The sequence below is a fragment of the Canis lupus genome, chromosome 5 (assembly GCF_003254725.2).
Source record: "Canis lupus dingo isolate Sandy chromosome 5, ASM325472v2, whole genome shotgun sequence".
Lineage (NCBI taxonomy): Eukaryota > Metazoa > Chordata > Mammalia > Carnivora > Canidae > Canis > Canis lupus.
In genome coordinates this window covers 76,736,304-77,019,279 of record NC_064247.1, presented here as the reverse complement: position 1 = coordinate 77,019,279, position 282,976 = coordinate 76,736,304, and the positions used below count along the sequence as shown (strand labels likewise).

The window sequence follows — 282,976 nt, the reverse complement described above, 5'->3', positions numbered from 1 at the left end:
CAGTGTCCTTCCACGCAGAAAAGCGTGTCCTTCATGACACAGGTAATCAGGCTAGGAAGATGGTTTCCTCTTGTGCTTTGTCATTTCCAACAAGGTGCCCATCTGTACTGTTCTTCTAGAGTAGTGTTCATGCTTCTTCTGGGATCAGCTGAAAGAATTCTTGGGCCATTAATCGATACTTTGAATGGTCATCCTGCCCCAGGAGGGCTCTGTCTTCAGCAGCTTTTCTTTGCCATTTCTCTTTCCCACAAAGAAATTTTGTTTATCTTGGTCCAGGCTTCAGTACTGAGTTAGATCGTGTAAAGAATCTGCCCTACTGTGAAACGGAAACATTTGAAGTGAAATTTGACCCACAAGGGGCCAGTCTTCCTGTTGGAAACAAAGAGGTCATTCTGCCCATCAAGGTAAGATGCACTACTGGGCCCAGCCAATTATCCCCAACTACCAGCTAGGCTTGCCAGTTACCTTAGGATGATCCAGTTGCCATTTCAGGGCCACGATTCTTCCCTCAACCCCCTGCCGTGTGGTAACAGCAACTCTATGCCTGTTCTAGGTGATTGGAGGGCCAACAGTTCATATCTGTCTCCAAGCCAAGGTGACCATTCCCACTATGACACTGTCTTGTGAAAAAGTGGAGTTTGCCACAATTCAGTGTGGACAATGCCTCGTGGAAACAATTCAGTTTTCTAATCCTCTCCAAGTCCCTTGTGAATGGTTCGTCCACAGCCATGAGCCAGTTAACAAGGTAAATGAGATGTGGCCCATCGGTCCCCCTTTTCCATCTCTATTTCTATTTTGGCCAGATTTATAATTCTAGGCCTTCAGTTTTTCATTATTTCAGTCTTTTGCTCAAGACTTGCAGTGACAGCTATTGCTTCCTAAATATAGTCTAGGTCATTAGCCCCACATTCAAAGACTTACCAGGCTACGCTGGTGGATGTCCTGCTCATTTCTGTAGCCCTGACATCTACACATTCCTTGACACCTGGAAGGGACTCAGTAAATGTAGGCTGAGTGAGTGGAAGATGGAATAAATCCAATTTCCATAAAAGATTATCCAATTGTCTAATATCTATCAACCAGCTGGAGAAACATATGCCAAAGTACTTACGACGGAAACTGCATGCTGAATTAAAGCCAAAGACACGCATCTTTGAGATCCAGCCCACTTCTGGGATCTTGGATCCTGGTGAGAGATCCAACGTCCAAGTGAAATTCATGCCTAAAGAAGAGGTGAGCTTTAAAGAAATATGATTTCATTCAGACTCTCTGGGTTTCTTTGAGCTTTACTTGATGAGGCAGGTGTCCAGGGAAATTTTGAGTGACCTTTGTCTTGCTATTGTGACAAGGATACCCAGTGCTTGTTTCATGTAGGAGCTGTGTGGCCTGCAAGTTAAGAGCACCAGCTCCAGAATCAGATCTATCTAGCACATTGACTTTTATCAGCAGACCTGGGTGAGTGGCCTTCTGCCTCTGTACTTAGAGACTGCATGGCTTTCAATAAATTACTTAGCCTCTAAACCTCAGTCTGCTCATAGATACAATGAAAAATAGTAATATCACACATTAGAAATCCCTTATTGCAATTCTAAAATCCAATAAACTCCAGAAACTGGGGGGGGGGGGGGGGTGGATTTCATAAGTTTCAGACTCAGATTCATTTGGTAGAAAAATCTCATCCAAACTGACATGAGACTACTTAACCTTTATTTATTTCACTTAGTTTGCACAAACATCACAACTGCAGAAATATCAGTATTTGATTTTCAGGGACATGTCTTAGCCCCTGCTGAGGATATATGTAGCAGAGAGTCTGTGCACTGCATTTACTTTTTTAGAAATCTCAATTTGCAAGCATCTGGCTCCTAGGGTTTCAGCTAAGACAGTATCAACCTGCCATACCTACTTCCTAGGGTCATTTTGAATATTAAATGAATTGATGTAAATAAAACGCACAGCATACTGCTCAAAATGCAGTATCTCAATAACTATTTACTGCTATCATCAGTAGTTGGGATAATAACAAGTATTTCCTGGTAGATGTACTCCATGGACCTCACAGACATTTCTTTTTTGAATGCCATTAGCACAAAACTACTCCTAGCAAAGATGACACAGTAAAAATAAAATCCTAGAGCCAGAGAGGATCTCAAGAGGTTACACTGTAAAGACTTGTGCTCAGAGCCTAAGGCATTAGAGAGATGCTTTCTCTTCTTTATTCTTTTAAAAGAAAAAAATCGATGTGGGTTTTATAGAATACCTACAGTTAACTCCTATTTTCCTGGTAATGGAAATGCTTTGAAGAAATGCTGAAGAGTCTGTAGTGAGAAAGAAAAGTGAATGACTTCATATCTGATTCTAAAATAAAGCCCCTGTTTCATTCTCAAAATCTCCCCAACCCTTTGAAAAGAAAAGATAATTAATATGTTTGTCATTCATAGGGTCTTAACACTGTTAGGGAGTTTACCGTGAGGTTGCCAAGATTTTGGATATTTTACTAAATGAGAGACATATCAGAAAATAGTTTTTAAAAAAAATAGATTTGTTCAGGTGGTTCCATAAATGTTGAGTTGGAGCTAGTCAAAGTTAATAAAATGTTTCTACCAACTGGGAGAGGAATTTATTGGCTATATACAAGGAACCCATACATTCTACATCTGTATCTCCTTCAGCATCAGAAGCACAAAAGAAATCACTGATGTTATAATATATGTTCAGAATACTCTGTTAGAAAACAAAAAAATAAATAAAATGTCTTAGAAACATTTTCATAAAACAATTAAAATATAGAAGCTTACTTAGATCAGAAGGTGCTAAGACCATCACCATATAGAAAATTCTTGTAGGCAATAATTCATTCTCTTAATGTCTCCAGTGATATTTTCTGGGTGTGTATGTATGTCCATCCATATTCTATCCATCTGATTTTCCTTCTTGAGCTAAGATACTAAGGAGCTTTTCAAATCATGAAGCCAATCACGGCCTCCAGACCCAAGCCATGAACCTAATTATATCAGAATGATTTGGGCATGTGGTTAAAAATGTAGATTTCCCAGCCTTACCCAGTCACTATCAAGTCAGGATCTCTAGGGATGGGGCCTATGAATCCACACTTTTGGTAGGTTCCCCAGTAAAACCAGATTAGGGTGGTTGGTATCACTATCAATTGGTATTCAGACTGTAAATATATCTGATAAACTGATGCTCTCGCTGACCATCTCTGCCCTGCTGCTTAACTGTATCTTCAAACAATAAAAATATGTTAATTCAGATTCTACAAGAAATGGACTTGGAGACAAGGATTCAAGGGCAAGCAGATTAATTGGGAAGTGTAGGGAACATTGATGGAGAAGGTGGTCAGGGAAAGGAAGGCAGCTAATAGGGTATGCAAGTGAGCTAGCTGCCTTGGAGACTAAAACATAATCCTACTGGGAAACTCTAAGGAAATAGACAAAATGCACATTTCAGAATTATTCCTTCCGAAGAGCAAGGGACCTGCGGTATTTATGTGGTATTTCCCAAGTCATTGATTGAAGATTGCTCCCAGAAGATGTTAGTCCCCAGCATTTCTCCCCTGCCCTGGCCTGCCCAGAGGCAGTAGGGCCCATGAAATGAGAGCCCAGATGTGCAGACAGTGACCCATCTGACCCCACTGGAGGGTCTGAAGGATATGAGTGTTGACATCCAGAGGTCCTCTACGAGTGATGAAGCACTTGGTACAGTGCCTGGCATGCTGGAGACCTGGTATTAATACAGTAATACAAATTGGTCTCATGCAATTTTACATGAAAAGTTTTCTCTCTTAATCTCAGTAGCTTCAGTTTTGTCTCCACAGTGGTTTTCAGATTTACATGGCATGTAATAACAACAACAAAAGTTAAGATTTTGTTTTGTTTTTACATTTTCCAGAAATTCTATAGCCAAACCCTGGTGTTCCAGATTGCCCAGAGTGCTCAGAAGCTTACGCTGCTGGCACAGGGGCAAGGTCTAGAGCCACACTTGGAATTTAGTCCTTCAATTCTGGAGCTGGGACCACTGCTGCCTTATGCACCTGGAGATGAAGCTGAGGTGGTGGTGAAGAATCCCTGTGGCTTTCCCATTGAGTTTTACTCCTTAGAATTTGACCAGCAATATCTCATAGAAGAGAAGGTGAGCAGAGGCCAAAACCAAATTCCATTTTCCTACCGCTCCTGGGCCCTGCCATGTACCTGTGCTCTTCCCTCAGCATGGACAACTTCCTCCTGACCTTTGCCCCTTCTTCCCCTTAAACTTTTCCTTGTCAATTTAAAGATCACTTTGTAGCCTTTCTTAACCCACTTCCCTTGCTCTGAGCAGAGTTCATTGCTTCTTTGTGATCTCATTACACATTTTAATCAACTAAGTGAAAAACTAATACATGCTCCTGGTTAAAATTCAAACACTAAAGAACATATACAGCAGTCATTATATTTGAAGTGAGTTTCTTGTAGAGAGCATGTAATTGGATCTCTTTTAAAAAAACATCTGGTAGTCTTTGTCTTTAATTGGTGTATTTAGACCATTTACATTTAATAAAATTATGTTAGGGCTTAAATCTGCCACTTTTTTTTCCTGTTTGTTCTGGGCTACATATTTTCCAATTGTTCCTCCATGTACTTTTTTTGACTTTTTTTTTTAGAGCAGTCTTAGGTTCACAGCAAAATGGAGGGGAAGTTACAGAGATTTCCCAAATACCCCCTGTCCCCCGCCCCACATACGTCCCCTACTAGTGTGGTACATTTGTTACAATTGATAAATCTACACACACATAATAATCATCAAAAATCCACAGGTTACATTAGAGTTCACTCTTGGTGGTGTACATTCTGTGGGTTTGAACAAATGTATAATGACATGTATCCATCATTATAGTATCATACAGAGTATTTTCACTTTGCTAAAAATATCTGTGTTCCACATATTCATCCCTTCCTCTTCCCAATCCCTGGCAACCATTGATCTTTTTACTATCTCTGTAGTTTGGCCTTTTCTAGAATTTCATATAATTGCAATCATATAGTATATCTTTTCAGACTGGCTTCTTTCATTTAGTAATATACACTTAAGTTTCCTTCATGGCTTGTAGCTCATTTCTTTTTAGTACTAAATAACATTCCATTGTCTGGGTATAGCAGTTATTTAGCCACTAACCTACTGAAGGACATCTCGTTTGTTTCTAAGTTTTGGCAGTTATAAATAAAGCCTCCATAAACATCCATATGCAGATTTTTGTGTGGACATAAATTTTTATCTCCTTTGGACAAGTACCAAGTACTACAATTGCTGGATCATATGGTAAGAGTATGTTTAGTTTTATAAAAAAAAAAAAAAAAAAAAAAAAAAACTGCCAGACTGTCTTCCAAAGTGGCTGACCATTTTTGCATTCTCATCAGCAATGAGTGAAAGTTCCTATTGATCCTTATTCTTATCAGCATTAGATGTTGTCCATGTTTTGGATTTGGCCTTTCTAATAGGTATGTAGTTGTATCTTGTTTTGATTTGCACTTGCCTGATGACATATGATGTGGAGCATCTATTCATATGCTTATTTGCCATCTGTATATATTCTTTGGTGCAGTGTCTGTTAAGGTCTTTGGCCCATTTTTTAATTGGGTGGTTTTCTCATTGTCAAGTTTTAAGCGTTCTTTACATATTTTGAATCACAGAAGTTTATCAGATATATCTTTTGCATATATTTTCTCCCATTCTGTAACTTTTCTTTTCATTCTCTTGACATTGTCTTTTGCTGAACAGAGGTTTTTAGTTTTAATGAAGCCCAGTTCATCAATTATTATTTTCATGGACTGTGCCTCTAGTGTGTATCTAAAAAGTTGTCACTACACCCTAGGTCATCAGGATTTTCTCTTATGGCACCTTCTAGGAGTTTTATAGCTGTATGTTTTTCATTCAGGCTTATGATCCATTTTAAGCTTTGTGAAAGGTGTCAGCTCCATCTAGATTTGGGTCTCCTACATGTGAATATCCAGGTCTGGCATTGATTTTTGGAAAAACTATCTTTGCTCTTGTATTACATTTGCTCCTTTGTCAGAGTTCAGTTGACTATACTCATTTAGGTCTATTTGTGGGATCTCTGTTCATTCCACTGATCTATCTGGGTCCATTTTTATTCCCTCAACCCTGTTCTGCTACCTTGAGGCTGAGTTGTATGAACTACTCATTTATCTAAAGCCCTTAATACCTTACTTTTTAGAAACTGACTTAGTTCTCTACTATGAGCACTTATGAAGTTAGCTACTAATCTCTTTTTCTCTCTCCTCACCACCCTCTAATTTAAAATGATAATCTTTTCAATTAATGATTACTTGGTAATAATCTCAGGGGCACACCCTCCATATTTTGCTTCTTGTATCTGTCATGTCAGAGCTTACAATATTAGGATGTCAGAACCTAATTTCTATCACTTAGTTTTAGTTCTATATTTACATGTATTCAATGTTCAACACCAGTCCTTGTGGTGAAGCTTCTCCAGTCACCACTGTGTGGTCTGTAGTGGATTTCTCAGGAAGGGGCCATAGGAACACTATTCCCTGAGTATATATGCATGTTCATAACTCTTCATCTGTGGCTTTTATGCCTAAAGATGAGTTTGGTTGGATACAGTACCTTTTGCTTATGTTTACACTTGAATATCTTAAATGCATTGCTCCATTATTTTCTCCTGTACTATTCTTGAAGTCTGATACTTAGTTTTCTATTGCATATGAATTAGTTATCTATTGTTGCAAAACAAATTGCCCCCAAGCTTAGCAACCTAAAACAATAAACATTTGTGATCTCATGTTGTCTGTGGGTCAGGAATTTTAGGAATGGCTTAGTTAAGATGGTTCTGCTTCCTCTGGACTCTCCCCCAACTCAGCCTTTGAGTGTTCTATCTTCTTTACATCTAGTGCTTATGCTCTGCCCAATTTAGATTCTGCACCTAGAAGTTATTTTCAGAAGGGGAATTTTTCCCACTGGAAAGGAGCCTTTTCATTAGGTATCTATGAAATGCTCAATGGCTTATGTTGGCATTGCATCCCCTGCTGTGGGCCAGGTTCAATGGAAAGCAGAATCTAATAAGACTCCGAGATATGCATGCAGGTTTCATAAGGAACCAGGAAAAAATAAGGCAAGTAGACCTGGGTGGAGAAATGCATTGTGATGGAAGTACAGCTGAGACCTCAGCGAACCCCAAAAGAAGCTCCGGAGCTGGGCTAGCTCTTCAGAATTGCCCCAGTTGAAGCAAATCAGCCAGGCCTTTGTATGTCGGCATCACCCAATCTTTGGAATATTCCTTCCTTTCCCACTGACCTGCCATGCCAGCTCTGTCTGGTATCAAAGCTCAGTATATGAATGGGTCTATTCTAAGCTTTCTTTTCTATATCATATCACTGGTCAGTTAATCTATCCCAGTATCAATCCCACACTGTCTGTTACTCCAGTTTCAAAAGTCCTAATATCTAGTAGGGCAATCTTTATTCTTCTTCATTAATGTTTTAACACTCTTTTTTGTAAACATTTTATTTATTTATTTATTTATTTATTTATTTATTTATTTATTTATTTAAGGGAGCTGAGAGAGAAGAAGAGGCAGGCTCCTTGCTGAGCAGGGAGCCCAACTTGGGGCTCAATTCCAGGACCCTCGGATCATGACCTGAGCCAAAGGCAGATGCTTAACCAACTGAGCCTCCCAGGGACCCCAGCATTTTTTTTTACCATATTTTACATTCAAGTATAATTAATATACATGATTATATCAATTTTATGTGTTTTAACTATTCTTAGCCCTTTGTTATTCCATATAAACTTTATTTTTATTTTATTTTATTTTTTTTTTATTGGTGCTCAATTTACTAACATACAGAATAACACCCAGTGCCCGTCACCCATTCACTCCCACCCCCCGCCCTCCTCCCCTTCTACCACCCCTAGTTCGTTTCCCAGAGTTAGCAGTCTTTACGTTCTGTCTCCCTTTCTGATATTTCCCACACATTTCTTCTCCCTTCCCTTATTTTCCCTTTCACTATTATTTACCATATAAACTTTAGATTGAGCTTCTTAACAGTGGTTTTCACACAACTGAAAATAGTGATCCTGGAGAAAGGTTACGTAACAAAACAGATTTTTCACATATATTAGGCTGTATAGGAAGCGGCTGCTTTCTACAACTCTATTGCACCATGTTTTATAAATATATAGAAACACTAGGGTTATCAAATTTAATAGGAAGAAAAACAAGTTACATAGTTAAATTTGAATTTCACATAAAAAACAGGAAATACTTTATATGGACAGTTATACACTAAAAAATTATTCATCTGAAATTCAGATTAAACTGGGCATCCATATTTTATCTGACAAGCCTGAAACACATCCCCTCCCTACCCCTCCACATCCCCCTGCCCCCACACACGTAATACCATTTTACCAGTTTTTCCCTGGATCCTCTATTTACGAGACAGCCACTTTCCTTGTATAACACTGCTAACCACAGTATTTTTCAAGAATATGTCACTCAAAGTGGATAATGGAGTTCTATACTTTTGTCAATAGAAAAAAGAAAAATAGTATATGTTATTTGTAAAACAAGAAGGAATCTCTTCCACATGTGACATGTCCAGGCTCAAATGGGGCAAAATCAAGATCCTATATCCCCAAATTCAGGGCCCAGCCTTACTTTTTAAAAGATATCTCCAAAGGCCCATTGTACACTCCTCAGGCTCAGGCAGGAGCAAAGCTCTTACAAGTGGGTAGCCCCTCTGAGGGCTGTCAGGAGGAAGCTTCCAGGACAGCCAACAGAAGTTCCCCCTTACCCTCTTGCAGATCTTGCGAACGCTGAAGGGCTATGATTCCTACAACACCCTGCTGCTGCCTCCCCGCCTTCCCGGGGAAAAGCTGCCCCCAGAGCTGTATGACTACTTTAAGGAGATGAAACGGTCAAAAGAGGAACAGATGAAGGCAAAGTACCTGGAGAGTCTGGTCCAGGAAAATGGTGAGAGTTCAGTGCCGGTAGCCCACCTTCCACCCCTGCCCTGGCACCCTGGAAGTATCCCTGCTGAGAAGCCAGCCAGTTACTGAGCACCTGCTATGTGCCAGGCACGTGCTAGGCACCTCACATATTTTATTTATATATCCCCACTGTATGGATGCAGAGTCAGGGATACATTCTCCCACTAGAGTCTAGTGGGGAGTTAAGACTTAAAAACAGTTGGGTGATGGACATTAAGGAGGACACTTGAAGTAATGAACACTGGGTGTTATATGCAACTGATGCATCACTAAATTCTACCTCTGAAACTAATAATACAGTATATGTTAAGTTAAATTGAATTTAATTAGTAATTTTTTTAAAAAAACAGCAGACATAGGTATAGATAAACCTTTGCTAGTTACCAAGCCTTGTGCTGCCGGCTTTACATATATATATGAGAAACTAAAGCATTGAGAGTCCAGGTCCACATTTTTTTTAAGATTTATTTATTCATAAGAGACGGGGTGGGGGGGGGGGCAGGGACACAGGCAGAGGGAGAAGCAGGCTCTATGCTGGGAGCCCGATGTGGCACTCGATCCTGGGTCTTCAGGGTCAGACCCTGGGCTGAAGGTGGCGCTAAACCACTGAGCCACCCGGGCTGCCCCAGGTCCACATTTTGAAGGGTTCAAGCCCACATCACTCTGACTCCAGAGTCCATGGTGGTAACCACAATGCTCCATAGCTTCGGTGTGCCCAGGTGATGGGAGGTAACACATCGCACAGGGTACAACTTGGTGCCCTAAGAGAGGGTAGGGAGTAGAGGTTCACACAAGGGAGAGGTTGGCCCTCCATGGTCCTCGAGGCCAAACTTCAATCATAAAACTGGACTATGCACTTGTAACCTGCCTCTTCCAGGCCCATCATCCACCAATGGGCTCCCTGTGTGCACTTGAGCATCAGAGCTCCTGAATGACCTGTAGCACTGTGTGGCTTGTAATGATTCATGCTTCTGCTTCCTGTTTACCATGGATTCATCCTGAAAATGCTACATTTCAGTGCCCTCCCTGTTGCTACATGCTCTCTTTTTCTATGTAACAGCCATTGCATGTGTAATTGTTTTCTTCATACCTGCCTGCTCCCCAAATGAGAAGCCCCCATAAAGGCAGTGATCAAGCATTCCCCACTTATAAACCCAAAGCATGGAATAGCACCTGATACATCATGGTGCCCAATAAATACATGCCAGGAGAGTGAATGAATAAATTGAATGGAGTCCATTTGCTCCTACCCTTGGGTTTGTCTTGCCTCTCAAGGAAGCTAGTCAGAGAATGCTAGCTTCTGAAAATGAGAGAAGACTACCTCTCTCCTAAATCTCTTGGTCAATGTCATTGAGCAGTGTTAGTGAGCTAGAGCTGCAATCACAAAGACCACAGATGGGGTGGCTTAATCAACAGAAATTTATCTTCTCACAGTTTAGGAAGCTCAATGTCTAAGATCAGGGTGTCAGCAGGTTGTTTTCTTCTGAGCCTCCTTCCTTGGCTTGTAGATGGCCATCTTCCCCCAGTGTTCACATGGTCTTCCCTGTGGGTGTTTGTCCAAATCTCTTCTTAAAGAACACCAGTCATACTGGAATGTGGGTGGAGAAGGACACTCATATGACATCATTTTAACTTTATTACTTCTTTAAAGGCATTATCTTCAAATATAGTTATATTCTGAGGCACTGGGGAATTAGGATTTCAACCTAAGAATTTTAGGGGAACCAGTTAAGCCTACAACAAACACCAACTATGTTCCAAGAATGGAGCTGAAGTACTATAAAGAGATCAATTAAACAAGGCCCTGTCTTTGAGAGCCAGAGTCAGGAAGGGAATGCAGAGTAGAGATTCTGAAACTCAAAACCACTGCCCAGTGGCCTGGAGCAGAAAACTGCAGGGGCTGCCAGGTACAACGGGCACTATGAAGTCAGAGGAGGGCCCTATCACTCTCGTCCCCAATGGACAGTCAGGGGTCCATTTTTTCATTTGGCCCATTGAAAAGTGGCCAAGAATGGGGACCCAAGGGTCCAGAGGGAGCAGGCAGGTGCATGCTGTACTTTTCCTCAGAGCCTCTACTCCCTCCACTCTCATGTGCAGATTGTCCTCCTTGCTTCCTGCACCATGGCCAGGGAGGAGAGTTAAGGAAGAGCACTGACCTCTTTGCTTCAAATTTAACTTCTTAACAAAGACAATGTCTTGCCCTCCCCTTCCCCAGGGTAGAGGGGGTCATTTCGTGCAATCACAGCCCACTTGTAGGGTGAGTGACTAACAGTGGGGAGAGTGCTGGGCAGACAAAACGGTACATGTGCTTAGCAATGACATGCACAAATGTTCATGAGGGAACACGGGCTACAAATTGGAATATACAATATGATCCCAAGTTCAGCTTTGAAAAATGAGAAATGAAATGAACAATCAGAGAGCTTGAGACTCTTCTATACTGGTATCATAAAATACAGCTGCAATTTCTCTGTCACTATTTCCTTTCTATGTCTCTTTCACAGATGAATTTTATAATTCTTGCTCTCCTGAATTTTCTAAATTTTCTGAAGCAACTGTATAATTTTAGTACTTTTTTAATGTTAAGATGTAGAAACACTCTGGGCAAAGAAAATTCTTAACTGCCAACTGATTGCAGTTGCAGTTCTTATTTCTTGGGGTTGGCTAGTCAGGGGTGATGGTAACCAGGTGATTCTCCACTTTGTCTCTCTCACTTTCTGTCCCCATCTCCCTTGTCCCCCTCCCAACTGTTCCTCGTGTGTTTTTGTCCTTGGCTTTCTGGCAGAGGATGAAGACATGCCTTCATCAGAGTTGGGAACCTCTGCCAGTACGAAGAGGACCTCACTTAGCCAAGGGATCTCGGTCACATCCAACCTGGAAGAGCGGCATATCCCTACAGTCGAGTCCAAGACCTATCCTGATGAAGAGGAAGATGAGGAGAGCCTGGAAAAAATAATGTTTCAAAGTAAATAAGCATTTTGTCATTTTGGTACCAGTTCTCTCTACACAGAGATGGGAAGACTGTCCAGTGCCTTTCTACTTTTCTCCCTAAAATGCACCCTTGAGCCTTCTTGCAACACTGCATATTAATTCTGCAGTATGAATATGCCATCGATTATTCAGCCACTTCCTGTCATGCTGCAAATTCAGCTAGTTTCTAGTATTATTTTTTCAGCAGGGCAGATTCCCCCCAAACAGAGTTAACAGTCAGAAAGTATCTGTATTTTCAGTTCTAGTAGCTGTGGACAAATTATTAACAAAAAAGGGCACTCTCATATGCTGCACGGGGGAGTGAGAACATTTGTAGCAGATTGTCATTGTACAATAGTGTTGGAAAAAGAAAATGTTGTTCACCTTTCCATCAGACCAAGTGAATTCCAGACCTGTCCACATGCACTCACTTGCACACATATACTCTTAATTTGCAGGTGACAAGTTACAGAGCATTGACAGCCACTCCACAGAAGTTGGAGAAGTAGAGAACAACCCAGTGAGCAGGGCAATCGCTCGCCACCTGGGCATTGATATTTCTGCAGAAGGCCGCATGACCAAGAACAGGAAAGGCATCGCCATTATCATCCATGGGACGCCATTGTCAGGTATGCCATAACTTTGAAGGGTTGCCCCATTGGGTTTTTTTTTTTTAAGATTTTATTTTTATTTATTCATGAGAGACACAGAGCAAGAGAGAGAGAGAGAGGCAGAGACACCGGCAGAGGGAGAAGCAGGCTCCATGCAGGGAGCCTGATGTGGGACTTGATCCTGGGTCCCCAGGATCACCCCCTGGGCTGAAGACGGTGCTAAACCGCTGAGCCACCCAGGCTGCCCCCCATTGGGTTTATGGTGAAGGTTGCACATGTAATTTTTGAGATAATAAAAGACTCTTTTGTTTGAAATTTATATAGCACAGGACTATCCCCAAACTACTACATTGCCAACCGCAGAGATGCAGAGCTAGAGAAAAGAGCAGGGACCCTTTATTTTTAATTAATACATCTCTGAATTGTTTGAGCTTATATTCTTTCAATAATTTAAAATATTAAAATATTAGAGAAAAATCCAAGACATTAAATTATTTAAAAGGGGGGGGGAATGTGTGTAGACCCTTTGAACTGGCAATATTCCTTCTATGAATTTACCTTAGGAAAATATTTAATGATGTGGACAAAGATTAACTGCACAAATGTTCACTGCAGCATTCCTTACCATTCCATACTGAAGCTTTCAGTATGGGAGACTGGCTAATTAAGCCTTAGTACACTCACATAGTAAGTTGTTTTGCCACTAAAAACAGTGTTTCATACATCTATGTTTATAGCAGCACTACTCACAATAGCCAAAAGATGGAAACAACCCAACCGTCCATTGACAGATGAATGGAAAAACAAAATATGGTGTAATAGGCCCAGAAAAGAGGGGCCTGCTACAACATGGATGAACACTGTAGACGTTATACTCAGTGAAATCATTACCAAAGGGCAATTGCTGTATGATTCCACTTATATGAAGTACTTAGAGTTGTCAAATTCATAGAAACAGAAAGTAGAGTGGTGGTTTCCAGACTGGGCAAAGAGAAGGATGGGTGGGGGGTGCTTTTTCTGTACAGAGTTTCCGTTTGGGAAGATGAAAAAGTGCTGGAGCTCTATGGTGGAGATGGTCACACAACAATACGAATGTGCTTTTGCAACTTAACTGTACACTTAAATATGGTTAAAATGATAAATTTTGTATGTATATCACTACAGTTTTTAAAAGTTGCCATAGAAGTGTGTTGAATTAATGGAAAGATGTACATGATACATTATTTTAAGTGAGAAAAAAATGTCAGACTTAGGATTTACAATCTGTATTAAATTTATATTGCTTCTGTAACAGCCACACACTTAATAAGTTGAAACAATGCAAATTTACTTTCTACAGATCAGAAATCTAAAATGTGTCCATAAGGCTGCATTCCTTCTGGGAGTATATAGGAGAGGATCCATTTCCTTGTCTTTTGTAGCTTCTAGAAATGTCATCAGCATTCCTTGGCTCGGGGCCCCTTCCTCCATCTTCAAAACCAGCATCATGGGGGCATCTGGGTGGCTCCGCTGGTGAAGCATCTGACTCCCAATTGGCTCAGGTCAGGATGTCAGGGTCGTGACTTTGAGCCCTTCAGTGGGCTCCCCGCTCAGCAGGGAGTCTGCTTGATATTCTCTCCTGCTCCCTCTGTCCTTCCCCCTGCTCATGACTCTCTCTCAAGTAGATAAATAAATAAGCCTCTAAAAAAAAACCAAAAACGAAACCCAGCATCATAACATCTTCCACTCTCTCTTCCTTTTTCATCATCACATCATCTATTGACTCTGACCCTCCTGCTTGTCTCCGGTAAGGCCCTTGAGATTACATTGGATAATTAAGGATAATTTCCCATATCAGGATCGTTAACTCAATTGCAACTGCAAAGCCTCTCTACCACATAAGATAACATATTCACGAGTCGCAGGCATTTGGACGTGGATGTTTTTGGTGGTGGTGCCAGGGGTGGGTCCATGTTCAGCCTACCACAGAACCCATTTCTTTTTCCTGAGAAATATAAATAAGTTAGTTATATATGCATACTTAGCAGCCATATACTAACTGTAATACCTCTGGATGAGCAGATTATGGATTTTTTTCTTTTCTCCTGTTTGTTATTTGAATTTTCTGTTTTCTTTTTAATGAGCAGATATTTTGAAATGAGGAGGGGGCAAAAAAGATCAACACAAGTTATCCTTTAAACCAAAAAATCTTCCCATTAGAATCAGAGTAGAGCTACAAAATTTTTTTTAAAATAAAAAAATTTTTAAAGGTAGAATCACCTTTTAACTGAGGAGAAGACACAGAGAGATTGTGCGTTGCCATCACACAGGGCACAGCAGAGTGAGAACCAGAACCCATGCGGTTCAGGTCTTCCTTCTCTTTTCTCCTTCCACCTCTGGCCACACAAGAGACTTAACAGCAAAGCACTTGGAGATATCACTTCACCAGGATCTCTGTTCTAGAAGCTTCTTCCATTTAGGACATGGGGCACCTGAGAGCCAGGAAATTCAACCTCCTGGCCTTTTTTGCAGGAAAGACAGCCACTGCAATCAGCATGGCTAGATACTACAATGCAGCCTGCTTGAACATTGACTCCATCGTGCTTGAAGCGATCACTGACGGCAACAACATCCCGGGGATCCGGGCCCGTGAGCTCTGCATCAGGGCTGCCATAGAGCAGTCCATGAAGGAGGAAGAGTCTGGTAAGAGCCATTTCTCCTGGTTTTCTGTGGTCAAGTGGCTGGTACCCCTGCTGCTAATACCCAGGTTCTCTGTGTCCCCCACTGAGCTTTTCTCCCCAAGCCCGGTTGAAGGCTGACTTACAACATGATCCCAGCTTATAGCCCAAGGAAGAATTCTCTTCACCAAGCATCTACAGCTCTCCCTGCTGCCCAGGACAGGCATGCACTTGGCTCTCCAGGGAACAGGACAGTGAATAAGATGCAGCCTACGCCTTTGAGGGTGACCTGTGAAAGGGGAACAGACGTGGGTTTGTTCAGAGCACAGGGAAATAATGTAATAGGGATGGGAAGGACAGGATGGGAAGGGCCAAAGGGCAACTTTGGGATGGCTGGGTTCCAACAAGCATGATCTGGGGAAGTTTTCGTGAAAATGAGCTTTGAAGGAGCAGGAGAACATTGACAGGCAAAGGTGAAGACAAGGACCTTCCAGCCTGAGAAGGCAAGGGAACCAACAGTAAATGAGAGGTAAGAATGCAGGCTGAGGTCCATCGTAGTTGACCTTGATGCCAGGAGTAAGAATTTGGATTTTATTTTGAAGGAACAGAGGAGTCAGGTGGTTTTCACCCTCGGGAGAAATGGTCAGAGTCACAGTGGGAAGGCAGGAGCTCTTGTAATGTCTTGTAAAGGAAGCAGTGGAGATACTGAGGCTGAACAGGCTCGGGCCAGCTGCCCCAAGGGGGAAGAGGCATTCCAGATGGTCACATTGAGATTTCTAGTCATAGAAACCAGGAGACTGATGTCATTTAATTTACCAAGATAGGAAACATGGGAGGAGGAGAAAGTTTGCTGGAGAAGAATATTAATTAAGTTTTTGAACCCCATTGTAGTGAGGCCTAATGTGGCCTGTCTACCAGAGGTTGGGAATCCTGGCTCCATTTGATTGTCTAAGGACCTAGAAGGCAGAGGAATGGCTGCTCAATGGGAAAATATACTGAAGTAGAGTGACTGCTCTGAGCGAACTATTTCTATATAAATATTCATAACAGCATAACATCATTTCTTTTTTCTGAGAGGGAGAGAAAGAGAGCAGGGGGAAGGGCAAAGGAAGAGGGAGAGAGAGAATCTCAATTAGGCTCCATGCTCAGCATGGAGCCCAATGCAGGGCTCGATCCCACAACTGCAAGATCATAACCTGAGCCAAAATCAAGAATTGGTTGCTTAACCAACTGAGCCACCCAGATGCCCGCATAACATCATCTCTAGCAGTGCACTGCTAGTTGATTGATGAAAGTGCCTGCAGCTTTCAGGTATGTCCTCTCCCCTCAGTACTCTGCATGGGATGCTTAGGGAAATCGAGGATTCTTTGCTGGGAAGATAAGAGAAATAGCTTTTTTAGTAGAGTAAGGGAGGAAAAATAATTTTCTCTGTCCTTCTGAATTCTTGGCTTAAACTGTTGTGATGAAAGATTAACAAGAAGAAAACAAGTTTATTAACATGTATCTTTCACATGTCCATGGGAGATACTCAGGAGGAAATGAGGTACCTTACAATTCTGAATTAAATACCATCTTCACCGGGAAAGAAGAGGAAGGAGATAGTCCTCTTAGGGGGAGAGCAAATGAGTTTTAAGAAAGACGAGTGGTCCCATAGAAGAATGGATGAAAGTAGAAAGTTTGTGACAAGTGTGTCTGGGTGTAGTCTCCTCTCCTGTGATGAGTCAGTGGATCCTTCCTGGTAGATGGAACTCCCAGGGCAAGGATTTGTGAGCAATGAGTTCCCTTTGGATGCCTCTCCTTAGGCTGATAAGGGAAGGTCAGAGAAGACTTCTCCCTGCATTTGCTGTTGTTCAGGTGCCCACAGCTCAAAAGAGAGCAGCATATTTTGAGGGGGCATACCCTGAACTCCTAAAGTCATATTTTGGGGTAACCTATTCTGCTACCTTTAGTGGGAACTCCAAGCTGCATCATAATTCTAGTTCTCTTAGATTTTTGCTTCCTCTTCTCTCAATTAAACTACATTTCAGAGGTCTTTGGAGCTGTGTTGGTGTCCCATAACCAATTCTGGATTTGCGTTTCTTATCTGAGAAGGTAATGTCAGGCTAAAGACATAACTGGGGGAGGCTTCCTCAACAAAGCAAGAGGTGTAACTGCTGGAAGAGAGCAAAGTTCCAGAAGTTCCAGAAAGTTGCAGAAAGAGGAGAGGGATGGGAAGGACAGGATGGGCCATTGGAGAACACTCACATTTTAGGAGTAGGAGATGGAAGAGAAGCCAAAGAGTCCAAAGAAAGCAAAGTGAGGAGGGTCAGAGGGGTGGTGGGCAGTCAGGAGAGCAGGACACAAGGAAGTCAAGGAGACTGAGCTGCGGGAGGGAATAGGGTGAGAAGGGCTTTCACACCTCTCCAGAGACTTCATGGGGCCTGGGGGGACCCTTCCTGCCTTGTTTGTCTCATAGGCCTTGTCTCTGGTTCATACAACACTTACTTGACTTCCTTATTCCACTATCTGTCGACTCCACTAGAATGTCAGCTGGAAGCAGGGATGCATGTTAGTTCTTCACTGATATATTCCCCACACCTAGAATGGTGCCTGGCACAGAGTAGACACAGAGGAAAGACTTCCCAAAATGTACTGAATCAAAAAGTGAAAGTAGTCAGAGTTAGCTGAAAGTACAGATAGAAGGAGCCCTTAGAGAGGGCCACTGTGGTTCACAGTTCAGAGGGCACTTTGGAGAAAACCCTTTCAATGGAGGGGTTAACCCCAAAGCTGCTATTCCCTATGGAGTCCACAGGCTGTCCTGGAGTGGAAGTGACAAATCTAATCCTGCCTGTCCCACACAGCACCCACTAGCCACCTGAAATGTGGCCAATCCAAATTGAAATGTGCAGCTAGGGGTTTTCTTTGAAGATGTAGTCTGAGTAAAAGGCTATAAAATAACAGAGTAACAATTTTTACGTATTGTTTACATGTTGAAATGATCACATTTTGCATATATTGGGTTAAAGAAAATATACCATTAAAATCCATTTGGACTTTCTTAATGCAGCTATTAGAAAATTGTAAATTACATACATATTACATATCTACTGGACAGACGTGGTCCACACTACTGTTTTAGAATTTGGGCAATGAGGGAAAGGGAGGAGATGAAATGATGATTTCTTAAAAGAAATGCAAAGTGGAATGAAAACTCTTGTTAGTATTATACCAGGAAGAGCTGGCTTTTTAAGATACAGTGGAATGATAGCGTGGGTAGGGAAAGCTGAAAGGCCTAAGGACAGCACAGAAGAGACTGCACAGCCATCAGTGAAGGCCATGCCCAGGGAGGCACAGGACTCAAGGCAAAGTGAGTAGGTAGGGGAGGCTGGAGTGGTGGTTATGGAGGCAGAGCCTGGAGGGGCTGGAGGTGACAGGGCCTGGATGAACACAGGACCAGCCAGAAGAACGAGGCACAACTGTTCCACTGGTGGCTTCAGGCTCTTGACCCCCCATCCCACCCCCAGCCACCTCCAGGTGCAACATGGAGTCCTTGTATCCATAATCATCTCCTGGGGGAAGGACTGAGAGAGATGCACAACAAGATAAAGCGAAGTAAAGCATAGTGACAACTCTCAAGGGAGTCCTGAGGGTCTGTTTGCCAAAACAGTCAACAAGGAATAATGAGTCTTCCCAAGTCTGCTTGTGCGCTGGAGAAACATGAAGCTGCCCAGCGCACAGCCGCATCACCTCATCTTAGTGTTAGGGTCCCAGGGCGGGGCTGTAGTGTACCAGCAGTTTCAGAAGAGTTGCCCTCTGGGCTGGAAGAGAACGTGGGGCAGACTAACATAGGACCCATTGGGAAGATGTGCAGCAGAGAAACCTGGGCTCCAGGCCCATCGTCATCCAGCCTTGGGGACTGGAGCCTTTTCTCCCAGCTCCTCCCAGCCAGCTGCAGGTAGAGATGGTTTTGTGTTCCTCGGGAGAATTGCACCAGGTGGGGATAGGTTTTGTGCCATCCCCACCATTAGTTTCTTATTATCCTAAGGCAACTTTTAATATAAATCCACTCTCTCTGTGTAGCCCAGGAGGTTGCTTCGGGTCAAACTGCTGTGGGACAAACACGACTGAGCAGCGATACCCTGGGCAAGTTGACATCAGAATCCACCCTGGTAACCCCTGAAATGAAACCTGCGAAGACGCTGCGTGGAAGCATGTTGATCTCCAAAAGCAAGGCAGAGAGCCATGGCTCTGGGTCTCAGAAACAGCATCACCAGCACGCGTCTGAAACACCGCAGGTACCAATCAGGGCCCCCCACAATAAGGGTGGGGGTCCTTCCCCCCAGTCCTTCCTCCTTGGCATCCTGCAGCCTCCATTGGTGTGGGTGCCTCTGCAGATTCATGATGCAGGTCCAAAGAGGTGGTCAGCAGTAGCTTTAATTTTAGGCACTGGGTTGAGTGCTACCAAGTGAAGATGAATAAAGCAAAACCAAGAGTCTGCACTCCAGCGGTGCCAAGAGTCTGATGAAGGAGATAACCACATGTTCAAATACTTGCAATAGAATGAGACTGGTGACAAAAACCCAAAATAATTGGGTTGAGCCATATGAAATAGCCAACATTCCGCTGCTGGAACAGCAACTTCATATGGCTCAGCCTAATACTAAAGGAATGCCAAGTATGAAACCATTTGTGTAAATTGGGCAGGGCAGGGGCAAGGGTTTTTAGGGAGCTGCACGGGAGTCTTAGAAAGTGAAGAAGTCAGAGAGTTTGAGCCTCAGCCAAGGGACTTTGAGAAACAATTTTGGTGGGATAGCAGGTGCTGTAGCAAGAGATAGTGCATGGCACCATGAAAGACAGGTGGGTGAGGAGTTGCCAGTGGGAAAGCAGAGTCAGGTGGGTGTAGGCTTCCACCATGTTTAAAAGAAAAGGAAAAAAGACTAGTTGTTAGAGGAGCAGACCTAGGGTCAAGAGAGTTCTCTCCCTGGAAGGAGGTGGAGGCACAAGCAGGTCTATAAGGAAGGGAGCTGCTAGGGGGGTATAAGGTGATGATATGCCCAAGAGGGAATGAGATTCCTCGAGAAGACAGGGAGCACAGGACAAAGCATAGTCAATGCAGTCAGAGGCCCGTTTCTTCCAGAGTCAGTAAAGGTGAAAACAGATGCAGCTGTGCATTGGGGAGGCAAGGTGGAGAGCAGAGGCTGGGGAAGGTCTTGTTGAGTGGCTCTGGGAACGCATGCGGGACACAAAGTCTTTGTAGGAGGCGTTGAGGAAGTTGGCAAAGCATTGAAGTGTCCACTGGGGGCAGGGGGGATAAAACCAGAAATTGGTGGTGGACAAAAGAAAGTTGCAAATGCTGATGTCCCAGCCGAGTCAGGAAGCCATAACTTCACAGTTGTTAAGATTTTCCTACGCAGCAAGTGGCAACCTCCATTCAGAGGTAGAGAGGGAAATTCTTATTGTAGGGGCGGGAGTGTGCTTAGAACCAGGGGTAAGGGAGGTGAGAGTGGCATCAGTATACAGGAAGCCCAGTCTCCAAAGAGAAGGAATCAAGGGGAGGGCAGCAGAATGGGAGAAACAAGAAGAGAGGAAGAGTCCATGGGTCTCGTTACCTTCTGAGAGCGCAGTGGGGGAGGGGGGAGGGGGAGGCATCTTGGAGGAGGTGGCTGAGGTAGACCGAGTAGAGGTGAAAGCCCCTGAAGGAGAGGAGGCCCACATGTTAGATGGGCTAGGCAGGTGGAAGTTTGGATGGGGCAAGTAGACAGAGTGGAAGCCACGGTCTGCACAAGAGAGGAGGTGTGCAGGTTGGATGGGATGTCCCAGAGGCTGAATTTGTGCCAGATGATGTCTCTGATCTTCAGTTCAGTCACACCTTCTTCTCCATGAAAATTAAAACCATTGACTCACTTCCTTTTGCAGCATTATTTAACCCTCTTTCTCAAGATCTAATATGTTCTTTACATAGAAGTCTATGGCTTATCTAGAACTCATATTTGTATTAAACAGGGTGTTGTAAGGAATCATTTTCTTCTATTGGGTTCCATCCATCTGGACAGTGAAGTAAGGCCTTGAGAGTATATCAGAGCAGCAGAAAAGCCCATTTCTGACCCCAAATCCCTTTCAATAAACAGGTTAACTTAAAACCTGCTCAAGATTGTCCCCTCCCCCATGTGGCTGCCACAGTATGACAGGACTCACGCTTTGGACAACTGTCACCCTGTCAGCATGCTTCACCCAGAGATGGCTGTTTGGTTTTCGAAAGCTCTCCTAAAGCATGAACTCCCCAATGACTAAAAGTTTAGTCATGTTGCTAAAGTGGGAAGAAATGTGTAGGGGATCCCTGGGTGGCTCAGCGGTTTAGCGCCTGCCTTTGGCCCAGGGTGTGATCCTGGAGGCCCGGGATCGAGTCCCACATTGTGCTCCCGTCATGGAGCCTGCTTCTCCCTCTGCCTGTGTCTCTGCCTCTCTCTCTCTCTCTGTGTGTCTCTCATGAATAAATAAATAAAATCTTTTTTAAAAAAGGAAGAAATGTGTAATATGTCATATAATGAAGATATGATCCCTAATATAAGGTCATTTATTTATATATCACCATGTTCTAAGAGAGCACCCGCTGGCAATCCTAATTTTTGGAATGACATTTAATCTAATACTATTACTTCTCAATTCCATGGCCTCCTCAGCTTTTCCCTCCTGTGGTCATGTTCTAGAACATATTTATCATTACCTATAAACTCCAAGACCTCTGCATTTACCCATCCTACTTCCTGACAGCCATCTTCTAACTTTCCTGATGACTTACTGGTCCCGTGCAAGCCTCCAGTCCACATCTTCACTGCCTGCCTCCCCCTTCACTTCCTTTCTTACCCAGTTTGGAATCCATGTCTGTCACTATAGGCACTCCCTTGCCCCTTCCCCTTCATTATACTCTGCAAGCAAAACTTCATCCCTGGTAAGCCAGATTCTCCACCTCCTCTGTGCAGGGTGGCTGCACACAGCTAGGAACAATCCTCTTCTCTCCTGAATGGTCTTCGTTTAAACTTAAGACCACAAATCTCACATAGACTCTTTAGTCTGCCCTGGGCAATTTGCCCTCCTCCTCTTCAAGATGACTATTTTATTGAGGTCATCACTCTCCAAACCTCTAAGGCCCTTTCCTGTTCCCCATTCCCAGCTAATGATCTCTCTCCTGACTACATGGAGGGAGCAGCAACACCAGAAGTCAACCACCTTATTCTCTCACCACCAGATCGACGAGCCGAGCTGCTACCTAGCCCAGCACCATGCCTTCCCTGCCACAGAGCCACTGTCCCAGCTTTCACCTAAGCCCTGCACGTGTGCACTGGACCTCCCCCACTCCTCACTCGAGATCTGAATTCCTCCAGTCATCCCCTCTCTCCTATGTGCTTTTTGTCCTATGGGATCCTTCCCATCAGCATCTATGCATATTGTATTACCGCTCATCTGCCCCAAGACCCCAGATTCCCCTCTCACTTTGACTTATTCCAGGGAGGCCTCCTTTGTCCTTCCATGGTCAATCTTCTCAAGGTCGCAGGCATTCATCTTGCCAGATCCAGTCGCCTGTATTCTATCCTCATCTCATGTGACATCATAGCAGCTGATAACTCCGCCTCCTGGAAGTACTTCCTGGCCATCAGAATACCACACACTTCCAACTTTCCCTCTGCCTCATCAAGGACTCCCTCCTCTCCTCCAGCCTCTCTACCTCCTCCAGATCCTTAGGATTTGGGAATAGGCTAGAACTGAGTCCTCTACTCTTTTCTTTTTGTTATCTACCTTTTCTCTATAGGTGATCTCATGGCTTAAGTACTTAAATATTTCAAGTATGCGTGTGACCCTCAAATTTCTATCTTCACCCCTAATTTCTTCCCCAGCTCAGGTTCATACATCCAAGCTCACATTCACTATCTCTGTAGAATGGCTTAGAGACATCTCAAAATGTCTGTGTCCAAAAAGTGATCCTTGCCTACCCCCAAAACAGAACAAGACAAAAAAAAATTGCTCTTCCCTCAGTATTTCCTTTCTTAATAAATGACTTTATTGTTTTCCAACTTGATCAGGCCAAACTCAAGGAGTTCATTGTTGGGAGTGGAGGTGAAAGAAAGAGGGGCACCAAGTCCTTGTGGGATGGGATGTGGAAAAAAAAGTATCAGCCACTTCTCCCCGCCTCTACCATGACCATCCTCATCCCTGCCACCACCATCCTGCCTGAAGCACAGAAATATCTAACTAACTAGGCTTCCTGCTTCTACTCTTGTCACCTCAAGCAGCAAGCACAGTAGGCTTTCAAAAATAAAACCCAGATTACGTATCTGCCTGAAACATGCCAACACCTTCCCATAACACTTGGAATAAAATCCAGATTCCTTGCTATGGTCTACAAGCCCTGCATACTCACACCTGACTATGTCTCAGACTTTCACGAAGCCCAACCATCTTGTCCATTGCTCACTCAGTCCGGTTACACTGGGCTCCCATGTGCTCCCCAGACCCCAGCAAGTACACTCATGTGGAAGGAGCTTACTGTTCCCTCACGCAAAGACTTTTCTCAGACTCTTGTCTCGTTCTTTCATGTTACTGTCCAACCCTGTCACCGCTCTCTGGCCCCTTACCCCTTACACTTTTTCTCCCTGGAACTTGTCACTACCTGAGACTGTGCTGCTGATTTGTAGATCATGTGCTCCTTTTCTGGCTGCCCCATTTCAACACCGCCATCCGTGTTTGTTGTTGCATCCCTAGGGCTAGAGGGGTCCCTTATGCATAATAGGTGCTCAATTAATATTTGTCGAATGAATGAATAAATTCATGCTGTTCAGTACATGTACAAAGCACCTCCCACCGTGTTCCCACTTGAAGCTTACAACAGTTCTTTAAGGAAGATAGGAATTTGCCATTTTACAACACAATCCCCATTTTACAGATGAGGAAATGAGACCCAGAGAGATTTCACGATGTTCATGAGGTCATACGGCTTGTAAATGTGAGAGCTGCTGGGACACCACGTTGGATTCTAACTCCTGATCCTTCTCCTGCCAACAGGTTTCCTCCAGCCCGCTGCCTTCAGGGCCCACACAGCGCCGGCTCAGTATCAGCGCCAGTATCGGAGGTGAGACCGGGCTCATGAGCTGTGTGCTCCCTGAGGACCTGTTCACCCAGATCCTGGCCGAGCGCATCCAGGTGAGTCCATGCCCACCCCCATAGAGCTACAGGGCTCACACTCCATCTCCAGAGGCCTTGGAGAGGAAAGATGGGTTCCTTCAGCCCCAACACTCATTTGCTTGTCCTCTTGACAGCCTCATCAGGCCCTGGCCCTGGTGCAGTCTGCATCCCGAAGCCACTCACCTTAAAGGACCAGTGAGCAGGTTACATATTTTAAAAAAGAGAGAGAGAAAGAGTTATTATATAGCCCTACAGTAATGTATTAAAAATCATAACATGGAGCCATGGAAAGTTAGAACTTAGAACTATATTAATTGGTATAAAAATTTGTCTTCAATATATTATTGAGGGGCACCTGGGTGGTTCAAAGGTTGAGCATCTGCCTTCGGCTCACAGAGTCCTATGTCAGGCTCCCCACAGGGAGCCTATTTCTCTCTCTGCCTATGTCTCTGCCTCTCTCTCTGTGTATCTCTCATGAATAAATAAATAAAATCTTTAAAAATATATATTATTGAGAAAAGCAGGTTATGAGATAGTATGTAAAACACAAACACATTTCTATAAAAATATTTCTAAGTGTATATCATACAAACAGTCAAAACTCTAGAGGCACATGTAACTGTTGTTATCTTTGGTTAGCAGGATAGTGGATTTTTAGTTATCTCCATACGTTTCTGACTTATTTCACAGTGATAATTACTTTTAAAGTCAAGAAACACAATAAATGTTTCCAGTTTCTAAGTTAAAGAAGACAAGATTGCAGGATTTGGGAGGGGTACCACTTGAGGCTGTTTGCTGCTTATGGTTGACAGAGAGCTACATTGCTCACCAGGTCCTGGAGCTGTCCACTTGCCTTGTTTTTTTTTTTTTTTGTTTTTGTTTTTTTTAATTAAGGCCACAATATTAGTTGCACAATTAAATATAACAAAACAGGGCCTGAACTTCCCAGGAGGGGAAGAATGTCATCACCAGAAATGACTCATAGTAATGTTTAACTGCTACTGTGTTGGTGCTGTCACTGTTAGCTTATCTGAGCCAGGAGGGCCAATACGTGTGCAGGTATGCCACGTACCTGGGTTAAATCATTGGGACAGCCCAAAGTGAACCTGTCGAGCCGTCCTACTCAACGTACCAATCTTTGATGAAACATGAAGCTTGCACTGCTTCCTTCCTTGGCAGTCGTGCTACAAAGAAAACAAACAAACAAACAAAAACTAGCAGTTGATGTAAATCATGTATTTAGTGATGTTGTTGATTTACATTCTGACACAAGATTCTTGTCTCATCAAAAACTGGTAGTTATGGGGTGCCTGGATGGCTCCATGGATTAAGTGACTGCCTTTAGGTCAGGTCATGATCCTGAGGTCCTGGGATCGAGCCACACATTGGGCTTCCTGCTCAGCAGGGAGTCTGTTTCTCCCTCTGCCTTTCCTCTTTTCTCTCTCTCTCTCTCTCATAAATAAATAAAATGTTAAAAAAAAAAAAAAAAAAAAAAAAAACGCAAAACTGGTAGTGATCAGCTCCCAGCCAGGGGTGGCCAGCCAATGTACTGCCCTTTGAGTAACACTGCATTCCAGCAGAGGGTGCCGTTCAATGATTAGTGTTATCAAGATCACTACACAGCAAGGCATTAATAACGCGGAGGAAGGTACGAAGTGCCCACCTGCTACTGCTGCTGTCTGGTACGCGGTGATGGGAACATCGCGCCTTCCCGTCTGCGGTCCCTGAACCTCACAGGCCTTGCCTGACCCTCACTTTCACACCCAGTTTGCTCTCCTTATTTTCCATAGAGGCAGAATAAATCTTTCACTCTACAAATACAGATAATAAAGATCCTTCATGACTGATAAAATATGTGTCTGTTTCTCTTGTATTTCATAGCAGCACATTGAAAGTAGCAAGTGGAAGGGTGGCTTCATGGTATTTTCACTGGGGCCCCGCAGGTGTGCAGAGCCCACCGCAGCCCCCATGAAAGCCCCAATGGAAAGAACGAGCAGCGCTCTCCGTAGAGAACTTAGGGACTGTGGCCCCTGTAACTGTCTTTTTTTTTCAATTTATTTTTTTTAATAAATTTATATGTTATCGGTGTTCAATTTGCCAACATATAGAATAACACCCAGTGTTCATCCCATCAAGTGCCCCCCTCAGTGCCCGCCACCCAGTCACCCCCACCCCCCACCCATCTCCCCTTCCACCACCCCTAGTTCATTTCCCAGAGTTAGGAGTCTCTCGTGTTCTGTCTCCCTTTCTGATATTTCCCACTCATTTTTTCTCCTTTCCCCTTTTTTCCCTTTCACTACTTTTTATATTCCCCAAATGAATGAGACCATATAATGTTAGTCCTTCTCCGATTGACTTACTTCACTCAGCATAATACCCTCCAGTTCCATCCACATCGAAGCAAATGGTGGGTATTTGTCATTTCTAATGGCTGAGGAATATTCCATTGTATACATAGACCACAGCTTCTCTATCCATTCATCTTTCGATGGACACCGAGGCTCCTTCCACAGTTTGGCTATAGTGGACATTGCTGCTAGAAACATCGGGGTGCAGGTGTCCCGGTGTTTCATTGCATCTGCATCTTTGGGCTAAATCCCCAGCAGTGCAATTGCTGGGTCGTAGGGCAGATCCCTGTAACTGTCTTGGCTCTTACTGCGGTTTCAGCTGAGCGACTGCTTCCGAGGAGTGGTGTTCGACAGCGTCGAGACCCTCTTCGCTCGGAACGCAGCGACGGCTCTCCTCTGCCTGCTGAAGGCCATCGGCAACCGGGAGCACATCTACGTTATCAACATGGCCCAGGACTACACAGCCATGAAGGCCCAGGAGAAAGCCAAAAAGGAGCAGGAAGGTGAGGCCCCGTACCCTTCTGGGCCGTCCCTTCAGCAGAGCCTTAAGCCTTTTGCAATGCTCCCCCTCCACGGCGACCCGTTAGGAGAAGACACTATTCTATCTGCCATCGCACCAGTGCCCACCTCCACCCTGGGAGGTGCCTGGCAGATGCAGGTGACCTGCTGAGAGACTACAGGACAAGGAATGAACCCATAACAGACACATTCCCCTTTCCCCCAACAGCACACTGTGTCCCTTTGTCTTCTCTGTGATCACCACCAACCCCAGGGGAACACATCACCAGTCCCATCCTGACTCAGGTGACCAGTTGGCTGATTGGTTTTGTTTACGGCACCCAGGCATTTCCTGACAGTCTAGAGGTGCTGATAACCTTTACAAACCAACTTCTACATTTTAGCCTGCCACATCCCAGGCACTGCCACCAACGTTCTCTACTCTTGAAATGTTTCTAAATGGCAGTTGGGGTGATTTAATCCTCTCAATAAATCTCTGAAGATCATTGTCCCCCTATTACAAATGAGGAGAATGAGTCTCAGAGATACCAAAAGTCTAGTGTAAGATCACACAGCAAAGGGGCATCTGAGTGGCTCAGTTGGTTAAGTATCCGACTCTTGGTTTCAGCTCAGATCAGGATCTCAGGGTCGTGAGGTTGAGCCCCATGTCAGGCTTCGTGCCGGGCATGGAGTCTGCTTGAGATTATTTCTCCCTCTTCCTCTGCTTTTCCTCCCCGTTCATACTCTCCCCTCTTCCTCTCTTACTCTCAAATAAATAAATAAATCTATCTTAAAAAAAAAGAAAAGATCATACAGCAAATTAGTATGGTCTGTGTAACTGTGAAACCTTTGCTTTTTCTGTCATTACCAGTGGCCTGAAAAATATTTCAATGACTGAAAATAGGCACACACACACACACACACACACAGAGTAATGTTAGCTTGAGTTCCCGCTTTGGTCAGACACAGACCTAGCAAATCTTGGTCCCCAGGGGAGGAGGCCATCCTGTCCTTGGGATGCAGAGTCCTGCTCTGGCCCTCAGCTCTGGTCACATCACTCACTGCCCTTCCTTATTTGGCCTGACCTCTCCCTTCTGGAAAAATCTACACAAATCATAATGCTTTTCCATTTAAGAAAATAATTAGAAACATGAGCTCTCTTAGTTCTTAAACAGAGCTCAGACTGCTTCCTTATATTCTCATCTAGAGAAAAATTAGGAAGAATGACCAGGCTTCCCCAGCAGTGGTCCAACCTCCAGCTTCCTGGCTTCCCAGAAAGTTAATTTCCCCATAATCATCAACTTAGAAGAAAACGTCCCATTTCATTTTCTCAATTACCTGCAGATTGAAGTTTTTCACAGTTGCATTATAGGCTCCTCTTCACAAAATCATCTGCTTTTGAAAAAGTCCTAAGGCAGCATCCAGTAACATTATTATATTAAAATCTAATTTTTTACTGAACATTTATGAATTTGCCAGGCACCAGCCAAGATGCTTTACAGGATTGTTTATTTGATCCCCATCACAGCCTGTAAAAGAAGAATCCTTATTCTTACCTGTTTCTATCCTTTGGTAAGTGTCAGAGAAAGATCTCTAGATACATTTCTCTGAGCCCAAAGCTCAAACCTACAAGAATGTAAGGTGGGAAATTGTGTCAGTGGAGTGTGAAGAGAAAGCCTTTGTGCTGGGTGCAAATCACACTTCTGGATCTGGAATCTGTAGGGTGTGGAAGATGGTTCCCCTTGGTCTGCAAATTGGCTGTGTCACCCCGAGGACTGTGGTGGCATATGTTCCTAATGGATTAAGTCAATGGGTGGCATATGACTTCCCTATCGCTGCAGTAGCAAATTACCACAAACTTGATGACTTCAAACAACACAGATTTGCTATCTTACAGTTCTGGAAGTCAGAAGTCCTAAAAGCGGGGTATCAGCAGGGCTACGTTCCTTGGAAGACTCACTCCATGGAGAGAATCCTTTCCTTTGCATTCTTGAGCTTCTAGAAGCCACCTGCATTCGTCCGCTCATGGTGCCTACTTCACCGCCTTCTGACCTCTGCTTCCATGGTCTCATCTCCTTCTCTGACTCTGCCCCTCCTGCCTTCCTCTCACAAGGACCCTTGTGGTTATACTGGGCCCACCCAGACTATCCAGGACAGTCTCCCCAATTCAAGGTCCTTCGTGTAATCACATCTACAAAATCCCTCCTGCCATGCCAGGCCACATATTCACTGTTCTGGGGGTTAGGATGTGGACATCTCTGGAACTACTGTCCCAGATGGAGACGGGGCTTGGAACCGTGAGAGTGAAGGAAGGCCCCCCAAGATCAGGAACGCAGCTGTGGCACGAGCTCCCCCTCCCTGGCCTAGACCCTCTGCAGCCTGTGTGGGCTGGGAGCTAAGCCTCTGAGGGTCCGTGCAGCCAAGGCTGGGAACTTACCGCCCCCCCCCCGCCCCCCTGTTTCTGCTCCCTCCCCAGAGCACAGACACAGGGAGGCACTGGAGAAAGAGAAGGAACGGCTCCAGAACATGGACGAGGAAGAATACGATGCCATGACAGAGGAGGAGAAGGTCACGTTCAATCGAGAGGTTCAGCAGGCCCTCCGCGAGAGGAAAAAGAGGTCAGAGGCAAGCACTAGCCAGCGCGGAGGTGGTCCCCCCACGAGTAACACACAGCCCATCCTGGAGACTGGGATCACCTTCCGGGGAGCAGAGGGAGACCCAGGAGGATGACCTGCTGAGAGCAGGAAAGCACCCCACCCGTTGAGGGTGCTCCTTGCTGCGGCCTTTCTGGGTTTCTCCCATTCTCCACTGCTTCCTTCTCTCTGGAGGGCATCTGAGACTAGGGGGGAGGTTAGATGATGTAATGGGGGACACTTCTGGCCCCTGTGCTGTCCTGGAACTCCCACCAGCTTCCCCTGACCACTGCCCTCCCACACATCTGTACTTAGGTGTCTGCAGCTGCTGACCAAGGGGCCACTCCCTTAACGTGAGCTTAATGGTCATTCCCCAGAACTTGGCCATTTCTCCTTCCCCGGCCACCATCTTGACCTTTGGTGGTGGTATCTGTCCCCTGCATTCTGGCTGCCTCTCCCACTTGATGCTCAGCCTGGGAAGTTCACCAGGGACCCTAGGCAGGCTCTTGGCCATTATTGTGCCCATCATTGGGGACCACACAGGAATGATTAGATCCCCTCCATGCCACCTGGGGCCCAGGAGACATAGGCTATCTCAGGTACAGGAAGCAGGATATATGTCCTTTCTGCCCTCAGATCTTAAACATGCCAGCGGAGGAGGGTATATTGCTTACCCTCCATAGAATGCCAAACATTGGAAGGGATAGAGCCAAGATATTTGCCCTACTATTTAACCTCATTCTCTCCTCTCCCTCTACCTCTGATTACTCCCACTGACCCCAAAAAAGCTTTTATGTCCTCTCTGCCTCTATAGTATGCCCTCATTTCTTTATCTGCATGATCCATTGTAAAAATGCCTAATCCTCTAGAGTATAAAAAGCCTAGTTTAAAAAAAAAAAAGGCATAGCTTTGGGATTCCTAAGGAGTCTCTTTTCTTTCTCATCCAGGTCATTGCTTTCAGGAATTCATGGTAGACTTAGAAAATATGAATCTGATCCTCAAAGCTCAGCAATGATTTATTTGTGTCACACACACACACACACACACACACACACACACACACACAGTAATGAAGAGTTGGCTTCAGTGGGTAGAGAGTCACAGAAACCAGGATCAACCAGGGATTCCTAGAGATGAAAACAGATAGGTTTTGTATTTTCAGAAATGCTGTCCTCTCCAGGCTTGTTTGTACTTAATACCCACCCTGCCATTGGCAGCAGGGCAGGTATAGCTGAATCCATAGCTGGGAGGGAGGGAAGAAGGGTGGAGGGGGAGAGACAGAGAGAGAAAGAGGAATGTGGCTTTCAGATCCAGTGCCATGGCTCCAAGCTAGCCTTTAGGGACTGCTATTTAAAACACAATTTCTTGTTGTCTGAACATTAGACATGACAGTGTAGGAAGCTGGGCTTCATTTGAACTGATATTTATTTATTCATTTGAGAGAGAGAGAGAGCAATCGGGAGCAGGAAAAAGGGCAGAGGGAGAGGGAGAGAGAGAATCTCCAGCAGACTCCCCACTGAGCTCAGAGCCCAACGCAGGGCTGTAGGTAGGGCTCCATGCAGGGCTTGATTCCTTGATCCTGAGATCTAAAATTGAGTCAGAAACTTAACCCACTGCATCACCCAGGCACTTCTGGAAGTTACTTCTTAAAAACCGCTCACATCAAGCTTATTTTCAGCCCTTGCCTTGTTCTCCTATGAAAGAGGATTGGAATAGAAATAGATTGTGAATTCCTCTTAGTTGAGTTTGAGTTAATCAGTTTTGCTGAATGACCATTCAGAGACCCTCCTTTCTTTTCTTCTTCCTTTCCCTTGCCCCTCCCTCCCCTCCCTTCCTTCCTTCCCAGATTTCTTCTGTTTGTTCTTTCTTTTTATGCCCAAGAAAATTCTTCCCATGTCCCTCCATTAGACACTCCATGCAGAGGAGGGGCTCTGAACTCTGTTTTCTCTGCCTGATTTGATGAAGGGAGCTGGAAAGACTGGCAAGGGAGATGCAGGAAAAGAAGCTACAGCAGGAGCTTGAGAGACAAAGGGAAGAAGATGAGCAAAAACGGAGAATCAAAAGGCCAAAGCAAGGACCAGTGAAGGAGGAACCTATCCCAAAGAAATCTCAGACAAGCCGGCAGGTAGCAACCCTCACTTGCTCCTTAACCTGAGACAGAACAGAGGAACCAGCCCATCAATCTGGTACCCTTCCCTTCTACAAAATTGACCCAATACTATTTAGATTTTATGGCGGAGCAGAAGGTAGGAGAGAAGGGGCCAGCATTTGTTGAAAGCTGATTGTGTGCCAAGAGCTCTGCTTGTACTTTATTATGGCACCCCTTCTGCCCTGCGGGGGTTCAGAGGCCTGAGCCCCATCTGGGGTTGAGAGAGACAGTTCCAGGACCTCACCCAGTTTATATCTGACCACAAACCTTGCTCTCTCCACTGTCCCTCCCAAGTCTGCTGGATGATGCCCAATAGGCTGGTATTAACAGCTTGCCTCCAGTTAGCCACAAAGTCAGTGGAGGCCCTGTGTTCTACTGAGAGCTCATCTCGACAACAGTCAGGGACAACTAACATAAGCTTGACCTGGCAGACAAGTAGCGATAGTTTATCAGCCTGCCAAAGTTTAGAAGTCACCTGTCTACTGCCATGACCTGGGAAAGGCGGAAGAGCCAAGGCAGCGCCCAGGGTGGCGCTCACAGCCCAGAAGGGTAGCTAGCAGGTGTTCACAGTGGCTATCTCAACACCAGAGGCTCTGTGGGTGAAGCTAATGCCAGACTCCCAGACAAGGTGCAGACTGGTCCCAGTAAGTGAGCAAGAGACAGTGACCACATCGGGGTAGACAAAGGAGCAGAGGAATTAGTGTCCAGGGTTCACAAGCAGATAGAGCTCAAGAAGCAAAAACAAGCACAAGAAGCAAGCAGGCCTGAAGTTATATAGGCTGTTACTGGCCGCTGGCTGCTCTGTGCTGGGCTCCCAAAATCTTCCAAGTGTAAGCCCTCCCTGTCCCTCTGTGGCCCCTCCTTCCACACAAAGTCCTCTGCCTGAAATCTTGATATCTGAACAGAACTCTCCATGTCTTGGCATGAGAGACAAGGAGAAAGATACAGTGGTAGCCAAGCCCTTCCCGTCCCGGCTCACCGAGACAGCCCTGCCAGCACCGACCTGTCCACACTGTCCAGTCTGTGTAGAGGTGCAGACATATGTGGAGGAGGAGTGGTACAGTGAGGCAAGGGGAAAGCCAACCCTGGCCAGGCCTGCCTCCAGGCCCGACCTTATGCAGTATTGTCACTGGGGAAGGGGCTTTGGGCTGTACTGAGGGCAATCATCATCAGAATCAACTGGACTATAGGTCACCAAAGAATGACCAAAAACCTATGGAGCCTCCCCAAGGATTTCACCCAAGGGAGAAGAAAATCAGAGCCCACAGCAAGTTTAAAAAATCAAGTTGGTTTCTCCATGAGATTAATTAAATAAATACATATTTATTTTTTAAAAGCCTGAGGGCATAGCCAAATTCTAAACTCCTATCTGTTCCCAACAAAGGACTATGGAAAGGATATTTTAAACAAAGACCCCCGCGGTGATTCTCAGACACAGCCCCAGCCCTGGTGTGCATGGAAGAAGTGCCTGGAATCCTGGGAGGCCTTCTTTCAAAACACAATGTCACCTTGCTCTTCCTATGCAGTTTGTTCTCCCTTAAAGAACTGTTTCAAGCATGCTTTCTGTGTTTTACCTTCTAGATTCTGACTTTTTCCAAACTAGAGGTCAAGATGGATGCACTAGAAAGGAAAGCATCTGTCAAGGAACATATCAGTGAGAAGGAGGATCCAAACAGGAGAAGAAAGAACCAGCTGGCAGATATCCATATGCTTGGGTTTCCCCTGGCCCAGGAGCAAGAGGACAGCGAAGGGGACCTCCTGAAGGATGCCGACAGGCACTTGGCCCAGAAGTTTAAGGCCTATGAGTTGACTCTAAAGGATATTCAGAACATCCTCATGAACTGGGACCGGAAGCAGGGCATCCTGCTGCACCACACCGCCGAGGACATGCCCCACGAGCCCGATGACCAGCGCCAGGTTCCTTCAGGGGGGCGCCGAGGCCGCAAGGACCGCGAGAGGGAGCGTGCAGAGAAGGAGAGAGCCGAGAAGGAGCGCCAGGAGCGGGAGAAGGCCGAGAGGGAGCGCCTGGAGAAGCTCAGGGCGCTGGAAGAGCGGAGCGACGCAGGAGAGGGAGAGGGGGAGGAGGAGCACCACGAGGGGAAGAAGGATCTGGGGGTGCCGTTCATGAACATCCAGACGCCTGACTTCGAAGGCTTGAGCTGGAAGCAGGCCTTGGAGAATGACAGGCTCCCCAAAGGGGATCAGGTACAGACTCTTCTCCAGGATGGAGATGTGATGACTCAGGTAGCAGGTTCTGTGCTCGTTGCCATTAAAGTGTTCCTTTCCGTATCCCCTTAATTCCACTCATCTCTGAGGCTCCTTTGGATGTGAGACAACAGCGGCTAACAGGACTTTTTTCTAGTTGGCGAAAATCCATAGAAAGTTCCACAGGTCTAAATTATTCCAACTAACCTCATAAAAAAAATTGCCTATAGAGTTGATTTTTTTTTTTTTTTTTTTTAGTTTTAAATTCTAGTTAGTTAACACACAGTGTACTATTGGTTTCAGGAGTATAATTTACTGATTCATCATTTACATATGACACCCAGTGCTCATGATAAGTGGGCTCCTTAATAACCATCACCCATCTAGCCCATCCCTGACCCACCTCCCCTCTAGCGGCCCTCAGTTTGTCCTCTCTCATTAAGAGTCTCACGGCTGGCTTCCCTCTCTCTTTTTTTCCTTCCCCTATGTTCATCAGTTTTGTTTCTTAAATTCTACATATGAGTGGAATCATATGGTATTTGTCTTTCTCTGACTGACTTACTTTTTAAGTAAGCTTAACGTCTAACACGGGGCTCAAACTCCTAACCCTGAGATGAAGAGTCGCACACTCTACCAACCATGCCAGCCAGATGCCCCTCTCTGACCCACTTATTTCACTTAGCATAATACCTTCTCTCCATATCACTGCAAATGGCAAGATTTCGTTCCTTTTGGTGGCTATATACACCACCTCTTCTTTCTCCATCCCTATCAGTTGATGGACATCCGGGTTCTCTCCGTAGTTTGGCTACTGTTGATGCTGCTGTAAACATTGGGCTGCATGTACCCCTTTGAATCTGTATTTTTGTATCCTTTGGGTAAATACCTAGCAGTGCAATTGCTGGATCAAAATTCTATTGTTAACTTTTTGAAGAATCTCCATACTGTTGCCCAGAGTAGCTATACCAATTTACATTCCCACCAAGAGTGCAAGAGGGCTCCCCTTTCTCCCACATAAGCCTCTACATCCTCACCAACACCTGCTGTTTCTTGTGTTGTTAATTTTAGCCATTCTGATAGGTGTGAGGTGGTATGTTATCATGGTTTTGATTTGTATTTCCCTGATGAGGAGTGATGTTGAGCATCTTCTCATGTGTTTGTTAGCCATCTAAATGTCTTCTTTGGAAAAATGTCTATTCGTGCCTTCTGCTCATTTTTTAACTGTATTATTTGGCTTTTGGGAGTGTTGAGTTTATTAAGTTCATCACAGATTTTTAGAGAAGATTTTTAATATTGACAGTACTGGTGTTACAGGTTGGCAAGATAGATATATTGTGGAGTGAAGCAAGAGTCTCAATTACTTGTAAATCTTGTTCCTACAAGCTTCCTAGAGTAACAGAAATCACAGCTTTTTGATCCTAGAAAATATGGCATACCCAAAGCCCCTTAGGTGGTGGTTTGAAGGAGATGGTCACTCTAGCCTTTTGTCCATGGATGAACTTTTTCTGTAACACACCAGAAAGCAAATATTTCAGGCTGCAGACCCGACAACCTCTGTCACAACCAGCAACAATATATAAACCAGTGTACATGATTCTATCCCTATACAACTTTATTTACAAAAGCAACTAACAGGCCAGAGTTGGCCAGGGGGCCAGAGTTTGCTGATCTCTGGTTTAGTTTAGCAGAAACTAGACAGCCTTAACAAGGAGGGAACAGAGCCTGGGAGCAACATGATGGGAAGACACAGGCAGTTCCTCAAGGGGGCAGATTGGGGTGTGGTGTGGCCTCACAATGAGAGTCTCACAGCAGTGGTCCCGGTGGGCCAGAGGCCCGAAGACAGTTGGGGAACACGTGACACCAATACCACTCCGTTTACTGTTCTGCCTCCACTCAGCCTGCAGTGAGGAATCATGGCCACTTTTCTCTCCAGAAATAGGGTTTTTTAAAAAGAACCTCTTCTTACCTTGTTTTATGCGCCAGTACTATAGCCAAGGTTATCTTCTGGCCTTTTCTCATTCTCTCCACACTCCAAGTCACAGGTTAGGCTATTGGTTACAGTTCTTTACCCCTGCCTCCATTTAATAATTGGCACAAATATTCATTCCTTTCCCTCACAGACATTCAAGCCCTAGGAGTTCATGCTGGCTATGCATTAGTCAGGAAATGTCTTTAGCTGCCTGACCTGGGTTAGAAACCCAGAATTCCATGAAGACAGGTGTCTGTTCAGCCTAATTGCCCATTTGGTCCACAGAATGGATGCTTTGATGGGCTGTCACATGTACCCTCATGACGACAACTTACGTAGAGATAGCATGCTTATTCTGAGGGGTTTCTGTGCTGAGAAGGGAGTTGCTGCTAAATTTTCAAGCAGCCTGCTCTGGAGGATGTTCACTCAGTATATATCAGAGAAGAAGAGGGGAATGAATTTTCTCTCTTCTTTTTGGCTTCTCTCCTTATTCCCATCCTTTACCCAATTCCCAAAACTTTGGCTTATTTTCTTTGCTGTACCGGACCTGCTCCAACCCTAACTTACTTTCAGCAACAGAAAGAGAGAACATTTAAAGGTAAATGAAAAAAAAAAAAAAAAGGTAAATGAAAGGTTAACATGGACTCTGAAAGCAGAAGGAACAACTCTGTACTATAGACAACAGAATCTTAAGAGCTGGCCTCTAAACCATATCCTTTGAGTGCCTACTGTGTGCTAGGCCCTGTGCTATATCACCCTGGCTCCTGTCCCAGTAGAGTTTATCATCCAATTGCTGAGACAGACACGATAAGGTGACTAAGACCATGATAAGAGAAGTATAGTGAGCGCCCACGGCAAGAGCCCCAGCCTGGTCTGGGAGCACAGGGGTCTAGAAAGACCTGCAGAGCTATGTCACAGGCACTTCACACCCCTTCCCCAACACATGCCCATGGTAGTGGCATTTCCCACTACCATGAAAGTTGAAGAAAAGGCAGGAGGGTCTAAACCACTCTGTGCTCACTCAGGGAGGCAGCTGGGTGCAGCCCGCTCTCTGCATAGGAAACTAACCATGAGCTTTTCCTTTAGATCCTGGACATCTTGGGTCTGGGTTCCTCTGGACCACCCATCCCATCTCCCACCTTGTTCTCCATCATCTCCTACCCCATGAAGCGGCTGCCATTAGCCACAACAGAAATCCTGAAGCACTTCCTGTTTGTGATTCCACCATCTGATGAGCTCTCCCTGCCGGAGGAGAAAAGGGAAGCAGAAGCAGAAGCAGAGCTTTCAACCACCATGGGCTCTGGGAAGGTAAAGGGCGAGCCAGTCATGTTTTATTCTGACTTTGCAGGACTTCAGATGGGCAGACAGGAAAGGTCACCCTCTACAAGGCCAAAAACGAAGTATGGTATTGGTTGTCATGCTTGCTGATGCCTTTGCCCTTGACTCGTTCCAGATACTGGCTGAGGACCCCACATAAGCCTCTCTCGAAATGGCTGATTCCCATCTTCCACCCTTTCCGGTCCCTGTGGGATGGTCTAGGGAACTTGTTGAATTGAATTGCTCTGATGCTTATAAACAATAATAATAATAAAATAATAAGTAAAGGCAGCTCTTTTTAAAAAGATAATAGAATGTTTTGGGAAGCTAAGGTAGTTCACACAGTGTAAAAAAATACAAGAATCACCAGACACAGTGCTAGAAAAAGGACAGATTATCATAGAATTTATGAGGGGAAGATTGGGCATTTTGGTAAACTCACTTTTTATCTCTTTGCCTGACACAATATAGTAAAGTTAGTTGCAGCTGAGTTAAAAATATAAAATATTTTAATTCAAATATTAAATAAATTTGGATAAAAATATTTTAATCCAAATAAAATCCTACATGACTAGAAGAAAGCTGATATGCAATTAATCAAATAAATCACAAAAGAAAAATAGATTTGACCAATAATATGCAGAAGGTATATATATTAAAAACTAAAGAGGAGTTATTTATTCCCAGAAGAATATGGTAGCCCCAAATTTGAATCTCTCCACACAGCCTCCCACAAACCAAGCACATCCCATCAGCAAAGAATAACAAAATCAGTAGGAAATAAAATCACCTGCAGGCCTCACCTAATGCTGAATTAGGTGAAGAGAATGCCTCACACTTCTACTTACAAATAAGTAAAGAATTATCTGAGATGAGCGGCATGCGTGGGCAGACCTTTACTAGAACAAAGTCCAGATTAAAAAAAAAAAAAGATTAAAAAATTGCCATCATCAGAAGTGATTATAACACCAAGCTCTTTCCTTAAAATTAACCATTAACAGGAAAGGGTTAAGCATTCTTTAACTTACCATTTTAGGAGGAACTCTAGTTCATCCCCAGTTGACAAAGGAAAGCTCTTCATTCTAGAAGAATGGCAGCTAAGACTAGTAGAAATAGAAAAACACTATTCTGTTATCCCCAGGGAAGTAATTAATTAATTAAGAAGCACCAACTAATATAAAAAGCAGTACTTTGTTGGGGAACAAGACACTCCCTGCAAGCCAGAGCATTGTCCCACAGGTGACTAGCCAGCTGAAAAGGGGAAAGCCTGTGTTATGGAGGCCAAGTCTGGCAGGTGCCACACCAGCCACGTGAACACAGTGCATCTGTCATCATGGGTTGAGGTGGCTTTTTTCTTGTTGTTGCCCCTTATTGTGATGTATACAGCACCTTCTATGAATCTAATCAAACTTTTAAGCCTAATTTCCAGTCTACAGAAAAAAAAATGGAGAATGAAGGAATGAATGAAAGGATACTCTAAGAATAGTCAGAAAATTTCAGTGTAGAATATTCTATAAGGGGGATCCCTGGATGGTTCAGCGGTCTGGCGATCCAGGAGTCCCAGGATCGAGTCTCACGTTGGGCTCCTGGCATGGAGCCTGCTTCTCCCTCTGCCTGTGTCTCTGCCTCTCTCTCTCTCTCTCTCTTTCTCTCTCTCTCTCTCTGTGTGTCTATCATGAATAAATAAATAAATAAATCTTTAAAAAAAAGAATATTCTATAAGAATACCCATCTGGGGCAGCCCGAGTGGCTCCTAGAGACCCAGGATCAAGTCCCACGTCAGGCTCCCTGCATGGAGCCTGCTTCTCCCTCTGCTTGTGTCTCTGCCTCTCTGTGTGTGTGTGTGTGTGTCTCTCATGAATAAATAAAATCTTAAAAAAAAAGAAAAAATAATATTGATCTGGTCTGCCTAGGAGTCAATGTGATTGGGAAGGAGCAAGGGGTCTAAGAGTAAAAGGTACAAAAAACCACACCACAACAAAATGCAGTATAAGAACACACTCCCTGCAGCTTGAAGCTTTCTCTAGGCTTTGGCCTCCTTCTCAAGGAATAGGGTGCCAAGGAAAGCACTAGACTTCTCTGTACTCCTCTTCTGCTCTAGTGCTGTAGGCTGGGCCCTTCTCTGCCCCCAGCAGCCACCGGCTTCCTAGACCCTAACACATGTGCTAGGTATCTGTGTCTCCTGTTCATGTACATGTAAGTGAATATTTAAGACTTGTGCTTGTGTTTAAGACCCAGGAGGAGCAGGCCACCTCCTCTAAGGGGAGCAGACAGAAACCAAAAGAAAAAGCAGATCAGGCCCGAGACACTCAGAAGGACAAACGTCGCATGGCCATCAACAAGAAGGCGCTTTCTGGGGGAACGACAGGAGCCGTTGCCCCCCTGTCAGATATGGACCAGAACAGCTTCTCTGGGCAGTTCTCCCAGGAGAAATTCATCAGGTGGGCCTCGGAAGCACCCAGGGAAGGGAATGCTGAAGCCTCAAGTAGAGGGTGTGGCCACCACAGCACGAGAGAGCAGGGCTGTCCTGCCAGCAGGCCCCTCTGGATTGCTCTGCTTGACCCCAGCAGGCCAGGACTTCTCCCAGGCACCAGTCCTCTCGGCTCTTGGCCCGAAGGAAGCCTTCTCTCTTTAAAAGCCCTGTGGTCATTGCAGGCTGAATCACTTCCGGTGGATCGTGCCAGCCAATGGTGAGGTGACGTTGCGGATTCATTTCTCTTCTAATGACCTCGGGAACTTTGACCAGACGTTTAACTTTGAGGTCCTTGGAACTCACCGCCAGTACCAGCTTTATTGCCGAGGGGTCTGCAGTTACCCTTACATTTGCCAAGACCCAAAGTAAGTGTATCTTACTTTATAACAGAGAGTTGATAAAATTGGAAGGATACAGAGAAGCGTGGCCCTTGCACAGGATGACACGCAAATTCATGAAGGGTCCCATGTTTTTGTACACCAGCGGGCTGCTGTGGCTGTACTGTGGGTAGATCCAAGAAGAAATAAATTCGTAGGCCTTGTCTGTTAATAAACAATTTATACATCTTTTTTAAAAGGGAGAGAAGGTTGAGAAAATAATAAATTAAATAAATAGATGATAGATGATAAATAGATAAATGATAGATAGATAGATAGATAGATAGATAGATAGATAGATAGATAGATAATAAATGAGTTGACAAACATTTTTGTTTGGCCCCATGCCACTTTGAGCAAGGTAGCTCTTACTACTAATGTGGAACTGGGACAGCACCCCGGCCCTCTGGTCGTATTGGCCTTCAGTGTCTTAGGCACTGACTAAGCCACAGGAACAGCATGAGCCATCAAAGTGAGCTACAGAGAATGTTCCCGGGTGTGATGGCAGGGGAAACATCATCCTCACATTTCAGCAGGTTTTATATGTGCTGCCAGACTTTTTATCCTATAATATGATTAAGTGTGTGAATCTCCTTGGGCAGACCTTTTTCTGAGCTACCGAACACCACTCTGCCCTTTATGCACAACAGAAAGTCACCGGGCTGAGCAAGCTAGTGGGACAAGCCCTCTAGGGGACATGCCTTTTATAGCTTCTCCACCAAGAAGAGCTTTTTTGTGGTTCTTACCAGGGGGCCATTCTGGACAAGAAACTCAGAAACTAGTTACTATCCACCAGAACTAGTTTTCCAGAGAGATTGTCAGGAGTTTTTCTGGCTGGCGCACTAGAACAGGAAATCTAACTCAGCTCTATCACCAGCCCCTCATTGTGAAAGATACCCCTGGGAATCTTTTTTCTCAAGTTCAAGCCGAACTACCATCCCTGGGGGTGGCGGGTGGGAGGGAACAGGAATAAAGCCTTAATTGAGGTCCTCAAATTAAGAATCATTCTGTCTCCAGATACCTGGACCCTTGGCATAACAGGGAGCATTGGGTTCAGGTCAACAGCATGTGGAGGCATGGAACTTCCACTCAGACAGCCTCTCCTCTTCTCTCCCTCCCCTGTGTTCAGAGTGGTATTTCCTCAGCGGAAGTTGGACATGAAGCTAAATGAGGTCATCTTTAAGAAGTATATTATCAATACCAGGACGTTTTACTTCGGGCCACTCCTTTGTGGGAAATCAAGAGATAAGTAAGTGCTCCATTATTTCAGTGCCAATTTCAGACTCTCACTTGGACTCAGGAATAGTACAGACAGGGTTGCTACGTGGACATAACTTTACCAGTGCTGCCTCAGTCAGCCTGGAACCACAGGAGAGCTGGGTTCTGGTGCTCCAAGTTTCCGCTAAGCACCCAGATGAATGCAGCTGCCATCTTCCCAGCTGGAAAAGCCTTTTGTGGGGAAAGGGTAGGATCAAGAGTTCACTTTGGGATATGTTGTTTGGATGCTTATAAGGAGGTGTAGCTGGTAGTCACACAAAGGAAGAAGCTCTGTGGTTTTGGTTCATAGAGGACATCTATGGGGTTCAATAACATGGAGGTCAGGTCCTAGGGGCCCTAGGGGCCTTTTGGGGATCTCTAAGGATGAAGCCCAAGCAGAGTGAGTTGAGGAGTCAGTGGGAGGTGAGAGAATAGAGACAAGGTATAGAGGTAGTTCTTTGGAAAACTTGGTTATGAAGAGAGACAGAGGTAGTCAAGGATGGGAAGAGACATGGAGTCCAGGGAGCACTGCTCACACACTGTTGTTCTTAGGCTGTTCGGAGGCTAAGGGGACACAGGGAGGCAGAGGTTGGAGTTTCAAGAGGATGTAAGTGCCATTGGTGGTACAGCTGCCCTGAGACAACACAATGGGATATAAAGATGCTGTTTTTGCCATGAAGAGGAGCCACTGCCTCCCACTAGGAGAGAGGAAGGTGGATGGCCTCAGGTGCTGATTCGGTTGGACCTGTGAGAAAGTTCCAATGGTACCATCTCTTTTCTCCATGACGCATGTTGCAAGGTCATTCCCAAGAGAGAAGGAAGTAGAGGGAAGATAAAAATGTTGAGAAAATGTGCCACAGTTTTCGTGGCAAGTTGAAGGAGGGAGAATATTAGAGAAACAGATTAAGGTTGTCAGACAGAACTGGGGGCCCTGAGTGAGGTCGATGGTCATTCGGTTTTAGGGATAACCAGTTCTTTCAGATGTGTACACACTTCTTACTGTGCTGGCAGGGAGGCAAGACCAAAGCTGGACCCCGCTCTCAGCACATCTCAGTTCAGTCTAGCATTTATTGTGAGAAGTAGAGTATTTGTGCTCATGCTGACTTGCTGGAACTAGGAATGCTCTCTGTCCTCCAGTGCCTTCATCCCTGGAGTTTATTTCCTGAGAGGCTGGGCCAGAAAACCAAGATGAAGAGGGTTGGCTGATGATGCAGTGAATCTTCAAGGCCCAGTTGAAGGGCTTTAGAGAGAAGGAGGGGGGTCCAGTTGATGGACATGATAGATACAGCAGCCCAGGGTCAGGAGCCAGGGAAATTCAGAAAGGCATGTGTTCTGAGAGCACTGGAACCCCCAGAATCTGGGGCCAGACAGCCCTGGTCCAGGAGGAGAGGGACTACAGCAGCCCCAAAACAAGGCCCGGTACAACCAGGTATTATTTATTTATTTTCTTCAACCTTGCTGAGCCTCAGTGTTCTCATCTACAAAATGGGAAAATAATGACACCCACCCACAGATTTGGGAAGCTGCACTAGATAATGACTTCTTAGCACATGAGACTTAGCACAGTACTGGCTGGTGGTGAAGACCAGCACTCTGTCTCCCTGACCCCGATTTGTTCTCTGCCATTTGCCCTCCTTCCTTCCTCCAACACCACCTATCCAAAAAGCTTTCAGACTGTTCCCAGGCACCCATGAGTGCTGTGGTGCCTTTGCTCTGGTCTCTGATGATGTGCATCTTCACTGGCATTCCTGTGCCTTCTGTGGTTCCTCTTCTGTTCATTACTACTCACTGAGCAGCTTCTCATGCCAACAATGCTCAATGCTATGGATCTTTTCCTAAGTCACAAAGGAACAGAAACAGCCTCGTAAAAGTGAACCACGCCACATGGATCCATGTCAGAACAGTAACGGTCTTGTACGGGTCTAAGAGAAGGAGGGAAATGTGATAATCTCTAAGGCAGATGTGACATAACAAGTGACTCTCATAGGATCATGTCTTGTGGGAATATAAGCCCTGGGAATGATAGAGCCACACATTTCTCAGAATTCTCTGCAATAATGAGGCACCTCGTTGGCTCAGTCAATAGAGCATGCAACTCTTGATTTCAGGGTCGTGAGTTCGAGCCCCACATTGGGTGTAGAGATTACTTAAATAAATGAATAAACAAACTTTAAAAAAGAATTCTTTGCAATAATAGCTCACATTTATTGGGCATTTGATATCTGTAGCTTTCCTGAAGAGCCTTAGGGTGCACCATTACATTTAATACTCGTAGAAATCCTAAGAAGTGTTGTCATCCCATCCTAGAGATGAGGAGATCAAGGTTGGCAGGGAGGGAGGTCAAGCCCAGCTGCAAGTCTTCGCAGCTGCAAAGCTTGTGTTCTTAGCTGCACACCAGTGCCTCCGTGTACCACACTACCCTCTGGCATTGCCATATTCTTCACAGTCTCCTTTGCCCCCTGAACTCCCAGTCAATCCTTACATCAGCATCCCTAATTTTTGTTCACTTCCAGGTACAAGTCCTCCTTGTTCCCAGGTAACATGGAGGCACTGACAATCCTGAACAATTCCCCAATGGTTGCGGAGGTGTTCTTCTGTTTTCAGAATGATGTCAAAGCAAGCACCTACTTCCTGGAGCCCATCAACATGATTCTGAAACCCAATGAGAAGCAGGTATAGTCTCATAGTAACAAGTCCACCAGGGCAAGTCTTTCTTTGGAAATTTGAGGTCTTGGCATTCTCTGCATAAATGTACTGCTTTAATGCTTCCCTTAGACACTGAACGTGTGGGCCTACCCTACTGCAGCTGGTGTCTTTGAAGACTGCATTATCTGCTGCATCAAGGAGAACCCAGAGCCAGCTGTCTTCAAATTAGTCTGCCAAGGGGTCCGTCCAGAACTAGAGCTGGAACCCAGACAATTGCATTTTGACCGGCTCTTGTTGCACAGGTTAGAGCTCTGGATGATCCGAGGATTGCGATGGGATTTAAAGAACATTTAGTTCTAGGGTGGCCAACTCATCCTGATTTTTCTCAGGACTCTCCTCATTCTAGCACTGAAAGTCCTACATCTGGGAATACTTCTGGTCCTATACAAACCAAGATGATTAGTAACATGTCCAGGACCAAACCCACTCACCCCCTGCCAAATCAACTGCCAAAGTGTGTGCATATCTGCATTTTTCTCAGGACTCTTTTTTTTTTTCAGATTCTCTAAGAAGTCCATTACCTTCAAAAGCTAAGAATCTTTGGTTTAGAAATTAGAGCACAGAGAACACTAGACTCAAACTGGAACTTAACATTTCATTCACTGGCATTATATTATTCTAAATAGAAAATGTTTATTTGGGGGGCTACTGGCTGAGAATATTATGAGATGTATCCTACATTCCTTGACATTACCACCAGGCCCCAATCCCTGATAAACACTGGTTATTGAGCTAAGCAATGATTGAAATAACCAGAGGTGGTTTTTCTGACCTGCCATAATAAATCAGAATCATTCAAAACTGATGGGATGCCTGGGTAGCTCAGTGGTTGAGCCTCTGCCTTTAGCTCAGAGCATGATCCTGGAGTCCTGGGATCGAGTCCCACATCAGGCGTCCCATAGAGAGTCTGCTTCTCCCGCTGCCTATGTCTCTGCCCCTCTCTCTGTGTGTCTCTAATGAATAAATAAATAAATAAATAAAATCTTAAAAAAAAAAAAAAGGATCATTCAAAACTCATGAAATTTCCTTTGGTCTTTGCAGAAAAGAATCCAAGGTAATTCTTCTGCGCAACATCACACCCCTGCCTGTGGCATGGAGGATCACCAGCCTGGAGCACCTGGGTGATGACTTCACCGTGTCCACCATGCAGGGAATCATCCTCCCGAAAGCTGAGTACAGCCTGCAAGTGCACTTCCAGCCCTCCAAACCTGTCTACATCAAGAAGATGATCCGGCTAGAGGTGAGGCTTCACACATTTCCAGACCTGATCATCAAAATGTGTACATATTGGTCTCTGACACACTACCAACACGCACACACACACACACACAGAGCCAGGTCTCCCTGTTACACTCTCCTAATTGATCCCTGTTTAACAACCATGGACCCACAGTATCTTGCTCTGCACATCACTGTAAGCTCCATAAATGCAGTCTCGTTAGTGGCTGATTTCCTGAAGCCACAAACAAAACATTCACTGAGTGCAGAGTGATGAGTGAGGCAGTGAATGATGTTACCATCTCAAAGCAGCCTGATCTTCCTTTGAACAGGTCTGACTATTAATAATTCTTCCTTGGGTTGGGTTCAGATTTCCAACTGTTATTTATATAAATTAATCCTGTTTCTACTTTTTGGCCCATTCAATGGACCCAATCTCTCTTATCACCCACCTATGACAGTTCTTAAGATAGCTGAACACAGATACTGATAGATTCATTTAATCAACAATTGTGTGTGAATATCAGAGGGTGACAGTCAACATTTAAGCATCAGTCTCCATCCAGACACCAGTCTCTGCACAATGAACCCAGGCCACATGGCTGGTGTCAGCTTCATCCTTCTGGTGCTGGATCATGGAGACTCTAGAGGTTCCCATGGTGAGAGTGGTGGGGGAGGCAGATAAGAGGGGATACTTGGAGGTCAAGTGACAGCTATTTACCAACTGATATGGAAACTTTTTAAATTTTAGGTATGATACGGCATCCCTATGTGTTCCAGTCAGAGCAGACACAGTGGGTTTTCCCTCAAGCCCCTTCAAAGTGGTCTAAGGCTTCTCTTCCCCAGATTATATTCCTTCAACATCTACATGAGGAAATGCCTTGCTTTCTGGTCCATTTGAAAAGTGTTCTAGTGAACTCATTTTATTTTATTTGTGCACTTCTTAAATTGTTCATCCTATTTTCCCCAATTATAAATTTAATCTCCACCATCACCACCCCCCCCACACACACACACACACACACTCCAATAAGAAAGCAAAGGAAATAGAACGCTCTGGGTGCATGGCATCTATCAGGAGAAAGATACGGTGTAAATTCTGGAGCTGATAATACAAATTCTTTGTCCCATTTTTCCCTCCTGCTGCCAGTCCTTCTTGTCATCTCTGTCAAAGAGTAAACAGCAAAAGAAGGTAAAACTGAAGTCAGTTCAATTTGCTCTGAGAAACATTGACAAAATGTGTGATGAAAAAAAAGATGGAAACTGAATTAAAACTTGAGTTTGGTGACAGCTATAAATTTCCCCCTCAACACCAAAGCACAAGTAATGGGTTGCTGGTGACTTCATTTCTCAACTTGAGACTTCAGTAGAGAGGCAGGGAGTCTTCAGGAGAGCTACCCTCACTGCCAACAGCTCTTCCCCTTGGTGAATGGACCCTTTATCACCCCCTGCCCCTTGTTTGTCTCAAGAGTTAAAAGTTGAGTCCAGATGACAGCCAACACTAGTTCAGGTGTTCCTCAGGACAGAAGGGAAGGAGGGGACAGTGAGCAGCTGGGAGGGGGCAGGCTTGGTTTTTGTCTGTTTTTTGTTTTTTACATTTCCAACTGGAATAGTACAAGTGTTCATTTAAATAAAACATCTGAAATTTCCTGAAGAGAAACAGTAAAACACTTATTTTATATGAAACTCTAGCACTTTTTCCATTGATTGAAGCAGAAACAAAGAACAGAAGAATTCAGATTTATAAAATTAGTAAAGCAAGGATGATTTACAAGGTGTAGGTTTTCCATTTCAACTATCAGAAAAATGCCCTTCAGGTTTATTTTATAAGTTCCAAGGAACACTTTTCTGCAGTGCATACTCACAGCCCCAACTTCAATAACGTAGTGGCAATCATGCAAAAAATTTAAACCCCATAAATGGACAAGATGAAAAATGCAGTCCCTTTTCCCCATTCTCATATTAATTGTCTACATTGCATTTCCCAAAGGATGTTATGAGGGTACACTAATGGTACCAAATGCTCAGTGAAGACAAGAACTAAATACGTTTTTAAAATATTCTCCATCACGTCTCTTTCCTCATCATTCCCACTGCATGGTACATAGTTCAAGCTCCAAGTCCCTGTGGATCTTGCTTTTACTGAAGAATCCCTTTTATCCTAACAGGTTTTAGATGCAGACAATCTTGTTGGTGTTGTTCAGATTGAAAACATCTTGGTCTTTGCAGAGTCTTATGACGTCGCCTTAGACATCACCTTCCCCAAAGGTCTGTTGGCCCCTTCAAGGATAGGGTATTTAGAAGTCACATCTTTTAATGCAATAGATTTCTTATGTAGAAGAAGACTAGTAGTTGTTGGGGAGGGTGTGGAATTTCAGCAAATAGTAATGCAAGTCCCAGAGTAATGTTGGCAACATGACTACGAATCTCAATTTCTCCAACGGGAGATGACAAAGGATGGCCATAATAAAGTTGGCAGAACTCTTTTCTGAACAGCCATCCGAGAGTAAGTACTTATCTTCCTACCTGCATTAGCCTTTTATCACTGCTGTAATAGGTTATCACAAACTGTGTGGCTCCAAACAATACAAATTTATCATCTTACCGTTCTGTAGGTCAAAAGTCCAAAATTGAGCTAACTGGGCTAACATCAAGGTGTCAATGGAGCCACATTCCTTTCTGAAAGCTCTGGGAGAGAATCCATTTCCTTGCCTTTTCTATCTTCTAGCATCCTTGGCTCACGGTTCCTTTTCCTCCATCTTCTAAGCCAACAATCCTGGGTCAGGTCCTTCTCATGCCACCATTTCTCCCACTTAGGTCTCCCTCTTCTATTTTATTGTGATTATGTTGTGTCCACCCAGAGAATCCAAGATCTTTCTATTCTAAACTCAGATGAGAAGGAAGGAAGGAAGGAAGGAAGGAAAGGAAGGAAAGGAAGGAAAGGAAGGAAAGGAAGGAAGGAAGGAAGGAAGGAAGGAAGGAAGGAAGGAAGGAAGGAAAGAAGGAAAGAAGGAAAGAAGGAAAGAAGGAAGGAAGGAAGGAAGGAAAGAAGGAAGGAAAGAAGGAAGGAAAGAAAGAAAGAAGACAGATGATTAGCAACCTTCATTCCATCCATCATTCCTCATGTAACCAAACATATTCACAGGTCCCAGAGATTAGGACGTGAACACCTTTTGGGAGCACGGGGCATTATTCTGCCCACCACACTGCCTTCATGCCAGATTAGGCCCCTCCATTTTAGCATGCAGTTCTCTTTTATTCTCCCTTCTTCTTCCTTTCTTCCTTCTTCCTTCTTCTCTTTTATTCTTGCCCTCCTTCTTAGCAAGATTCATAGGACATGAGAGCTACATGTTTGCCTAGATGTCATTGGTCTTACGCACAAGGATATTTATTGCACCATTATTTGTAATAATAGAACATTCGAAATAACCTATCTATTGAAGATGGAACATTATTACTATAGAAATAATATTGTAAACTGTGAAATAGCATATCATAGTATATGATATGACCATTAAGATTACATTTATAAGAAACTTTTAATTATATGGGGAAATGCTTATGATGCAGTGCTAAGTTAAAACAATACAAATTTAAATGTAATATTCTAACTATATTTCTTAGACACTTGATGCAAAAAAAAATTTAAATACCAAAAACTTTAGCTATTAGAAAGCATGACAGGAAATACAGTGGTCCTAAGATGGAAGCTAGAGCTACTGAAGTTGAATTCAATGTAAGAGCAGCGTCTATTGTTTGTTTGCTGAAACTCAATTATAGGAGGGCTTTTTAGCCACAGTGTTTTCAGAAAACAAATTCTCTGAACTTGTCACCATGGATTTTCCATGTGACTTCAAAAAGAAGTTCCCCCACTTCTCACTCCCTCGCCATCCTCTCACCCTCCCCACCCCCCATCCTGGCCCCTGGACTCTGCAGGAGCTGAAGGAGGCCTCGACTTCGGGATTGTGAGGGTCATGGAAGAGGTGAAACAGCCCCTGCAGCTGAAGAACCGTGGGAAATATGAGATCATGTTCAGGTAACCTGAAAACCATCAGGCACATAGTCATCCACATCCACTTATGGGGAGAAAAATGTTATCTGAGAGATAAAAAAACAGAAACTTGATTGAGGAAATCATAAGAACCATCTCTGCTTTTAGCCTCTCTCAGGCTTCAAGTGAATGGAACTCCAACTATTAAGAGCAGAGACTTTCACACTTCTCTCAACTCTGTGGCTTTACAGGGACCTTAAGGTCCCTCTCGAAGCGCCCAGAGCCACAGAGATCTGGGGGTGGGAGAGAGACTCACAGGGAGAGGTTGGGAGGAAGATGTACTAGGTGAGGGAAGGTCCTGAGGGTGGAGGGAGAGACTAGAGATGAGGACCTGGCTGGCCTTCAGCTGTCCTTCCCTCCTTTCGGCTCATATCTGTTTCATACGTTGGCATTTCACGTAAGATTCCATGTGGGGAAGAAAAGGGATTTTTGCAATTTTCTTTTTTTTAATTTTAAGAACCACTGTGTTGTAGAACCCAAATGATGGCCTGGTGGAAAGGAGTGCCAGCTTGTGCTCATCTCCTGAGATAAAATATGAAACACTAAATAAGGGAGATTTCTCAGAGAGGAAAGGGTGCCAGTGGGTGGCGGAGGGAGGAGGTCACTCAGGCAGGGCCACACAACCCTTGCAGGCAGTGCCAACACCCATGGCCAGTCTCTTTTGGGGAAGATTGTCCTTCCCCTGGAAGAATAGATGGTTGATAAAGGGACTTGCCCTCATAGACTTAGAAGAAATTCCATGCATTCATGATAGTTTCATTTCAGCTAAAAAAAAAAAAAAAAAAAAAAAAAAAAAGGCTGAAATGAGAGAGGTCCTACCTCAGGGCTACCATAACTAGACCCATACATTGAAATATATAAATATAAATATAAACTTAACAAACCTAGAAGAAAGCCATTGTCACCTTAGAATTAGCACTGAATGGAGTCTTGGCCACTTGTGAGCTTTGTTGTAGGTTATCATGGAGCATTAGTTCTGTTCTTCTAGGTTACATGGACTAACCACCCTCAGGTTGGAGCAGATGATCAAAATTCATTGAAAGGACTTGCAGTGGGTGCCTAGGTGGCTCAGTCCATTAAGCATCTGCCTTCAGCTGAGGTCACCATCCCAGAGTCCTGGGATTGAGCCCCATATTGGGGTCCCTGCCCAGTGGAGAGTCTACTTCTTCCTCTTCTGCCTCTGCCCTTCACCCTACTCATTCTCTCTCTTTCTCTCTCTCTCTCTCTCCCTCCCTCCCTCCCTCTTGCTCTCTCTCAAATAAATAAATAAAATTTTTTAAAAAAAAGGAAGGAAGGAAGGACTTGCAGAGAATGGAGGAAGCTCAGGTAGCAAGCATGTAGCAGTGGAGTGGCCAGGTCTCCTAGAGTGTGGGAACACCATTTAGGTCCCCACAGCAACTCCAGATGTCCCACCTCAGCTTGTATTCCTTGCTCCTGCTCCAGTCCCTCTGTCATTCTCATGAGTCTGCTGCTCTCTGTGGCTTTTCACCTCGTCCACATTGGGCCATGGCCTCCCTGTACAAGTACCTCTGTTAAATGGCCTCTCCCTCCACTTTCTCTCCCTCTTTAGATCCTCTGACTTCTGCATCACTGTTCCCTGTGTGTGGGCTGTGTTCAGTCTCAGAGAGGGGAGGAGGAAAGGAAGGGATACAGAGACAGACAGACAAATGGATGAATTAATTTAGTTGGTCCTTATCCAGCCTCAAGTAGCCCTGTTAGAGATCTCCCACAAAATCTCTCTAGTGGTACTTCTAGACGCAGTGCTTAAGCAGGACCAGAGGCAAAGCGACACTCAACAGTCTGGAGTCTCCTCTCTAGTATCTTGGGTTCCCCATAATGACTGCAGCTGACCTTTCATTCCTCTCTTTCAGCTTTTCTGTGGATTCCTTAGGGATTTTGTCAACCAATGTAAATTCTATGATCTCAGTCCAACCCAAGAAAGGCTCATTAATTCCAACGGAAAAGCCCACAAATGTCCAGGTGTCATTTCGTGCCAAAAAGGAAGTGAAGTTTGAGCACCAGCCAGTTCTGCGCTGTCAGGTACAACAGCTCACAGGGAGGATTCACTCAGTGGCAGGATTGTTGGACTCATTTCAAAAGGAAGAGTACATGGTCTAGCCCATGTTCCAGGGTTTGTGTTTTTGGTCCCAAGCTAGCAGGCAGAAGTAGGTCAAGTGGGGGTGGGAGTGCAAAGTCATCAGGAATCGAGAGTGCCAGACAGGCAATATAGCCTGTTCAGTCAAGTACAAGAGCAGAGTGGGGAAGTGAAAGAGGAGGTCAAGTCAGTCCACGTTGATCCATGGCTGGTACATAGTAAGTTTAATATCAGTGTTTGCTAATATTGTTGATGCAATAATATAAAGAAAATGAAATTGACTTCATTTTAGTGATGAAAACAGAGAATGAAATAGACAGTCCTGGGAACCCTGGGCACTGTGGCTGACATCTTCCTACTTCTTCCTCCCTTTCTAGATTATCGAGCCCAATATCACAGAAGGAGGTGAAATCATTGCCAGCATCCCAATTAAGTTTTCTGTGAACGCAGTGTACTCCAAATACAACATCAGCCCCTCCTCCATCATCAACTTTGGCGCTTTGATCTGCGGCAGTCGGAAAAGCATCACCTTCACCATAGAAAATCAAGGTGTTACGGACTTCAAGTACGCCCTCTACAGGCTGACAGGGGAGAGCCCCATTCATCAAAAGAAAGCGTAAGACAAGTATTTACTTAACTCAGGCCATTCCCTGGTTAATTAGCGCATTCTCTTTTACAAAGAGTTTTCATTTATTTTATCTAAATTCACCCAATCCCCTTCTGTGGGATGAGGTCAATAGGGTTTTAAAATGGCTCATCCAAGATTGGGCAAGAAATCAACAGTAGATCTCAGTTCTGAACCCATATCTCTGACCACAGATTTCATATGCTTTCTTACTGCTGTCAGATATATGATAAATTTAATTGAACAGATGTAAAGGCTTCCTCATGAGGTTGTGTCTATTGCCCTGGTGCTTCTAGAATGCTACAAGACTCACAGGAAGTCATTGTCCTGGTTACTGTTCTGTAGGATGCTGGGGGGCTATTATAACCACAAGCTAAGTCAAAAGAAATCATAACTCTGCTTCATGTGGGGGCGTGCAGAAGGTACCCGGGAAACGTAGACTAGAGAAGCATGCTACACCTTCTATCCACCAGGACTGCTTTGCTTTTACCTTCTCTGCATGAAGATGCTGTATCACAACAGCTTAGTTGTTCTAACAGCAAAACTCCGCATCCTTCAAAAAGCAGCTCTTAATCAATGTACTGAAACAATTTACCTCTTTGAGTGCTTTTAGTTGTCATGTTCTTTTTATGGCAAATTTAGGATAGTTTTACCCATTCCCAAGGCGCTTTGTCCTGACTAATTAATTGGCTCTCTAATTAATTAATTTGAAATGGACTTTCCAATTAATTGTTTTAAATCCGACACACCTTGTTTGTAATCGTTTTGCATTTTTGTAGATATCCTCTTCCATTGTTTGCTAAGTTTGGACCTATTAAGAAATTTTGAGTTAAGCTGTATAAAGACTCTTTCAAAAGAGAAAAAAAAAAATCCTACCCTTTTTCTCAGTGGCTTTTATAATAAAACTTGGTGAACGATTCTTGCTTATTAATACTGATATTTGCTTCACACACACAAAAAATAATGTCTCTTTCTTCCAAATTTAATTTCAACTTAATTTTTTAGCATTTATTTTATAATAATTTAATACTGTTTATAGATGTATTTGTATTTTGCTTTAAATTGTTTTTAATTTTAGTTTGGTTTTCATTTTAGTATGTACAAATTCATGCAAAATGTGCAAAGGGGGTTGAACTTAGTTGTTATGGTCATTAAGCAAGTGAATGCTCAACTGTATAAAACTCTCAAAAGTTTAAGATTGCACCTCAAATGCATTTGACATTGTAGGTTAAGTGGCCTCTAGACAAACTAATTATTGGGTAAAACAGCTACCAGAACCTATGTTTAAGCTATTGCTTAAACTCAGTTTTAAAACACCATGACTATAAATGTGAAGAAAAAAGGACAGAATTTAAGTTTATTTGACATTTCACTTTTTTAAGATCAGGTTAATCTACAAATGATTTTCTAGAAATAATTTTCACACACTGCTTTTCAGAGAACTCACGTAAACATTTAAACATTATTGTGTTCTTGCAGTAATTTTCAATGTCCTTATGAATCATATTTAATAACTCTAATGACTACAAAGTTTTCTTACAATTGTTAAATGAGGTTGGCTAATGATATATAAATAAGCTGACTTATTTATAAGTCACGGGGTACCCCCGTGGCCATCTACCCCTTTCCTAGGAAAAGAGACAATAGAACTAGTAGATAGGTAGTATTTAATGTCACCACCTCAACCTGAGAGTGTACCCTTGCTTCCTTAATCAGAGTCAGCCATATTAGACATGCAAGATCCCGGGAAAGCGATAGCTTCTACAAGACTAGCCCTTCCAAAGCAGCCAAGTTCTCTGATGCTGTTCAAAAAGAAGTAAACATCCCAAACCAGGTGAGCACCCTTTCCTTGTCACAAGAACTCTGGAAGGCCACCTCCCCACTAGTTCCCTCCTGAGTAAGCCTTGCAACAGCTACCTCCCTAGCTAGTAGGATCTGAACCAACTGTGGCAGCAATACTAGTTCTATTGAAACACCACTTCATTTTCAGACAAGCCATTGATATTTATTTTTTTAAGCCATTGGCTTTTAATTTAGATATCCTCTTTTGTTTTAAAACCTTCATTGGCTCCTCATCACCTTAAAATTAAGTTTCAGCCTTCATATATATTATAACCAAGAATCATTTGTTTATAAGAAAGAAAGCCCATTTGGACTAGCTTAAATAAAAGCAGATTTTAAGACTTCTGTTCTTGTACAATGAAGTAGATATACCTTTCTTTATTCTGTCCAACTAAATACAACTAAAAACTCTGCACATTGTGTGCAAAACAAACATTAGAAGACTAAAAGGTAGAGAGAAAAAAATCAGACCCAGACCATTGGGACCCAATGAACATCACAATGGTGAGTTCCCTGAGTTTTATTTTTGCTTCATGTATCTAAAACTGGGTACTAAAGGAGCCAGCAACTCAGAAACATCAATAGACACAGACCAAAAAAAAAACCTCAACCAAAGCCTGCTCCCACTAGCCAAAGGACCAGGAAAAAGAGCAGCCTAGCAGGATAGAAACTTTCAGGTAAGGACTATTCTATTTCAGTCAAACACAACAGGAAAATCTGTGGCCCTACCTAATCTCTGCTAGCAAAGGACATTGGGGAGTCTAGATTTATACCCTATCCAGCTTCTCATGAGGTACCCCAAAACCCTGACAAAGTTGTGTTTGAGAATGCCCAGCAGGGAGCTAGGGTTTTCACTATCCCCTACCATTGTCAGTGAAGCCACCCCATGGGAAGCCTTGATTTCCACCCCAACCCAATGGTAATGAAATGTTCCTTCCTCCCCTACAATGGACTTCCCTACCCTAAGGCATCAGCAGAAGAGCAACAAGGCACTCTACCCTTCCCCACCAGGTATGTATCTGTCTAAGACTAGTGGGGAACAGGAACTATCATCCCTGCCTAGCAGTTGTAAGAGTGAGGAATCTGGACTACCACCCCACCTAGTGGTAATGAGGCAGTGCCCCCATGTCCTTTGCCAGAGTGGTGTCAGAGAAGGTCAGCCCAAATAGATTTAAATAAGATCCAGAGTCTCATAATTGCCAAGATTCCCAGGTTTCAACTCAAAAAATCACACACCATACCAAAAAGTAGAAAGATCTCAAACTGAAAATAGACAGGTAATAAGTTCCAGCATTGATATAACTGTTAGAATTATCTGACAAAGATTGTAAAGCAGTGACATAAAAATGTTAAAGAGCAATTACAAATATGCTTGGGATAAATGAAAACATAGTCAGTTCTCAGCAAAGAAAAAGAAGATATAATGAACCAAATGGAAATTTTGAAAGTGAAAACATAATCAGTGAACTTGAAGACAGAACAATAGAAATTCCTATATCTCTTTCCTATTGCTCCCATAACAAATTACCTCAAGTGTAGTGGTTTAAGACAATACAAACTTTTTAGCTTATACTTCTGTAGGTCAGAAGCTTGACATAGGTCTTACTGGGCTGATGTCAAGGTATTGGCAAAGCTGTATTCTTTTCTGGAGACTTTGGGAGAGAATCCATTTCCTTGCCTTTTCCAGCTTCTAGAAGACATTTGTCTTTCTTGATTCATGATTTCCTCCCTCCATCCTCAAAACAAGCCATGGTGGATCAAGTTCTTTTCACATCACATGACTCCAGCCTCCTCCATAATGATGTACCTTAGGCCTGCTTTTTCCACATATAAGGACCCTTGTGATTACACTGGTCCCAGGATAATACCCCATCTCAAGGTTCTTAATCATATCAACAAAGTTTTTTTTTTTCCATATAAGGTAACATATTCACAGGTTCCAGGGATTAGGATGTAGACATCTTTGGGGAGCCATTATTCTGCCCAATCCAAACCAGAGAGAAAATAGACTCTGTTTTGAGTTCTGTTGAAAATCTATTTGAGGGATACCCAGATGGCTCAGTGGTTAAGCATCTGCCTTCGGCTCAGGGCGTGATCCTGGAGTCCCAGGATCGAGTCCCCCATTGGGCTCCCTCCATGGAGACTGCTTCTCCCTCTGCCTGTGTCTCTGCCTCTCTCTCAGTGTCTCTCATGAATAAATAAATAAAATCTTAAAGAAAAGAAAAGAAAATCTATTTGAGTCTAATGAATAAAAAAATTAACAGACCATGAGGGACCTGTGGAAAAACTCTAACATCCCTGTCATCGAAGTTCTAGAAAGAGTTAAGAAATAGAGTTGGGCTGGGGCTACCCTGGATGGCTCAGTTGGTAGAACATGTTACTCTTTATCTCATGGTCATGAATTTGAGCTCCACTTTGGGAAAGAGATTATAAATAAATAAACCTTAAAAAAAAAGAAATAGGGTTGGGCTGAAAATGTACTCAATGAAATGATGATTGAAAGCTTTCCAAATTTAGCAGAAGATATAAACCTATAGATTCAAGAATCAGGGCAAATCCCAAATAGGACAAACCTAAATAAATCCACACCCACATACATCATAGTCACACTTCTAAACACTAAAGACAAGAAATCAGGGCACCTGGGTGGCTCAGTGGTTGAGCATCTGCCTTTGGCTCAAGTCATGATCCTGGGATTCTAGGATTGAGTCCTGCATCAGGCTTCCCACAGGGAGCCTGCTTCTCCATCTACCTATGTCTCTGTCTCTCTCACTGTCTCTCATGAGTAAATAAATAAAATCTTTTAAAAAATAAATAAAGACAAAAAAATCTTAAAAGCAGTGAAAGAAGACACCTTCCGCATAGGGGGACAACTATTTGAATGATAGCAGATTTCTTATAAAAAGCCATAGGGGCCAAAGGAAAGTCGATCAACATTTTGCAAGTGCAGGAAACAGGTAACTGAAGCCTGAATCTTATATCCAGCAAAAATATACCCCAGAAACAAATGGAAAATTAAAACGTTCTCAAATGAAGGAAAACTAATTTGTTACCAGCAGGTCTCTCAGAAGACTGGCTTAAGGAAGTTCCCTGAACATAAAGTAAATAATAAAAGAAGGAATTATGGGGACAGCTAGCTGGCTCAGTCAATAGAGCATGTATGAGTCCTGACCTCAGAGTCATGAGTTTAAGTCCATGCTGGGGGTAGAGATTTCTTGAAAAAAATTGGGGGGCACTTGTGGGGGCTTAGTTGGTTAAACGTCCAACTCTTGATTTCATTTCAGGTCATGATCCCAGGGTTGTGAGATTGAGCCCAACTTTGAACTCTATACTCAGTGGGGAATCTGCTTGAGATTCTGGCTCTCCTCTCTCTGCCTCACTCTCTCCCCCGCCCCCATCAAAGAAATAAATCTTTTTTAAAAATCCTTTTTAAAAAAGAAGGAATTAGGAAACATCAAGAAGGAAGTAAAAACATGACAGGCAATTATGTGTGTAAATTCAATAGACTTCCCTTCTCCTCTTGAATTTTCTAAATAATGTTTATCAATTAAAGCAAAAAATTATAACACTGTCTGATATGGTTCTAAGTGGATGTAGAGGAAATATTTTAGACACTTATAAAAGGCAGAGAGTGAATAAGCAATTGATCGACAACATGGCAAATACTATACCTGAGATGTGTGTGGAGGAAAAAGCTCCAGAAAGGTGAAGGAATGAAGTCTTACTGTTCCTGGTAGCTGTTAAAAGTCATTGAAGGCTTCACAGAGGAGGAAAATTTACTTGTATATTAGGATTGTGGTCAGCTACAAGTAAGAGAAAATCCAACATTAGTGATCTAAATAGATAGGATATGGGAGGTCCTTCCTTTCTTTTTTTTATTAGCTTAAGGGTAGAATTTAGTGATTCATCAGTCACATATAACACCTAGTGCTCATCACATCAAGTGCCCTCCTTAATCCCCATCACCCAGTTACCCCATCCTCCCACCCATCTCCCCTCCAGCAACCCTCAGTCTGTTTTCTAGAGTTAAGAGTCTCTTATGGTTTGCCTCGGTTATGTTTAAATAAGGTAGGCAGTTGCTTGTGTTGGCTTAGAGACTCATTGGCGTTTGTGATTCTCCTAACTTTTCTTCATGGCCCCAACATGACTGTAGCAGCTCCAGCCACCAAATATGCACTGAAGGCAAAAATAAAGAGAAAGTAGGTACTCTGCACTCTCTGGACACCAGTAATTATTGATTGCATTTGGATTGAATTTTCTACATGTTGGTTTCTATGTCTTCTCAAATATTTTCTTCTTTAACAGAATAAAATTTATTTAACATACATAATTTTCTACATATGTTTCTATAACTCTCATCCCTTCTAATATATGTTATGTTTGGGGTTGGGGTTTTTTTGTTGTTCATTTTTGCTTGTTTGTTTTACCTTCTTCACTTACTGTATCTTCTTTGCCCTCAGTGAAGCAGCCTCTCTATAATACCCTAACTTTCAGTTCCAATGGCCTTGTCTGCTTTCTCACCTTGGCAGTTCACTTACAAGGTCACACCCTGGATCTCACATCAAAGGAAACTTAGGTACCTCTGGACTCTTGATTTCTAAGATTCCTTTCTCTGACCATCATTCCTTTATCCCCACTTACTGCTTCAAGTCCACGCATCTCAGCTGTTCTTTGTCCTCAGTGTGACCTAGCTCCTTTGAGACAACACTCAACTGTGTTCTTATTTCCCAAACCTTCTCCTTCTTACAAATTTATATTCCCCCAACAGTGCACAATATATTTTTGATACTATCCATTCAAACAGGTGTGAGGTGATATCTCATAATTTTGATTTGCATTTCCCAGATGATAGGTGATCAACTTTTCTGGTATGATTATATTAAGAACCTCGAGATTGGGGAGATTATCTTGGATTATCCTCAGCCCGATGTGATCATAAGGATCTGGGAGTGGTAGGAGGAATGGGGAGATGTTGGTCAAAGGGTATAAACTTCCAGTTATAAGATGAATAAGTTCTGGGGATCTAATATTTGCATGGTGAATCTAGTTAACAGTACTGTATTATATTTTTGAAAGTTGCTAAAAGTAGATCTTAAATGTTCTCATCACAAAAAAAATGGTAATTATGTAAGCTGATGGACGTGTTGACTAACTTTATTGTGGTAATGATTTTGTGGTATATACCAGTATCAAATTAGCACATTGTAGCTCTAAACTAATACAATGTCATATGTCAATTATATATCAGTGAAGCTAGTTGTGGGGGGAAGAAGAGGAAGGAAGCTCCTAGGAACCAGAAGAGTGTATGATAATATCCCATTTTTTGAGTACTAATTCTTGCCAGATGCTATGTTAATGCCTTACACACATTTTTTCTTTTTCACTGAAGCCTCCAGGAACTCAAGGTAGGGGCATTAGCCCCATTTCATGGATAAACTGAGACTCAGGAAAGTCACTTATTAAAGATCAAATAGTTAAACTATATCAGGGGTAGGATTCAAACTCATGAGTATCTGACTCAGAAATCTACAACCTTAACAGTGTTCTGTGCCCCTTTGCCAGCAGATTCCTATCTGGGTAAGAGTTGTACAGACATGGAATATGTCTGTTTCCTTAAGCTCCCATCCAGTCACAGTTGGTCAGAAGGAATGTGCATAGAAAGAAACACAGAGGGAGCCTGTCCCTAAAGATTCCCCATTCCCTCCCTTCCTCCAGGAGAAACCTGGGGTTCAGAGAGAGCCTGGAGGAGAGGCCCCACCAGTCCCCTCTTAACACCATCTCAAAACTCTGGTGTAAGGGCTTAGACTCTCACTCACTCTACCTCCACCCCTCCCAACCCCTCCACCTTTCCTGCAGGCTCGCTTTACCCATGGCATGTTCACTGTGTACCCCGGGTTCGGCTCCATCCCTTCCGGAGGAATTCAAGTGATCACTGTCGACTGCGTGGCTGACCCGGTGGGAAGGTGTGAGGAATTCATAGCCATCGATATATCTGACCGAGACCCAAGAGACCAGCCAGCTGGCATTCCTTACAGCTTGCTGGCCGAAGCCTGTCTGCCAGGTACTGAGCACTCAGAATGGACAGCACCCTCTTTTTTTTTTTTTTTTTTTTTTTTGGACAGCACCCTCTTAAAAGACCCTCCCCTTCTCACCATGCAAATGTTTAGCCGAAATGGCTGCACTGCTTCCTATGGGTCCTTAGAACTCCCTCTAGTGTCTTTAGCCATATTTTTCCTTAAAAGACTTACAAGGCATATACACCTAAAAGATTTGCAGCTTTAGACTTCTAGTCTTCTAGAGTTTGGTCCAGGAATTCTCAGACAAATAGTGCTATCTGGGAGTCATGGTGTAATGGGATATGGCGCAAGACCCAGGACCACTGAATCCTGCTCACGGCCCACCAATTCCCTATAGGCAACATATGTACAGAGAGCAGTGATCAATGACTGTGCATACTCTAGCTTTAACTAGGCAAGATTCAGGTAAAGTGCAGAGAGAACTCCTCTTGCTTTGACCATCAGAACCCTGTTGCTTTGCATCAACATGGGCCAAATGCCCACTTCCTTCCTGAGCCCACCCCAGATCCCAGATCTAACCTCTCCTTACCACTGGGAGAAACATATTGGTTGGGGTCTGACAACAAATAAGAGCAGTACAAAAAAGGAAGAGAAGATGGAATTTGTGCCATCACTCCCACCCCCTTGTGTGAATTCCTCTACAGCTCCTCTATATATGACTGTCCTCCATCAGAATCCACATCTTGACATTAGCAATTACAGAAAAACAGAAACTGGGCTATCAGGCCTTGTCTCTCATTCTCTCCAGCCTTTGTGACTGACAACAATGCCTTGATATTTGAGGAGCACCAGATTTGTAGCAGTGCCAACCTGCTCAACATCCTACAGACAATAGAGAGTGGAGGGCTGTTCGTGGAGGATGAGAACAAGTTCATCTTCTGCAATGTCCTGGTGGGTCATCAGGCCAAGGCTCGGTTCAAGATTAGCAATGTGGGAAAGATTGCTTGTGATGTGAACATCGTAGTTAAGCCTGTATCCAACAAGGTAAGCAGCCCCAAATGGCCCTGGCCCACTGTAGTTGGCATGAAGCCTTGGAATGAGCTCTTAGAAACCCTGATCTAGAGCCACTAGACCTGAGTGGGGATTATCTGGCTCTCAACCCCTGCTGGAAGTCATGTGAGGTAACTGGGCGGTCTCCCCCTAGGCCAAGAGTATACATTTGTCCCAGTGGGTGCCTCCTCTGGGTTTGAGAGTGGTACACACTGATGAGCAACTCACTCATCCAGCAAACACCCAGCTCTGTCTGTAATAGATGAAGCATTGTGGGGAGAGCCAAAGATGAGTGCCAGCTCAGGCAGGCTGTCTCATGTTGTGCATTTGTCCGGTAAGAATTTGGGGGATGTCAGGTTATAAGGGCAAGGAGAAAGGATGAGCATCTATTGACCCCTGCTGCATACTAGGCACTGTGTTAAGTTATTTACATTTATTGCCTCAGTTCACCCTCACAGAAAGTTTGTATTATTAGACTTTATATTACTCTCCTCATTTTAATTAGGAAAATGAAGCCTAGGGATATAGGCTAGGTTTAAAGCCAAGCTTTACCCATACAGGAGGTAAATAATAAATGTCCCTCTCAGGGCCTGTAGATTCAGAGTTCCCTTCCTCTCCAAGTGAGACCATACTGAGATCCTTTGTCCTCACAGTGGAACAGAAAATTTAGGATGCCAAGAAAGAGAGAGCTCAGTCAATAACAATCAATCAGATGTGCTACAAATACTGCCTAATCTCACCTTGGCCACTTTGTTCTCTGCCCAAAAGTGGACTCTTAGCCCAGGTGGTCCTCGTGCCCCCAGAGCTGGCATCGTTCACATGGCTGATAGTGGTGGGGAGATCACTGCAGGGTCGGCATAGTCTAGGGCTGCAGAGAGGGTGTGCATTCCCAAGGGACTGTCACTACAGAGGGGTAGGGTTTGAAAGACTATCTCATCCCTTGTATGACTTGTCTCAGGCCCTGGTGACATCCAGTCATTACCCTCTGACCTTTTTTTGACAGGGGAAGGTTTCTTCCTATTCTACACTAAAAACAAAGAGTGAGAGAGCCTGATTTCTAAAAGATTTTTAATAGGGGATTTGTAGACATATAGTCTCCTCCTCCCTAATCTGCAGACTATCCCTTGAAAAGAGCAAAGAAATCTTAGTGCCTTCAGCTTAAAAACAAGAGCGAATAGTCAGTCTTGAATCCCATTTGTCACTCTTAAGAATAAAAAAAATCATTTTGAGGCCTTACCAGGGTCCCTATAGTCCCTACGGTCTTCCCAAAAATCTGCCACAAGATGGGAACAGATAAAATGCTATGGGAGGTTGTTGCAGCTAAAGCTCTTGGAGTTGCAGATACCAATTCAGGATAGTCCAAACAAGAAAGGTTTGCTTCAATAAATCAGAGACCTCAGACAAAGGTCAGAACATACCCTGTAGCCAGAGCTGTATGGGACTGGAACTGTCACCTGTAATGCAACTTTCAGAAAACCAGCAGAAGCTCAAAGGCCACATGCCACTCACTCACGGTATCTCCGTTGTTCTATTCTCTAGTCTGGCTTCAGTTCAGCTCTCCATCAGCAACTGCCAATGATCTCTGGTCATCTTAATTTGTTTGAGAGAGAGTGGAGAGGGAGGGAGAGAGAGAGAGAGCGAGGTGGTATCTGAGATTTGGGTTAATTCATCTCTTTGAGTCAAATGGGTGTAGCCAAGTCCCGCTAGTTATTGCTCAGGGGTGGGTCCCAGAGTGTGTAGGCTGCTCCTTCTAGGGGTATGACTATGTAGGAAATGGACCTTGTCAACCACAGAGTTGAGGTGAGGAAGATTTCACAGCAAGGGCAGTCGAGACAAGAAGGAAGCCCTATGTAGATGCAAAGTGGCTAACACGCTGATCCCTGCTCCTCCTCCTCAGCTCGTTGCTCGAATCGTTGACATTTTTGAAGTGGAGCCTAACAAGATGTGTGTTGCCAGCCGCTCACATGCCTTTGCCACGGTGACCTTCACCCCGCAGACCATGCAGACCTACCAGTGTATCTTCGAGGCTACCTTGGATGGCTTGCCTAGGTACCAGCACCCCCAGCTCCCTCTCCTGGGGCAGGGCTACGGGCCACACCCTCTATGGAACATCATTCCTGGCATGCCAGGCTGACAGGCCTCTGTCTTCCTGTTCCCTGCAGCAGCCTGACCAAGAACCGAAGCCTTGTGTTTGATATCGTCGGGGAAGGGAACCTCCCTCGGGTGACCGTAGTGCGGCCAGTCCTCTGCAACCAATATGGAAACCCCTTGCTCCTCTTTAAGAGGCTTCTGCTTGGTCACTCAGAGAAGCTGCCTCTCATCCTCAAGAATAATGGCACCATCCCTGCCCAGGTACTGCTGGAGGCAAAGTGTGGGATGGAAAGGGAGAAGAATGATTCAGAAGTAAGACTTCTAACATAGAGGTCTCCACCATACCTGATCCTCGAAAGGACTTCTTTGATTTTCCTCCTACATTAACCTGTGTGAGACATGGGGCATGCAGAGCCGCGTCAGCCATAGCATCCACACTCCAGGAGCGTAAGGAAGCAGATTACATAGCGCACTGATAGTTACTATGTGAAGCCAGTGCGCAGTGATATACCCTGAGCAGAGTGAGGAGGACTATGGGTGTCCTTGGTGTCTTCTTTGTCCTTCACTTCTTTCTGTAATGAGCACTGCATTTTTAATAAGGAAGAAACAAAAGAAACCTCCATAGGGGTGAGAGATGCCACATCTGAAGGGATTTTAGTTCAGTGATTAAATTGTGCTTTCATTTAACCACACACAAAAAAAGGTCATACATTGTGTAAGGGTTCTACAGAAAATTGTAGGACATTTGAAAGTGATCTATTCCCATCTAGGGGAATCAAGGAAAATTTCACTATAAAGTGACATGGAAGCTGGGCATGGCAGGATAGGTGGGTTTCAGGAAGGGAGCATGACAGTAAGTGCATCCCAGCTGGAGGAAGAAAACTATTCAAAGGCAAAAAAGCAAAAAATGTGTCCAGTACAAACAGGAATGAGTAAGCACCCAGCTTCGTGAGAGCACAGGGACTAGAAGAGCAGTGGGAGATAAACATAGAAGGGTGGAATAAGGACAACTCGTGGGAGGCTTTGGATTCTCTCTATATTTTAAACCCTACAAGATGTTCTTACTATCATTGTTGGGTTTTGCTGTTTATACAGTCAAGGCTCATTTCAGCTTACCCACATAGTCACCATTTATATTGCTCTTCACTCCTGCATAGCCATCCTCCCATCTGAGATCCTTTGCCTACCTCCTGAAGAATAATAGCCGGTACTATTCCCTTCATGCAGGTCTGCTGGTAGTGAATTCTCTCAGCTTGTATTTGAAAATCTCCATTTCTTCTTCATTTTTAGTGTAATTTTTACTGACTATAGAACTTTCACTCGGCAGTTGTTTTCTTTCAGCAAATGAGAGCTATCATTCCAGCTGTGTCTAAAATGTTCTGTTAAGGCGATCTTTTTCTTCTGGCTTTGTTTAGCATTTTCACTTTATGTTAGTCATCTGCAGTTTCACTATGATGTGTCTAGGTATGGATTTCTTTTCATTTCTCCTTCTTGGAATTCACCAGGCTTCTTGATTCTGCAGTTTATGTCTTAAGTCAGTTTTGGAAAATTCTAAACATGTCTTGAAATATTATTCCTATTCCATACTGTCTCATCTCTCCTTCTGGGGAGGGGGCAATTCACTGTGTGGAAGACCTTCCCTTTGTGTCCTATATGTCTCACCACCTCACTACATTGTCCATCCATTTTTCTCCATAATTTCTTGGGACTTATCTTCAGCTCATTAACTTTCCCTTTAGCTGTATCTAATTTTCTATTAAACCTTCCATTGAGCTCTTAAGTTATTATATTTTTCAGTTCTAGAATTTCTATTAGGCTGCTTTTCAAATACACATAATCCGTTTTTAGGATTTCCTGTTTTATGCTGAAATTTTCAGACTTGGCTTTATTTCTTGAACATAGTAATCACAACCATTGTGCCATCTATACCTGGTAATTCCAAAATCTGGAATCCCTGTGGAACTGTTTCTGATATCTGCTATTTCTGCTCATTTTTGCCCATGTTGTCCTTTCTCCTCATGTGCCTGGTTATCTTCAATCATGTGTTGAGTATTATACTTGAAACATTACTTAGAAATAACAAGACTAAAAAAAAAAAGAAATAACAAGACTAAGGGTGATGTTATTTTTCTTCAGAGACCATTTTCATTTGCCTCTGCCAAGTACTTGGGGACATTAGAAACTCAGGATCACAAAAACTAGTTTTGGGCTTGAGATTTTCTGGATTATATATATGACTCAAAGCAGCATTGCTACCCTTGGGGCAGCTGGTTTATATCCAGACTATCTTTGGTCCTGTTGGCAGGTCCTTTGGGGTCCTAGTCTATAGGAAAGAAGATATCCACCTTTCACAAGATTTTTGCCCTCTTAGCACCAAGAAGCCATCAAAAGCACAACTGAGCTTCCCACCTGCCTCTTCTAGACTGGCAAACACTCAAAGTCAAAAACACCCTCAGAAATTTAGGCTGGCCTCTCTGGATTACCATGCTCTCCTAGACCTTGGTCTGGCTACTCTTCATTATGTTCTTAGCTCTGTGATGCTTTAAAAATGTGTTTCTCTTGTTGTTCTCATCTTACTTTGTTTGTTTTGAATCCATATTACCTAGTGTACCATTACCCTGAATTATTTCCATTGAAGTGGAACCTAATAAGCTGTATGTCGTCAGCTGCTCACATGCCTTTGCCATGGTGACCTTCACCCCATAGACCATGATTGTAGTTTTATAAAATGTTCTAGCATCTAGTTCAGTAAACTACTGCTTACCCATTCCCCATTTTTCTAATTTTTAAGCAATTTCTGCATATCTAGTTTCTCAGATGAACTTTAGACATCATTTTATAATGTTTCTCAGAAAATCCAACTGGAAATCCTAGAAATTATTTGGGAAGAATTTCTACCTTTAGAGTATTTAGGCTCTCAAGAGCAAGATTTAGAGTTCCCATCCATTTACCAAGATCTTTTTATGTCAATTTTTTTCATATAAATCCTCCATGTAGTTTCTTACTAAGATTGTTTATAAACATATATTTTTTCTCAGAAGCTTCCTTTGAAGTGTCACTATTTCTTTCTTCTTTTTGCCTCACTTCTTATACTGTTCAATCATATTTGTGATGGTACCAGCATTACTATCTTCTAAAACTGTCTGCTGAGTTGCCATACCTAAAATCAGATAAATGACTTTAGTTTTTTAATCAGCTATGGTGGTCCAGAAAGCATCCCTTTTCTCCACCTAGGCCAGAAGCCCACTTTGGTTTTCTTCTTAACTTGTCAGGCTGCTCAATATGACACTATCAGGCAACTAATGCGTTAGCACCTGGAGATACTGATTTTTAGGAACTCATATTCATGTAAGCCTTTATAGAATGATGAGTATTAATTTCCATTTTATTAGTCTAGTGTATATGTTACAGCCAGCTCTGTCAACAGCAGAGTTCTTGGCAAGCCCGTTTTGATACTATTTAGCTGAGTGATCTGGAAAGTCACTTATACTCTCTGGACCCCCAGTTCCTTACTTGGATAGTAAGGGCTAAACTAAACTTTCATTTTCCTCCCCTTGTCTGATATTTATTTTATCTACCTTTTAATCAAAAATTCAAAAAAGTGAACACTGGGCACAATGACTTTTTGGGTACTTCCCAAACAGTGCTGTGTCTCAATCCAGACTCAAAACCCATGAGCAGCCTGTAAGCTTAACACTCAACCTTGCTTTCCTTCTGCCAGCTACATGTTGATCTGAAGGACCAACAAGGTGTCTTCTCCCTGAAACGGAGCCCCACCACCTCCTACATCTACATCACAGAGGAAAACAAACCACATGCAAAAGGTAAGTAGGGGAAGTATAGCTTCTAGAGGGCAACGGGTCCCAGGAGCTGTTTTGTTAGGGAACTAATGAGGACCCAGCCAGAGTAAGATGCTCCATCTCATCACCAGTGGCCTCTGTAGGTAAGTCTCATTCCCACACATTCCCTCCCTTGAGTCAGGATCTTTTTTGTTACATCTTCCTTTAAACTGCTTCTCACTCTCTATGGTCTCTCTCTTCTTTTTGCAGCAAAGAAAGCTCACACAGCCTCTCTGGTTGTTCCTCCTGGAAACACAGCTGGATTTGAGGTTGTTTTCCAATCCCAGAAGGTTGGGAGAATGACAGGTATCATCCACTTGTCAGTGATCAACAACCAGTATGAGGAGACTATCATCCACATGGTAGGAGAGGGTTACGAGGATGACATCACCTTGGACAACATCCATGGGCTGGTGGTTTCCAGTAGCCCCGAGACCCCAGAGATCTCTGAGATCATCGAGGAAAATACTATGGAAGACTTGGTAACAGGTGAGAGAAAGAGCAGTAAGGTATTGACAACTGTTGGCTCAGGTCATTTTAAATAAGAGTACAATTTAAATAACAGATCATCCAGCTTCCTGGGAATTTAGGAAAGCATCTCCTCTTCATTACTGTATGTTCCATCATTCCTGGCTCAGACAATGACTTCAATCACATGTTCCCTTAAGGACTATTTATTGAGCATCAGCATGTATGTACCAGGCACCATGCTGAGCCCTGGAGCTCCAAAGAGCAAGAAGAGAGTCTCTGCCTTGGGGAGCTTATAGTTTTAGCTAATTTCAGTTTAGCTAAAACATGAAATTCAAAATTCATATTCTAGATTAGCTAAGGGAGCACAGATATGTATCTGTCTAGTTTTCCCTGTTTCTTTCAGCTGGCTTGCATTTACATTGTCTGTTCCATAGGAACCGTGTATCCTAGACATTCCAAGAGAAACCGTGGGCTTCCCTGATTAAAGAAGGTGTAGGTTTGTGCTGTCTCTAGAACATCTTTCTCTATAGCCTCACCACTCACTGCACTGTCTGAGGACCTACAGCCGCAGCATCACCCAGGAGCTTGTTAGAAATGAGAATGGCAGAGCCACACCTGCACCTCAGGCCTACTGAAGCAGAGTCTACATTTTATTTAGCAAGATCCTGGGGTGACTTGTGCATATATTAAAGCTTAAGACTTGCTCCTCTGTGGTCTTATCAAGTACTGCAGCTTCATTTGGTTGACTATATTCTTTGGGGTAGGAGAAAATTTATTTCATCATTATTATCAAAAAGCACCCTAATTGTGTAGCTAATTAGTATGAAATGAGTTATAAACACATTCTCATAGTTTTTTTCTAGGAGCTTTATTATAGTGCTAGAATGTAGCATTAGACAGTCTATATGATATGGCTTAAAATCAACACTCCTCATATGTATGGCGTTTCACCCATTTGCAGCTACAAGGTGACATCTCTCTTGTCAGGGGTCAAGCAGGAGCCAGCAGTGACCCTAGTTCAGAAAGCAGATTTGATACTTAAAATAGGGTTACCAGGTTTAGAAAATCAGAATACAGGAGTCCCTGTTATATTTGAATTTCAGATTTTAAAAAAGAAGAGCTTTTTATTATTTGTGTGTCCCAAAGTATTATATGGGACATACTGATACTAAAAATTACTCATCATTTATCTATGATTCAAGTATAACAAAGACTTTTGTATTTTATCTTCTTTTATCTTTTTAATAATAAATTTATTTTTTATTGGTGTTCAATTTGCCAACATATAGAATAACACCCAGTGCTCATCCCATCAAGTGCCCCCCTCAGTGCCTGCCACCCAGTCACCCCCACCCCTCGCCCTCCTCCCCTTCCACCACCCCTAGTTCATTTCCCAGAGTTAGGAGTCTTCCATGTTCTGTCTCCCTTTCTGATATTTCCCACTTATTTTTTCTCCTTTCCCCTTTATTCCCTTTCACTATTATTTATATTCCCCAGATGAATGAGACCATATAATGTTTGCCCTTCTCCGATTGACTTATTTCACTCAGCATAATACCCTCCAGTTCCAACCACGTCCAAGCAAATGGCAGGTGTTTGTCGTTTCTAATGGCTGAGTAATATTCCATTGTATACATAGACCACATCTTCTTTATCCTATTTTATCTTCTTTTAGCTGTTAGTAGTATTGTTTCAGCAAACAAATAGAGTTGGGGACCTATATTTTTCTCTTGGAGGTTAGGGCCAAGGTGGATGGATGGACGGATGGATGGATAGACAAACAGATTTCCCAAGGAGCGAAAGCTTAAGCTAAGGGACTCTAAATTTTTCCAAAATAATCATCAAAGGAGGGAGGGATGCAGGAGGGTGAGGCCCCATGTCTTTCAGGTGCTGCCTCCTAGGGAAGTGAGCCCTAGGAGGAGAGGTGAGGGAGGACTCACCTTCTGCTTCCATCCATAGCTGCTCTGGTGGACCACATCCAGTTTGGGGACTGCCACATTGGAAACAGCTATAACGTGAGCTTCACAATCACTAATCACAGCCAAGTGAACGTCATACGGTTTGAATGGCCCCTTTTAGCTACAGTTTCCTTTTCCCCACAGGTAAGTGAAAGCCACTCACTGTTTTCTGGACTTCTTTATGCATAAGCCAACTCTTATTTGATTGTCAGTCTGTTCCCATGAATACATGGGATGGGATGGATGGTTCTCAAGCTGAGAAACAGCCCAGTAACCATCCCTTTAATCAGACCAGGTACCAGAGGACACCGTTTGTGTCTCCTCTAGTCTCAGAACAGAGAATGAGCTCCGCCACAATGGCTGCTAGGCCGATGTTGAGGAATTCCATAGAAGCCTGTGTGGATGAAAACAGGTCCCAGCCTTCCTATCCCAGAGTGTAGACCTATATCCCCCAAGGTGTATGTTCTTTAGAGCATTAGTCCTGCCAAAGTGGTTCACTCCAAGCTAAAATGGGGGTACTGGGTTCTGTGGACAGCTGAGATTTAGCAAATCTGCAAATTACATCTTTGTCTTAAAGGTGCCCAGGGCCAGTCAGCATACTCAAACCTGGTTAACTTGTTTTACCTGGAATTTCCTGACCCCTTCTTTTAGCATCTCACAGCACACACGTTTTATAAATTGCTGACCAAAGTTTGACATCATACAAGGCTTGAGACAACACAGTAGCTGATCTAGCCTCTGGCTACTTGTTGTTTTTCATAGACAGTTCACTGCTGAGTTCCCAGGACAATGGATATACCCAGATGTATCTGCTGCCTCCTGCTCTGTTTCAGTCACCAAGTCTGTTCAATAAACCTATAGAATTCTAGGGTGGATAGAGCAAGGAGAGTTGGGACCCTATTTTGTCACTTTTTTTAGTGTTTTAAGTAGGCTCTATGCCCAGCATGGAGCCCAACACAGGGCTTGAGCTCATGACACTGAGATCAAGACCTGAGCTGAGATCAAGAGTTGGACACTTAACTGACTGAGCCACCAGGAGCCCCCTTTGTCGCTTTTAAATCTTTGAGGGCTATCAGGAAGCTTTGTTTCCTGGAGGGATGTAAGGTGTCACTCAAAACAGGTAGAGATAAGCTTCAGATAGTCCATTTATTTAGTGTACTCATGTGCACACACTCATGCATATACCCCACACACACATACACGCATTCGTGGCCTTGGAAAATACTAAGCTTTCTTCTTCCTTCATCTTCCAGCAGAGGGAGAGTTTCTATATCTGTCAGAAATATGATAGGACTATTGTGTGTGTGTATACACACACACACACACACGTGTGTGTTTATACATGCTAATTTTTTTTTTTTATGATAGTCACACACAGAGAGAGAGAGAGAGAGGCAGAGACACAGGCAGAGGGAGAAGCAGGCTCCATGCACCGGGAGCCTGACATGGGATTCGATCCAGGGTCTCCCGGATCGCGCCCTGGGTCAAAGGCAGGCGCCAAACCGCTGCGCCACCCAGGGATCCCCTATACATGCTAAACCTAAATGATTTTATGCTATAGACCAAATTAGATTTCCCATTTATCTGGTATACTTCAGTGAATTGCAGCCTTTCGGCCTAAGGACTCTTTTGCCCTTTTAAACATTATTGAAGAACCCCAAATAGCTTTTGCTTATGTGGGTTATGTCTATTGATATTTACCATATTATAAATTAAAACTGAGAATATCTGAAAACATGTATTTATTCATTTTTAAATAATAAACCCATTAATGTTAATATAAATACCATTTTTTTAATGAACATGGCTGTTTTCCAAAATAAAAATTTAGCGAAAAGAGTGGCATTATTTCACAGTTTTACAAATCTCTTTAATATCTGGCTTAATAGAAGTAGCTAGATTCTCCTATTTGCTTCTCTGTTGGATCTGTGGCAATATTGTATGTCATGTAACCTGTAGAAAGCTCCATTGTATACTCATGAGAAAATGAAAGTGAAAAAGTCAACTAACATCGTAGTATTATGATGAAAGTAGTTTTGAGCCTCATGAGCTCCTGAAAAGGTCTTAGGGGTCCCAAGGGTCACCTGATCACACTCTGAGAACTGCTAATGTACTGTGTGCATCTGTCCATAATTCATACAGGTGACACTGACGAAGAAGCACAGGTTAACAGTGTGGTTCCTGGAGCCATACTGTCTGGGGCATAATCCAGACCTTCCAGTATTCATGGGAGGACCATGAGCAAGTTACAAGTTTCCTTGCCTATAGAATAGAGGTAATAGCTATACATCTCATAGGGTTGTTGTGGGGATCAGCAAAATTGTATAAAGGTTTAGAATAGTGCCCATGGCAAGTAATGGTTTGTTTTTAGGATTGTATTTCTATATAAGAACCTCTTTAAAAAAAAAAAAAAAGAACCTCTTGTACATATTTAAGACAATTCACAGATGCAGGTTTGAATGATGTATTTTTGTGAAGACTTTTGGCTCTACCCCTTCTCTAGAATGTCACTATCAGGTATCAAAAGTCCTCAAGCTCGGATTTCCAAAAATACTAATACCAGGCTTTTCCCCAGATTGGCCACCTCCACCCCGGATGTGCCAAGGATATAGCAGTGACCATGAAGTCAGATGTGCCCATCAATCTGAAGAAGATGGGGGTCAAGTGCAAGCTCTCCAGGATCACATTTCAGTTCCCTGCAGACCAGGTCCCTGATTGGGATGACCGCATGCGCACGGTTAAATGGGTGGATGTTCACAGAAACACACCTGGGACTTTTGCTACAAAACGAAAGGTAAGTGAGGACATCAGGCACAAATCTGACGAGGCCTGCCATATAGCTGAGTGCCTGCTGCTCCCCACTGCAGTGTCTCATCATTTCCTTCCTTCACAGACAAAACACACACACACACACACAAACACACACAACAGATAAAGCAAAACAAAACAAAACAAAAAAAGTTTTCCATTTCACTTGACCTTGATTTCAGAAGTGACAAACTGAACTTGCAAGCATGTCACCTGCCAGCCTCACGACGTGCACATCCTGATCCATACAGCTTTAGTTTCAGTCTGGATGCCTCATGAAGCAAGTCCTCCCATCTTCTTCAACATCATGGTTAGCCTTCTAGTTATCTCTTCTTTCTCTCGGGTGTCCAGAATTAGATCAGTTATAATCTTTGGTTCATGATGGAATCTCATCTGTGGTCCAAGCATGCCCCTCTTTTAATTAGTCCTTGGTTGGTTTCTTTTTAATGGTAGAATAAATAGAGATGAACTCACACTCAACATAAGAAGTAAAACATGGATTAGGTGTGTGCTTCTCAGCCATTTCATCCCCATGCCTCCCTCTTAGAGGTAATCACGATCCTGAATCTTGTTTACTTACTCCCTTGATTTTTATTTTTTCTTTCTTTTTTAACCTATGCACTCTTTCTTTTTTTTTTTTTAATTTGGGAAAGAGGGAGCATGAGCAAGCAAATGAGAGAGAGAGAGAGAGAGAGAACACGAGCACCAGCAGAGGGAGATGAAGAAACAGACTCCCTGCTTCAAAGGATCATGGCCTGAGCTAAAGGCAGACATTTAACCAATTGAGCCACCCAGGCGCCCCTACCTATGCATTGTAAAAGGCATACTGTTTAGTTGTAGTCTTTAACTTTAGTTTTTAAAAAAAGGTTGTAATGCATGTGATCCATATCATTGCATGTGGCTATAGTATACCCATTTCACTGCTATATAAAATTCCACTGTTATTTGTCATTCTCTCTTCTTTTGAAAACTATTTGCGGTTTTGCTATCATGCACAGTATTTCTGTGAACATTATTGATCATGTCAAATGGTGTTCATTTGCAAACGTTTATATTCCTCGAAGTGGAATTGCCAAGCCATAGGATATATGAAATTCAGCTTTCCAAAGTAATGCCCAAATGTTGTCCAAAATGGCTATACCAATGTACACTCCTATCGGCAAAGGGATCTTACTGATCCACATTCTCTCCACAACTTGGCATTGCCAGACCTCTTGGTTTTTATCATTTAAATGAATGGGAAATGGTCTCTTTGGGGGCTATTTTGCATTTCCCTAACCACTGATAAAGTTGAATATGTCTTCATATGATTATTGGTCATTTCAATTATGATGCTTATCCTTTGTATGAGTTATTTTACTTTTGATAAACTCTACTATTCTTTCCTATTATTTGTCTGCAAATGTCTTCACCAAATTTATAGCTTATCTTTTTACTGTCTTTGATGTATCTTTTGATGGATAAAGATACATTTATTAATCTCATCTTCTATATATATTATTATTTGTGTCTTGTTTTTAAAACCCCTCCCTATCAGGGAAGAAAAAATATGCATTTTTTTAAGGTTTAAGAACTTTGCTGTTTCTATTTAAGCCCTTGGCCCACCTGGATTTTATGTATGATGGTATGAGGCAAGGATCCAATTTCATAGTTTTCCATCTAGATAACTAACCTAGCCAACTCCCTTTTTTGTTTATCCCTTCTGTTTCCTAGTGACCTGCCATGACTCCCTTGTCATCTAAATTTCATATATACCTAGGGTGTTTTTTGTCTCAATATTCTATTTCATTGTCAATTTTTCTATCCCTATGCCAATTTTACCCTACCTTAATTTCTATAGCTTCATTATCAGGGACGCCTGGGTGCCTCAGTTGGTTAAGCATCTGCCTTTGGCTCGGGTCATGATCCCAGAGTCCTGGGATTGAGCCCCACATCAGGCTCCCTGCTTAGCAGGGAGCCTGCTTCTCCCTCTTCCTCTGCCTGCCTCTCCCCCTGCCTGTGCGCTCTCTCTCTCTCTCTCTCTCAAATAAATAAAGAAAAAATCTAGAGATCCCTGGGTGGTTGAGGGGATCCCTGGGTGACTCAGCGGTTTGGCATCTGCCTTCAGCCCAGGGCGTGATCCTGGAGTCCAGGGATCGAGTCCCACGTTGGGCGAGTCCCACGTTGGGCGGGACTGCTTTTCCTGCATGGAGCCTGCTTTTCCCTCTGCCTGTGTCTGTGTCTCTGCCTCTCTCTCTCTCTCTCTCTCTCTCTCTCTCGGTCTGTGTCTCTCATGAATAAATAAATAAAATCTTTTTTAAAAATCTTTTTAAAAAAAGCTTCATAATCAGCCACAGTATCTGAAGCAAGTCTCTTTTCCATACTGTTTTATTCTGAAGTGCTTTAGTTATTCTTAGTCCTTTATTTTTCTAATTTTGGAACCCACTAACCAAGTACTATGGAAACCCTAATGGAAGCTTGATTGGAATTGGATTGCATCTATAAGTGAGTTTAAGAAGAATTAACAATTTTATAATATTAATTTATCTATTAACAAATTTTAGTTCTTTAGGTCTTCTTTGATTTTTTTACTACTATTCAGTTTCTTTAATAGTATTATAACTCTTCAGGCTTTTTATTTGTTCTTGAGTTAATTTTATTAAATTATTTTCCTAGAAATTTGCCCTTTGACTAAGTTTTCATATGTATTTTCATAAAATTATTTATAATATTTTCTTATCCTCTGTTTGAATCTGTAGGATTGGTGGTAATGTCCTCCTTTTTATTTTTGATATTGGTTATTTGTATTTACTCATTTTTTTCTTTTTTTTCTTTTCTTTTTTTTTTTTTTTACTCATTTTTTTTCTTGACCAATCTCATCGAAGACTTTTTAAGTCATTCCAAATAAATAGCTTTTAGCTTTGTTGGTCCTCTTTTTTTATTTATTTTCTGTTTCATTAATGCCTATCCCTATCTTTATGATTTCCTTTCTTCTACCTTCTTCTGAGTCCATCTAACCAAAAAACTCTTATCTCTGCAATCCTACTGCTCTCAGTAATTTGTTGTTAGGCTTGCTTTAATCATTTTCTCTAGAACTTGAATTTATGCATTAGTGCTCATTTGCACAGGTAAAATATTGTACTGTGTCTCCCCCAAACCCCCATCCCAGCCCTTTATTCCTGTCAGTCAGCTGACTCCACCTTTGTTACAGGTGATAGAGACAGACCCTGAGCCTGCCCACTCCATAGTAGAAGAGAACTATCGAGAACTGCATCTTCAGATTAGTGCCAATGTGAATTTCGCTTCCTATCGATGCCATACAAGCAACGTGCACTTTAAAGAAACGCTGGTTTACCAGACCCGAGTGTTTGAGTGAGTCTTCAAAAGCCCCCCACCATCACAGAGAAGCTCTTCCATTTCATCATTTGTCCATTCCTTCACCACACATTTATTCAGTGTCTATGATAGCACATGCCAGGCATCAGAGCCATGTGGCATGCACCAGAGTAACTCCGTGGATGCAGGGAAACACTCAGGCCCACAAAGCTGTTGAAGTTCACACCCAAAAATCAAAATATAGGTCAGGAAACACAGTCCACCAGGAGGGCAGCAGCTGGCCATCAGCCTCAGTGGGGACTGTCCCTACAGCAGTCCACACTACTCCCCAGGAACTGTTCTTTTCTCCCTGATCCCAGGTGACAGCTTGGACAATATCCACACGAAAGGCAATGGGTCCATCTTAGCTTAGAAGCCCCACAACCTACAGAAGGCAATAATCCTCATAACCATTCTACAGCTTCCAAGATGCTTATAGGGGACATGCCCAGTTATGAGTCGCTATTCTCAGAGAACCCCAAGCTATGGCTTCCCTCCAGGGAATCATAATTCCTCCAGACTAGATGCAATTTACCAATCAGGGGTCATTTTCACTATAAACAACATTCCCTGATAATACAGTGGTGCCCCAACTGAATGTTAGAGGATAAGAGGTACCCAGGTGAAGAAGTGAAAAAAAGTCCTTCTAGGCAGAGAGAGCAATATATACAAAGACAGTGAAAGACTATTCTTTGAGAATTACAAGCACAAAAATGTAAACCACTGACATTTCAACTTTATGAGAATTCGTAATTAACTTGTTCAACTCATTTTGCCTTTGTTACACTTTAAATGTTCTCTCAAATTATTATAGAACCAAAAGAGATGAGGCAGGAAGTGAGACCTTCCTTCTGTTGATACCTATTTCACCTAAAGCAGGGGTTGTCAAACTGTGGCCCACAGACCAAATCCAGCCAGCTGCCTATGTTGTACATGAAGTTTCTTTTAGCCCACAGCCATGTCTATCTGCTTATGTGTGGTCTGTGGCTGCTTTTACACTATAACAGCAGAGTGAGTAGTTGCTACAAAGACCCATGGTACACAGAGCCAAAAAAAAAAAAATGCTCTCTTGCCCTTTGCAAAAAAAGTTTGTCAACCCCAATCTAAACCCAGAACTTCTTTATCAAAAGTATTCTGTACCACTAAGATTGCTCCAATTTATAAAAATTTTCTCTAGATAATGGCCAGTACTCATAGTTTTACACAATAAATGCAAGCCCTTGAAGTCAAAGCACTTGACTTTGGGCATACCTACATGGTCTACCTGGATTAGATCATGGAAGCCTAATCCTTACACCCTACCTTAGACCTACAGCCCCCTAACCCTCAATTCCTGCTCTTCCCTAAAACTAGGAAGAGCACTTGTGTTTCTTTCTTTCACACAATCATTTTTCTGGTGCCAAGGCCTCATCCTTCTCCTGTGATTGTGATCAAGTTCAAAAGTGATTCTAGAAAAAGCTTCTATTTTCTATTCTTATCTTAGATGCAGAGAAACTTGAAGTGAGAAAGGCTCCACTAATTCAGAATTTGAGACAAATCTCAGCCAGTGAATTAATCTCAGGCAGAGGTCAAACAGCCTCTGACCACAGGGACATGGTTTCCAGTGAGACATGATTCAGGAAGGGAGGGACTGTGGCATTTGCACCTAAGGAAGGTACCATTGTCAGAAACATTTTGATTCCTCTCTCATGGAATTTTTTCAGGATTACAGCGATGCATGCTGAGAGCTCACTGCATAGGGTTCTGGTTGTGTGCCAGATGATTTTAAGTGCTAAACATTTGGATTTTTTACTTTTAATAGCCATGTATATATCTTACATGCTTTAGAAGAAAATATAGCATAGCAAATGCATGGCGTCAGATAAAATGCTTAAAAGCTGCCTTTTGAAAAAAATGTTTAAGAAACACAGTGATGACTTAAAAAGTTAAATAACAGTTTACATGATGTGCAGACAGAAAAAAAAAATCATCGACAGCACATTTCTCAAATCCATTCTCTGATCTATCTGCAGGCTTGAGCTGATTAACTCAGGAAATGTGCAGCTGGAATTCAACTGGGTCTCAGAAGATACTGCAAAAGCTGTCAGTTTTGCAAAGCCAGATAACCAAGGTAAATATGATGGCAGGCAAAACCCAGGGCTTGAACTAAGTTCCCAGTTAGTAGAAGAGCCTTGTTCATGGAGCAATGAACACTGCTCCAATGGCCCCCTCAGTAGCCAACAAGAAGCAGAGCAAATGTCTCATGGTGTCTACAGAGCCAAACATGCCTAAGAAACTCAATACCTGACCTCAGTCCTCCTGGAGTGGAGAACTTGGACCCTGGCCATCCACTGGGCCAGCATGGTCACAGACCCCTGGGAATCTTGTCTTTTTAGGCCTTATTCTTGTGGGAGATTACAGGCCCTTGCAGAAACTGATGAAAGCTATGAGGGGTCTCCCTCAAAATATATACACTCAGACCCAAGTTGATACATATAAAGCACTTGAAAAAGGCCTCAGTACTTAGTAGACAAATAACCCATTACTCTTGTTGCAGTTTTGGAGATTCCCAGACCTTTTATTTTATTTTTTTTTTATTTATGATAGTCACAGAGAGAGAGAGAGAGAGAGAGAGAGGCAGAGACACAGGCAGAGGGAGAAGCAGGCTCCATGCACTGGGAGCCCGACGTGGGATTCGATCCCGGGTCTCCAGGATCGCGCCCTGGGCCAAAGGCAGGCGCCAAACCGCTGCGCCACCCAGGGATCCCCTAAATGGGCCCTTATCCATAGGCTGCTAGTTTGTGAATCCCTATTTTAAAACAAGGATTCTCCAAAAATTATGTTCACAGTCCATTTTTCTTGAGACATCTCCTCAACCCACCTCCTCAAGCCAAAAGGAAACAACTTTGAAAACTTGATAGAATTAATAGAAGTATTTTCATGAGTCTCCTACAGGAGATATGAGCCAATCCTTACCCCTTGTGCCCAAAGTTAAATGTATCTGCTAGAAGAGGTGAGCCCTTAGACCCCACAGAGGGTCCCTAAGGACTTGCGCTCCCACTGCAAATGCAGAATATCACTGGCTGTCTGTTTGCCCCTAGGTTCCTCTCAAAAAGACGAACTTAGCCAGGGCACGCTGCACACGGTCAGCACTCTGGACAGTGCCACAGACCACTGGAATGATGTTTCCCTGCCACCCTTCTCTGTGGACCCTTCCTCAGGCATTGTGCCAGCAGGGAAGACTCAGAAGCTCAAAGTGAAATTCTCCCCACTGGAGACTGGAGACTTCGAGAGCAATCTTTTCTGCCAGTAAGGAGACTTGGTCCCCAGAACAAAGTTCCACATCTCCTATCCTCTCTTCCACCCCACCACTACCACCACCATTCTTTTGAGCCTTGGGGCCCCTGTACAGTCCCCAAATTGCCACAGTTCCCTTTGGGAAAATTCTGTTTTAAGATTTTATTTATTTATTCATGAGAAACACAGAGAGAGGGGCAGAGACATAGGCAGAGGCTCCCCTGCAGGGAGCCTCATGTGGGACAACCCCGGGATCATGACCTGAGACAAAGGCAGATGTTCAACCACTGAGCCACCCAGGTGCCCCCCTTTGGGGAGATTCAAAGGGGCCCAGAATTTGGAAGATACAGAGAATTGGGTCTTTTGTGTTACTCACCAACTCTCTAGACTCTTCCCCCTCCTCCTTCCCCCTTCCCAGCCACAAACAGGATTCCACTGAACAACAGAATGGCTGACAGACAGATGAGTTCCAGGCCTTGGGCATGTATGAACTTAGGAAAACTTTCTAGTACCCCTTCTGAGACTTGATTTCCTCATGTAGAAAGCAAATAACAATACCTACCTTGTATGGGCATCATGAACATTAAATGAGTTAATTCAAGTGAAGACTTAGAACAGTACCTGGCACACAATAAGCACAGTAAACACACATGGCAGGAGTGGAGGTAGTGGGGCTGATTTATAGATGAGGAATAGAGGGGGCTCAGACCCAATTCAGGAAAAGTCAATCCAATAACTCCTAGCAATGAAAGCCCCTGATGTGCTAACCACTCCCAGGAAAGCTCTGTGCAGAACACCCACCTGACAAAGGAATTGAGTGAACCATGGCATGGGGGTAGTGAGATGTATATGAGACATAAGAGCCTCATGGAGCCCCTACGATCTGGGCCACCTAAACTTGGTGCTGGACCTAAGTCTGCTCACATCCACCTTACCTTCTCCAAGGATCTCATGATACTCTTTTAGGATTTCGCTGTCAATTTTCATACTTCACTAGATGCCTATAAGAGCGCCCAGGGGGTAAGCTTATTTTATAGCACGGAGATTTTGTCACCACAGCTGGAGGAAATAACTTGGGGCCACTCTTATTTACAGAAAAGGAGCCAGAATTCAGCCTTCTCCTACTCAGCCCATTCATGTATTCATCCACTCAACAGTTAATGAATAGGGATCCCTGGGTGGCGCAGCGGTTTGGCGCCTGCCTTTGGCCCAGGGCGCGATCCTGGAGACCCGGGATCGAATCCCACATCGGGCTCCCTGCATGGAGCCTGCTTCTCCCTCTGCCTATGTCTCTGCCTCTCTCTCTCTGTGTGACTGTCATGAATAAATAAATAAAATCTTAAAAAAAAAAAAAAAACAGTTAATGAATGAACACCAACCATGTATCACACACTATTCAGGGACTGAGATTATGTTGTTGACCAGGACAGACCCAGTCTCTACTTTCATGGAGCTCACACTCTGGTGATATAACTCATTTACAGCCAACTAAGAAAGCAACAATTGATTTAAAAATAAGTAATAATAACCTTATCTTCTCAGGATTCCCAACCTGCCACCTGGAGAGCAAGGCCCAGTCCTATTAGTAAAAGGGCGGAGCTTCTTGCCCCTCTGCCATTTTGACCTGAAACACTCTGACTACATCAGTGGTCATCGGCGCAACCCAGATCTCCGAGGGCCTAGTGGTGCAGCTCTGGACTCAAACACCCGGGTCATTGAGTTCACCAGTGTGGGCATAGGAGGGAAGAGTCTCCGGTGAGTTGTCTAGGTTTACAACAGTTGATTTCATACCAGTCAATCCTTCTAAAGAACATAGAGGAAGAATTCAGGGAAGTGAGTGAGGCTAATTCCTAGAAGCAAGCTTGAACTACTGGGTTTGGACTTTAGAGAACTGCTCCATAAGGAAGCTGGATTTATCTCCTTGGTTTCAATACTGGGGAGATTTTAGAATACATAAAAATAGAATCCCTGACCACCACCTTAGCCACAGAGGATCACTGGGACAAAAGTGCCCTAGGCATCATTATTACTCCAGAGTCCAGAACTCTAGTCATAGTCTGGACCCCCAAATGAGATGCAGTTTTCATTTCCAAGGTAATGAAGTGCCCAGACAAGTTCTGATTCCCAGATAGGGAAACTGTGCTAGGGAAGGTCCTAGAAAGTTTCTCTTATTTCTCAGCCCACATTTCACTCTCTGCAATAAATTATTTCCCCCTCGGCCAGGACTTTCACAATCCTGAATCCCACTAATAGCACCTACTCCTTCTGCTGGACCTCTGAAGAAACTGAAAGTCTCCAGAACCCTCCAGCCTTCACATGCCTTACAGAGAAGGGCCTCATCCACCCTGAAAAGAAAGCTGAGGTGTGTGTATGAATGAAGACCACCCAACAGAGTACTTTAATCATTCTCTCTCTTTCTCTCTCTCTCTCTTTCTCTACATAGCAAGTGTGCTGTAGACCACAGGTAGAGTGAGGGGGACAGCCCAAGGGCACATCAATTAATACGTATTTCTTGAGTGGCATAGACATTAGGCAGTCCTTATGAACATGACACAGCTGTGCTCTCTTGGTTGGTCATGGAGAGATGGAGAGCTCTAGTATTTGCTGTTTTAAAAACTGAAATTATTAAAGCAGGGAAGGAGAGCTGGACATTAATGCCTGGGGACTCAAGGACTCATGGAGTAACATGAAGACTTATTTTTTTCCCAAGGATTGACAGCAGTAAAAGGATACAGATGTGTTTTTACTCAGTCAGGCCAAAGGGCAAAAGAGAGAAGTGAGTCATGTCCCACAGTTTAGTCCTCATGTTTACGTAGGGGTCTGGGGTGTGGGTCAGACTTAAAGAAACATGAATTCATTGGCCAAAATAGATCTATGGTCTTTGTATCCTGTAAGTTATGCAGAGAATGTCAGAGGCAGAAACAAATCCATGAAACAGAAATTATGATTTCACATGCCTTGAGGGAGATCACACAAATAAATGCATGGAGCAGGCCAAGGGTACAATGATAGGGAATGCTGAGCACAACACTGGCTGGCTGCAGTGCTTCTCTGCCAGATGATCACCACACAGACAAGTAGGCCTGGTGTTGCTAATTTTCCCAAACTTTTTGGGAAAAGCCAAAATTCCATATTTTTATCAGACTCTCTCTATTTTTCACATGCCAAACAAAGACATGGTGTGAAAATACGGCAGCCCAGCCATCAGAGGCTATGGGTAGGGTAGAGGCCCTCAGAAGGACCTGTGAGCAGGGCAAACAGATATTGATATTGCTGGAACAGCCACACTTATAGCCTTCACAGAGATGGTAGAAAAGTAGGAGTAGGGGTGATCTGGTGATATCAGCCACTGTAACTCCAGCACTAGTCAGCTTCCAGGGGCATGTGGAGCAAACTTAAATGCTTTTTACCACTCTGTTCCAAATTGTCTCCTTAGATTGTCTTCCAGTTCACACCTTTCCATCTGGACATCACAGAAGCATTCTGGGCTTTCTTAATCCCCGAACACAACATCACCATCCCTTTTCTACTGGTAGGCAAAGCCACCGATCCTCTCATCAATCTAGACAAGTCACACATCAATTTCAGTTGTCTCCTTATTGGTAAGGCTGCCCCATTGGTTTATGTTTGAGTTGGTGTGACCTGTGAGGGAGGGGAGTGGGACTGACCCAGCAATGAACTCCAGGAACAGACTTGGGTGGGAAACTTTTCTGGTGCCTTCCAGAAGCATGTCAGAGGTGCTCTATCACTGTTCACAAAGCCACAAAGTATTTATCTCTCAATCTAATTTCCATCAGGTATCTTCTAAACCCACACACTATAACCTAAGAAAATTTAGGAGCCTTGCTACAGATCCTACTCTTAAGATTCCTTGAAGTTCTGGACTATGTTCATTTCTAGAGCCTCACGTTATCCCCATCTTACTTGTATGTGCCTCCAGAATATGGGCTGTATTTGCCTCTCAGTCTGTGCCACAGGGGGTCAGATTTTCCTGCCATCCTTTTAGGCACTTATTCAGCTCAACAAATATTACCGAGCCCTTGTATGACCCAGGCACTCTTCTGTGACCTAGAAATGCTGTGAATAAAGCCAAAGTCCCCACCCTCATGGTGCTTACATTCTAGTAATAGAAAGCAGACTACGAAAAAAGAAAATATATAGCATGTCAGATGTTAATAAGTATTCTAGAGAAGAATAAAGCAGGGTAGGGGGAATAAAGGATGCTAGTATGCAGTGGGAAAGTGACATTTGATCAGAGACCTGAAGGAAATAAAGGAGGTGATTGCCAAATCCCTTATCACATGGATGTGGGGAGTGTGTGTGTGTGTGTGTGTAAAATACAACTAAAGCCAGAAGATGTTTTAGTAACTCATTAGATTTTTATATTTAGAAAAGTAATATTCTTTATAATCAGACAATCAATCTGTATAAAATTTTAATCTCTTTCCACCCATCCTTTCCATCAAGGAAACAAAATGTTGACAGTTTGTTATGTAATATTTCCATACATTTCTTATACTGATATATATAAGTAGGTAGGAAGAGATTATAGTGTTTCAGAAGTTTCTGAACAAATAAATGGGCAGTATAGTATAAGAATAATAACAGCGCTCTTGTATAGAAAACAAACAGATGGTTACCAGAGGAAGAGGGGGGTTGGAGAGATGGTGATAAAACAGGTGATGGGGATTAAGGAATGCACTTGTAATGATGTGCACCAGGTGATGTATCGAAGTGTTGAATCACTATACTGTACACCTGAAACTAATATAACACTGTATGTTATGTTAAATATTAATTAAATAACTAAAAACAGCAAAAGCGAGACAAACAGAATTTAATCTGGGAATGCAAGGGTGGTGCATTTCAATATAATGATTATATCAACAGATTAAAGAACAACCATGTGATCATATACTAAAAATCATTGCTAAAATTAAGCAGAAATTCTCAACAAAAAATTCTAATAGTAAGATAGGAATAGAGGGAAAAACTTAAAGAAGACGAACCAGGAGTACCTGGGTGGTTCCATCAGTTAAGCATCTCCAACTCTTGATTTCCACTGATGTCATGATCTCAGGGTCATGAGATCAAGCCCAAGTCAGGCTTTGTGCTGAGTGTGGAGCTCGCTTGGGATTCTTCTCTCCCTCTGCCCCACTCCTGCTCACACATATGCTCAAGAGCTAGCTCTCTCTCTCTCTCTCTCTCTCTCTCTTAAAAAAAAAAAAAGACTAACCAAAATCAAGAGGCAAATATTATCCTGTAAATAAGCCACTAAACTCTTTTCACTTCAGTTAAAATCAAGAATTAGGCAAGGATGCTCATCATCACCATTATTATTGAATACTTTCTTAATAATTTTAGCAGATACAATAAAACAAGAAAATTCAATAACTGGCATAAACATTAGGGAACAAGAAACAAAACTGTCTTATTTGCTGTTGCTGGTGACTTCATACATAGAAAACCTCAAGAGGCTCTAGAGAAAAGCAAAACAAACCACTAGAATCAATAGGATAATTTAGTAAGTGGCTGGATGCAAGACAATTATGTAAAAATAAATAGTTTCTCTTTCTTTTAGTGATAAGCACCTAGAAACAGAAACAAAAAAATCCATTCAATATTGATAAAACCTATATAATATCGAACGATAAATGTAACAAGAAAAGCGTAGGACCTATATGAAGAAAACTATGGAATCTTATAAAATGCCCCCAAACAAGATGTGAACATTTACTAGTTCTCTCAAAATTAAATGCAAATTTAATCAAGTTTCAGGGATCCCTGGCTGGCGCAGCGGTTTGGCGCCTGCCTTTGGCCCACGGCGCGATCCTGGAGACCCGGGATCGAATCCCACGTCGGGCTCCCGGTGCATGGAGCCTGCTTCTCCCTCTGCCTATGTCTCTGCCTCTCTCTCTGTGACTATCATAAATAAATTAAAAAAAATAAATTTAAAAAAAAATCAAGTTTCAATTAGAATCCCAACTGGTATTGCCAGATAAAATACAGGATACATAGTCAAATCTGAATTTCAGATAACAATGAGTAATTTTTTAGTATAAGTATGTCAGTATAAGTATGTCCCATGCAATGGTTGGGACATACTTATACTAATATAATATCCTCTAAATCTGGCAACCTTAATCCCAAAAGGATTAGGGGTGGGGGGAGAATTGGATAAAATGATTCTAAAGTATATGCAAAAAAAAAATAGATGCTCTACAGTAATCAAGGAAAGTAAGAAAAAGCAAAATCATGACAGAAGCTGTATTAGGGCCCTGTCAGGACACTCATGACATACCCGAGCTCTGATTCAAAAGAGTTTAATGCAGACTATTTACAAAGATATGGGCAGAGTTAAGGGGCCTACTGGGGAAAGCGAAGCCCTCACTAACAAAAGCAGGGAAAGGCATTGGGTCCAAGGAAACAGGGAGAGAAAATAAAGTCATCAGAGTCACCTAGGATGCCATGAGCAAGACAGAGGACCCACCTAGCAGGAGCGGGCAACCGATGGAATAAAGTTCTAGAAGTAAGAGGTAGAATCTCCCCCAAGGGAAGAGGGTCACTTGTAGACCAGAATCAAAGAAGAGAGGTAGTCAAGAACTGAAGAGCTTGGGAGGAGAGGGAAAAGAAGTTGAAGAATTTGTTCTAAGAGGAGTAGTGTCTCCTGAGATACTTCAGGAGCAGGCATGAGGCTTTCTTCCACTGAGGGCTGGTGTTTCCGCCTTAGGCAGAGAAGCCAGGGAGACCGTTCAGATCATCAACAAGGAGGAGCAGGGGTTCCACTTTGCATTCCAGGACAACTCCCGATATTCTGAAGGTTTCAGCAATAGCCTGGTGATATGTCCCATGGAAGGCTGGATCCCACCACTGTCCAGGTACAGCAAAAGTCTCCCATGACTGTACCCTCCCAATATAGCAGGGGTTCTAAGCCTGCTAGTCAGGAGAATCTTTTTCCCTCAGAGTGCTCTATATCATGTCTCTTCCAACTCTAAAATTTATATGAACAGTCCCATCCCTGTCTACTTATTTCCCATTGTTCATTTTCCTGATAAATTGTAGAGCACTGAGAACTCTCAGCTTCTCTTCTCAATATTTTCTCTCATTTCTATATTTTTTTCCTTGCCATCTACCGTATTTGTGAATTCATAAAGCAATGTCCCGCCATGTCTGGCAAATCTTCAAAACTCATCGTAAGTTGGAATGATGATGCCTTTTCCTCATAGTGGGTATGCTAATCCATCGGGCTCATATTCTTCAGCAGGTTATAGCAGGTTGGCCTTGTCAGCTAATCTGCTGTCTTCTTCCCTGACCAGATTCCCAATTGATATTTTCTTCACACCAAAGCAAGAAGGAGATGTGAACTTTAATTTGATCTGCAATGTGAAAAAGAAAGCCCAGCCTCTGACCTTAAATGTCAAGGCTGAGGGATACACAATGAATGCAGAGGTCAAGTGCAAGGACAGAACTGGCTTAATCACTCTCCTGAGTCCCAAAGAGACTAACATTATCAACTTCTATGAGGTAAGAGTGTTGAGAGAGCCTTGATTCATTCTCTCACCCCCTTCTCTCTCTCTCTCTCTCTCTTGATTCATTCTCTCACCCCCTTCTCTCTCTTACACTCTCCTCTGTCTCTCTCTCTCTCTGTCTCATTCTCTTCACACTGGCTGGAAAAAGCTGTACAAGTGAGTGTTAGCTGAATCTGTTTCAAATTCCAGGGAGGCTAGGAGAACAGAAACATGCCAGAAGCTTCTCCATCCTCAGAATGCATATAGTTTAGTGTATATAGTGCATATAGTTTACTTATTTTTCAGGGGGTGGATAGATGGTAGGGAAGGTAAGAACACTTGTGTTAAACATAGAGGAAGGATGTTTGGCTACCAAGGGAGGTCTAAGAATTAAATTGCCATCTCACTCTTCAGGTATGAGGGTCCCCCAGCTCTTAGTAGCTCTTGCTGGTACATCTGACTACATTAAGTCCATGATACTCACCTCACTAATATCATCTGTCATCCCTATTTCCCAAAGGGTATTTTCCCCAACATATTACATATCCTAACCCCAGAGAAGGGAACCATGACTTGCATTCCATCAACATACTTCTCTGTTCCCTGTCCCTCAGGTAGAGTTGAACGAATGTGTTCAGTGCGAGCTCAGCTTTATCAACACTGGAAAGTTCAACTTCAGCTTCCAGGCAGAGCTCTCCGGCCCCAAAGCCCTGCTGCAGTACTTGGAATTTTCACCCATTGATGGCAGTGTGGATGTGGGTCAGAGTGCCCATGCCTCCCTGTCTTTCCAGCCATTTAAGAAGTGTGTCTTGAAAGGCCTGGAACTCAAAATCAAGGTGAGACCATTTAACATCGTCTGACACTGAAAGCACTCACAGCACTCTGTCTTGAGAGATTAATTCTCCTGGATGTCCCTTGTCTTCTCTACCCTGCCAGAAGCTCCTAGACAGTGGTTGTGTTGGAGACAGTCTCACAATCTCTAGTATAAAGGCCTCACCTACAGTTGAGGCAGCTGGTGAATAAGTGTCCATTGAAAAGCAGTTGAGCATCCATGCCCTGGAATCCTGTGCAGCTATTAAAATTAATAAGGGAGTGACCCCTGGGCGGCTCAATGCTTGAGCATCTGCCCTCGGCTCAGGTCATGATCCCAGGATCCTGGGATCAAGTCCTGCATCAGGCTCCCCACAGGGAGCCTGCTTCTCTCTGTGTGTCTCTCATGAATAAATAAACAAAATATTTAACATAAATAAGTTAAAAAGAGAGATGAACGGGAAGTAAAGAGGAAGCAAGAGAGACAAAATATATGTAACATTTTCTAAAATAAGTTATTGAATGAAAACCCAAGGAATTACGATGTCCTCAGGAATGGCAGAAAAGGACCCTTGAAGAGCTGCTCTTCCACAGTGATGAGAACACTGGCAAAAACCAGCAAAATCAACTTTTTCAGAACTCTTAAAAGGTTTGCAACATTCCTAGGATCATTTATTCAAGAAAAATGACTGTATTGTGTGTAGATGCCTCAATTTCTTTATCTCTTAATCTGTCAATTAACATTTAGGTTGTTTCCACATCTTGACTACTATGAATAGTGTTACACTGAACATGAGAGTGTTAATACCTCTTCAAGATCCTCATTTCAATTCTTTTGGATTCCAAAGCCAAACAAAGACACCACAAGAAAACTATAGGCCAGTATCCTCAACAGAATATCAATAAACCAAATCCAACAATACATTGAAAAGATCATGCACTACAACCAAGTAGGACTTATCACTCAGATGCCAGGATGGTTCAACATACAAAAATCAATTAATGTGATATCTGACATTAACAAAATAAAGGACAAAAATCATATGATTATCTCAGTAGAAGTGGCAAAAAAGCATTTGACAAAATTCATCAAAGACTCTGAACAAACTAGGATTAGAAGGAAAGTACTCCAACATAATAAAGATCATATATGAAAAGCTCAGAGCTAACATCATACTCATCAGTGAAAAGCTAAAAGCTTTTCCTTTAAAATCAGGAACAAAGCAAGAATGCCCACTCTTCTGGAAGTCCTCAGCAGAGCAATTAGACAAGAAAAAGAGAAAAGGTATCCAAATCAGAAAAGAAGTAAAATTGTCCCTGTGTGCCAACAACATGATCTTATTTACAGAAAACCCAAAAGATTCCATTTAAAAAAATCTGTTAGAATTGGGGCGTCTGGGTGGCTCAGTCAGTGAAGTATCTGCCTTTGGCTCAGATCATGATCTCAGGGTCCTGGGACTGAGTCCCACATCAAGCTCACCTCTCAAAGGGGAGCCTGCTTGTCCTTCTCCCTCTGCCCCTCCCTCTGTTCATGTACTCTATCAAACAAATAAAATCTTTAAATAAAAAAATCTGTTATAATTAATAAAATAATTCAGTAGAGTTGCAGGACATAAAGTCAACAAACAAAAATCAGTTGCTTTTCTATACACTAACAAGAAACTATCTGGAAAAAAATTAGGAAAACAATCTCATTTACAATATCACAGAAAAGGATTAAATTGTCAGAAATAAACTATAGTGGTAAAAGACTTATAAGTTGAAAACTACAAAACATCAATGAAAGAAATTAAAGACAAACAAATGGAAAGACATCTTTTGTTTGGGGATGGGAAGCCCCAATATTGTAAAAATGTCCATACTACCCAAAGCCATCTATAGTTTGAGTGCAATCCCTATCAAAATACCAATGGCATTTGTTTTACAAATACAGAAAAATAATTCTATAATTCATATGAAGCCACAAAAGACCACAAATAGCTGAATCAATCCTGAGGGAAAAGAACAAGGCTAGAGACATTCCACTTGCTGATTTCAAAATACATTACAAAGCTACCATAATCAAAATAGTAAAATACCAACTTTGAGACAGACTCATTGACTCTCAATGGAACAGAACAGAGACCCCAGAAATAAATGCGCACATATACAGCCAACTGACCTTGGACAAGGGTGCCAAGTCTGCACAATGGGAAAGGATAGTCTCTTCCACAAATGGTGCTGGCAAAACTGGATATCCATATGCAAAAGAATGAAATTGAGCCTTTTACACCATGCCCAAAAGTCAGCTGCAAATGTATTAAAGACTTAAACATAAGGGACTCCTGGCTGGCTCGGTGGTGGAGCATCTGCCTTTGGCTCAGGGCGTGATCCCTGAGGTCCTGAGATCAAGTCTCACATCAGGTCCCCCACAGGAAGCCTGCTTCTCCCTCTGCCTAGGTCTCTGCCTCTGTGTGTGTGTCTCTCATGAATAAATAAAAATTTTACAAGAAAAGAAAGACTTAAACATAAGGCCTAAAACTATAAAGCTACTAGAAGACAACATCAGGGGACAGTTTCATGACATTGGTTTGGATATGATACTAAATGCACAGGCAACAAAAATAAAGAAGCAGGACTACCTCAAACTCAAAAGCTTTTGCACAGCAAAAGCAACAATCAACAGAGCAAGGAGACATTGTCTTTATTCATATCCTCAAGGAGAAGGCAACTGATAGGGAACCAGGGTTACAACAATTGGAACCCAAGGTCAGTTGCTGGCCAGTCCATAACTTAGACATGAAGTCATAACACGGTCCAAAAAAAAATTTTTTTTTCAATTAGAAAAAATAAAACTGTAAAACTCCTGGCCTGGAACTCAAGGGCAATGTTACAGCCATCTTCTCTGCCAAGTGCCAGGCACGCCACCTCAGAAAGGGCCCATCCCTGTTGAGAACCATCTTTTTCAGAACTTTTGTGCCTTACAGCAAAAAGAAATATTACACATGTCACAGGACCTTCCTGCTCTAATTGGCAGAAAAGCTGAAGGTGGTCCATTTTAATCATTTTCAGGGAATCAGCCACAAAATGTAAAGAGTTTAAAAGCCTTAAGTAAAGATGGAACTGGAGGTATCCTGCTGAGTGAAATAAGTCAATCAGAGAATGACAGTTATCATATGGCTTCCCTTGTATGTGGAATATAAGAAACAGCAAAGGGGATCCAAGGAGAAGGGAGGGAAAACTGAACGGGAAGTCATCAGAGAGGGAGACAAACCATGAGAGACTCTTAACTCTGGGAAACACACTGAAGGTCACTGGAGGGGTGGGGGCAGGGAGATGGGGTAACTGCTTGGGGCATTAAGGAGGGCACGTATGTGATTAGCACTGGGTGTTACATGCAACTGATACAGTATTGAACACTGCATCTGAAACTGATGATGCACTATATGTTGGCTAATTGAATTCAATTTTCTTTTTAATTTGTAAAGCCTTAAGTAAGAAACTGTTTTCAACTGTAAAGTCATTAATGAAAACTTGTAGCAGTGACCGTTATGTTTATTCTAATGACGTTTAGGATGAATAGTGGGTATATTGTTTTAAATCAATTATCAACTTACAAAATTTCATTTTATAAAAATTTCTGAAGAGCAAATTAAGTTCAAATCCCAACAGGCACATGTGTCATCTTGCTGAGAATCCGGGTATGACCCATTGCTCTTTATATCTTGTACTTTTTCACCCTTCACACTGGAGCCTTGGACCTCATTCTTGTCCTTTCCTGGTCACAAGATGGCCATTCCCTGGATGCCCTGTGTCTGCATTCAAAGTGGAAATAAGAGGGAAGAGCCTGAAGGCAAAACAAACCAAAAAAACAACAACAACCAACCAACTGAACTTTCCCAGCAAGACTGCCTCTGTATTCAAAATAGGATACCGGTCTTGTCCTCTTGTGTTTATATCCTGATGACCAGAACTATGTCTGATGACATAGTGTCAAGGAAGGATAGGAACTCAAGTATTTTCACCCAATCACATTGGCAACTAACCCAAGCCCTATGAGTAAGGAACCCTTGGGAAGCAGATGTGGGGCAGGAACTAGCAGTGTCTTTCACCCCTCTGCCTGCCACCTGAGTCATCACTGCGGGAACCAGTGCAGTATCTGATCTCAGAGCACCCAATTTGCTTTCCTCACATAAACAAACTTCTTTTTTTTTTTTTTTGAGTGTTTTTTTTTTATTGGAGTTCACTTTGCCAACATATAGCATAACACCCAGTGCTCATCCCTCCAAGTGCTGCCCTCAGTGCCTGTCACCCAGTCACCCCAAACCCCTGCCCACCTCCCCTTCCACTACCCCTTGTTCATTTCCCAGAGTTAGGTGTCTCTCATGTTTTGTCACCCTCACTGATATTTTCACTCATTTTCTCTACTTTCCCTTTATTCCCTTTCACTATTATTTATATTCCCCAAATGAATGAGACCATATAATGTCTGTCCTTCTCCAATTGACTTATTTCACTCAGCATAATACCCTCCAGTTCCATTCACGTTGAAGCAAATGGTGGGTATTTGTTGTTTCTAATGGCTGAGGAATATTCCATTGTATACATAGACCACAGCTTCTTTATCCATTCATCTTTCAATGGACACTGAGGCTCCTTCCACAGTTTAGCTATTGTGGACATTGCTGCTAGAAACATCCTTCTAACCTGTGAGTCAGAATCTCTGCCGATGAAGTCCACGGACCTGTTTGGGGTTTTTTTGTTTTGTTTTGTTTTTGGCAGGGGGATGGGGGGAAGCACCAACTGCTTTCCTCTTTCACCTGAGGACTTGAGGAGCCTTTGTTCACATTTCTAATCACTCTCTGCCTGCCATTCTCTCCCCACAGATAAGCCATGGCCCGATGTTTATGTGCAGCATCTCAGGCTGCGCTGTGAGCCCAGCCGTTCATTTCTCCTTCACCAGTTACAACTTTGGGACCTGCTTCATCTACCAAGCTGGGATGCCCCCATACAAACAAATCCTGGTTGTCACCAACAAGGAAGAAACGTCTATGAGGTAAGCAGACTTCCCAGAGCTTCCAGATGATTCTGTAGCTCCTTGTGGGTCCTAAAGGTGAAGTCTTGCCAAAACAGAAAAAGAAAGATTATGGTACAGAGTCAAAGACAGTTGGGCCAGAATCTGAAGTTTCTTTTCTCCATAACTAATGCTTGGGTAGCCATGATTCAGATTTCTGCTAAAAATCTTCTTTAAGTGAGGAGGGCAATGCCAGATGACTCGACGAGAGGCTCAGTGGCTTGCATTTATTTTCTTCACATAACAGATGTGGAAGCCAAGGTCTGAAGAGTTAAAAAGTGAATTTCTCAGCCCATTATTTTCCAGTTAATAACAGATCTATACCAAGCCTAAGTCTTCTGATTAAAATCCAGCGTCTCTGTACCATCCCTGTGTAGAATATTCCAGTCCAGGTTTCTGGGCCTTATTCTAGACCTTTTGAAACAGGATTTCCAGAGGCTGACCCAGAGACCTGTTTCCTCAAAGCTCTCTAGGTTAGTACTATGCAATAGAACTTTCCTGGACACTGGAAGTGTTACATATCTGTGCTGTCTAATATGGCAACCTGTGACTACACGTGGCTGCAGAGCACATAAAATGTGCCTGATGCAACTGAGGGACTGGATTTTTAATTTTTTAAATTTTAATTCATTTTAATTTGGATTTATTTTTTTTTTTTAATTTTATTTATTTATGATAGTCACACACACAGAGAGAGAGAGAGAGAGAGAGAGAGAGAGAGGCAGAGACACAGGCAGAGGGAGAAACAGGCTCCATGCACCGGGAGCCTGACGTGGGATTCGATCCCGGGTCTCCAGGATCGCGCCCTGGGCCAAAGGCAGGCGCCAAACCGCTGCGCCACCCAGGGATCCCTTAATTTGGATTTAAATTTGAATAGCCACATGTGTCTAGTAGCTACTGTACCAGATAGCATAGGCCTAAGTTCTAAGCCTAAGTTCTTTTTTTTTTTAAGATTTTTTATTTATTTATTCATGAAAGACACAGAGAGAGAGAGAGAGAGGCAGAGACACAGGCAGAGGGAGAAGCAGGCTCCATGCAGGAAGCCCAACACAGGACTCGATCCCAGATCCCCAGGATCATGTCCTGGGCCGAAGGCAGGTGCTAAACCACTGAGCCACCCAGGGATCCCCTAAGCCTAAGTTCTAAGGTTAAACTCTCCTCCTCTGAGATGGCGGATAATAATAGCATCTCACCCATGGGCCTATTAGGAGGATTAAATTAGTTCCTCTAGAGAGAGTACTGAGAACAGTGCCTGGAACATAGGAAATGCTCAGTTATCCGCGCTGCTGCTGTAATAATGATGGTTAGCATCCTGAAGGGTAAGTTACAAGAGTGTCATGTGATTTGAAATGCTAATTAAAAACCTTATCTACCTGCACTCTCCTGCATGATTTAATTCAATAGGAGTCCTACACAAAGGCATTAAGTGCGGTTTATTGATCTAGCTGGACTCCTCTAACTACCTGGAAGACAGACAAGGAAGTGTTGTAATGGAGAGGTCCAGGGGCCAGAGGTCATGGCCATGGTCTTCAGAGCGGATGTGGTCTTCGAAGATGCTGTGTAGTTGAGCACTTAGTGATAATGAGAACATTTGTGGAACATTTCCTCTGTGCCCGGCTTAGCAACTGACTTGGTCACTGTATTCCCTTTAATGCTCACGACAACTATGAGGTAGCTGTCACTGTCTCAGCTTTACTGATAAGGGAACAGAGACCCAAATAGGCCAAGTAACTTTTCTCAGATCTCATAGCTCGTTAGTGATACAGTCCGGATCCAAACTCCTGTCTGTGTGACTTCAGAACACATACTCCTCTGCGCTTTGCCACCCAGTTACTTAGGAAGTGCTTTCTTCTTCTCCTCCCCTCCTCCTCCTCCTCCCTCTTTTATTCTTCTTTTCTTCTTCTTCTCTTCTTCTTTTTCAGAGAGAGAAAGAGCAAGCGGGGGCGGGGGGTGGACAGGGGGAGCGGCAGGGCGAGGAGAAAGAATCTTAAGGAGGCTCCACACCCAGCATGGAGCCTGATACAGGGCTCGATCTCACAACCCTGAGATCATGAACTGAAATCAAGAGTCAGACATTTAACCTACTGAGCCACGCAGGCACCCCAGGAAACGTCCTTCTTATGAGAGGATACAAAGCCATGAGCTGCATTTTCCAGAAAAAGAGGACAAATTCAGTGCAAAGAGCATTGAGCAAAGGGCTGTGGCACTTTTGAGTTTGAGGGTTGGTTCTACCAGGATTTCAGGGTGTGATTTGGGGTAAGTAACTTTATGCCCAGGGCAGTGTGGGCTGGATCACTGCTGAGTCACAGCCCTTAAATGCTGTGACTCTAGGGCAGCAGGTCAGGAAACTATCAGTACCCAGCTCAGAGAACCAAGGGGACAAAATCAGTCTTTCTGGTCTTTGACCTCCAAGAGCACAGGCTGGTGCTGCCAATGCTCTTCCTTTGTAGAGAAAACAAGAAGTATGTGGACCCTCTAATTTACACACCTTCCTTCTGATTTTCTGTAGCTTAGACTGTCTTTACACCAATACCGCACACCTTGAGGTGAACTTCCGTGTTGATGTGATCAAGCCGGGAAAGACACTGGAGATTCCAATCACCTTTTATCCTCGAGAAAGTATCAGTTATCGAGAACTCATCCCCTTTGAAATCAATGGGCTCTCACAACAAGTAATTGAAATCAAAGGGAAAGGCACCGAGATGAAGGTAAGAGACAGTTGGGGAGATCCTCAGGCTTGGCATCCTCCTTTTTGCCCTCCCGGCCACCTATCCCCCTGCCACCGAGGCCACTCTTCTTCCCCTCTCCCCATATCCAGCCCCCAAGCTCCTCTGTCAGAGGCCAGCCAGTCCCTTCCAAAAGATGAACTGTCAAATCTGACTCAAGTGAATCATAGACCTTATTCAATACCAAACTTTCGTGTCTCATAGGTTACAACTAATCACAGGCACCGGAGAAACATTTTCTTGGAGAAGTTTGTTTTGGGACTGTCAGATGTATAATCCTGACCACATCCTTCTTTTCTTACATCAGGCCATGTTTTGTTTTCAGGTTTAATAGGCAAGATTTGAAAAAAAAATAGGCAAAATTTGTTTTGGATAGCAGTTTGTTTGGGATATGTATGCAGACATACGTTTCAATTGTGAAACATCTCTCCTTAAAGCCACACTGATTAATATTCCTGAGCCAGGTACAAATTCCAGGATTATATTTGTTTGAGGGCATCTCTTCCAAGTAGGAGCTCCTAATGAAAATCCTGCTGCTAATCCCTTTCTCCCCAGTGTCTCGTAAACATTTAAGGAGTCTGTTTGGTGGGTATATCTGCATTTTTAATAGAAGGTTTTGGAAGACTTTGGCCTTCCAAGATGCTCAGGTAGTGCATAGAACATTGCAGCCACTTAGAGAGAGAGATGTGGGAGGGATGGAGGGGATGTGTCCCCTGGATGCCTTCCCACCAAGCTAGAGGAACTACAGGACATTGCCACCTGGTGTGTCTGCACCCAAGCCAGAGGAGTGGAGGTCTCTTCCAATATCACTTATTCGTTCTATCACTCACTCATTCTGCACCCACCGTGTGCTAGGTACTTTGGGGGAAATCCGGAGATGACTTAAACATGTTCTCTGCCCTCCAGTAGCACAGGCTGTTGCTAGAGACTCTCAGCTTTTTAGAGAGAATGGAAACATGTGGGCTGGATATAAATGAAGCTGAGGAGCAGGGGCGTGTGCAGTTTAGTGAGTGATCAAATGACAGTGACCAGTGGGTGCTGCTGAGTGTGAGTCAGTGCTGTCCTGTGGGCGAGGCCCAGCCTGATTTTGATCCATCCAGGCCAGCATTGCAATCAATGCCTTATAAGGACTTGGAAGCGTGTCTGCTGGTCCATCTGTGCTGCCACCATTCTAGTCTGAATGGTCAGCTACTGTCACTCCTCAAAGTTTTCTCTCCTGCCATCTTCCAGCCCGTCTTCACAGAGTGACAAGCCAGAGCATTCACAAAATACACGTTTGATCGGGTCATTCCATGCTTCCCTGGCTTCCCACTTCTCCCAGCATAAACCCTGGCTACCTCCAAGCCTGTCTTCTCAGTGTGCCCCTCCTTCCTGGCCACAGGCCTTGACTGAGCCACTCCTCCAACTCAGGGCCTTGCCACGGGGTGTCCCCTGGCTCCGGGTGTCCTCCAATCTCACAGACACCCTGACTCAAACTGACTAGATCCTACCCTGCCTTTAGCTCTCCATGCAGTGTAGACATGCCTTCCTCAGGGAGGCCTCCCCAGGACCCCCAGCCAGTTCAGCATCTGTATGCACTCTCAAGGTACCCTGAGCTTTTCCTTCATGACTCTTGACCCCGTTATAATTATGTATTTGTTGGGGCACTGGGTGGCTCAGTCAGTTAGTATCTGCCTTTGGCTCAAGTCATGAGCCCAGGGTCCTGGGACATAGCCCTGAGTCAGGCTCCCTGCTCAGCAGGGTGTCTGCTTCTCCCTCTGCCCCTCCCCGCAGCTTGTGCATGCTTGCTCGCTCTCTCTGTCTCTCTCTAATAAATAAATAAAATATTTTTTTAAAGTATGTAGTTGTTTAATGAGCTGCTTGGGGAGTAGTTTTTGCACATGAATGTTTACTGGGTGCATGAATGCCCACCTGTATGAAGAAGGCAGGACACTGAAAGAGAGGAACCACACTTGCCTCACCAGAGTAGATGATCATGATCATTATTTTTCTGGGTAATTGATAGAACCCTCCTCTCCAATCTCTTTCTGCAGATTTCGATCCTAGATCCAGCCAATAGGATTGTGAAGTTAGGAGCTGTCCTGCCAGGACAGGTTGTGAAAAAAACGGTTTCCATCATGAACAACAGCCACACCCAGCTCACCTTTAGCCAGTCAGTCCTGTTCTCAATTCCAGAACTCCAAGAACCCAAGGTTGGTGCTCAGGGCTCCCGGTGGGCTCTTTGTGCTTCACAATGATACAGATGACTGTGCTAGCAACACTAACAGCTCACACTTCTTGTGCACCTACTGTGTGCCAGACCATTCTAAGAGCTTCCCATGTGCTACCTCTGAATGTCTTCAGAAAAACAGTAGAGAGCTAGTACTTTTATTATTCTCATTTTACATATAAGGATATCAAGGCTTAGAGAAACTGCATACGTCAAAAGGCAGCAGAGTGAAAGAAAAAGGGATGGATTCAATAGATATGAATTCTTATGAGTATATATATCCTGTAGAAAATTTGAAAAATATGGAAGCTCATAAAGAAAAACATTTTGGGGGTGCCTGGGTGGCTCAGTGGTGTAGTGTCTGCCTTTAGCTCAGGTCATGATCCCCGGGATCCTGGGATGGAGTCCCACATCACACTCCCCATAGGAAGTCTGCTTCTCCCTCTGCCTATGTCTCTGCCTCCCCCTCTGTGTCTCTCATGAATAAATAAATAAAATCTTTTTAAAAAAAGAAAAACATTTTCCCCATAATCCCACACCCTAAACAATCACTTGCAGACTACCACCGTCTTGCCATATGCCCACACAGCAGAGAGACAGTGAAATCAAGCTCTCTGGCATCTCTTCTTGGAAGGGCTCTAGTCCCATTACGAGGATCCCACTTTCATGACCTCATATAAACCTAATTACACCCTAAAGGCTGAGCACTACTCACATATGAATTTGGGGGACACAATTTAGTCCATAGAAAGATGAATACGACAGAGTGGTCTGATGGAGTTTGCAGTCTCCAGGGATCACTGACACAGAAATAACACCAGAACAGCCTAGAAACTGCAGAGGCAGGGTGTGACTTGGGAGAGGGCCATTTCGAGCATGGCCACGGGCTGTTGGAAGGCCTCCTGGTGGAGGGAGGCCTGTACCAAGCTTAGAGTGAAGAGATGTCTTGCAGACAGACAGGTTGGGGAGAAGTATGCTCCCAGGTACATATGCTCCAAAGGGTCTGTGGTTGTGGAAATCTAGGTGTGATTCAGCATAGCACAAGTGCTGCAAACCATTTGGGGCTTGCCAGATATGGGAAAATGGGCTGAGAGAGCTAGCCAGAGCAAGAGAGCTGGTGGGCATCCCTCATGTCAGGGCCCAGGCTGCCATCCAGAGGGAGGGCAGACTCGTTGCTTCCATTTCCTCATTTGTCCAAGGCAGAGTCCTCAGTGCAGCTGGGCCAGGCCCCTGACCATCGGCCGAGCCACTTTTGCCTCTTCAGGTGATAAGTGACCTGTTACTCACACCGTCACCGGTCCACTGCTGGCAACTGCACAGCACCCTGTACCCCAGGCAGCGCAAGCACGGAAGGGGCTTCAGCTTCCTTAAAGCTGATTTCGATTGATTCCTACCAGGACAAAGGGGGATGGGAAAGCCAGATGAATTTAAACAGCAGTTCTCAAACTCTAGAACACACGGGTAAGGGCACTTTTGAAGATGCGAGTTCCAGATTCTCCCAAAATTCAGTGGGCCCAGGGTAGAACCTGGGAATGTGCATTTTAAACAGCACACCAGGGAGCATGCTGCAGGGAGTCCAGGGAGCGCTCTGGAAAGACACCAGAAAGCTGAGTGTTTTCTATTTCCTCTTACCTTACTATTTCCTCCACCAGAGAGCAGGGGTCACTGGCTACAAGGGGCTGGAGAGAATTAACATTTATTGAAGGCCTATTGTGTGCCACACATTTATTCAGATGATCCAAATCTTCACTGTAGAGAAAGTCACAGAAAGCTTAAGTTACTTACCAAAGGTGACCCCGCCAGTAGGAGGGAGCAGAAAGGGATATGACCCCTGGGCTGTTGCCATCCTGACAGCAAGACCCAGGAATGGAAGCTTCAGACACCCCTGCCCTCAGTGGCTGAGTCTCGTTGTTTTGTCCAGGTCATCACCTTGATACCATTCTCCAACATCTCCCTGAAGCCCAAAGAGGTCTGTAAGCTGGAAGTCATCTTTGCCCCAAAGAAGCGCATCCCTCCCTTCTCTGAGGAGGTGTTCATGGAATGTATGGGGCTCCTGCGTCCCCTCTTCCTCCTCAGCGGCTGCTGCCAGGCCCTGGAGATCTCCCTGGACCAGGAGCATCTCCCCTTCGGGCCAGTCGTGTATCAGACACAAGCCACGCGTCGCATCCTTATGTTGAACACGGGTGACGTGGGTGCGAGGTAGGAGAGTGGGGTGCCCACCCCAAGGCTGAGCACAGCCCTCTGACATTGAATTTGCCCTGGACTTGAACTGGATGTTTGTTTTGCAAGTGTGGCCAAATTTTTATTCCCTTCCCCTCCCCTCACTCAAGATGTGACAACAGTGGCCCTGCTAGGGTGATTGCTGCTGCCAGGATTACTAAAATTAATGTAATAAGTAACATTTGCTTGGTGCCTGTTACAGGCCCTTTACATGGTTCCTCTCTGTTAATCCCAGACAGTTCTATGGCTGATCTCATTTTACAGATGAGACAACTGAGATTACTTTACCAAAGTCATACATTTAGCAATTACTTACGCTGTGCAGGTGCAGTGCTGAGCATTCTTGCATATCAGCTCCCATTTAATTATCCCAGGCAGGCCCCTGTAAGATATGATATTGTCCTCATTTCACAGATTAAGGTGAGGCTCAAGGAGATCAGGTGATTTACCTGAGGTCCCGTAGCTCAGAAGTGAGAAAGACAGGACTGGAACCCAAATATATCTGTGACTGCTCTCCTTTCCAGACTCTTCCCTCGGGCCAGCAGGTGCCCACCCCAGTCATTACTCAGGCATGCCACCATGGCTATGTGGGTGGGCACTGCACACCTGCAGTGGGCACCCTCATTCAGGCCTCAGGGTGAACAGCACCCTGAGCATGCAGTGTGGCAGCCCTACTGCTGGAAGCACAGGTCTGCACCACCACCCTCTGTCTCCTGTCTGGCCCACAGAGGGATGACTACATGGGGCTCTCACAAAAAGCAAGTACAACTCTCACATGAGGGCATCCCCTCTGCCCTCCTGGATCTGACCTGAGAGGAAGCGCAGGGGGTGCTTATAGCCACGGTCTCAGGAGAGTTCCAGTCCTAGCACAATCACTTCCTAGCTGTGTGATCTTGAACACGCATGTGTTAGCATGTTCATGCACCTGTTCCCCAATGAGTCACTTGTGGACAATAAGATAAGATGCAGCCACTTCCCACCCTGCTCAGGTCTGAGACGCAGCCAAGCCATCTTACCCAGCGGTGACCTAGCTCTTGTCCCTACCAGCCTCTGCTGCACCCAGTGAAGATCTTTTCCCCAGGTCCCAGGGAGTGTTCAAGGGAGTATACCTCTCAGCTAAAAGCCTAGGCAAAGTCTGTTGATACCAGCAGCATTGAGGAGACCCCCCAGGATACTAGTAAACTGTCTTTCTTGTCTCCTTTGTCTTGGAAAGGTTTAAGTGGGATGTCAGAAAATTTGAGCCTCATTTCTCCATCCGCCCAGAAGAAGGCTACATCACCGCAGGCATGGAGGTTTCCTTCGAAGTGACCTACCATCCCACTGAGGTGGGCAAGGAAAGTCTCTATAAAAACTTGCTCTGCTTCATCCAGGGAGGCAGTCCTCTGAGCCTAACCCTATCTGGAGTCTGCGTGGGACCACCTGCAGTAAAAGAGGTCAGTAGATGCTGCCCACAGATGGGCCAGTGGTCAGAGTGGGCCCAGCAAGCTCCACGAGTGAATTCAGCTAGGCCTTCTAGAAACAAGTGACTCTGTTCAAACAGTGCTCGGTGCCAACATCAAACATTCAGACCTGCTCCCCCACCCCTGCCATAGGACTTTTGCATATTCTATTCCCACTACTGCAATATTCATTTTCCTTCTTTATTTAGTTAATTCCTATTCACTCTTCAGCTCTCAACTCAAGCATCACATTCTCAAGGAAGCTTGCACTGACTTCTCTGGCTAGATCAAATTCTGTTACAAGCTCTGTAAGTAAAGGGTAAACACCCTTCTCTCCTCTCATTAAAAAAAAAGAGGGGGCCTTGGATTAACCCTCTGCTGACCATGTCCATAGAAACCTAAGAGTGGACTCTGTTCCACTTTTGGTAAAAAACTGCTTATGGTAAAAATGACACCTAATCTCCATCTCTATATTTCCATTATTTCAAGAGTGTTATGTAAATGGAATCAGTCAGTATGCTATGAAAATGTATGTACAAGTCTTGGCAAGTACATATACTTTCATTGTTTTGGGTAAATATCTAGGAGTGGGATGGCTGGGTCATAAAGCAAGTATATATTTACTTTTTTTAAAGAACCTACTAAACTGTTTTCCAAAGTAGTTGTGTCATATTACATTTCTACCAGCAATGTCTGACATTTCCACTTATATCACTTCTAGCCAATACTTGGTACAGTCAGTTGTTTTAATTTTAGCCATTCTAATAGATATGCAGTGGTGTCTCCTTGTGTTTTTTTAATTTGTAGTTCACTAATGACTAACGATGTTGAGCATCTTTTCAGGTATTTATTTGCCATCCATATATGATCTACGTTGAAGTATCTGTTCAAATTTTCTGTCTATCTTTAACTGAGTTGTTTGTTTTCTTACTATTGAGTTTTGAGAGTTCTTCATATATTCAGGACACAAATTTTATATTTAGATCTCCAATCTGTTTAGAGTTCATTTTTGTACATAGTACAAGATAAGGGTCAAAATTCTTTTCATTTTATTTTTTTGTATATGGATATCCAATTGTTCCAGTACCATTTGTTGAAAAGATTATCCTTCCTCCATTGAAATACCTTTGCACCTTGGTCAGAATCCACTTGACCACAGCTGCAGGTCTATTGGTCTTATCTTCTAACATATTTGACTCTCTTTACCGCCAATGCCACACTGTCCACATTACTAAATTTGGTCAGTTCTCAACTGTTGACCTGTTGATAGCATGTGAAACCTTGAACAAGTCCCTTGAAGGTGGATCCTTCCAACACTTTCTCCACATGGCTCCTAGGATACCACCCCTTCCTGGGTTTCCACCTACCTTATTAGATGCTCCCTCTCATCTCCCCTTCTGATTTTTCTTAACATTGGAGTGTGCCAATAAAGAATTAAATTTCTTCTTTTTCCTAAAAACACTTAACTTCTTGACAATCTCATCCAGTTTCTTGGCCTTAAAAAAAAATCACCATGCCCTGAAATTCCCAAATATGTAACTCCAGCCTGCACCTTCCCTCGAACTCCTCACTTGTAAATTCTACTGCCTACTTTAAATGCCTGCTCTCTTCCAGGTAGTGAATTTCACCTGCCAGGTTCGCTCCAAGCACACGCAGACCATCATGCTTTCAAACCGCACCAACCAGACCTGGAATCTGCACCCCATCTTTGAGGGCGAGCACTGGGAGGGGCCTGAGTTCATCACCCTGGAGCCCCATCAGCAAAACAAGCCCTATGAGATTACCTACAGACCTCGTACCATGAACTTGGAAAACCGCAAACATCAGGTAGACTGAGGCCCCCCTGACCCATGGTGGTTCCTCTGTGTGGTTGGAGGGGAGAGTCGTGCAAAAGAGGTGAGGAGACAGAGTCTGGGAGCTCGGAGCATATTAAAAGGAGAGGGGTCCCCAAGAATCATGTTGGAACAGTAGGGAATCATGAAGATTATTGAGTCCAAAGCTTCCCTTGGCACGCACATGTTTTCATGTATAGGGGATTCTGTTGGAACAAGGGTCACAGTTTTGAACAGAGTCCTGGACTAAGATCAAGCAATTAATATTTAGATTAATTGCAGAAATACCATCATTGTGGCTGTAATACAAATAGAAAAGGAAAGAAGCCACAATCTTCCACCCTAAAAAAGGGAACTATTTTCTTCTATCTTCACTACCGACCCTCATTCAGATATAACCATAGCTGCCATCATAGCATACCCAATTTTGCATTCTGTTTATTTTCACTTTACATTATATCATGAGCATTTTTCTGTTTAACTAAATAGTCTTTGTGATAATCATGTTTAATGATTACCTAATATTTCTTTAAATGAGAGTTCCATAATTTACTTAACATCCCCCAGTTGTTGAATATAAATATTAAAGTTATTACCAAATTTTCATCAATATTATAAATGGTTTTAATATATCTGTGTGCTTGTGTGTGTGTGTGTGTGTGTGTGTGTGCACCTTTTTCCTCTGAAGGAATTTTTAAATTCCCTAGAGTAAGACCACTGGCTGGCTCAATTGGTAGAGGATGAGACTCTTAAATTCCTTGGGGCCGGGTTCCTGGTTCAAATACATATGAACATTTTTATGACTCTTAAAATCTACTACCAAGCTGCTTTCTAAGAATTATGCTTATGTGAGGGGCTCTGTTAACCCTATGTCATTACTATGCCTAAGAGGTAGATAATAAGGGACCTTCTGTGCCATTCTGACCATGTTTCTTCTCCTTAGGGTACCCTCTTCTTCCCCCTCCCAGATGGGACTGGCTGGCTATACATGCTGCATGGGGTTTCTGAGCTCCCCAAAGCTGTGGCAAATATCTACCGTGAAGTACCCTGTAAGACACCCTACATGGAACTCCTGCCAATCAACAACTGGCTTAACAAGCCCCAGAGGTGAGGGACTGGGGCAAAGTGTCAGAGTGGAGAAGATGGAGAGAGGACTTCCACTGTCTAGCCTGGCCCTTCCCCTGGTCAGCACCTCTAGAGGACACTGAGGGGCTGAAAGTATCAGAGACAAAGTTCCCTGATGTGGCCAGGCATTGCCTGAACTCTAAGCTTCCAGGCAGTCAGTGCTATCTGTGAATAGTTGATTACCTGAGTCTCCTGGGCCAGTGCCTGGCACAAAATAAGTGCTCAGTAAATGTTAGCTGTTATTATTATTACCAAAATGAGAATCATGGTGGTTATTATTGAGTGCTCTACTTTATTGCCTAAGCCACTGGCCAGAGAAGGACATCCCTTGGATCTTTACTGGCAGTGGAAGTAGAATAGAAGAGGAGGGTTAGAAAAGCTTGAGGACAAGCAGGTTTGTCCCCTTCTTTTACAGAGAAGGAGCTAAAGACTAGAAGAAGAGACTTACTGAAAGCTGCCAGGTAGCATAGTAGATGAAGGCCCAGACCTAAGTTTGAATCCTGGTTCTACCCATAACCAGTCATGTTTATCTAAGTGTGTTTCCTCTTCTTGGCCTCTATTTCCTCATTAGGAGGTGATAATTATATGTACCTCCTACAGACACTGTGAGGATTAAATGCCTGTGATGCATGAAAAGCACTGAACCAGCTCTAACTTCACATAACAGGGCACATAACAGGTGTCAATAAATGGTAGTTGTTGATACTGTTAGAGACAGAGTGAAGACCAGAACCCTGGACCCCCATGCTTTTCATAAAATCAAGAGTAAAGATATAGCACCTTTCCTTCTTTCCCTTGGGCAGATGGTCTCACTTTCTCTGTCCTCTCTTCATGTGCTACTGTGCTCCCCCAGATTCCGAGTCATTGTGGAAATGGTGAAACCAGAGAGGCCAGACCTAAGCGTCACCCTAAAAGGCCTTGATTACATTGATGTACTGTCTGGCTCCAAGAAAGACTACAAGCTGAACTTCTTTTCCCACAAGGAGGGACTATACAGTGCAAAGGTATCCACACGTTAAAGGCATTTCCCTGGGACCCTGGAGGTTTGCCCCTGAGGATGATGATCCTGGTATTAGGGAGTGAAGATGTCCTCTCACTGTCAGCCTATCCTTCTCCTGTTGGGCTCACCATTTAGTAACCTGGCAAAAAGGCTTTCAGAATTCCCAGCCTCTTTAAGATGGAGCCAAATGCAGGGCCCTCCATCCATAATGTAGACACACGCCAAACATTCAAGGCAGCAGAATCATGAAAATCCTTAAGCAGAATATAACACTAGGCCAGCAAACACCAGACCACAATAATGAGAAAAGATCCCTTTTTCTGAATGCTTATAGTGGCCAACATTGTACTGAACACCCAGTATATATAGCTAGTAATGTCAGAGCCAGGACTCAACTCAGAGCTATCAGCTCCAACATACCATGGGGTCTTTCATGCATGAACTGTTTCTCCTAATTCATTCATTAGTTCAACAAACATCTGTAAGCACATATGCCACATACTATACTAAATGCGGGCAACACAGCAATGATAAAAAATTGGCACAGTCTCTGTTTTCATGGAATGCACAGTCCAATAAAGGAAGAAGGGTCTTAACCAAACAATGGTACTGTGAATGTATAATTACAAAATGAAATACATGCTTTGAAGAAAAGGAGCATATATAGGTCAGTAGCTCACAGGAGAGGTTAAGGCTTAAGATAATATGTGGAAACTACTCATTTATAGATAATACATAGAAATTACTCATTTATAGATAGTTTTAGAAGCTATCATGAAGATGAAAAAAGCTGAGGAAAGATTTTAAAGTGAAAAAACAAAGAACCTAGGATCTTTCCTCCAGAAGAGATACTAGCAAAACCTATGCATTAGGAGGTCATCTCCTCTCCTACAATCACTGAGATAGGTTGCTCCACTCAGTTCACATTCACAGGCTAACAGAGAACCTTAAAATCAACATATCATGAAACATCTGAAGAAAAAAAAAAGCCACCATAAATAGAAAATACCAGCTCAGCAAAGAGGAAACCCCTAAGATAAAGGAGTTATTAAAGCAAACAGAAGATTTTTTTAAAAGATTTATTTATTTATGATAGACATAGAGAGAGAGAGAGAGAGGCAGAGACACAGGCAGAGGGAGAAGCAGGCTCCATGCCGGGAGCCCGACGTGGGACTCGATCCCAGGACTCCAGGATCACGCCCTGGGCTAAAGGCAGGCGCTAAACCACTGAGCCACCCAGGGATCCCAGCAAACAAAAGATTTTTAATGAATATTATTAATATCCTCAAAGGAATAAACGCAGATAATCCTATCCATTATAGAACAGGCTACTGTGGAAAACAATCAATTAAAGACCCGGGAAATTTAAAAACAAATTGAATGTTTATAATAGAAAACCATAGAGGAAGGCTGAGTAGTATAATGAACTCTGAAGAGATTACTAGGAAGTTAGAAGATAGAGCTGGGTAATAGCACAGACTTTAACACATGATCACAGAAAAATGGCAAGAATGGAAGGAAATAATAAGTGCTGGAGAAGGTGTAGAGACATTGGGTCCCTCCTGCATTGCTGGCAGGAGTGTAAATGGTGCAGCTGCTGTAGAAAGCAGTCTGGCATTCCTTAAATGATTAAACACAGAGTTGCCATGTGACTCAGTCGTTTCACTCCGAGGTATATACCCAGGAAAAATGAAAACATATGTCCACACAAGAACCTGTACATAACTGTTCATAGCAGCATTATTCATAAGAATCAAAAAATGGAAATGAACCAAATGTGCATCAATCCAAATGGATAAATACAGTGAATATCATTTGGCACTAAAAAGAAATGGAAATGAAGTGCTAATACATGCAACACATGGGTAACCTTGAAAACATGCTAGCTCGGAATAAACCTAACCAAAGAGGTAAAGGATCTATACCCTAAAAACTACAGAACACTTCTGAAAGAAATTAAGGAAGAGATGGAAAAACATTCCATGCTCATGGATTGGAAGAATAAATATTGTGAAAATGTCTATGCTACCCAGGGCAATTTACACGTTCAATGCAATCCCTATCAAAATACCATGGACTTTCTTCACAGAGTTGGAACAAATAATCTTAAGATTTGTATGGAATCAGAAAAGATCCTGAATAGCCAGAAGAATATTGAAAAAGAAAACCAATGCCGGGGCATCACAATGCCTGACTTCAAGCTTTATTACAAAGCTGTGATCAGTACAGTACTGGCACAAAAACAGACACATAGATCCATGGAACAGAATAAAGAACCCAGAAATGGGCACTCAACTCTGTGGTCAAATAATATTCGGCAAAGCAGGAAAGAATATCCACTGGAAAAAGGACAGTCTCTTCAATAAATGGTGTTGAGAAAATTGGACAGCCACATGCACAAGAATGAAAATGGACCATTCTCTTATACCAAACACAAAAATAAACTCAAAATGGTTGAAAGATCTAAATGTGAGACAAGAATCCATCAAAATCCTAGAGGAGAACACAGGCAACAATCTTTCTGAACTTGGCCACAGTAACTTCTTGCAAGATACATCTATGAAGGCAAAGGAAACAAAAGCAAAAATGAACTATTGATATTTAATCAAGATAAAAAGCTTCTGCACAGCAAAAGAAACTGTGAACAAAATTAAAAGACAACCTACAGAATGGGAGAAGATATTTGCAAATGACATATCAGATAAAGGGATAGTATTCAAGATCTATAAAGAACGTATCAAAAAAAAAAAAGAACTTATCAAACTCAACAACCAAGAAACAATCCAGTCATGAAATGGGCAGAAGACATGAACAGAAATTTCTCCAAAGAAGACATACACGTGGCCAACAAGCACATGAAAAAATGCTCCACATCACTTGCCATCAGGAAAATACAAATCAAAAGCACAATGAGATACCACCTCACACCAGTGAGAATGGGGAAAATTAACAAGACAAATGTTGGAGAGGATGTGCGAAAAAGGAGAATTCTCTTGCACTGTTGGTAGGAATGCAAACTGGTACAGCCACTCCAGAAAACAGTGTGAAGTTTCCTCAAGAAGTTAAAATTAGAGCTACCCTATGACTCAGAAATTGTGCTACTAGGTATTTACCCCAAAGATACTGATGTAGTGAAATGCCAGGACACCTGCACCCCAATGTTCACAGCAGGAATGTCCACAATGTGGAAGGAACCACAATGTCCTTGACAGATGAATGGATAAAGAAGATGCAATATGTGTGTGTGTATATATACACACACACACACACACACACCAAAATGGAATATTACTCAGCCATCAGAAAAGATGAATACCCACCATTTGCTTCAACATGGATGGAACTGGAGGGTGTAATGCTGAATGAAATAAGTCAACTGCAGAAGGACAGTCATCATGTGGTTTCACCCATATAAGGAATATAAGAAATAGTGAAAGGGATTATAAGGGAAGGAGGGGAACTAAGTGGGAAAAATTAGAGAGGAAGACAAACCACAAGAGACTCCTAACTCTGGAAAACAAAGGGTTGCGGAAGGAGAGATGGGTGGGTGGATGAGGTAACAGAGTGACGGGCACTAAGGAGGGCACTTGATAGGATGAGCACTGGGTGTTATACTATATGTTGGCAAATTGAATTTAAATTTAAAAATGTAAAAAATAGAAATAAAAAAATCTTTAAAAAAACATGGTAGCTGAACAGAGCCAGTCACAAATGCCCATGTTGTATGATTTCTCTTATATGAAATGTCCAAATTCATTAGGCAGCTCTATAGAAAGAAAAAGTACATTAGTGGTGCCTAGGGCTAGAGTGAATGGGTTAGGATGAAATGGGGAGTGATTGGTAATGGACAGAGTTTCTTTTCAGAGTGATGAAAATGGCCTAAAATTGATTGTGGTGATATTTGTACCACTTTGTGACTATACTAAAAACCACTAAATTGTACACTTTTAAATGAGTGGATTATATGGTATGTGAATTGCATCTCAATAAAGATGTTTCAAAAGAAGAATGAAAGGAAATGTGAGACATAAAATATAAATCAAAAAGTTCTAATATCCACCTACTAAGAAACTCAACACCTAAAAAACAAATAATCCAGTTTAAAAATGGGAAGAAGAAGAGACTTCTTTTCCAAAGAAGACATCCAGATGGCTTACAGACACATGAAAAGATGTTCAACATCACTCATCATCAGGGAAATACAAGTCAAACAATGATGAGATACTACCTCACAACTGTCAGAATGGCTAAAATTAACAGCACAAGAAACAGGTATTGGTGAGGATGTGGAGAAAGGGAAACCCTCTTGCACTGTTGCTGGGAATGCAAGCTGGTGCAGTCACTCTGAAGAACAGTATAGAGGTTCCTTGAAAAGTTAACAATAGAACTACCCTATGATCCAGCTATTGGATTACTAGGTATGTTCCCAAAGGATACAGAAATACAGATCCAAAGGGGTACATGCACCCCAATGTTGATGGCAGATCATCAATAATAGCCAAAGTATGGAGAGAACCCAAATGTCCATTAACTGATGAATGTATAAAGAGGAGATGGATAAAGAAGAGGTAATATAAACAATGGAATATTACCCGGCCATCAAAAAGAATAAAATCTTGCCATTTGCAATGAAGTGGATGGAGCTAGAGAGTACTATACTAAGTGAAATAAGTCAGTCAGAGAAATACAAATACCATATAATCTCACTTATATGTGGAATTTAAGAAAGAAAACAGGTGAACATATGGGGAGAGGGAAAAGCAAAAAAGAAGAGAGGGAAACAAGCCATAAGAGACTCTTTTTTTAATAAATTTATTTTTTATTGGTGTTCAATTTACCAAGATACAGAATAACACCCAGTGCTCATCCTGTCAAGTGCCCCCCTCAGTGCCCGTCACCCATAAGAGACTCTTTTTTTTTTCCATAAGAGACTCTTAATGATAGAGAACAAACTAAGAATCTAAATACATAAGAACAAAATTGTAGAAAACTGGGATAAAAAAGAAATTCCTAAATGTTTCTAGATAAAGTAAAAGGAAATAATAATGGTAACATCAGATTTCTCATGGCAATGCTGAATGCAAGAAAGAGTGGAGGGGCTCCTGGGTGGCTCAGCAGGATAAGGGTCTGACTCTTAATTTTGGCTCAAGTCATGATCTCAGGATAATGAGCTTGGGCTCTGCATTGGGCTCCGCACTGAGCGTGGAGCCTCAAGCCTGCTTAAGATTCTCTCTCTCCTTCTCCCTCTGCCCCCCCTCACATGTGCACACATACATGCTCACTCAGTCTATAAAAAAAGAAGGAAGTGGACTAAGCTATTCACATAATTCAGAGTAATTTTCAATATAGAACTTTTTCCAAACAAAACAATTACAAGGGCAAATAAAGACATTTTTAAACATGCAAGGACTCAAAGTAACCTACCCATACATAGAATCCCTTTTTTAAAAAGTACTGTAAAATTAAAAGTTTTTTAATTAGAAAAAATTTTTAAATAAGTAAGTGAATTCAAAAGGAAAACATAAGGATACACTAAACAAAGAATCAAAATTCATTTGACAGGTAATTCCAAATAACTTTTGAAAAGCAATCTGAAATGAATATTTCAAATGACCTCAATATAGGAAATAGCAAGGGAAGGAATAAAATAAGGCAATGAAAATTTTTTTCTCTTTCAGTGGGAAGCAAATGGGGCAATGAAAGGTGTTTTTTCATTCATCAGAAGGGTAAGGAAAGAACAGAGATAGTCATAAACTGTACATGTGAACAGAAAAATATAAGTAAATATATGTTTTAAAGTGTTAAGTAAAAATGACGGTGAACCCAGATCAGAGTCTCTTTAAAATAATATGCATTAAAATAAACAACAAAAAGGTTTTTTTAATCAAAAGCACTTCTGGGGGATCCCTGGGTGGCGCAGCGGTTTGGCGCCTGCCTTTGGCCCAGGGCGCGATCCTGGAGACCCGGGATCAAATCCCACGTCGGGCTCCCAGTGCATGGAGCCTGCTTCTCCCTCTGCCTGTGTCTCTGTCTCTCTCTCTCTCTCTCTGTGACTATTATAAATAAAAAAAAAAAATAAAAAAAAACAAAAGCACTTCTGATTATGATGGGGTAACTACTCTTCCCACCATAAATGTCTATAAAACTGGACAAAATATCTGAGGCAAGTCTTCTCAGGCATTAACAACATGCAGCACAAGACTGCAATCCATCAAAGAGAAGAAAAACTAATGAGATGAATCTCCATAATTGTCCTGGATCTCTGCCAAGGGACAGTTTCCTGACTACAGCGCAGTGAGTTAGCACAGCTGCCCCAGTGAACTGACAGCGCAGAAATCAGAGTTTGGTGCGACTGAAATAGCTGGTGTCTACAGAGTGTGAGAGTAGCAGAGGGAGCAGTGCATGGAGTGGCAGGGTGCTGGGGGGAAAAGAGACAAAAGTCTGTATGGGAGTTTCCTTCAAAGTCTTTGGCTGAAAGTTGTCCTGCACATGCACAAGATGACTACATGAGATTTATCAGAGAGCAGCTTCCAAAAGAGATTGATAAAGGGACAAAGCTACATTAATCAATGCTGGGGAACATTGGAAATTTGGCCCAGCCAGAGTGAAGAGATTGCATTAACATCTCATTAACATCCTAGGAACCTAGATGAAATACCAGCAAGACCAGAAGAATGGACCATGCCCTTAGGATAAGTCCTTTTGGGACTTAAAAAGCCTAAAACTAAGTATCTGCAAGATATGCAGGAAGGACAAAATTTAGAGATTGAATCCCACCAAGTTGGAAAGTCTTGAGAAACACCTTGAGCTATCTACAGATCTGCTCTAATAAAGCATTTAACCAAACCCACACAAGTTTAAGGTGATAAGTTAATAAATCAAGGATTGAACTGCCTCCTACAATAAAAATCAACACTCTTACAAGGAAGATAACAGAATCCAGAATCTTTACAATGATCATCAGCAATGTCCAGTGCACCAGCAGAAATTACTAGACTTATGATGAAACAGGGAAATGTGACCCATAGTCAAGAAAAATACATTCAGTGAAAATGGACTCCAAGATGAGCTAGATATTGGATCTAGCAGACAAAGACCTCAAAGCACTATTATAAACATATTCAGAACTGAAAGACGGTATTTCAAATAAATATGGACAGATAAGGAATCTGAGCAGAGAAATGGAAACTATAAAAAAAAGAACCAAATGGATATTCTAGAATTGAAAACTACAATAGGCTGAAATTAAAATGTCACTGGATGTGCTAACAGCAGATTGAATAAAAAGAACCAGAGCATCAAGAACCTGTGAAAAAATATAAAATTTTCTAATACATAAGTAATATGAGTCCCAGCAGAGAAGAAAGTGAGAATGGGACAGAAAACTATTCAGAAAAAAAAAATCTGAAACTTCCCTGATTTGATTTGTAGAATATATATATTTAAGATACAAGAAACATGGCAAACCTCAAGCAGGAGAAACATAAGGAAAACCATGATATACAAAAAAAAAAAATCATTTCTGTGCCCATCGGAGTAAAACTGCTAAGAACCAAAGATAAAGAGAAAAGCTTGAAACAATCAGATATAAATAAATCTGTTATACAGGGGACAGTAATTAAAATGACCCCTGACTTCTCTTATATAGGGGAAGCCATCTGCAAAATGCTGAATTCTATCAGCCCAGAATTCTTCACTTATTGAAAATATCCTTTAAAACAGAAATAATTTCAGATAAAAGAACATGAGAGAAGTCACTGCAACAGACTTGCATCACTGGACAACATACTAATACATATTCTTCAGATAGTGGGAAAATAATACCAGACAGAAATTTAGGTCTATTGGAAGGAAAGGGAGCACTCAAAATGATTAATAAGCAAGTATATACTATATAAATAATATATATATATAACATATATGCTGCTGCTTCTTAGAACTTTCTTAAAATGACAACATTTGATCACAAACATAGTAACATTGTAAGGTGAGTGTTCTTATGTATGTAGAAGTAAAAGATATGACAACAAAAGTACAAAAGATGGAGTTGTTAGGTCAATGAGATTATACTATAGTAAGGTCAATACATTTGCCAGGTTGGAAGTGTGAATAGAAAGCGTAAGGATCAGTTATAAAGTGGGAAGTGATAAAATACTGACTTTAAATAAATTTGACAAGTTAAAACTTCATATTGTCAGCTCTAGAACAACCACTAAAAAAATCTATTATTAAAAAATATAGGGGTGCCTGGCTGGCTTGGTCAGTGGAGCATGCAACTCTTGATCTCAGGGTTGAGCGTTCAGGCTCCACATCGGGTATAAAAATTACTTAAAAAATAAAATCTTAAAAAAATAATAAGTAAAATAAAATAAAATATTTAGAGGCACCTGGGTGGCTCAGTTAGTTAAGCATCTAACTCTTGATTTCGGCTCAGGTCATGATCTCAGGGTCATGAGATCGAGCCCTGCCTTGGGCTCCCTGCTGGACATGAAGCCCACTTAAGATTCTCTCTCTCTCTCTACCTACACCCCACCCCCCATGCTCACACATATGCTTGTGCTCACACTCTCTCTCTAGCTCTCGCTCTCTCTCTCTCTTAAAAAAAAAAAATCTCTAAAAAAAGTATATAGCTAAGAAGCCAGTACAAGAAATACAATATATTCCAAAAGACTGTATATAATTCCAAAAGAAGATAGGAAAGGAACAACAGAAACAAATAAGTAAATAAGCAAGCAAACAAATAAATAAGACAAATGGAAACAACTAGCAAGTAGGCAGACTTCACCCCAAAGAAAGAAAGAATTATTTTAAATGTAAAAGAATAAACACTCCAAGTAAAAGACACAGGTGCCAGAAGCACTCTAAAGCTAAATACAGGAAGAGGTTGAAAGGCAAAAGTGACATATGGAAGGAACTATTCCCATGTAATAATAGATACACAACTCAAAGTATTAAAAGGGGCATAGGAGTTTAAGATAGATGCTTCTTCACAGAAGTAACGTGTGAATGACCAATAAGCACATGAGAAGACACCCCACATCATCAATCACCCAGGGAAAAGGACAGAAAAAAGTGAGCGGCTTAGTGTGTCAGTCACAGGGGTGAGGGGACGATGTACTGCAGACACAAGCATGGGCTCTGGAGTAATTCAACCTTGTTCACATCCTGGCTCTGACACTTCTCTCTGCACATGACCTTGGCAAGATATTTAACTCTGTTCAATTTCAGTTTCCTTGACTTGAAACAAAAACAAAAATAAAAATAAACCAAAACAAAACAACAACAAAAATAAGACCACGAAAGAAAGGAAATAGCAAGGGGAAAAATAATGTTGCCTACCAACTGTATACATTAAGCAAGTACTCCTAGTGCCTGGCACTCAGTAATCATTCATTAAATGTTAGATGCTGTCATTATCATCACTGGTATCACCGTCTATTCCAGCAGCAGCTGGCACAGGAGTGAAGCCCACTACAGCATGGACCTCTGGAGGTCCCTTCTTCTCCAGGGTCAGCTAGCTGTGTTTCCCTCCCCACCCCCCCGCCAGGTCACCTTCACCTTCGCTACTAGACAGCGCTGCCCTAGCCTCTTCTGAGCAAACCCTGGGCTGTCTCCTCATCTCTGGCCTGGGAGGAACCAGAGCAGAACACCCAAAGAGAAAGGCTGGTGGATGGGGATGCAGACCGGGCAGGAGAGCCGGTGTCAGCCAGGCACCCATGCGTCACGAACCTGGGCGATGCTAAGAGAGAGAAAGCACCTATGAGACAGCAGAGCCCCTCCACTAACCTCTCTCCTCTGCCCCTTTTGCTCCCCCTCTACCTGTGAACCCAGGTGATCTTCCGAAACGAAGTGACCAGTGAGTTCTTATACTACATGGTGAGTTTCAGGGTCATCCCTTCTGGTGTCATCAGAACCATCGAGATGGTGAGCCCTGTGCGGCAGAGCACGTCAGCCTCCATCAAGGTGGAGAACCCTCTGCCCTATTCGGTGACCTTCTCCACGGATTGCCGGGTGCCTGACATCAGCCTGCCTTCCCAGTTCGTGGTGCCCGCCAACTCTGAGGTAAGCCCTGGCTCCCCCAGAGGTCCCCTGCTATCTGTGACAGAGGCTCTGCCCACAGGGCCTCTGGATCTGTGGCCTTCTGCATCCTTGAGGTTGACAGTGGTTGGGGAAGTGGGGGACAATCCCTCAGTGACACTCCTGATCTTCCTCTTCCCCTCATGCCTGAGTCATCACACGCCCACGGGCACACGAGAGCTCTGGCTCAGATGTGTCAAAGGGACTTTTTAATTAGGAACCCTTGCCTCTGTCATATGCTTGCTTGCTTTGTTCAAATTGAAAATATTTTTGTTTTTTGCTAATTATAAAGGCAACATGGAATATGCAGGGCAAAAAGGAAAGCAAAGAACGTAGTAGCAGCATGTCGAGTGAACAACACGTGTGCAGTCTCATACATATGCTTGCCTATGCCCAGACCCCTTCAGGAACATGGCACAAAAATCCTATGACTGGTGGGGGAAACACGGCCTGGAATTCTGAGCTGATGTGGAGATGAACTTTCTATTGACTCTTTTTGATGTATGGCTGCAAACTCTCGCTGTCCAGATTCCATCAAAATCCCTTCTGTTTCTCCAACTTGAGCCTACCTGCTTCTTCCCAGGGCTCACTAGAGCTCTTCCTTCCCCTTCAGAACCCAAAGTCCATTTTGTTCTTCAGAGAGTCTCCATGTCCTTTATTTTCTTCATCATGAATTATACAATCTACACATAAAAGTACATATTTCACATATATAATGAATTGTACATATATGTATACAAAATACTAAAACATGTTTACTTAAACAACTACGAAAGTAATTGTTTAATTACTGTATATCTGTAATATACAGTAATATCTGTATAACCAACCCCAGGCCAGGACATTAAAAACTGCCACCACCACCCCAGAAATCTCTATCTTCATTCATAGTATGATCCCTCACCCCTAAAAATTTCTAGTGTCGTCATTTTGTCATAATTTCTTGCTTTTAAGCCAAATGGTTTAGATTGGCCTGTTTTTGTACTTGATACAAAAGAAATCGTACTATATGCATTCTTTAATTTTTCTCAACATCATGTGTTATGATGGTCATCCTGTTGATACACGCAGTGGAGGTTCATTCATCCCCCATCGCTGCAGAATATTCCATCATACGACTATACTACCATTTGGATATCCACTCTACTGCAGCCGGACCTCTGTGTGGTTTCAGCGTTTGGCTGCCATTAAAAATGCTGCTGTGAACTTCACTGCACAAGTGCCTTCCTGATGTCCATGGTTTTCACCTAGGAGGAGAATTACTGGGTCATGCGTGTGTGTGCCTTTAACTGCCAATCATAACCTCCAGTCAGTAATGAGAGGTCACCAACTTTTGCCATTGTCAGATTTTTAAAGGTTTCCCAGTCTGAGAAAACTAAGGATAAACTAAAAGTTCCTTGTGATCTTCATTTACCTTTTTTTTTATGATAGGCACACAGTGAGAGAGAGAGAGGCAGAGACACAGGCAGAGGGAGAAGCAGGCTCCATGCACCGGGAGCCTGACGTGGGATTCGATCCCGGATCTCCAGGATCGCGCCCTGGGCCAAAGGCAGGCGCTAAACCACTGCGCCACCCAGGGATCCCTTCATTTACCTTTTTACAAACAGAATTGACTTCAGTTGGGTAGTAGGCTGTGTAGCAGAGCTGCCTCTGTGCTCATGAGTGGAAATGGACCAGTTTTCCTTACTTGTATGTAGTCTTTGTCCAATTGGAGTGTCAGTTCTGCTAGCGAAAAAGAAAAAGATTTCTCTGCTTTCTCTATTCCGTGAAAGAGTTTTTATAAAAGATTGAAATTTTGTCTTCCTTGAACTCACAGATGAAGCCACTGAGCCCTGGTGTTTTCTTTCGGGGAAGATTGTCTGCTACTGATTTGATTCTTTTTGTGAGTTATTCAACTATTTAGATTTTCTGTTTCTTCCTGAATCAGTAACAAGAGCATGCCTGTTACCTCCATATATTCAAAATATTGGCATAACATTGCTAATGTCCTCTTACTACCTCTTCTATGTGACATCCTTTTTTCATTTCTAATATTGGTTATTGTGCCTTCTATGTCTTGATCAGTCTTGTTAGAGGTTTCTCAGTGTTATATTCAAAAAGGCATCTTATGGTTTTGTTGGTACTCTTTATTGTACGTTTGTTTTCTAGTTGCTTGATTTCTGCTTTTAATTATTTTCTTCTTTCTGCTTACTCTGGGTTACTAGTGTTTTATCTAATTTCTAAGATGAATGTTAAGTGCATTTACTTCTAGTCATCTTTATTTTCCCATACACACATTAGGATTACAAGTGCTGCTTTAGCCACAGTATGCAAATTTTTATATTATATGTAGCATTTTTTTAGCAATAAGTTCAAAAATGTTCTGACCTTCATTTTTATTTGACTTGTGGGTTATTATAAGTGTTTCTTAATTTCCAAACATGGATTTTTCTACGTGTTGCTTTTTAAATTATTTTGTGGTCAGGGAAGATATTCCATATTATTTCAGTCCTCTAGAATTTGTTTAGACTTGCTTGATGGCCCAATATATGATCTTTTTTTTAACTCTCCATTTATTTTTTTTTTTAATTTTTATTTATTTATGATAGTCACAGAGAGAGAGAGAGAGAGAGAGAGAGAGAGGCAGAGACATAGGCAGAGGGAGAAGCAGGCTCCATGCACCAGGAGCCTGATGTGGGATTCGATCCCGGGTCTCCAGGATCGCGCCCTGGGCCAAAGGCAGGCGCCAAACCGCTGTGCCACCCAGGGATCCCTCCATTTATTTTTTAAAAGCACGTGTTTGTCATTTCAGTGTTAATTCTCCGATATTTTGGTCTACTTGTGTGGTCAGATTTAAGAGAGTATTTAAAGTCACCATTGTAATAGGAGATTTGTCTGTTTATCCTTGTGGTTCTGTCATATTTTTGCTCTAAATACTTTGAAGCTATATTACTAGTTAAACTAAAATTATAATTCCTTCTGGTGACATTATATTAAGACTTGATAATCTCTTACATTCTTGTTCTTCAAGAGTATTTTAGCTATTTTGGCTCTTTGCGTTTCCATATAACTCAGCTTATCATGTTCCTCCAAAAAAATAAATAAATAAACTGTTAGGATTTTGATTGTATTATTTTAAGAATGCATTAGTTATCTGTTGATTCAAAATTATTTGAAAAATTAGCAACTTAAAACCACAAGCATTTATTATCTACACAGTTTCTGAGAATCAAGAATCCAAGCGTTAAATAAATACATACATACATACATACATACATACATACATACATACATACATAAAAGGATCCAAGAGCAGCAGCTTAGCTGGGTAGTTTGGGCACAGGCTCTTTCATGAGGATGCAGTTAGTTGTCTGCAGGACTCCCAGTCAAAGGCTTGATTGGGGCTGGATAACCTGCTTCCAAACTCTTTCGTGTGGTTTTTGGAAAGGTCTTTGTTCTTTGCTGGCTGTTGGCTGAAAGCTTCAGGTCCTCATTATATATACTTCTCCCTAAAGCAGCTTTCTACACGATAGCTTGCTTCCCCTAGAACAAGTGATCTGAGAGAAAATGAGACAGCAAACGAGGAAGAATGTGCACAAGACAGAAACCACAGTCTTTTCCTCTTAATCTCAGAAGTGATATGCCATCTCTTTGCCATATACTAGCGGTCACACAGACCAGCCCTGGCACAACATGGGAGAGGAAGAAACAAGACCGTGAATGGCAAGATGTGGGAACCACTGGGGGCATATCTGTCACAGACAGAATTCCAATCTTTACACTATTGAGATCTTCAATCCATGAGCAGATCTGCATTTATCGAAGTCTTATTTAATTTTTCTCAATAATATTTTTTAAATTTTCTATGTAGAGGCCTTATTATTTGTCAGATTTATTTCTAGGTTTTATATATGTTGATACTATTGTAAATGGTATCTTTTCAAAATTTTGTTTTCTATTTGTTGCAAGATTGTAATAATATTAGAGACTTTTGTATATTGACTTGGCCTTTAGTTTTTGGCTTTTTAAGTTTTTGTTTTAATTCCAGTTAGTTAGCATACAGTGTTATATTAGTTTCAGGTGTACAATATAGTGATTTAGAAATCCCATGCATCACTTGGTGCTTATCACAAGTGTACTCCTTAATCCCCATCACCTGTTTCACCCATCACCCTACCCACCTCCCCTCTGGTAACTTTCAGTTTGTTCTCTATAATTGTCTGTTTCTTGATCTGTCTCTCTTTCTTTTCCTTTGCTCATTTGTTTCTTAAATTCCACATATGCATGAAATCATATGGTATTTGTCTTTCTCTAATTGGCTTATGTTGCTTAGCATTATACTCTCTAGATCCATCCCATGTCATTGGAAATAGCAAGGCTTCATTCTTTTTGATGGCTGAGCAATATTCCATTGACTATATATACCACGTCTTTATCCATTCATCAATTGGGCTGTTTCCATATCTTGGCTATTGTAAATAATATTGCAATAAACATTAGGGTGCATGTATTGTATTCTTTGGGTAAATCCCTGTAGTGTGATTGCAGGATCATAGGGTCATTCAATTTTTAACTTTTTAAATATTGACTTTGTACCCAACCACCTTAAATAATTCATTTATCAATAATTTCAATTATAGATTTTTTTTAATTCTCTACATGTACAATCATATCACCTGTACATACATACAATTTTGTTTCTTCCATTATAAACTTCTTCCTTTAATTTCCTTTTCATGCCTTGTAGGGCTATCTAGGATGTGAAAAACAATGTTGACTAGAAAGGTAATAGAAAGCATCCTTCTCTTGCTCCTAATCTTGAAGGGAAAGCTTTCCAAGTTTCACCATTTATTATGTTTATTTTAGGTTTCTAATAGATACCCTTTATCAAATTAAGGATGTCCCTTTATTCTTAGTTTGCTAAGAGCTTTAAAAAAAAAAAAAAAACTCCTTGAGTGGATGTAGAGTTTTATCAAATGCCTTTACTGCATCTATTGAGATGTTCAAATCATTGTTCTACTTTTAATTTGTCAATGTGGCAACTGATTGGTTATTCTAATATTAAACTTTTCATTCATGGAATAAACCCAACTTCATCATAGAACATTTTCTTCTTTATATATTGCTATATTCAGTTGGATTAACATTTGCATTTTTTTAAGATTTTATTTATTTATTCATGAGAGACACAAGGAGAGAGAGAGGCAGAGACACAGGCAGAAGGAGAAGCCAGTTCCACGCAGGGAGCCGGACATCGATCCCATTGATGGGTCTCCTGGATCACACCCTGGGCGTGAAGGCGGCGCTAAACGGCTGAGCCACCCAGGCTGCCGGGATTAACATTTGTATTGGGCACTTTGTGTGTATGCTCAGAAAAACTGGCATCCAATTTTCTTTTCTCCTATTAGCCTTGTTGGATTTTGGTATCAAAATCATGTTCTTTTTCTCTTCTTTGGGAGAATGTGTGGAATTCTTAGATTGTCTAATAGAACTTACAAGTAAATCTTTAGGATCCTGGAATTTTGTTAAAGGAAAACTTTTTTACTATTGGTTAAATGTCTTTAATGGTTACAAAACTACCTAGGTTTTCTTTATCTACTGAGTCTGGTTTTGTAAGTTTTATCTTTTATACATTTGTCCATCTTCATCTAATTCTTTTAATTGTAAAATCATCTAAATTTGTATACTATATTCTTCTCTGTTAAACATCTACAACTTTAATGATATCCTCTTTTTATGCTATTTTTCAATGAGAAAAACTAATTCTTTTTTTAAAAGAAATGATACCTACTCATGGTAAAAACAAGATTTTAACTATATAAAAGTATATGGAATAGAAAGTGAAAGTCCTCAAATCCCATTTCCCTCAGCCTAAGATAACTACTGTTAACAATTTGATATACATCCTTACTCTTTTCTATACTTGCATAGACATATTCTTCTCCATAGATATGGGCACATGCCTCATATACATGTATGGAACATCCTTCCTTTCACTTACAATATCATCAACACCTTTCATGGCAATGGTTATAGCTCTGCCTCTTCCTTTTTAATGGCTATATATACTATTCCACCAAAGTAGATATTATTTATTTAGCCAAGTTCCTTTTTTTAAGATTTTATTTATTTATTCATGAGAGACACAGAGAGAGACAGAGACATAGGTAGAGGGAGAAGCAGGCTCCCTGCTCCCTCCCTGCAGGGAGCCTGATGCAGGACTCAATCCCAGGACCCCAGGGATCACACCCTGAGCTGAAGGCAGACGCTCAATCACTGAGCCACCCAGGTGCCCCTATTTAGCCAAGTTCATAAGCCACACTCTTTGGTTCTTGTTTTGTTTTGCCATGGGCAATAATAGAGGAAGGAGAAAAATCTTTCCAAATGAAAGTAGAACCCAGGAAGCTGTTTTGAGATCGGCTATGAGCAAAGAAGTTGCTGCTGACTTCAGCCCTCCTGCTGGCAACACTCACCCCCATCTCCATAAGCAAGCTTCTCAAGAGAAGATCTAATACCTCATAGATTCAAAGAGATTCCAGAAACATAAATAACTCTAGGGTATTTCTAGGGAAAACTAGAAAGGGTACAGGGAAGCAAAAGTTTTTTGCTTCCAAAAGTTGGACAGAGATTCCCTGGGCTCAAGATCAGTGTGAGCATTTGCTATAAATATAAAGCACCATTTCTGCCACCAACCTACTCTGAGGTCACTGGGTAGTAATGGGTTGGACTCTCGGCATCACAGGAGCCTCTGTCTTCTCTTGCAGGGAATATTCTCATTTGAATTCCAGCCCCTGAGAGCTGGAGAAACCTTTGGGAGACTAACACTGCACAACAGTGATTTGGGTTACTACCTGTATGAGCTCAATTTGAAGGCCACGCCAGCACTGCCTGAAAAGCCCATCCACTTCCAGACCACTCTTGGCAGTGGTCAGAGCATCTTTGCCAAGTTCACCAATTACACCCGGCAGAAGACCGAATACTACTGCAGGGTGAGCAGCCGCTGTCCCCTGCTCTGCCCTTCCCTTGCCAGAAGTCGGAGCTTAAAAATAATAGGAGGATACAGGGGGTGCCGAAATGTGAAACTCGGAGGGAGTCAGGTGCTTCATCCAGCCGAGAAACTCCCAGCTAGAAATAAACAGAATCAGGCCTGGGTTCTTCCTTACAGACCCTATCTTAACAAGCTGGGGTGGGGACAGTTTTGCTTCCCACAGCACGCGCAGTGGTCACCAAAGGAGACAGTGGTGCTTAGTGGTCATGTATAGGCCATGAAATCCAGCAAACTTGGATTTGAACCCTGGCTTCTCCACTTAATCTTTGTATGAATGATTTGCTAAACCTCTCTAACCTTTTCCAGAAATGGCAATAATACCCCAACCTCACAAGATTGCTCTGAGGCTTTTAAGAGATGCATATGAAACTGTTTCCATAGAAGCTGGCTCATAGTAAATACTTCATATATGTTCCAATTATATAAACTGGAATCCAGGTTTAACTACTGAAACAGAAACCCAAAATAACAACAAAGTAAAATAACAGTGTGAACATAAGAAGCAGTTTGGACTGGAATGGTAGCTCCATGACATCAGGCATGCAGACTCCTTCTGCTCCGATGCTCTTTCCTCTGTAAAGAGCTGCTTTGGTCCACAGTGACCGAGATGACTTACCATGATGTCTGCATTCCAGCCAGCTACAGGGGAGTGGCAGGGAGCTATATATATCCCTTCCACTCACATTCCCTTGAACAACACTACGTAAGACCACACCTAGCAACAAGTGGAGCCAGGAGGTTCGGCCTTCACACAGGGTGGCCCTCAGCAGTTCCATGGCTATAGTCAAGAGGCATAGGCTCTTGATCAGTCATACCAGCCAGGAGAAGCTAAGTTATGCTGTAGTAACAAATAGTCAAAATCTCAGTGGCTTAAAAAACAAAGGTTTGTCCCTCATTTGGGCTCTCTATCCAGTGAAACTCTGCAGGGGATTCTGCTCATCACAGCCATTCAGAGATCCAAGCTGAAGGGCACCCACCAGCTCAGATGTTTCAGGTCACAGTGCAGAGGGGTGAAAAGATCCCATGGGGACCTGCACTGACAACTGGACGCCCTGGTGTGGAAGTGACACCTTTCACTTCTGCTTGCAACTAACTGTCAAGAACTAGTCCCCCTGCCTCCATCCATGAGGAACCAGACTGTGCAGTCTTTTGTGCATGTGAGAGAAAAGGAGAGCCAGAGAGGGGGGAGTAGTGCCAGTGAATGCTGCACTGACTTAATCCAGCTTTGTATATCTGGGCAATTTATTTAACATCTCTTAGCCTTGATTTCTTTGTAGTAGAATGGGTATAATAATTAGTATTACCTACTCTTCAAGGGAGTTGTAAGGGCATGACTTTTTATGACCTGCTCAGCCTCACACAAATGTAGGCTGTTTCCAGTCTGAGAGTGGACGGGCCAGGGATGGGCCCGAGCTGCCAGTGTGCCCTTTAGGATCCTGTGTGAATGTGAACCAAGTGCATTTGTTTCTCTTTCAGACTGACTGTCAAGACTTCCACATGGAAAAAGTCATTACCGCAGCCCCAGGAGCTCAAGGAGGCACCGAAGTCAGCGTGGAAGTCTACTTTGAGCCCAGCCACCTGGGTGAGACCAAGGGCATCCTGATGCTGTCATCGATTACTGGCGGGGAGTATACCATCCCCCTCTTTGGAGTGGCTCTGCCCCCGAAACCCCAAGGTCCCTTCCTGATCCGGGCAGGGTACAGCATAGTCATACCCTTCAAGAACATTTTCTATCAGACAGTCAACTTCTCCTTCATGGTGGAGAACCCAGCCTTCTCTGTTCGTGCTGTAGACTCTGTGCGGCCCAAGAAGATCAACAATATCACAGTCTACTTCGAAGGAAACCCATCAGGCAGCAAAACACCCATCACCAGCAAGCTGATTGTGTCTTGTCCTCCCAGTGAAGGCAACGAAACAGGCATTAAGTGGGTTTATTATCTGAAGGGGATCACCCCTTAGTGGTACCTAAGACCAGCTGTGTTAATGTAAAGGCATCTCCTCAACCTTAAAATCTATGTATTATTCTACCCTGGTGAAGAACAGAGAAAACAGAATTCTACTGCTACTGTTTTATCTCCTCATTCAATTATAGGGCCACTTATTTCCATATTATATGCATTTCAAATATATATATATGAAATATATAGTCATATTACACATGATAACTACAAAAAAATGGAGCTATATTGTACTTTGCCAGGGCGAGTCTCTGAATTTAGCTTCTAACCATATCCTGAGAGCTCAAGTAATAATCCTTATCTTTAATAAGATGACACAGATACCACACTCATGACCCCCTATCAGCTAGCACTTAGTAGTGCATAACACTGGGGCACCACAGTGCCTTTTAAAAATTCATAATGGCTTAAAGAGCCCTTAGACATGCCTCTATTTTGATACGATATTATATCCTGCTTTCACATAAAAGCCAAATAAGACACTATTTTCAAAATGATAACACACATAACACCTGTGCCATTATTGCAGGGCCAGGGGCTGGGGATGCTCCCTCTACCTCTGAACCCCATATCTGTTCCCCACAGAAAGCTCTCACTGAGGGTCACGTCCCCCATTCCCACTCCCAGCCCTGTGCATAGCTGGCAGCCTGCAGCACAATGATTCTCTACCCATCTGCACGTCAGAATCAGCCTGGTGCAGACCCTTCCACCCCAAATTCTGATTTAATTGGTCTGGTGAGGGATGTGGGCATCATTTTCTCTTCCAAACCTGTACATTGAGAACCAGTGCTACAGATCATACACCCACCTGGCCATGAATGCTGCAACTGGGTCCTGCAATGTGTGTTAATAGGACCGCTTAATAATAATAATAATGATAATAATAATAATAATAATAGGACCACTTATCTTATGGCACCACCTGATGAAATAAAGATGATTGCAGACTGGCCCTGGAGTGGATTTGCTTCTACAGGCATGCCTGAGGGTCCTCTGCCCTTCGCATCTGCTATAGCCCACCTGCGAGAGAGGGAGAAAGCATGAAAGGAGATAACGAATGCTCCAAACAAGTGGTTCTGAAAAATGATCCTTAGAACAGCAGCAGCACCTAGAATTTATTAAAAATGCAAATGCTCACAGCACACCCAGACCTGCGGAGTCAGAAACCCCAAGGGTGTGGCCCAACAACCTGTGTTTTAATAAGCCCTTAGTGCTTTTAGAGATGTGTTTTTGTAATGCAAGGAGACTCTTCTAATCCTCAGCCCAGTATATCCTACACTCAGCTAAAGTATTTGCAGACCTACATGTAATAGTTCATTTGCACAGCCACTAAAGATGCTGCTAACGGGCATAAAGACAAAAACTAGATGACAGATTTTCCAGATGGTTAAATGAGCAAAGAATGCACTACACAGCCATCTGAGAGGATACCAAGATCAATGAGCACGTGCTACGACTAGCAAACACCCAGAATCTGATGAAACCAGTGCTTTTCAAATTTTATTATCTCTCAAAATCACCCAGAGGGCTCGCTAACCCACAGGCTGTCAGGTCCCATCCTCAGAGGGTCTGATTTAGTAGATTTCGTGGGCTCGAGAATTTGCGTTTCCGCCGGGTTCCCAGTGAGGCCGTTGCTACGGTCCAAGGAGCACACTGCCCAGTACAGCTGTGAAGCCTCAGCGGCCTTTCACCAACACCACCTGGGAACGAGCTAGGCAGAGCTGGACATGCAGGATCTTGAGCTGCCCCACACCTACTGGATCAGAATTCGCATTATAAGCCCTCTCTAGGGGATGATGGGCGCTCTGCAGCTGAGAGTGGCTGCCTTAAAGGCAACTACGGAAGTTGGGCCTTTGTGGAATCCACAGCTCTGGTGCTCTCCATTAGGACCCTGGAAACAACTCTCACCAACTCTGCTTTTGACCTTGCCCGAGAAACCGGCCTTTCCCAATATATCCCTCCTCCCTCCTCCCACCAGAGGCATAGCTGGGGGTGGGGGAACAATTTGCCTACCACCGCCTTCTTCAAAAGGGGCATCCTCTCAACAGTTTGAAACCTGGTATGGCAGATGGTTTGAGATGGAAGAGAAGATACAAAAAGCTGTGTGAAAGTCAGCCACAACAGGGCAGAGCACTATGACACTCGCCTTGGGAACCACCACCACCACCCACCCACCCAATGAGGGTCAGTGCTTTAAGTGTGTTCTGTTGAGCCAGAAGGTTCCCAGCCACCGCCCCAGACACTGGCTGCTATGGAAACTGGCCACTTCCCAAGTCACTACCAGCAAAATGCTGCCTGGTGGCCAGGGACAATTGCTCCTACCTCAGCCCTGCCTCAGCTCTCCCCAAGCCACTGAGTCTAGAGCCCATAGTCTCATAGGCCTCAAGTGAGGAGGCTGGCCTTCTCCCTAGGACCGGAGTCTGCTCAGACCCACCCCAGTCACCCCTTTTCCAGGTGACTTGAGATGTGGTGCATCTCTTCCCTTGAGGTTGTTCTCCTACTTCCTCTGCCTCAAAAAGACAGTTACAAAAATTGTTTCATTTTGGGAAATTTGAAATGACAAAGTAGCTCAACAGTGGGCTGGGGAAGAAGCGCAGTGAAAATGAACATTCTGACACAAGCTAGGGGAAATTACCTCTGAAAGGATACATTCTCAGCAAAGCAGACCAGGAGGCATCTCACTGGGGGTGTTCAGAGACATCAGGGCTGCAGTTTGACACAGCTCCAGGGAACAGATGCACAGAACATCATGTGAATGGGGGCTCCTGACATCATTCAGCTCAGAGGCCCTGGTGAGTGTGGCCTGCTATCTAACCTTGTCTTTAGGGAAGACTGGCCCCAGGTCCGGAGTGACAATATTGTGATGTTATGAGACACTGCCAGATACCAAGTGTGGGATTCCCCTTCAACATGTTACCCTGAGGGGGATCCCTGGGTGGCGCAGCGGTTTGGCGCCTGCCTTTGGCCCAGGGCTCGATCCTGGAGACCCGGGATCGAATCCCACATCGGGCTCCCGGTGCATGGAGCCTGCTTCTCCCTCTGCCTCTCTCTCTCTCTCTCTCTCTGTGTGTGTGTGTGTGTGTGTGTGTGTGTGACTATCATAAATAAATCAAAAAAAATCTTTAACATGTTACCCTGAAACTCCAGCAAAATTACATTGCTATTGGAGAAACTGCTTGGCATGGTTCCAAGATTTGGGCACAATTTCTCACAGTGGTCACCAGCATCCACTTGCTACCATGTCCATAGCGTATGTACTAACAATCAGGTGTCACATGGCTGCAGATGAGTTACAGCTGCGAATTATGATGGCTAGTGTGCAACCAGGCATATCAATTACCTGCTAGTCTAGAAGTGTCTGAGTCAGGGTGGCCACGAGGGTTAGAGGTGTGAGCACATGGAGAAGGCAATGGTGGCCGTGGGCTTTCTTCTCAATGCCACAGCTCAATGCCACAGCCAATTCCAGGATGCATAAATAACCTTAATTAGTTGGTACTTTCCAAGATATCAGAGAAAAGAAACCACTTTTTTTCCCCAGGAATTTCTGAACAAAAGGCAGGACAAAGCATGGGTTTAGGCCTTGAATAAACTGGTTTCTTAGCAACCATGTCCAGGATGTGATTTTAGGAGAAAAGAGTTCCTTCTGGTCAAAACATTGCTGTTTCAATTATTAAAAACTGTATCTCATTATGACCCTTGGGAAATTTGGTTCACCTTTAAGAAAAAGCCAAACCAAACAGCAAAAGAAACAGATGAAACACTATATTAGATATGGGTCCAGTGGAAATGAATACATACTAGAGAAATAGATCCAAATCATTCCTGTTGATTTAATCGTTTTTCATTGTTTTGCATCAACCATCATCAAAATTCTAAAGACAAAAACTTTGCAAAGATATTTGGAAATGTACTTATCAGTGCCACTTGGTACCAAGGTAAGAGGAGGAAACTATTAAGCAAAACATTTTCACTGGAGACAAATCTAAATTTGGGGCAGTTTCAGATTGGTGGTGTACCCACCTTCATTCATTGCATTGTGTTGTCAAAGGTTTTAAAAGCTGTGAAAACCCTACCAGTAAAGGAAGGGTTTTCACAGATTTTTCCAGACACAATTCCTCCATGACTTACTGAATTTTGGGTTAGCATTTGTCATTGTTTTCTATGGCTGCATAACAAATTCCCACAAATCTAGCAGCTTAACACGAGTTTCTTATCTCACAGTGTCCATGGGTCAGAAGTCCGGAATGAACTAAGCTAGGTTCTTGGCTCAAGGTCTCACAGGCTGAAATCAAAATGCCAGCCAGCTGCATCTTTATTTGGAGGCTCAACTGGGAAAAGAGCCACTTCCAAGTTCCCCTGATGTGTTGACAAAATTCATTTCCTTGCAGCCTATGATTGAAGTCCCCATTTTCTTGGCAACTGACAACCCTCAGGAGATCCCTCTAGGCAACTAGAGGCTATTCTAATGTCTTTCCCATGTGGTACAACATAGACCATTCACTTTTGCTACTGTTTACTCTTCAAGGTCAGCAGAAGAATCTCTCTCCTGCTTCAAATGCCTTCTGTCTACTTTTAAGGCCTCATCTGATTAGGTTGGACCCACCCAGGATAATCTCCCTTTTTATTAGCTCAAAGTCAACTGATTAGGGACTTTAATTACATCTACAAATTTCCTTCTGCTATATAACATAATTGTTAGAGTGACAGGCCACTGTATTTACAAGTCTTGTTCACACACAAGGGGAGGGGATTAAACAGGGTACCACCTACCCAAAGGGGTGGGAATCGGGGGCCATATCAAAATTCTGCTTAGCGTACCCTCCTCACCTGGGTCCCAAAGACTCTGATCTACCGATTGAGGATAAGACTCTTCTCGGGATCCCTGGGTGGCGCAGCAGTTTGGCGCCTGCCTTTGGCCCAGGGCGCGATCCTGGAGACCCGGGATCGAATCCCACGTCAGGCTCCCGGTGCATGGAGCCTGCTTCTCCCTCTGCCTATGTCTCTGCCTCTCTCTCTCTCTCCTCTATGTGACTATCATAAAAAAAAAAAAAGACTCTTCTCAACTTTGCTATCAGAATCACATGCACACTATTGAGTGAGTACTTTTCACTCAGTAGAAAAAAAGTGCTATCATGTATCATGCTGGTATTTAATGCTTTTTGTGCTCCACTGAGGTCTAGCCCTTGTCCTAAAATCCCTGTCCACTATGGAAGCTTACAATAAAGAACTCTGATGCATCTCCCTGTTAGCCACAATATGTCATAAAGTGCTTTTTAAAATTTTGCCACAGAGCTTCAATTTCTATTCCACCATTTAGCGTGACACTCAAAGCTTTTGGAAAGGCTGCTTTACAGTGGATCCATCTGGAGACCTGCACCCAGAAGATCTGGGGCTTCTGCTGCCTGTAATCCAGCCCTCTAAGATACCCAAGCACGGCAAACAGACTCCCCTGAGTCCCAAGTGGTGGGGTGACAGCCACTGTTGACACCTGAGATTTTAGATGGCAGACAGGTAGCACTGTTTTTAATTGAGAATTTAATGTTTTAGAAACATGTAACTATTCACAGCCATGATTTCAGCACATAAGCAAGTCTAAAGAAAGAATATAAGATTTCCGAAAATAAGTTGATTTGAGAAAAATATTTTTTTTTTATATAACAGTACAAGTGGCTAGACTATAGCAAAAATCACGACGGTATTACTCTAATTTGGGAAACACTCCCACATGCGAAACTGTTGACTAAGTAGTAAATGAACTAGTGGGTTCAGTATTTAGAAAGTTATGCTTAGTTCAGGCTCCATGAACCCCTTCGTGCTCCCAAAGGTGCACAGAAGCGCACCACGTGCGGGCACCTGCGTGCATGGGACACGAGCCTCAGAAACCCCATCTTGGAGGGTATTATGCTGGGTGAAGTAAGTCAATCGGAGGACAAACATTATATGGTTTCACTCATACGGGGAATATAAAAAATACTGAAAGGGATTATAGGGGAAAGGAGAGAAAATGGGAAATATCAGAGAGGGAGACAAACTATGAGACAGACTCCTAACTCTGGGAAACAAGGGGCAGTGGAAGGGGACGGGGGATGGGTGACTGGGTGACGGGCACTGAGGGGGGCACTTGACGGGATGAGCACTGGGTGTTATGCTCTATGTTGGCAAATCAAATTCCAGTAAAAAAAAAAAAAAAAATATATATATATATATAAGGGCAGCCCGGGTGGCTCAGCGGTTTAGCGAAACCTTCAGCCCAGGGTGTGATAAGGGAGACCCGGGATCGAGTCCCGCGTCGGGCTCCCTGCATGGAGCCTGCTTCCCCCTCTGCCCGTGTCTCTGCCTCTCTCCCTCTCTGTCTCTCATGAATAAATAAATAAATCTTTTTTAAAAACGCACACACACAAAAAAGATCTCGGACCACCACCAGCAGGCGGGAGGAGAAGGGGCGCCTGTGGGGGCGGGGAAACCCACCTGCAGCCTGCGTGCGGGGGCGTGGCGGGCAGGGGGCGGGGCCTGGGGCGGAAGGCGGAAGCGGCCGCAGAGTCACATGATCTGAGTAACATGGCCGCTGCCCCTTGAGCACTGCCGGTGCCTGGCGGGAGCGGGTCGCGTGAGCCGTTGGCTGCGGGGAGCAGGTGTCCGGGGGCGGGGTCCAGGCCGGGTTCCGAGGCGGCGCGCGGCGGCGGAGCAAGGCCGGCAGGTCCAAGGCTGCGTGGTCCATGAGCCGGCGCCCGAGGCAGCGCGGAGCCGCTGACTCCCCCGGCCCCGGCGCCGCCCGGGCAGCCGCGGGCTGAGGAGTCGCGGGGCTCCGGGGAGCGCCTGGAGCTGCCACCATGAACCCGGAGAAGGACTTCGCGCCGCTCACGCCCAACATCGTGCGCGCCCTCAATGACAAGCTCTACGAAAAGCGGAAGGTGGCAGCGCTGGAGATTGAGAAGTAAGAGCCGCGGGCCCCCAGGTTTGGGCGTGGGGAGCGGAGCCAGGACCCCGCCCTGGTGATGCGGGGCCCCTGCAGCGCCGTGCAGGGGATCAGGAGTCCCAGCTTTGCTTCTGATGGGCTGTATGACTTGGGCCGAGTTCTCTAACCGCCTGGTGCCCCCAAAGGACTGCCGTGCAATTAAAGCGACAAAGCGAATGTGCAGTGTAGTGCTCAGCACGGTGCCTGGCACACGGCGCGTCTTGTGGACTCCACCAAAACCAGCAAATCAGAGAGGGGCCTCTGTGATGAGAGGGAAGTGGGAAGCATGAGAATCTGCTAATGATGTTGACCTGCCTCATTTCTTACCCAAGCTTCTGACAAGTGAGACTATTGGGTGACCAAGGGGAGAAATCAGGTCCCAAATCTCAAGACTTAGAGGGCTGTTTATTTTATCTCTGCCGTATCACCCTTCCCTGCAGGTGGAAGTAGGAATAACTTGACCTTTATTACTTCTACAGTCTTATAACACGTATGTGTAACCATGACCTGACATTTTGCTCTATTTCCCAAGATGTTCAGCTAGGAATGTTTCATTAAGATTTTCTAATATTTTATATTTGTATTTTTTTTTTCCAGTCAGATCTTTGTGATAAAGTCAGGTGGCTGGATGACTTGAGAAGAGCAGAAAGAATCAGGCTGTGAAACTTGGAAGAATGCCAGGCTGGGAGTCAGGACACATGGACTGTAGTCCTGCCCTCTCCAGTAGGGTAGCCACTGGCCATGCATAGCTATTTATACATACATTATTAAAGATAAAATAAAAGAAATCTAGTTACTTAGACTACCCATATTTCGGATGTCCAGTTACCACATGTGGCTGTTGACTACCATAATGGGCAGTACAGGTCTTAGAACATTTCCATCACTGCAGAACATTGGACAGCTCCAGTCTAATCCATGCAGTGAAGCCCATTCTTTGACCTTGGGAAGATTGCTTCGCTGGGGACCTCTTAACCTCAGCATGATAGACATTTTGGGACAGAGAAGTCTTGGTTGTGGTGTGCTGTCCTATGCATTGTAGGATTTTTAGCAGCATCCCTGATCTCTATCCAGTAGCCACCAGAAGTATTCCAAATGTCTCCAGACAGTGTCTCCAAATGTCTCCTGGGAGTCCAAAATCACCCCAGGTGAGAAGCACCGTCTTAACTGCTTTGGATTTTCCCTTGTTCCTCATGTAAAGGGTTTAGGCTGTGTTAAGAGGACCTTCCCATTCAGCGCTAACATTCAGTATGTCCAAAACCACCTAGCTTCTTCTCTCATCAGGCACCACTTTCTTGACTGCTTTGTTTCCATACTGCTACTTATTTATGCCCTGGCTTTTACTAATGCTAGCAAGTCTTAAAGTCGGGTATCAATGCACTAAGGAGGAGACTCAGAGCTGATGTATAGACGTGGCTCCATGTCCATGGGTTTTATTGGCTTTGAAGCTACATTGCTACCCGAGTTTGGCCATCACCCAGTCTGCTTCTTGGGAATGTCTGATTTTCATCATAGCTTGAATCATCTGTTGAGTCCGTGAATAGAGGTATTTATTTCAGCATTACTGTTGCCTCCAGCGCATATAAATGCTCTCACTCTGCAGACTGTAAGGGTTCTGTCTTTAATGGGGTTCTGTTTGCATTCAACATTGCCCTTGATTTGTGGAATTCAGAGAAACCTCCTAGGGTCTTAACTAGAGTATGGATTCCTTTAGAGTGGAGACCCTATTTTATTTATCTTCAGCACTTGGCACAGCATCTGACAGTTGGTGTCTTAATGAGTGAATGACCGTACATTTTTGGTGGGGAAGTAACATTACAGTCTAAGGATTTTGCTACCCCAAAGTGTATCTCATAGACCAGCAGCATCAGGATCACCTGGGAGCTTGTCAGAAAGAGATTCTCCAGCATCACCCCAGACCTCTGGATCAGAATCTGCATTTTGATAAGATCCCTAGGTGAGGTCCTTAATCTGTTTCTAGCCTTCTTCAGCTGTGTTTGAAATAAGGCGTGCCCAATTTGATATTTTCCTAAATATACGTATCACAAATTGCTTAGGAATAAGGATTTACTTATCTGTGCTTCACCAAAGAGCTTTCTGGAGTCTCTGCTTATGAGGACACTAATCCTATTGGATGAGGACCATACCATCATGTCCTCATTTAACCTTAATTGCTTCTTTATAGACCATATCTCCAAATACAGTCATAGTGGGGTTTAGGGCTTCAACATATGAATTTGATGGGGACATAATTCAGTCTGTAATAGTAATCTTTTTTTTTTTTTTTTAAGTGATTACATGTAGGGACACCTGGGTGACTCAGTGGTTGAGTATCTGCCTTTGGCTCAGTTGGTGATCCCAGAGTCCTGGGATCAAGTCCCACTTCAGGCTCCCCAGATGGAACCTACTTCTCCCTCTGCCTATGTCTGCCTCTGTCTTTCTGTCTCTCGTGAATAAATAAATAAAATATATTTTTAAGTGATTACATGTAAAGCACTGTCTGCCCAATTTGGGGAGAGGAGGATAGAGAGAAGCCTTTGTTTGGTCACCGCACACCCCTCATCTCTTTACTTTGCATGGCTGCAAACATGAGCTAGGTAGTTGCATTTCACAGATGAGGAAACAGAAGCTCCTTGAGGTTAGGTACTTTTCCCAGAGTTTCACAGCTAGAACCTGGATAGGAAACCCCGGGTTCATCTGTCTCGAAAAGCTTCTCTACTACAATGAATGGTTTTCTCTGCCAAGAAGAGCACATATATTTGATAAAGCATGTTTCATACTCGAGCATTTCCATAGTGGTTTTAACTGACACTTTTGATTTTCCAGAATCATCTGCTCAGTTGGACAGAGCCCATGCTGCATATGGTTTTCCAATAAGTGATTAAAATTCATAATAAGAGGAGGGTGTTTCTTCTTGATGACAGGCCTCACAGACATTAAAATGCAGAGACATGAATGCTTGGCTCAGTTGAAGAACCTTGAACTCTAGAATCTCAAGAGCAGGCCGGGTCAAGTGACCCAAGATCTGATCACTACATGTGTCAGCCTGCTGTGTGCAGTCCTGGAGAGTTTTTTCCTGCATAGCCTCCCCACGATGTGCCCGGTTTGCTAAAGGATAAGGCACTTAGGTTAAGATTTTAGGATGGCTGTTTCAGGTTTAGTGGGCTCTCGATTTCAGGGGATATCGTCATTGCTCAGTCCTGATGCAAAGGTTGGTAAGACCCCAGGCTCAGCTCTCCAGGAGAGTGTAGTGTTAGGGAGAAATGCCAGGAGGCACTAGGATAACTGCAATGGATGCTCACTCTGCCAGGGGTGCCATGCCCCATGCTCTGGTGGCAGGGCCCCCTGACTGCAGGCTGAGAGAGGCAGCGCCCTTCATGGTAAGCAAAGATGGGCCCAGTGCCCAGTCTCTAGTGTTCCTGAACTTTGAGTTCCAAAAGCCAGCAAATGTAAGTAGGTGCCCAGGCCATGCCCCTGAGAATACCAAAGACCAAGAGGGGGTGGGGGCTGGGGGATAATGCATCCTTTGCCTACCAGGGAGGAACTGAGGATCCCTGGCACTATGAGCAGATAAAGGGTAACTGTTGAATTTGACCTGGCTCTGGAGCCTACCACTGCTGCGAGGAGACACTGTATCACCAGTGCCTTAAGGCAGGTATGGGTCAGAACTCCACCCAGCCCTGCCTTCCACAAATTGCCCCATCTAGAGGTTACAGACCAGTAGCTAGGGACTCTGTCCTGCTGGTAGACCTGTTTGGGTTGACCTGAATTGCAAGGTATTTTAAATTGAGGAATTTCACAGTGAAGCTCAGGTTTTTGGCTTCTCTTGAGGAATGGAAAGTGTGTCTCTGTGGGGCACACAGTTCCCCATAGCAGGTACGGGCAACCTAGGAGCTTCCCTGTGGGCCAGGACATGGGCTCCCTAGTTTGCTTCCTGTATTGGCGCGTCCACAACAGCCTGTCCTCCCTTGTGTCTCCTGCCTGGCCTCTGCGAGCATGTGAGTTTGTGAACTCTGGTTTCATTCCTCTGTGCCTCAGTTTCCTCATCTTAAACACAAATGCACCTTGAAAACATTAGGCTAAGTGAAAAGAGCCAGTCACGAAGGGCCATGTGTTTCATTTATATGAAAATTTCACTTCTATGCATTATCTAGAATAGGCAAATTCAGAGAGAGAGAAAGTAGAGTAGTGGTTGGCTAGGGCTAAGGGGACAGGGTTTGCGGAATACAGGGAGTGACTGCTAATAAGTACACGAAAAACCACTGAACTGCACACAGTAAGAGTGAGTTTACGATATGTGAATTACAGCGCTTTAAAAAAATAAGAGTAGTGTTTTATTATAATGTGAAGGAATCACTTGTTAAGTGGTCACAGTTATTGTCATCTGAGTTTCAAACAGCTGCTCTTTCAGACTCATTTCCCCTTTTTATGATCTTCCCACCGATTCCATCCAGTGGAAGCTCAGGGTATTTTGTCAGTTACCTCGGAGGCCTTTTCAGATGGTCTTTGGTCCTTACCCAGAGGCAAACGTTCCACTTCCCTGTTCATTTAGTGGAGACTAGTGAGCAAGTGGAAACCAAATTACTTAAATATACAGCAGAGCAGATGGAGATATATCCCCAGATTATCCCTGGGCAGTTGCTACCTGGATATGCCTCCTGAACACGGCACATGATGTAAAAAATAGAAAACCTTGAGGGATAAGTGGACTCAACCAGGACAAGAAAAGGCAGCAGCCCCAAGGCTATACTGAAAGCTTTACAACACAAGAATAAACACAACTTTGGATTTCTCTTCCTCTCCTCTGTTGGAGCCAGGGGTATGACAGGTTCTTGGTCAACTTTTACTGAATGAATGTGATCTTGAGTGGTGTGTGAGATCACAGTTTGTCTCTCTGATTCTGAGTTTGCACTGGTACCGCTATGTGAGCATGTGCAACACAGAGCAGATTATATGCCTTATTTTATTCTCTAAAAACAGTGTAAGGTCACTGAAATTAATAGCCCCACCTTATAACCAAGGACATCTCCTCTGAAGACATAGGAACATGAGTGCAGTGGCTAAAACCCCTGCCACCTGCTGACTAGGACATTTGGATATCACCAGATGAAAAGGCGTTCAGATTCAATAAAATTAGAAATATAAAGTGCTTGGTGCCCAGTAGGCATCCAACAGGTGGTAGCTGTGATATTTGAGGAGGGGGATAGTGCAACATAGTGGAAATGACTTTAAACCATGGAGTCAGAAAAACCTAGGTTTCATTTCCATACCTGTCTCAAAGTTGTGTGACCGTGTGAGTTTCTTAATGGCTCTGAGCCTCAGTTTCTCCCATCTATAGAATGGGTGATATAGTACTTGACCCAGTGGTTTAATTTGAAGTTTAAATTAGGTAATGTATGTAAAGCATCTAGCATTTATCACCTAGCAGCTAGTAAGAGCTCAGCAAGTGGTTACTTATTACCTGCCTTCACAGTAGAAGCCTGGCTATAGAGCATTTCAAAACATCTCAAGTTTGCACGTCATCCATACTCCGTGTGTGTGGTGGGGGAATGCTTCGAGGATGTCTGAACACTGAAGAGGATGGGAAAATGTGTGGAGAAAGCTGCATTTCACTTAGGGCCTCAGTTCTCCACAAGGGAAGTTTGCTGTATAACTGGGTGTGTTCACTTTGCAGCTGATGCGGTTTAAGAAGTTGGGCAAGAAGAACTGGTGTACAGTTGGAAGGGCTCAGGCTTTGAGGTGTGTCATGGGTTCAGATCCGCCGTGACCCTGGGAAGGGGATTCGGTTTCCCTGAGACTGTTTCACCTCGAGGATGAGAGGGTAATCAGTGCAGAAGGAGGTTGTTATTCAAGGGGGTAACAGAAGTAGAGTGTAGAGTGTGTGCCTGGGAAGGGGTCCATCACCAGTCCTTGTGTGACCTGTGATTGTCATTGCCTTGTTGCAGAGACCAAAGGGGTCCACTGAGGGGCTGTGTTTGCGTTGCTGAGACGGTGGCCTCGGGTTTCTTCTGATGACAGTTCCAAATATGTCCTCCCCTGTCTGGGGTTCCTTCTGTCAGGGGGGAGTCGGTGTGGCGCTTCGCACTGTTGACGGCCGCGTCACAAGCTTGGAGCTGCCAAGTTGAGTTTGTGCCTTGTGGGAAGTAGGTGTTCCTGCCTCCGACCATGAGAATGGAGGTTCCGGGCAGCCTCTGAGGACACCTCATCAGCCTCGGTTTTCCACACCTTTTAGAAGGAAGCAGGCAGAAGCAGACCCCCTTCTCTGGCACATAGAACAGTAATACTTGTGACCTTTACGTCAGGGAGGGTCCCAGGGATTTGTGATCGTGAGAGTTTCCGGGCCAGATATTCACTTCAAAACTAGTGCAGCCTCAGATCCCTGCCTGTGGCTTGCAGCCTGTGGATGAAAGAGGAAACAATGTGGTCTTTTGAAGAGAGACTAGGCTTGCAACCAGGAGTGCTGGAGTTTAAACTCCACTCACTCTGCCTCCCTTTGTAGTGCATCTTTGTGTGCACACTCCTGTGAAGCAGAGAGGCGAGTCTGGTTGGTGGGCCTATTTTGGAGTACTAGAGAGGGGTACAGCACCCCTTGGCCCCTTGGCAGGTGGTTTCCAGAACATACCATAGCTTCTGCATCTTTCCCCAGCCACAGCTCTGGTGACCTGGGCCCTTGACCATGCGCCTTCGGGGATCCCAGTGGAGTGCCCTTTGCTCCTCCTAACACTCAGAGCTTAGGACCCCCCAGATACGGTAGTGGTTAGGCCACCAGGTTAGGTTTAGAATACTAGGCTACCCTGTGTCACCCATATGGCAGTGTGGGGCTCTGGCCGTGTTCACCCGGCAACCTGTGCCATCCTTTGGTGCCGCCAGCCTCCCAGCCCAGTCCCCAGCCTGTGCTGGCTGTCCCCCACACTGAGCATGACACCAGACTCCCAGAGGGCAGGCATGAGAGACGCAGGCAGTCATGGCCCCAGGCTGTCCTCAAGGACTTCATTCAAGGAACTGCGGAGATAGAAATGTACACATGAAAATGAGCCCTGACATTTGCCAGTGCGTTGCTGGGAAGAGAATGAGAGGGTCACTGAGTCCTTCAGAATTTAGACGAGGAGTGACCCCTTCCTGGGATGGTCCAAAAGAATAGCAGCTTGGATCTGAGCCAGGCTTTGAAGGCTGGGTAGGATGTGAAGCAGAGCTTTCCCAGAGAGTAGGGCACTAGGGACAGAGTGAGTAGGGTCCGGGTTTCCAGGATGTAGGTGGGTCTGGCTGGAGTACACTGTTGCCCTGAGTGCCAGGTAAAGAGTATAGCCTTGGCTTGTGAGACCGCTGTTCCTGCGGGGGCCCCAGGGCTTGACCCGCAGAGCCAGCCCCATGTTCTCCAAGCTGATAGCATTGGTGAGAGCATGTTCTTGTGGCTTCCCTTCCAGGGGAACCATTGTCTTGGTTTCCTGGACATACCCCCAAGTGTGCAGGGTTCTGGGGCCTCCAGACTCAAATGGGTTACTGTTTTTTTTTAAAGATTTTACTTATTTGAGAAAGAATGAGCAAGAGAGAGAGAGTGCGAGTGCACAAGCAGGGGACGGGGGGACGGAGGGAGTGGGAGAAGCTGACTCCCCTCTGAGCAGGAAGGCCAGTGCAAGGCTCAGTCCCAAGACCCTGGGATCATGACCTGAGCCAAAGGCAGACACTTAACCGACTGAGCCACCCAGGTGCCCCAAACGGGCCACTATTTTTGCAGTGGCCTGGGATGCCCTGTGTTGAGCCCTGAAAGGATTCAGGGTGGGGAGGCCATCCAGCTGGTACTGAGCAAATGAGAAAGGTAGTCTTGGGCCTGCAGAGTCAGGTAGTGCTAAATCTGAACCTCCTGCTTGCCCATCCCCTGCCTTCGGGAGATCCTTATGCTCATGCAGGCTGTTACCCCAACACGAGAGCCCTGTTCCTCACACTCTCTTACTATGCAGTCCCTGTAAGCCTTTGGGTTTTTCCAAGCTCCATAACACCATTCAGACCCATAACAACCCATCACTGAGGATTACTCTTAGCTTCCGTGGCTCCTTACTACCACCAGAAGTAAATGCCAATTCCTTTACCACGCACAAGACTGGAAGCAGCTTCCCCGGCCCTGTCACCCGCCTCTCTTCTACCTGTGTTCTTTGCCAAGCCAAATGCCTCTCTCCTTCCTCTGAGCCATTGTTCACGCTCTTCCCTCTGTCTGGGCTGCTTGATCCTAAACAGTTCCAGAACGAACGCTCATCCTTCAGAGTGCGTCTCAAATGCTGACCATCTCGAAACCATGCCTAATCCCTCCCCACCAGGTGGCAGGCCTGCTCCCTCTTGCCTGCGCTTCTCGCCTCACAAGCTTCTCAGCAGATCGTTTTGTCTCCACTTTGCATGCGAGTCCTGTGTGCTGTCTAGCTTCCTCCCTGATGTTCACCGCAGCAGAGAGCCCCTCATGGCGGGGAATGCATCCCTATGCTGGCTCCAAAAGAGGAGAGGGTGCCCTTTCCAGGTGCTCAGGGACCATTTGCGACCTGAAATAAGCAGACAGGTGAGGCCGTGGTTCCAGGATGGACTGTGCTGCTGGCACAGCTGGATATGCCACAGATGCCCTGTGGGTGCTTATTCCCACCCTGGGTGCTGCTCTAACTTGTCCTGAGCAGAAACACAGCCTGGCTTCCTCAGGAATACTCTCAGCAGCCAGCTCCCTGGGCGGGCTGTCCGGGCAGGAGCCGGGCAAGGAGTGGGGACAGGAGCGGGAGGCACGGCCGCTCCAGTGGCTTTGGTGATCCCCGTATCCTGGACTCCTCAAGAACAGAGACACGGGTTCTAGATGTTTGTGGAATTCAAGGCACTGAGTACTTTTTGTCCAAGATATTTAAACCTGAAGCTAGAAACAAGTCATTCTCACTTCTCAGATTGTACCCACGTACCCTTTAGGCAGTGTGAAATCCCAAATCCAGTCTGCTGGGCTTAAAAAAATATTTGCTGTTTGCATTGGCCGGGAATCGAACCCGGGCCTCCCGCGTGGCAGGCGAGAATTCTACCACTGAACCACCAATGCTCCAGCTGTGAGCGGCTGCGTGAGCGCCTCCCTTTAACCCCTGTCCGGAGCCTCCTTGTGGGTGCGCGATTCTCAGGATGCCAGGCCAGCCTCTGATGCTGCCACGTCAGCACAGCTGCAAGAGCAGAAAGCTGGGGGGGGGGGGGGGGAGTGTGTCTGTGTGTGTGGGGGGGGGGATCGCTTTGCCTCAGACCTCAGGATAGAAACAAGAGTTGCTCGAGCCCCTTAGGGTGTGCGTGTGGGTGCGTGTTTGTGTGTGTGTGTGTGTGTGTGTGTGTGTGAGAGAGAGAGAGAGAGAGAGATTGCTTTGCCTCAGACCTCAGGATAGAAATGAGAGTTGCTCGAGCCCCTTAGAGTGTGCGTGTGGGTACGTGTGGGTGTGTGTGTGTGTGTGAGAGAGAGAGAGAGAGAGAGAGAGAGAGAGAGAGAGAGATTGCTTTGCCTCGGACCTCAGGATAGAAATAGAAACGAGAGTTGCTCAAGCCCCTCCTCGGTAACAGCGCTCGGAGCCTCGGAGCGTGGGGAGCGTGGGTCCCGTTCCTGCGGTTCTCAGGTTTCACCCCAGCTCCCTGCCAGACCCCGGCCTGGGCCGAGCCCCTCGCTGGCAGAGAGCACGAAGGCCCCCACAGCCCGGGTTCCTCCAGAGCAGGGAGGCGAGGCCAGACTCCCCGGCCCAGCTGCCGGAGGCGGCAGGGTGAGGAGATTGGCTCCTCCAGCAGGATCTCTGACGGGAAGCCTGCCAGGAAAAGGCAAAAGAGCAGCCGTGCATTGGCCGGGAATCGAACCCGGGCCTCCCGCGTGGCAGGCGAGAATTCTACCACTGAACCACCAATGCTGTGCTGCTCCCTGCCGCAGCGGCAGGGCTTTTCTCAAGGGGCCGTGTCTCTGGACAGTCGCACAGGAGCTCTGGCGGTCCCTGCCTCGCCTGGCTAGTCGGTCCCGTTTGGGAAGCCAGGCAGGTGTCCAGAGAACCGTCCTTGCTGGGCCTGCTCCGGGAGGAGGAGGGGGAGGGATTTGGCCTATGGAACTGGCATTGAACGTGCACCTCGGTTGGTCCGCTCATAGCTCCTAGCCCCCTGGGGCCGGTTTGGTGGAATTTCACCTTGTAAAGATCAGAGAGAGACCTCGCAGGCCATTCGTGCAGCACCTTTCTGAAACAGCCATCCCTGCTCCCACATCCGCCAGCAGGGGAACCAGGCCTGTTTTGGTCCCACCTGCGCTCATGGTGTTTGGCACAGAATAGGTGCCGAATGACTTGCTGCCTTAAATCCCCCTCTAATGGTGTCAACCCCTCACTGAGCAGCTGTTTTGTAGGAGGGCTTCTTGCCTCATAGGGCAGCACGTGTGTTTTTGAACAGCTCTAATTACTGGCAGGTTCCTGACATGGAGCTGGAACCACGTAGACTAATTGATACCCATTGGACTTAACTGTCCTTAAAATTTTTCGAAACAACTTGAGACCCATGCGGGCAGTGGTCCTGCCACGATGGACACAAACCAATTAGACAGTGAGTCCAGGCAGCTGCTTTGAGGAGTCTGTATTCTGTAGACAGCCCCTTGGCTGCTACGCTGGTAGCAGTCCCTCACCCTCGGATGATGGGACGGGTTCCATCCGTCTCACAGCTTCCCAAGATGCTCTTCCACCATGTTCTTCAAAAACCATAAGACGCTTCCCTGTCACCCATGCTGCGAGATCCATTCTCCCTAATCTGACATGGCTAGAATGGCCAGAGCCAGTGATGTTCCATGGGGATTTTTCCATCTCCTGTCAAGCCAGCCCATGCAGTGCAGCCTCTCCGGGCTGCTACCAGAGATACCTAATAAAAACATAGATCTAAGCATGTCATCCTGTTGCTGGAAAACTGTTACTAGGTTGTCTTCCTTGAACTGTCTAGCTGCTCCTTCCACAGGCCGAACTCCTTGTCCTTCTCTGATTACACCACATCTCTTTCCTGTGCCTGAGATGCCTTGCCCTCTACCTGGAAAGTGCCTGTGGGTGTTTTCCAGACCTGACCCAAATGGCATCTCCCATTCAGCCCAAGGAGATCAGCGCATGACATTTTTCTGGCCTCTCTGGTATCACTTGCACCATATGATGACAGTTACTTGTGTGTATGTGAATATTGCCCACTGATTCAGTGCCATCCCTGGAAATGACGACACAGACTCAGAGAACCTCTCAGGTGTGGGAATGGGGGGGTTAGCCAGTGTCAACTAAAGGTGGTTGACCAGCTGGTCACATTGCAGTTTTTGGTTCCCAACAAGACATTCCCTTGCATTCTCTCTGATTCCCAGAAGTGAGGCAGCCCTGCTGTTCCACATTATGTCATGCACAAGGGAAACCGTGACCCAGAATAGGGAAACGAACCGAGACCCAGCCCGCACCTTCCAGTTGACGGCAGACCTGGGAGAGGCCCACCCTGAGATGCAGGACTCCTGATTCCTCTTTCTGAATAGGTCATCTCCCTGCCACACCCCTGACCCTGGAGCCAGCAGCCAGCATGGGGGGGGGGTAAGCTTGACTCCACTGGCCTGCAGCCCCTCTCTCCTCTCTCTCCAGGCTGGTCCGGGAGTTCGTGGCCCAGAACAACACCGTGCAAATCAAGCATGTGATCCAGACCCTGTCTCAGGAGTTCGCCCTGTCCCAGCACCCCCACAGCCGGAAGGGGGGCCTCATCGGCCTGGCCGCCTGCTCTATTGCACTGGGCAAGGTGGGCCTTTCTCCCGAAGGGACAGACACTGCAGCAGTGGCCTTCTCTCACCGCCCAGACCCAGCAGGCAGCCGTAGACTGCTGCTTTCCTCCCACTCTCACCACGCCTAAGACCAGCAAGGCTGGCTTTGCGGCACTGCAAGTCTCATCCCGTGGCATGGCACCTGGCCCTGGCCCAGGAGCCTACCTGGCTCAGGGCCAGCCCCACGCAGGGGAGCCGGGATGTCTCCAGGGGCCGGGGACCTGGCCCACAGTGAGCTGTGTCTCCTCCTGCCCCCTTGCAGGACTCAGGGCTGTACCTAAAGGAGCTCATTGAGCCGGTGCTGACCTGCTTCAATGATGCAGACAGCAGGCTGCGCTACTACGCATGCGAGGCACTCTACAACATCGTCAAGGTGGCCCGTGGCGCCGTGCTGCCTCATTTCAACGTGCTCTTCGACGGGCTCAGCAAGGTGACCACCCCTTCTGCGGCAGGGCCCCCGGGTCCCCACACCCTGTCTCCTAGATGTAGGCATCACAGATACATACACTGGTCTGTTCAGTCTCATTGCCATTTTCTTTCATGGCCTTGTATTGACTTTTGACGGGGTTTTTCTATTTCTCTATTGATTTTTATCGCATTTGATGAAAGCATCAGTTCACCACAGAGTGGAGGGGAAAAACAGCTTGAAAAGCCTTAACTCCTCTTATAGAAGGTGAGGATGGTGAATCCATAGTACAGACTGTATTTCCCCTGTGAGGGGAGCACCAGCCTGTAAGCTCTAGAAAAAGCTGCACTTACAAAGGCTGCAGAGCCCCTACCACACCCTCCTTAGCACCTCGATCAGCCCCACAAAGTACACGCCGAGGCACAGAATAGCCTGGAAGCTCTGCTGCCCACCACAGTCATTTCCAGGGCACCAGCCTCATAGCTGCCTCGGCCCCACCTCCAGGTGTGGAGAGAGGACCTAGCATTTTAGGATTGGAAACCCTTGAGGAAGGCTTGTGAGAACAAGCACCTGACCTGGAGGCAGCAGGTCCCAGAACAGAATGAGAAGTCTACTGCATTTCGGTTCCTTAGCCAGGTTCCATTTTGCCTGTCCCTACCTCCCCTCCCTTGCTTCAGTTTATTTCCTAAAAGAGATGTCTATTTATATTCCCGACTGTGCCAGGGACCTGGGCTATGGATTTTTTGTAGATTCCTTGTCCTATATATTGACTGTAACCGTCTGTTTCTGTATCTCTCATAGCTGGCGGCGGACCCAGACCCTAATGTAAAAAGTGGATCTGAGCTCCTAGACCGCCTTTTAAAGGTAGTATTTGGTCTTTGCTTTTGTTTTGGAATGTGTTTCTTCCATCTGTCTGTATAGCTTATAAACTGTATCCCTGGGGCTGCTCTTCCTAATTGTTAAAAATGTTTTCATTTACATATAGTAAAATTCACTTTGGTGTACAGTTCTTTTTTTTTGAGAGTGAACGAGAGAGCACAAGCAGAGGGAGGTTCAGTGGGAGAAGCAGATTCCTCACTGAGCAGGGGACTGAATGTAGGGCCCAATCCCAGGACCTCAGGATCATGACCTGAGCAAAGGCAGTCGCTTACCCAACTTAGCCACCCAGGCATCCCTGGTATACGGTTCTATGACAAGTGTACAGAGCTATGTCACCAACACAATCAAAATACAGAGACATTCTGTCACCCTAAACATCTCTTTGTGCTAGCCCCACTCAGGGCAAAGGAGACTGCCCACCACCTACCATCATCCCCTCCACCCCATGACTGGGGGTGCTTATGCTGAGCTCCCTGGGGCATTTGATCCAGATGATCAGTCCTCTTGACTTTGATTCCTGTTTTCACTCCAGCATTTTTGCTTGTCCTTTGGTCTGTGAGAGGGTGGTTCCTCCAGGACCTCTGCTACCTAGCATGGGCTCTGCCATTTTGTTCTGTGACCACCTGACCCCCTAGAGCTTTAGCCCTGGGGTCAGTCAGGTCAGCCTGCCCTTGGCTTCTGACTCTCAGCCGCTCAAATGCCTTTGATCCACAGGACATTGTGACAGAGAGCAACAAGTTTGATCTGGTGGGCTTCATCCCTTTGTTGCGGGAGAGGATTTATTCCAACAACCAGTACGCCCGGCAGTTCATCATCTCCTGGGTAAGGGCCAGCCCCACGACAGTTTCTCCAGCCGTAATGAGCCTCTAGTTTAGTAAAATCCGCCCTCTGGCACACCCTGGGCAGTTCTTGCGGCTGAGAGAAGCCTCGTTATTATCCCTCTGATAGCCAACAACCTCAAGTAGTCCGAAACATGTTTATTCCAGCCTGCCCCAGAGCCTGTCATGTTTGCTTCAAGGAGGATACAGTTCTTTCCTTGCCCCAGGAAACACCTCCATTTCTCTTTGAAGCCAGTGGTGCTGTCCTTTCCCGGGCCTTCCCTTTTCCCTGTGGCATCAGAATTTTCTTGGAGCTAAGTCACCATTCTCCTGCACACTTAGCAAGAGCCCTCTCCGCCAGGGGGCACCTGTGGTGCCGTGCACCACTACCTCAGCGGGGCTGCCTTCGCCCTGCCCAGTCCCAGAGCACCGGAGGAGGAGACGAAGGTTCACAGGCTGGTCTAATTTTCCCTCCTTGTTTCCTACCCTGGCTCAGATCCTGGTTCTGGAGTCCGTGCCAGACATTAACCTGCTGGATTATTTGCCGGAGATCCTGGATGGACTCTTCCAGATCCTGGGCGACAACGGCAAAGAGATTCGGAAAATGTGAGTGGAGGGAGGGGGCGGGCAGCCACTCTGTGTGCACATATACCCCCACACCCGACAGACGGGGGTACCTCCAGACCCGCAGGAGAATAAGTTCCCTCTCTGCCTCCTGGCTCATGTGCTTCCTGCCTCGAGGAGCAAAAGAGTTCATCAGCCCCCAGCCTCCGGGAAGATAGTCATCTGGCAACTATGAGGTGTAGTCCCCCTCTCGGTAGCCTACGCAGAGCGGAAGCGGGCACCAGCAGAGGCTCCTCCAGCCCTGGCTGGCATGTGCTATTTTCCTTCTCTCCTTGGTAGGTGTGAGGTAGTCCTTGGGGAATTCTTGAAAGAAATCAAGAAGAACCCCTCCAGTGTTAAGTTTGCTGAAATGGCCAACATCCTGGTGATCCACTGCCAGACCACAGGTGAGTGTGAAGGCTGCAGGGCCACTGCCACCTCCTCAGAAGCAGAGAGAGCTCTGGTAGGAGTATAAACCAGCACAACACTGGACCCGGGGTGGTGGGGTGCTGGGTCCTTGTGAGAAAGAGATTAGGGTCCTCCATCAATGTGGAGGCCCTTTGCTTGTTCTGACCCTGGAATAAGATCCAGAGACCCTCTTGCTGGGAAGCTTGGCATTTCACTATAAATTGAAATGCTTGGAGGTTGGGACTCTGAAGCTGTGACCTTCCATTGAGCATCAAACCACCAAAAAATGTGATTACCTAATATAGCAGCCACTTATTGTTAGTCATGAGTCCATAGGTCAGCTGAGTGGTTCTGTTCACTTGAGCTAGGCTTGACTGCTCTTGATTATGCACCTATAGTCATCTGAAGGGTCGTCTGAGGCTGCGTGGTCTGGGGTGGCCTCACTGATGTCTGGCAGTTAACTGGCTGTCACCTGGGGAGCCGGGACAGTTGGTCCATATGTCTCATCATCTAGCCTGCTAACCCAGATACATATATATGTCTCAAGACATATGGTAGAGGTGAGCAAGGCCTCTGGAGGCCTAGGTTTAAACCAGCCACACCTTCGCTTCCAACATCTTCTGGTGGCAATAGTAGGAAGGCCAGTCCAGATTCAAGCAGTGGGGAAGTGAACTCACCCTTTGACGAAAGGAGCTGTGGAGCCCTTTTCTGAGTGTGGAAGGTAGAGAATCAAGGCTACTCTTACATTGGCTACGAGATTGTTGTTCCCTCCCATCCTGGTACCTGTGTGTACCTTTGGAAGGCAAGAGAGTATCAGTGAGGCTAGAAGCAAGGCAAGCTCTCAGGTCCCCTCCCGTCCCATCCTCCAGGCATGGTCACTGGGAGGGAGCACTCGGGCTGCTCATGGGAACCCTCCTGGAACCCAATTCCTCTTCCAGATGACCTGATCCAGCTGACAGCCATGTGCTGGATGCGAGAGTTCATCCAGCTGGCTGGCCGAGTGATGTTGCCCTACTCATCTGGAATCCTGACCGCTGTCTTGCCCTGCCTGGCCTACGATGACCGCAAGAAAAGTATCCTTCACCCTGAGAGAGGAAACCAGAGTAGCCCCAAAGGAGACTATGAAGCTGAGGATCCTGGCGTGGGGGATGGGGGTTCCTTTAGGATCCATCGCCTCCAGATAGCCCCTGGCACCTAGGGAGCAAGCAGCACAGCAGGGCACGGACTGGGAGCACCAGGGCAGTGCCGGGGCCACGGCACTCCTGCCACTGGCCCTAAACCTCACCCTGGTTACGTATGGGAACTGGAGCAGCTCTCCCAGTTCCCACAGTTCAAGCCCCTGAGCTCATACTGCCCTGTCTTGGGTGGGGGATATCCTGTTGGTAGGAAGCCCACCAGGAAGGGTCCTACAAGAAGACAGGAGCATTTCACGGGGACTCGGTACAGACTGCCCACTGATCCACCTCGAGGGAGGACCAGGTCCCTGGCCAATGCCAGTGACCTCAGGTTGAGGGAACACCCCCTGGGTGGGGCTACTCCTTACATCAGCGGACTCAGGCATCAAGGAGGTGGCCAACGTGTGTAACCAAAGCCTGATGAAGCTGGTTACCCCTGAGGATGATGAGCCTGACGAGCTGAAGCCAGTGGTACAGAGGCAGGCAGAGCCCAATCCCGATGACTCCGTGGCCAAGCAGGAAGGGACAGCCACTGGTGAGTAGGCTCCGCCTCCTGCCCCTAGCCTCCCTGGGTGACTTGACTTGGGGCCTCGCCTAACCAACCAGAGCTGATTCCCATATGCGACTTGATTTAATTCTGGAAACAATCCAGTAAGGTAGAAGTTGCTGTTCTTCCTTATTGCCCAGATGGACACAGGGAAGACAGGTAACAGGACCAGGGTCTGGCCGCCACAGGGTAACAGAACCAGGATGTGAGCCCTGGCAGTCTGCCTCCAAAACCCATGCTCTCAACTCTTACTGCCTCAAAAAGCATTAAGCCTTTTTAAAATCTTTTCTGTGTCCAGCTGTGTTGTTTTCAATGTGGGAAGGTTCAGAGTCTGGCAGGAGTGCAGGTTGCCGGGCTCATGTGAGTCTTGGCCATTGCCATCCAGCCACCCAGAAGCCACCTGCCTCTGCTCTGCTGGCTGCTCCCAGGCAGAAGGCTAAGAAAGCCACAAATGCAGCTTATTCAGCCCTGGGGTTCTACCAACGTTGGTGTCTTTGCAAAATGAAATGGCTCTGCGTCCTCTCCCAACGTTACTGTCTTATTTGTCCATCACATGAAGGAAGCCACTCCTATGTCCATTAAAGTCTGAAATTTGACTCTATCAACATTATCTAGAACTCTGACTTTGCGGGGCAGGGGGCCTATCCTCACTAAGAGGGCTCTGATCAGCTTGCGGGTAATGTTCTCCTTGTGGAGTCAGCCAGAGAGTAAACTGATGCAGAGCTTACTCAGTATTTTTAAGGCTAATGGACTCAGTCTGGAACCTGTAAGTCCAGGAGCCAAAAGAGTTTCTCAAGCATTTTTCTCCCATTGCCCTTCCCAGACGTCTCTTGCACATGTGAGCAGTGTGCGGGCATGTGAGCCCCCTGGGCCTCCTGTGCTCTCAGCTGGCTGAACCGGCAGCATTCCACACTGCAGCGTTCCAGGTGTCGGGTTACAGCTGTGCATGGCCTTTGTGAGCTGTAAGAGCAAAACAGCTGGAAGCAGGGCTTTACTCCAGCGCAGCATTGGTGGTTCAGTGGTAGAATTCTCGCCTGCCACGCGGGAGGCCCGGGTTCGATTCCCGGCCAATGCAGATGCGGGGAACTTTTTGGCAAATCCTTGGAAAAGATAGTGTGGCTCTCCAAGGCAGAGCTTTCTTACTGGGAGAACCTAGAAGAATCACAGGGATAGACATGTTTTGTAAATTTTCACTGATGTATGAGTATTTTATTATCTTTTCATTTTTTGATTCTCATTTTAGAAAATTTAGACAGTAGAGAAAAATATAAAAAAGCAAGACTGTCCCCACCAAGAGGCAATTAGTGTGATCTCAGAATATTTTTTCCATTATGTACACGTAACATGTAACAACATGTTTTCCATATTCATATATTCTTTTCCACTATATATGGAAACCATATGAAATCATATGGTTTACATAATTCCACATCCTGCTTTGTTTGTGTGAAGGCTTCTTTTGGTTTTTGTTTTGTTTTTGGCTTGACAAGTTGCAACTTACAGAAGTTTTGAATATTTTATACTGACTCTAAAAGTCAGTGCCTCTTAATGGATTGAGTCAGAAAGTAGAATAATGGTTGCCAAGCTGGAGGGAAAGAGGGAACTGGATAACTGGTTTCTTTAGGGAGTGGTGGAAGTGTTCTAGAATGAAATAGTGGTGACACTTAAATAACTTTGTGGATTTACCAAAAATCACCCAGTTGTATGCTTTAAAATGGTGAACTTTATGTTATGAAACTTCATGTATGTGAAATGTGTCTCAATTTTTTAAATAATGTTGTTGCCTCTTCCCCCAAAGTGGAACCCAGCAGCCCTTAACCCACCTTTTCTGCTTACGTGACAACAAGTCAGGCCCTCTGGGGAGGAACCCCTGTATTCCGCAGGTTGTGGCAGCTGCTAAAAACCTGCCACCTGGGGCATTGGTGGGTCAGCAGTAGTATCCTCACCTGCCAGGGTGCCATTGTCAGCCAAGGCAGCTTATTTTATTCTCTTAGATAGTTTTCCTAAGCACTCTTGAAACAGCTCTCTGCTTAGGATACTCTCAGTAAGACCAGGATACATTCAGGCAGCTTGGCCCTGGATTTTACTGCCTCATAAACAGCATTTCAGCAGATGCAAAGCTTAGTTTATGGTAGTTCCTGGAGATGATCACAGCTAATCTGGGGGCTCCATATCCACTCCAGACCTGCTTGGCTCATAACTGCCATTTTATCAAAGTGCCAGGAAAAGGTCCCAGCAAGCCAGGAGACAGCAATGATTCAGCTGGTCTAGCTGATAGGTTCATCCCAGCCTTTGCCTCTTTTTCCTATTACTATTTTGTTCCAGCCCCGGTCACCTGGCTAAGGGCAGAAACCTCCTGCCTCGTTCCGTCTGTGGAAGGTGTGGAAGGGCAAGACCTATGATGAGGCTGTCAGCCAAGCCTTCTGTGCATGAGCCTCACATCTGAGCACGGGGCCTGCGTTGAGTCACACTGTTTCCCAGTCCCTCTCTGCTTGCTCTGGCTGAACCTGGGCCCTGTGACTTCAGGGGTACATAATGCATTGTCCTTTCTCTGAGTTTCCACAGCTCTCCCTTTCCTCTCCATGATGCTGCGGGATTGTCTCAGGTGTCCTAGCCCAGATTCTGGGATCAGAAGGGCCTGCTGGTGAGTCCTGGCTCTGTGACAGGACTTCCTTTTTGTTGCCTTTGGACAAGCCACTTCGCCTTTTTAAGCCTCAGGTTCTTTATTTGCTAAACAAGTATAACAGTAATATCAGACTTATAGTGTGATGGTGAGCTTTAAATAAGATTTTTGCTTATAAAGCTCTTAGTATGTGGCAAAGGCCAGACACTCTCAGCAACAGGTGCTTTCATGTCAAACTGTTTTAATACATGTGTATCACATATCCATTCACTTAGCAAAGTTCTCAGGGCAGGGCTTTTGTATCCTTGTTTTTTACCACCAGTATTTCTTTTTTTTTTTCTTTTTTTTATTTTTATTTATTTATGATAGTCACAGAGAGAGAGAGAGGCGCAGAGACACAGGCAGAGGGAGAAGCAGGCTCCATGCACCGGGAGCCCGATGTGGGATTCGATCCCGGGTCTCCAGGATCACTCCCTGGGCCAAAGGCAGGCGCCAAACCGCTGCGCCACCCAGGGATCCCACCACCAGTATTTCCCAGAGGGTAATGAGCCCCTGGTAGGTCCTAAATTAGGGACTATAGAGGGTTAGGGATAGAAGTTCATGTGGCAGGTGAGGGGCAGAGCTGTAAATAGAGTTTCTAGCAGAGGGTTTGCAACCATTGTTGGTGGACATGTAAGGGAATCCATCCGTTTGTAAGACTTTGATGGGACTGGATATATCAGCAGCTCCTACAGACCCTGCAGATGCAGGTGAATCAGACCCAGGTCCTGCCTGTAGGGAGCTCAGGGGCAGACCCACAGTTGATTAATGATGTGGCCCTGTACGTGGTCACAGAGGACTGTGGCCATGGAGGTCATTTGAACTGAATCTTTTCCTTCTCATTAGCTTCCACTCTGCCCCCACCCCACCCCCATATTATACATGTCTCTTGTAGAGATATAGGGAGAAGAAGCTTTCCTAGCAGGGGAAGCACAGAGTAAACGAGTAAAATATGTTGTCTGGTAGATGCACTTGGCAGCACGTGTCAGAAGCCATAAACTTTTAAGAATTTGTCCTTAAGAAATAAATAGAGATACAGGTAAGGTTTTTCATTTTAAATGCCTAACAAAGGTTAGCTCACCTATCATCATAACAAGCCTATGCGGTAAGCACTGGTGACCCCATTATACAGGTGAGGGAGGGGCTGGAGGTGAAGTCAGGTCAGCTGCCCATGGTCACACAGTAAAGAGGTCCTCTAGTAAAGAGGAGAGTCCAGGCTTAGAGTTAGGCCCAAGGGCTCTGAGTCTATGCTGTTGGTGCTGTTGATAATGCAGTTCTCTGAGGAGGGAGTTAATACCAACAGGGAAGCCACAGATTTACAGCTGACTGGGAATGGGAACGTTGCAGAGTAAAACAATATACCATTTTTACTCATCAACTTGGCAAAAATGTGAAAGATCATAATATCCCTGTGTGAGGCTTGGTGGGGATTGACTGCTCCTCCGTTCCTGAAGTGCATTTATTATTGGTAGAACTTTCCTAAGGAGCAGCTTATCAATATGGAATAAAATATAAAATGCCTGACCCTTTCCCCAACAGTACTGCCCACACGGGATCCTGGAGAAATGTGCTCACCCAGGAAGAAACATGGGGGAGACATAAGAGTAAAAGTAGGAAACAGTTGAAATTAATTTGAAGCCGATGTCTGACATTACATCATTTCATCTGCAAACGTGCATGGCTCTAGAAGTCAAGAGGGAGGAGGCTGCCAAGGGCATGGAGTCCAGGCCACCAGGCCAGGCCAGCCCACCCAGGCCTCCCTGCAAGTCCTCCTCCCCTTTGGGCCCAGATCTGTCCCATCACGTGCAGCCCATGCCTGTCCCCACTAAGCTAGGCCCCAGCCCCTCAAGGGCCTTTGGGGCTAGAGGAGACAGGCAGCTTGGAGCCTTTCTGTTCAACATGGAAGTCAAGGCCCCCTTTACCATGATCCACAAGAATAACACTGCTTTAGGACATAGTACAAAGTGTTAAAAAAAAAAAAATCGCAGAAAATGTACTCTGATTCCATTTACGTTACAGAACAAAAAGAAAGCAAAAGATGAGGAGAGATACTTGCTAACCAGTAAAGTAGTTGCCTGCACATAGAGTGAAGTAAGATTGAAGGTTAGGGAGAGATGGGGCATGCTTTGTTTTGCTTGAAATTTTCAGAATGAGAACATTTCACTTGTATAGTTTAAAACTTTTAAGAGGCCAAGGGTGGTACCATCTGTATATATTTATATACAATATATAAAACTTCTAATTTTTTAATTCACAGAGTAAAAAAATATATATATATATGCCCATAATGAGATGGATGGATGGATGCATGGTTGGATGGGGAGGGACAGCTTTTCCTGATAGAAAGATTCCAATTAATAAGTATAGCAGGACAGAGAAAAACAGAAAATCAGCATTAGAGGAACTCAACAGCAATCATCATTATAGATCTACCAATGGATGCCAAAATCAGCAGGGGAATGTTTGAGGAAAAAAAACGAATATTTGCCTAGTCTCAATTACCTTCCCCAAGTTATTTATTGATTACAAAAAAGGAGACTGACAACTTACAGGAGAGAAACCAGCAGACACTGCCACAGTCAGTGATCAGTTTAGCATCAACCGTAACAAGACATACATCACATACCCCCAAAATGATCCATGGAGAAAGCATAGCACTTTGGTGGCATTCTTCCAAAAACATGTAACCTCAACCTCATCAGGAGAAAACACAAGACCAACCCAAATGACAACATATTCTACAAAGTAACTGACGGCTTCAGTGATCCTGAGGTCATGAAAGATAAGGAAAGCTTGCGGAATGGTCACAGATTTGAGAGGACTAAGGAGACAGGACAACTTAATGCAGTATGTGCTCCCAGATTCTATGCTAGAACAAAAGATGTGAGTGGAAAAACCGGTAACATTTTAATTAGGTCTGTAGTTTTGTTATTAATAGTCTTGTATCATTGCTACTTTACTGGTTTGATAATGTATCTTGTTAACATGAGGAGCAACAGTGTGAGGAGCACTTGGGTGGCTCAGTGGTTGAGCATCTGCCTTTGGGTCAGGTCACAATCCTGGGATCCTGGGATTGATTCCCGCATTGGGCTCCCTTCAAGGAGCTTGCTTCTCCCTCTGCCTATGTCTCTGCCTCTTTCTCTGTGTTTCTCATTAAAAAAAAAAAAAAAAAAAAAAAAGCAGTGGGGTAAAGGGTAAACAGAATTCTGTACTATTCTTGCAACTTTTCATAAATCTAAAATTATTAAGAATATAACGTTTTTTGTTTTTTTAACTTAAGAGAATGGAGATCACAGCCTAATACCCCCTAGCTCTCAGCAATTTCTATGTTCTGTCTCCATAGATCTGCCAGTTCTGGACATTTCATACAAATAGAATCATATGATATGTGGGCTTTTGCGAACTAGGTTCTTTTACTTGGCATGTTTCCAGTGTTCATCCATGTTGTAGTACATGCCAGTATATCATGCCTTTCTGTTGCTCTACAGTAGTCCATTGTGTGACTCTAATACATTTTATTTATCCATTCATCTGTTGATAGACATTCAGATTGCTGTGAACATGGTGCTTGGTTCCGGCATGGACAGAAGTGTCCTTTTTCTGGGGTATATATCTGGGAGTGGAACTGCTGAGTCGTAGGGCAACTGCATTGAGCCCTTAAGGAATTGCCAGGCTGTTTGCCAGAGCAACCACACAATTTTACATTCCCACCAGCAGGATCCGAGGGTTTTCATTTCTCCACATTCTCACACCACTTATTATGTTTGTTTCAGCCATCCTAGTGGGTGTGAAATGGTACCTCCTTGCAGCTTTGACTTACATTTCCCTGATGGCTAATGATGTAGACTATCCCAGGAGTCGTTTTTAATATCCACTGCCCTCGGGCCAGCAGTCCTTTCTGAGATTTCCCAGACGTGTTAGCACTGGTGTCCTCCTTTTGAGATCACCGTGCCTAAAAACATACAAGCATGAATACTATGCAGAAAGCTCTGGGGAATGATTGGCATTGTGTCCTCAGGGCTCCTGAGCTACAGTCTTTTTTCAAGAGCCAGAGTCAAGGTGCGGGGAACCTAGAGAGTCTGTGCCCTTATATCTGGGATCGTGTTCATTCAGAAGACCCCAGCAGCCCTTTAGCATGACACCTCGTTCCTCTCACTGTCTCTAGGAGGCCCCGATGGTTCTTGTGACTCAAGCTTCAGTAGCAGCATCAGCGTCTTCACGCCAGCCAGGTAAGTGGTTTGTGCCAGCCAAAGGTGTTTGTAGAAAACAAATGGTCTAGATCTTTCCTGAGTGCAGGAAATGGCAGTGAAGACTCAGGGAAACTGAGCAAACCCAGTCTACCCAGTTCTGTTGGGGAGGGATTAGAAGGTGTTGGAGGTCAGTAAGTACAAGTTGTAAAAGTATAAGCAATGGATGGTGGCTGCAAGGAGACCCTTGCAGACGCCCCTGCCTGGAATTTTTGCTTGTCAGGGTAATGAGACTGACAAGGGGAAGGCCATTCTGGGGTCTGAGACTGCATAGACTGGGCAGCAAGAGCTTCCTCCCCCAAGCGCCAGGTCGGCTGTAATAGCACAGCCTTCCACGTGGGGGCGGTGCAGGCCAAACAGCAAGATCACTCCCTTCCTCGAAGTTCCCTGTACCGCATGCAGGGTGATTGATGACCTTCCCCTGGAGGGAGATCTCACCATTCTGCCTCTATCTGAGTCTGCTGGACTTGCCCTTTGTCAGTTTTTCTTTGGGCAGAATTAGCACCTGTGGGGCCGCAATGGATGGTATTCTCCTGCAGGGGGTTTCTTCCCCCTAAATTCAACACTGAACCTAAGCCCTGGGGAACCGTTTAGTCTCTCAAGAAGAGAGAATCTGCACTCCGCAGACCTTTAGGATCTTTCCTCCTCTTGTATCATTTTTTTCATTTATCCTTCTCTCTAAGGACCCAGTGGAGATTTTCAAAGTGTGTGGGTACGGACTATAAATGTGGCTTGCTCCTAATCGTTTGAGCAAGTCAATAACCATTAATTCATTGACTTGTCCTGTTATGTTGTCACATACCCCAGCATACCTGCATGTGTTCAGCCCTGCGGGTTCCTAGGTAGAAATGTGATCCCTGAATGTGGCCCCCAATCTTAAGGTTCTCTGATGGGGAGGCAGACACCAGGCAGTGATTTCTGTGGTGGGGGACTCAGGGTATTGGGGGTGAGCCATGGTGCCTGAGCTGAGGCTCGCTGGAATAGTGGCTGACAAGGATGATCACTTGGTGAGTGCCTCGTAGGCCCACTGTGCCAAGTACTTTGTGTCACGTCATTGGATTTTGCTGATGTTTAAATCCCAGGGGGTCATTAGTAGTATTTCCATTTTTGGGCTGAGGAGGGACAGAAGATCTGGACTGCTGTGTAGAGAAGGGATTTAGGAGGGGCCAAGTGAATGCAAACCAGTTAGGGGCCACTGCTGCCACCCTGTAAGAGGGGAAAGAGGCTCAGCCCAAAGAGGTGGCCTTACATGGAGAAAGTTGGATTTTTTTTTTTATCTGTTTTGAAGGATGAAGTGACAGGGTTTGCAGATGCATGTGTTGGAGTAAGAGGAGAGACATGAGGGAAAGAATAACTTCTAGATTCGGAGCTTGAGCCAACTCAGGATATCCTGGCATTTCCCAAGCTGAGGTGGAAGGAGGAACAGGTGTGTGAGTGGGCCACTCAAGGGCTCTGTGCCATGTGGCTTTGAGTACCCCCGGGGGTGGTTAAGGAGGCAGGTTTGGATCTCGGATTCCGGAGCTGGGGGAGGGATCTGGATGGAGGTGCGGGGAGATGGTGCCCTGCAGAGGGGTCAGCTGTTGTTCTGAAGGCCATGGGAGCCTGATGATAAGTGGCACTGCCAGGTGCAGACCTGTGACTTGGCACGTCCTCTGGCAGCCCAAAGGAGGGTAAATGAGGGAGAGGCAAAAGTAAGAGCACAGGAGCCTGTTGCTGACTCGTCACTGTTGTCTAGGCTACAGGAAATTGTCCGGCTCCACCAAAGTGGCATTGGGAGGTGAAGGGAGGTCTAGGAAGAGGCAGAGATCAGACATCACTGCCCGACCATGCAGGCGAGCACGACCCACCCCTGCCTTGCTGGGGAGGCAGGGGTGCCATTTGCTGGGGCAAGTCTAAAGGCTGAGGTTAGGAACTACCTAATTGGAACCAGGCTTTGGTTTATACCTGTCATTCAGGAGCCAAATCCTCCCCCTTCTAAAATTAAAAAACCAAGAACGAATCATCTCATGTTTTCTGTCTCCCACAAATGGCGATACCCTCATGGCAACTGCCAATCTGAATCAGTAGCTGTGCCAGATGGAGGGTGCCCTTCAGAGTCATGAAACTTAAGCCACGGTGTCTGGGCCCCCCTCTCCTTGGAGTTGGCAGCTAAGGACAGTAGGGTTGGTGCATGCTTCCTCCAGTAGGTGCTGCCAGAGGAGGACTGAGCTTGGGCAAGAAGGCACCTTCCAGGATCACCAAGAAACAAAACCTACCCTGTGACTATCCAGACCTGCTGCCTGCCCTCAGCTCCCATGAATCCTCTGCAAAGTGGAGTCCAACCACCTGGGCACACATCTTGACTCTGTGACCCTGGGCAAGCCGTTTAACTGCTTCCTGCCTCAGCTTCCTCATCTGTAAACTGGGTGCAATGATAGTACCTACCTCCCAGGCGTTTGGAGCTCATGTGAGTTGAATAGGTAAAGAAAATAGAATGGTGCCCAGCCCTCAGAAAGCACTTTACATGTTTTAGCTACAGATACTATTACAAGAACCTCATTATTATCCCCATTTTACAAAAGAGGAAACAAGCCCAGAGAGGTTAACTTCTTGCCCGAAGTCACTCAGCTACTTAGTGGCCAAGTTGGAATTCAAGCTCAGCTGGTCTGACCCCCACTTCCACCAGTGTGACCTTTATTGGTTGCACTGGGAGAGTTACAGAAGCTTTGCATGTCAGCCTCCCCCACTCACCTGACATGGAAGCACAGAACAGGTGTTGCCATGCACACAGGCTTCCACTCCAATGCCCTAGGCCTCGCCAAGGGCCATGGTGTCATCAGCGACATTCAGGATAGGTCTCCTGGTATAGATGGCTGCATAAAGGCAAGCAGAAAGATCTAGAATTCAGTGCTTCCCAAGCTTTAGCATCAACTAATGAAAGGAAGTTGTAAAGATACTTTATAAAAAAAAAAATTGAATTCAGAAGCCATTCTTTATTAACCTTTGTCCTAATTTGATTAGAGATGAAACATGAGTACCAAAAGAAGTTAGATGAAGTACTGCCTCTCCGAGAGAACCACTGGAATTTATCATTATTTGTTGGTAGTTTCAGAAGTCTTATTTTAAAAATCAGTATTTTAATAGCCACAGTAGTGCCATGCATTTGGAAAATGTAGTACATATATGTATATGTAAGACATTAGTTATGAGATGCTTTATGAGAAAAATGCTCACTGGAAATGGAGTTCTGCAGACACCTTGAAATAACTCAGAAGCCCCCAGGAGTGACTAGTCTAGACTTTTTGGAACTGACGCAGAAATGTATTTTAAGCTATGAGTGAGCTCCCTTCTGCTCTCTGGGTAAGGGAAGCCCAGGTGGAGGCTGCCCCATCCCAGACTCCAGGCCTGCAGCAGGTCAAGAGCCCGTACACCATGCAGCCTGCCCTCCGGAGGAAGAAGGGCTCAGGTTCTCGCAGAGTTCCGGGAGTGCCGGCAGAGCAGGTGGGGAGTCGCACTCACAGCAGCCAGCCCCACCCAGTGGAGCCACTGAGAGCTGCCTCCTCTACAGTGAGTGAGATCTTTGGGCCACGAAGATCAGTCTGGGGCGTGCCTGCTTCCCATGAGACTCCCCTCCAGCCAGCCAGGGGCAGCGAGCCCCAGGGAGAGTGTTGAGCTCTAAGGGAATGGGATTTCATTGCCTGGCCACATGGCCTTGGACAGATCCTGTGCTGTCACATCTGTGCACTGAAGGATCAGGTTACTTGAACTGTGAGGTCCCTTCTAGCTCCCGTGTTCTTGGCTGGTTGAAGCTGACACCTGCCTCACTAGCAATCTGAAGGTGCCCACGTCCGGGGAATTCTGCTATAGGAAGGACAGAGGATGGTAGTGCACAAAATGCTGCCAGTTCTCACACACTGGGCCCATGAAATCCTTCATTGTTTGGCCTTGACGCTTTACTAACTGAGGGAGATGCCACCATGGGCTGGCACTTGCTTTGTCCCTCAGTCGAGATGCTGAGCTGGCCTGAAGCATGTTGGGACCACAGTGAAGCAAGGAGCCCAGCTGGCCCAGGGACCATCTAGGGTCTTGGACCTCTTTTTGGGCTGCTTGGATCTGGAGTGCCCCCACCCCCCGCCCCACAGATCAGCCCCAGGCCTTTCCAGTATCCTCTCTCACCCCACATAGAGACTTTGTCTACCGTACTGACAAAAAAAATATATTGAAAGGTGTATGTGACAGCCCCTTTCTCCCTCCAGTACACAGGGCGCTGCCGGGTCTGACTTGGTCAGGGAGTGGCCAGCCCACTGACTGTTCTGCTGCCCCTGCCAGGGGACAGTTGGAAATAGACTCTCCTGAGCCTGGCCCGTTAGCAGGCAGGGCTGCGTGGTGGGTAAGACTGCTTTAGACTCAGACTGCTCACACTCAAAATTGCTGGCTTCACCACTTCCTGGGCCCGATTGGCAGGGTGGAGTTGGGGGAGCTGCTGGGCTTGGCACTGCCTTCCTCCCCACCAGAGCTTAGGACACAGCCGTTGCTTGCCAGTGCAGTTCTGACTCCCCCAGGGCAGTGAAAACAAGGCCTTGCCCCCAAGGGGGCCGTTTCAGCTAAGAAAGTAGTGGTGGCCTGCCAAGCACAGGGTCCTTCTGGCACCCTGGTGCCCACGTCCAGGGAATTCTGCTGTAGGATAGGGCAGAGGACGGTAGTGCACAAAATGCAGCTCCCCATATGGCAGCTGAGTGTCCTGCAGCTCCTGCTAGGGAAAGGGACTCACTATGGGCTGGGCACTCACCAGGGTAGGAGATAGGAGGCAGGGATGGGATGGCTTCCACTCGTTCCTCACAGCCTCCTGAGCTCCTACTTTGTTAAGACCGTGGGCTGTGCTTAGGTTTCTAGAGCTTCTCCAGCTTCTCAAGGAGAGAGCTATAATAGCATGCTGGAAGGAGCCAGGTAGGCCAGCAGGACGGGAAAATGAGGCACTTAGAGATAAGACAGTAAGTCCTGGTCACTGGCAGGAAGACACTGGGAATGTCTAGGAAGTTGTCAGAGAAGGAGGGAAGATGCTCTGGAAGCCGTAGGGTAGATCGCTAGCCTGACACTGCCGCACTGTGTTGTCTATGGCGGTAGCCGCTGTCATGGGGCTGCTGGGCATGTACAGTGTGGTTGGTCTGAACAGAGATGTGCTGTCAGGGTGAGGGGGTGAGGTGCATGCTGGATTTCAAAGACTTGGGACACAGAAAACACGAAGTATCCCATGAGTGATGTGTATATTGATTTTTATATTGTTTATGTGTTGAAATGATACCCTTTGAGTATGTGTTAAACTCATTAAAAGATATATCATTAAAATTTTACTTGTTACTCGTTAGTACAAAACTTGAAAGTGTAAAATTTCACATGTGGCTCACATTATAGATCTATTAGACAGTGAGCATAAGAGAGGAATCGATGAAGAGACTGGCTAGGAGCTTGTGTTTGCCACCCTGGACTTGTCTGTGCCTTAGTTTCCCTATCTGTCTTAGACTCCCAAAGAATCTAGATGTTTGGGTATTCTCAGAAGATCCCAGAACTCCCAGCCACATGACTCCTGGGGAAATCTCAGTGACAGCCCCAGCCAGAGGCTCAGGGCCACGGGTCCCGTCACTTGCACACTCAGTCCCCCCACCCCACCCCTGCACACTACTAGAGGACAGAAGTGACATTCTCACCCCTGAAACGAGCACCATGGGAAATCATCAAACCATAGTAAATAGCGGTTCCATTGAGCAGTTACAGAGCTGAGAATGGGGCCCTTTAGGAATTCACATCAGATGAGCTTCAGAGAGGCTGCAGGCGAATTAGGGAAGCACAGGCATCGAGTTCCTGCTGCAAATGAATAATTGAGCAGCCTAGAAATACCACACAAGACCGTTTTGTACAGGCAGGCAGCTGAACTACCTGGCCTGGGTCCTCAGGAAAGGCAGCCCCTGAGCTGCACCTGTCAGGACACCTTTAGGCAAAATACGGTATGACTCGTCGCAGGAAGGGAGCCACTCCTTGACATCCTTAGGTTCTCTGCCCGTGCTGTCCCCATCCCTGAAAACTCCAGCCTTTTCACGGGAACCATGCTTTGGGCAGAAGGCTGTGTCACTGTCCCAGCAGCCCCTGACCCTCTGAGGGCTCCTCGGCAGGACTTCTCTCTGCCCAGGGATCACCGAGGCTTTGGGCCAGGGAACCTGAGCCCCACTGGAGCAAAGCACAGTCTCAACAAGCTCTGTTTCCCAGAGGCAGAGGCTGTGTTGCCTCTTCCCGGCTCAGACAAAACTGTTACAACTTCACAAGCAACTCTCAAGGCTTCTCAACCAAGCCAAACCCTGGTCCAAGTGGCCTGGAGTATGGCAAGATCTAAAGCCATGACCTCTGTTCTTACGCGAGAAAAGTTCTTCATCTGCCTGGTAAAAAACCTGTTGACTCTCAAGGGCTGTTTTTAGGACTTTCCCCTGGACTCGTTGGATGTGGTGGTTTTGTTTTATCAATGAAGGGTCTGGACTCAATGCTCTGAGAATGCTAAACAGCCTTTGAGGCTTGAGGTCTGCTGGGACCCAGCTTGGTGACATCAGAGAGGTTTTTTCCTGTCCAAGCCGGGCTAGTGCTGGGGAAGTGGGGTGGGCACACAGCAGACTGGCTCTCTCACCTCACCTGTGGTTGTCACAGCTCCAAGCCTTGGAAAGGGAGGAGGGAAATCAAGGAGTAAAACCAGCCCTCCGTGAGCCATACCAAGGGTGTATGCCACCTGCCCTTCCCAACCACTGCACCCACGACAGTGAAGCAGAGTGTGGTTCTGAGCACAGAGCCGGGGTGGTGCTGCAGCCTAGGGAGAGGGGTTCCAGTGCCTTCAACTCCTGTCTCCTCCCTGATCTTGCCCACAGCACTGAAAGGGCCCCAGTGACCCTCCACCTCGATGGGATTGTGCAGGTCCTGAACTGCCACCTCAGTGACATGGCCATCGGGATGATGACCAGGATTGCTGTCCTGAAGTGGCTCTACCATCTGTATATCAAGACTCCCCGGAAGGTGAGTCCCTGGGCCCATCTCACTCATACCCGCTTCCAAGCGAGGGGCTGCCTTGGGGTTCACTTCGGCTTTCAGGGGCTCCTTGGGGTTGGTAGGATTCTGGTCAGTGCAATTCTGGAAAGCCCTGGGGAAGCAGAGTGACAGATGCTGGAGGAGCCCCGGGAAGGCGTGGGGTGGTCCCTGCAGTGCTGTTATGACCCCGTCCGCGCTAAATCTAGTGGCGGAGCATGGGGAGCTCATGGGTGCCCCGGCTTCTCTGCCCTGCAGATGTTCCGGCACACGGACAGCCTCTTCCCCATCCTACTGCAGACGTTATCGGACGAATCTGATGAGGTAGGTCACATGTGCCCCCGTCCTTCCATGCATGGCTGCCCAGCCTCCCTTTCTGAGTGGCTGAGGGGTCTGGTAGATGAGAGGAGCTCGTTTTACTGTTCTCCTAAATCAGCACCCAGAAAATTGCTCTCATTCTACCTGGTAAGGTACGTCACTGACAGGGACAGCTGTGTTGTCATGCTCTGAGCTTTGGGAACAAGGACTTACTCTCCCAGCCCTTCTGAAGAACGGTGGGTCATCACGTGAGCAAGGACACCAGGCTCAGGGGGCATCAGGCTTATCTGTAGAAGGCAGGGAGCGTAGTGGTGGGCTGCTCAGCTGTGAGTGGGCACCCAAAAGCAAGGTCTGTCCCCACTTAACTGCCTGACCGTGAGTAAGTTGCTTCACAACCTTGCATGCTGGTTCCTTCTCTGCTCAGTAGCAGGAGCAGTAGCAGCACATGCACTGTGGGGATGAACAGACCCTCAGAAAATGCTGAGTGCCAGGCCACATGGTGCTGGCCTCTCCGGAGCTCTCATTCTGTTCATTTCCCCCAGACTCCATTCTGACCTCTGGTTTGAAATTGTCCCTTTAAGCTTGCTTTGTTGGGGTCACCAAGGGCAAAAGAGAGAGGCTAACCCAGAGAAAGGGAAGGAGAGCTGGGCCCTGCATTCTTCAGCCCTCTGGGGGAGGCCCCACCGGTCCCCACCCATTCTCTGCAGCGTTCCGTTCCATGCAATTAGGCTAAGGTAGTTCTTTTCAGGACTCCCTAGCCTCCCAGCCAAGGGACAAGATTTGTGGCTGGGTGTTGCCGTCGGCCACTGTAGCATCCCTTCTCTCCACCCATACCAGCTCCAGGCTGCCTTTTGGATGCTGGTGGGCTGTGCCTCTACTGACCCCTCTCCTTCCCTCCTCTGGGCTCTGGGCAGCTGTGGGCTCCAGGCAGAGTGGTGTGTGCCCTGTGAGGCAATGGGCACATGAATGCATAGATTCCCCCACATGGCCCATTGGGAACATGGGAGTGGACAGGAGCTGGCCTGGGGTGGGGGGGAACGGGACAAGAGAGGGATACTGGTTCCCAACTTCCTGTGCATGAGGCATATGAGGCACCTGAGGCTGGTACCAAACTATGTGAGGCCCAGGGTAGTCTTCCTGCAGCCTGAGTTTACATTCTGGAACCTGAGCTGAAAAGAGATTGCAGATGGGTAGGTGTCTACCTCTCCATCCTCTGAAGTACCCTGCATTTCCAGAAAAATCTAAAACAGATGGTCTGGGCATCTGCCCTTGACCTCTCCTGCCTGCCCTACTCGCATGCACGCGCACTCGCGTGTACATACAGCCTCCCTTCCCTTCCCCTCAGCACCTCACTGCAGTATGGGGCCCAGGAGGACACGGCCCGGTTCTGCCGGAGTTAGGGGTGACTCACTGCGTAGTCACAGCCCTCATTTCAGTACAGAAAGGAAAAGCAGAACTTCGCTGATTGGTTCCTTCCCTAGGACTTCACTGGAAGCAGCTGAGTTTTCAATCCTTTAAATTGAGTTGTTTAATCCCATCCAGCTCTCTTTGCTCGTGATGGGTTTCTGTGTGCGTGTGCATTTACAGGGAGCAGAAGGAGATGCAGTCCATTAAACAGCTCTGTTCAGGTTGGGGCTGTGGAAACTCGATTTGCTGAAGTGCCAAATGTTGTCGGAGCTTTGGGCACATCTTGCAGGTCCCTGCTGGGAAGGGATTGCAGCTGCTGTTGGAGACAGTCTCAGGGCAGGGCTGGAGGGGGGTTGTTACCCAACAGGAGCAGAGTCCCTGCTTTCCCTTCTCCAGGGGAGGGAGTTGGGGACCATGATAATCGTGGTGAGTCCTGATTCTGCTGCATTCTGGTCCTTCACCAGATCACATTCCTAAGTGTCCCCTGCCCAGTCTCTTTGGCAACCTTGAGGGCATAACTGTGTACTTGGCAGTGGAAATACAGCCATGAACAACACAAAGTCCCCCTTCTCCTGGAGCTTCCTTTCTAGACTATCTAGAAACCACTCTTTGGTGGGTTTTTCCAGTATTTCCAAACACAGCCCTGATCTCAATCAGAGCTCCTCAAGGTTAAGATCCTGAAAGCCCATTCAGTCAAATCAGACCACAGCCAGACTGGTGGGGAGAGGCCCCTTCCTCTTAACAGCTTATGGAACCTCCTTCACTAACAGAATTTAGCACAATGTTACATCCAGCCGAGGGGCCTTGAGGCTTAGGTTATCCCATTGTCTTGAATGATTCTTAGTAATGACTTGTGTGAAGTCATTCCTATGCCACGAACTATGCTAGACCTTTGATTGGTGGTATCTGGGGAACCCTTGACTGTTCTTGGGGAAGTACTGTTACTATTTCCATTTTACAGTTCCGAAGACTCAGACTGAGGGAGGTAAAGTACCACACAACAGCTAGGAAGTGGTAAGGCTTAACTCAAAACCAGATCTGTTTGACTGCAAAGCCCATCCTCTAACTTGCTTAACAATCGTGCCTGTGTTCCACCCAATGTTGGTCCCATCAGAACCAGATGGGAGGTAGGGAGCTTGTGTTTAGTTGTATCATCATCCCCATTTCTGGCTGCCTTCTCCTAATCCACAGGTTCTTAACAGTTGTCAATGTGATGTGAAGAGCAGTGTATATTCTGGTAAAATTTCAGATTTCAGCCCCTAGACCCTTTGTCCATCTTCTTATTGATTTGTTGAAGCTCTTTGTATATTGGGGACATTTCAGTTTGTCATCTATGTTGCAGTTTTTTTCCCCCAGGATAATTGTGATAAACTCATATGCTCCTTACCCTTGGTGAGGGCTCTTGGCCTCAGGAAACGGAGTGTACCCAGGTGTTAATGATGCAAGAGCTGGGCACAGGGAAGGGCAGAGCCTCAGAGACACTACCATGTTCCGTAGTCCCACTGGCACTTGGCCTTGCTGGGGCGTCTTGCCTGCCATTGTTGCTCAGTTCTATTCTAGTGGTGTGTGGTAGTCCACACCCTCTGGCATCCTCAGTTGTTTCTGCTTTTCCATCATTCAGGATAAGTGGCTGTTTCCTCAGTTTTGCCTCCTCCTCGCACACTTTATATGAAAATCCCTTTTGTCAGAAAGAATCTGCAGGTGTCAAATTAAAATTCTTGGCACCAGAGAAGAAATCCTCCCATTAGCCAGAGATCCAATTACATGTTTTTAAGTGAAAATGCAATCCTGATTTCAATAGTGTGGAATGTAGGGTGCTTGCTCAGAGCTTCCTGTTGGACCCTGGTAGGGTGGTAGGCCTGCTTCTTCCCCTGCCCAGAAGATGCCAGTTGTCGGCTGCCTCTTAAGCCCGCAGCTGCCTGAGTGAGCTCCGCCCATGAGCACCAGGGGATGGCTCCTCTCAGTGTCCCTGAAAGTGTGGTTCCTGATTCCCCGATTCCCTACCTGATTACCCACCCCAAGCACCACTGCCTCCCAGCCTGCATTCAGAATCCACGGGGTATAAAAGTGTCCAAACCCATAGAACGTACAGCACCGGGAGTGAGCCCTCAAGTAAACTGTGGACTTTGGGGGACAATGATGTATCAGTGAAGGTTCACTGATTATAACACCACTGTGGTGGGGAATGTTATGGAGAAAACCATGCGGGGGTGAGGGCAGGGGTATGTGGGAAATCTCTGTACCTTCTGCTCAATCCTACTGTGGACCTAAAATTTCTCTAAAAAATAAAGTCCACTTAAAACGGGGACACCTGGGTGGCTCAGTGGTTGGGCGGCTGCCTTCTGGTCAGGTCGTGATCCCGGAATGTGGGATCAAGTCCTGCATCGGGCTCCTGTGAAGAGCCTGCCTCGCCTTTTGCCTATGTCTCAGCCTCCCTCCCTCTCTCTCTCTCTCTCTCTCTCTCTGATGAATAAATAAATATTTAAAAACAAAACAAAAATGCAAAACTTTAAAAAAGAAATCTGTCTTAGAAGAGAGCTAGAAGGATGTCTGGTGGCCCTGAGAGAACGTAGCACCCCAGACAATTGGCCGCTAGAAACCGCTCTTGACTTCCAGCTCTCACCCTCTTCACCAGAGACCTTGGGCAAGGAGTCTAACCTCATTGGCCTGTGAAATGGGGCTGGTGATGCCCACACTTGCCTCATAGGCCCTTGTTAGAGGAGACCAAGCTCCTGACCAGATCCTCGCCCATCATAACGCCCTCATTATGAGTGCTTCAGTGGGAAACTGGCATCTTGCTGCCTTGAACTCTTCCCCCCAGACACAGAGCTTGTCCCTGTTTCTGTAAGTCATTTTGTAAAGCTTTCAGGTCTTTTTTGTAGGTCTTACTCATTATAAAGTTTATTTGCGGTATTTTAAATTTTGTTGTGATACCGAGTGGCATCCCTTTGCGGCAATAGTTTCTCCCCAGATGGCAGTGCAGCTTGATGGTTTAAGAGCATGGGCTTTGGAATCAGGCAGTCCAAGACTCTGGTCCTGGCTGCCCACGTAATAGTTACCAAACCTTGAGCTTGAGCCGATGAGTTGGTCTCTCGAGCCCCAGTTTGCTTATTCGAAAATCAAGAATAGTGGTAGAAGCACCCTCTCAGGTCTGGGTTCCCAGGTGAGGATTAAAAAAGGTCAGGGATGTAGAATATACGATGCATGTGAACATGCAGTAATTTCTAGCTTCTCTGATGCTGGTACTCCTTTCTGTCAAAATGGCAAGGATGCACATGGAAACCAGGAAGACAGGCTCTGTTTTTTTCCCCACATCCTTCCTGCCCCAGCTGTTGCAGCAGAAGCTGGTCTCTGCCCTCTGTGTCCCTGCCTGTCGTAGGACCTGCAGGCCCCGTGCAGGTGGCTAGGTGGACAGACTTCTTTTGAGGGGCTCGTTGTCCATCTCCAGGCCATAGAAAAACCAAGGAGAAGGCAATGGGCCGCAGGCCCAGCACCGGTCACTGAACCTCCTCCGCGCCCATGCCCCAAGTCAGTGGGCTGTGTTCCCAGCATCACAGGGGGAAGGGAGGAGCTGGTGGCCCTGGCTCCAGGGAAGAGGAGGAACAGCAGAGGGCCTGCTCAGGCAAAAGCAGACCTCGGGGTCCGCGGAGATCCAGAAGGGCACACCCACTGGGGCCTCTGGAGGCACCTGCCCCGGGGTCTTCTCACCTCTTGGAGCCGAGGTGTCCTTGACACTTGAGAGCAGACGTTCTCACCGCGGGAGAGAGGCCCGCTTCCCCTCCGCTAGCCTCACGGTAGCCGCGAAGAGACATTGCTGAGCGGACTTCATGGCTCAAGTGGCTGACGTCCAAGCAGGAAAAGAGAACGAGAACCGCCGTCTGTCCGAAGCGCGGTGGGCGGGACTGAGGGGCGTCGCTGGCAGCAGGGGCAGTTTCCAGTGCGGGGGGCCATGCGGGGCTAGCAGACTGGCTGCGAGGGGGGCCCTCGGAGGGACTCCCAGGACCCCGCGAGGTCCCCGTCCTCGGCCCCACCACGCGGCTCGGGAGTGGCCAGACCCCGCGACTGGCTTTGGGGAGGCGGGAGAGGATTTCATGTTTCCATGATCCGAGTCCCGAGGGAAATGGGGCGGTTCTCCAGGCTGCACAGGGAGAGCTCACCGGGGCCGAGCCGCACGCCCGACAGGAGACCGGTCACTGCTGGCGGAAGAGTTGAACCGTTGAAACGCCAGGCTGTTGGCGCTGCCGCCCCTGACTGGCAAGCAGAGGCTGCCCTTGGCTTCCTCGATCCCGGGAGTGGCAGCCCCGTTGTCGCATCCTGTCCCTTCTTCCCACGCCGTACCTGTGAGTGTTCCCTCTGCCTTGCTTTTCCCAAGGACTCTTGTCACTTTGGTCTGGTGGGTCGGCCACCTGGGCCCAGGAGCTCATCTCCACTCTAAAAAGGTTTAGTTAGTGATGATAGGGCCTCCAGCATGGGGGTCTCAACCAGAGGTGAGCATCCCCATGGGTTCTTCTTCTTATGGTCCCGGGTGACCGGGACTGCATGGGACCATGCAGGGACAGGGTTGGGGGGGTAGCAGCTGGTGAAATCTGTCATCGCTCCGTGTCTGCCCCAGAAATGGTGGCTTCCACTTCAGTAGAGCCCCTTCGTTTGAGGGCAGCTCAAGGAGCCGACTGCCCGTCCAGCACCCCTGCTGCTGGCTACCTTTGGAATTCACAGCAGATGCTGGGCTCAGACCCCTGCATCTGTGGGAGGAGGCTGGGAGCAGGAAAGGGCAGAAGGCAAAGTTTATGGGGGCAGACCCCCTATTCAGAGTGTATTGTTTCTATTCTGACCACGCCGCCTGGCACTTTTGGACTAGTTTTCATTATCCCCGGTTTGACGTAAAAGGACATCCAAGTGTGAGGAGGATAACTTGCCCAAACTCATTCCACCAGGAGCCAGAAGATGGATCTCTCTGATTCTAGAACATCTAAAAGCACACAAGAGCTGATCTTACTGCAGAGCAGGAGTCCAGGCAGGGTGGAGGCACAGCTTCCTTCAGGCCAGCCCCAACTCCCCTCTTCAGTTCTGAGCATTGAACCTTGACCTGCCCCGTTGGGCTCCTCACCCTCCCAGGGTGCATGCGGAAGGAATGGTGCTGGCAGCTGGGTGGGTGAGGAGCGGTGTGGGAAGTGGCCTGGAGAGGATCAGCAAGGGCAGGCCTCTGCCCTGCGCTGCCCCCGCTCTCCATGGGACTCGGCAAGTCCCCGGCATCTCCACGCCTCCATCAAGTGCAGTTGGCCTGGTCTGTGTTCGTCCCATCCAGCTCTGACTTTGTGTGGTCCTGACCCCACTCCCTGGAATACTAATGTGGCCTGCTCAGAGTGGACCGTCTCCCATAAGAATGGGTTTTGCTCCTCCTGAGATCCCTGCTTCAGTTTTTCTTTCACTCCAGTTTTCATTCCATCCACTCTCCAAAACAAACAAAAACAACTCCTCCACCCCCGCCTCGGTCCCCGAGATTGCTTTACAATCAGGTCACGCCATCGGGTCAGATACCAGCCAGAAAAACCAAGGGGCAGGATACTGAGAGCCGAGAACTTGGGTCCTCTTGCCAAGATTCCCCCCGGCCTTGGGGCATGAGTGGGGTTCCAGCATGGACAGCCCAAACAGGAAAGGTGTGGGCCCTTCCTTGCCTACCGTAGCTGTCCCCCCTCGCCACAGCCATGCAAAAGACACAGGGCACTCTTCCACATGGCTTTCCCTGTAGCTGACACTGCGACTTCCTTTGAGGGCTTCTGAAAGAGTGAGAGGAGGGAGGAACTGGCAGGGAGAAGGCCAGCGGGGGTTCGGCTCACAGTCCCCAGGGATAGCCAACCAGGACCCACAGCCCAGCGGAGGCACCAGCAGTCACTACTAGGGGTCTCAGAAAGACTTGGTCTTTGGAAAGGAGTCCTGGTAGCAGATCATTACTAGGGAGGAGAGAGGACTGCCTTGGTGACGGCTCCAGAATTGCACCTGGTGAGAAGGCTGCAGGTAAAAGGGGACCCAAGTAACCACAGCTGGCCCGGCAGCATTCGGCTCTGGGGAAGGCAGGTCTATGTGCCCAGAGGGTCTTTAGCTTTTCTTTCTGTGTGGACTTCTTCCCCTGATGTGCAAGTGAGAACCCAAAGCTGGCACAGTAACTGGTGGACATGGAGGAGGGCAGGCAGGGGGGCCTACTGCGTGGTGCCCACGGGCTCCCAAGGAAGACAGAGATGGGCTGGGAAGGGAAGAATAAGGGGGCAAGCTGGCTTCCCCGATGGAGGGCCCAGCATCGCAGGAAGGATTCCACAAAGAGAAGCCAAGTTGGGGACTGCCTTCCCCCGGGGACAGGGCAGGATGCTCTTACAAAGCCAAGCTGCAGGGCTGAGTGGCCTGCAGGGCTGAGCACGCTACCTGGCCCTGGGCCTGACTGCCTGCCACCAGCCCATCTCCCCTTGAGCTTAGGAAGTGATAGATAACCTTACCTAGAAAGGCCCAAGTCCAGTAACCCAGACATCAGCCCCACAGTGGAGCCATCCAAACAAGAGCTGCTATCAGAATCCTCTGGAGCTTTTTAAAACCCAGCTGCTTAGGCCTCAGCCCAGACCTCCTGAATTGTTCTCTGAGGTCGGGCGTCGTTGCCTGGGTTCTGGTATTTTCCATTCGCTTGCTGCCTGCCAGACCCTGTGCTGGACATCATCGAGTGTGCATGACCTTAGCACATCTCCACAGCAACCCTTCCAGAGTAGCTTCTGTTGTGTCCCCTACTTCACCGAAGCAGAAACCAAGACTCAGAGAAGTGAAGTAATTTGGTCAAGGCCTCCGTTTAGATGCCCCATGAAACCTTGTCTGTCACACACCGCCCCCTCCTCCTGCATATCAGAGAGGTCCCCATCTGTGTATCACAGCATCCTGTGCACTCGGACCCTCCATAGCCCTTGTCACAGTTTGGGAAGACAGAGGTTGTGTACAGCATGTAGTATGTGCTCAGAAACATTTTCGGAGAAAGTGAATAGGAGGGGCAGTGGATGGTGAGCCAAACCCCCCTGGCCTCCCCTACCCTGCTGGGCCCTGGCCCTGCCAGAGAAGACCTGCCTCCTCAGGGCAGGGTGTGTGTAGCTGGCAAGTTCTCTGGCATGAAGCAGAGGCCTGGAGGAGGGCAGGAGACAAGGAGCCCTGCGCTGCTCCCCTGGTTGCCATGGACCGGTGCCCGGAGACAGCTGGCCCCTCGGCTCATCACCTGGTAACCGAGCACTAACGGTGTGTGTGTGCTGCTCCCGTGCTGCCTGGAGCACAGTGGGCCCTTCCCCAGCCTCTGGCTCGCTCTCGGAGAATGTGTAACACTGAGAGATGCACATACTACCCCCACCACCACCCACACCAGACGGGCCTGGCAGGAAGCAAGTGAGCAATGGCTGGCCTCACCAGGAGGGAGACCCAGGGGTGAGGGGGTACACTGGGGGGACTTGAGAACTGGCTTCCAACTTGTCTTACCCAGGCTGGCCTTTCTCCTCTCTTCTCCCTTTCGAGGAATGGAGTTAGAGGGGTGTAGGCAGCCAGTACTTACACTGCGCAGTCACTGTTAGTGGGACTTAACAGTAGGCACCAAGTGCTGGCGTTTTGCATATAGGCACTGAGAGAAGAATTTCAGAGTATATAAAATGAAAGGAAGGAAAGAAAAAAAGAAAGTAGTCTTGATTCCTATGAGCATGTGTTCAAAGTTAGGCAAAAAAAAAAAAAAAAAAGCGATAATCCTCCTTTTTTTTAAGTTGCTTTACTAAGACCTAAAAGGTGTTTCATCAGAGTGGTTTTCTCAATGGGAAATCAAATAGATCCAAGCCTAAGCACTCCTCTCCTGCCCCCAAATCTAAATTTTTGGCAGTGATTTCCTGGATTTCCCTGAAGGCAGGGCTGAGGGAACCGCCCCCAGGAGGTACTGGGCGTGGCCTGCTCTGACCCCGTTGTAGCCCAAAGCTTTTCTGGAAGACCACCCATTTCTTGGGCCTGGCCAGGGCCCGATTGCTGCCTTCTGTGGCTCAGGTTTACTCTGTGTCGAGGACGGGAGCTTCCAGCCCTGGCGCTGGCTGCTGCTGGTGGGTGCCTTCTTCCAGAGTTCCATCGGTTGACTGCTCTGGGGCCGTGGGAGGTCTTGTGACCTTCCTTGGCACCCCCAAGGGGATTCTCCCTGGGGATGGCAACCAGGCTTCCTAGGATCAGTTCCTTGGCTGACTCCACAAGCCACAGGAGCCATTCTGTATGTGGTCAGGTCTTAAGAGGCCTGACCTACTGGGCCTGTACCCCTTGTGAAGGAAATGGACAGGCTTCTGTGTGGCAGCCGGAAGCAAAGGGCCCCAAGACTTGTGGATGCCCATCCTCCATGCCTCCACACTTAATTTCAGCTCCACTTCCCAAGAACAAGGAGCAGCCCGACCTGACCCAGATCTCACGCGCAGCCCTGTGGCCCCATTGCTCTGGGCAGAGGCCTCAGATAGCCTTGGCAGTGGTCAGGCCAGACCTTAGCCCCCAGGGCCTTTAGCCTGAGTTCACCTCTCCTGCCAACACCTAGCTGTGTCCCTTGGAAACACTCTTGGGGCTTCCTCCTGGCTGGGACTAGACGGGGCCTGGTTTGGGGATTTCCTCCCCTCCTTGCAGGGCTGGAAGACTGAGCCAGTTGACATCTGGGGCCTAATCAGCTGACCAGGGGCAGAGCCAAATTTGTGACAAAAGTTTCTTAGAGATAAGTGGGTAGAGTGAAGTCAGAGGCCTCTCCATCCATCCCCTTGGCAGAAGCTATTCAGACCCATCCACAGTTTCCATTTCCTGCCTGGCGCTGCTGGTCAGCAAGTATTCATTCAGCATCTGCTCAGTGCTTCGTCCTGGGACTTCAGAGTCAGGAGCCTCAGCAGGAGGCCGGGACAGACCTCCGGCCCAGGGAATGGGCTTCCAGCCGTTCCCAGTGTGGGGAAAGAGCAGCCAGGGAGAGTGAAGGAAGGGAGCTTCCCACGATGAGCAATTTTCCAGGGCCGCTCTGTGGACAAGGTGTTAGGAGGGCCTGGCCAGCCTAGTAAAATAAGAAACTGGCACCGTCCTAGAGATCCAGTCCTCGGCCTGCTGGAGTACAGTGAGTAGGGTGACAGCCTGCAGGTGGGGACTGCCCTCCCACGCTCAGATAGGCCCTTTGCTGGTGTCAGGTCACCTTCTGGAAGGAAGGGCTTTCTCAGGACTCTTTGGCCTCCTTGACCTTGCTCGGCCTGCCACAGGGGGTGTGCCGGCCTCACCCTCCCCCCAGGCCTTCCTCTCAGAGTTGCTTTGTCAGATGTTTTCTGCACCCAGTTGTCACCGACCCACAATAGCCAGCTCCAGCTCACCCCACCCCAGGACCAGGGACCAGCTGATGTGCCTTCCCCATCATCACTTCTCTCCTGCCGCTTCCCCCCCCACCGCCAGCCTGTTGCCATGGCAACTGCAGGCACTCCTGCCCCTGCAGAATATTGCTTTCTTGTAACCTTCTTCCTCCCCCTCCCCTCTCTTTCTCTCACACAAAAAGAAAGCACAAGTGTTTTATATTCATTTTGCAAAAAGCTGTGTAGCGCATACTAATTGATGCAGCTTCCTCCTGCTTTCTTTGAGCCTTGCCTCGTTCTCAGAGCCAGGATTATAGGCCAGTGTAGGTTTGGGCCAGCCCGCTCCTTGGAAGGGGACTAACTGTGTTTCTAGAGGCCGAGCAGGGGGCCTTTCGTCCAAGCCTGGAGCAGGTGCCCTACAAGCAAGGCTGCTGAGGTTGCTGTGTCCTTGTCCCAAGCTTCTTGTCCACAGACCCCAGGGGTCTCCAGGAAGGGCACAGCACCAGACCCCTGGCCTGGCACAGAGATGCAAAGCCAGGTTCAGCAGGGGGGTGGCGCACAGCTCCCCTGTGTTGCCCTGTCCCAGACCCACTCCCACCTTAACATCGCCTCCTTGGTCCCTGGGCCACACCTCACTCCCTGAGCAGAGGCCAAGTCCTGGCCTGGGCCTGTGTCAGGAGCGTTGCTCCATGGCCTCAAGTCCAGCCTCTGGGCTCAGTGGGATTTGCTGTCAGCGAAGAGAGAACCAGCATCTGGATTGGATGGGCACAGGAGCCCTGGAACGGCTCCCCACAAATTCCTCACTCTTTTCAAGCCACACCTTGCTCTCCATTTTGGCAGCCCCTTCCTCTCCTCATATCTCAGAGGCTGAAGGAGATGGCGCTACTATTCTCAGACTCCCATTTCAAAGAACCAGGAGGGTGCCCGCCCTGTGTGTGTGTGCATGTCTGTGTGTGTGTGCGCGCTCGCACACGCGCGTGCATGCACAGGCCCACAAGTACCCGTAGTGTTGCCCCAAGCAGGGCTGTCAGGTTTTTTTTTTTTTTTTACCAGTCCCCAGGCACCAGAAACAAATCTTTTGATACGTAAGCACAAGAGGAGTGGCTGGAATTATTGAAGGAACCTGTAGACAACATTTCTAGCTTTAATTGTGCAATTGAAGTATAATTTGCATTCATTTGCCGTTTGGTGTTAAACTTTCCAAAATAAGGAAATTCAAAACATAAAATATGCAGTTTTGCTGGCTGCTGCTCTCCAGTGGGGCAGGAGGAGGAGGTGGTACCAAGATGTCCATGCAGATTCTCTATGGTAGGGAAATGAAATCTGAAGCCCTCCGCGTATGCATTGGTGTTGCTGCCCAGTCCCTGAGCCAGGGCCACTGACCAGACTCCGCTGTGGTGCCAACAATCTCGTAACCGAAGGGGAACGTAGGGATATCCTCTGTAATTTTCAGGACAGCCTTCCAAGGGTGAATCTCTGTTGGCAGATGTGAGGAAACAGACTCCCCATCATTTGTAAAGCTTTTTTTTTTTTTTAAAGATTTTATTTATTGATATGAGAGAGAAAGAGAGAGGCAGGCTCCCTGCAGGGAGCCCAATGTGGGACTCGATCCTGGATCCCCGGGATCATGCCCTGGGCCGAAGGTGGCACTCAACCGCTGAGCCACCCAGGCGTCCCCCCATCATCTGTAAAACCAAGTTTAAACCTCTTTGTCTGGGTCCTGCCCCTGCCTCTGACTTCTGCCTGGTTTCTGGCCATGGCCCCCTGGTAAATAACAAAACTTCAACGGAGTAAATTTAAAGATCAAATTGGCTTTATTCCACAATTCTCGAAACAAGCAGCATCCCCATGTAGCCTAGGAGGAAGCTGTAGGAGAAGAAAGGTTTTTAAAGGCAGGAAGCGGGCAGAGAGAGAGAAGTACTAGCAAAGAATGCATTGTTCTGGGCAAAGTCCCCTTCCTAAGAGGACAGAAAGCAGTCTGCCAGGAGGATTATCTCACCAGAGTTGACCAGGTAATTCCATGTTGACTGGCCAAAGGCTATGTTCCTTTAAAAGTTAAAGGTTGAAACTGCAATTAAGTTAGGTATTAAGTCTTGGTTTGTTGTCATGGGATATAGCGCAAGTGACTCCATTTTTAGCCTGCTATCTCCTATTTAACGCCCAACCCAGTCCCGTGCCCCACTCCAGAGCTAGATTGAAGCTTAGGTTCCTGGAATGTGTCACATGATTCTGCCTCTGTGTCCATGAAAGGTTTATGCTAGGTAAGAGAATGCAAGCCTTCCTCTACCCCCGGGCCCCTGGCAAACTGCTGCTCAGGTACTTCTGAAGCCTCCGGATCCCACAGGCCAAGTTGCTGGCTCCAGTTGCAGATGCACTGCATCCTGAGTGTTTGTTTACCGCCTCTCTCCCCAAGGTCACTGTCAGGAGAGGCAGGGCCATCCTGTTTGGCTTCACATCTCCAGTCAACACAGGTGCTGGCCCACAGTGGGTAGGTATCAGTAGATGCTGAGGGAGGGGCTGGAGGGGCAAAGTTAACTGACTGGACGTCAGGATTGTCTGACCACGAAGCCCAGTGTCACTTACAGGGCTCTGGTTTGGGGGCCAGAGCTGAGTTTGAAGTGGACTCCTTGATCCTTTGAGCAGGTCACTCTGCAATGGGGAGAGTGACAGCAGATGAAGGCATTAATTCTAGCCGGGAGTGAGGAGAGCTTCCTTCTCGGCTCTCCCTGTCCCTTGCAGCCTGGCCTCGGGGCTACTCTGAGGGTTGGAGCATCTCACAGGCCAGGCCTCAGGTGCTGGTAGTTCTTTCGGAGCATCTTTTATGTTAGGGAAGGAACTACCCGCCAGAAGCCTGGTATGGGCCACGTTGGCCTTCATGGGGTTGGGATGTGGCAGAGTGCTAAGCTGGCCCCAGCCGTTCTGCATTTTTCTCTTCGGCCACATTTGACCTCCAGGATTTGCTGCCTAGAAGACATGTGCCTCCGCCCACCTGCACAGCCAGCCCTGGGAGAGTAGCCTGCAGCTCAGGGCTGCAGCAGGGTGCAGATGCCAGGAGATGTAGGGACACAAGTGGCCTCCCTGAGTGCTCTCAGCCCTCCTGTGAGTCAGAACCAGGCCCGAGATGGTAGGGAGGCAGCGAGGCCCTGCCACCTTGCCCATGGGCACAGCAAGGGCAGACTGCTCCAGAGGTACCACTGGACTGTTTACGGTGCCAATTGGAGGTTTTGATTTGATTCTCTGCTTTTTTTATTTAAAATTTTTTTTTCCTTTTTTTTTCTCTTCTTTTTTTAGATACAATTCACCAACCATAAAATTCACCCTTTTAAAATACACAGTTTAGGGGCACCTGGCTGGCTCAGTTGGCAGAGCGAGCAACTCTTGATCTTGGGGTTGTGAGCTTAAGCCCCACATTCGGGGTAGAGATTACTTTAAAAAAATAAAATATTTTAAAAAAATAAAGTATACAACTTAGTGGGTTTTAGTATTTTGACAAGGTTGTGCAAACAGCAGTGCTAGCTAATTCTGGAACATTTTTATCACCCTAAAGAGAAACCCCGTACCAATTAGCAGTCGCTCCCCATGACTCCCTCCCACAGCCCCTGGCAGCCTCAAGCTACTCTGTCTCTCTGGATTTGTCTGGTCTGAACATTTCACATAAGTGGAATCATCATACAATATGTGGCCTTTTGCATCTGGCTTCTCTTAGCAAATGTTTTTAAGGTTCATCCATTTTATAGCATATATCAGAATTTCATTCCTTTTATTGCCAAAGAATAGTTCCTGGCACGGATATGCCATGTTCTGTTTATCCATTTATCAGTTGATACACATTTGGGTTTGTGATATTGTGATATAGAGTAAGAAAGACATATTTGGTCTTCATCCCTGGTTCTGGCACACAGAGCTCCTAAAACCCTTGGAATTTCCTAAGTGTTGAAAATAATACAGGTGACTTTTGTTAGGTTAGTGAAGTGACTGAGATGCCCAGAGGATGGGGGCCTGGGTGCCAGGAGAACCAACCATGTGATGAGAGGGTTGAACTTACAACCCAGCCTTCAAGGAGGAAAGAGTAGCTGGAGGTTACATCAACTGCCAACAGCCAGTGATTTCATCAGCTCTACCTATGTAATGAAGCCTCCTTAAAAACCCAAAAGGATGGGTTTTAGAGAGTTTCCAGGTTGGTGACCATATGGAGAGTTGGGGAAAGTGACACCCCGGAGAGCATGGAAGCTCTGTGCCCCTTCGCATATCTTTTATCTGGCTGTTCCTGAGTTACGTTTTTTTATAATAAACCAGTGATCTAGTCAGTACAGTGTTTCTAGTATCACAAACCACTCTAACAAATTAGTCAAACCCAAGGAGGGGGTTTTGGAACCTTTGCTCTTGTAGCTGGTCATCAGAAGCACAGATGACAGCCTGGACTTGGGATTGGCATCAGAAGCAGGGGTGGGCGGCAGCGGAGGGGGGCAGGCTTGTAGGACTGGGCCCTCAGCCTGTGGGACCTGGCGCTACCTCCAGGTCAGTGGTCAGAATTGAGTTGAACTGTAAGATGGTCAGCCCGTATCAGAAGAAAACACGTCAGAATTGGTATCAGAACCTTGGGGGTCGTTTCCCTTTTCTAGCCATGATGATCCCTGAGGCTGTGAACATTTCTATGTAACGTGTCCTGTGTGAACACATTTTTGGCCTTCTTGGGTAAACGCTAGGGGTGGAAGTGTACCTGTGGTGACTGTTTACCTTCTTAGGGCACAGTTGGCTTGCTTCTTGCCTCACTGTTTAGAGTGAGCCATTCCCCCACCGGACTCCCAGGTCTCCCTTCACCTCCCTGCCCTTTAGACAGTGACTTGCTTGGACACTTGAGGATCTTGAGTGTGTGGCCCGTGCTCGGGCTACTCTGTCAAGTAGCACGACACTGTTGCCTGTCTAGCTATCTTTTCCCCCATCCCACCCTGTCCCTGTGTCCTCTTCTTGCCACTGTTGAAGTAGAGAGCTTCCTGGGGAGCAGATGGCCTGGGCCTCTCTGCTTCTGGGCCTAGACCTGTTCCGGCCCTCAGCTCTTGGCCTCGGCATGGCAGTGCTCATTCCTGCCATCTGTCTAGGGCTGCTTAGCAGCCACGATCTTCAGCCAGCATGGATACATCCCCTGCAGGCCTAGCAGTCAGAATGTTCCAAAATTTTACGTATCTGTGCTTGTAAGGGCAGGCGAGTATGGGTCTCCCTGCCAGGCCGTGGGCAGAGGCATGTTAGACTCACCTGCAGCCCAGCACCCACACAGTGGCTGGCACAGTGGAGGCTCAGGCAGTGCTGAGAGCCGAGAAGGAATGAAGGAAAGGACACAGGTGGGAGGTGTGTGTGTGTGTGTGTGTGTGTGTGTGTGCGCGTGCACGCACGCGCGCTATGTCCAGCCTGGGGGAGGCTGGAGTGTGGCAGGACAGGAAGCAAAACAAAACCACCGGCTTGTGGAACAGTTGAGTGCTGAGCACACTGTGTTGCTGGGAGAGGTCTGGAGAGCCAGGGCTGGCAGAGAGGATACCAGAAGTGACAACTGGGGCTGGGCAGGAGGACGCACTGGTGGCACTGAGACAGGAACCACTTTGAAGCTTTGAGGAGTAGCTTTATCCTTTTTTTTTTTTTTTTTTTTTTTTCAGATAAAATTTGCCCTTTTAAAATAAATGGTTCAGTGGTTTTCTAGTATATTTATGAGGTGGTGTGGCCATCACTATTATCTAACTCCAGATCATTTTCACCATCTCATAGAAAGCCCTGGAATAGCCTTATCTTGACTATTGTCACCATATTCCAGCTAGCTGGTCTGTCATGGCGCACACAGCCCACTCCCCGTGGGGATGCTCTGTGTCACTGCCACAAGTCCAGAACCAAAGCCCACAATTGCCATAGTAATTCTCAGCCTGGGTTCAGAGACAGTCACCCATCCATGCCCACAGGTATCTGCTGAGTGCTATGGACAGTCCTGCTGGCACAGCTGTGCTAGGACAGGCACAGAGCAGAGATGAATGTGGGGGAGGGGCAGGCAGCCCTACCTGCAGTGTGGCGGGAGCCTTGCTGATAGAGCTGGGACAGGTGTGCTATGCAGGCACGCACACGCGCGCACACACACACACACACACACACACACACCCTGCCCTGCTGAGGCAGCGCCCTGCTGGCTATGAATGTCAGATGAAGGGCAAGAGGAGATGCCTGTGCATGGCGGACAGGATATGGAGGGTACGGAGGCAGCTCTGGGGAACCTTCTGACACACAGCACTGATTGGGGCTAACAGTCAGCTGTTCCTCATGCTCAATTCCATGTCTTCCTTGGAAGAACTTAGTGGGCAGGGATCAGGCCTACATATGAACATCAAGGAGGCGGTGGAGAATTGAACAGTGTGTCCAGAAGTTAGGAAGTCCCTCATCTTGGAGCGTAGAATCATGTTCTGAATGTAGGAGTAGCCTGGTGTCACCTCTAGAAGAATCTGTTACGGGGATCCCTGGGTGGATCAGCGGTTTGGTGCCTGCCTTTGGCTCAGGCCGTGATCCTGGAGACCGGGGATTGAGTCCTACATCGGGCCTCCGGCATGGAGCCTGCTTCTCCCTCTGCCTGTGTCTCTGCCTCTCTCTCTCTGTCTTTCATGAATAAATAAATAAAATCTTTAAAAAAAAAAAAAAAAAAGAATCTGTTACATGGCCCGGTGGTGGGCTGAACTGTGGCCAGCAAACCAGCCTAGAGGGCACTATTGGTCCCTCGCACAGGTTAACCTCAGGGCATGGGCAGCCCAGGAATCCTGGGACACACACCTCACAGACCGCACCCTGATGCCTGAGTCTCACATCCTCTGGAGACCTCTCGAGTCCCTGCTTAGGGGCCCAGAGAGGAGTGACCATAAGGCAAAGCTTACTCTCATGCCTCAGACTCCAGCTTCTTTCCTCCACTTGCCCCCATCTTCTGCCTGTCTGTGTTCTTTTCAATCGTGTCTTTTACAGAACTTTCTGAGTACTGTTACAGCCATAGTCTTGGTAGCTCTTACCAGCCTGTCACCCTCTGCGGACCTCTCCCCACCCTCCCCCTGGAGGCAGCTCTCTGTCTCTGACCACAGCTCTCCAGAGGTTCCTGTCCTTCATCCTCTGCTTTTCTCTCCCAGGTTATCCTGAAGGATCTAGAGGTATTGGCAGAAATTGCCTCCTCCCCTGCAGGCCAGACGGATGACCCAGGCCCCCTTGATGGCCCTGACTTCCGGGTCAGCCACTCAGAGCTTCAGGTGCCCACCCCTGGCAGAGCCAACCTACTGAATACTCCTGGTAAGTAGTCCCCTTCTGGTTACAGCCTCAGGGACCCGGGGAATGCTAGTGCTCAGTCTTGTCCTAGACCGAGCACTCCTTTGAGCTGCCCCGCTTGAGCGCCAGAGCTCTGCTAGGATATGAGCAGTCAGAAATTTCTTCTGCTCTCTGAGAGGCAGACAGACCTCGCCCTCCTGTTGCCTCCCCACCCCCTTGTACCTCCCTCACATCCTCTTTTCCTCATCTTCCTGCACCCTTCATACTTTTGAGCCACCGGCTAAATATAAAACCATCTGAGTCAGCTGATTGTCTCTTTCGCTGGGGCAGCATCTCCCCAGTCAGGAATCTGGGGGCTTTGGAGCCTTGGGTCGCACAGGTGGAAGACCAGGCAGCCATTTCCTTCCTCATAGGGGGAGCTAAAAATAGCAAACAACATGGCAGGCAGCCCAGGCAAGAGAGGGGATAATTCAAACAGGATGTTTCCGGGCAGTCCTTGGACATAAAGGTGGCCATGGTGTTCCTGGGGCTCATCCCTCAGAGTCCTTCAAACAGCAGGTGGCTCTTCTCCCTGGGCCAGTGCAACTCCCAGCTCCTCCCTCCCAGGCAAACGCCAGTTCTCTCCAGTGACGTGATCCCAGGAAATGCCAAGGATGCAAGTTTATAGGAAAGTCCCCAGTTAATCTTGGGTGTTTGCCTGGAGGTATCTCTTTGTCCCCTGAGTGGTTCTTGACATCCAGTTACAAGGTCCTAGATGGCTCCTCCTTTGATGCAGAAGCCAAATGTCAAATAGATTGAGGACCTTGCAGCTTCCCTCCTGCCACTCTAGCAGGCTACACCCCCAGAGGCACTCTGGTACCTGGCCCTGAGAACGCCTGCTCGCTGGAGCCACCAGAGCCCTGCAGGCCTGGCTGCACCCCAAGGCTGCCAGGCTAAGTCACAGAAGGCCCTCGTATTGGAGACGTGTCCCTGGTGACATGTGAAGTCAAGGGCTCCCCCAGCTCCTGCAGTGGGGTACCACATAGGACCCCAGGCTTCAGGTCACCACTCCTGCATATTCTCTGCCTGTGACTGGTCCCAAGTGTCCGTCTATTTCTACCTAAAGCAAGGAAAGAGTGAGGGGCTCTGGTGGCAGCTTAGTTTCCTTCTCTTGTTTCCCCAGGATGTAGTGGCTTCCTTGCCCATGAGCCCAGTTTCCTCTGGGCAATCAGAGGCCATGGTTGGGAGGCTCCCATATCCTGACCCTGGACCCTTGGGGAGGTCCCCACCCTCTGTCCCATAGCCCAGGATTCCATTTTCCATCCTGTGTTCCACGTCAGCACTTGGGGGGTCAACCTGAAGCCCCTGGGGCGGATGGCAAGAACGCCAGAGGTTGAGTGTGGGCGCCAGGCCACAGTGTGGGGGTGGGGTCTCACTGAGGCAGGGAGGTGCAGCAACTGGGGGGTGAGGGTGAGAAGTGACTGCAAGAGGGGTAGAGCCAGGGGACGGCATCCTGTGGGTTGGAGCCAGCCTTCAGACTCCCTCCCCAGGAAACACTTGTCTGGAATCTTCTCTCCTCCTCAGAGTAGGAGAAGCCAAACCTGAGGCAGCGCAGCCTCAAGCAGGGAAAGGAGACCTCCGTCTCTAGGACTCTCCAGGATCTGTCCCTCTGTCTCTAACATGTTTTTTTTCTTTCTCTGGGATTCAGGAAGTTGATGACTGAAATGCTTATTCATTAGTGGACAGATGGACCTGGCAAATGGCTTGGGGCCCAGGGCTGCTGGAGAGGGCAGGGTGTGTGCCCTGGGAAGGCCCAGACAGGAAGCTCCATGAGGGGCAGTCTCAGCCCCTGAGGAGCAAGAGCTGAGGGGAGTCTCAGAGGACACAGTGCTCTGAACCCTGGCTCCTTGCCCTGCCAAGGTGAGTGAGCCACTAGCGAGGCTGAGATGGTGAAGATTTGCCCCAACTCACCATGCCTGTCAGAGTGGCTCATACCAGCCAGGGACTCACCCTGAATTCATAGAAAAACAACGAAATATGCCAGATGAGGAAAAATTCCATCCTGGACAGAACACTGAGGAAGTGCCTACAGTTAATAACATTTCTTTCTTCAAGGATACGCAGCACCATGGGCCACGTGCCCTGAGCCTGAGACTCACATGTTTGCTGCAGAGTGTGTGGGAACCACACATGCATGTGTGTCCACAGCTGGCACCAAATTTTTCAGATGGGTCCATGATGTTTAAAAGGTCAAGTTCAAACCAGTAAGAGAAGAGCACAGAAAACCAGAGCTGGGCCCTGTCCCCTCTCTTGCTTCAGCTGCCTTGGGGAGGGCACTGGCCCGGCACCAAGGATGTTGGGGGTGGCTATTTAGGTCAGAAAGCATGCAGGAAGTGTCATTCATCTGTGGGCTGCTTTTTCTCCCAGTGCTTCTCAGGCATGTAAGAGGGTCATTCTGTCTTTTACCATCTGGCCATGCACGTGGACAGAGGCTGCAAGGCCAGACCCTCTTCCTGTTTGGATTTTACTTCCCTCTGGCTTTCCAGGGCACAGCTCTGAGAACTCGCAGGGTGCGGTACTGTCCCTTTAGGATAGAGCACCACCACCCCCACAGGAAAGGGTCTTTCTGGAAAGCCAAGGAAGCAGGGAATCTAGCAAAGACAAAATCAGCACATTTGTCAGGAACCAAATGGTCCTTCCTGCTCGCTAGATCTATAAACTCAAATGGTGCAGATTTAATGCGAGGGTTGGGAAGCTGCCCATGTGGGCCTAAATACACCATAGCCGTAGGCCCAGGGCCCACGGGCAAGTTACCCACGCGGGATGTTCCTCCCACCTGGTCTAGTGCGAACATCTCTCTCCAGCGTGGAGCGTGTGGGCAGAGGCGATGGTCTTGCTTTTTCCACCCCCCCACTTTGTTGTTGATCTTCACAGAGTTGCGGGCCAGGAAGAGGGCCATTTCTGGGGCATTCCAGAGGGGAGCTGCCTGAGTGGGCAGCCCTGAGGGAAGCCAGTGGAGGGATCCAACATTTTGCAGTCTCCCAATTGTGATTTGGAGAAATGAAACGAAAACCACTCAGGTCGCCTTTAACTGAGTGGCTTTCGTGTATTCTCTTCCTATCTCCACTTGGGGATGCTGGCTGAGGCCTCCTAGGATCTGGGAAGAACAGATGATGAGCCCCCTTCGAGCAGACCTGAGGGGCCTGATCCTGAGCCCAACAGAAGGCTCAGCAGAAGCAGGAGGCCTCTGGGATCAGTCCCTCAGTTGAGACGTGCCTGGCCCTCCTGGGGCCTGGATGTTCCTACCGCAGGAGAGGGAACAGCCTTGGCCAGGAACTGCAGCACTGTGGCATCTGGGATCAGAGGTCACTGCAGGACTGATGTTTGCCCCCAAAACCCAGTCTTCCCTTTCTTTCCCTTCTAGCCAAGGGGGTGCATTCTTGGTGGAGGACTACTCATGTCAGAGTGCCCTGCGGGGTTCTCTGGTCCAAGGTGGAGTTTGATCCCAGCTCTAAAAGCAGGGGCAGAAATTAAATGTTCTGATTCCATTCCGTTCCTTATCACCCAGGCTGGTGTGGCCATATTCACAAACAAGTTCTAGAAGAAACCCAGGAAGCCCTCCCTGGGCATTTTTCCCAGTAGTACCAGCAACTATAATACATTGAGCTTGTTAGGACCAGAGGCTGTTCTGAGTACTTCCCATGTGTCGGCCTACTGAACCTCACTGTGGGGTAACCCCTCGACTCCTCACAACAACTGTGAGAGGAAGCGCTATTGTCATTCTTACCTGACACAAGAGTGCAGTAGGTGCTGGTGCTGACCCAGGAGCCCAGCCTGAAAGTCTGCTCTCTTTACCCCATGCTTAGAGGACAAAAGCACTTGCCCAGGACTGGAAGCTTCCACCACCCAAGGAGGGGGAGCCGAGCAGTGGTGGCCAGGCCAGCAGTCCAGGCTTCTCCTTTGGGGTGGCGGGCCACAGCCCCAGCCTGGCATACCCTTGAAGATCTCCCTTCTCTGCATAGTGACATCAGGGACCCTATTTTGGCCTTGTCCACCTCAGCAACTCATGCCTTCTGGTGCCTCCACTTCTTCCAGCCACACCAGACCTACTTCCTAGCCCCAAAAGCCTTCTCCATTGCTCTTGGAATCTTAAAAGGCCTTCTTCCTACATACTCTTTCAGACAACATGGGTGCCAGGGTCAGAAGGGTCTAGGCTGTATTCATCCCTGGATGCCCAGAGTCAGGCGTCCAGTCGGGGTAATTTCACAGTCATTACAACGATGGAGAGAAGGGGCACCAGAGCTGGCCACCCCATCATCAGTGCTGTGTCAGCACCACCACCCAGGTCTTTGCTTGTCCCCAGGTAGAGAGCCAGTAGCCCTCTGCATCCCAGGCCCGGTCTCAGCGATGGCCCTGAGGCTCCTGCCTCCTGTGTCTCTCCAGTGCTGCTCTTGGCCCGGCCCCTCTCAGCAGCAGCCTTCCCTGACGCAGCCCCTCTCTACTGCCCTGTCAGCTGGAAGCTCCTTCTGGGCCCTGCTGTGGCCCATTAGCTTATCTCTTTCTCTGAGGCAGGCAGCTGGAAAGCCTCCTGGATTTGGGTCACTGCCCGGGGTGGAGGGCTCCCCAGCCTCAGCTGGGCCGGCTCGCAGCAAAGAAAATGACTGCCTCTTGGATCAAGTCCCAAGGGTGCCGTTGCTACATCTTCACCACTCTTTTTTCCCTGCAGCTGTGAGGTCTGGGCTCTCCGATTCAGCAGACTCCATGTCTCCCGAGACCCCGCTGCACCAGAGTCCTTGGCCTCCCTCTGGCCCCTTGATCCAGTAGGGGAAGCTGCCCCTTCCCTACCTGTGTCCCTGGGTTCTGTGCTAGCCTCCCAGTCACACAGCCCCTCCTCAGTGCAATCCCTGTACCAGGCACTGTGCTAGGCTCTGTTTCTCTGTGAGCTTCACACACAGGAACCAGCCCCAGAGAAGGTGTCACTTCCTCAACCCTGCCTTGCCAGTCAGCCAGGGGCCTGGATCTGCCCCGGTCCCCCAGCCTTTTCCTCCACATTCTCTGGGTGGCAGAGCCAGATGCCCATCCGAGGGGCTGGCCGAGCACATGGGCCCCAACCCACGGGGGAGACAGGAGCAAGAGGGTGGGGAGCTGAGCAGGGACCACGCCGGGTCTGAGCTGGGCCACAGAGGCCTTCACATCTGGTTTTGTTGAACTGTAGCTTGCTTTGCCTATTGAGGCCAGAGCTATTTTTATCCTGACATGTGAGGCTCCTTCACGTCATAGCCACAAAACTCAATCTAAAACATCCCAGGGAAGGTTGTTTGTGAGACGTTCTGCAGATTCTCATGTCGCCACATCAGGTTTCACTTAGCAACATCTGCACGGCTGGCTCCCTGGCCGCCCACCCCACCAGCCTGCTTTTGTACACAGAGCGCTCCCGACAGCATCTGTCTGCCCCTGGGCTAGCCAGCAGTCACGTGAACTTCCTGCCAGAGCCCACTTCTCCAAACTTCTCCAAATCAGAAATGCAAAGCAGGCGGCATTCAGCCGAGGGGCTGGTCTTAGGCAGGATCAGGGAATGGAAACCCCATTCTCCTGTCCCCTTGAAGAGTATGACTCTATTGAGACCCAAGGCCAGGTGGTTCCCAACTACCCCACTTCCTGGGCCCCAGCCAGAACAGCTCAGACCTCTCTTTGGTGGGCCTGGAAGGCTGTTGGCAGTGCCACCCAAGCAAAAGCCTCCTGGCCCTGGCATCCCAGCACCTCCTCAGGACACAGTGTTGGATGGCCTGCCGGGAACTGGGTGCTGGGCTTCTGGCCAGGCTCTGCCCCCTTCCTAAAGGGCCAGCAGCACCTAGCCCAGGGCCCCACAAGCAGAGCTGGCTCTTAGCAGAGCTATTGAGAAAAGAGGCCAATTCCCTGCCCTGCTGTCGAGGGTGAGGTGAGCAAGAGCCAAAGGCAGGCAGCAGTAGCCAATGAGGCACTGTGTACCCTCCACGGGGAAGAGTGGGCTGCGGTTGGGCAGAAATTAGTTCAGCTGAGAGAGGCCTGTCATTCCATGTAGTAACACTTCCTGGCGTGAGTTTACTTGTCTCTCCACCTCATCTCCCTTCTGAGCCTGCAGCTCTGCCCAAGAGCATCTCTCAGGTTCTGTCTCAAGCCAGCTGGGCCTGCGGGGGCTGGTCAGTCAGAAAAGTGGCTGAGGAACCAGTGGGAACAGGAGGCTAGGAGAGACCGAGGAGGCCCTCACCTTGTGCATGGTGAGCACCAAGCGGCCCTGTCCTCGACCAGCCCACCTGGGAAGGGTTGCCTCTCCTGCCCAGACCTGTCATCTCTATACAGTCGGGCTGGCCTTGCAGTGAGCTTTCCAAGCTCCCAGGCCAGTCCTGCAGAGGCTCCTCCTCGAAGAGAGCCCATTCTGGTGGGTGGGAGCCTGAGGGACAAAAGTCTCTGCCCAACAGCTGCAGGCCCCAGTAACTCCCTGACACTCCCATAAGCCGGCTCTGGCTCTCCGGCAGGGGCCCGGCCCCTACTCTGTACCCAGCCTCCTGCTCTTTGTAGTCTTTAAACAGGAGCGCTGGGAGGGCTGAGCTATGAAAGCTTTCCCAGCAACCATTGCACTGTGAGAATGTGAGTCATTTGCCATGGCTTCTCCCAGATGTCATTCTGCCCTCCTCCTCCCTCCCACTAGGGGCCTCAGCTCCAGGGGTTGCCATGGGGGCCGGACATTGAGACTTAATCCTGTGGCCCAGAGGGGGCTATGGCTAAGAAGACCAGGCTGTCTTCAGAACAGCCCCAAGCCTTCTCTTCCACCATCTTGGGCCAGCTGTCAGCCGAGAGGTGGGCACAGCTCCCTCCCCAAATGCTGGGCTGGCACTCAGGGGAGTTACAGGTGATTCAGTCTTCCCCTTGCAGCCTCCCTGCCTCCCAGCAAAGCACTGACTGTAAAGTTGTCCCAGGTCTGAAATCTCTTCACTCAGACTTTCCAGACTGTCCCCCAGCCCTCAGTCATGTATTCCAACACTGAGAGATGGGAACAGTCTGCCCCTTGCAGTGCTCAGAGTTCCGACACGTTTGCTAACAGCAGCGGCCCCAATTCACTGAAATGAACTGTGTGGCAGGCCTCAGGCCCAGGGCATTAAATTTTTTGTCTCATTTAAAGGGACTCTTTTTGGGGCTGCCTAGCTGGCTCAGTCTGTGGAGCACAGGACTCTTGATCTCGTGAGTTTGAGCCCCACCTTGGGCATAAAGATTACTTAATGAAAAAAAATTTTTTTTAATGAAAGAATAGAGGTTCTAATTGGCCCTACCTTACAGGGAAAGAAATTGAGGCTTAGGGCTCTGGAATGGCAAACAGTCTCTGCTCCCTGGCCCAAAGAGAGAGCCAACTTTGAGACTTGCCCAAAGTCGCACAGCCAATAATAGGTAAATATCTGATCTGAACCAGATCTGATGGACTCCCCAGCTTTGCTCTTAAACACTGTGCTCGATGTTTCCACCTGCCTGAGATAACCCAGCCCCCAGAGAATGGAGACTGTGGCCCCACATCGTGGAAGATTTCTTTATGGTCACTCCCTATTTGGGTCTCTTTGTCCTTTGGAATACTTTGGAACCTAAATGGCCCTCAGCCTGGAAATGATGTAGGTTGGCGAGAAGGGGACAGGGACTCAGGAGCCATCACAGATGAGTGTCCCAGAGAAGGTTCCAGTCCACACCACCACCAGTGTTGGTGGTGTACAGCCAGGCCACCACAGGGGCAGTGTGGGGACAGGGAGGAGGGGCTTTAGCAGCTGTATCTGCAGCCACCTCTTCAGAGATCAGCCCCAGCTGGGCCCGGGGTAACTCGATCTGTAAGAATGTGACACTTGATTCTGCAAACAGCCCCTCTGGGCCAGGGAGCAGAGACTGTTTGCCATTCCAGAGCCACTCAGGACCTCCCAGGCCAGGCTGTTCTGGGCAGGGACCCAGAAAAACGCACTGCAAACATCAAGAAGTTCAGTTCACAGGGGCTGTCTAGGAGGTTCTCAGGAGAAAGAACAGTAATTTGAAGGTATGGCTCCTGGTAAGGAATCCTCATAGAATAATGAAAGGAGGGTTTTACCGCTGCTTTTGGCCACTGACATCTAACGGAGTCAGCTAGTGGGGTTCCTCTATAGGCCTTGCTTCTAGTACCGTGGATGGTTCTGAACATTCGTGTTGTGTGCTTGGACCTGATGCTTCTAGGAACGAATAGCCCCTCCCACAGCCGAGTTTAGTTCTCTGGTTTGGTTTAGTTTGGTTTTTAAGATTTTATTTATTTGAGAGAGAGAAAGAAAGCTAGTATGTGCTCAGAGTGAGAGAAGCAGACTCCCCGCTGAGCAGCAAGCCTGATGCAGGGCTTGATCCCAGGACCGTGGCACTGTGACCTGAGCTGAAGGCAGACAGACGTTCAGCCTCACCCAGGCACCCCTTGGTTCCCTGTTTTTTGCAGGTGTGTGACCACCCTCTCCCTGGTCTGGGGCAGAAGTTGGGGCTTTAGGGCCAGAGAGAGAGGCCAGCCTGGAAAGCAATGTCTGTGTGGGCCGCTGTGCTTTCCCCAGTGTCCGCCCTGTGTTCCCAGAGGGCTGCAGCCAAGTACTTCCCCCACAGTGTCTGACAGTGTCACTATCTGTCCTCAGTCTTGGCAAGACCTTAATTTCAGTCTTCTGCCTCTTGTTTAGGAACATACCACCTGCTAACCTGCTAACCCCAAACCTCCCCAAGCACCAGTGCCCGGGTAATGGGCAGCATGCTGGAGCTGCTGAGAATGTAGGCTCTGAGACCAGCTGCATGGACTCAGACACCACCACTCATCAGCTCTGTGACTTTGGATAATCCACAGCTTCTCCATGCATATGATGAGAATAGTAATAGCACATATTTTCAAGGATTATTTTGAGGATTATATTAGATACTATGCATGAAGGTTTTAAACATGTATAGCACATAGTTCAGCCCCTGGTAAGTTGTAGCTCTTGGTTGCCTATTAAGATACCATGTTGGGGAGATGCTGGTCAGAGGGTACAAACTTCCAGTTAGAGTTTGATAAGTTCTGGGCATCTAACATACAGGACGGTGATTACAGTTAATGATACTATAGATTATACTTGGAAGTTGCTGAGAGAGTACATCATAAATGTTCTCACCATAGAAAAACAAATGATAATTATGTGAGGTGACGGAGGTATTGGCTGACTCCACAGCACTGTGGTAATCATTTTGCAATATGTCCATGTATGAAATCAACACATTGTATACATAATGTTATATATCAATGTTATCTCAGCAAAGCTAGAAAAAAATACAATGTAGAAAATAAAGCATCAAGACACCTGGCTGGCTCTTGACTTCAGGGTCATGAATTTGAGCCCCACGTTGAGGATAGAGATTACTTAAATAAATAAATAATGTTTAAAAAACTTCTTGTAAAAGTAATAAAAAACAAAGCATCTATAAAGTGAAAAGAAAGCAGATATCATGTTATGGTGGGACAATTAGATATCTATCCACATGCAAAAGAATTTAGACTCCTTCCTTATACCATAAACAAAAATTAAAATAGATCAAAAAAAAAAACAAAAAATAAAATAGATCAAAGACCTAAATATAAGAGCTAAATTTAAAGAAAAAGAAAAAAAAACACAGCTCTTAGAAGGAAGTGTATCAGGAAGTCTTTATGACCTTGGAATAGGTAATAGTTTCTTAGATAAGGCACCAAAAGCACAAGCAACCAAAAATATATGGATAAATTGGACTTTATGAGAATTTAAAATTCTGTGCTTCAAAGGAAGACACCATCAGGAAAGTAAAAACAACCCAAAGAATGGGGGAAAATATCTGCAAATCATATATTTGATAAGAGACTTGTATCTAGGAAGACTCTTAAAACTCAGCAATAAAAAGGCAAATGACCCAATCTTAAAATGGGCAAAGGACTTGAATAGTCGTTTATCCAAAGATCTACAGATAGCCAGTAAGCACATAAAAAGATGTCATTAGTCATCAGGAAAATGGAAATCAAACCCACAATGAGATACCACTTCCCATTCACAAGAATGGCTCTAATCAAAAGACAAGTAATAACAAGTGTTGGCAAGAACATGCAAAAATTGGAATCTCATACACTGCTGATGGGAATGTAAAATGGCGTAACCATCATGTAAAACAATCTGGCAGTTGCTCAAAAGCTGCACGTAGAATAACCATCTGATTCAGAAATTGCACTTCTGGGTATATAGCCAAAAGAAATGAAAACATGTTCACACAAAAACTTACATATGAATGTTCATAGCAGCATTATTCTTTTTTTTTCTTTTAATTAAGTAAGCTCTACACCCAGCATGGAGCTCAGACTCACCACCCCAAGATTAAAAGTCACGTGCTCTACTGACTGAGCCAGCCAGGCACCCTGCAGCATTATTCTTAATAGCCAAAAAAGTGGAAACAACCAAACATCCAGCGACTGATACATGGATAAAATATGGTATATCCATACAGTGGAGTATTATTCAACCACAAAAATGCATACAGAATGGATACATACTACAACATAGATGAAATAAATGAACCTTGAAAATATGCTAGGTGAAAGAAGCCACGTTAACACAAAACTTCCAGAATACGCAAATCCACAGACAGAAAATAGATTAATGATTGACAGGAGCTGGTGGAGGAAAGAATGGGGAGTGGCAGCTAATGCTTACAAGGTTTCTTACTGGGTCTGTTCTGGAATTAGTGGTGATCAATGAACAATTTTAAAAAGATTTTTATTTATTTTTTCATGAGAGGCTCCCTACAGGGAGCCTGATGCAGGACTCGATCCCAGGACCCTGGGATCATGACCAGAGCCAAAGGTAGGTGCTCAAACACTGAGCCATCCAGGTCCCCCAATGCACAATTTTATGAATATACTAGAAGCCACTGAATTATACAGTTTAAAAAGGTGAACTTTATATGTGAATTATATTTTAAGCTGGTGTGTGTGTGTTAATGCCCTATTAGTGCCTTAGGCAGAGGGAGTAAGGATTCCTCTTTCCAGCAGTGCTATTGAGGTCAGCTTGTGTGACGAGGAAAAGACTAGGAGATCGCACGGGGATCAACCAAGCATTCTGACAGCCTGCTCTTGTCACCTCCGTAGCCGGTATCTTGCGGAGGGGAGCACGTGCTGGGGTGAGCTTAGGAGGGAGACTGTATCTGGCCCTCAGGGTATTTTCAGCTGGGGTGCATATCAGGGGACACCCTGAAAGTGCTTCTGGTTCTAAAGCCAACTCTGGGCTTTCAAAGTCTTTAGAGTACTAGTCTAAAAGAGCACCTTTGGGACACCTGGGTGGCTCAGTGGTCCTGTCCTAGGGCGTGATCCTGGGGTCCTGGATTGAGTCCTTTATCAGGCTCCCTGCAGGGAGCCTACTTCTCCCTCTGCCTCTGTCTCTGCCTCTGTGTGTCTCATGAATAAATAAATAAAAGCTTAAAAAATAATAAAAGAGCACCTTTGCCTAAAGAAGAAGAATGTCTGATTTTAAAACATTGAGTGAAGCTTAAAGCCCTTGGTACCATTTCGTCAGTGTGAGCTGTCTTTAATCTAGCAGGTGTGTGCAGTTGCCCTGTCCTTGAGCACCGCTGGGAAAAGAGTGTGTGTTGTTGACTGTCAAAGTGGTGTTCACCCCTCACTTCTCTTTGACTTGTCATCTGTTCTTAACCAGCCAAAATGAAGCCCAAGTGTACTTTATTTACTGGGATACTAGGTCCAGGTTTGTTTTATAAAAAATTCATAGCACATAGCAGCGGGTCTCACAGATAGGAGGCGTTCACTAAGTAATAGGGGGATGGCTGGAGAGTTGGATGGGTTCGTGGGTATTTGTGCAGTAAGCAGTTGTATTTGCTTGTACGTACTTGTATAGTTTGGCTTTTTTTGCCATTGACCTGAGGCCCAGAATTGAAGATTTTTCCCTCACCTTGTTATACACAGACCCGCCGCCACCACCTTTCTGGCATTTATAATTGTGTATGTTCTTTGGGGTCCCAACACCCTGTGACCATGGACTAAGTCTCAGCTCTGTCCCTTTCTCTGCAGGTACCAAAGGCTTAGAATGTTCTCCTTCCACCCCCACCATGAACTCCTACTTTTATAAGTTCATGATCAACCTTCTCAAGAGGTTCAGCAGTGAACGCAAGCTCCTGGAGGCCAGAGGCGCTTTCATCATCAGGTCAGGCGCGGCGCACCTTCTCTTCCTCACACAGCCACGCTTTTTCACTTTACACAGTGCAAGGGGTCCAAGCAACCATTTTCTCTTCCACTTCTCTCCCCTCTTTTTCCTTTGCATTTATTCTTAAAGAAACCGAACCCCGCTTCACACTAGGTTGCTGGTGCTGCCAACACCAGAGAGGTCAATGTCTCCGTTTCTCAAACGAATGAGTAAATTTTTTGTTTGTCGAGACACTGTTTTCCCTTGAGGTTAAATGTCCTCTCAGCACGCCCTTGTTGGAGTCTTTGGGGAAGAAAGTAGGTGAGCCAGATGGAACACGAAACGGCGCTGTGCTCAGGTGCCCAGCCAGCACAGGGTTTGGCCAGAGTTGGTGGTAACAGTTGCTCTGGCAGAGCTGGAATCTTGAGTCATGTGAGCCTGGCCCGGACAGTCAGTCCCAGGGCCCCATCCCCTATTGGCCTCTAGAACTCCCATCACCAGCAGTATGGCCAGGTCTGGCCCTTTGCCTCCTCCTTAGCTCCATGGAGCCGGGGTCACTGAAGAGTGCCCCTCAGGTCACCAAAATCTAGATGGGGCACAGATTTCTTCAGGCTCCCCAGTAAAGCCAGGCAGAAGAGTTTTGGCAAATAGTCTGAGTGGCCTCTAATGCTCTATGGCAGTAGTTGTCAGCCCTGGCTGCCCGTTAGTCACTGAGGGTGACTATTAGTTAATGACTGTTAGTCACTGCCCGATGTGTGAAATAAGCACTTCTAATGTGTTGGGGTACCAAAGCTGGCCGGGGTGCTTGGGGAGCTGACTAGACCAGTGTGGCCCATGGAGTTGGGAGGATTCCCAAGGCTATCTGCGGGCTCTAGGGGTTGAAGGAGGATTGCTGGCAGAGGGTCCAGCCTGTACAGTTAGCAAAGAACATGGAGAGTTCATCTTGCTGTGATTCAGAGGGTAAAGGGGAGAGAGACCCACCTTTGCTGGCCACACCAAGGGTGGAGGCCTCACCCAGAGGCCGGGGGGAGCCACTGAAAGGGCTTGGATGCGGGGGACAGTGAGACAAGATTTTTAAAGATTACTGTGCTGCTGAGAAGAAGGGGTGGGTGGAAAGAGCAAAGTGGATGTGTGGGAGACCAGTTGGGAGGCTGTTGTCCAAGTGGGAGGTGGTGGCTGCTTGGTAGGGGGATGGAAAGAAGCAGCAGTATTGGATAATTTGTAAGAAGTATCATTGATTAATGATCGATTACCTGAGGGCCTGAGAAGACAAGCTGTTGGAATGACACCCAGGACTCTGGTGGTGAGCACGGGGTGGATGGTGGTGGCAGTCCCTGCGATGGGAGCTCTAGAAGAGGAGGGAGGGCGGAGTTTTGAGTTTCAGTTTCAGTTTGCTCTGGTGACATCAAAGGAGAGATGAAGAAGCAGGTTGCTATCCTGGACCCTCAAAAGAGGGACCTATGCCCTAGTTACAAATGTGGAAAAGGATAGCATAGTTCTTCCTTCATTTATGTCTCATTCATTCAGCAGATAGTATTACTGAGTACTGACTCTGCCAAGAACAGCTCTTGATGGCTCTGTCCTTGTGGAGCTTTCATTCTTAGGGAATAAGAACAGTCAGTGGTAATAGGGGCAGAGGCGGAAGAGGAGGGGCCTGAAGCAGAGCCCTAGGGAGCTCCAGTGTGTAAAAGAAGAGGAAAGCAAGAACAGAGGCTGAGAAAAAGGGTCCAAGAGGTGGGAAGAAGCAAAAGGGAGTGGCAGGAGACAGTGAGGGGAGATGAGGCCCACAGGGGTCTGCCAGGAGCCATGCCAGGAACCTGCCCAGCCATAAAGGCGAACCGAAGGAAAGAAATGGAGTGAGCAGCCCCTGGCCCCTTCATCTACCACTGCCTGCCAGGGCTCTAGCTCCAGAGCTGAGGGTGGAGTTGAGGGCATAGACCAAAGGACTGAGTTGTAGGAGGAGACAGATCTGCCTGGCCAGAAGGACAAATAGGACCACCGAGTTTTTGCCCCTTGGGAGGAACGGGCTTCTAATGGTCCAGACCACCACAAGGGGTCCCTGTGATGGTAAGAGGCTGTCACGGCCCTCTTGCATTTCTGGGGTCACATAGAGCGGGAGTTCTCAAGCTCAACACTGTTGGCATTGGGGCTGGGTAGTCCTTGGTGGGTGGGACCATCGCATGTGCCCGTCCCGGGGGAACAGCACCCCTGGCCCCCACCCACTGATGTCAGGAGCACCCCCTGCCCTCCCCGCTGGGACTGTCAGAAATGTTTTCCAGCATTGCCAGATGCCCCCTGGGGAGCAAAATCATCCCAGGTGAGAACTGCAGTTACACAGGGACAGAAATGGATTCTTAACCCTGATTGGCCAGACGAGGAAGATTTCTAATTTTACTTCCCACCAAGTTGGACAGTCATTGGGACTAGAGTGGGGATTAGAAGTGGTATAGGAGACCCCCCACCACCACCAGGAGAGCAGTGGTCTGTCCCCACATGAGTGGCAGTTTATATGGTTTTCCAAATTGCAGACGTGTCACTTCTCTTGATGAGCCCTCCTTGCCTGGAAGCCTTTTGGGATCCAGTGGAGAGAGAGGCCTTTGAAGAAGGCATTTACAACTAGTTCCCCTCTGGAGAACTGGACCATAATGGGTTTTTCCATCCTCCAGCAGCGTCACATGCCCCATCAGGGGCCTGGGGAGAGAGAGCTCAGAGCAGTCAACAGCATCCCCAGTCTGCGTCAAGCAGAAGTGTGGGCATCAGGGGCATGCGTGGGTGTTCTCTGCACCCCCTCAGGGACCCAAGGGCTCCGTGAAGCCAGTGGCCCAGTGGCCACTGCTGTGTTCCCATTACAGCCTCCAAAGTAGTGAGACTTTACTTGCTTTGTCTCATGTCTTCTCGGTGTCTTGGGCTGACCAGAATCCTCATTTTGTAGAAGGGAAATGAGACAAAGCCACATGCCTGCCAGGTGTGCTGGGAGCTGAGCGCAGACCCTTGCCCACTGCTAATTCCTCACCCACTGCTTTATCCTTTCTGTGAGATTGCAGAGGCCAGATGCCTTGAGGGGCCCTGCACAGCATGTGGCCCAGGACCACCTGGAGCCCAGCTCTTCAGAGGGTCCAAGGGTCCTCTGGGCCTGTGGGGTCTTCCCTCATCCTTCTGGGGATTTAGATTCTGGCGATCACTCCCTGTTCTGGGGCTCATATCCCTCAGGGACCACAGTGGGACCTCAGGCAGCAAACCTGACCTCCAGGCTGTGCCTCACTGCTATACCACACACCAGCGGTCTCCTGGCCTTTGGCACTGGCACAGGAACCCAGTGGGCTGGGATGGAATGAACCTTGTGGCTGGGCCCCTCACACTTGTCCCTCCCAGTCATCTGCGTCATTTGTCCAGCCTGCCATCCACCTGGAAGCAGCAGCAGCACCTGCTTCCTCTGGGCAGCACTGGCTCTACGGGCTGGCTGCCTGTTAAGCCAGCGTGCCAGGCCACTGCTGACCAGCCTGGTTGCGGTCCCAGCCCACCAGCCTAGGCTCCTGGGGCACACAACACAGTGACAGACATGGAGGAGGCCTTGAAGATGTGCTCTCCTCCTCCTTCCTGTGATCAGACAGGGGGGGTGAGGCCCCTCAGTGAAGTTTGCTGGGAACCAGCCGTCGGGAGTATCAGCCCGCCTGTCTGCTTCTCGTTTCATTTCCTTATTTTTTGCTGATGGCTTTAAAGAGAAGCATAATAATGGTCCGTGCAGACTGCTGATCAGAAACACAGAGCGATTTAACCCCCCCCTCAGGTGTTCCGCAGAGAGAGAAAGAGATTCCTCTGGCGAAGAGTGAAAAGCCACTGTTTCTTCAGTAGTGCGTTTAGCTCAGGGAGCAGGAGTGGTTGCCGTCCAGAGGACAAAAGCGGCCGGAGTTAAAGACAAACATCTGGTGGGCGTCTTGGCGTTGAGGAAGATGCATGATTTCCCTCAGGACCCTGGAGTGTTTCCTCTCCCCCACGCAGCTTTCCCAGGCTGCACCTCCGTGGGGGGGTGGGAATAGGGCCCCCGAACTCCCACCAGGCCCCTGGGCAGGTCGGACCTCCTCTGTGTCTGTGTGGCCTTGTTATCTAGTGGACATAACAGTTTAGTCGCATGTGTATTTTGGGGAGTGGGTAGCTCCAAAGCCTCATCTCATCTAGCCTTGCTGAGATGTACTCTGGCCCAGGCCCTCTCTTAGCTGCAGTTGAGGCTGTGCCCACATGGGGAGGAAGGGGTCGTGGGGTAGAGGCACCAGAGGGGCTCAGATACCCCCCAGCCCTGCCCACTCTTCTCCCCCTTTCTTGGACTCCATGGAAATGGGGCAGATGGGCCTGCCGCAGGTCTGCAGGATGCAGATTAAGATTGGAACTTCTGGAGTCAAAGAGACTTGGGTTCGAATCCCAATTCCTCCAGTTTTGGCCGTTTGGCTGGCTGTTACTATAGTCGTGCCTGCCTCGTCGTCGTTTTGCAGAGAGGGTTACGTAAGACCATGCGCACCGTCGCGCTCGGCACAGCTTGACAAAGGAGAGTTCTTGTTCCGCCTCATGACATGGCCTCTGCCTCCCATGGTGGTCTGTGAGGACGGGAAACCAGACTCCAGAGAGGATGAAATAATTAAACCTTCCGTGCCGAGAGCTGGCCTGGGCGCGCCCGGCCTACAGCCCCGGCACCACGGGCTCCCACCAGCAGCCCGGCCCCAGCCCCATTAAAACAACTCTGTCCCAAGTAGGTGTTGGTGTACATTTCCCTCCTCCAGCCTCTTCCCACCCTCCATGCCAATGCAGCAGAACAAGCGCAGGGCTTGTTTTCCCATGAACCAGGCCACTTATACTCAGTAGAAAGGGAGAGGAGGGAGAAAACGCAGCCTGTTTGATAAACTGATATGAACTGCAGCGTGATCCAACAGCTGTGATCCTTACAAGGCCTGCTTCTGTGCTGGGAAGTGAGTGAGTCTCAGGACGCTCCACTCTGCCCGCCAAGATGGCCCTCTGGCCAGCCGTCCTTTGGCTTAACCAACTGTGCTTCCCCCCCTCCTCTTCCTCCCTGCTGCCTCGCAGAGAGGACTTGCCAGAGAGAGAATGCTTTCTTTTTAACAAGTGCCTGCTGTGAACTCAAAGGCTCCAACCCCAACCAGCCCAGCTGATGGCGGATGAGGCCCTGAGCACCCATCCCGAGGACATGGGTGCCCCTAAGCTGAGAGTGTTTGAAGAGGATGGGCTGGGAGCCCAAGTGGGAGAGCAGGGGCCAGGCGTGGGTCTTCTTCCATGAGACCCGAGCCCAGAGAAGCCCTGAGATAAGGTTTCTGGTTCATTCTGGTGCCCCCTCACCTCTAATACACAAGGGCATCGCAGCCTTTCCAACTCAGCAGATGCTCACAGTCCCTAAAGTGTACCCCTAATCCTCCTGCCCTTGCCCTACTCACCCCCACTGCATCCCTCCCCCCGCCCCAGGTTTGCATAAAAGCCCTGTGTTTGGTGGGGGAGGAAGGAGGAGTTCGATTGGCTGCTGAGGTAGGTGGTGGGGCAGGGGAGCTAGGGCCTAGGAAGCCACTAGAAACTGGAGTTGTATTTAATTGCATCAGGGGGAGGGCCTCAAGAGAAGAAACTCTATTTCATGCCATAATGGGGAAATTCCACTTTGCTGTCCTCATGTGGTCCACCTGTGAGACAGGCCGTCGGCTGGGGCCAGCTGTGTCACCACTGTGGCTAGGGCAGCCCACTCTGGCTGACCCTCCCACACTCAGCTCCCCTTCTCACTCTGCATCCTCCCAGACCTTTCCAGCCTCTGGAGCTCATTGGCATCGTGTACCCCTCTTACATTGTTCATATGTGCCACTTGACATGCCAGGGGGGCACTAGCCAGGCCCCCCAAAGTCCACTATGCTGATGCTAATGCAAGATGAATCCAAGTTAAGTGGCAAGACCCAGATCCCTGGTTCGAATGGCATTTTAGAAAACTACCTCTGGCCCCCAACCCTCAGGAGAGAACTTCTAAGAGGCCCTACTCGCTTTCTTTCATGCTCCCCTTTAATGGGATGTGTTCTTTGGCTCCAAATACAAATCAATTTCCTTGACGAACATGTGCCAACCAAAGTCTGTATGTATGCTGGAAGGGACCCTGATGCACCTACCCAGAATACAGGTGGGTTTGGATCTTTTATTAGTTTGAAGCCATATTGATTGGGTCCCCAGCTGAGGGGAAAGAGAAGGGACATTGAACAGGGTTGGAGGAATTCTTCCAAGGAATTTCTAACCTCTCAGAAGCTTCTCTTCTTGCTGACTTTAAGTCTGCCCAGTCCCGTATGAATCTTCTGAAGGTTTCCACAGTCATCCTTTCCCCAGAGACCAGGGGGCTGGGGTGCTTTTGTGGAGATGCAGGACAGCAAAGGGAGTGTGTGGCAGGAGCTGTTTTGCACAACCAGCTCTTGGCTTTGATCTAACTGGAAACAATGCTGAGAAAACGTGACTGGCAGGGATGATCTGACAGGCCAGGCAAGAGTGAGAGAAGAGTCTGCCCTCAAAAGTAAAATACAAAGATGTCCTTGGGAAGGGCAAAATTCCGGCAGCCCAGAGAGCCCAACCTGATCTGTTTCTGTAGTCTCCTAGCCCATGGAGAGGTGCCACATCCCAGCACCTCACAAGACCATCTGTGACCCAAAAGTGCCCGGGAGGACTGAAGACCTGGAGGCGGGCCAGTGGCTTTGCTCTGCATCCTCCGGGCAGTCTCCACGCTGTCCCTGTAGGGCCCACTGTCACACACACTGGCGCTCCCTGTAAGAAGGGCGTATTTCCTTCTGGAAAATGGGAACCACATGTGGTGGGCCTTGTTAGGCAAGGCTGGGATTAATTAGGTCCTACTGGGGGAGGGAGGAGGAGAGGAAGTGCTGGCCAGAGGGAGCCTGGCTCAGTAGGCGCTGAGGTCTGAGAAGCTTCAGAAGAAAGCATCTCCGTGTTTCAGGGCTCCTCATGGATCCCCATGACTGAGGCCTGGAAGAAGGCCAAGGGTCCGCTCGCTTTAGCAGAGCTTGTGGGAGGTTAGAGGTCACAGATGAACTTGTTGGGGGGTGGTGTTAGGGGTGACCCAAGCAGCCCTCCTGCCACGGAGCCAGCCGTCCCCCACGCACCTCGAGGCTCCTGGAGGGGATGAGCACTCAGGGGTGGACCGGCAGGAAGCTCATCTGTGCCCATCACACGCCATCCCTTGGACTCCCCGTCGTGCAGGTGCTGGCAGCTGCAGAGTTCTTTCCAGCTGCAGATTAAAGGCACTTTCTTGTAGTCTCCACACCTAAGAAGCATCAGCTCCCCAGCCCGTAGCTCAGGCAGCCTGCGGGGCGGGGGTGACTGTCAGGAACTGTTGCCAGTGGCTGAGAACTTGATAATGAATTTCCTTCTGAAGTTTGAGAGGTTTTCCAGATGGACTGGACAGTACTCTCTGAATCTGTTTATACTTTACCTAAGGATGCCAAGAAACTAACAAAGTTTTGACCTTGGTAAGTCAGACAGCTTAGTTAATTAGCAAGTAGCTGATGAGTATCATAATATAATATCTCAACAAAACAGTGACAGGAATTGGCCCCTAGAAACCGCTTCCATCCTCCTGCCTCCTTGGGGTAGGGCTGCATCTGTGCCAGGACAGACAAAAGGTGTCCTTGGTTTTAAAGGTGCTTCTGAACTCCTAGAACAGCAGTTCTAGAGTGTGTCCCGTTCACCCATCGTAGAGTGCTTCTTAGGAAGTTCTTTCTTTTATCATGGTGTCATTTTAGCTCAGGTTTTCTGGGGTGCCCCTGTGTGGGTTTTTCCCTCTCTCCCCACAGCATTTTCCTTTAGCAGGTAGCCATGAAGAACACACACACACACCATGCCCCTGTCTTCCGAAAAATATAGAGGAGGTCTCTATCATGTGCAGTTTCTGAAAGGCCATTCAGACCAGCCTCTCCTTCCACATAGAAGGAGGGTTCCTGTCTCAGCATATATGATGAGGACCCTCACCTGGGAGAACCTTTGTGCAGAATTCAGCCTCAGGAGGCAAGCACAAACCCATGTGAAGTCCCTACGATCCACAGGGAAAGGCACTTTGTAACCCAGGCTGTGATGGCCCACCGAAGAGGCTCTTGGGATCCAAAGTGGATAATGGAACTCCCTTTAAAAGTTTGCAGTTTCACCTTCCAGGAACGCCCTCAGCCCAAGTCCTGGGACATGTTCCATGCTCCCTACTCCAGGGGGCTGCTGTACAGTGGTCCAGAGACCCCAGAGCTGAGTATCTTGGCTATCTTACAGATTGGGTGGTGGAGGCCCTTTGGGAAAACTGCCCAGTTTTCACTCTGGACTCTGCTTTTCCTCAGCCCTCATGAAAATTAAGCTGTGCTCTCTTGTGGCGTCTCCCTTTCACCCAGGGTCGTTAACCCACAGAAAATCCCCACCAAGACCCATCCTGATGTGGCCGCAGCCGCCTCCTCTATGAGGGCGCTCATCCTGCTAGCTACCGCCTCCCATACAGAAGTGAAACGCTGAGTCTAGGTGTCCTTTCCTGTCTTCCTTCTGGGCCTCGGCCTCCTGCCGTCCATTATCGTGGCCTACTTCCGGTCTATATTTAGATGACATAATCTCATTGGAACTGCCTGGCACTTGGACAATGAGTATCTTTCTTGGTCTAAATCTCTGTTTTGACTTGCTCAGGAGGACTTGTCTCACCCCCTCCTTATCCCAGATTATTTGTGCTGCCTCTGCCTCATCACAGTTGCTTGCACCTTCTGTGTCGGCCTCTCTCTGAAGCTGAGCTGAGATGGATTTCAGGTGCCTCCAGAGTCTTCCCTCATTTCTTTCCAGTCCCCTGCCGCCAAGCATCCCATGCTGTTTATTTTGAGCCTTGTCTCTCTTTCCTCTCGGAGGCTGCTTTCCCATGTGCTTGGTGTTCTGTGGGAAAATGCTCTCCATTTCCTCAGAGGGGGCTCCAGCTCTCACATAGGACGAGTTTCCTGAATGTGGGGACATCTCAGCCTCTTTATTGTGCACCCCCAGATTGCTGCTGCCTTAGTCCATAATGACGCTCCCACTTGCACTTCACCCTCAGCCTTGTGGTCAGTAGACACATGCCATGGGGTGGACCCCTGTGCCCTAGACTGCCGTCTGCATTTCCCTCCCCGTGAGGGAAGAATGGCCTTCATGTGGCTTCAAAGAAGACCATGCCCAGGAGCTCTGACTTGTTTACTGCTTGTTCTGGCATCTCTCTGGCACAACCCTCTTCCTTTCTCAAGCATGTACCACTCTGCATCAGTGCCCCAGATCTGTCTTCTTCCCTTCTCCTGACCAGGGCAGTGCAGCAGCCCTCCCTCCCTCCCATGCAGCCTGGGTGCCTGTGATGCCTTTGTCAATGTAGATTTTTCACTGAAGAACAACATACTATCTAAACATGCACAAATCATAAGGGTACTACCGCTCACTTATTTTTCACTAATTGTCTACTCCCACATAACGAGCACTCTATCAAGAAGTAGAGCATTTCCGGCACCCAGAGGTCCCTTTTGTGTCTCCTTCCTTCCAGTTATGACCCCTCTCCTCCTCCCCAGAGAAGCTGCTACCCTGACCTCTATCGCTATAGGGTTTGTTTTGCCTGGTTTTGAACTTTATATAAATAGAATCGTGCAGTTCAGACATTTCTGAGGTGGCTGCATCAGTGTCCACGCCCCCAGCCATGTATGAGAGCTCCAGTGGCTCACATCCTCACCAGCGCCTGGTGTCATTATTCTTTGCTTTTAACCATTCTGGCAGGTGTGTGGTGGTGGTATCACCGTGTGGCTTTAATTTGTGTTTCGCTGAAGCCTAAGGAGAACTCCTCTTTGCTTACTGGCCTTTTGGATACTCTCTTTTGTGATGAGCCTCTTCAGGTTATTTCTGCATTGGGTTTTTGATGCTTATTGATTTGTGAAAGTTTTTTTATATATTCTAGATCCAAGTCTTTCTCGGATGTGTATACTATAGTTATCTTCTCCTACACTGTGGCATGCTTCATCATTCTCTTAATGGTATCTCTTGTTAAATAGAAGTTACTAATTTTTAATGTAGTTCAGGTGATCCATTTTTCTTCAGCATTTTTTATGTTTTGTAGTGCTTTTTCAGAGGATTAGGAGCCCATGAAAACTAACCATAAAGCTGCCTATTTCTGGTTGATGTTTCTTAAGCATTCTCAGTGAGCTGGAAAATAATCCACCTAATACCCAAAGGTATCATTTCTTAGCTCTGGACAGGGTCTTGGAGGCCACCCAGTCCAGCCTGCTTGTACTTTGTCAAAGCAAAAAGTCGTAGTCTCCCTCCATCCCCCCACCCGGCCGAATCCCAGGGGCTTCTGGTGCAGCCAGGCCAGCAGTGGGCTGCAGCCTGGAGTTGAGAACCACTAATCTAGCAGTATTGGTCGGCACTCAGAGCGATAGGGGGCAGAAACCCAGGTCACAGGTACCAAAATGAGCAAGGGAGTTGGAGTTTGACTAGCCAGCATGACCAGACAGAGGCGGAAAGCAGCAAAATCCGGGAACTCGGCGTTTCCCTGAGGTGCCATCTCCCTTCTTGGCCCTTGTTTGAGATCGGCCGTGTTGTCTTGGTTTCTTCAAGTAGCAGAGATGTGGCCACCACGTCCCTACAGGGTAGGCTGAGGGGAAGAAGGTCTCATTGGCTCATGCAGGGTCACATGCCCACCTCGGTGGGGCAGCAGTGGTCGGGTGCTACAAGCGACAGCCCCAACAGAATCCGCATGGAATAGGAAGCAACAGCTCTCCAGAGGAAAGGAGCCACTGTGCCCATGAGAAAGGGAAGGATTTGCTGACCAGCCACAGCCACCGGGGGCCCGCGCATCTGCTTTCCTGAGTAGTTCTCTAATGTGGAAAAGGAAGATGCAGAGCATCGTTATCTCCTACTAATCCTCGGGAGGATTTGATGACGTAACAAAGTGTTTAGAAGTGTGTCTGGCACCTGGCAACCGTGCAGTAAGTACCAGCAGCAACTGTGACAGTAATTGTGATGAGTCGCATCTACCCTTTCTCTGTGCAGGCAGGAGCCCGGAGACCTGGGGCGTGGGTGGTCGCTGGCCGCCAAGCCAGGCCTGACACCCACCCGCCCCCTTTTCAGCTGCTCATTCGCTCCAATGCAGCACACACGTCTCCCTCCGTGTTCTGGGCTTGACTCTACTGTTTATTGTTTTCTAAGGAAGAGTAAGGGAGCAAGCCATTGAACAACCCAACACATGAGCCCGCCATTCTCTCTTCCTCTGCCCTTGCCCTGACCCTGCCCTGTGCAGTGCTGCCCAGTCATGACTCTGGACTGCACGTGACAGAAGACTGGCTCTCTGTTGAAAAACAGAAAGGTGGGGTGCAGCCAGGGACAAGGATTGGTTCATGTGTACCAAGAGCCATCCTCGTGTCCTCAGGACTTGGTCTTGCCTTCTCCCCTCCACAGCTGGCTCCTCTTCCTCTTCTGTCAGCAAATCCTGTGGCAGGATGGCCACCCACAGCTCTTGGCTATCTCCTGCCCCTTGGCGCCCCAGCCTTCAGCAGCGGTGCTGGGCTTGGCTCTCCTGGGCCTGTCACTGTGGCCGGAGAATGCCTGTGCCCTGATTGTCCAGGACAGGACCTTGTGCCCACCTGCAGATGCAGGAGGAAAAGCAGTTCTTCATGGGAACCAGAACCCGAGGCTGCTGGTAGGGGAGGGAGACTCAACCAGTGTCCATGCTGTGGTCTAGGTCCAAATGTGGACTGAAGGAGGATGTGAAGCAGGGCCTACTGGGGGACAGCAGAAAGAGGACATATCCCCTCCACTCTCCCAGCAGCCAAATCCTCCATCTGTCCAGGGGTGGAGCTGTGTAGTGACCAGCAACTTGTGACCTTCCCAGAGACCACCACAAGGGCAGGCAGAGAATGGAATTCAGCCTCCAGCTGATCCTGTCTCTGTGGCTTCCTTCCTTTTGAACCCTGCACCCCACCAGACTATAGATTGTGTGCTGTGTGGCTGGATGTGGCCTTGTTGTTTAGACACAGGCCCACCACCTGCCAGCAGGGCCACGTGGTGCGTGCTCCCAGAATGGTGGCTCCAGGCCCTGATTGAAGAGAGACCAGGAGAGTCTCCGTCAAATTCTAGGCTCAGTTCAGCGTGGCCAGAAGAGACCTTAAGAGTCAACTGAATTCTTTCACACATGAGGAACTGAGACTCTGGTTTTTCCAGTAACTGTTTCCACGTGCTGCCATCGTGCCATAGCCTGGGCTTGGTAGGCCCAAGCGCAGCCCACACACTGAGCGGACAGGGCCTCAGATGGATCTGGTCCACCGTTAGAGGGACGAGCTCAAGCTAGCCCAGCTGGGCGTAAGGGTCAAAGATTCACTCCCCACGAAGTCCTTTCCATGAGTGTTCCTAGAGCGCCTGCACCGTGCCAGGCCCCCCCCTCCAGCCTTGCACACATGCGAGACAGCGTATTCCTCCCTTCACCAAGGGAACAGTGTAGTGGACATAGGCAGACAGGTGACAAGTGACCAAGAAATGTGTGCCCTGGTGTTGTGATTTGAGCTCTGGAGGAAATGGGGTGGGGGTGGGGGGTCCTCAGGTTTGGGCTTGTGTTAGGGAGTTACCCCATAGCTTCACCAGACCCAGGAACCTGTGACCTGGATCTGATATTTTCTCGGAGCATAAAAGTGCCCTAGTTTTTCCTCTCCTCAGGCTCAGCTGAAGCTATGCCAAGAACTGGCTTTTAAAGGCTGCCTGAAATGTGGTTTGGAGCCAAAAATCTATAGAGCCAGTGCATTTGTGACCTTGTTGAAAGTGCTTACTGAGGGAAATCAAGGGGGTAGGATTTGGGACTTTTTTTTCCTTTTTAAAATTCTTTTTTAAAAATCAATTTGGCCCTCCTCACCCCATCCCTTTCTTTCTTGGCTCTTTCCCTCCCCAGAATGCCTGAGTCCTCCAGCCCCACTGAGCTCATCTCTTCCATTTGTCTACACCTCCCCCATTCCCGAATCCCTCTCCATCCCCCCCACCTCCTCCCCCCCCCCCCCCCATGCTTCAGGAATGAAAAATACCAAGTGGGTTAAAATAAGGAGCCTGGGTATAGCCCTGGAAATTAGGCCACAGCTGTCAGGCCAGGCAAGAGTCCTCTCTGTGAGAATGGAAATGCCTAGAGCAAGCGCTCAGCCCCTCCCTGGTGAGGAGAGATAAGAGCCTCTTCCCCAGCGCTGCCCCCACCTCCCCAGGGGGCTGCCAGGAAATGCCATTTGTCACTGAGCAGACCTGTCTTAGTGCCCACTGGCAGGACACCACAGTGGACAGAGCTAATACCTGCCCTCCCAGGGACAGAGGGAGTGCCCAGCCCCGATGGAGGGGTCCAGGAAAGCTTCTAGAAAGAGATGCGGTCTAACTGAGCCCTGAAAGATAGAGCCTGGGTGGGGGTGGGGGATGACAAGGGGTTTCTGACATAGCAAGCAGTCTGCCTGGAAGCCACTAGCCTCTGGGAGGGCAGGTATTAGGGTTGCCTACGGCATGGCAGGGAGCTGGGAGTATGGCTGCGACCAGGCTCCTGGCTGCCTCAAGAGCAGCCCTGAGGCACCCAGTGACCTACCAAAGGGACTGAGCAGGTTCAGAAAACTCTCCACCTGCTATGAGTGTCCCTAAGAACTGAGAGGAGAAACCACTGATCTGTGGCCACCCCTAGAGTCTTCAGGATGGCACTGAGTGAGCCCCCATCTCCCCCAGCCAAGGAAGGATTGTGGGTCTGCATGAGGCCACGCTGAGGTGGCTGGCTCCCGAGAGCCCAGTGGCCTGCCCTGCTTCCAGAACATCCTTTGAGTGGAAGGGAAGTGTGGCCCGGGGCGGGGGGGGGGGGGGGGGGGGGGGGGGCGGACATACTCAGGGCTATGTTACAATTCTGACCTTAAGGTCTCTCCCTCATTACCCCGCCCCCCAGAACACCAAAGACTAGTTAGGAGTGGCTCGGGAAGCTTGCTTGACCAGGGGTCTGGCTGCTACATCTTTCTAGAAGATTCAGTGTCACTGGGACCAGCACTTTGAGCAGCGAATCTGGACTAAATTTAAAAACGTTCTCAGCACCCCAGACATCCCTGCCCCAACTTGTTTGACTCTCCAGAAGACACTGCCTTCAGCCAGTTAATTCCAGGTGCCTGTGAATTCAGCCAACTTGCCTCGTCTAGTCATTTCTCCAGAGGAGTCAGCTTTTTTCTTCCTCCCACGTGAGCTGAGCCCCTTTCCTGAAGGAGCCTCCCTGCCCACCTATGTCAGTAGCCTCTGGCCCAGACAGTTGGCCGGTTCCTAGAATGACCTCACTTCCTTCCTGCCCTTGAAGCCTGAGCAGCTGCCCCGGTCCCATCCCTTCTGCTTCCCCCCAGCCCCCCAGCAGTGTGGTAATTGGTTTCTTAGAGCTTCAGCCATGCGCCCTGTCTGTATTTCCCGGTCCCCTGACCCTCCGCAGGAAGACCTGTGATCTTCCTGCCATGAGGACCCCGAGGGGAGGGGGCTGTGGAGAACCGGCTGCTCCCTCTTGTGCCAATAGTGCCCAAGATAGCAGCACCGCCACTTCTGCCCCCAGCCGCCCCCCTGCCCTCCCCCCCCACCCGCAGCCCAAGGTCACACTCTCCCCAGGATGGGGCTCAGGGACTGGTGTGACCAAGCAGCTGCCCGGGCGCTATCTGTCCCTAGCTCGGCTCCCCGGATGAGAATCTGTCATTCTGGTTCTCAGAAGGTCACAGCTTTCATTGAATTTTGTGGTGTTTGAAGAAAAGCCCCTCTCCACATGTGCAGTCTTCCCCAAGCCAACACGATGGCAGGGCAGAAGTAGGGGAGGCCAGAGAAAGGAGGGCAGGATGGACAGCCCCCGACAGGCATGAGTGCCCGAGGGGCATGGGGGGGCACAGCAGGCTCCCCCACAGCTGTGCTGCGTCTCAAGGGCCAGGAGCCCTGGCACAGCCTCCAGGGAGGACAGCTCCCTGTGCTTTCATCCCCTGAGCCCTCCTGCTGTGACTGCCCCCCCCCCCCTCTCCATCAGCCTCGGCTTGGCTCTGCCCTACCCCTCAGAAGGGGCATCTCGAAAGGCAGCCCCGAAATCCTCTGTACTTCTTTCTCCTGGAAGAAGGTGGTTGCGTGGGGCCCTAGTGACACTAGCAGCCCAGGGGGTGGCCCTGCCGCGCCCAGCTGCGGTCGCATGTGGATGCACCTCTCACCCTGTGTGCTGCTTGCACCCACGATCCTCGGCCTGCCTGGGCCATCGTGTGGGGTGGCTCTCCTCATTGAAGGCAGGGGCTTCGTCTCCATTGAGACTTTCTCCTCGTGATTCTATTTCAGGAGAAAGCCTCCCCTGTAGTAGGCACTCCTGCCTCCGAGTGGAGCCAGGCCTTTTCTCCTGCTCGCTCGTATTATGCTAATCACTCCTTGCAAACAGGCAGACTTTGTAGGAGGTTTGCCTGGTTTTAGATGAAACCTACGCCTTTGAAGCAAAGAGCCACAGCAGCTAAAAATACCATCTCCCGGCTGTTGATCCTCTCATTTGTAAAATGCATGTTTCCATTGTTAAATCTGCAAATCTGCAGCAGCCCCCACCAGGGAGAGAGAAGCTCCGCCATCTCGGCTGGAGGAGGCACCGCCTTCTCTGCACCCTATCCCTGCTCCTCCCCTGAGAATCTCCAGGACAGTCCAGACGATCCCCGGAAGTATAGCATTCTAACTTCCTTCTCATCTATGGTTCAAAAAAATATAAACCATGTAAGATAAAAATCAAAACAATGCAGCAGATGCACCATAAAACATAGACGACCTTTCACCACCACCTCCTCCCCCAGAGTAGCCTCCGCTTTAGTATCCTGTATTTCCTTCCAAAACTTGGTCTTGCGCTTACAAATGTACAGCTTGGCCGAGCTCGCGTCTAGCTGTGGCTGTGGTTTGCCAGCAGCGGGTCCGGCTCGCCCCGCAGCCCGCCTTGTTCGGAGCGCGCCCCCCGCAGGATGCCGAGCTGTGGGGCACTGCGCTCTGAGCTCCAAGCACACTGGCTCGGGGTCACCCTCCCTTACCAAGGCCACCACCTCGCCGTATTCAACTCCATCGCTTGTCTCTGGATGTGGCGGCCTGGCCTCTGCTCCATGGCAGTGGCGGGTGCCGGGGGAGGGCAGGACGGCCGATCCCCAGCAGGCCACTCGCCTGGCCCACCTCTGCCGCCAGGACCTGGTCTGTAATTGGGACCTGGGACTCCAGAAGCCTGCCGACACTTTCCCCAAAGGGACTTCCACGGACGCTTCCCGCCTGGGGCCCTTGCTCGCTCTATTCATTTAATCCTGTGCGGATTTCCTGGGCTGGAAAGGAACATTCAGATGAAAAGCCCATTTCATGCGTCTTAAAACTCCCTGAAAATGAGTGATCACGAGAGGAATTTTTTCAGCTTCCTGGCAGGAGGTGAAGGAAGGTACAAATAAGAGAACCCTCCCCTTCTCCCCGCTACTTCACTCTGCCACCAAGGACTGAGGGAATCTCGTCCTTGCTGTCTTTGTCCTGTCACCTCTGCTGTGACCCTTTTTTCTGCACAGCCCTTTTTCTCTGATCTTCTTACCATTTTCCAAGAGACTCAGCAGTGAGACTGCTGTGAGACTTGCTCTGTGACCAGCTGTGGGTATTACTGTTGCACTTGCCATTCTGTTTCTGACATTTATCTCCATGCCCTGGAAGCAGGTACTTGTAAAGAGCTACAGACTGCAATCTCAGTTTATAAAATTTCACAAAACCTTCAAGACTAACAATATGAAGGCCAGATAGGCAGGAGTGGCATGTGCCCAGCACAGTGGCTGGTGAACTGAGCTTCCTCCCCGGGGGTTATCCGAGGTTGGGGGACACCCCAGCGCATGACTGCCAGAGAAACCACAGCCTGAGGCTAGGGTGCAGCACCCGTCTGACCTGACTTGCCCTCCTTTCCTTCTGTTCAAACAGAGCAAGTCGGGGTTGTGCACAATGGGCTGGGGACCTCTCGGGTGGACCAGCAGAGAAATAGCAAAATCTCGGGTAGAAACTTAGGAAAACCAGACCTGGGCTCTGGGGAGGTGAGGTTACGTCATGACGTCATGACGTCATGACGACAGCATCCATGGCCTTACCCAAAGCTCCAAGGCTGCGCATCCTTTGGGATGCTAATAAAATCTCCCCATTTCTTTTTTTTTTTTTAAATCTCCCCATTTCTAACCGAGAGTCGTTATCACTGAGCTTGTGGCTGTAGCTCTGGGAAGGCAGTTTGGGGGTAGTGGTTCTCAGTCTTGACTATAAAGCCTGTTCACACAGATCACCACTTCCTGGAGTGGGCCTGAGGGTGGACTTGGTGTCCCATAAGGTCTTCAGGTGACCAGGTTTAGGGGTCTCTTGGTAAGGTGCTGTTCCTGGCTTGGAGGGCCTTCCTGCTTCTGAAAGGTAATTGTGTGACCTTGTGGGTAGGTGAGGGCACTGATGGGCCGTGGGGGTGATGGCTCCCTACTGAGAAGTGGGGGGCCAGTGCCCTAGAGCAGAGGACTGAGGCTGCCACCAGAAAGCAAAATGGCAGCCCCTGATTGGAACCATTCAGGGCAGGTTACATCCCTTAAAGAAAAGTCACCAGGGGAATGTGAGATAGAGGTTTCGTCGCTGTGATGACTGAGGACCCAAAACCATGAGGACAGCCAGCCCATTTGAATGAAGAGTTTGCTGGGGGAGGCATTCTGGCCTCAGTGCAGTGACTACTGCGGGCTGCTGGACACAGGTGGGGCGCGTGGCTTTAAGATTAGAGAGGCAGAGCTGCAAGGAGGCCTCGGGGTCTGGGCTCAGTGCCCAGCACGCGGAAGGGAGATGCTCACCGTCTGTAAAAGTTTGTGGTCATAAAAGCAGCAGTGGGGAGTAATCCCTTGGCCTGGAACAAAGGACTCATTTGGGAATAATGGGATGAAGTAATAGAAAATCTGAACAGAACAACTCGGTAACAGGAAGACATTTGGGGTAAGGGGTGTCCCCAGGCCATCCCCAGGTACAGTGGAGCAGCCTTGGGTGGGCTCCTCTGGCTCCTGGCACTTATTTTATTTGCTTGCCTTATTTCTCAGAAGGTCATCCCCATATCTGAAGTGGAAATGGCAGAGATGGGGCAAGGCGGGGGGTGCTTACCCTTACCCATCCTAAGACACATTGTAAGACATCTCTATTTATCTACTTCTCCCTGGAAATGCGTCACAAGCCATGGGATAAAGGGGTGTCTCTGCACTGGATATTTGAGTTGCAAGGATTGGAGCCCTCAGTCTGGTGGAAAGAAGGGCTGCGCTGGGGTCTGTGTCCTGCAGGTGACACACAGTGTGAGACTGTCTGGCAGAATGGAACGTGAACTCGGGGTCAGGAACTCTGCTCCCCTGCAGGCATGGCAGTGTGGCCTTGGACTAGTGCTTGGCTTCACTTTCGCCCTCCGCCCATGAGCACCTGATCCCTGAGGACCCCCATGCGTGTGGCTGGAAGCTGGCAGGAGTGTGGATGGGCGGGCACATCTGGGGCCTGAAAACAGTTTTCCCAACTGTTTGTGTGTTAACATCAGGGCAGCATGCAGCCACTTCACGAGCTGGAGGCTGAGCACTTCCTCGGGAGGAAATCCTGCTTGGAAGGGTAGGAGCTCAGAGGCCTTAAAGGAAGAGAAAGTCTCCATCTGAGATTCTCTAATGGCTAACCCGGGGACTCCCAGACACGTGGGGCTCAGACGTACTGGTTCCCTGGCTGCGTTCAGGGCCCCGGTCTCCCCTTCCCTTCAGACCTCAGGCAGCAGCCGGCCTGGGACGTGCACTCAGGAGCCAGGGCTCCTAGCAGAGGTGTCTGGGAAGCTGTTGATGGAGTCACCCCTACGAGGTCATTCCCCTGCCTCCACCTCAGCCATATCTGAGTCTGGGTTCTGGCTAGCAGAGCTGTGGGTGCATTTCCCCGATTCTGCCTCCCATGGACCCCTGGAGAAAAGCCATCGGAACTACGTGTAAAGTACAGGGCAGCACTGTCCTGGCCAGGTGTGGCCTGTGCGGTCATTGCCTGCCACCCACAGCGGCAGCCCCAGGTTGAGGGTCAGGCCGCAGTAGCTGATTTGCAGGTAAATTTCCCCAGAGCCACAGGAACGTTCTGGAGAAACTGAGACTTCAGTCCATCAGAGGGCCCAGTGATACCTGCAGCCAAAGTACCCCCAAATCATGACCATGTCTGAGCCCCTGTGCCAGTTGGGCTGTGAGACCCGAGGGCTGGGTGTGTGGCCTGGCAGCAACTAAGAGCATAGGGGGACGGGGCTGGGCCACCAGACAGGGGCTTGGCAGGGCTCTCATTTGTGCTTCGCTTTCATTCGCTGCTAAGAGGGGCAGCTGAAATTACACCTGTCCCACGTTAATGGGATTCAAGGTACGTGACATGCCTAATGTAGAAGCACTGCCGTGTGTGGTCGTTACCGGGCAGGAGCCTCTGTGACAGGAGAAGGTGGGAGCCACCTGTCCTCGAGGGCTTTCCATGTGTCGGTGTTTCTCAGAATCGATTGTCGTGGAAACAACAGGATTTCTGTTAGTGACCCTTCCCTTTGCTTTTATTTGCTGACTATTCAAAAGATGAAATGCTCAGGAGCTGCTTCAACGTGGGTGGAACTGGAGGGTATTATGCTGAGTGAAGTAAGTCAATCGGAGAAGGACAAACATTATATGGTTTCACTCATACGGGGAATATAGAAACTAGTGAAAGGGATTATAGGAGAAAGGAGAGAAAATGAGTGGGAAATATCAGAGAGGGTGACCGAACATGAGGGACTCCTAAGTCTCGGAAACGAACAAAGGGTGGTGGAAGGGGAGGTGGGGGGGATGGGGTGACTGGGTGACGGGCACTGAGGGGGGCACTTGATGGGATGAGCACTGGGTGTTACGCTATATGTTGGCAAATCAAACTTCAATAAAAAATATACAAAAAGAAAGAAAGAAAGAAATGCTCAGGAGCCGTGGGCTTCCCGGGGGTCGGGGGGGGGGCCTCCAGCTCCTCCCACCTCTCCCACCCCCCAGCAGTGCCTTTTCCTCCAGTGCGGGCACAGCTCAGCCAAGCCCCCAGGGTCTTCCCTCCATGCCCTGTGGGTATCAAGCACCTCCAGCATGGGGATCCTGCCCCTGCCATCGCACCTGCATCCAGCTGCATTCTGGGGTATCTCCACCATGTGGGATGGAAGGTAGAGCATCTTTTCTGGGACACAAACCTGGACCTCGTCTGTAAGTCAGACACCTGCTGAGTCCCCTCAGAGGCCTCTCCTGGCAAATTTTGTAAGTGCTTCAGCCAGAACTAGATGCTGCACAACCCTACCGCCTACCCCAACCCCCCTGCAGGGTTCAAAGCCCCCTGACCCCCTGGCTTCTGAGCATGTAGTTCCTCACGCAAGCCATGTTCCAGAGCTGTCATCCAAGCCTCCTGGCAGTTCATCTCCTGTTCCATAAGTATCCATCCCTGGGCCAGGCCTCATGTGGTTCCAGGCTCATTCTGCCTTGGGAAGCAGAGGTTAAGAAAGGAGACACACAAGCAAATATTGGGAGGTGAAGCTCAGAGGGACTGTGCAGATCTTAAGGAAGGAGATTGTGGGCAACTAGCCAAGGTGAGGCAGGAGAGGGGTCAAAGGCCTGAAGGGGACTGGAGAGGTCTCTAAGGATGGACACTGGGAAGCAGGCTTGGCCAGGCTGACAGAGCACAGGGCAGATAGGGCCTAGGCTGTCAGCTGGGCCATGTGCAGGAGACAGCTTCTCTCCTAAGTGAGTGGAACCCCTCACATGGTAGAAAGGGCCACCTGACCCCCCTGGCAGTGTATGAGCCGGGAGTCACCTCTCCTGGCTCAGAGCCACACTCATCTTGGCCCCTGGAAAGGGGTTGGCTCACCACAAGGCAGCAGAGACCGTTTGGTTTTCTTAGCTGCTCCCATCCGGATGAGGCCTTCCCTGGAGGTCTCCAGATGAGCCCAGCCCGGGTGTCTGTGGCCCCCAGGAGCCTGGCCATGCTGCTCTGTAATAGAGCAACAGAGAACTAAGTAGATAAAAGACCCCTTTCTTCCTCTTCCCCGTCATGCTGTGCCCCTCCCTCCATCCCTTTCCATCAGCTCTCAGCAAGACCCAGAAAAACAAGTCATCGTGCCTCCTCCCACCACCACCACCACCACCCCCCACCCCGCAAAGAAACTTTTAAACGTATCAGACACATCGACTGCATTAAACACGATGAATTTTTAAGGCATGAGTTGGCAGGGTTACCATGGCTGCCTCTGCCCTGAGGGGCACACTGCTGAGGATTGATTGAAATAAATAAAACAGATTTACAATTTTCATACTTGGGAAGCAGGGAACTAGAAGAGAAGAGGAGTGTGGGGCGGGGTGGGATGAGGAGAAGTGGGGGCAGTGTGGCTCTGGCGCTTTCTGAACTTCAGATGGGAGGCTACTCCTACTTCCCGTTCTAATGTTACTCTGACCTGAAGGCCACTTTCTCTTTAAATTCCTAAAGGATCCCAGCTGTTGGGCAGGGGCAGGGCCAAGGCCAAGGCTGGAGGACCTTTGCAGCGGGAATGGTGGCAGTGGCTCTGGGCTCCTGTGTTTTCTATACTTGACATCAGGCTGCACTTTGGAGTTATGGTTGTGAGACTCCAGGCGTCTCCTGGGACAGCCCATGTCCCCTTGGCCTTAGACTACTGAGGGCATATGGACCACAGCCAGAGGAGAGAAGTGAGGGCCGATACCTCCGTGTATCCTGCGGTCAGGACGCAGACGCTAGGGATGGAGACAAAGGAAGGAGGCCCACCTAGAGGGACAGGGAAGGGTTCTGAGCAGAAATGACTTGGCCCATGGAACGCCTGGGTGGCTCAGCAGTTGAGCACCTGCCTTTAGCCCAGGGTGTGATCCCAGAGTCCCGGGATTGAGTTGCACGTCAGGCTCCCTGCATGGAGCCTGCTTCTCCCTCTGCCTATGTCTCTGCCTCTCTCTGTGTGTCTCTCATGAATAAATAAATAAAATCTTAGAAAGAGAGAGAGAGAGGGAAAGAAAGAAAGAGAAAGAAAGAAAGAAAGAAAGAAAGAAAGAAAGAAAGAAAGAAAGAAAGAAAAAGAAAGAAGAAAAGAAAGAAAGGGAAAGGAAAGGAAAGGAAAGGAAAGGAAAGGAAAGGAAAGGAAAGGAAAGGAAAGGAAAAAGGAAAAAGGAAAGGAAAGGAAAGAAAAGAAAAGAAAAGAAAAGAAAAGAAAAGAAAAGAAAAGAAAAAAGAAATGACTTGGCCCTACTGCCAAGGACACCTGCACAAGAGGTACCTGAAACTTGTTCTTCGCCCTTATGGGCCTGGCACTGAAGCCACCTTGCAGAGGCCCAAGGGGGCCCACCCCATCCTGTGCTTTCCTCAGAGGCAGCAGCCAGTTTTAGCCTCAGCAAGGGACCTAGAACCAGGCCTGCCTGCCCAGTCACCCTGGAGACCCCAGCCAGACAGTGTTCTCCACCCCAGAACTAACCATCCCCTCCCCAGACCACCTGCCAGAGAGCTGAGCCGCAAGCCATGTCCAATGTGGCCCAGTGTGGCTGGAGTCCTGGCCTGCCTGGGCAGGACTCCTGATGCAAGAGCACAGAAGCGGAGGTGGGGCCGGGCAGCATCGGGCAGGTGGTTTAGGGGCCGCAAACAGACCTCCCTGTTTCTATCTGGGAAGCTGTTTACTGGGCTCAGCCCAGCCGGAGGTGCCGGATAGATCAGCCATGTCGCCCACCTCCCATGTGACACTAATGGCTCGGTTTCCTGGGTCTGGGCGGCCCAGAGGGCTCATTCCCTTGATCACACAGGAGACGGGGGTGTTAATGAGCCAGGGCCCACTCTCTGAAGGCTAATTCCGACTTCTGTGTTCATCACGGAGCAGTTGGCACCAAGAGGCAGGAGGGTTGAAGCAAGAAGAGGGCATGAATAGCAACGGGGGGAGGTTGGGGGTGGGAGGTGGTTCTCCAGCTTCTGTCTCAGCATTGGCATCTCTTTCCACCCAAGTGTGCCACTGTCCAGAGTCTCTCCCCATCAGGCCAGCTGTTCATGTCCTGTGCTGGCGGCCTTCTCATTAGCTGAGGACAGTCAAGAATAGGAAAGGCCTCACCTTAAAGTTCACTTGAATCTCTCTGGTGCCCTTCCCATATCCCTGTCCAGTAGCCTTGGGCTGAGTCGCCATGGGGTGGGCTGTGCCCACTGCTGTTGGACCCTCTGGGCTGAAGGTTCACCCCAGGCACTCCCTCCGAGGGTCAGACACACCATCTGCTTATGCTTCCATCTCTATTTAAAAAGCCAGGCTTGTGGAAGGAGAGGGCAGGGGAGTGGAGGGCAACAGCCCGCAGTGAGTGTAGCTTAGCTCACTTCACTTCCCCAGCCAGCCCTCCTCTCTGGACTGTGTCAGAACGGTGAGGTGGGGGTGGTGGGGGCATCAGCCTGCCCTTACTTGGGGATGGGAGTGGAGGAGAGCCACAGGAGGGAACCAGCATGAGTGTCTTACAAATGGCCCAGGGACCTAGGAAGGATCGGCTGACAGCGAAGCAGGGGGAGGACAGTTTCTGACCTTGGTGACTTTGCTGGTCTTGTTTCCAGAGGGCACAGGGAAGTGGGGCCATGGGAAGAAGCACTACATCTTCCCCCAAGCCACATGGCAGGGTTCAGATTCCCCAGAGCACAGCATGGCAAGGAGCTAGAGCACTTCCTCCCCAAGAAAGGTATCCGTGCCGAGGACTCTGCGCTCCAGGGCCCACACCCTCCTATGGAGCCTCTGCCCCTGCAGGTGGGCCTGGCCCTGGGAAGGAGTCCACTTAACGGCTGCCCCCTCCTCTGGGCCCACCATGGCCTTCCCCAGGCCCTGGGGGTCATCTGTCCTGAAAGGAACTGCTCACTCTCCTCTTTTTACCACTCCCACTACCAAAGCAGTCTTCCTCTTTGCTGAACTCTATCCCCTCCTGCCCTGCCCAGGCCCTGAGGTGGTGGGGGACAGGGCTGGCTAATTGGAAAGAGGCATCTGGAGGCAGAAGCAGCCCCCACCTCACACGCTCAGACAGTGGCAATGGCCTCTTCTTTCCTGCTCTGCACACAGCCCTGATGGGGGACAGGGGCACACAACCACTGGGTAGGTTTCTTTCTCCAACCCAAGTCTTGGCCTTGTCTGAGTTGGTGACCTGTCCAGGTCCCTGGAGGAAAAGCAGCATGTGGCCCCTTTCTTACTGCCAGGAGAGGGTAAAGGACAGTGCCAGGCTCCTGGTTGGCCTAGCAGGAGCCAGCCTGTGCCCATGCCTGTCTCCCATGCAGCGGGCAGCAGCTGCTGCCTCATAGGCGGGATCCTCCTGGCCAGCCTGGGCGCATAGCCTCGGGGTGTGACCGGCCAGTCTCAAGCCACCTGTAAGGCTAGTTGGTACCTTCCTCCTCCTACCTGCTCTGGACCACATATCACCTGAAACAGTGGCTCAGGAGAGCATCTTCCACTGTGGGACAACACTGAGGCTGGTGGCCATTCAGAGTCAGAGCCTGGGGCACGAGGATGCTTGGCCAGTGTTAGTGGTTGACGGGACAGTGACACGAAGCTCACACCAGCCTGGCAGGTGTGGTGCAGCCCTTTCCAGGCAGGCCCTGCTCCAGAGTGCCTTCCTCTGGCTCTGCTATAGACCTTGACCTTTTGAAGTGACCCCCAAAGAAGCCATCTCCCTGGGCAAGGCGTGTCCTCTCAATCCACTAGGGAAAGTGGAGTCCCTCTCTTGGGTCAGGCTGGAGGCTGGTTGCTCCCCAGCGAGCTCCTGATATATAACACGGGGACCAAAGAGAACTGTTCCCTCCCCAGCGTGATCCCAGGCCCAGAAGCCAGGGAGCAGCTGTGCAGGAGGCTGGAGGAAGGAGAGGCGGAGTCCTGCCTGAGGTGAGTGGCTGAGTGCCAGAGGCCACACCAGGGCGCGAGTGTGGACCCCTGCCCTCCAGCCCCGAGCCGGGTCTGCGGGTCCTGCCCTCCCAGGGCCCATGTAGGCTTCCTCCTGCCTCATCTCTCTAGGCGTCCCCAGTTCTCCAAGCTGCTGTCTCGTGATGAATAGTACTTTAATACGGGTATTAAAAAATACAGGCAAATGTTTAACGCTTGCAAGCTGTGTTCCATTATTGATGCTGTGCTTGAGAGCCAGGCAGGCAGCCCAGGAGGGCCGGGGCTCAGCAGAAGTGATGACGCAGCAGCCCTGCAAGGCAGCCATCTGCCAGGCCCCCACTGGGCACGGACGGGCACCGGGGAGGCAGAGTAGGAACAGGAACTCAGGTCTGGAAGTGGCCTCTCTGGGTCAGGGCCTCCCTCCTCCCCCGATCAGCTAGGTGCCTGACAGCATGGTCTTCTCCGTGTGGAGTGAGTCGTACCCCCCACCCCGCAGCGTGTGAGGACTCAGCGAGGTGCCACAGGAGGACCCTGGGTCTGGGCCTCTGGAGACTTGGAGGCCACCTGTGCAGGCCATTTCATGGGCTCAGGGTTGAAGTGAAAAGTTGGGTGCCTCCCTCTCCCCCTAGCCACCTCCCTTCTTACTGGGAAAGAGGAATCAGTGTCCCATTCAGGAATTCAGAGGCCCCCCCAGGGTACGACCGAGCTGGCCTACCAAAATTGCCCCCTAAAATGCCCAGGACCCAGTGAGCCCACAAAGACATGAGCTAGGCTCATCGCCCCTTGCCCATCCCCCCAGGGGCATGTAACACCCCCAGCGCAGTGCCTGGCATGTGGTAAGAGCTCCCGGTGCACTAGCTAATACTTCACTGTTCTTGCCTTCTGGAGGCTTCGTGACCCAGCATCTGGGAATTGTTTTCCTTCTCCCCAAACCTCAGGTGACCTTGGGACAGGATGACAAAAGCTGGATAAGAGGAGATGAGGTGCAGCCCCTGCCTCTGAGAACCTCCCTGTCCCCTGGCCCAGCCACAGGGGTGGGGAGCAGGACAGCCCTGCTGAAGCAAACGTCCTGAGCACAGTGGGGCTTGAGGCTAGAGGGTGTGCCCCCCACTCCCCCCTGCTCCTCTGGGGGTGGGAAGGCAGGGCCTTCCTGGCTCCTCTGCCTTCTCCTACAGGGATTTCATGAGTAGAGCTTGGGAGAGGCTCCTTGGTGCAACGTGTTGTGGCTGTGTCCTGACAGCGCCGGTTCAGGGGTCTTCTGAGCTGAGTCGGCCTCCCACATGCCCTGGACAGGCCCCCAGCTGGGCCATGGGTGATAAGGGTGGAAACGTGACATCTGGGAAGCTACTGTCTGCGGACAAGTTGTGCACAGCAGGCAGGGGCCTGCCCAGGATGAGCAAAGGTGGTGCGCCGGAGCAGGGCGCAGGAATATCTCTGGGCCTTTGCACTGCTCCTCCACGCGGTAATGTTCAGCAGTGGTTACTGAGCAGCTCCTCAGTGCCAGGCCCTCCTCATGAGGGTCACAGGCAGGGCCCTGCCTTCTGCAGCTCTCGTTCTAGAGGGAGAGACAGCCAGGACCCAGCGAACAAGTCTGCCTCCCAGATGATGCAGGTAGTGAGAAATGCTCAGAAAGACGTGGGACTTCCCTTAGAAAGGGCTGGTGGTGGCAAGAGAGGTGCACTGGCAGGGCCCTCCCCAGGGCCTGGGGTTGGAGCTGACACCTCCATGGCCAGAGCAGGCTGGCCACGTGCTGTTGCCTCAGCAGAGCTTTCCAGGCCACGGCAGAGGTCAGGAACAGAAGAAAAGCCTAAGGGGCCAGCCTGTTGTGAGTGCGAGAGAAGTGGTAAGACCTGAAGTTGGAGAGAAGTGACCAGAGGATAGGAGATCCTAGAGGCGTGGTGAGGAGCTGGGGTTTGCTTCGATCCAGTGGGAAAGCACCAGGGAGTAGCGTGCTCTGATGAGCACTTCCCAGGGCTTGCCCCGGTGGGCAGTACACTGGGAGGGTGGATTGTAGGGGTGGGAGAAGCAGCAGGGAGACAGTGAGGAGATGGCTTGGAATTGACCAGAAGAGGTGGCCAACACTTGTCGGCCTGGCGGGTGCCCTGGAGAGAGAAGCCAGGGCATCAAGGCCGATTCCTTCCTTGGTTTGGGCAGAGCAACTGGGTGGCCTCAGCAGTGACGCTGCTCCCTGAGATGGGAAGGCGGGGAGCCAGAGAGTTGTGCTGGGGCCCTGATCCAGATCTAGAGATGGCCTTGAAAACATGACCAGGCATGGCCACCGAGAGACACAGGAGAGAGAGAGAGACAGCACGTGCACTCCGGAGCAGAGCCAGGTCGGTGTGCTCTCACTGGTGGTCAGAGAGGAGCATTTCTAGAAAACTCTATCCCTGATCTTCTGTAGCATCATCAGTGTTCCCAGGTTTGAGGGACACCAGGAGGTCTTGGCGCCTGCCTATGCTCACCACCACCTCCTTTGCTTTCCCCTCCACACCTCCCCAGCTGTCCTCACATGAGAGCACCACCCCCCACTCCCCGGCTGCCACAGGTCCCTGTGCCCCCTGGTCCCTGGAGAGCGCTGCCCGGCAGAGCCTCAGCTGTCCCCCTCTGTCATGGAGACGGCAGCAGCTGCAGGCGACGGGCAGTTGTGACCATTTGTCAGAATGCTCCCCTTCCTCTCTGGCCTGCCCTTCTGGAACATTTCTATCCCACGGCCCTGGAGACAGGGCTCATCCAGGAGTGGGAGGCCCAGGAGGGAAAGGAGTACTGTCTGTGCTCCACAGAAAGGCCAGGCTTCTTCCTAGGAGCTGGCTGTCCCCCCCGACCCATGGTACCACTAGGGTACTGAACGGGGATCCCATTAGCCACATATTATACACCCCCACATGAGCCGCTCTCCTCTGAGTCGCCCCCTTCGTGCAGGTGGGGATTACCCCCAACTAGGAGGTGAAGAAATTGTGGCACAGACACAAGGGGTCACCCAGCTGGGCGGACATAGCAGGCTCTGGGTACACAGAGGTGAGCAGGGGCGCCCCTCAGGCGATGGCAAAGCCCAACCCACACCGTCCAGCTCCATCCCCCAACAGCCTTGTTCCTCTTCTCTGCTGCGTTCTTGCCCAAGGCTGCTGGTTCCAGCTGGGCCTGGGCTGGAGACGGCCTGCCCAGTGTTTGCACTTCGTGGTTTGGCCTCTCTGTTACCAAATGCTCTGGGATTTTTCTGGAGCCGGGGTGGGAAGAATCTTCTGTCTGGCCCCAAGGCATGGCTGGTATTCAGAGGGAAGCAGGAAACCAGACCCTGAAATGCAGAGTTTAGTGTGAGTTCAGTGACCCAGGATGGCTATGCGTCCAGCATCTTGGCTCCAAATGTGGTTCATGTTGATCAGCACACTAGACCTTGAGGCCCCAGACCCTTGTCCCCACAAGCCTGAGTCCAAGTCTATGCTTCCCAGGAGAAGGGACTAGAAGTGAGGCCAGCAGATGCGCACCCCAAAGGGGAGACAGGGCAGGGATGCTGAGCTGGTGCCGTCAGGAGCTCTGTGGCCACACACCCTCCTCCAGGCCCACCTGCCAGCTCCTTGGCTGGTCCTTCTCAGTCTGCAGAAGTCGTGGGATCCCTGGACTCCCAACAGGAAGACCCGGTTGTTCCCCCAAGGCTGAGCCTCTGTGGGCATCATAGCAAAGAAGGGAAGTCAGCAGGCTTCCTCAGAACTTGTCCTTGAGACCTGTCTCTCACTTGACATTGTCTTGGCCCAGGGACCCTGAAAAATCTGCTTTTCTCCATTCTCTGGATTTCCTGTTTTCCTTTTCATAGAATGGAGACTCCTTTCCACACAGCCCGAGCCTCATCCCTGCAGGACTTCCTAGAGAGATGGTGGGAAGGAGAAGTGGCCCTAACTCATCCCATGACCTTGGTCAAGTCACTGCCTCCTTGCACCAGAGTTTCGTTTTCTGAACAGCAAAGATAAAACTCAGGGTTGTCATAGCAGGCACCATGCACTCCAGGTGGGGGGCTGGCAGCTGTGAACAAAACAAGTTCCTGACCCCAGGATGGCAGGCAGGGGGACAGTACCTAGATGACCGGTGCAGTGTTACTTGTCCCATGAAAATGATCTCTAAAAAAGTAAAGGGGGGAAGGGGTAGGGAGTACCTCGGCCTGTGGGGGGCATTGCTGTGGCCTGTGGAAGATCAGAAAGGTAACCCGGGGCTTCTGTGGCAACAGTGGTAGGAAGAGGGAGGCCCGCCTTTGCTCGCAGAGTTCCGTTTTGGGGCTGGAGGTAGGGAGAGAAGTCAGTCCAGCCGGTGGGCTCCAGGGTTGCTGGGCCCGGGTGAGCAGTGTTGGAAGGCCTGGAGCCAGGCCCAGTGTGAGCAGCACCCCACCGTCCCCCACGGGCCCGAGAGCTGGGGTCCCAGGCCAAACCCAGGAAAGGGCAGGTTCTATCAGGATGCTGCAGGACCGGGGAGAGACCTCCTAGGTTAAGCCCAGAGGCTTCTGACCTCCACTCGGCCTCTCTTCCAGGCAGCTCTGCCTCCTGCTGAATGCAGAGAACATCTTTCACTCGATGGCAGACATCCTGCTCCGAGAGGAGGACCTCAAGTTCGCCTCAACCATGGTCCACACGCTCAACACCATCCTGCTCACCTCCACAGAGCTCTTCCAGCTGAGGAACCAGCTCAAGGACCTGAAGACTCTGGTACTCCACGTCCACGGGCTCGGGCCCCGGGTGCGATCCTGCATACCCATGGCACAGAGCCGCAGTAGCCCGCCCCTCACCCCAGGAGGCTCCCAGGGGGAAGGGGGGAGATGGGATGAAATCTGAGATTGCCTGGGTTGCCTACTGAATGCCAACCATGGCAGTAAGTCAGAGCCAGTTTACTTGGGGCCACCCGCTGCAGGGGTCTCTGCCCAGGGAAGGCTCTGGACTCTAGGGTCCACATGCCCTCCCTGACCCGCCAGAGACCATACATTTTCCACTTGTTGCCACCCCACCCCCCACTCCAGCACTGCCCCCTCACACACTGAGCAGACTGGCTCCTGGGAGCCAAAGGCTCGTGCCCTCGGGGCCACACCACCCTGTCTGAGCCAGGCTTCTGGGCTATAACCGTTGCTGGACATCAGGGATTATTGCTCTCCCCACCCTCCGCCTTGGCTCTGGCCTTTCTCTCAAACAGTTGAACACATCTGTCTCACAAGGCCCCCTATCCTAAGCCAGGTTGTCACAGTGCTGCCTGGCCCAGGCTTGGGATAAGGACCCACCGGGGCTGCTCAGAGACACCGGGCAAGGGCAGGAGGCTGAGCTTCCAGGGGCCTCTGGAAATGGCTGCTATTCTGGATGTGCTGGTGGCTCTTCATTTCCCAATGTGGGCTGTGGTCTCTGCCCCCCACCCCCTCCTTCCCAGCTCAGACCCTGCCTCTACTCCCACTCAGAGAGTCTCAAGGACATCCAAGCCTACTTTAGGGCATCTGGGGTCAGGCAGCCCAGAATAATCCAAGCCACACCTCTGCCTTCTTCCTGTGGTTCTTTCCAGACGTTTGCAGAGGATTTAATAATTTTCCTCAGTGCAGGGGTTCCCTGGGTGTGGGCTTCACTCCTGGGCTGGTTCCTGAGGGCCAGGTGGGTCACGGGGGAGGGAGGAAATGGCATCTGAGGATGAGATGGGAGGTTGCTGGAGAGCCTCAGCCCTGAGGAAGCTTCCTCCCTCCCCACGGCCGAGCCCTCCCAGCCCCATAGGCTCCAGGACCACAGAGATCTGGAGAGGACAATGCTGCTTTTTGCCGAGGGCAGAAATGCCAGCGCAGAGGACAGGCTCACGCCTGACCAGGCCTTCACAGCCACCACCACGTGGCTCTGCGGGACCGGGAGTAATGACAGGGTCTGAGGAGGAGCTGTCAGCGTTTCCTTTGTGACAGCTTGTTCCCAGCTGGGCTGCCAAACACAGCCCTGGGTGCTGAGCTGGCTCCCCGGCACAGCGCAAGGGCCCCTGGATCCCAGGCCCCACGTGGACCCCGGCTGGGCAGGAGTGGGGGCTCTGTGAGCTGCTCACACCTCTTCCCCCTCAGGAGAGCCAGAACCTGTTCTGCTGCCTGTACCGCTCCTGGTGCCACAACCCAGTCACAACAGTGTCCCTGTGCTTCCTCACCCAGAACTACCGGCACGCCTACGACCTCATCCAGAAGTTGTATCCTTCACTCTCGCCATCCTTCCTATCCAGCCACTGGGGGACAGGCAGGGGCCAAGTGCTACCCTTCTGCCCAGGTGACAGGCCCCACTGGCACGCTTCTGCCCCATCCCCCTGTCCTTCTGCTCTGCCTCCAGGCCTTGTGACATCAGGACCTTCAAGGGCGCAGACAGGGGCGGATTGGAGAGTGCTGTTGGCAACAGACAGGGTCATCTGGGTCTTGTGGCTGGGGCTGCCCACCTTGTAAGCCAGGGATCCAGCCTGAGGGGTGCCCCAGGGCGGGGGCTGGGAGAGACCACAGGAATGGGGAAGGCAGGTGGACTGCAGTGGGTGCAGCTAGGTGAGGCCTGTGGGCTTGAGCTCTGGTGTATCAGCATTTCTGGGGAGGAGCTCAGGGACCTTCTAGGGCCACAGAACCAGAGAGAACCCAGGTTGGGAGTGACGCAGAGGGGAGAAGCAGGCTGGGTGAGAGGCCTCAGCCAGAGTGAACACCCCCGGCATGCCTCAGGGCCTGTGAAAGGCATCCATGGGCAGATTGGTCACAGTTCTTAAAACACTGAAGCAAAGCAGCCTCTCTCTGAATGCCTGGCGTGTGACCCAGGATCGAGGAGCTACTTAGAATGCACAATGGGCCTCCTTTGCTCGTGGGACCAGGAGTTAGGGGTAAGGAGAAAGGGGCCCTCAGGTTCCTCCACTGAGGGTCGGTGTGGCCTTCCTCGCTCCCTGAGGGCTCCTGCTCTCCTTCCATGCCCTAGCTTTGCTTTTCTCAGCCATTGGCCTGGCCCAGGACTGCAGGCCACACACGTGCCGCAGCCCTGACCTTGGTCCTGCTGACAGGCGTCCACTCAGGGAGGAAAGAGGACCTTTCCTGCTCAGCCGCCCCCCGCCCCCAGGCTACAGGGCTGAGATAAGAGCCTTTCAGAGCTGGGAGGGCACAGAGGAGAGAGCCACGGGGCAGAACCCGAGTGCCCGTGCGGGGGGGCAGAGATCGCCATGGCCTTTTTCATTTAGAGGGACAGGGGTCAAAGCGCCAAATAGACTGGTGTCCTGTGTGTACCTTCGTGCTGAGGCAGAGCCAGGGCTCAGGTGGGAAGAACATGGCCCTGGGGCCTAGCTCTCCGGTTGCCCCCACCCCAACAGGGGCCGTCCCCGCCCAGTGGTCAGCCTTTCCTTGACCCACCGGCCAGCGGGGACCTGGAGGTCACGGTGGATTTCCTCACTGAGGTGGACAAGCTGGTGCAGCTGATCGAGTGCCCCATCTTCACATGTGAGAGCCCTGCTTCCTGCGTGCAGCAGGAGTGGGGCCGCCTCTGCGGGGGTGGGGGGGGGGCTCACCCCAGGGATGATTCCTAGAATGTCAAGAATGTAAGAAGTCAGGGCCAAGGAGCCCTGTCCGTGCGGCATCAGGCCGAGCATCTTCAGGTGGGTCTTGTGGACCCAGGCGAGTGCACGGCAAAACCCACCCTGAGGCCGAGAATGTCTCCACGGCGGGGCTGGGGGCGCAGCTGTCCCGGAGCTGTTCCCAGGGCTCTCCGAGGCCGGGGACAGGGCCCACCTGCAGGAGCTTCTCCATGCCCAGCAGCCACCCGCTCCTCTCACTGCAAGGCAGCGTCGGCGTTTGCCGGGGGCCCAGGCACGACGGTGTGACCGTAACATCCAGGCTGAATGTGCCGGAGTGGCAGCTGGCTAGGGCGAGCGCAGCTCCTGGCGCCTCGGCACGTGCAGTGCTTGCCCTCCAAAGCCGGCAGCCCGCTGAATCAAACTCCTGTGTTCACGGGACGGTGGGGAGGCTGGGAGGCAGCCCGCCCGGCGGCCTCCTTCCTGCCCAGCTGGTTGCCCTGGCCCCCGGCGCTCTGGCAGCGCCTCTCACCTGCCCAAGCTACTCCACACAACCGCCACCACAGTGGGATGCGTGGGAGACCCTGTTCCCAGCAGTGTGCATCAAAGCCTGTCCCAAGTGGTCCCCTGGTCTGACATCTCACTTCCCCCAGGGCCTCCAGGTCCAGCGTGACCCCGGAGAAGCCGCAAACACCTCCTCACCAGGCCCAGGGCTCCGTCGGGGAGACCACATAGACACACCCTGGGCCTGCTCGGCACCCATCCCGCTCCTGGCTTGCCTGGCCCCGCCTTGGGGACTGGCTTGGCCGCACAGCCCCAGCTTTCCCAGAGATGACTACTCAGGTCTCCACTGGTGGCTCCTGCTCCCTGTGCCAAGAGGAGGGCTGGGGGTGGGGCAGCAAAACCTGGCTGCTCTGGCTCCAGCGTCAACCCAGACCTCCCCCCACACACACAGCTGCTGCTGGGGTGACATGGCCTTTCCAGAAGTTTGTGGCTCATCGTCCACAAAGGCTGTCTGGGACTGGGCCTTAGAGATACAAGAAGGCAGGAGCCAGGGATTCTCCCAGAAAGGCTCAAGAGGAGGGCAGCGTGGGCCTGTTTAATTGGGACAGGTACTGGGCAGGCCCAGGGGCACCTCTCCTATCTGGTGGGGTACGCCCAGGGCTAGTATCTGAGGTGGCTTTCCAGAAGCACCTACCAGACACTTCTGAGCTTGGCGTGTGTTTAGCCACACACACAAGCGTTTTTCCATCCTGCCCTCCCTTAAAGCTGTCCTAATCCGGTCTTTCTCTCCTGCTCACTCTATTTATAGCTCTCTTGTGCTGGCACGTGCAGAGCAGACCGGGGAATCTGTTACACTACAGGCCCCGGGTCCCCTCATTACTAGGCTGCAGTGAGTGTAGGGGCTCAGGGACAAGGCCCAGCAGCAGCCTGGGGGGCACCAGGCTGAGGTGACTCTCAGGACAGATGACCAGGTGGAGGTGGGTGGGCAGGAAGAAAGAATGAGGACATCCTGGGACAGCAGAGGCACTGCTGGAGGAGAGGGTGGGCGGGTCTGGCCAAGGAGGAGCCCCTCCGTCCCTCTAAGCCGCTGCCACCTGCCCAGCCCTCCCCAGGGTAGACCCCTCTCCCAGGCAGGCCGAGGCGCAGCCCAGGGTGGTGCCTGACCCCCAATCTCTACCCTCCGTCCTGCCACAGACCTGCGCCTGCAGCTGCTCGACGTGAAGAACAACCCGTACCTGATCAAGGCCCTCTACGGCCTGCTCATGCTGCTGCCCCAGAGCGGAGCCTTCCAGCTGCTCTCCCACCGGCTGCAGTGTGTGCCCAACCCCGAGCTGCTACAGACCGAGTGAGTGTCGGGCTGGGGACTGCCACCCTCTGCCTCTGTGGCTTTTGTCACCGAGAGAGGTCAGACCTGGAAGGGTCTCCCTTGCCTCAGAATCACATCCGTCTGGCACTGTGGACACTGGCCACCCCACCGCCACTTGCCCTGAGGCCTCAGAGCACCAGGTCGGGGGGTCCTGGGAGTATTTATAAGGTGGCAGAGGGTAAGCAGTCAGGGTTGAGTTAATCTAGAAAATGAGAGCATGCCAGTCACCCAAACAGATGCCCCTGTAGAGAAACTGCAGGAGAAGGTGGAGGAGGAGTTTACGTCCTCGGTCAGAGATGGTGTCTGGTCCCATGGCAGATAGGAGAGCCAGGCTTCAGGTGGCCCTCCCCTCCCCACATCTTTGGCAGAGTCTCCAACCTGGGCCTCAGGGAGACCCCAGTGTCCCTGTGACCTTCCCAACCCCATCCTGGGTGGGGTGGGAGGCAGGATGCCCCCGTGGCTACCCTGCTAGAGTCCTGCCCATGGGAAGAACAGGTCCTGGGCATGCCTCCACCACCAGCCCAGCATGGCAGCCTCCAGGCAGGAGCTGTAGCCCCCTGAGCTGGAGGGGGGGTGGAGGTCCAGCCCGGCTCCCACCCCAAACCCACTGCTGGCCCGGCCTCCAGAGCCTGTTGGGCTGTGTCTATATTTGGTAACCCTTGGAGGCTTTGCCTCATCCACAGGCATTTGGCATCCGAGATGGAAAATTTCACTTGTCAGGTCGCCATGGAAACAAGCAGAGCCACTGAGAAGATTTACGCTGAATGGAGCGCACCCAGCTTGCATCAGATGCCCTATGTGTCTAGAATTCCCTCCCAGGCTGTTAGAGCCACTTGGCAGGCCTGGCACCTCACTCTCCAGAAGGGCCTCGGGTTTGGGCCCTTGGGACTGATGCAGGCGGCCTCGAAATGGGCCTGGCCTGCCTGATGTTTGAGGCCCCGGACCCAAGCCCCTGTCTCTCCAGAGCCCTGGGCTTAGGCTCCCACCACCCTCCCGTCCAGCTCAGCCTCTCTGGAGCCTGGGTGTGGGCCACCTGACAAGTTGTCTACCCTGGGCCGGTGGGAGGGGCTTGAGTCCTCAGCAGGTGTGGCCCCCTCACCACCCCTCTTCCCAGACAGCAGAGCTCTGGGGCGGCAGGGCTAGGCACCCTCGAAGCTGTTCATAGTGACACCCATGTACTCTCCCAGGGGAGCAGGGAGTTGGGTTTGCCCTTAGATTCCCTTGTTCAGAAAACCTCTAACCCCAGGGACTCCAGAGGTCCTGAAGCCACAGTATGCCTCGCTGGCCTGGCCTCTGCAGCAGTGTCTCCAGTGTCAGGGGGGCGTTAGGGTCACCCTGGCAGGCACTCAGGAGGAGAGGTGCGGCTGGAGGGGAGGAGGCGGCGGCGGCGGGAGGGCTGGTTCTGGTCCCCACCCCCACCCAGCCTGCCCACAGACCCTGTGCTGCTCAGGGCCATTCCCCTGTTGGAGCTCTATACACAGCATCTCCGTTTTGGGGTGGGGGTGTAAAGCTTGCGTTAGTAGGACTCTTCCCTGCGTGCTCCAGGCCCTGGTACAACACATCTGCAGGCGGAAGCTGGGGAACGAGGGTTCTCTCCCAGCCTCCTGTGGTCAGAGTCAGAGGAGTCTCGGGCCAAGGGGTTGAGGCCTCTGGGTTCTCTGGTCAGTGGGCTGGTCATAGGCCTGGACTAGGATGGGCAGGGAGACGTCGAGCAGGGAGGGGGCCTTGCGAACAGCTGGGGGAGAGGTCAGATTACAGGGTTGGGCACAGAGGGACAGCCACCCCCTGGAGAGGGGGACTGGGACAGTTTCAGCCTGGGAGGGGCAGGCAGCTGGAAGCCGGCTTTGACTTGCCTGACAGGCTTGCAAGCCTGGAACAGCTGGGGGGTTCTGCACCCGCCACCCATCCCTCATCCCATGTGCTCAAGGCGCCAGGAGGCCTCGGAGACCCCGGCCCCTCTGAGGCTTCCAGGCCACTCCCCAGAGACCATCTCAGTGAGGCAGGGGGGATCCCCTGAAGAAAAAGTTGGGGCTGCTCACTGGCATTAGCCTGGTGACAGGTGGGTGGGTGGGGCGGCAGGTAAGAGGGCCAGGTTTGGGTACCGGAATCCCATCTCCGCTCCTGGCAGAGTGTGTTGCCCGCCCTCCCCCTGCCCTCCGGGACCCACTCCCTACTCATAAGCTTCAGGCCAGGAGGAGCCCAGGGAGGCCGAGTCACTGAGGGCAGCGCTACTTGCCACCGTGAGGGCCCAGAGGGTGCAAGGTATGGCCCACTCCCCTGGCCACATCTGTGCCTGTCACCCAGGTTTGCTGTCCATTGTTGGCATCTCCATGGAAACCCCTCACCTCAGCACTACCTCGGGACCTAACGCCTGAGCTTGTCGTTCGTGTTGAGGGGAGCGGAGCGGTGTACAGACCCGTGGACACCCAGCGTCCGACGACACTCGCCAGTGTCCTGTCTGGGCTCGTGTTTCCCAGCCCACGGATCTCTCCCGCATGTCAGCCTACTGGGTTGAGGAAGCACCTGGCCAGTGCCCGGCTAGAGCTCTAAGCTGCAGGGTGTCACACGTGGCCTCAGAAGCCCAGGTTACTCTCTCAGGGCAGTGACACCTGGACCAGAGAGTTACTGTGACAGGGCGGCCCCTTCCCCATTCCTAGGGTTGCTGAATACAGCAGCCAGAGTTCAGAATGCTGCCCACAGCCTGCCCCCCCTTGGGCCAGCCCCACCTGGCTTCTCTTGATCTTTGTTGGACTAACGTCGCCTGAGGCCCAGGAGAGCAACCGCCAAGCCACCATCCAAGTGTCTTTGGTGGAGCATCTTCAACAGAAAGGGAACACAGTGGGCAGGGGCGTGGGGGCCATCCCCAAGCTCCACATGGCATCCTGACCACGGGAAGGGTTCCCGCTGCCCCTGGTCCTGCCCTCACAGCCAGGTCAGAGATGCCGATCAGGGCCCGAGCTCATTGGTGTGGGTTTCCTTTGGGTGAACCATCGTTTCCCCCAAAGTGGACTAAGCCGCTGATGAACAGCAGGCCTGGGGCTGCTGGGCCCTTTCTGACCTCCCCTCGGGGCAGAGCTAAAGCTCCACTGGCTGCCCCGCAGGCACCTAGGCTGGGGCTGGACACCAGGCTAAGCTCTGGCATGCTGAATCTGAAGGAATCCTCACCACCACCCCATGGTGGCTCCGGTGGCAGTTCCCCTTTACAGATGAGGAAACAGAGTCCCGGGTCCAAGGTCAAATGGCTGAGAAGTGCTCGTGTTATAGCCGGATCCAGGCTTACTGAGCTCGTGTGCTCAGATGCTGTGTGTGCCCCAGTATTGGGGTCTCTCCATGAACTCCGAGGGTTCTCATGAATAGCCCATGGCCCTCGTGAGACCCTGTTACCTGGGCCACCAGGCCTCAGCAGCTAGAAGCAAATACTTTTCCAGCCCACACAGATCTGTTTCCTAAGCCAGTGAGGCTACATTGCGAGAGGAGCAGACTTTCCTGAGATTCCACTGGAGGGGTGGTTAGGAACAGGGCCCAAGGGATCTAGTCCCTGGGGCAAGCTGAACAGGGTTACTACACTGCACCACCCCGAGAGGGCATCCCGCACATTTGTAGCTGTGTACAACCTGTGCAGCTGTACAGAACAACCAGGGAGGGTGGTAACAACAGGAGTTGTAGAGATTGTCAGCATGCCCGGTGGTGGAAGCAGCTCTCCTTCCCCAGGAACAGGGAATGACCACAGGCCTCTGGACCCCAACACTCAAAAATCAATGTCCTGCCAAGCCAGAGGAAGGCCCAGTAGAGACTCTTGAGCGGTAGACAATCCCTGTTGTCTACAGGCCTAGTCCTGCCCCAGAGAAAGAGCCAGGCTGCCTCCTCCCCCTTCTCCCTGGACCCTGTTCCAGGGCCCAGCTGGCTTCCTGGCTGGCTGCTAGCCCTGGCTTTCACCCCAAAGAGAGCCAGTCGTAAACAGGAAATGCTTCCCGATGAGATGCTGCTCCAGAGACTGAAGACCCTATCCAAGCGGCAGTGTTGACTGGTCCCAGCAAGAGGGGGGAGGGGATGTTGCCGGGCTCCCCTACTTTGGGGCTGCCCCCTGACCCCCAGCTCCCTCCTGTGTGTGCTGAGACTGATGCTGAGTCCTTCTCCCCCCAGAGACAGTCCGCAGGCCACCCCCAAGTCACAGAAAGCAGATTCCCCCAGCATCGACTATGCAGAGCTGTTGCGGCACTTTGAGAAGGTCCAGAAGAAGCACCTGGAAGTGAGACACCAGCGGAGTGGGCGCGGGGACCACCTGGACCGAAGGGTTGTCCTCTGACGGGCCTGGCAAGGAGAAGGGCCGGAGGAGCGGCCCCACGGAGCATTCAGGGTCTTCAGGCCCCTTCCCCAGGAGCTCAGAGACCTGCCTGGGGGGCGGGGTGGGGCTTGTCCACCCAAGCTCCCTTCCTAGCCCAGCCCCCGGGGCCCCCAGGGCAGGCAGCTGCACCCTGGCCTTCACACAGAGCGGGCGCCCCACCAGGGTGGGGCCGAAGCCTCAGGTGCCGCCCCATTCTCTGGAACTGGTCTCTTTCTAATATCCTCTTGTAAAGGAGCTCGACCTCTCCAGCCGCTCCAGAGCCCACAGCTCTGGCCCCGTGCTGACGTGTGCACCTGCTGGTATGCGCACCTGTCTGCACCAAGGGACCAGCACGGAAGTCCATGTGATGGCACACCCCCTGCCCTAATAAAGAAATGACAGAAAACCCTCCACCGCACCTGCTTGCTCCTTCCCCTGGCACCTGCTCCCCGCCTGATTGATGCCCGCAGTTGCTCCAGGACCCTGTTGCCTGTCCCGGGGCGCTGATGCCAGGGGTTACCCCAGGGAGCGCTGGCCGCACCTGAGAGGCTGGGCACCGCACAGCCCTGATGGGGTGTTCCAGGTGCCAGTTCTCGCCTTGAGGACCCACCGCGTCCTGGAGACCGCCCAGCACTGGTCTGGCCTGAAACCCTGAACCCTGCCTTCCCAGGCACCTCCTCCGACTTTTCCACCCGGATTCCCCCGTGGGAACGGGCCACATACCCAATGAACAGATGAACCAAAGCTGGAGTTTCTGAATGAAAGGGCACGCCCTGCAGGCTGCGGTCCCTGGAGATGAAGGCCCAGACCCCGCGGCCCAGGGCCGGAGCAGGTGCCCGCCTGGGCGGCTCAGGCTCAGTGAGCCTCATTACCCGCCGTGGGCCGAGTCCACCTGATCCCAGGCTCGGTCTAATGAGCTCCCAGGCGGCCCCTGGGGTTGGGGAGACCGAGCTCGGGCTCGGGCGAGCCTTTCGCCGGGGCCGGCTCTGCGCAGGGAGGGAGGGAGGGAGGGAGGGAGGGATCTGCGCCGGAGTCTCCAGGACCGCGCGCGGGCGACCCACACACGTGCGCCCGCCGGAGGCTGCAGCCCCCTGTGCTCGGTCGGGCACCGGCCCCGCTGCTGAGCAAGCCCGACCGGGTCGCGGCCCCGCCCCGCCCCGCCCCGCCCGACGCGGGTGGCTGCGGCTCCGCGTGGGAAAGCGGCCAAAGAGCTCCCGGAGGGCCGCCCGGACTCGCGGTGCCGGGGATGAAGCGTCCGAGGCGGGCGCCCCCCGCCCCCCGCCCCCCGCCGCGCCCCGTGCGTGGCGCCCGCCGGACGCCCCCGGAGGAGCCCAGCCTGCCGCCGGCCGCCAAAAGCGCGGGAAGACCGCGGCCTGAGCCCCGGGGGAGAGGGCGCCGGGCAGGCCCCCCGACAGGCCCCCCGCCCGCGGCCCCTGCCCCGCCCGCCCCCGGCCGCCCCCGGCCGCCCCCGGCCCGGCCCGCCGCGCCGGGCTCGGGTTTCAGAGCCGCGCTCGGGCGCCGACCGGCCCGCGCCCCGCGCCCCGCGCCCCGCCGGCCGTTCCCACAGCGCGCCCCGCCCCCCGCCCCCCGCCGCCGCGCCCACGTGACGCCCGAGCCGCCGCGGCTCCGATTACCGCCGCCGCGCCAGTGCCCGCGCCGAGGCCGCGCCGCCAGCCGCCCGCCGCCCGCCGCCCGCCGCGCCCCCCGCGCCATGGCCCGCGCCGCCCCGCCGCCGCCCGCCGCCCCCGAGCGCCCCGGGCCCCGCCGCTGAGCGCCGCCGGGAGGCGCAGGCCCCGCCTCGGAGGAGCGCCCCGGCCCCGGCCCCGGCCCCGGCCCCGGCCCCGGCCCCTGCCCGCGCCCCCCGCGCCCCCCGGCCCGGCCCGGCCCGCCCCGGCCCGAGCATGGAGACGGCGGAGAAGGAGTGCGGCGCCCTGGGCGGGCTCTTCCAGGCCATCGTCAACGACATGAAGGTAACGGGGCGGCCGTGCGTGTCCTCGTCCGGGCCGGGGCCGGGGCCGGGGCCGGGGCCGGGCGGGGCGGGGCGGGGCGGGGCGGGGGTCCCGGCGCGGGGTCCCGCCGAGGCTGCTCCCGCGCGGCCGCTGCGCCCCGGCCCGGCCCGGCGCCTCCGCCCCCCGCCCCCCGCGCACCCTCCCCACCCGCCGCCTCCCCGCGGCCCTGGGGCCCGGACAATGCTGTCACCGCCGCCGAAAGCCGGGAAAAATAATAGAGCAGAGAGCCGTTAACTCCTTCCCCGCCGGCCGACCCCCTGCGGCGGGGCCCGGGTCCCCAGGCCTCTGGCCTCACCTTGCGGGGGGAGGGAGGCGCTGGGGTCCACCCGGCCTTCGCCACCACCCTCCCCGCATCCACCCCCAGCATCTCCGTCCAGGTCCGGGCAGGAGCAGGCCGCCAACTCTTGGCCCACCGCCGGCTCACTAGGAGGGGAAACTGAGGCCTGGGAATGGCTCAAGGTCACCAAGGAGATGGGCCGGCGCTGTCCCTGACCTCAGCCGTCTCCGCGGATCCGGCCGAGGGAGATCCTCTCTGGGGAGAGGCCAGGGTTCGGGGGGCTGGCCCAGGCTGACCAGGCAGGGAGGGGTTCCCGCTCCAGTGATAGGATGCGGCAGGGATCGGCGCTCCTGCCCTTCCTGAGGGTAGGATTCTGGGGGCAGGGGAAAGAAGTGGGCCCTCCGCGTGAACTCCTGAGCGCCCCCCACCCCGACACACACTCCCAAGTACCCAACACAGTCCCACGGGGACATCACAGGCCCAGGAGGAGGCCCCGCGGTGCCCAGGCAGGCCCTTCCCGAGGCCCCCAGCACTGCCAGGGGTCAGCCCCAGGGACAGCAGCCAGACCCCTGCCCCTGGAAGGGGCCCGAGGCCATGCCCACCTAGGACTTCAGGATTAGCGGCACATGGGCGTCCTCCGCCCCCATATAGGGTGCTCCCCTGAGACCTCCGTCCCTAGCCATCCCACGTCTGTGCCCCTCGGGCAGCCGTCAGGAGTCCTGGCCCCTCCACCCTCAGCAGCCCCTCCCGTGCTGTGGACATCACAGCCCTGGCCGCGGGACTCCTTCCCAGGACCAGGCAGCCTCGAGCACCCTCTCCCAGCTACTCCCAGGGCTGGGACCTTCCTCCACCCTCCTCCCGCTGGCAGCCTCTCTGCTCACACTACGGGGAGCAGCAGCTTCTCTGCATAGAGGACGGGGACAGGACTGTTCCCCCTCTCCAGGCAATTTGCAGGGAACTTTGAGAGCAGACAGAAGGAAGAGGGAGACATAGCGGGAGATTCAGGCAGGATTTTCTGACAACGTGGGGGTTTCACCCGGGGTGATGCCAGGGACCTATGACATACGCCTGTGTTCAGGACAGGGACAGAGCAGGGGACTGGGCCTGGAGGGTGATCACCTGGATTTGAGGGGCAGCTTCTGGCTGTAGTGATCTGAGCCGCAGAAGCAGCAGGGCTTCCCCAGACAGAGGGGGCTGAGCTGAGGAGCCTGAGCTTGCCCGTGAGGCCCGTGCACAGCACGTCCACTCGAGCAGGAGGGAGGCCTCCCTCAGCTACACCCGGAGGCCGGAGGCCGGATGGGTCGGGGGAGGGCACCGGCCCAAGGTTGGGGCTCCCTGCCTCTGTGCCTTGTTGAACTCAGCCTAGATGCCCACTGGGGGGCCAGGCCACCTGCTGAAGCCCAGAGAGGGCAAGGGCTTGCCCCAGATGGCGGGACCAGGCCAAGTGCCTTCAACGGAGTGAAGGAGGCCTCCCACTCAGCCCTGGCCCATCCAGAAAAGGGGGCTGTAAACTGTGCCTTCCTCCTGAAAGTGGGGAGGTGGCCCAGACATAGGCCCTGCTGCAGGGCAGGGGCGGGGGGCTTCTAGTGGAGAGGCAGGGATCGTGGGGTTAGCCAGCGTTAACTGAGCACTTACTGTGCCCTGGGCACAGTGCTAAGTGCTTCCCACGCAGTGTCTCCTTCAGTCTCCCCTAGGACCCAGTGACGTGGGGGCAGCCCCCAGCCCGATGTGACAGGTGAGGAAACAGGCCCAGAAGGGGGCCTGGTCCAGGATTCCCCAGAAAGCCCTGTCCCTGGGATCCCATCGTGGGGTTGGTTGCTCACCCCCACAGCCCATGCCGGACGACAACCACCGCCAGGTCAGAGACAGTCTCCGAGGGCCTCCCCCTCGGTCCTGTGCCATCCACCTGAGCAACTCTGGTAACAGGCCCTGGGGACAAGGGTGGGTGTTTCTCCCGTCTCTGTGCTCCTATCCCCTCCCCACCTTGCTGCCCAGATGCTCATCTCTCTGTACCCCCTGGAAGTAGGTGTAGTGACCAGTCAGACATGGGATCAGATCTTGCCCCTGCCACTTGGTGGCCTTGAGCAAGTCAGTTAATCTCCCTGAGCCTCAGTCTCCTGACCTGTAGAATGAGGGTGACGGGCATATTTATTTTATGGGGCTGTGCTAAAGACCCAACGTACTCACACAGTGAAATGGGCTTCGCGCAGTGCCTGGCTACCACAGCCCCTTGGCCGGCAGCAGTCACTGCCCCAGTGGTGGTAAGCCAGTCTGAGAGCCTGCCAGCCAGCGCATGGCCAGGATGAGGGTAGGGGCCCAGGGGAACACAGGGACCTCCCCCCACCCCTGGACCCTGGCTGCTCCATCCCCTCCACCTCTCCATCTCCAGGGTCCTGAATGAGTGACCTACTGGTGGGGGTGGGCTCCCGGGCTTAGAGACTGGGGAGGAGGAAGACCTGGGCCTGGCCTCCCCCAGCCCTGTCTTGTCCCCTCCCTACCGGGAGCTGAGAGTATGAAGGTCTGGGATGCAGTGAGCCTAGAGGCTGGGGAAATGGACCTCAGCCTGAGGACTTTAATGGAGTAGGAACTTATCTGTCCCCAGCTTCTCCTGGTCCCACAGAGGCTGCTCAGTGGCTGGGAAGGTGCTCTGGGTCAGGACACCTGCCCCCAGATCCCTGCATCCTCAGCATTGTCTTCCCCGGAGGTCTTAGCAAGGCTTCGGGGCTGAGATGTTGCAGTGATGTCAGGGTGCTACCTTTCAGAAGACTCTTTGGGGTGCCGAGATGAGGGTCAGCTCCTTGGGATTGCCAGGGACAACCCACCAGGCCCCTTTACCCTGAACTGCGCGCACATGGAGACAGCCCACCCACCACCTCTCCCATCCCGCTCCAGCCTGTGTGAACTCAAATATTTGCTTTCCCTGAGCGCTGGCTGGGCTGGGCTGGGAGGGGAGGAAGTTTCTAAGGCTATCAGAAGCTGTCCTGTCTCCTTCCACCCCTACAGGCTGTCCTCTGCTGGAGAGGCCATCTCAAACCTGCCCCTGGGTTCCAGTCTGGCAGAGCCTGCTTCTGGAGCCTTGAGGGCTGGGGTCTCTGCATTCCCTGTTTCCCCAGCAGCCCACTCCACAGCCTGCATAGAAGGGAGTGTTAGAAGCCCTTTGGGGCTGGGACTTTACTGCCCTTTGGCTCCCCTTCAAGCTTCAAGGCCTCCACAGGGCGCTCAGGCGAGGGCTGAGGTTTCTCCAGGACCCAGCCACCATGGAAGGACGCATTAGCCAGAAAAGCCCCTTGATCACACTGGACAACTTAGTCGCCAAGAGCCCAGTCTCCCTACTAGGAAACCCCCTCCCAACTCAGAGCTTTGGGCCAGGCTGGGATAAAGGCCACACTGTGTCCCCAGGAGGGGAGGGGAGCCGGGGGTGGAGAAAGGTGGCTCTGTTGGCCGCACAAGGCCCCATTCAGCCTGGGGCCTGGCTCTCCCAGGCGGGCTGGCTGGGCCCTGCAGCAGTCACAGCCTCCCCAGGCCTGGGAGCCACTGCGGCTGGCCTGGGATGGATGGGTGGCCAGGCTGGCCACAGCTTCCGGACCACAGGGTGGGGGCCCGCAGAGGCCCCGCTTGAGACCTGGCATGCCTGAGCCCTGCTGGTGGCACACCATGTCTCTGCCCTCGTGCCATGTGGACTACACCTATGTCAGGAGGGACACGGTTCCCCTCATGCGGCTCAGCCCAGAATCCCTGCTGGAACCCAAGGGAGCCCCCAGGAGACAGGACCTGCCATATACTGCTTCCACCTCCCCCAAGAGAGGGTGTGAACCAAAACAGTGGCCGCTATAGACAATAGGCCAGACTTCCTGACTGTCAGGGAGGGAGGGATGAGCAAAGGCACCTGTTCCCAGGGCCCATGGCTCTGTCCTTGGGCCTCTGCAGCCCCAGAAGGCCCAGGAGCCTCTCTCCTGGGGGCAGGGCTGAGACCTCAGAAACTGCCCAGAATCTGGACACAGGCATGTGGGGAGCCCAGCCCAGGTGAAGCCTTACAGTCTCCATAATCTCATTACCTCTCCCATCTCCTCGGCAGAGCTCCTACCCCATCTGGGAGGACTTCAACTCCAAGGCCACGAAGCTGCATTCCCAGCTGAGGTGAGGCTGCTGAGGGTGCCCCCGTTGGGGAGGGGACGGGCAGAGGAGAGGACACGACACCTCACCCACAGACCATCCACTGTCCATCTCCCCAGGACCACTGTGCTGGCTGCTGTGGCCTTCTTGGATGCCTTCCAGAAAGTGGCAGACATGGCCACCAACACCCGAGGTGGGGAGGGGGCGTGGCTGGAGGTTGGGTATGCCCCAGGTTGGGCTTGGAGGCTGCAAAGGCTGAGCAGAGTAGGAGCCACAGACAGGACACTGGGCCCAGAGTTGGGACCTTGAATTCTGTTCCCTAGTGGAATCGGCTGGTCGTGGAGAGAGTGAGCCTCCAACACGAGTGGCATGCAAGCAGGAGTGTGAAGGTGACAGGGATGTTAGTGGGGGATTCGCCCTCGCCCTGCGGCCGGCTGGATGCTCAGCCACAGTTCAGCCTTCAGGGCAGGGGTCCGCCGCGGCTTCTCCGCACCACCCACCTCTGCCGCGTCTGAGGGCACGCGGGGCAGGCGAGCCCCTGTTGGCCTTGCCATCTCCTCTGCCTTCTAGTTCAAGTAGCAGGGACAGGGGCCCCAGCTCCTTCGGGAGGTGAGAACCGGGGTAGCGGGCGCTTGGCGCCCTCACGCCTGCCTCTGGGCCCCCGCGGGGTTCCCAGCCGGAGGCGCTGGGCTGGCCCCCGGAACACCCGCCCTGCAGGCGGCCCGGCCCGCATAGGCAGGGCCTTGCCCCAGCGCAGAGGAGCCTCGCAAGTACTGAGGACCCATCCGATCCCCGATCCCCGATCCCCGATCCCCGATCCCCGCACGGACCGCGGAGGGTCCTCGGAGGAGCGCGGCCGCCCGAGCGCCCAGAGCTGGGGGCGGGGCGCGGGCTGCGGCTGCGAGGGCGGCCTTCGCGGGCCGGCGCGCCCCCTCGTGGCCGAGGCCGGGACTGCAGATGCCCCGGCGGGCCCCTTCCCACGCTGCGCTTGCCTCGCCAGGGGCCACGCGGGACATTGGCTCGGCGCTCACGCGCATGTGCATGCGCCACCGCAGCATCGAGACCAAGCTGCGGCAGTTCACCAAGTGAGTGGGCGCGGCGGGCGGCAGGGGGTGGGCGCGGGGCCGGGGACACCCGGTTGGTGGCCCTGACCCTCCCGTCCCACCGCAGCGCGCTGCTGGAGAGCCTCATCAACCCGCTGCAAGAGCGCATCGAGGACTGGAAGAAGTCGGCCAACCAGCTGGACAAGGACCACGCGAAAGGTGGGCCCTGGGCTCGGGCGGCCTTACTGTCCCCGTGGTGCAGAGCCCCCATCATAGCACTCCTCTCTCACCCCGTGCACAGAGTACAAACGAGCCCGGCATGAGATCAAGAAAAAGTCTTCAGACACGCTGAAGCTGCAGAAGAAAGCGCGCAAAGGTAGAGCCCACAGTGGCCCACGGAAGCGTAGCCCCACGGGGCCCTGCTCCACATACCCCACACCCTATGGGGCACCCCAGGGCGTCATCCTGGCTGGAGGGGCCCTCTCCTGGACCCAGGACCCTCCAACCCGCTGGGTGGGACAGAGGGAGCCTCCCTGCACCCCAGACCTGGCCCAGGCCCTCCCCTCTCAGGGAGGCAGCAGGAGGCCCAATAGGCCCAGGCACCCACACCCCTGCCCCAGGAGTGGCTCTTTCCATCCGGCTGTCTTTCACACATTCTTTCTTTCTCTGTCTCTCCTCCTCTCCTCCTCCCACATCCTTCCTGTAGAGCTACTTGGTAAGTCAAATGTCCGTCCCTCCAGCTGCTCCTCCCGTCCTTGTCCCATTTGTCTGTCTCCCCCAGCTCAGGGCCATTGGAAGGAGCCTCTCCAAGCCAAGGAGGAGCGAGGAAGGCGGTCGGTCCAGCGAGGGAGGGGCCTGGGGCACAGACCCCCTGGGGCCCTGGGGGCCCCTGGCCAGGGAAGAGTCCCAGGCCACTGCTGGGTCAGTCTGCCAGGCCAAGAGGGCTTGGACGGGGCGGGGGCGGGGTTGGGGGGGGCATAGGCCCCGGCTGCCCCGCTCCCACCAGGCCTGCCCAATCACCTGTCGCCTTCTCACTTCCTGTCTCACCATCTCTACATCATCCTCTTGCTTCTCTCTGTCTCTCTCGCTGCTTCTCTGTGTCGCCGTTGCTGTCCTTATGCATCACTCTCTGAGCTGAGTGGGAGCCCCCACCGAGACAGCCCCTTCCCCGCCCCCGGGGCCCAGCCCCTAGCTCTCCTGACCCCCACGCCCCTCAGTGGCCTGGCCCACAGCTGAGCCCCAGGTTCTACTTTGTCCAGCCCTCACCCTCTCCCTGTGCCCTGTCAGGTGAGGGGTTGCTGGTCCATGGGCAGTGAGGGTATCCTGAGGGTGGAAGGCTCAGCTGGGGAGGCCCCTGCTGGACTCGCCTGAGCACACCTGCTCCCAGGTCCCAGGTGGCTTTGCAGCTTTGGTGTCTTTCCTGTGTGTGTGTGTGTCTGTCTGTCCTCTCTGCCTGCTCTGGGAGCAGCCCCTGCACAAGCCCCAGAGTCCTGGCCGCCCTCCCCGGTCCCCAGCCCCACGGCCAGGGACAGCACCATAGGCCCAGAGCCAGGCTGGCATCCCCAGCGCGGCCTCTCCTCCCAACCCTTCCAGGGAAAGGAGACCTGCAGCCGCAGCTGGACAGCGCCCTGCAGGACGTCAACGACATGTACCTGCTGCTGGAGGAGACAGAGAAGCAGGCGGTGCGCCGGGCCCTGATCGAGGAGCGCGGGCGCTTCTGCACCTTCATCACTTTCCTGCAGCCCGTGGTGGTGGGTCCCTCAAAGTCAGGTGTTCTGAGCATCCCCACGGTTGTGCTAGTTGGAGGGTCTCCAAGAATCTCAGGAAATCCCAAGAATCAGAATTTGGGGACCACTGGTGGGGGTTCTAGGTGACTCAGAGGCCCCAGCCACTTGGCCGGACCCAGGGCTGACCACTTGAGCTCCGAGAAAGGCCACTTCTCAGTGATAGGTAGCTGGGCCCACGTGCTCATAGCCCACAGACAGGTCCCGTAGTGGACAGATGGTCACACTAGCCCCAGAGTGTCTCGTTCCAACCTCTGCCAGACCCAAGCAGTGGTGGGTGAGAGAGGAGAGGCTAGGGGAGGCCCATTCCTCCAGGGGCAGGGGGGCAGGGGGACAGGGGCCGGGCCGGTGGGCCTCACCTGCTGCTTCCTCAGAACGGCGAGCTGACCATGCTGGGAGAGATCACCCACCTGCAGGGCATCATCGATGACCTAGTGGTGCTGACCGCGGAACCACACAAGCTGCCCCCCGCCAGCGAGCAGGTATCGTCCTGGAGCTAGGGCCGTGGAGGGGGCAGCTTGCCATTGGCTGGGGACAGTGGAGGAAAAAAGAGGACAGAGGACCAGACATGTCCCCAGACATGCTGTGGGACACCCAGGAGCACCTGCCCAGGTGAGGGTGGGGGCCTCAATCTGAGAGCACATGGGCAGAGGTCCCGTGGGGCTTTACCCCGCCTCTGCCCCCAGGCTCCACCCCAGTGAGCCCCAGACCTGGTGATGCCTGCCAGTCATCCACACCCAGAACCTGTCCCCTCCCCTAGACTCAGGCACACAGGCCTGCTGACACAGGCCACCCTGCTCGGCTCAGCACTGTGCGCCCACTGCACTAGGGTCAGTTCCACCCGACAGGCCCGGGACGTCGCCCTCGCTAGGCCCTTCCCGTGTGCCCAGCCCTCTGCTGAGCACTTTCCGCAGCCATCCCAGTGAACCACCCCGTGGCCTACAAGACAGGACGACTCGCTGTACATCACGGGAGAAAGCAGATTCAGTGCGGTTCCAGGAACTTGCCCAAGGGGCTCAACAGAGCCAGGATTTGACTCTCATGATCACTGTCTTGGCTCCCCTGCCAGTGAGTCCCCAGGGACACTGGTTCTCCCATATCCCCTGCCTGGCCCAGGAGGGGGACAGCATCCTTGAGAAGCCGAGAGGGAGGAGTCTCCCCTGATGCTCCACCCTCACCCCTACCTTCAGACTCCCCTGCAAAGTATCCTGGGGCTTGGCTCTCATTAGGGAAGAGAGTGGGGGGCCTCTGGGGGGGTCCCCCAGAAAACGATAAGGCACTCTGCAGAGCAGGGCCGCCTCTCATGACCCCCACCCTTGTTCCTCTCCAGGTGATCAAAGACCTGAAGGGCTCAGACTATAGCTGGTCCTACCAGACCCCCCCGTCGTCGCCCAGCGGCTCTGGCTCACGGAAGTCCAGCATGTGCAGGTCAGTGCGGGGTTGATGGAGGCGGAGGAGGCAGGGGGATCCTAGGGGGGATGGGGAAGCTCCCAGCCAAGCTGCATTGAGAATTGCTTCAGGGCCCCAGGATTCACACAACTACGTCACGGAGGAATTTGCCAGTGTAGAGGACACGTACCCCGTCTCCAGGCTGCTGCCAGCACAGGCATGTGGTAGCAGGAAGCGGGCAGGAGCAGCTTCATTTAGGGAGCAGTCACTGTGTGCCAGTTGCCACACTAAATGCTTAATGCCTTTTCTTCATTGAATCCTCACCCCACCATGGTCTCCGTTTCACTGAAGGGGAAATTGAAGCGCGGGGTCCCAGCATTTCACTCTCCGGCTCTGCCCAATCCAGCAAAGTCAGTACAGGTGGAGGACAGTAAGGACTTAAGACACAGGAGGGAGGGGCACAGACACTTCTGGGAACATGTGCTGAGGCCACAAGGAAAGGGACACTCCAGCCTGGCTGGTTTCCAGCCAATGCCTCAGGCCAAACCCTGGCCCCGGAGTCTCATTCAGTCACCGCGCAGCCCCAGGATCAGGGAGGCCTCCAGGGCTGGCATCAGGGCGGGATTTGGAGGAGACATTTAAGATTCAAGGTTCCTTGGGCAAGAAGGCAGTGAGCACAGGGCGAGTTCCCCCCCGCTATTGGGGGAGGCTCCTCTGTCCCAGGCTCCCTTTCCCCAGAACCACCTCTGGCTGGGCATCTGGGCACGAGAGGTAAGCCAGGCACGGCCATCAGCAGCTCCTGTAGAGGGAGGAGAGCTAGGATTTGTTGGACGACCGGGTAGGTGTCCATCACAGCAGGGAGGGTTGCAGAGGACACCTGTGACCAAGGGTGGGGGCTGAGTAGCTTCAGGATCATGTTCAAAAAGAAGGCAGCCTTCGTTGCCCGAGAGTGAAGTGGTTGCACAGAGGACGTGAGCTACGGAGGACTTGACACACTGAAGGGGGGTGGAGGGGGTGAGGACAGTAGTGGGTCCAGGACCCACACAAACCATCACCACATCCTAGGTATCCAGTTAGGGTTTGACGGCAAAGATCAGACTTTGAGGAGGCAGTCCAGAAACGGTCAGACTCAGTTTCCCCATCACCAACATAAAGCCTACTGTTCTTAATGGCAAAGTAGGAAGCAAAGTGACTGCTCGGCCCTAAGAATGCCCTGGAATGCTGGGGTGCTCCGAGGGCAGGTACTGGGCCAGCTCTTGGGGGCTGTTCCCTGCCTGGGCCCCACCCCCATCCCACAACCCAACTCTTCTGTGGCACCTAAATCTCAGGACTTGTAGTCTGACTTTATCTTTTCCTTCCTTTGCCCCTCACCTCTTTCTTCCACCCTTGTCTGTCACCCTCCCCTCCATACACACCCTCGTGTCTCCCTGTACCCCTGTATCTGGCTGCTGTACCTCCTCCCTCGCTCCCCCCAGTGCCCCCAGCAGTGGTAGCAGCGCCAAGGGTGGCGGAGCCCCGTGGCCCGGGGGTGCCCAAACATACTCACCCAGTTCCACCTGTCGCTACCGCAGCCTGGCACAGCCAGCCACCGCCGCTGCCCGCCTCTCCAGCGTCTCCTCCCACGACTCTGGCTTCGTCTCCCAGGATGCCACCTACTCCAAGCCCCCCTCACCAATGCCTTCAGACATCACCAGCCAGGTGAGGAGGCATCTGCAGGGCCTGGAGGTCCCCAGGACCACCTCACTGGGGACCACCCTGGCTGAGGAGAGGTGAAGGTTTTAGAGTGGCCAGCATCTGCCTCAGCAGTGTCAGCAGGGGGCTTCTGTGGCTCCCCTTCCTCACCATTCCCTGGCTCCTTACCTACCACCTTCGCCTAGCCTGGGGAGCCCCGAGGGGACAGCTTAGCAGTTCTGATCCTTTGTGACCCTCCTCCCACATAGGCTTACTGTGATGGGGTGGCTGGCCGTGGGAGGCATCCCTGGGAGCCCCAGGACATCCTCCTGCTTCTGTACACTTGGGCCAGCTCATGCTGAGCCCAGAGACTGGCCCGTGAACCTCCTCAGATGCAGGCGCAGATCCTGCAGCCTCAGTGAAATGGGCAAACAGAGGGAGCCCAGTAGAAGGCAAAGGGAAGTCGAGCCACCTGCCCAGGGGGCTATCCTGAGGGTGTCAGGAGCGACTGCATTAGGATCCAGCCTGCTATTCCTCCCCACCAGGGCTAGTACCCCATTTGGGCTGGGTATTTTATCTTCTCCTGGTTTTTTTGCTCAAGGATGTCCCCATTACACTTCCAGTCTCTCTCCCTGTGCTGGCTCATTCCCATCAGTATACACACAAGCTCTAGTATCATGGATCTTACTTTTAAGATTTTATTTATTCATGAGAGGCACAGAGAGAGAGGCAAAAGCACAGACAACGGGAGAAGCAGGCTCCCTGCATGGAGACGGATGTGGGACTGATCCCCAGCCCCAAGATCACACCCTGAGCCAAAGGCAGACGCTCAACCGCTGAGCCACCCAGGCGTCCTGTATCACGCATCTTAAAAGCCGTCCCTTCTGACTATAAGAGAAAGGAGGGAAACTGAGTGGGGAAAAATTAGAGAGGAAGACAAACCACGAGAGACTCCTAACAAACAAAGGGTTGCCGAAGGGGAGGGTGGGTGGAGGGGGTGACTGGGTGCGGGCACTAAGGAGGGCACTTGATGGGATGAGCACTGGGATGATACTTTATGTTGGCAAGTTGAATTTAAATTTTTAAAAAGGGAAAAAAAAAGCCCTCCCTTCCCCCAGGTTATCCTCCAGCCACCTAGTATCCTTCACAACAGAACTTCTTAAAAGATTTTTCCACGCTAAACATCTCTACCTCATTTCCCATTGACTCCTATCTGCTTCCCCTATCTTATGACTGAAAATTTTTAGATTTGTTCATTTCTCCCATGTAGTTCTATCCATGCTTGCTGTATATATTTTGAGACTGTTTTATTAAATGCATACAAGTTTAAAATGTCAGCTTTTCATAGTGGATTGAATCTTCTAACATGATGTAGTTGATCCTCTGTTCCTTATAATGCTTTCTATCTTAAAGTCTGTTTTATGTTACTACAGCTATTTCAGCTGTGTTCTGTTCAAGATTTATATTACCATTTCCCACTTCTTTGCTCTTAAACTCACTATATTTGTATGTTTTAGATGAGTCTCTTATAAACAACAGATGTCCAGATTTTCTCTTATCCAGTCTGACAATCTCTATCTTTTAATCCGTATTCTTAGTCCACTTATATTTATTACGATTACTGACTTATTTGGACTTATTCTGTCTTTTTATTCATTCTGCTTTTTCTGTGCCTCTTTTGTCTCTTCCCTTGCCATTTGATTGTTTTCTTTTTCCCGTTCGTTCCTCCCTACTAGATTATAAATTGTATTCTATTTCTTTTCTTTTACAGGGTACTTTGAAATTTTATCATGCATCCTTACACAGGCTCACCTTCTGAATAATTCAATAACATTAATAAATATTTTAATTTAGTCACTCACTTCCTCCCCAACTTGTAAGGTATTATATGTTATCTCTACTTTTTTGGTAACACAAATGACACTTTTCTTCTTAATTTCATTATCATTTTCTACACATAGCATTTGTCTAGATTTATCCATATGTTTACACATTTTTTTTGTTCATCATTTTTTCTTGCACCTCAAATCTTTCTTCTTTCTGAAATATATCCTTTAGAAGTTCTTTTTCTAACTTTATTTTTTTTAAGATTTTATTTATTTATTTGTTCGTAGAGACACAGAGAAAGAGAGAGAGGCAGAGACACAGGCAGAGGGAGAAGCAGGCTCCACGCAGGGAGCCCGACGTGGTTCTCGATCCCAGGCCTCCAGGATCACACCCCAGGCTGCAGGCGGCGCTAAACCACTGCGCCACAGGGGCTGCCCTGGAAGTTCTATTAGAATAGATCTGTTGGGCAGCCCTGGGTGGCTCAGTGGTTTAGCGCCGCCTTCAGTCCAGGGCCTGATCCTGGAGACCTGGGATCGAGTCCCACATCCAGCCCCCTGCATGGAGCCTGCTTCTCCCTCTGCCTGTGTCTCTGCCTCTCTCTCTCTCTCTCTCTCTCTCTCTCATGAATAAATAAATCTTAAAAAAAAAAAGAAAGAACAGATCTGTAGTAGTAAATTCTTGGTTTTTGTTTATCTGTAAACATGTTTCATTTTGTTATCTTTCTTGAAAGTTTGGCCAAGGACACAATTCTGAGATGACAGTCATTCCCTCTCCAGACTTTGAAGGTATTTTTCCACTGTGTTCTCACTTCCGTTGTTGGTTGAGAGGTCTGCCGTCCGCCAGATTTTGTTGCCCTTCATGAGTGAGCTTACTTTGCTCCCTGATCACTTTTAAGATCTTGGCTCTTCAGTTTGTGTCTAGTTGCAGATTTGTTTTTAGCCTCATTTGATATGTTTATATTCCTATATCTGTGTATTCATGTCTTTCACATGTTCTGGAAATTTTCAGGCATTATTTCTGTATTCCTGCATTCGTCCTTTCTATTCTTTCCCTCTGAGATTCCAATTCCGCGTGTTATCAGACCTCCTCATTTATCCTTCTGTGTCTTCTCTTAATTCTCACAGTTTCCATCCCCTCACTTCTCTGTACAATGTTCTGGATCATTTATGCAGGTCTGTCTTCCAGTTTCCTTTTCTGTCTGTTAACAGCAATTTAACCTCTCCATTGAGGCTCGTTTCTAACTTGTTATTTTAAAATAATTTCGGACTTGTAGACAAGTTGCAAAAAGTACAGAATTCCCACTGGCTGCTCCCAAACCTCCCCTAATGTTAACCCCTTATGTAGCTACCAAACCAGGAACAAACACCGGCATGTGTGGATACAGTCTTTTTTCAAATTTTGCCAGTTTTCTCACTAATTCCCTCTTCTGATCCAGGAGTGCAGGATCCAGGGCTGGACCCCAGGTCGCGTTTAGTTGTTATATCTCTTTCAGCTTCTCCGATCTGTAGTGATTCTTCAGTCCTTTCATGACTTTGATGCTCTTGAAGACTACCAATCAGGTATCTTTTAGAACATTTCGCAGTTTGGGTATGTCTAGTGTCTTCCCAAAATTAGATTGAGGTCATGGATTTCTGACAAGAATACCACAACGACATCATATTGTTCCTCATCCTCACCAACCCCGGGTATTTTGCATCTTTTTCATTTTAGCCATTCTAGAGGGTGGATAGTGGTAGTGCCCAGTATTTTTTTAATTTGCACTTCCCTAACGAGGAATGAGGTTGAACATCTGTTCATACTTCTGAAGGCCACTGGGCTGTCCTCTTTTATGAAGGACCTATTCAAATTTCTGCCCATTTTCTACTGGGTTGTTTGCTTCCTGATTCTGAGAACTTCTTATATATTATGGATACAACTACTTCATCTGAGATCTTCTCTGTTTCTGTGGGTTCCCTTTTTACTCTCTTAATGGATTTCTTAATGATCTAAAATTCTTAATTTTAGGGATCCCTGGGTGGCGCAGCGGTTTGGCGCCTGCCTTTGGCCCAGGGCGCAATCCTGGAGATCCGGGATCGAATCCCACGTCAGGCTCCCGGTGCATGGAGCCTGCTTCTCCCTCTGCCTGTGTCTCTGCCTCTCTCTCTCTCACTGTGTGCCTATCATGAATAAATTAATAAATAAATAAATAAATAAATAAATAAATAAATAAATAAATAAATAAATAAAATTCTTAATTTTAGTGGACGTCGTTTGTCCAGTTTATTCATTTTTTTCAAATTGTGCTCTTTTTGGCCTGAGATATATTTGTCTACTCCAAGGTCACAAAGATATTTTCCTCAAAAAGCCTTTTTACCTTTTTCATTTAGATGTGCAGCTCATCAGGAACTGATTGTGTGCACACGCATGTGTACACGTGCACATGTGTCATTTGAAGTAGGGGTTGTTTTTCCACACAGATATCTAATTGGTGATTTATTGAAAAGACCATCTTTCCCCTCTTGCACTACAGTGTTGCCTCAGTTATAAATCAGGTGTTATCTACATGCCTGTAGCTATTTTTGGAGTTTGTATTCTGTTCTGCTGGTTAACTTGTGTTCTCATACCAATACTATACCGCCTTAATATGTAACTATACAAAACTTTGTGGGTTTTTTTGTTTTTTTTTTTTTAAATATTTTTTTAAATTTATTTATTCATGATAGTCACAGAGAGAGAGAGAGAGAGGCAGAGACACAGGCAGAGGGAGAAGCAGGCTCCATGCACCGGGGGCCCGATGTGGGATTCGATCCCGGGTCTCCAGGATCGCGCCCTGGGCCAAAGGCAGGCGCCAAACCGCTGCGCCACCCAGGGATCCCTATACAAAACTTTGATATGTGGTAACAAAAGTTTTCCATCTTTGTTATTCTTCAGTATCACCTTATCTACTTTTGGCCTTTAGAAATTCCTTGATTTTTAATGTCTGCTTGTCAGTTTCCATAAAAAAAAAAAAACAGTAACAGCAACTCCTGGGGTTTTGACTAGGGATTGTTCTCCATTTATTTCGGCTTTTCCTTCTCTTGGTAGTGTTTTGTAGTTTGCATGTAAAGATCTTGCACATCTATCATTGGTATTTTTTTCCTGGGTATTTGATGTTTATTGGTGGTTTTATTTATTTATTTATTTATTTGAGAAAGAGGGAGTGAGCAGGGGGAGGCACAGAGAGAGACGGAAAAGTAGACTCCATGCTGAGCTTGGAGCCCAACGTGGGGCTTGACCCACAACTCTGAGATCTTAACCTGAGCTGAAATCGAGTCAGATGTTCAACCAACTGAGCCAACAAGGCACCCCTATTGATGCTATTTTAAATTCTATTGGCTTTTGAGGAGGTTTTTTGTTTCTTGGCTGCTGGAAATTTGATTTTTTTTCTTTGGTATATTGACCTTACACTCACATTTATTAAAACCACTTATTTCTAATACTTGTAGATTCTTTTGAGTATTCTATATATGTGACAGTCCTATCTTTTATAAGTAATGACCACTTTTTTCTTCCTTTCCAATCCTTTTGCTTTCTGTTACTTTTTCTCACCTTACCGCCCTGCTAGGATTTCCAGTACTGAGCAGAAATGGTGATCATGGGCATCCTTATCTTTTTCCCCACTCTCAGAGGGAAATACATTGATATTTTTGTAGATATTCCTTATTATCAGACTAAGGAAGCTCTTTTCTATCCCTAGTTTGTTTGTTCATGAACTAACTTTGAATTTTTCCACTGAGTGTTCCAAATGCTTTTCCATTGTTTTTTGTTGGCTTTAACAATTATATTGGTGAAAATCCAAATTTTCATATTTCATCTGAATCCTCGCCTATGGTACTTTGTTTCCTTTTATTTTGGTGATCTTGGTTCATCATAAACTGTAAGAAAAATCTGGGGGTCTAAATTAAGGAGAATATGGAGAATTTGGCAGGGCAGACGTGCTACTAATAATGGATCCTTTCCAGGTACCCTGGCTTAGTCCGGGCCATCACAGGGCAAGCCCCCCACGTTGCCCCTTGCCCAGTCTCCCAGCCACTGTACCGCACTCATTATGTGCCCCAGGAAGCCTTCATGGCCCTGTGCCTACCCTGGCTGCTTTTGTCTTCATTCCTCTGTCTTCTTTTGAGTTGGGGGCTTCCCAGGCTACCTACCACCCGGAGCAGGAGTCTCCCCTGCACTCTTGGTAGACTCAAAAATGATCTTCTCCCCCCACCATTCTGTGAAACGGTTCTCGAGGTCTCCAGGGATGCCTCTTTGCCCTCATCTGAAGGATCCCCCATAACATCAGCACCACTAACTGTCCCTCCTCCACATGGTAGGTCCTTCCAAGTTCTGTGACATCATCTGCTTATGGTTTTCTTCTCACTTCTCTGGCAGCTACTTGTTCCTCTCCTTTGCTGGACCTTCCTTTTCTTCTCAGCGCTGAGCATGGGCATGCCTGAGGTCCTTGAACCTTCTCTCTAACTGCCCTTGTTGCTGAAGTGACCTTACTCTGTCGCATGGCTGTTAATCGGTGGCTCCAACCTTGTCTTCTCCCTAAACTCCAGACATGTAAATGCGGTTACCTAATCACAATCTGTGCGTAGATACCTAACAGGGAGCTCAGGATGGAACCCTGGGCTCTTTCCTTCCCGCAGGCCAGCCCTTCTGACATGACAGGGACACTGTCAACCCCGCTGCCCTCCCTAGTGTCTTTCCCTTGCCCACCACTTCCAGGCCGTCAGCCGCGAGTCCTGCCATTCAGCCTCACAACCTGTGGCTCCTGGGCCAGGCCACGGGGTTGGTCAGCGCCCGCGGCGTGCACTCGGGGTGCTGAGGTCTGCTGCAGATGCTCGCAGGGTGGCGGGTGGGGCGCCAAAGCGGAAGGCCGTGCTGCATGCCGGTGCTGTGACCAGCTCTGTTCTCTCCTCTCCTCGTGGCCTCCCCGCCTGCCCCCGCATGGCAGAAGTCCTCCAGCTCCGCGTCCTCAGAGGCCTCGGAAACCTGCCAGTCCTGTTAGCGAGTGCAGCTCCCCCACTTCGGTCAGTGCTCCCGCCTGTGTGGGATGCAGGGAGGGCCCAGGGTCTACCCCGGGGGGTGCACACAGTGCCTGCTCCCCCAGGAGGAGCTGCCTGGGCACACCTGCAGCCACTCCCAACACCATCTTTCCCTCCCAGACGTGCCTTCCTACCCCGGGCCTGGAGGGACTGAGAGGTCATGGCGTCCTCCATTCTCTGCCCTTGGCCACGATCACGAGCCTGAGGCCCCTTGTGGGTCTGAAAACCCTGAACCTCAACTGTAACAAGGGGATCCTTCACCGAGGACGCAGGGCCAAGGGCCCCCTGACCTGTCTGCCACACCTTGCAGGACTGGGCCAAGGCAGGCCCCCACGAACAGCCCTCAGGCACCAGCCTGCAGCGGAGGAAGGACCGGGCTGAGCACCCCCGAGACACAGAGGCAGGCCTGGCCAGCGGGGGCACCCTGGGCCCCAGTGGGGAGGAGGCCCCACGACCCCGCATGTCCCCTGCCACGATCGCAGCCAAGGTAGGTGCCCGCTCCCCTGGTGGCCCAGCCCGGGGCCCCACCTTCACTCCCAGGCCAGTGCCAGGAGGGCCCGGGAAGTGGTCTCGGGCCGGCCCCTGTCCACCCGGCAGGAGCCCCCTGGAATCTGGGCTGAGGGGGGGCAGCAGGGAGCCGGCTTCAGCCTGCAGTCTTCCCACCCCCAGCACGGTGAGGAGGTGTCCCCGGCAGCCAGCGACCTGGCCATGGTGCTGACCCGCGGCCTGAGCCTGGAGCACCAGAAGAGCAGCCGGGACTCGCTGCAGTATTCCAGCGGCTACAGCACGCAGACCACCACGCCGTCGTGCTCTGAGGACACCATCCCGTCCCAAGGTAGGCCCTGGGGCCGGGGCCGGGCCGGGTCACCGGGCCTTCGAGGCCCCGGCCCCGGCCCCGGCCCACCGCCTCCCGTGCCCTCAGGCTCCGACTACGACTGCTACTCCGTGAACGGAGACGCGGACGGCGAGGGCCCCGCCGAGTTCGACAAGTCCTCCACCATCCCCCGCAACAGCAACATCGCCCAGAACTACCGCCGCCTGATCCAGACCAAGCGCCCGGCCTCCACGGCGGGGCTGCCCAGCGCCTCGGGCGCACCGCCCGGCGTGGCCACCATCCGCCGCACGCCGTCCACCAAGCCCGCCGTGCGCCGCGCGCTCTCCAGCGCCGGCCCCATCCCCATCCGGCCGCCCATCGTCCCCGTGAAGACGCCCACGGTGCCCGACTCCCCCGGTTACTCGGGGCCCACGCGGGCCGGCAGCGAGGAGTGCGTCTTCTACAGCGACGAGGCCGCCTCGCCCCTGGCGCCGGACCTGGCCAAGGCGTCGCCCAAGAGGCTGAGCCTGCCCAACACGGCCTGGGCCAGCCCGGCCCCCGAGGCGGCCAGCTACGCCGGGCTGGCGGCGGACGACGACGAGCAGCAGCAGCAGCTGGCCGCCAACCGGCACAGCCTGGTGGAGAAGCTCGGGGAGCTGGTGGCGGGCGCCCACGCCCTGGGCGAGGGCCAGTTCCCCTTCCCCACCGCCCTGGCCGCCCCCGCCGAGGAGACGCCCAGCCCGCCCCCCGCCGCCGCCGGGGACCCCCCCGCCGAAGACATGCTGGTGGCCATCCGCCGCGGGGTGCGGCTCCGCAGGACCGTCACCAACGACAGGTCGGCGCCCCGCATCTTGTGATGGCGCCGCCCTCCCGCCCTCTGGCCCCCTGAGAGGCCGTGGCCTGGCTGGTGAACAGCAGACGCTCAGAGCGAAGGCACAGCGTGGAGAGCAGAACCAGGCAAGCTTTCGGTTTTTTGTTTTTTAAGTCACATGAGGCAAAGCCACTGGATGGAAAGACACGTGTCTTGGATTTCAGTACTTAAGCGGGAAGTGACTTCTTTAACACAGCTCGCCAGCTCTGAGCCTACAGGCCTTGAACTGGATTTGGAGCCTGTTTTTTACGTCTCTTGCCTGCTCTGCCCTCCTCTTCCTCTTCCAAGGCCCTGCCTTTCCCTGTCTCAGCGCGCCCTGGTCTGGGCCCTAGGGCCGCAGCTTAGGCGACCAGGCCCAGCTTCTCCTGAATGCCAGCCCCCCCCCCACCCCGCCCCTGGCCGGGCTCCTCTCTCCTCCCTTCTCTCCTCTCCCCGGCTCCCCTCAGTCAGGGAGGCAGGCTGTCTGTGGAGGGGCCAGGCACCCAGTCGGGCCAAGGTGTCAGATTTGACTGAAGCTACACAAAATGGCATTTGGGTGGGGAGCACAGACTGAGGTGGGAAGGTCCACCCTGCTGTGGGGGGAATGCGGCCCACAGGCCCAGGGCCCCAAGTTAAATCCTGGGGAACTGTGTGGAGGAGGCCATGGACGCTGAAGTGTGTGGCTGAGGTTGAGGGCAGGGCAGTGGGGAAGGATCCAGAGGCCTGACAGTCATCTGGCCAGCCCTCTGGGAGCTGCTTTCAGATGAGACTTTAACTCTGGAGGCACTTTGGTCACGGTTTCAGCCACCTTTGGGGGTAGGGGCTGGAGCTGTAGAGGGTATGGGGGGTTATTTTATGAATATAATAATAAAATAAAGCTGACTGGACAAGGACTATGTGTGGGGACAGGGTGGACAGTACAGGGTGTCCGAGAGTGCCTGAGGGACAAGGGGTCCTCACAGTGGCCCGGTGGGCCCATGGCCGGAGGAGGAGGGCCAAATTGGCTTCCCCAAAGCCAAGGGGTAGTTGTTTTTTCCTCCAGTTTCTGGAGCAAAGCCAAAATAAGGTTGGGGAGGGCCAAGGTGGGGCCTCCAGCATGACCACTTGGATGGGGGTGAGGTGTGATCCGGGGAGATTGGCTTTGACTCTCTGTTGCCAGAGGAGATGCCATCCCGGCACAGTCCCCCCGGCCCCCAGTCCTGTGCTGGCGGTGGGTGCAGGGTGGGGGTGCCCTCCCCTCCATTTACCGAGTCCCGCCAACTCTAAGCAGCAGGTAGAAGCAGGTGAGTCTAGGGCGAGTGGAGGGCTTCCTGTTGTCCTGCAGGCCAGCAGAGAGGGTGGCCGGGCTCGGAGGGCAGCAGGACCACAGGGCAGGGGCCTCCCGGGGTCAGGAGAGCGGGCTTTTCCTGGTCTGGATGGGGTGGGGTTGGGTCTGAGTCAGCGCCAGGCTGGAGCTCCTGGTAGTTCTGCAGGGAACTGGGATCCAAGTAAGGCGGCCAGGCAGGTCTGGGGAACCAAGGATGCTCCTGAGTGGATGGAGCCCCCCGGGCTCCCCAAGCACAGATGGAGAAAGGTTTCTGTAAGTTGCTGGGTCTGAGAACAGCCTTGCTGAATGCTCAGACCAACCCGAGAGCCCGGGTTAGGGCACCTGGAGAGGGCCCAGGTGCGGGAAGGCCTGGAGCGCCGGGAGAGCAGGTGGCCGGTGTAAGGAGCCGCGGGGGTGTGGGGGGTTTGCACTGCCCCTCCCCGAAGGGCTGTGCTGGTCTTTACCCCGGTGGGCTGAGGGAGGAAGATGCAGGATGTGTGATGTGAGCAGGGTAAGGAGCGCGGTGGGGGGTAGGGTGGGGGGGGTGGCTTGGGAGGCCCGAGGAGGGGCCCCCAGGCTCATGCCTCCTCCCCTCCAAGCCACCCCAGGGTGTACATAACTCCTCCATCCCCCTGACCACCTATCTCCCAGTTAGTGACCACCTCTTAGGCCCACCCCCTTGGGATCCGAGCCAACCATCCCACATCACAAACTTTGGTTTGGGGGACTTCTTTACGTTCTTTTTTTTTTTTTTTTTTCTTTTTTGTACAGAGAAATATTCTTTTCAAAAGCGTCTTTTGACTGAAGTAACTTTTCTGGTGCTGTTGTTAACTTGTTCCTTTTTTTAATTTATTTCCCCACCCTGAGTCTCCCCTCTTGGCTCCTACTCACCCTTTCTTCCCTCCACCCCTCCCCACCCAGCCCCATCCCATTTGACCCATTTTGTTTCTTTTCTTTCTGTCCGTTTTTTGGATAAATGATCCTCTCCTCCCTGCCCCCTCCACCCCGCCCTCCCCTCGATTTAAATAGTCACTGCTACAAGTAACAAATGCACTGTGAAGATTCCAGTATTAATAAAGTTGTACTGTAATTAACACCCTTGCCTCCGTCTGGCTTCCTCCAGGGCCGCTCCCCAGCCCCCTGCAGCAGCCCCGGCGCCTTTCCCGCCGCAGGTCCGGCCTGGGGCAGGGGCACCCTGGGAGCCCGGGCTCCGTGGGCCAGGGGCAGGGGCGGCCAGGTCTTGCGCCGGGACCTATGCCTTTGAATTCCTCTGTCCCTGCCCAGGAGGCACTGAGGAGGGCAGGTCTGGGAGCAAGTCCCTCAAACACCATTTCTAGGCCCCCAGGCTAAGGCTTCACCCATTCCAAATCCAACTCTTCAGACCCGGGCCCCAGGTCTCCTGGGTCCTACCATTGGGCCAGCTGGAGCTGACTGGGCTCTCAGCCCGCTGCGGTTCACCTTCGCGGATGCAAACCAAACCAAACCAAACCAAACCAAGCAAGTGTTTAATAGAAAATAGAAACTGGAAGAGCATCCACTGTGGCAAGATGTGGTGTGTGGCGCTGCCCTCTCCCGTCTCGCCCCCGCCCACCCGGCACAGTCTTGCCTCTGCGGCCACCCGAGACACGCAGCTCAGCACCACCTCCGGGCGGCGCAGGAAGGCGTAGAGAGCTCTGCGCACCTTCAGGTGCCCCCAGACCCCTGCCGCTCCAGGTGAGACCACGTGAGCTACCGAATGGGAGACTGGGCCCTTCTTAGGCACCGAACCCCCCTCAAAGGAAAAACACTCTCCTGAGGGTTCCTCCCCCAAGAGAGGGCTCCCCACCACCGCCCAGACAAGTCTCCGGCTCAACTGAACCGCGGGAGCACCTCGAGCTGCCCCACACAGATCGCCCCACTGGCCACCAGGGGCAACAGGCCTCTGCCTGCACCCTCAGCACTTCACGGAGCTGGGGCTCCAGGCTTGGACCGTGGGGAGCGGGGCAGGGAGATAGGCGGCGACTGGGACAGGGGGTACAGCTGGGCAGCCACGCACTGCGATGAGGGCTCTGGGCTGTGGTGCTGAGGGCTCGGCACCTCACAGTCCTGCCAGTTTAGGACAGAACTCTGTTTACCTGCAGGGGACAGGAGAGAAAAAAAAAAAAAAAAAAAGGCTGCAGGAGTGGTCAGCAGCCCCCCTCGTCCCCAGACCAAGCCACGTTGTTCGTGCTCCTATACCCAGGGCCCATCTTGGCTTTCAGAAATGCCCTAGAGCCCTGGGGAGCTGCGTGCCCAGGAGGGTCCTGGCTCTGCTCAGTGATCCAGGCTCAGAAGGCCGGTGTCCTGCCCCAGCCCCATCCGCTCGCTCCTTACAGCAAGAACAGTACAGCAGTTCCATGACCCGGAAGCAGTTGTCCAGGAGGGCTTTGGGTCGCACCAGCTTCAGGCTCAGCCTCGGGGCACTCAGGAGTGACACTACCGCTTCCACCTTGGGGCCGACCTCCACATCCTGGAAGGGAGGAGACCATCAGGACCTGGGGCATCACCAGCACCCCCGCCCCTCAACACCAGTGAAGAGACAGGGCCACATCCCAGGAGAACCCTGGAGGCTGCCCTGCTTGGAGCTGCACAAACCAGGGAGGAAGGGGACTTCCTGTGACCAGGAGGGTAATTTGTCTCCTGCCTGCAGGCGCCAACCTTCCTGAGAGGGTTCCCCCCACCTTTTTTTTTTTTTAATTTTTATTTATTTATGATAGTCACACAGAGAGGCAGAGACATAGGCAGAGGGAGAAGCAGGCTCCATTCACCGGGAGCCCAACGTGGGACTCGATCCCGGGTCTCCAGGATCGCGCCCTGGGCCAAAGGCAGGTGCTAAACCACTGCGCCACACATGGTTCCCAGAGGGTCCCCCCTTGATGCCCCTCACCCAAGCCCAACACAGAGGCTCCTCTATTTCCATCTTAGGAAAAATGATTGCAGGGAGCAGGCGAGGACATAGGGAAGTAGGGGGCATCTTTGCTGTTCTAGCCCAGGCCCTGCCACCAGCACCACACAGGGAGTCCTGGCCCGGGGAGACTGTCCTTCAAGATTCAAAGGTCTCCACTGCCTGCAAGGAGCAAGATCCAAGGACCCTCCTGAGGGTCGTATCGTGAGGACACGTAGGTACAAGGCACACAGGCCGGGCCAGTCTCAGGCGCCAAGCTCAAGGTGCGTCTCTCCGTGGTACTTACAGGGAGCACCACAGGGGAGCAGGCAGGCACAGTGGGGGACCGAGCAGGGGGCCAGAGCTGTTGCAAGAGATATGGCATAGGAAGGAAATGTGGGGCCTGAGCCAGGGCAAGACCTTCCCTAAGGTAATGTACTGGGTTGAATTGTGTGACCCTGATCCCCCTTCAAAAAAGCTGTGTCCAACCCTAGTACCTGTGAATAGGACCCCATTAGGAAACATATTTGCAGATGTCCTTACGCATCTCCAGATGAGATCAATTTGAATTTAGGGTTGGGCCCTACTCCAATGACTGGTGTCCTTGTAAGAGGACACAAGAGGGAAAGGCCGTGTGAGGGTGGAAGCAGAGGCTGGAGTGACGTGGCCACAAGCCAACAACAGTAGAGCCAACAGAAGCTGGAAGAGGCAGGATGGGCCTTTCCTCCCTAGAGCCTTCCAAGAGAGCATGGCCTTGCTGATATCCTGAGTGCGGGTGTCTGTCCTCCAGGCCTGGGGCAGAAGAATTTCAATTGTTTCATGCCACCAGTTACTGGCAATTTGTCACAGCAATCCTGAAAAGCCAGTCTACAAAGGCTTGGAAAGAGAAGCGAGTGTGGTGGGAGGAAGGAGGGGTCTGTCCCCATGGCCCACTCCCCACCAGACACTGGGCGTATTTGGAGCGAGTCACAGGCCATTAACTCCATGAGAAAGAAGACAGACTTAACGCTGGTTAAATCTGAACAGTCTGGGGGGGCATGGTGGGGGGCAGGCCTCAGCCCACTCACAACCTCGTGGACAGCTCTCAAGAACTCAGGGTCAGGCTCTCTCGAGGAAAACCAAGGATACAAACCTGTCGGTCGAGGTCAGATCCAGCTCACATGGCCCACGGGCACAAGAGCCATGAAGGAGACCAGTGGGCCTCTAAGCCTCTGCCCAAACCAAAGCGTCCCCAGAACTCCCAGCAGCGGTGAGCTCCTAAACCCTGGTCCCCTCCACAGCTCACAGCTCCCCGGGGCAGGCTCCTGAGGATGGCTAGCATCGGGGAGTAGGGCAAAACCGGGGTGGGGGGGGGTGTCCTGCAGAATGCACGTGGCCTGCATGGGCTCACACTGATCTTGTGACCTGACTCTGCAGGCTTTTCAGAGGACACATCCCTGAGGCCTCAGATCAACCCTGCTGGGCAGGCAAACTTCAGGAACCTTATTATCATTATTGTTATTATTTGAAGTCCATAGTTTACATTAGGGCTCACTCTTGGTGGTGTACGTGCTATGGACTTCGACAAAGGCATGATGTCATGTATCCTCCATTTACGGTGTCTACAGAAAAGCTTCATTACCCTAAAAACCTCCTGTTTTCATCACTCCACCTATTCCTGCCTCCTCCCCTCTCCCCCGAAAGGAACTTTTAGAGTTCCTTTGGCTGGCTTCAGTGACTTGCCCAGGATCACAGAGCAAGAGACAGAGCCTGGAACATCCTGAGGCTCCTGAAGGGCAGGAGTCCTCCAGCCCAGGCCGCCCACTGGGCACTGGCCATCTCTTCCTCTCATTTCTCTCTCCCTTCGGGACATGCTGAAACTTTCTATGTGTTTTCCTCTTCCCTCAACAATCCTCAGCCACCACACAAACACGCAAACACAACCTGCCCACCTGCACCTCTGCACAGCTCACCGTGAGGCTCTGCTGCACATCCAGCAGCAGCGTATGTACGTCCTCCAGGTACTTCCAGGATGGGTGGCCCTCAAGCAGTACTTCCTGCACCGACTCAGTAGCACTGAGGCTCACCCAGACCCACAGATAGCGCAGCTCCTGCTGGCTGACTCGGGCCCTCTGCTGTGGGGACAGGAGAAATCATTAAAGCCCACAGACACGGGGCTCTGGGCCCTTCCTGCCACCACCCTGACCACCCCCACCCAACTTGTCCCCACAACAAGAGCAGACCACAGGCATCCACTGTGGGCATGGAGCACCCCTGGGCCGACACCAAGGGCAGGCTTGCTTGCAGAGCTGGGAAAGGCCCCTGGCAACAGGACTGGCGAGGCCAGTGTGCCTTGGGCTGGGTCCGTGGGGTGTCCCAGGAGGCAGAGGTCCCTAGCCCAGGACAGGATTCTCACCAGCCTGGTGATGTTGGCCATTCTGAGCACCCCCTCATAAGGCACGCTGACTCTGTAGTTGATGGGGAAGTAGTGTTTCTGGGGAAGTACAAGAACAAACCATGAGGTCAGAGTCAGCAATGGCTCAGACAGGTCCCCCCAACTCCCAGACAACTTGATGTAGGAGGAGAAGACCAAGGACCAGCCCTTTGATGGTAGAGGTGGCCTTCCATAGAGAATATGCACTCGGCTCCCTGCCAGGACAATGACAACTCTCTTTCCCCTGGGACCCAGGCTGAGGCCAAACATGGAGTTCCTATGATGGCGGAAACTTCAGGCCAAGAAGTATTTGAGGGACCTACTACCCTAAAAGAAGTATATTCGTTGGAGGTGAGGAAGACTATTTTAAGTAAGATTACTCTGAACTTATTACGGTGCTGGTTGCAGAGATCTGCCAATATACTAAAAACCACTGAGCTATACACATAAACAGGTGAATAGTATGGTATATGAATTACATCTCAGTAAAGCTGAGAAGAAGGAAGGAAAGAGGAAGGAAGGAAGGAAGGGAAAGGAAAGGAAAAAGAAAGAAAGAAGAAAGAAAAGAAAAGAAAGGAAAGAAAAAGAAAGAAAAGAAAAGAAAAGAAAAAAGAAGACAGGCAGGCTGCCAGAGCCTCAGGGCCCCGGGCTCCTCTACCCTGCACAGAGGTGCGCGTTCCAATTTCTAGGTCCTTATCTGCTCTGCTAATAAGCTCCTGGAGTTCCCCCAAGGCTTCCCGGAACCCATTCATGCAATGTGGGGTGAGTGCCCTGTGGAGGTAGGGTCAAAGGTCAGACCAAGCAGCAGGGGTGGAGGCCTCCGGGTTGGCTGGCAGGGGAGGGGACAGTGTGTTGGGGGCCAGGTACACGGGCGTGTACGGTGGGAAAGGAGGAGAAAGGGGCCAGGGGGCTCAGGGCCGAGGCGACGGAGGAGGGGCGCCCAAGGCCTGCGCCCTGAGAGCCCAGGGCCCGGGAAGGGGAACAGGGCGCCGCCTGCACCGTTACCATGTACTGAAGGCGGTTCCTGTACTGCAGCTTGTCGCGCAGGAAGCCGGTGACGGCACACTCCTCGTTCTGGGTCAAGGGCCACATCTCCAAACCCTGGTTCCCCAAGGCCATGCCAAGGAGGAGCCCGAGATCTGCGGACCGTGCGCAAGAGGAACACATGAGCACCCCGCCACTTCACGTGCCCCCGCGTGTGCAAAGCTGTGCGTGTGCGCTCCCTTTCCCGCGCCCCATGGGAGGCCGAGGCGCAGAGCCCCACGGAGGCCTTCCCGCCACCCTCCCGCCACCCTCCCGCCACCCTCCCGCCACCTTCCCGCCACCTTCCCGCCACCACCGGTGCTTGCCCTGGCTCCAGGCTCAGAGCCTGCAAGGCCAGGTGAGCAGGAGCCGTCCTGCCCGCCCCTGGCCCCAGCCGGCCCAGCACCCCAGCAGTCCCACCCCGAGGTTAGCGTCCCGTCTCCCCCTCCCCACACTCGCACCCGAGGGGGAGGCACAGCCCCCTGCCCCCTGCCCGGGGCAGCCTCAGCCCCCACCGCATCTGGGGCGGGAGCGTCCTCAAAGCCTGGCTCTGCGTTTTCATCTGGGAGTTCAGAAGATAGGGATGCTCGTTCCAGCTCTACAGGTGACTGTTGGGAACCATTATCCTCCCTGATGTAACGGATCTTGGCATCCCTCTCAGAGGCACAAATCACCACAGCCCTGACGAAGTGCTCATCCTCATCCTGGGGATCCGGGCCCTGCCTGCCTGCCTGCCTGCCTGCCTGCCTGCCTGCCAACGGGCTCCGCCTCCCAGGCATTACCAGCCTTCACCGCTGGGGGGCACCGGGGCTTTAAAAACAGCTTTTGTGATTGCCCGGAACCCAACACACTTAGAAAAATTCTGAACAACGGTCCAACTGATCAGAGCAGAAAGAAAACATAGATGGGCAGGAAACGTATCCAAAAAATCAAACTCACCAATAGAGGTAAAGAAATAATATTAAAACAATCAGATAAAAAAAATTAAACATAAATAAATAAAACAATCAGATGCCATGTTTCACGTATCAAAATGGAAAGTTGTTGCGGAGGGGGGGGGGTTCTTTTTCTTTTTCCTAACACTTGGTTCTGGCAAAGGAGTGAGGCAGGTGCTCTTATCCTGGAAAGCAATCTGGAAATTTTTATTATTAGTGAACTTAATGTCCAAACCTTTTGACCCATTAAGCCTTAAAAATTCTCATCCTTTGACCCATCTGGTTAGTGCAGGGGGTTAAGCATCTGACTCTTGGCTTCAGTTCAGTTCCTGACCTCAGGGTTGGGAGAGTGAGCCCAGCATTGGGCTCCATTCTCATCAGGGAGTCTGGTTGGGACTTTCCCTCTGTCCCTCTCTGCCTCACTCTCTCAGACTTTTTTTTTTTTTTTTAATGATAGTCACAGAGAGAGAGAGAGAGAGAGAGAGAGAGGTAGAGACACAGGCAGAGGGAGAAGCAGGCTCCATGCACCGGGAGCCCGACGTGGGATTCGATCCCGGGTCTCCAGGATCGCGACCTGGGCCAAAGGCAGGCACCAAACCGCTGCGCCACCCAGGGATCCCTCTCTCAGACTTTTTTTTTTTTTTTTTTAATTTATTTATTTAGGATAGTCACAGAGAGAGAGAGAGAGAGAGAGGCAGAGACACAGGCAGAGGGAGAAGCAGGCTCCATGCACCGGGAGCCTGACGTGGGATTCGATCCCGGGTCTCCAGGATCGCGCCCTGGGCCAAAGGCAGGCGCCAAACCGCTGCGCCACCCAGGGATCCCTCAGACTTTTTTTAAAAAATTAAAAAACTTCTTCGCATCTTTTGACCCATTAAATTCATTTCAAGGGCAAACCTGAAGGAAAACAAGAGAGTCATCACCAAAAGATTTGTGTGGACAAAGAGTGCCGTGGCAGTATTATTCTCTTTAATAATAGTGAGAATCTGTAAATGGCCCCGATGTTCATTGATGACTGAAGCCAATACAAACCACATTGTCAAAGAATGTTTATGATATGATTATGTGACAGGAAAAGTACTCACGACATGCCTAGTAAAGTCTTTTTTTTTTTTTAAGATTTTACTTATTTATTCATGAGAGACACACAGAGAGGGAGGCAGAGACACAAGCAGAGGGAGAAGCAGGCTCCATGCAGGGAGCCCGATGTGGGACTCGATCCCTAAACCGCTGAGCCACCCGGCCTGCCCATGCCTAGTAAAGTCTTAAAAAGCATGACTTGGGTGGCCCCGGTGGCACAGCGGTTTAGCGCCACCTGCAGCCCAGGGTGTGATCCTGGAGACCTGGGATCGAGTCCCACATCGGGTTCCCTACATGGAGCCTGCTTCTCCCTCTGCCTGTGTCTCTGCCTCTGTGTCTCTGAATGAATAAATAAATAATTTTTTTTTAAAAAAAAGCATGACTCAACATCCCTCCTCTGGGTGTACAGCACGACGTGGATTACGTACATCTGTGTGTGCGTGAGAAATGCAGTGCAAGTGTGCTAGAGGGAAATGTACCAAATCTCTATGGGAGACATTTATATTCTTTATATTTTGTAGGACTTTTTTTTTTAAGATTTTATTTGAGAGAGAGAGCACGAGTGAGGGGAGGGGCAGAGAGAGGAACCTGCTCCCCACCGAGCAGGGAGCCTGGCATGGGGCTCCATCCGAGGACCTCAGGATCATGACCTGAGTTGAAGGCAGACGCCCAACCCACTGAGCCACCCAGGTGCCCCTTTAGGACATACTTTATATTCTACAATCAATATAATCAATATCTATATTATTGCTATAGTCAAAAGCAATCATTTGTTTTCTTTTCTTTTTTCCTTTTCTTTCCTCCCCGAAATAGCCAGGCAAGCTGTCATCCTTGTCCCCTACCTGGTCATGAGTAGGAATGACTGTACTTTCTCCATTTACCTCCCTGGAATTTAGGGAGACTTTTGTTCTTAATCCCTCACTGCGCCAGGCCTGCTCCTTGCCGCCTCTCCACCTGCAGCCCTGCTGCCAGGCCTGTGCTCTGGCTGGGTCCTCACCAGGAGCTCCCTAGGTGGACACAAGCCCTGTGCCCAAGACGGCTGCAGCCTACCAGCCCTTCTCACAGAAGTCCGCCAGCCATATATTTTCAAGGTTGCAAATTTGCAACTCATCTTGCGCTTCCTCTGTCTCCTCCCAAGTGCTTGTCCTGGTATTTGGACAAAAGAACAGATAAACACAAACCGTCCCAGTGTTTTCTGCCGGCTTTCTATCTTGTCTGTAAATCACTGAGGCCCTCAGCTTGGCACCCCTGCAGGTCAAGATCACTCCCCGTTCGAGGTTTTTGCTCACATTTTGCCCCCCTCCCCGGGTTTCCTCTCAAATGGCAGACCTCTTTCAAGGTCTCACCAAGACTCCTTACCACCCCCCAGCAGGCGCTCCCCTGCCTGAACCAGCCCCCACAATCTCTGTCTCTAGCACCATCTGTTCAACTTGCTCCTTGACCAGACAACTTGGCCCCTGTTACGTGAATCCGTAATGCAGTTAACCACAACATGGTCTTGTGTACTGAGCACTTTGGGGGTTCATCTTGAACAAGGAATCAGAAACATGCATCTGAATCTTCTGGAAAGCTGGTTAAGGCCCAGACTGATTCAATAAGTCTGGGGTGGGCCCAGAGAATTTGTATTTTTACCAAGTTCCCAGGTGCTGCTGCCGCCTGTCTGGAGACCTTCCTTTGATACTCACAGAGCCCTTGATCTCCAGAGACAGTTGCAAACTGTGGGCCACAGCTGGTTCAGAGATTTCACATAAAAATCTAGCTTTGCATCTTGTCTTTAAAAATCAGTAACTCTGGGATGCCTGGGTGACTCAGTGTTTAAGCGTCTGCCTTCAGCTCAGGGTGTGGTCCCAGGGTCCTGGGATCAAGTTGCATATCAGGCTCCCCACAGGGAGCCTGCTTCTCCCTCTGCCTATGTCTCTGCCTCTCTCTGTGTCTCTCATGAATAAATAAAATCTTTTGTAAAAACTAAATAAAATAAAAAATAAAAATCAGTATCTCTGTCTGCACTTGGCCCTCCTTCCTATGGGGCAGTCACCATGGCTGCCTAGTCAACCCCTGAAATCTAACCCTCACTGCCATTACCCAGATCCTGGTCTGGGTCTTTGGGGCCCAACAACTGTGGGCCCCTAGCAGGGAACAAGTCATAGAAAGCCACCACGTGCCAGCCTGGCATGCATGGGCTGTGCCAGAAACTTTGTCCGTGGACGCTTTGCCTTCCCCCAGACCCAGACTTCCTTTAGATCTGCAGAATGACCACCATCTCCAAATTTAAGCCCCTCTTCTGCTGCCTCCACCCCGAGAAACAGGTCAGCAAACCGGTAACTACCCAGGGCCAGCATGGCCATAGCCTCACAGTGCTCTGCACCCCAGAGGGTCCCATAGCCAGTGCAACCCCCAACTCTGGAAGGGGGCCAGTCTTGCCCCCTCGTCCTCCAGAAGGAAGACACCCCCAAGACAGAAGAGGAGGCTGAAGAAAGAGCAAGTGAGAAAGGAGATCCCTTCCGGAGTCTCTGGCTGGAAGGGGAGGGGCTGTGCTCTCCCGAGGGACAGCCCCTTGTGCAGGGACAAATGGGACTTGTCTACCAACCCCACCTGCAGCGACAAAATCTGAACCTGAGGAGAGGGTTGAACAGCATCCCCCCCCCCCCAGAACTCCTTGCTCACCCAGATCTCCAGATGTGACCTTATTTAGAAATGGGGTCTTTGCAGGTAAAATTAAGGCCCACTCTGAATCCAGTGACCAGTGTCCTCATAAGAAGAGGGGAGGACACAGAGAGGGAAGGGCCAGGAGGAGATGGACACAGACTGGAGTGACGCCACCACAAACCATGGAATGCCAGGTGCCACCAGAAGCAGAAAGAGGCAGAAAGGAGCCTCCCCTAGAGCTTCAGAGGAGACTGGCCCTGCCCACACCTTAGTTTTAGACCTCTGGCCTCCAGACCTGGGACAGAATAAATTGCCACTGTTTTAAGTAACCGAGCTGTGGCAAGTTGTTACGGCAGCCCATCCCTTTCCGCACCCAGCCCATCCACACGCCCCTCATCTACACCCCTCCCTGCCTCCCACCCCACAGCCGATCCTTGCCAAGGCCTGCAATCAGCCTCCACCATGCCTTCCATTCCCACGTCCATCTCCGGAACAGACCTTCATCTCTTCCTGCCCAGAAGGTTGCGACAGCAGGGCCAGCAAATACCACGGACTGATTTCCTAAAGCAGAGTAACTCCCAGGCAAAAGCCCATCCCCGGATCTTGAACCTTCCAGGGCTCCCTGCTGTCTCATGAACTGACATTCAAGGCCTCCACCATCGGAGCCCAAACCGACTATAGTGTGGCCTCTCACGGTCTCACTGCTGAACCTTTGCTCATGCTGTTCCCTCTACCTGGGACACATCCTCACCTTCCCACATCTACCTGTGTGAACACTGCCCACCTCTGAAACTATTTCAAGTGGCACCTCATCCATGCTGCTCCTCTGGCTTCTGGTGACTGGAAGCTTCCAGAACACTGGGTCTTGGTCCTTCTGTGTGTTCTGAATGCCCTGACCCTTTGCAGTATCCCTCTTCAAGGGCCAGGCTGGATCCCTTGCAGGATCCAACCGCGGACCTTGTCCATTAGGCACACAGGTCCTAGCGCCTAACTCCATGCCAGGCATCACAGAGAGGGGCGTGAGCTAGCCCAGGTCCTTGTTGCCATGGCAGTAACTCTCCAGTGGGCATGTGGGAGGCACCAGAAAAATGTGTTGAATTTGAGTCAATTCAATTGAATCTTGGAGTCTGAAGGGATCTTGGTCTGGCCTCCCACCAGCAGGCTTGAGAGGCTTCTAGATGCTTTCTGTCCTCATTTCAACTTATTTTTCTTTTTACCAACAACACTGTTCTCTTTCTTTTAATTTTGTTCTATTATGGAGGGAGGGGCAGCGGGAACAGGCTGCCTTCTCCAGCACCTGGCGGCACTTGCCCCACGTGTCACGAGGCCCACTTTCACAAGCTCCCGCCCCCAGCTGACCACACCCAGGGAGGCCAGAAATCCTCTCTGCACCTCCGCCCCCCACCCAGTACACCCCAGCAGCAAGGGGTCTGAGAGGGTGGTGCTACCACTTGCCCCCAGTGCCTGCCCCATCCCCCTGACCTCCCATGACCATGCCCACCCAGCCTAGACCTCGTATCCAGCACGCCGGTCTGAGCTGGGGTCGCCCAGAGGCAGGGCAGAGGGCGGCCATGGGAGTCCCCAGGCTATTAGGCTGGGAAGCATCTCAACTTGTCACCAGCAGGAATGGCCTGGTTGCCATGGTTACGGCAGAGCCCAGCTCTGGGCCAAGGCCTCCCCCTGGCCGTCTCCACAGACACCCCCAGTACTCACAGTGCAGCCAGGCGATTCCCCGGGGCATGGTGGTGCGCTGTGTCCCCAGAGAGCAGAGGCAGTGTCCCCAGCCGTGTGTGTCTATCCACAAAGACCCAGGCAGGGCCTACATGGCCTCAGGTCAGCAAAGGTGGCCCAAAGCTGGGGAAAGGCTGGCTACAGAAGAGCAGCCCGGCAGGGGGCAGCAGGTGCTCCTGGGGCAGTGCCCGCCCTTATCTGCCTGGCAGTGTGGAGGGCAGCAGGGGGGCAGCAGCTGCGAGTCCCATGGCAGCCAGGACCTGGCCTGAGACTCTGGCCTCGGGATCTTCCCTCTTGAGCAAGAGGAGAGAGTCCCCAGCAGTCCCCTCGGAATCTGGGGCTGGGTTGCGCTTTCTCTGATTTCTCCGTCTGCAGCTGCTCAATGTGAAATCTGGCTCTGGAAAGAGAAAGGAGGAGAGAAACTGGTTATGTAAGAGCCGTGCTGCCACTCAGCCATCAGCCGCAGGCACCGGGAGTCTGTGTGCGCTGCGCCCACTGCTGCCAGGGACCCCCGGGAAGGCCGGAGGCGCGCAGCCCTGCCCCGGAGGCTGGCTACTGGGGGAAACAGGCCTGTACACAAGAAATGACTTCAGAACATCCCAAGGGCAGTACTGGCCCAGGCGTGAGTTACGATGACACCAGTTGGCAGCCGTGGGTCTGAACAAAAAGCAGGACTAAGGAATGAATGGCTGAACGGGTTAAATCAAGGACGCTTCCTGAAGGAGGTGAGGTTGCATGCAGGTCAAGTACCTACATGGCTCAGGCTGCCAGGAGGTTAAAACAGCGCAGCATTCATCTCTCTACTCACCTTCGGGCTTAGTCCCAATCTCCTATTCCCCAAATCCCTGTCCCTCTTAACAGGGGGACAGACGAAACACCAGGTACCCAGTTAAATTTGAACTTCAGACCAACAATACATATTTTTTTGTATAATTATGTCAATAATTGTGTATAGTACTTTTTAGTATAAGTATATTCCAAATATTGCACGGGACATACTTACACGAAAAAAATTGTGATTTAATGATTCCATGTTATTTAAATAATTATTTAATTCTAAATTAAGCAGAAGTCCTGTATTTTTATTTGCTAAATTTAGCAAGCCTATGATAATAATGAGATTGCCTTTCCTGAGTACTCACTATGGGTGAGGCCCAGGGCTCAGGCCTTCATATTCATTGAATCCTCACCATTGAATCTTGCTGGGCCATAAAAATCTCATTTTTTCGGGACACTGAGTGGCTCAATGGTTGAGCATCTGCCTTCAGCTCGGGTCATGATCCTGGAGTCCTGGGATCAAGTCCTACATCATCAGGCTCCCTGCATGGAGCCTGCATCTCCCTCTGCCTGTGTCCCTGCCTGTGTCTCTGTGTCTCTCATTAATAAATACAATCTTTTTAAAAAAAATAAAGGCTTATTGAAGTATAATTTACATACAGTAAAATTCACTTTTTTAGTGTACAATTTTAGGACTTTTGAAAAACTCAAGAGTTGTATAACTGTTACGATAATCAAGATATAAAACATTTCCATCCGTGTGCAACATTCTCTCCGCCACTTTGTGGTCGGCCCCTCCTCCTACCCCCACCCCCATGCAATAACTCATCTGTGTCCTGTCCCACCATTTTGCCTTTTCCAGAAAGCCAGACAGACACAACGTGAGTGCCCTTGTGTGCGGGCCCCTTTCACTTGACAAACTGCATCTGGGATTCAGCGAGGCAGTTGTGGTAGTGGGTCGCTCACTTCGCTTCCCGAGTACTGTTCCATCCTACAGCCACCAGCTGAGGGGTATCTGAGTTGTTTCCAGTTTTTGATGATTAAAAATAATCACTACTGGCTTCTGCATCCCGGTTTTGATGTGGACAGAAGCTTCCATCTCCTGGGCCAGCCCGCAGGCATTTTGCTGCCCAGAGGGCTTCTGCTGCTGGCCTGCTCCCGCCCCTGGGGCTCACCTCCACCGAGAACTCCGGCTCCCATTCGCAGGGCAGAATCAGGTTCTGCCCCCCACCTGTGCCCCCCTAATGTCTCTGGGCAGCCTCCTCACTCAGAAATCTCCCAGAAGGGCCTTCAGTACTGAACTCCACCACACATCCTGGACCCCCTAGACCCCCATGGAGAAGCCACGAAAGTAAGACACCGGTCACAGTCACCTTTCCACACACCACACAGTCCTGAACCTGGGTTTCTTTTGTGGTTCTAGCTCTTGAACTCCTCCAAAGGGGAGGAAATGTGTGAAAGCTAAGGAGGTCACCAGTGGGAGTCACCTGATGACACAGGAGCTAGAGCCTTTGGGGTAGCACAACCCAGCTGCTCACAGGGCCCCAGAATCAGGGCCTCTCCCCAGCCAATGAGGCCAGACCAGTGGCCTGAGAGCAGTCTGCCTGAGACAGTGGCCTTCCCCACACCTGCGACAGCCCAAGGCACCCTTCTCTCTCTCTCTCTCTCTCTCTCTCTCTCTCTCTCTCTCTCTCCCCCTTTCCTCCTTTCATGGGGGAAGGTGATGAGTTTGAGAATGTGCCTCTCCCACACCACCCCAGTCTACCCCATGGCTTACAGCAGGCATTAGGAAGCTCACACAGGAACGGGTGTGCAAGAAAGTAGATGCTGGAATATTCTGCACAGTTCAGTTGTGAGGACTGCATTTTAAAAAATACAATCACATTACTATTATTGCACATTCCCAAATTAATCATTCCTTATATCATCTAATAGAGAACCCATGTTCAATTTTCCCTGGTTGTTTTTAAAATGTCTTTAAATTGCTTTGCTTGAATTTAGAGCCTAACAAGGCCCATTGACTGATGGGTCTCTGCGGTTTTTTCCTTTCTTTTTTAAAAAATATTAAGATGTAATTCACGTCATAAAATTTGCCATTTTATAGTGTATAACTCAGTGGGATTCTTTTTTTAGTAGATTCACAAAGTTGTGCAACAATAACCCACAATCTAACTCCACAACATTTTCATCATCCCCAAAATAAACTGTATTCATTTGCAGTCTCTGTTTATTTCCTCCCCCTACTCAGCCCCTGTCAAGTAACTACTAATTTGCTTTCTATCTCTATGGATTTGCTTTTTCTGGACATCTCTTATCAATGGAGTAATATGGCATATGGTCTGTTCACTTAGCAGAATGCTTTCAATGTTCATTCATCTCCTACCATGTGCCCCCCTAAAATCATATACTGAAGCCCTAGCCCCTAATGTGATGGTATTTTGGAGGTAGTTGAGGTCACAAGGGTGGAGCTCCCATGATGGGATTTGTGCCTTTCTAAGGAGCCACCAGAGAGCTTGCTCGCTCTCTCTGCATGCTCCCACAGAGAGGAGGTTGTGTGAGCACACGAGAAGGCAACCATCTGCAACCCAGGGGGACAGTCCACACCAGAAACCAACCATGCTGGCACCCTGATCTCAGACTTCCAGCCTCCAGAACTGTGAGCAAGTAAATTTCTGTTCTTTAAGCTACCCAATCTACGGCATTTTATTATGGCAGCCCAAACAGGCTAAGACAGGGCATCTATCAATACTTAATTCCTGGGATGCCTGGGTGGCCTTTGGCTCAGGGCATGATCCTGGGGCCCCGGGATCCAGTCCCTGATCGGGCTCCCTGCATGGAGCCTGCTTCTCCCTCTGCCTATGTCTCTGCATCTCTCTGTGTGTCTCTCATGAATAAATAAAATCTTTTTTTTTTTTTTTTTTTTTTTTACTTATGATAGGCACACAGTGAGAGAGAGAGAGAGGCAGAGACACAGGCAGAGGGAGAAGCAGGCTCCATGCACCGGGAGCCCGACGTGGGATTCGATCCCGGGTCTCCAGGATCGCGCCCTGGGCCAAAGGCAGGCGCTAAACCGCTGCGCCACCCAGGGATCCCGAATAAATAAAATCTTAAAAAAAAAAAAAACCTTCATTCCCTTTTAAAATTGTTTTTAATTTTTTTAAAAGATTTGATTTTTAAATAATCTCCATACCCAATGTGGGGCTTAAACTCACAACCTGAAATCAGAAGTCACATATTCCTCCAACTGAACTGGGCAGGCGCCCCTCTCTTTTATTTTTTTAAGGGTTGAACATTTTATTTTCAATTTTTTTTTTTGTCTTTTTAAAAGAGGATTTTAGGGACACCCTGGTGGCTCGGCGGTTGAGCGCTTGCCTTCCGCCCAGGGTGTGATCCTGGAGACCTGGGATCGAGTCCCACATTGGGCTTTCTGCATGGAGCCTGCTTTTCCCTCTGCCTGTGTGTGTGTATGTGTGTGTGTGTGTGTGTGTGTGTGTGTGTGTGTGTGTGTGTCTCATGAATAAATAAAATCTTCAAAAAAACAAAAATAGATAAAAAAATAAGAGAGGATTTTATTGGGGTGCTTGGGTGGCTCAGCTGGTTAAGCATTTCACTCTTGATTTCAGCTCAGGTCATGATCTCAGAGCAGTGAGATCAAGCCCAGAAGTGGGCTCCACACTGAGCACAGAGTAGAGTCTACTTGTCCCTCTCTCTCTGCTCCTCCCCCCTCTCTGCTCTCTTAAATAAATAAATAAATAAATAAATAAATAAATAAATAAATAAATAAATCTATCTATCTATCTATCTATCTTTAAAAGAAAAAAGAGGATTTATTATTTTAAGTAGGCTCCGCAACCACCGTGGGTCTTGAACTTAAGATCTGAGGTCAAGAGCCAGCCAGGTGCCCCACCCCTTTTCCAGCCTTTTTAAGTAAAATAAAACAGTAAAGCAAAAATGCACAAAGCCCTTCCCTTGCAGCCAGGCCCCTTTCCTTCAGGCGCTCACACGGCCCAGGGTTTCCAACTGAGGGAGCGAAACTGCCCCAAGAACGCGAAGGTGCGAGAAGAGAGGAGGGGAGCGGCGTCCACCTTCCAGGTCACGCTGAGCCAGGCCACACCGCCTGGTGCCGGATGGTTTTCTCTCTTTACCCAAACGGAAAAAGGAAAGTCCCCCCGACGAGCCGCTTCAAAGCTGAAGCCCCGCGCCGCCAAGGAATGCCAGGAAACGCGGTTTGGGTCCGAGTCAGCCCACCCGCGCCCTGCTCCCGGGCCTGCTCCGCCGCGAGTCCTCCTCTGGCTCAGTGAGGAGAGGAGCCACTCCTCTGACCTCCGGGGACCGTTTCTCCTCCTCCTAGAGGTCAGCATCGGCTCCCCTGTGCCTGTCTCCATGGAGCTTCAAGGCTCATTTTTTTTTTTAAGATTTTATTTATTCATGAGAGACACAGAGAGAGAGAGAGGCCGAGACACAGGCAGAGGGAGAAGCAGGCTCCACGCAGGGAGCCCCACGCGGGACTCGATCCCGGGACCCCAGGATCACGCCCTGGGCCGAAGGCCAGCGCTCAGCCGCTGAGCCACCCAGGCGTCCCTCAAGGCTCACTTCTGCTAAGTTTTCTCGACCTCGTCCTCAGAGGCATCCATGTACACTCCCAGAATCTCGCACTCCTCTTTACTTACCTTTCTTCAGCTCCAGCTGTGAATTTTTTTTTAGATGCTGTGTATGTTCTGTTTTCTCCACCTGATATGCTTTTCCACAGTCCTGTGCTGCTGCTTCAAATTGTTCTGTGTCCATGTAACACTGACCTCTTCTCAAGGAGCCTTTTAATTAAGTGGCATCAAGCCTCACTGCATTTGTGCAATCTTCTATTGCACCACTAGTCTCCTAAGCTTGGAATGATCTATCCCCCAATTACAGTAGACTTCGGCACTTGTTTTTATATTATTGGGGTCTGTCCCCAGGGCTTCTGTGTGTAGTTCATAGGCCAGCTTCGAATTTCCTTCTTTAAATGCTTTATTCCCATCTTCTTTCTCTGCTTTAAGTGCTTCGGCATTTCTGCAAGCAAGGCAGGCATTTTTGTGGTCAGGAGCCATCCTGAGAGCCTGTGCAAAAAACTGAACTGCCTTTTCCATACGGTCTTCTTAACAAAGGCAGAGGCCTTGTACATACAGAACGTGGATTTGGTGGAATGTCGCTGGCTGCAGACCGCTCCTGGATACTGATCCAGCATTGCTAAATATTCTGCTTTGGTGATTTTGAAGCAATGGCAGGCAGGGCAAATTCTAGGGCATAGTCTATGCAGAAAACCATTTTCCAAAAATCCTGCTTCTCAAAATCTGTTTCTGTCTTTTCTCATGTTCATATATATTCTGTTGTGCCTGAACATTTCTGTGATCCAGTTCTAGGGCACTCTAGAAATTATGACATGCTGTCATGGCATTCCCTAAGATGGGGGCATTTGCCTTTCCATAGATGTCACCAGACAAAACTGTCATTCAGCCTCACTGCCAATGCATCTCCCAGAGCTTCCTGGAAACTTCTGAGCATCATCAAGTCTGCTCGAGCATCTACTCGAGTCTCACTTTAGCTAACAATTTTAAGACACATATCTATGTCTTTTGTATAATAGTTATAAGCTTCATTGTAATCTTTCTTGGCATAGTTTGCATTTTCTTTTTCCTTGATAGACTTTGCTTCCCTCTTCACTTCATCTTGGAGCAGCTCTGGCTCTGTTGCCATCATTACCACATGGTGCTCTGCAGCAACCACCATCTGACCACTGAGACTACCACTTCATTTTTTATTCTCAAATAATATTCCATTGTATGGATATACCACATTTTCTCTATTCATCAGGTGATGGACATCTGGGTTGTTTTCACTGGGAGGCTGAATAACAATGAATAATATTGAATGAATAATATTGCTATGAATACCCATGTACAAGTTGTTGTGTGGATATATGTCTTCTCTTGGGTATATTCCCAGGAATAGAGTTGCCGGGTCATATTGGTTACTCTATGTTCAACTTTCTGAGGAAGAGCCAGTTGTTTTCCAAAAGCAGCTACACCGGGCAGCCCGGGTGGCTCAGTGGTTTAGTGCCACCTTCAGCCCAGGGCGTGATCTTGGGGTCCCGGGATTGAGTCCCACGTCAGGCTCCCTGCATGGAGTCTGCTTCTTCCTCTGCCTGTGTCTTTGCCTCTCTCTCTCTCTCTCTCTCTGTTTCTCATGAATAAATAAATTAAAATCTTAAAAAAAAAAAAAAACAAAAGCAGCTACACCATTTTATATTCATATATCCCATCAGCAGAGAATGGGGGTTCTGATTTCTCCACATTCTTGTCAACATTTGTTATTATCTTTTTATTATTATTATTATTATTATACCCGTCAGTCAGTGTGAAATGATATCTTATGCGGTTTCTACTTGCATTTTCTTTATGACTAAAGATGTTGAGCATCTTTTCATGTGCTTAGTGGCCATTTGTATATCTTCTTTGGAGAAATGTCGATTCAAGTTCTTTACCCATCTTTAAATTAGTTTATCTTTTTATTCTTTTTGAGATTTTTTTTAATTCTTTTAAATTTTTAAATTTATTTTTATTTATTTATATATATATATATATATATTTTTTTTTTTTTAAGATTTGAGAGAGAGAGAGAGATTGACAGAGAGCATGAGCTGGGGGAGGGACAGAAGGAGAAGCAGAGGGAGAAGCAGACTCCCCACTGAGCAGGGAGCCTGATGCAGGGCTCAATCCCAGAACCCCAAGATCATGACTTGAGCTGAAGGCAGGCACTTAACCAACTGAGCCATTCAGGCACCCCTAAAAACTTTTTATTTTAAAATAAAACACAGGGATCCCTGGGTGGCGCAGCGGTTTAGCGCCTGCCTTTGGCCCAGGGCGCGATCCTGGAGACCCGGGATCGAATCCCACGTCGGGCTTCCAGTGCATGGAGCCTGCTTCTCCCTCTGCCTATGTCTCTGCCTCTCTCTCTCTCTCTCTGTGTGTGTGACTATCATAAATAAATAAAAATTAAAAAAATAAAATAAAACACAGATAGGGGCACCTAGCAGGCTCAGTCAGTAGAGCATATGATTCCTGATCTCGGGGTTGTGAGTTTGAGCCCCATATTGGGTGTAGAGAATACTTAATAATAATAATATAAAATATTTAAAATAAAACATAGTTATAGATAATATAAAACAAATGTACAATTTAACCAATTATTATAAGACAATCATGCCTTGGAACTACCACCAAATCAAGAATATAAATGTTGGCCAGGTACCCCAGAAGCCCCTCCATGAGACCTATCCCAATCACAGCTCCCTCCTAAGAGTAACCACCATCCTATGACAGCACTCACCTTGTTGGTTTCTTTATGGCTTCACCCAGGACACTTTATCAAGTGTGCATCCCTCAACACTATAGTTTTTAAACTTTGTCTTTTTTAAAATTTCATGTATCGTTTAAGTCTCTTTAAATCTATGGGATTTCCCTTCCATCCCATTCTTCCCCTTACAATTCATCTGTTGAACAACGCAGGATATTTGCTCTGTAGAATGTCTCCAGTCCAGATTTTGCTGATTGCACACTCATCATATAATTCAGTATGGTCCTTGTCCTTTGTTTCTGCACATTGGCAGTTGGATCAGGCTCAAACTCAAACTCCTCCCTACCAGCATAAGTGGAATTGGGTTATTTCAACAGGAGGTATGTAATATCTGATAATCATTCTTTTCTGATGTTGACGGCCGCTGATGCTCAATGCCTAGACCCATTAATTCATTAAGGGTTGCTAACTGTAATATTCCCACTTACTTTACTATCCTTCCGATCAAGACTTTCCCACAAGGCAAGCAAATCAGCAGTTTTGCCAAGATGTCTGATATGAATGAAATATTGTGCTTTCCTCCCACATCTGACCTCTCTATGAAATCAGAACGGCTCCAGGCCTGTGTGATCTGTTTTCAAATGCCTGTTTCCCAGACAAAACTGGATGGGATCCACACATGCACTGCCTTCACACTTATCCAAAGTTACCTGGAAGATTTTATCAAGACTCACTCCTGGGTTCGCAGACCAAATGCTTGCAGCAAGCAGTGTACTTCTGGCAGGTGTCACAGGTATATAATGATTAATAGCAGCAACTGGGAGGCTTGGCACCCATGCCAGATCTCTAGGGGAACTTCCAAGCTTCCAGGTATATTGTCTTAGATGAAACAGAACATGAATACCTGCCCAGTACTACAGCTGATCGAAGTGCTGAGACAGGAAGATGTGTTACCTAGCCTCTCCCCTAGAGTTGGGTACCTAGCACAACACTATTTGGACCATATTTACATATAGTGAGACATATTTCTCTATATTCACTCAAATTAACTTGTCAAGAAAACTTTATAACACTTTCATTAGGAGAAAAACAGTTGTCAGTTGCAAAAATGAAAAGGTGATATTGGGATGCCTGGGTGGCTCAGCGGCTGAGCACCTGCCTTTGGCTCATGGCGTGATCCTGAAGACCCGGGATCAAGTCCCACATCGGACTCCCTGCATGGAGCCTGCTTCTCCCTCTGCCTGTGTCTCTGCTTCTCTCTGTCTCTCTCAGGAATAAATAAAATCTTACAGAAAAGAAAAGAAAAGGCAATATCAAGGAAAGCAAAAATAAATGTAATTAAACTCTAGTGAGAAAACTGCCTGCTAAAGGCTCTGAGCTATGGATCTGCTCTTTTTGGAAAAGGGAGATTAGCAAGGGTTAGAGAACTATAAGAAACAAGCTGAGGGTTGCTGGAAGGGAATGGGAAGGGATGTAACTGGGGGATGGGCATTAAGGAGGGCATGTGATGTAATGAGCACTGGGTGTTACATACAACTGATGAATCATGAAATTCTACCCCTGAAATTTCTAATACACCATATGTTAACTAACCGGGTATTTAGAAGATTTAAATAAAATCTTGTAAAAAAGAAAAAAATAATAAAATATATTAGCACAGACTGAGTTTTTTTCCCTGAAGCAGTAGTTCTCAACCAGGAGCTGGATTCTGTCTCCCAGGTTATGTTTGGCAATGTCAGGAGATATTTTTGGTTGTCACAACTGGGGGTGGAGGTGCTACTGGCACCTAATGCATACAGGCCAGAGATGCTATAAACATCCTACAATGCACAAGGCAGCTCCCCACAACAAAGAATTGTCTGGCCCCAAATGTCAATAGCACTGAGGCTGAGAAACCCTTCCTAGATAAGTAAGAAGGGCTTGGGGGGAAAAAAAACAAACAGAAAAGTAATTTCCTCCCTCTGGGATTCAACGTTACTTAATGCATCAGCCAGGTACCCTGTAACACCATCTAACATTAACCAGGGCTGCAATACCCTCACCTAGAAGAAGCTGGAAATGCTGAGGTGCCATGGAAGCAGCGGTAACACCAGCCACTGGTGCTCCAAGCACACTGTTGTCAGAAGGCTCACTTCAGAGGGGTCCACACGGCCAGCAGCAGTACTAGGGCACCGTTCGTTCAGTCACTGCTGTACTAAGCCTCCCGTGCTGGGATCTAGTAAGTTGTGGTTCTGGTAAGAGGCACACAGGGTGGTGGCGGAGGCAAGAGGGAAATAAATGAGGACAAACAGCATCATTGGAAAGTGTGTATGGCCGAAGAGGAGAAACCACCAACCAGGGGATCACCAGGGGTGAATGGAGGTCCAGAGGCAGAAAAGTTTTCTCAGGAAAGACAATGATTGCGATCCTTAACCCTCCCAAGAAGCTCCCTTTGGTTGGAAGCAGAACTAATGGCAAGGAAATGCACAGCTTCCATCAGAGGGCAAGGATCCAAACACTTCTAACACTAGCTAGCTTGTAGTACTGATAAAGATCCATAAGGGGCGAGCTGTGTGCCTGGAATATCCACTGCATTGCTATTTACATTTGAAGAAAGAACACTGGAAATAGCTTACTTCCAAACCACAGGAAAGTAGTTAGCATAATCTGAGAACTAATTGCTATTGAGCGCTGACCATGTGCCAATGGGTGTACAAAATGATTATACCTTTTTCTCCTTGTGGCAACTCTGAATTAACCCTCCTGTTTACTGAGAAAAACCAGATTGAGAAAATAGGAGAAGGAAGTCTTTTCAACCAATACTGCAGAAACTCCTGGACATCCTTAGACAAAAAAAGAAAATTAAGCATAACCCTTGCCTCATGCCATGCATAAAAATAACCTGAAACCTAGGAGAAAATCTTTGTGGCTTTGAGATGGACAAAATTTTCTTAAATATGAAACCCAAAGCACAAACCATGGGAAAAAATGGGGGGTGATGGAGGACCAAGAGGAACTTAGAATTATGTTATCGGAGCATTCATTTTTGTGGTTATCTATTTAGAGCAGGTAAATGGATCTCCCATTTAAATAAATGTGGCTAGATTTCTGAAATGTAAATGACTCTAAGGAAGAAAAGGACTCTAAGGAAAAGTCTGTAGGATACAGACTCTAAAGCTAGAGACACTTTAGTTCAAATTCTGGCTCTGCCTTGTGGTGGGAGAGGTGAGGATTCTCTTCCTGCCTCAGGCTCCTCATCTGTAAAATGGGCTTGATAGGAACTTTCACCCTCAAAGGGTTATATGAGGATTTACAAAGTTTCTTATTATGGAAAGCTCAGACCATGAGCTGGTGTAGAGTGCAGATTTGCTCAGTATTTATCATTGTTAGTATTCACTATTATAAGTAGCAGTAAAAATGAGTTTTGGAAAACTTATGCCTCCTCTTTTATTTTTGAATGATTCCCTTTATTGCTGTTGCTTTTGCACCATCAATAGAGATCTGTGAGGAAAACACTTACTTGATTGTGAAAGAAGAAAGAAACCCAGTGTGGAACTAGTCATGTGGGACCCCTGAATGCTCTAAATAGCCCCTACTTTAAGAAAGCTGCTGCTGACCCTCTGACAGACTCTGACCTCCAATGTTAACCTCCAGCTTTTGACCTCCAACAAGCAAGGAGACTCCAGAGTGGAAGAAGAGAGTATGGAGGCTCCACACAGTGCTGTTCTCGGAAGAAAGGGATAGTAGAAAAAGGGACCCCAGCAGATCTCAACACCTGTAAACTTCCTTGGAGTAACAAGGATAAAAGAAAACAAAGCAAAGCAAAAAGGAGTGAGGTAGAAGTCAGTAGCTGGAGGGTCTTGATCCTGACAGCACCGGGGATGGTAACCTCTGCAGAGGGTTATCCTCTCTGTGCATCAAAGAAAATAATTAGCACCAAGGAAATAGCTGAGATCATGAGGACACAGAACAGCTGGAATTCTCACACGTCACTCTTGGGAGTGTAAACCAGTACAATCATTTTGGAAGCCTGGCAATTCGAATGAGGTTAAACATATACCTGCCCTGTGATGTAGCAATTCCACTCCTCATACTTAACCCATAGAAATCAAAACATAGGGCAGCCCCAGTGGCGCAGCGGTTTAGCGCTGCCTGTAGCCCGGGGTGTGATCCTGGAGACCCGGGATCGAGTCCCGCGCTGGGCTCCATGCATGGCGCCCGCTTCTCCCTCTGCCTGTGTCTCTGCCTCTCTCTCTCTCTCTCTCTCTGTCTCTCTGAATAAATAAATAAATATTTTTAAAAAAGAAAGAAATCAAAACATATGTCCACAAGAAAATGAACAAGAATATGCATTGCCACTACATTCATATTTGGAATCATATAGAGTTCCAAAAACTAAAAATCGATATGTCTATCAACAAAAGAAAGGATATAAAAACACAACAGAACATCACCCAGCAAGAAAAAAGACCTACTGATCCATGAGAAAAACAAAAGGCCATATCTTAAACACATTATGAGCAAAAGAACAGACACAAAAGAGCACAAGCTACATAATTCCATTTATGTGAATGCAAGAACAGGCAAAAAAAAAAAAACCTATGGTGACAGAAATCAGAATGGTGGTTGTCTGGGGTGGATGGTGGTGGTAAGAATTCACTGGAAAGGGGCATGATGGAAATGTTCCAGTTCTTGATTGGGGTGGTGATCATGGGTATACACAACTGTTAAAAACATCTGTACAGGATTGAATAGTGTCAATTCCAAAATTCACATCCACTCGGAAACTCAGAATGTGACCTTATCTGAAATTAGGATCTTTGCAGATACAATTAGTTAAGTCAGAGTAAGGTCATACCAGGTTAGGGGTAGGTCTTAATCCAATGACTTAGTGTTCTTATATGAAGAGTGAGAGAATACTATGTGATGATGAAGACAGAGATTGAAATGGTATGTCTACAAGCCAAGAAATGCCAGGAACAGCCTGCAGCCCCCAGAAGCCAGGAAGAGGCAATGGAAGATCCTCCTCCTTCCTTCACAGATATCATGGCCCTGCTGACACCTTGATTTTGGCTCCAGACCTGTGAGAGAGCACATTTCTGTTCTTTTAAACCACTAGGTTTGTGGTACTTTGCTTGTAGCCCTAGGAAAACAATATACCATCAAATGGAACATTTAAAGCCTGAGCATTTTAAGTAAATTATACTTCAATTTAAAAGTTTTTAAATAGGGCAGCCCCGGTGGCACAGTGGTTTGGCGCCGCCTGCAGCCTGGGGTGTGATCCTGGGGACCTGGGATCGAGTCCCATGTCGGGCTCCCGGCATGGAGCCTGCTTCTCCCTCTGCCTGTGTCTCTGCCTCTCAGTCTCTCTCTGAATAAAATAAATAAATCTTTAAAAAAAATTTTTTTAAAAAATAAAAATTTTTAAATAGCTCATTGGAAACAGCAGGCTAGGGATGCCTGGGTGGCTCAGTGGTTGAGCATCATCTGCCTTTGGCTCAGGGTATGATCCCACGGTCCCAGGGTCGAGTCCCACATCAAGCCCCCTGCATGGAGCCTGCTTCTCCCTCTGCCTCTGCCTCTGTCTCTCTGTTTTGAATGAATGAATGAATGAATGAATGAATGAATAAATAAATAAATAAATAAATAAATAAATAAATAAATAAATAAAACATTTTTTAAAAAAGGAAACAGTAGGCTAGTGTTGAAGGCTCCAACCTGGCTCCTGCTTCACACCTGATGGAGAGCCAGCCCAATGCTGCTCAGTGGGAGAGCCCAGACATTACCCAGCTGGACCCTCCTCACTTCCTTCATACTCATCCACCATGAGAAGCTGTCCCCTTTGCCCACAGCAAAAATGTCCCCTACACCCTCTCAAAAACAGATACTATAGTTGTGTATGGGCAGTGCTACCCAAGAGAGCCACCTTGCAGACTCTGCATTCAAAAGCGAACTAGCCCACACTTGAGGGAGCTCTAAGTCTTGGAAGTAAAGGCTGCAGAAAAACCTGATCAGGAGCCAAGAGTGTTAGGCCAGCTCTTCTTCCTTAGCCCACGTATGTATTAGCTGAAATGTCAACTTTAAGGAATCTTTCGTTCCTCTGCCTTCTGTAGCCCAGACACTGACAAAAAGATTATTTTTCTTCATATTTTGTTTCATCTTAAAAGCCCCTGACCTTGAGAACTTGCTGGTCACTTGTCTAAGCACACCCTGCAGGTATCTGCATGAGGACTAAGGTCAGTGAGGGTCAGAAAGGTCACTGAATGCAGGGACCACCTGGCTCGATCCCCACTGGATGTTTTAATCCCTACTCAGTCTCCTCCATATTTACTGCAAAGAGCTTGCCATGTATTAAACTCACTGACTTCTTATAATGAGGCTAGAAGTAGGAACTGTTCTCATCCTCACTTTCCAATGAGGAAACCAGGGACCAGAGGGATGAAGTAACTTGTCTGAGATCACACAGGTAGTAAACCAAAGAATAGGGACTAGAAGCTCAGTCTTAACCACTAGGCTGCATTGCCAAGTGGATACCTCTTCTATGGCTTGGGGACTCCATCCCTCCAGTGACCAAGAACCCAAAGATTTTTCTTTGTTACAGACCCAGACTCTTTTAACTTTTTCACCCCTTTCTGAGAAAACTTAGGGCAGTGAGTCCCAAGTTTATAATAGCCCAGAGTTTCTGAAAGCATATTGCAACATCCTCTAAAGTATTACATAAACAAAACTGACTATAATAGAATAAAGATTGCTTAGCTACATTTTTTGTGGGGTTTTGATATGTTTTGTTTTGTTTTGAAATTAATCAAAACAACAATGGAGCTAAACATAAAAAGTCTGAGATAAGAATCATGCAGTTTTTCCTAAATTTGTGGAAAACCCCAGTTTCTTTCTTTTTCTTTTCTTTTTTTTTTTTTTTAAAGTAAGCTCTACACCCAATTTGGGGCTTGAACTAATAACCCCAAGATCAAGAGCTACATGTTCTATTAACTGAGACAGCCAGGTGCTCCAACTCCAGTTTCTGTTGCCCATTACACCAAGAAAGAGATTGGAGCTGGGTTTCCTGGAAGAGAAACTAATAATTCCTTACTTGAGTAAAGGCCACTTCAGCCCAAATGTACTGATTCTATAAGGAGTTCACAGTGGCAGTTGGCTTAGTCAACAAAGCTTCTCCAGCAAAGTGGCATAGCACCATTAAAAGACCATGGGGAATTTTAAATAAATAAATAAAAGACCATGGGGCATTTATTCCAGGAGTGCAAGAATGGTTCAATACTAGGAAACCTCTTAATACAACTTAATAATAGGTCCTAGGAGAGCCATAAATGTAATAAATATTTGACAAAACTCAATACCATTTTCTGATTTTAAAAATCCTCATTGGACGGATAAATAAATAAATAAATAAATAAATAAATAAATAAATAAATAAATAAATAAAAAAAATCCTCATTGGGCAGCCTGGGTGGCTCAGTGGTTTAGCGCCGCCTTCAGCCCAGGGCCTGATCCTAGAGACCCGGGATTGAGTCCCACATCGGGCTCCCTGCATAGAGCCTCCTTTGTGTCTCTGCCTCTCTCTCTTTCCCTCTCTCTCTCTCTCTATGTGTGTGTCTTTCATGAATAAATAAATAAAATCTTTTTAAAATATATATATAAAATAAAAATCCTCATTAAAGTAGGATGTGATGAATAATTCTGTAACATGATAAGGCATATAAAATTCAGATAAAAGCCAGCACTGTGCTTAACTGGAAGACCCCAAAAGCATTCCCACTAAAGTCAGGGCACATCCACATGTGCCCACTATCATTATACAGAAGGTACTAATCAGTGCAATTAAATAACCTAAAAAAATTAGAGATATAGGAATTGGATAGAGGTAAATCGCTTCCATTTATATACGGTATGAATTCCATACAAGAGAATTGACTGAGAAACTACTACAAGCAATAGAGAAGACTCCACAAAAAAGATAAAATGTCTAGAAATAAACTTATCAAAAATATACAAGCTATTTACTAAAAAATTATAAACAATACTGAAGGACATAGAAGATTTTTTTATGGAAAGATATACCATATTCTGGGATAGGAAGATTCAATGTCCCTTCTATGAAGTTAATGTGCAAATTTAAAGCAATTTCAATACACTTCACAAAAGAGGATATTTAAATGGCCAACACGTATATTTTTAAAGTGCTCAAATTCATTGGCCATTAGAGAAGTGAAAATTAAAACCACAATTAATTACCACAACATACACCAGAATGAATACTATTTAAGAGACCAACAAAACCAAGTTTCACAAGGATGTAGAATAATGGGAATTTGCAGACACCACTGGAAGGAGGGCAAATAGTTACATATCTATTTGAAAACAGTTTGGCAATGTTTTCTCAGGTTGAACACATGCATATCCCATGGCCCAGACATTCCTAAGTAAATATCCAACAGAAATGTGTATATATGGGCACCAAAAGCCCTCTGTTACATCAAAAGCTGTTTGTGGCAGCATTATTCGTGGCAGCATTATTCATGACAGCCAAAAGCTGCAAACAGGGGTGCCTGGGTGGCTCAGTTGGTTAAGTGGCTGACTCTTGATTTCAGCTCAGGGTCCTGGGATAGTAGCCCCGAATCAGGCTCCATGCTCCTTTGCCCCTCCCCCCACTCACATATGCACACTCTCTCTCTCAAATAAATAAATCTTTTTTTAAAACCCTGGAGGTGGGGATCCCTGGGTGGCGCAGCAGTTTAGCGCCTGCCTTTGCCCAGGGTGTGATCCTGGAGACCCGGGATGGAGTCCCACGTCCGGCTCCCTGCATGGAGCCTGCTTCTCCCCCTGCCTATGTCTCTGCCTCTCTACATATATATCTATCATGAATAAATAAATAAAATCTTAAAAAAAAAAAAAAAAAACCTGGAGGGACGCCTGCGTGGCTCAGCGGTTAAGCGTCTGCCTTTGGCCCAGGGAATTATCCTGGGGTTCTGGGATCGAGTCCCATATTGGGTTCCCTGCATGGAGCCTGCTTCTCCCCTCTGCCTATGTCTCTGCCTTTCTCTCTGTGTGTCTCTCATGGATAAATAAATAAAATCTTAAAAAAAAAAAACTGGAAACAATGTAAACGTCCACCTGGAGAACAGATAAATAAATCTCACAAGTATAATGTTATAATGTTGAGCAAAATAGTACATGTATATAAAGCCTTTTTAAAAACCAATCTATAGCATAAGAAATGAGGATTATGGGGTGCCTGGGTGGCTCAGTCGGTTAAGAATCTGCCTTTGGCTCAGGTCAAGATCCCAAGATCCTGGAATT

At 48.6% G+C, this 282,976-nt stretch overlaps 4 protein-coding genes, 3 long non-coding RNA genes, 3 other non-coding genes and 2 pseudogenes across 22 annotated transcripts in view; 5 read left to right on the top strand and 7 right to left on the bottom strand.

The window, feature by feature from the left end:
* Nucleotides 1-124,133, top strand: part of HYDIN (HYDIN axonemal central pair apparatus protein) — a 383,279-nt gene extending 259,146 nt beyond the window's left edge. For 3 of the 4 annotated variants that reach the window (XM_049110700.1, XM_049110698.1, XM_049110699.1), the window contains 55 exons: nt 1-42; nt 277-404; nt 554-745; nt 1,084-1,233; nt 3,910-4,149; nt 8,842-9,010; nt 11,813-11,992; nt 12,456-12,626; nt 15,120-15,290; nt 19,325-19,539; nt 24,302-24,439; nt 27,089-27,272; nt 29,744-29,885; nt 31,866-32,025; nt 33,631-34,254; nt 37,310-37,531; nt 39,773-39,981; nt 40,196-40,378; nt 41,520-41,639; nt 44,161-44,320; nt 44,423-44,595; nt 45,395-45,593; nt 47,740-47,839; nt 49,508-49,607; nt 51,494-51,662; nt 52,095-52,333; nt 54,059-54,176; nt 60,041-60,245; nt 61,010-61,245; nt 63,149-63,300; nt 63,414-63,603; nt 67,064-67,166; nt 67,392-67,670; nt 69,612-69,754; nt 72,186-72,404; nt 75,609-75,769; nt 77,785-77,882; nt 78,853-79,060; nt 80,591-80,803; nt 81,272-81,410; nt 82,485-82,650; nt 85,779-85,926; nt 86,365-86,572; nt 87,171-87,392; nt 92,232-92,401; nt 94,929-95,127; nt 97,179-97,337; nt 99,276-99,553; nt 100,788-101,007; nt 102,628-102,840; nt 103,789-103,952; nt 104,824-104,974; nt 114,802-115,032; nt 121,791-122,015; nt 123,551-124,133. The exon at nt 1-42 is cut by the window's left edge and continues 95 nt beyond it. In XM_049110700.1, the coding sequence (XP_048966657.1) occupies nt 1-42; nt 277-404; nt 554-745; nt 1,084-1,233; nt 3,910-4,149; nt 8,842-9,010; nt 11,813-11,992; nt 12,456-12,626; nt 15,120-15,290; nt 19,325-19,539; nt 24,302-24,439; nt 27,089-27,272; nt 29,744-29,885; nt 31,866-32,025; nt 33,631-34,254; nt 37,310-37,531; nt 39,773-39,981; nt 40,196-40,378; nt 41,520-41,639; nt 44,161-44,320; nt 44,423-44,595; nt 45,395-45,593; nt 47,740-47,839; nt 49,508-49,607; nt 51,494-51,662; nt 52,095-52,333; nt 54,059-54,176; nt 60,041-60,245; nt 61,010-61,245; nt 63,149-63,300; nt 63,414-63,603; nt 67,064-67,166; nt 67,392-67,670; nt 69,612-69,754; nt 72,186-72,404; nt 75,609-75,769; nt 77,785-77,882; nt 78,853-79,060; nt 80,591-80,803; nt 81,272-81,410; nt 82,485-82,650; nt 85,779-85,926; nt 86,365-86,572; nt 87,171-87,392; nt 92,232-92,401; nt 94,929-95,127; nt 97,179-97,337; nt 99,276-99,553; nt 100,788-101,007; nt 102,628-102,840; nt 103,789-103,952; nt 104,824-104,974; nt 114,802-115,032; nt 121,791-122,015; nt 123,551-124,033 (10,481 nt within the window). In that variant the 3' untranslated portion in view covers nt 124,034-124,133. The remainder of the gene's footprint in view (nt 43-276; nt 405-553; nt 746-1,083; nt 1,234-3,909; nt 4,150-8,841; nt 9,011-11,812; nt 11,993-12,455; nt 12,627-15,119; nt 15,291-19,324; nt 19,540-24,301; nt 24,440-27,088; nt 27,273-29,743; nt 29,886-31,865; nt 32,026-33,630; nt 34,255-37,309; nt 37,532-39,772; nt 39,982-40,195; nt 40,379-41,519; nt 41,640-44,160; nt 44,321-44,422; nt 44,596-45,394; nt 45,594-47,739; nt 47,840-49,507; nt 49,608-51,493; nt 51,663-52,094; nt 52,334-54,058; nt 54,177-60,040; nt 60,246-61,009; nt 61,246-63,148; nt 63,301-63,413; nt 63,604-67,063; nt 67,167-67,391; nt 67,671-69,611; nt 69,755-72,185; nt 72,405-75,608; nt 75,770-77,784; nt 77,883-78,852; nt 79,061-80,590; nt 80,804-81,271; nt 81,411-82,484; nt 82,651-85,778; nt 85,927-86,364; nt 86,573-87,170; nt 87,393-92,231; nt 92,402-94,928; nt 95,128-97,178; nt 97,338-99,275; nt 99,554-100,787; nt 101,008-102,627; nt 102,841-103,788; nt 103,953-104,823; nt 104,975-114,801; nt 115,033-121,790; nt 122,016-123,550) is intronic. The other variant, XM_049110701.1, reaches the window with a different exon arrangement.
* Nucleotides 40,393-40,487, top strand: LOC112647669 (U6 spliceosomal RNA; annotated as a pseudogene).
* Nucleotides 57,852-115,721, bottom strand: LOC112646615 (uncharacterized). 3 transcript variants are annotated; one of them, XR_007410979.1, is made up of 4 exons: nt 115,617-115,721; nt 99,891-99,956; nt 99,140-99,308; nt 57,852-57,987 (listed from the first exon to the last, which is right to left on the bottom strand). It is a non-coding gene; the product is annotated as an uncharacterized LOC112646615 (long non-coding RNA). The 3 variants fall into 3 exon arrangements; XR_007410978.1 differs by lacking the exon at nt 57,852-57,987 and adding an exon at nt 68,525-68,665; XR_003127751.3 differs by lacking the exon at nt 57,852-57,987 and adding an exon at nt 90,919-91,160.
* Nucleotides 115,883-121,844, bottom strand: LOC125755170 (uncharacterized). The gene is made up of 3 exons (XR_007410980.1): nt 118,319-121,844; nt 116,641-116,769; nt 115,883-116,294 (listed from the first exon to the last, which is right to left on the bottom strand). It is a non-coding gene; the product is annotated as an uncharacterized LOC125755170 (long non-coding RNA).
* Nucleotides 124,134-130,592: 6,459 nt separating the features above from the next.
* Nucleotides 130,593-231,123, top strand: VAC14 (VAC14 component of PIKFYVE complex). The gene is made up of 19 exons (XM_025426788.3): nt 130,593-130,966; nt 142,606-142,756; nt 143,041-143,208; nt 143,986-144,048; nt 144,778-144,885; nt 145,378-145,487; nt 145,785-145,891; nt 146,831-146,965; nt 147,450-147,602; nt 154,442-154,505; nt 161,408-161,552; nt 161,820-161,885; nt 179,776-179,932; nt 191,973-192,105; nt 221,520-221,694; nt 223,062-223,180; nt 224,368-224,447; nt 226,217-226,367; nt 230,532-231,123. The coding sequence occupies exons 1-19, from the start codon at nt 130,863-130,865 to the stop codon at nt 230,692-230,694; spliced, it is 2,352 nt and encodes a 783-aa protein (XP_025282573.1). The 5' UTR covers nt 130,593-130,862; the 3' UTR covers nt 230,695-231,123.
* Nucleotides 139,975-140,045, bottom strand: TRNAG-GCC (transfer RNA glycine (anticodon GCC)). Its single transcript has one exon. It is a non-coding gene; the product is annotated as a tRNA-Gly (tRNA).
* TRNAG-GCC (transfer RNA glycine (anticodon GCC)) lies at nt 140,810-140,880 on the bottom strand. Its single transcript has one exon. It is a non-coding gene; the product is annotated as a tRNA-Gly (tRNA).
* TRNAG-GCC (transfer RNA glycine (anticodon GCC)) lies at nt 148,619-148,689 on the top strand. Its single transcript has one exon. It is a non-coding gene; the product is annotated as a tRNA-Gly (tRNA).
* On the bottom strand, nt 212,924-231,719 carry LOC112646630 (uncharacterized). Its single transcript, XR_003127757.3, has 2 exons — nt 231,436-231,719; nt 212,924-220,298 (listed from the first exon to the last, which is right to left on the bottom strand). It is a non-coding gene; the product is annotated as an uncharacterized LOC112646630 (long non-coding RNA).
* Nucleotides 231,720-232,532: 813 nt separating this feature from the next.
* On the top strand, nt 232,533-253,942 carry MTSS2 (MTSS I-BAR domain containing 2). The gene is given in 15 exon segments (XM_025426793.3): nt 232,533-232,682; nt 237,074-237,135; nt 237,231-237,304; nt 238,112-238,196; nt 238,282-238,373; nt 238,456-238,530; nt 239,748-239,905; nt 240,313-240,420; nt 241,269-241,366; nt 242,803-243,025; nt 249,786-249,833; nt 249,835-249,861; nt 250,187-250,363; nt 250,546-250,711; nt 250,799-253,942. Coding segments are annotated over 15 exon segments (2,211 nt in total). The 5' UTR covers nt 232,533-232,613; the 3' UTR covers nt 251,548-253,942.
* Nucleotides 253,943-254,334: 392 nt separating this feature from the next.
* IL34 (interleukin 34) lies at nt 254,335-265,701 on the bottom strand. Of its 8 annotated transcripts, none has more exons than XM_025426798.3 (6): nt 265,559-265,701; nt 259,167-259,300; nt 258,144-258,221; nt 257,680-257,862; nt 255,199-255,334; nt 254,335-254,960 (listed from the first exon to the last, which is right to left on the bottom strand). In XM_025426798.3, the coding sequence occupies exons 1-6, from the start codon at nt 265,584-265,586 to the stop codon at nt 254,788-254,790; spliced, it is 732 nt and encodes a 243-aa protein (XP_025282583.1). In that variant the 5' UTR covers nt 265,587-265,701; the 3' UTR covers nt 254,335-254,787. The 8 variants fall into 8 exon arrangements, with proteins under 8 accessions (XP_025282583.1, XP_025282585.1, XP_048965583.1 ...); XM_025426800.3 differs by having other exon boundaries at nt 257,701-257,862; XM_049109626.1 differs by having other exon boundaries at nt 257,680-257,859.
* Nucleotides 265,702-265,770: 69 nt separating this feature from the next.
* On the bottom strand, nt 265,771-272,428 carry LOC112646624 (dnaJ homolog subfamily C member 7-like; annotated as a pseudogene).
* Between the last annotated feature and the right edge of the window lie 10,548 nt (nt 272,429-282,976).

Excerpts from the sequence above, each read along its gene's own strand:
- VAC14 (XM_025426788.3), top strand. The coding sequence starts at position 130,863 with ATGAACCCGGAGAAGGACTTCGCGCCGCTCACGCCCAACATCGTGCGC. Across the intron at positions 161,553-161,819 it reads ATATCAAGACTCCCCGGAAG|ATGTTCCGGCACACGGACAG; the intron begins GTGAGTCCCTGG and ends TCTGCCCTGCAG. Across the intron at positions 192,106-221,519 it reads AGAGGCGCTTTCATCATCAG|GCAGCTCTGCCTCCTGCTGA; the intron begins GTCAGGCGCGGC and ends CCTCTCTTCCAG.
- IL34 (XM_025426798.3), bottom strand. The coding sequence starts at position 265,586 with ATGCCCCGGGGAATCGCCTGGCTGCACT. Across the intron at positions 259,301-265,558 it reads GGGAATCGCCTGGCTGCACT|ATCTCGGGCTCCTCCTTGGC; the intron begins GTGAGTACTGGG and ends CACGGTCCGCAG. Across the intron at positions 255,335-257,679 it reads TGAGCTGTGCAGAGGTGCAG|GATGTGGAGGTCGGCCCCAA; the intron begins GTGGGCAGGTTG and ends CCTCCCTTCCAG.